At 41.8% G+C, this 288358-nt stretch overlaps 7 protein-coding genes across 12 annotated transcripts; 2 read left to right on the top strand and 5 right to left on the bottom strand.

The window, feature by feature from the left end:
• The first annotated feature begins 1971 nt into the window (after nucleotides 1–1971).
• Nucleotides 1972–8385, top strand: LOC141012195 (nectin 1a-like). Its single transcript, XM_073485611.1, has 8 exons — nucleotides 1972–2087; nucleotides 2229–2325; nucleotides 2562–2634; nucleotides 4733–5074; nucleotides 5339–5435; nucleotides 6057–6091; nucleotides 6197–6252; nucleotides 6399–8385. The coding sequence occupies exons 3-8, from the start codon at nucleotides 2571–2573 to the stop codon at nucleotides 6537–6539; spliced, it is 735 nt and encodes a 244-aa protein (XP_073341712.1). The 5' UTR covers nucleotides 1972–2087; nucleotides 2229–2325; nucleotides 2562–2570; the 3' UTR covers nucleotides 6540–8385.
• Nucleotides 8386–20640: 12255 nt separating this feature from the next.
• On the bottom strand, nucleotides 20641–58024 carry grik5 (glutamate receptor, ionotropic, kainate 5). 2 transcript variants are annotated; one of them, XM_073485193.1, is made up of 20 exons: nucleotides 57913–58024; nucleotides 55811–55975; nucleotides 52260–52357; nucleotides 51665–51830; nucleotides 45438–45616; nucleotides 44635–44688; nucleotides 43775–43933; nucleotides 43242–43394; nucleotides 40748–40852; nucleotides 37649–37756; nucleotides 35372–35575; nucleotides 34249–34362; nucleotides 33549–33658; nucleotides 33149–33322; nucleotides 30695–30860; nucleotides 29273–29498; nucleotides 25606–25734; nucleotides 22637–22758; nucleotides 22013–22049; nucleotides 21295–21347 (listed from the first exon to the last, which is right to left on the bottom strand). In XM_073485193.1, the coding sequence occupies exons 1-20, from the start codon at nucleotides 58022–58024 to the stop codon at nucleotides 21295–21297; spliced, it is 2634 nt and encodes an 877-aa protein (XP_073341294.1). The 2 variants fall into 2 exon arrangements, with proteins under 2 accessions (XP_073341293.1, XP_073341294.1); XM_073485192.1 differs by lacking the exon at nucleotides 22013–22049 and having other exon boundaries at nucleotides 20641–21347; nucleotides 22592–22758.
• A 65176-nt stretch (nucleotides 58025–123200) lies between these two features.
• znf574 (zinc finger protein 574) lies at nucleotides 123201–142708 on the bottom strand. 2 transcript variants are annotated; one of them, XM_073485288.1, is made up of 10 exons: nucleotides 142634–142708; nucleotides 140183–140340; nucleotides 133244–134432; nucleotides 132697–132911; nucleotides 132299–132478; nucleotides 131526–131620; nucleotides 129389–129483; nucleotides 126555–126703; nucleotides 125889–126176; nucleotides 123201–124222 (listed from the first exon to the last, which is right to left on the bottom strand). In XM_073485288.1, the coding sequence occupies exons 1-10, from the start codon at nucleotides 142644–142646 to the stop codon at nucleotides 123623–123625; spliced, it is 2982 nt and encodes a 993-aa protein (XP_073341389.1). In that variant the 5' UTR covers nucleotides 142647–142708; the 3' UTR covers nucleotides 123201–123622. The 2 variants fall into 2 exon arrangements, with proteins under 2 accessions (XP_073341389.1, XP_073341390.1); XM_073485289.1 differs by lacking the exon at nucleotides 142634–142708 and adding an exon at nucleotides 140491–140510.
• Nucleotides 142709–147703: 4995 nt separating this feature from the next.
• Nucleotides 147704–165127, bottom strand: gsk3ab (glycogen synthase kinase 3 alpha b). Its single transcript, XM_073484884.1, has 11 exons — nucleotides 165047–165127; nucleotides 164756–164941; nucleotides 158418–158605; nucleotides 158056–158139; nucleotides 157202–157312; nucleotides 154014–154144; nucleotides 153509–153713; nucleotides 152706–152801; nucleotides 151703–151889; nucleotides 151470–151547; nucleotides 147704–150548 (listed from the first exon to the last, which is right to left on the bottom strand). Exons 2-11 carry the CDS (start codon nucleotides 164928–164930, stop codon nucleotides 150481–150483), a joined length of 1323 nt encoding a protein of 440 aa, XP_073340985.1. The 5' UTR covers nucleotides 164931–164941; nucleotides 165047–165127; the 3' UTR covers nucleotides 147704–150480.
• A 501-nt stretch (nucleotides 165128–165628) lies between these two features.
• znf526 (zinc finger protein 526) lies at nucleotides 165629–176044 on the top strand. Of its 3 annotated transcripts, none has more exons than XM_073484883.1 (8): nucleotides 165629–165797; nucleotides 166277–166664; nucleotides 166865–167022; nucleotides 168891–168986; nucleotides 169298–170106; nucleotides 170208–170343; nucleotides 171704–173329; nucleotides 175435–176044. In XM_073484883.1, the coding sequence occupies exons 2-8, from the start codon at nucleotides 166370–166372 to the stop codon at nucleotides 175591–175593; spliced, it is 3279 nt and encodes a 1092-aa protein (XP_073340984.1). In that variant the 5' UTR covers nucleotides 165629–165797; nucleotides 166277–166369; the 3' UTR covers nucleotides 175594–176044. The 3 variants fall into 3 exon arrangements, with proteins under 3 accessions (XP_073340984.1, XP_073340982.1, XP_073340983.1); XM_073484881.1 differs by having other exon boundaries at nucleotides 165630–165797; nucleotides 168888–168986; XM_073484882.1 differs by lacking the exon at nucleotides 165629–165797 and adding an exon at nucleotides 165960–166131 and having other exon boundaries at nucleotides 168888–168986.
• Nucleotides 176045–177007: 963 nt separating this feature from the next.
• Nucleotides 177008–214412, bottom strand: cicb (capicua transcriptional repressor b). 2 transcript variants are annotated; one of them, XM_073484904.1, is made up of 21 exons: nucleotides 214296–214412; nucleotides 203772–207751; nucleotides 191065–191214; nucleotides 190792–190963; nucleotides 190127–190238; nucleotides 189842–190024; nucleotides 189586–189718; nucleotides 189288–189466; nucleotides 188737–188875; nucleotides 188279–188376; nucleotides 187165–188185; nucleotides 186895–187034; nucleotides 186617–186777; nucleotides 183206–183396; nucleotides 181600–182070; nucleotides 181157–181515; nucleotides 180906–181063; nucleotides 180644–180804; nucleotides 180123–180257; nucleotides 179167–179298; nucleotides 177008–179081 (listed from the first exon to the last, which is right to left on the bottom strand). In XM_073484904.1, the coding sequence occupies exons 2-21, from the start codon at nucleotides 207616–207618 to the stop codon at nucleotides 178792–178794; spliced, it is 8232 nt and encodes a 2743-aa protein (XP_073341005.1). In that variant the 5' UTR covers nucleotides 207619–207751; nucleotides 214296–214412; the 3' UTR covers nucleotides 177008–178791. The 2 variants fall into 2 exon arrangements, with proteins under 2 accessions (XP_073341005.1, XP_073341006.1); XM_073484905.1 differs by having other exon boundaries at nucleotides 180644–180795.
• A 13609-nt stretch (nucleotides 214413–228021) lies between these two features.
• Nucleotides 228022–277172, bottom strand: erfl3 (Ets2 repressor factor like 3). Its single transcript, XM_073485659.1, has 5 exons — nucleotides 276516–277172; nucleotides 241291–241525; nucleotides 231057–231172; nucleotides 229728–230878; nucleotides 228022–229456 (listed from the first exon to the last, which is right to left on the bottom strand). The coding sequence occupies exons 1-5, from the start codon at nucleotides 276535–276537 to the stop codon at nucleotides 228791–228793; spliced, it is 2190 nt and encodes a 729-aa protein (XP_073341760.1). The 5' UTR covers nucleotides 276538–277172; the 3' UTR covers nucleotides 228022–228790.
• Between the last annotated feature and the right edge of the window lie 11186 nt (nucleotides 277173–288358).

Below are 288358 nucleotides of genomic sequence, written 5' to 3'. Positions count from 1 at the left end.
TTTGTCTGATGCATGAGTGGTGAGTAGGCTTAGTTTTCAAAATGTATTTTAACATGCAGTGATCCGAGCTAATTTTAGTTTCCCCTTTTTCAGGTTCAGCTGCACTGTTTTGCCCACAGTTGTGCCTTTTTTAGTTTTGTGTTTTAAACCAACTGGGTTACCTTACTTTACTTTGTTTTGCTACCTTGTTTATTTGATTACTTGTTGTTTTTTCTGACCATTTGTTTAGTTATTTTCCTAAGCAGAGTGCCATGTGTCTATCTTGATTATTTTGATTATTATTTAAAATAAAACCTTTTAATTTGCTTCAAAACTCACATCTCTACTCATTCAGTAACAAGCCTGTGTCCTTTTTTCTATTTCCCTAAACCAATCGCAGAGGTTCAAATATTTCTTGTTGTTTGGCTTCCCCATGAATTTTCCCCCCTTACTGCCCCTCGCCACATGATAAAGAATTTAGCATTAAAAGTTTAAAAATGACAAGTTCTTGTTATATATTTTGTTGAGTTGTGTACTTACATTATCGGAAATGTTTCCAACAATGTCCACAAATTTACTCAAGGTAATGGTCCATGTTGCTAGAACTTCGAGATGGAGTGGGTGAGGAAGGAAGCCGTCAAATGAGACTAAATGTAACGCAAATAAAAGTAAAACTTTTACCTCGTCCATGAACATTTGTGCCTGAGTGACGTTAGGAGTATACAGAGGCCCTGTCCTCGCTGCAGCAGCCGCATGTCATCCCACTTCCTGCCATCTCTCGCTGTCCTTTTTAAATAATGGATGGATGGATGGATGCATGTATGTAATAGTATACCAATACGTATATCTGCAAGAGGTCAAAATAAGATGATACCAGCCGATATATCAGTTGGGTGCTATTTAATACCTCAACATAACATGAAATACTTAAATATGATTTCCCTTGCATACAGTAAAATCTTGTTATTTCTCTAAATTGAACATGTCTTTGTCAAAGATTTTAAATTCCATATCAGGGAACTATGATGGGAAAGTAATTTAGATTGTGCAATAAGATTTCTCTTTTGATGATGATAATGCTCTGTCAGTTCATTACCATATTTTATTCCTCTTTTAGATATTGAAACTTTTGACTTTATAGTTGAGTTTTTTAATAAGTTACCTGCATGCTTCAAAGCTTCTTTCTTTTACTTTCTCAACCTCAAAGACTCATTTCCCATTTCATTTCCCTTTTGAGACTATTTATGTTCCACTTTCTTTCTCTTTTAAGTCGCACAAACACTCTGATTCTGAATATCCACTTTTAATGACTTTAATTTCCTCCTTCATAGAAAGAAGAACAAAAGCATTGAGCATTATCGCAAATCTGACATCTGCATACCCATGAAAGGCATCAGTCATACATTTTCAGAACAAATGCATAAGATAACATATCACAAGCATTGCATGTGCAAACAGATGACAAATCAATCATCAAACTTTGTGAGGTTAGTTTTGACTCACATCCTGTATTTCTACTTTCATCTCCAGGAAATCTACACACCAGAACATTGTAGTAGGACATGCATGTGTTTTTTCATTTGCTTTCGAACATGGAGCTGAAATAGAGCAAAACGTGTGCAAGGATGGCAAAAGCACTTTTCTGTTTAGGTGAATACATTTTGCAACGCACTACAACCCATACTGCGACTATAATCAGAACATCTGAATACTTTTACCAGCCAGAGATGTTGCAAAGCTTCTGATATTTACACATCTCTAAATCCAGGAACTATATTATCAATCTTGCTTTACAGGAATTGCTTTGTACAAATATTGAAACTCTGCCAGTTAGTTAAAAAAATGTCAGGTTTCAAGATCACAGTAATGTTTCTCTAGACATCATTATCACCCTTTGGCCACCAGAGGTCACTGTTCTATCACATGGGTTGCAGAAGGGACTGAACCAACAGTCGGAAATCACACAGACTGCTGATTGCTGACTTGTAAATCACAGACTTGAAAAGTTCTGAAGAGAAACAGTCAGCCTGTAAGCAGTTTGATAACGTGGTGAAACATGTGAGCATTGTCCTGCCATCATGTCCCTATCATCCTCTTCTTTTTATTGGGTAAGTGACTTTGATTACTTAAAACTGATAAAGCTTCAATAAGATGTTGACTTTGGATTTTGTCTAATTTGAATCTTCAGTTATATACAAAGAGTGGACAAATACTGTTTTCATCTTACAGAGTTTTTGTTTAATTTACAGCAGTCTGAGCTAACTCCCTTCTGAGGCTGTGGTTTTGCAACGTTATGCTGCAGCAGATGTCTATCAGTCAGCTTTGGTGATAACAGCCTGGTTCAGAGTATGTTCCTCTTTGCAAATTCTATTTCATAACTGAGACATTTCTCCTGTTGACTCAGCATGTTTCTCAGTACCTTGACTAATACACCAGCCACTGGACATCTGGCTCTTTGTAACCCTGTAGGTTTCCTGAATGTTGACTTGAAAGTTCATATGCTGTTTAAAATTCATGTGGCTCATCCACACCCACTCATGCTGCATTGTTAAAGTGTTTGTTATTTTGTCCACTGCCTTTAGTTGTGGACAATGAAAACTTGCAGCAGATCAGCTCTCATGCTGCTGAAGTTGATGTACATCACTTTACTCCCAGGTAAGAAATAGTTTTAAACTTTGGAGAGTTTATTCTGTTGGTAACGCTTCAGATTACGGTGCAGTGTGTAGTAATTCTTCCCCACAGTTAACTTATGTGTAGCTACTAATGGTGTTCATGTAGTATTGATACATGACTATAGCAAGGGAACACGAGGTGAAGTAAGAACAAGTGGGGAACAATGTGGGAACTTCAAAATAATTGATATTGTATTATTAATATATTTTGTTAGGAGCTGTTCAGTGAAGGATTGTAATGAGGTGTTACTCAAGTACTGAAGTTTTGAGGAACTTGCACTCTTGTATTTCCATTTTTTTCCTACTTTCTACTTCCTACTTTACTACATTGTGTTAGCAAATATTGTACTTTTACTCCACTGATTCATTTGATAACTTTAGTTACTAGTTACTTTGCAGATTACATGCTGAATCAGAGCAAAGTAGCACTTTTCTAATTAATCAGTCTTGGAATGTAAGTTAGTACATTTATTTAAATACTGTACAATTTTTGAGGTACGTGTACTCATTTTCCACTCTGCTACTTTATACTTCCACTCCATTACATTATGAAGTTATGAATGGAAAGTACAAAATATTGTACTTTTTTCGGGTAACTTTAGTTACTAATTACTCTGAAGATTGCATGCTGCATCAGAACCATACAAGCACAATTTTAAATCAATTTATTTTATCAGCAATCAAACAAAAATCACTGATTATATGTATAATATACAGTGTGTGTATGTGTGTGTATGTATGGATATGTATGTATATGTATGTATATGTATGTATATGTGTGTATATATAGATATGTATATATATGTGTGTGTGTGTGTGTATGTGTGTGTGTGTACTTACTTATGATACTTAAGTACATTAATTGCCAGAAAATTACTTTTGATAGTTGAGTACATCAGATAATATCAGATACTTTTACTCAATTACCATTATATGAGTAACTTTTTCGGTTACAAAAGTAATATTTTATCTATCTTTATTTTTTACTCAAGTATGACTTTTTGGTACTTGTTGCAACATTATAATTCATTTTATTGGCAATCAGATTAAAAATCATTGATTCTGATATTCAGAAAAATGTAAAATATTAGTATACATATTTGTAAATATATGTTCAATTTTCTTTCACTTTTGATACTTAAGTACATTTAATATCAGATATTTTAAGACTTGTACTCAAGTACTATTCATATGAACGACTTTTACCAACGCATATTTTAGCACTATATCTTCACTTTTACTCAAGCATGACTCTTGGGTACTTTTTACAACACTGAAGCTACTGAACACAAAGCTAAACGTTTCGGGGAAGATGAGATAATGAGTCCTACTAGAATTGAACTCAGATGTGATTTAATTCAAAATTGTCGTTCACTAATTAGCAACACTGGAGGGGTAGAGATGATAAGAAAATGAGGAGGCGAACTTCATTTCACTTCCTAAATAACTATAATGGTAGGTTTGTGTTTTTACTGTGGAAAGAGTGAGTTGAGTATTACCAAGAACATACTGCACACTCATGTTGTAAAGTAGGTCTACTTACAGTATAGAGGTTCAACCTTATAGTGGAGTGGACTCAGCAGCTTGATGTGCTGTAGCTTTATGTGGATTTACACTGTTGTCACACAGCGTACAGTTCTGTACACCGCAGCTCTGAAGGTTTCTCATGCTCATATTAGAAGCGGCACCTGTTAGTTAAAAGTTTTGAAGATACCACAAAGTTTCCACCTACCATCTTGTTCCCTTGTACCTACATGTATCATACATACTGCACCGGTTCACCGTTTCACACTACGCTGTACATTGTGGGCTATAATCCAAAGTGTTACCTTTTTTAAAAAAATCTGTCTAACACTATTCACACTTTTTTATATAACAGTACACAACATCTCTATTATAACAACTGCTCAGTGATGTAAAAAGTTAAGTTTGTCTTTCTATACTGCTGATTAAAGGTTGAATTGAGTAATTACTGATAAAACAAAGTCAGTCAAAGACAGTGAGTTCATCATGACTGAACATCTGCCATCATATCACCTATCACCATATCATATTACCTTTTTTGTTTGTTTTTTTGTCAGTTCTTGAATCACAAGATGTCAAAGTCCAGCCTGAAGTGACTGGATACCTCGGGCATGATGTCAAACTGCCATGCCATTTCATCCAAGGACTAAATGCCAGCCATATCACTCAGGTTCAGTGGGAGCTCAAGTCACCAGGAGGAGAGGAAATCGTCATTACTGTTTTCAGTAATATTTTTGGAGTTAGTGTTCGTGATACGTTTCTGAAGAATAGAGTGGAGTTTGCAGAACAATCTTTGATAATTAAAAATGTGGAAAAGGGAGATGCAGGGTCGTACACCTGCAGCATTGCAACCTTTCCAAGTGGTTCATTTGAAGGAACCACCAACCTTGTTGTTCAAGGTGAGTAAGAAAAGCATTTTCACACAAACTTTACCTATTAATATCAAAATTGGCAATTTGATTACAATATTTTGTTTGTGTTTTTTTCCTGTTACCTGTTAGTGGGGAGTAACATGGCTTTGATTCTTTGTAAATAAGAAACATATTGTGTTGTGTTCATCTTCACCAATCAAACTGCAATGATAAATGAACTAGGACTTAAACTTAAAGTAATTTAATGATACACACACACACGGTTTGTAACAGTCGTGTTTCTTCTCCCAGAACAGTTATCATCAGGTGTGGTTTCTGCTGTGGTGATTGCTGTCTTGTTGCTGTTGGTGATTTTGGCTGCCATAGCTTACCTCATCTTCATCAGAAGGTGTGTGAGTGTGTGTGAGAAAAATGTAGAAAAGAAAGCTTTTCCCATAACCAAGACTCATAATCACAAGGTATTACAAATACTGTCTATCAGTATTAATCATCTTAGAATAACTACATCTGTCTGATGTTATGTTGAACAGCAGCGCTGTGTGTATGCAGACTAATGAGGATGTTGCTCTTCTTCTTCTTCCTCTTCTTCTTTATTTTGGTCTTTGGCATTTACAGTTACAGTCTTCAAAAGGCGGTGGCCCAACATGAGCCATGTATGCATGACTTCACCCCATGTATCTTTGTAATTATTATCAAGCCTTGCTCATTTTTTCATAGACGCAGTGCATGAGGGGATAACTAACCATTATTTTCTGTTTGTCTGATTATTTTTTTCAATATTATTTTGACTTTCTGGCCTGTACCACAGAGTTAGACTGTCTCTCTTCACAAACATTTTGTTTTGTTTACTTCTCATGAATTACAACCAGATTAAGGTTGAGTTTAGTTCATTAGAGTTCATTTTATAGTTAATTAAAAAAATAAAAAATGCACGTTTTGTTGGTTTGTTTCAGCAATCTTCAGCAAACGCAGAAAAACTAATCACTGTGCTTTTGTTTCCTTTACTCAGACCTCATTCGTCAGTCAGGCACCGTGTCCACATTGGTAAGAACAAGTTCTGTCTCATTCTATTTCTAAACAGGCAACGATTCTTTTATATCACCAGTTTATTGTTTCACTTCCCCTGACTAAAGCTTGTCTGTCTCTCAGATACAAGTGGTCCAGTGAGGGATGTGACCAGACCATCTGTGATTGTGAAACAGGAGGTGAGGAGGAGCTTTCATTATGATTAAGTTTTATAATGCTGATGTTGCGTTAAGAAAAAAGAGAGATTTGTTTCAGCAAAGCGACATAATGATACAACTGAGCACAAAGTGTCCATCATAAAACTGTCTCTCACACTTACTCATAGGATGTGGTCTACGCTGATGTCAAGCTCAAACCGTCCAGAGATAGAACACCTTCATCCAGCGACAAACAACCAGGCACGGCACGTGATGATGAAGATGTCACGTATTCTGAGGTCGTAGTTTTGCGTCAGCAGCACGTATGAGATGGAGTGTATGACAGAGTGTTGTTGAAGTTATTTTTCTTTGAGAAGCTGAGGGAAATGACATTGTTAAAGCTGCCGTATGCAAGCTGCATTCACCATTGACTTTTGCGTCGCCTCACGTCTCCTGTGTCTCGGCCAAAAAGCTGCACTTGAACACACTGCAAAGATGACAGCCGACGGCCAACAAGCCTGTACGTTCTGCGCCTGCGTGAAAGGAAATACCTCTCTGTAGATATACAAACCATTGTTATGATTAAGCAGCATTTTTTTTGACACCCCTCTTGCTATTATAGCCATTTTTCTAATTGAAACTATGTCTGACAAAAGTTAAAATTTCACTGGCAATGAGGCAGAGGAGAAAAATAAGGAGAAATCATGGATACATCAGCCAATGAAAGGATTTCTCTCACAGACGAGCCACCGCTGATTCTAAATGCTCAATCGACCAAAAAGCTGCTGACAAGGGCGCCAACTAGAGCCACGGACGCTCACTGACGGCCTCGTCAAATGGTGGAGTCCTAAGAGTCTACAGTCACGCTAGCATCCGTGAGTCTGCCTTTGACAAAAATACATCATCACTTTATGTCATTAGTTTTGCCGATATTTGCACACAAAAGTTTTAAATTTTGACCTCATAGTGCTAGATGAAAACCCAGGGGATCAAAGGTTTTTCACTGGGGATCATTAACGTTTGTACCGAATTTCACAGCAATTCGATCCACCGATATGTTTCAGTGAGGTAGCTACAGTAACTGCAGCCTGGGTGTGATTCAAACATGGGCGTTTTGCTGCGGGCCATCTCTTCTCACTGTCTCCTGCCTTTCCTGTCTCTCTCAGGCTGTCACTATCGAAATAAAGCACATATGTCGAGTCGATCTCACCACACAAACCACACTGTTCCCCTCGTGTCCTTTGACCATTGAAGGGGGAAGAAAAAAGAAGAAGAAAAAAATTTGAACCGCACAATCAAAGGGGAACTAACTCAATCATGTGTGCAACGAACTGATGGTTTAGGGCCCTAAAGTGTCACCAAACTTGATTGATTTTAGAAGTAAAATGAACGTTGTAGATTATCCTTTTATCGTAATTCAACTAAATTTGGCATCAAACATTTAGATACTACGGTGTGTAGCTCTTGCTTTAACTGTTACTATCCAGCATTCGCATATGATCCTTTTTAGGATTAAAGGGTTTGTGAGTCAGAGAGGAAGGCTGCAGTTGTACTCTTTCAAATCCTCACTTGTTCTTTTGTAATTCTGCCTGTTTCTTCAAACTTCCTTGCAGCAGCTGCAAACCAAAAACAAGAATTGAATATCACGACACATTAGTGCATGTATTCTCATAGCACAGATACTGGTAATAGTTGGAGCAGTATTTTACACTACCCTTTATTCTGTCTGCCTTGGGTATGTTGTGCATATGTTCACAGGTGTGACAGTTTGAGCGGGCCAAATGTAAAAAGGTGATAAAATATGGTTTGCAAAGTTGCTGTAATGATGCATACTGTCACTGTAAACCGTCCCTATCTGTCACCTGCTGGTAGCACGGCTTCCTGGCAGTGTGATGTTGTGGGTGTGAGATTATGTCAGCTCACTGTGCAGTCAGTGAGTCAGTTTTTTTTTTATATATATATTGTTGTTCCATCTACTTTTTTTCATAGTGATGCAGTGCTTGGAACTTTAATTGTAATCAGTGTAATGCATTTGAGATATTTAAGTCCTGTCGTTGTTTATCAGATCATCCAGATAAGCAGACAGACACAACAGTGCACAGTTCTGTAAAATTTAGCTTGAACACAAAACTTTTTGTTTGTGGGCTAACGTTGCTGAATAAACATTTGCACAGACCTTACCAAATCCGTGGTTTCTCATTTCTCTTTTTTACAGCCGAGTTCTGTCATGACAGGAAACCGATAAGAGAGATAAGGTGATTGCTGTGTAAAGGGAGTACATTGTGAAAGTCTTTCTAGAGCAGTGCGTGATCATTTACTCAAACCAAGAAGAAAAAATGCAGCATTTCTTCCACTCAGAGAGCAAAGACAGGTGTCATTGTAGCACTTTGGAGAACGAACCACACGTAAGTTATGTCGTCAAGAAATCAAAGCCTAGGACAGACTGTAAGCAAGCATGGACACTGTGGAAGGGATGATTTGCAAATTGGTATTTCATCACATTCAAATATTGTGGCTCACAACACATCATCTGTAGCCCTTTTGTGTTTGCTTTGTGTCTCTGTGGTCATTTTGCATCTTGTTATGTGGTTGGTTTGCTTCTCTGTAGTCATTTTGCTCCTGTCTACATGGTCGTTTCATGTGTAGTCGTTTTTCATCGCTTAGTGGTTGTTTTGCGTCTCTTTGTGTTCATTATGCGTCTGTGGTTGTCTTGCGTCTCTTTGTGGTTGTGTTCCACTTTATTTTAAGTGTTTTGCAACTCTTTTACTTATATTTGTATTGGCTTTGTTGTCATTTACATGTCTTTGAGTTGTTTTGTGTCTCTTTGAAGTCATTACCTTATCTTTGTGGTCATTTTGCACCTCTTTGTAGTAGTTTGGTCTCTTTGTAGTGTGAAAATCCTTTACCCACCCTTCCCTTTGCATTAATCCTGAGCTTATTGTGCACATATCTGAATACTAGTGGTGTCCTTCTCTCTTTTTTTCACTTCACACAGTGCAACCCCACAAGGAAATTACATTACTCCCATCCATAATTAGGAGTTAAGGAAACACCACCCTGATTAGGGCAAGATAGCTGAAAACGTTTGGGGAATTGCACATGCTTGATGTGGAAAAGAGTTGTGTGAATTTTGATGAACATGGATTCACTGGTCTGCAGCTCAATGAGCGAGCGTTCACAAAATTAGCAATAAGGAAACATCATATTTGTAATTTTCACCTTATTTCAGACATACTGTACGGACTCCGCCTTCAGGTCTAACAAGAACGTATATTTCTTATTCCTTCCTGAAGTCCATTTTAAAATTAATTACATATGATTGACAATGTTTGCACTAACACTGCATACAGTAAACCTTAGTTTCACCATTAGCCATCAACATCAAAATGATATGTCACAGAACAAATATTTTGCAGGCCTGTCATTAAGAACAGCATTTTTAGCTTCTTTTTACAGTAAAAGCCTTTTTTTTCTAGATTCTCGAGATATAAATCATTGCAAACTATTCCAGTGAGATATGAGTCTAAACTGTACATGTTTTTCACAGCATTGAGCTTTGATTGGGGTAGAGTAATGCGACCCCTCTGCACCTGGTGAGCCATTTACATACATTTGGCCGGCAACCAACATATTAACTGTTATTTTGGGACTCTTTAAAGCATTAGATGGAGTTATACCACCTAATGTATGCACATGGTTTAAGTATTCCCATGAAGCATATAAACTTTAAATCTAAATATTCTGCTATATGTATGCCAAGTTATTTTTTTAAGGATGTGACAACATCTCTGACATGATCAGTAAGAAAAATATGACAAATCCAAACAAAATAGTTCAGCTCTAAACTCTTTCCACTGCTTCTATTTCTAGGCTGGCTCTCTAGTAAAATGTAGCTTGTTTTCAGAATTATCTTTCGGGATCCACGGTGTTGAACAATGTGTTTTTCTCCTTCATTTACTTTTCATAGATTATATAAGATTATCAGTTAATCTGATGGATTCTGTGGAGGCAACCAACCTGTGAGTCAACAACACATGAGCGCTACACTGCGCATTATTATTGTCACTTGACCACATGAGGTCACTGTACCACTGGGGGTTATTGACAGCAGCTGGGAGGACTGAACTGGAGGAAGGAAATCATCGCAAGTGCACTGCAGTTTGAAACCAGAAAACACAGTGGCAGTATACTTTGTATAACAATACACCGTGTCTGTCATTTATTCGAGCACAATGAAAACTTGCAACAGATCACTCCTCATACTCCTGTGGTTCAACACGATCCAAGGTAAGACAAGAGGTTTTACATTTTGGCTATTTCTGAAAAGCTTTGGTTGTTCTTGTTTTTACGGAAGTGTCTTCAACTTCTTTTTACTTGGGTAAAGTGAGGCAACACCACATCTAAAGATACTCCTTTACAAGTGAAAATCCTGGATTTAAAATTGTACTTAAAGTAAAAGTATTACAAAAATGTTATAAGCAAGGAAAAGTTACAAATATTAATAAAGGCAGGCACTTTTAATTTTGATTGATGCATCATGAAAGAGAAAAAGCAACATGGTCTCTTTTTTTTTGTCAGTTCTTGAATCGCAAGATATCAAAGTCCGGCCTGAAGTGACTGGATACCTCGGGCATGATGTCACTCTGCCATGCCATTTCACCCCAGGACTAAATGCCAGCCATATCACTCAGGTTCAGTGGGAGCTCAAGCCACCAGGAGGAGAGGAAATCATCGTTATTGTTTTCAGTAATATTTTTGGAGTTAGTGTTTATGATAAATTTCTGAAGGACAGAGTGGAGTTTGCAGAACAATCCTTGATAATTAGAAATGTGGAAAAGGGAGATGCAGGGTCGTACACCTGCAGCATTGCGACCTTTCCAAGTGGTTCATTTGAGGGAACCACCAACCTTGTTGTTCAAGGTGAGCATGAAATATCCGAAGTTCATATCTGACATACAAGGCTTGAACTCAGGAGCTCAACTCACAGGGAGGTGGGACAAAATGAGGTTTACTTGACCAATAATAAAATTAGGGTTTGGGTTAAGAGGAAGGCAGCCAGCAGAAGCAAACATATCCAGATGGGGCGAAGTCAGGCAGGAAAAAGTAGTAAACACGAATACAGGGGTAAGGCAGGAAGGCAATAGACAATCTGACAAGGAACTGAAATGAAAGGGCAGGTAGTTAGATAATGAAGTAATCATTGGGGATGGGCACAACACACTGAGGACAACTGCTGGATTGAGAAGGAATTGCAGGGTCTGAAATGACGCAGTTGGTGATACAGATTATCATAATTTAGCCGCATACACCATCAATACCAAACTTAAATTTAAAATGAGTTAGACATTTTGGAAAATCTACTTTTTTGCCAAGACTTAGATGAAAGGATCAATAGCACTGTCACTACTGAGAGTGGTATCAATTCATCTCGTTCTTGGCAAGAAAGTGAGTTGTTTCGATGTTTCTCTATTGAAAAGGAGATTTTAATTCAGATGAGACTTTTATCTGGTTAAATAAAGAAAAATAAAGAAAAAAATAAATGAACAAGTGCATTTCCCCAAATTTTCCGGACTTGTTGATCATAGTTGTTTCCCTCTTCACAGAAGAGGTGCCACTGATGTTACCTCGGGTGATTGCTGTTGGAGTATTCGTGCTCATAGTTTTGACCATGTTTACCACAACTTACTTCATCATCATCAGAATCAGGTGTGTGTTTGTCAGATGTGTATTTTATGTCAGAGTATACAGTGTGAGCTGCTCAAAAACAAATTATTTCTATGACCAAGCAGGTCATGACATGAGATTACTAATATATCAGCAGTTATGTATTTAGTTAACATTTTCAAGTCTGCTGACACTACATTAAGGTCATTTTACATTGTAAAGAGAAGCTGTGATTCATTGGTTATTAAAGCACAAACTGTACTTCAAAGGGTCTCTGAAATGAATCGGAAGAAAATGTCTTTCTGAAATTAGGTGCAAATGAACTAATTATGACTATTCTTTACTCAGACGTGAGACATCAGTCAAGGACAGCGTCTACACTGGTGAGCAAAAAACACACTATTCTCTCTATTTCTAAACAGCAGCATATTAATTTATATCTGTAGGTTTGTTTCAGTTGCCTTTGACAAAAGCTTGTCTGTCTTTCAGATGTAGTCGGTCCAGTGATGAGTGATTGAAGGAGACAAAAGGAGCTTGGAGTTGTTCGAGACTGCGTACATCATTATAATAGGCTCGTAAGTCTCATTAATTTGTTCTTATTCGTTTTTGGACAGCAGATCAATGCTGGTTTTGTCCGTTTTGTGGGAGTATGTGACAATAAGAAAAATGTAGAATAACGTTGTCCTTATTCTTTAATCCTGAAAAATGTGGCTTCTTCAGTCCGTCATCTCATGCTCTCATAGATTTCACAGCACCTGAATCTTACAAGCCAATCAGGATAGTCTTCTGTAGGTGGTGCTCCTACATGCCACTCATGTCATGCTCACAGTTTTAAAGGGTAAGTCCACCAATTTTACAGATTAAAATGTGTTTACAGATCTTGGAGAAGTCCAATGAAAACTGCTCACTAAGTACTAAACACAAATTTTTTTCTGCTTCCTGTATTGGGAGCTTCAAATGGCGAGGGATAGCATCCTGCTGACTTTGATGACGCTTTGACTTTTCCTCTAGCGTGAGGTTGATATTTGTCACGCATGCTAGCACAGTGAATTATGATGAACCTAAACATTACCTGCATGTTAGCATTATCATCATGACCATGTTAGCCTACTTTCGTGACATTAGCGTTTAGCTCAAAGCACCACTGTACCTTCACAGAGGAACTAGCACTCCTGACATTTAGCTTGTTTTAAATGCCCTTTCTACAGATCACCAAAAGTCCCCTTAGGTTGTTTTTTTCTATCTTGTGCACAAATGTGAGTATTCTTTATTAAACCAAAACAAAATATGTTTACAAAGTTGCTGGAAATAATAATAATTCAATAAGATTAAAATAATACAGTAACAAATTAGGTTAAAACATACGCAGAAGAAAAACACAAAAAAATTCAAAAGCATGCTAAAATAATGTGTTTTAAGAGATATTGAGGAAACAGCTGGCTGCCTGATGTCCTCCCACAGGTCGAGGGTCCCTGTCTCTGATTATGTCTGCTGTGCTCACCTTGTGTTCTCAGAACATCTGAGGACAAAATCATTTTTTGATGTCTAAAAATATTCTTACGGGTCTGTTTTTTAATTTGCTGTGTTTTATTTATTTAACATTGAAATTCACTGCTTAATAAATTGTTTTTCATTTTGTGTATTTGTCAAGCAGTTACATCTGTTTTCTATCTATTGATGCTTAAAATTTGTTTACACTTTTGAGAAAAATCAGTCCTGTTGGTGAACACAAACAACAGTGCACAGTAAATTGTCTCTACATTTGCTGTAAAATAGAACTAACGCTCCGTTTCGGGGCTGTTGTTGCTTAATAAAGTTCCTCATTTTCCACAGACCAATCTGTGGAAAACACCAAAACCAGTCTGAACCAATTTTGTCATTTTTCTTCTTTACTGTAGCGTTCTTTCATGACAGGAAACTGATTGAAAAAGAAGAAAAATGTGGTTGTGGGTACACTTTGCTGATAATACTTATGTTCTTTTACTGGTAGTTTGAATGCAGGACTTTAACTTGTAATGTAGTACTTTTACATTGTTGTATGCTGTTCCATATCAGTAAGCAGTGTTGTATAAAGTAACCAAAAGTCATACTTGAGTAAAAGTAGATAGATACTGTGACAAGATATTGTGTTAAAATAACTCTTTGGTAAAAGTGAAAGTTGTCCATACAAATAGCACTTGATTAAAAGTCCTAAGGTATCTGATGTTTAATGTACTTAAGTATCAAAAGTACAAGTAAAAGTAAATTATACATATATTAACATGAATATATACTTTATACTATGGGTCGATCGATTATCAGCCTGGAAGCCCTGAGGGGCAAGGGAGAATTTTTTTTTTCCTGGTGCTCCTTTTTCTATGTTAAATTTTTTTTTCATGTGTTAAACAGAGTGAAACTTTTTTTTTTCACTCAGCTCAACACATGAAAAAATGTTTTTTTTATGTGTCATTTGAAAAACTACATCTGAAAGACAGACATTTTTTTAGTTTTTCTTTCATGTGTTGAGAAAAAAACATTTTTCACTCCGCTCCACACACGAAAAAAACAAATTCACTCTGTTTCACACAGGAAAGAAAATTTTAGAAAAAGGAGCACCAGAAAAAAACTATGTCTCTCTTGCCCCTCAGGGCTTCCGTAATTATCAGATCCAATATTCTGCATTTTTCTGATTATTGGAGCCAGTTTTTTTTTTTATCTGATTGTCTATAAAATAAGTTAATTTAAACATAAACTTCTTTGGCTCTGATGCAGCATGTAATCTGAAATGTAAAAGTAAATTACACATGCATTTGTATTTATGTTTACAGCTTGGTCAATTATCGGATACGATATTGAGCATTCTTTTCATTTTTTCCGATGATCAGAATCAGTGTGTTTTTAAATTAGATAGCTTGAGTATATTAATTATTTTAAACATGTACTTTGGCTCTGATGCATCATGTATTCTGCAAAGTATCTAGTAACTAAAGTTATCAAATTAATGTGAGTAAAAAGTACGAGATTTGACTCTAAAATGCAGTGGAGTGGAAGTATAAAGTACCAGAAAAATGAAATACTCAAGTGAAGTACAAGTACCTCAAAATTGTACTTAAGTACAGTACAAAGACACGTGTCAGCGAGGGACTGTTTGAGTATTTTATTCCAAAAGAAGTTTGTGTGTCTATAGGTTTGAACAACAGGGCGATCTCTCTGAAGAACATCGGTGCACCTTCACCCCGACACCTCCCATCCAACACCCTTCACCCACAATCACACTATAGAACCTCTTGCTCTTCAATAGGAATAATAACAACAATTTAATCATAATATTCATCATCATCATCGTTTTAATAATCCATTTAGCACTAGTATAGAAATATGAAAAAATACCAAAGAAAAGAACATAAAAGTAAACAAAAAGGTTTGTTTTGTGGAGCGTTCAGACACCCCATCAGGTTTGTTTTGTGACCCTCCCTTCCCTTTCATATTCATACCGACAATATTTTGGCTTTTTAGGGTTTGCACCCTCCTCTTGCCTCTCCAAAAATGCTCTGCAGCTAATAAATGCCTCCAGCTGATGGTTTAAAGCTGTTTATAGCCACTTATTGGCTATGTGGTGCTGTCACATATCAAGTTTCGTACACAGAACAAACCAAAGAAGACATGGAAATAAGACTCTGAAGACAATTTAAAAACAACACAAACATCAAATGGGTTGACAGCCTTTTAGTTGACAGAGAAGGAAGTCAGAAAAAAAATGTTGTGGGTGTGTTTGCCTGTTTGTTAGCATGTGGATGTTTGTGTGCGTGCTGTGACTACATGTGGAAGGTTTGGTTGGTTCCTGTTGCCTTGTCAGCATTCTGAACACAAAGGCAGAAGTAAACAGAGAAAGAGACGCATCAAATCCAGGCCTGCTTCTGCTGACAGCGATCATTCAGAGAAACAGCATAATGTGTGCAAACAATGTTATCATTTGTTATCTGGAGCACAGCAGTGTCTGCAAATCTATTTCACTGCATAAATGCATAATTTTATACAGCAATGAAATGTTTGCCAAGACAACAATACTGGGCTTTTTTTCATGGGGATTTGTAAAGGGTTGAACTGGTGGTTTTGCATGTTACCTCAGACATTTAATACTACTGCTGAATATGGATGGGTGGGAAGCCAGTGAGGGATCTTTTTTTGATGCACCAACTGCTGCTGTGATGATAGCATGAAGCTCCTCAGTTAAAGATGAAAAAAGCAGCTGGTAACTTTAAGTGTTTATACCAATGCCAATATGGACTCTTTAACGATTCCCCTATTGATTCTATTGAGTGGAAAAAAAAAAACTGTTTTAAACCAGCGATGACTGAGTCGAGCTGGCTGTAGCAACAATCTGTCATCATCTAAAATGGAGTATTTTGTATTGTACAGCAAACGTTTTCATTTAGGTTTTCTTCGTCAAAGAAGTGGCACCTGTGTGCAGAGTGTCAAACACAAGCTATTCCTGGAATTTAAGCCCATGTCGACTTGAAATGATCATTTCAGCGAGCACTGTTGCCATCTTTCTTTTCTTTCTAACTCCTTGTTATTGCAAGTTTCTACCAGTGTAGACGCATGAGATCGACATCCCCGTTGGGGTTGCAGCAATAAACTGGGTTTGAAGTATAGCATGGTATGAAAATTAACGGTTGAGTTGATAATAAAAATATATATATATATATATATATATATACATATAAAGTTTATATCAAGTCATGAAGTTGAAATTAAATTAGAATAAAGTATTCAACAAAAAAAAGCATTTGTTTTCATTCCTTCAAGGGTCATTTTCACACAAAAAAACTGCAATACTGTATAATATGATGACTTGAAACAGTGATATTTTGTGAGATGTACCGTGAAAATCTCATACAGTTGAATCCCTTGTCACTGCAATGCATAACTTTCAAAAAAACATGTCAGCATCGATAAAAGGAATTGATAAGCTTGGTGGTTTATGTTCAAGAGAAGGATCGTAGCACTAAAGGGAACTTGTCATTTCAAACTGGGCCGAAAAAGATGTGAATGTAAAAGATAAAAGAAAAAACTACCAATGCATACCGATGCATTCAGGAGGCAGAATAAGAGGGACTTTCAAGAATTGAGAATCAGCCAGTGAAAAGCATTAAATTCATGAAATGCTTTGGACTGTTTCTTTCTCTTTCCAGCAGCGTAGGCGGATGCGTTCAACTTTTTGAAAAACTTTTCGGTATCAGTGAAGGAATTGAAAAGCCTGTTGGCATGCAACTTCAATGGATCGGACAATTTGGATCGGGTTCTCGTCGTTTCAAACTAGGGGGGGAAAAAGCTAAAAATGTTTTTAAAAGTACGTACTGATGTGTTCAGGAGGCAGAAAACAGGGACTTTCAATGACTGAGAATCCTCCGCTGAAAAGCATTAAATTCAGAACATCTGCGGTCAGGAAGTCTTAGAGACCATCTTCGGATGAGATCACACCAGCTGTGAATCCTGTCAACATGTTTACCTTCCGACCCATGACTACTGATTACTACATTATTACATGAGTTCTTAGTACTCAAGGGTCAGGCCACAGCCAGTTTTCAACTCGGACTTCATTTTGATCGGAATTACACACCTGTAAAGTTTTGTGCCGGACCACGAATATGAGCCAGGGGTGATCTTAAAGTAGACCACACCCTCGAAACCCCTCATTTAGATTCCAACTACATCTGTAAAGTCTTGTGACTGCATCTTGCACGGTTGTGACGCTATTAAGCTGACACAATCTGTCCACAGACAGACTGACAGACATAAAACACCTGGCAAAGTACTCAAAACTGCGTCTGTGGTAGTTCCCGCAACAATTGGTGTCTCTAGGACCACATTGGTGTGTCCTAGAGGTGTCAGCATTTCCTCGAATACTCCAGAAAGACTTTTTATGACTAAAACTATAAGTAGACTAACTATAACTAAGGGTGTGAATCAAGCCGCCCCCGAGTTCAGTCAGTAAATAGTGAGTCACTCCACAGTGAATATTTTGGGAAATGATTAGGTAACTGATTCAACGAACAACTGAGACACTGATGAGTCAATGGCCTGCAGTGCAGAAAATGCAAATACAGCACTTGATAATGATGTCATAGCAAAAAAAGATATAATCAGGGGATGATGGGCCATTGTGCAAATAATGACACAGTTACACTTGCTTCTGAGGGGATCATTTCACAGAGCTGTTGTACCACAGAGAAGACGGCTGCAGCACGTAACTGTAATCATGGGCGTGTGTGATTAGAATAAACTAAAGGCAAATCACGCTGCAGTCACATCTGATATCTGTCACACATTCATGAAAACAAGTATTGCAGCTCAGACTTTAACTGCACACTGATGTGTTTAACGCTTAGTAATGGTCTATAAAAATAAAGCAGATTTAAAGGCCCAGTATGTAGAATGTAATGGAATCTAGCGGTGAGGTTGCAGATCGCAACCAACTGAATACCCCTCGTCTCACCTTCCCCATTAAAAACGCAAAAAAAAACAAGAAAGTCCTTCTCGAGAGTCAGTGTTTGGTTTGTCCATTCTGGGCTACTGTAGAAACATGCCGGACTCCTGAAGAGGATCTGCTTCCTCTGTAGATATGAACGGCTCTTTCTTAGGTAACAAAATGACATCGACTCATAGTGATTTTACACTGACAAAAACATAAACCGAACTACAAACCATAACTAAATCCTACACACTGGATCTTTAAAGCAGCTGGCAGTATTGTATATTTTGTTCTTGTCAAGAGATACCTTGAAAAGCCCAATACCACCAACGTGTTAGTCTGTCTCTCAATAGTTTCTGACTTCCTCTACCCCAAGCCTCTTTGGTCCCACTGAAGATGCAACTCTTAAAAAATGGGCACAAATATACACTTTAATTTACAAACATTTTGTTTTTTGCACTGGGCACTGAATTTTTTAGCAACGACGCAACTCATTTCATGTGTTTTTTAATAGTTTTTAAAGTCAGAGGTTTACGGCACAGAGGAATAAGCTACATGAGGCTTTGGCTACTTATTGTGGTTTTGGTCTTTCCATTGAATTTGTTGACAGTAAGAAAGATACAGAATGTCACCAGCTCTACCCTTAAATGCTCCTTGTGATCTTGATTGTTTATGCAACACTTACTTGGTGAAAATGCAGTAGCAACTTGTGGGATTGAACGTATGGTATGCTTTGAATAATCATCAGCAATAACATGAAGTGTACCCAATTTCAAGTTAAATAGCTATAACATGCAAATCCACCAGTGTATTCCCTTTAAGCACCGTGGCTAATATACTGTAGATTGTTTCAGATGTAGTTTCACACAATATAACATTAACAACACAATTAAAAGCGACCAGATTCCCTTCTCAGCCAGGGTGAAAAGCATGTATTTCTTCTAAACCTATTTATCAGCATGTTTCGCTGTGTTCAACCCCCCCCCTGAATGAGTCCCCAGCCACCGAGGGGAGTAATTAGCCGATCAAAAGCTTGAGACAGTATTGACAAGGCTGTGTTGAGTCTATCACTCTGGCAGGAGCCTCTATCGCGAACGGCCAAGTCTGTCTGTTAAACAGAGAGAAGGGAGGAAGCTGCGGCTACAGCCTGCTGGCGCATTAACAAGCCCCTTAAAAGATGCCCAGAATTAACAGATCAGGACAGATCTAATAATGGAAGTAGTTCAGTTCGGGATTTCTCATTCAAATTCAGTAGTGTCCTTTTCACTCTTTCTGTTCTTCTCTATCTTGCCTCTCTGAATCTGCCTCGCCCGCTCTCTCTATCTCTTCTATGCTGTGTGAACAGAGGTGAAAAAGAAGTAAGGGCTTGGCAAGCGTTACCCAGGATAACGAGGGACATTAATTTCACATTTCAAAGGCTCTTGCTCTCTCTCTCGCTCTCCTCTTTTCGTGCCTGATTATCTAACATTTGTAGAAGGGTGCTGTTGCCGGGTACATCGTTCTCCTCGCTTAAAGTAGTTACAGACAGACTTACAGGAAGCACAATTTTTTTACGAACACACACACACACACACAGTGTAAAGAAAGGCAGACCAACAGTTTCCTCTGCTACTGTTTGCATTTTGTTGTCTTGAAGTCTTTTCATCCACCTTCCCTGATACCATTCGAAAAAAGCAGCTGTAGGGCACAGGGAGGGACACAAAACTCTTGAACACAATTAGCCGCAGTCTTAGTATGCTATAATCCACCATATTGTCACACATAGTCTGAATTTAACTCTGTAATTCCCACTTTGAACAATGGTAACAAAACAAGAAAGACAACAAAAGAAAAAAAAACAACAGGAAATAATTCTCTGGAAGTCTTTTAGTTGCTTAGTTTTAAATCACATACGAATACAGTATGTCCTCCAACAAGGCTTCGTTTTACTAGAGGGGTACGGTAGTTAGCTTCCAGGGGAGTTTCTGTGGAAGAAAACCAGCGCCCTCAGATCTAAAGGTGAAGTTAGATGGGGGGAAGGAGAGAAAAAGGAGGCCGGTGGAAACCATCATCTGGTCATGTGCATTTCCGCTCAGATTTGTCCAAACTGAACTGTTCGATTACAGAAGCTTTATCATCTCACAGCGTGCTCGTAGCCAGTTCTGTATCTGTAGGCCTCAAGCTCCCCCGGAGGAAAGGTTTTCCCTGCACATTCTCCTTTTAAAAGTCATCTCTTTTTCTGTTGGCTGACCTTGTGGAGTTCAACTATTTCCCTCCTTCTCTCCCTCTTATGTTCTCCAATGAGTCTCACAGCAGCGTCTCTCTCAGCAGCACAACTGTTCCTCAGTCACCTCATCACTGGCTCCCTGCAGCCCTCTCACCCTGCCCAATGTTTCTGGTCTCAGTCCTGGTCACCCAGTAGGTCTGTGGTGTTGCTGTTCTGTGGAGGTGGAATGGGTCGCGAGGTATGTGGTGGAGGGCTGTGGTGTAGCCGCCTTGGGCTGGGCCCCCCTCCGCCCTCACTGTCTGTGTTGTTGGATGAGGATGGAGGTGGGGGTGGGGGTAGCCTGGGCAGGGGTGCTGACGAAGGCGGTATTCTTGTGGTGGTTGATCCTATACTGGTGCCTGATCTCAGGCTCTGGATCCTCCGGCACTCCTGGCAGATCCTCACATGGGTGCAACTGCGGGCGGGCAGCAGCACAGGGGTAGGGGCTGGTGGAGGAGGGGTGGTGTTGGCCCCCAATGGATCATCTAGGATCCGCTGTGGCCCTGGGCCCAGGTCGACAGGCCCTGTCCCTCCTACGCCACCTCCTCCACCTCCAGCTCCACCAGTCAGCGGGCCGGCTCCGCTGTAGAGCTTCCCGTTGCTGAGACGCATCTCCCGGACCAGGCGCAGAGGCCGAGGGGCGCCGAGAGCAATGCGTGTGGGGTGGCGCAGGGCTGCTGAGCTGCTAAGGGGCCGACGGCGCCGCATACGGGAGGTCTTCTTACAGGAGACGGCGTTTCGGAACTCTGTGATCATCTCCCGACAGACAGACACCTGGAGGAGCAAAGGAAGGAGGGAAGGAAGAGGGAAAGACGGAAGGGAAGGAGGCAAAGGTAGGAGGGACGCCACAGACCCAAAGTAGGCAGGCAGCAGAACAAGACAGTGGTAAGGCAGTACATAAATAGAGGAGAGCGGAGGAAAAACAATAAAATTGAATGGGAAAGCAAAACAAAAACAAGGCGGGAACAAGGCAGAAGGAACAGACACAGTAAGGCATGGTGAACGAAAAAGTCGCAGGAGAAGCGAGGGCACAGAGATCAACGAATGGAGGGTTGGTTTGAAAACAGAAATGAGGAGGTGATGGGGAAGGACGTGGAGATGGATAGAGATGGGAGAATATCCAAGGAGCAGAGAGAGTTATTACAATCCAAACACACAGAACACCAAAATGTTGTTTAGTTTATGGGCACTTCATTATGGCACTATGCACTATGAACGGACAGGCAGGCCTGCAAACTCAGGTGCACACATACAAACTCACAGCAGCTGTGCACACCTTCACACACACAGTAAGACACACCTTCACGCCCACAATTATCTGAAATCATTCCAGCAGCATGACGACTGTAATTTGCACACACGGCGAACAAAATGCATCAACATGTCCACTACAGAAACAACATTGTGGGTGAAATCATAACAAAAAGTCATGTGCTCACATAAACAGAAACAGTACTCGTTGTCGGAGAACAGACACTGATGAGAGGAGGTGTGTGTTTGACAGAGAGATAGAGGGAGGCACACAGTGAGATGGGTGAGAAGTAATCCAAGAATGGAAACGAAGAATACCAGCGTACATGTGAGGCATGTAAAAGAAGATACATCATGACATTTAATGCCAGGGAAAAAGATCACACTACTTCTTTATGCAAGCAAATATTGGCATCTCTCAATATTGCTTATCCGTAAGTTTAGCTCACAAACACTTAGTGCCATACTGTTAAACACCAAACACTAAAAGGGCACACTGACTTAAAAAACAGGCAGGACATGCAAAGTGAAACCAAATTCTCCATTTGTCATAAACATTTCGGACAATACAGCATTTCAGTGCCGCATACTCGTACATTCCTCTCGTCTCACATGCACATAACACACTGGATCTCAAATGTTATAGCACACACAAACAAACAGACAAAAATGGAGGCAAAAGCTGAAAAGAATCTACCCACTCACACACAAACACACACACAAAACAACATAATCAAAAGGGTTGGCGGGATGCCATGGGAACCTACTGGGGTGTGTCTGTGGGGTCGGCGAGGGCAGGTATGGGGGCATACCTCATCGGTCTCTGCCGAGCGCCGTGTCGACCACACAAACTCCATAATGGCCACAAACACAGCAATAATGAGGCCACAGATCAGCACCACGAAGATGCCCCCAATGTTCTCCATGCCCAGACCTGGAAGTGGGCCACAGGAAACAAACATTAGTACACGTCCGTTTTTTTAATTTACTAGCCATGGAGAGTACTTCACAGCCGGTGAAAACATTGTGTAAAGTCTTCTGTGGCTCTGCAGGAGCTCTGTTGGAGAAATAGTTTAACATTTTGGGAAATGTGTTTGTTTGCTGTCTTGCCAAGGGTTGATGAGGAGATTGTTATCTGTTATCTGTTATCTGTATGATAAGCTGCTATCCCCAGCAGCTGAAAACAGGTAGCCTAGCTGAAGGTACGGAAGCAGAGAACAGCCATACTTGATATTATTTTTCACAAATTAATTATTGTGTTATCTTTGAAATACACGCTTTGTTATCTCGGGATAACAAGATAGAAAACAAAAGGTTGTTATTTTCTGTTATTACTTATAATGTTAATCAATTATCATGACTGGGTTTCTTTACTAAGCCTGGTCTAACTGATACATCGGTCTATGTTAAGACTTTTAATCTGACTTTATGTCGGTTGCACCAACCAAACTTAAGCCTAGTCTTGACTACGCCGGTTTTAGTGATGCACATCCATGTGGCTCCTGGGGGTTGGGGTTAGGGTTTATTATACGAGTGGTGTACCTTCCTTAATTAATAGGGCAGTGCATAATGTGTGTGTGGAGTGAGTGTGTGGTGGAGCGAGTGGCAGAAAGTGACAAGCGGAGCAGAGAAGAAAGTAAGCAGTAAGTTTTCAGTTTGACAGTTCATGTACAGTGTATAATATATGATAGATTGTCAGTGAACAAGACAAAAGTAGAGCTCCGTGTGTTGTTTAACAACTGCTGGAAACGTGAAGACACATTGTTAACAACCTTCCACTGTCTTGCAAATTTGTAGCTAATCATTTCTAAATTGCGGCATCATTATGGAGGAGGAGGAAGTGTTTTTCAAAAAGAAAGAAAAGGCAATTACACAGACAATGAAATAAGAATATTAATAAAGCCAGCACGAGAAAACAATGACTGTTGAAGGTAATAAGAGACTCCTTTAAAACGTTTTCGAGTCAGAGGAAACTTAATAAACTTTGTGAAACTCTGTCTACGACAAATTCTTAATCATTTGTCCCCTCTTGTAAATTCGGCAGTACATTGAGTTATTCATTTTCTAATATTGTGTTTGTTTGTCCTGGTGTGTTACAGTGCCAGGTTGTACTGTATGCTTCTCTGTGACTAGATAAATTGCCTTGTAGACAGCAGAACAGCTGCACAGATGAGAGCAACACACGGTTTGATTTTATGCCTGCTCCTGACCAGGTGTAAGATTTACAGACACAGGTTAAGACCAGCCGTGACTCCTGTTGGTGCAGCCGACCACAGGAGAGCCATGCCTGCATGCATAAATGGCTTCTTGCAACTGTAGCAACTAATTTAAAAGCAACATTATGTCACTTTCCCCTTAAAATAACAGCTTCAGAATCATTTTGATGGTACAGTGTCTTGTAATAGGGTGTGTGGTGTCTCTTTCACTTGTTTCTGCACTATGTAACTCCAGTGAGAGGGTAGGATCACAGCGTTACATACATGTTTACTTCAAGATACAAGTTTTCAACACATAACCTTGTTTTGATGTGATGAGTTTTGTTTGTAGTTAGCACCTAAATTATGTGTGACAAATTGTTACAGACCTGGGATTTGTATTTATGACAGTGTTGTTGTACTCAGGCAACTGTATGTTATCCTGTCTCTTAAAATAATTAGCCATAATGTAATAACCCTCGTATGAAATCACAAGGGAAAACATTCTAACAATAAATGGCAAAAGTTCATACAGTAGAAAGTGCTTGCTTGGAAATTCTCAAATCCAGCACACAGAGCACAGCGTGTATGTCACAGTCCTGTTATGAATCCTGAGACGTTGTTTTCTTGTGATAAATTATTATGAGAAAACGAGCTTTGTTATCTTGAGTTAACAAAATAATAAACTTGCGATCTGGAGATAAGAGTATTAGAAAAATAACTGCAAGCTCGTCCATAGGAAGGCTCAGTTTTTGTCCACATTAAATAAACTAGATATAACATGTTAAGTATTGGTGTCCACTGGAGAGATTCTGATAGCCAGACTGTTTCCCCGTTTCAGTTCTTAATCCTAAACTAAGCTAACCAGCTGCTGATTGTTGTACAGACATGAGATTGGTAACATTCTTGACCTCAGTTTTGTGATCTACGAGACACAAATTATCTTAATAGACAGCGTCTGTAGCAGATTTTTTTCATAAAAGGGACTAAAAATCTGGATTTCTCAGCCTCTGCGGCTCTAGTTTCGACCTTTCTTTTCCAAAAATCTGTCTCTTGCAAGCATTTCAACTTTATCCAAGTGGAATACTAAATCACAGGAGCGCTCTCTCTCAATTGAATTAAAAAATGTAAATGACCCATGATGAAGTGGCTCACTGAATACCAGAGTTATGGGGCCCTCAAACATTTGAGATACACTGCACAGATGAAGCTCAATGATGCTGAAAAGGAAGGCATGAAATTGTTTCCAGAGTTAGCAAAACTCAAAGAGATTTTCATTTGACAGCGGTGGAATAAATGGTGAGGCGTTTTCATTGTCTTTGTCATTTATACAGGCACACACACATTTAACATACACACACACACACACACCTGGACAGACACACTCACTCTAATAAAACTGCCATTACACACCACCTGAGACAAACAGAAGACATTTGGGAAAGTAGATTGCGCTAAGCACCCTTCACAAGGACATTAGGTTAGGCATTAGCCATTAGCTGGACTGTAGCAGAGAGTGAGGAGACTATTACTGGGGACATTAGAGAGAAGGAGGGAGAAGAGACAGACAGCTGCGGTCGACTGACCCTTGGCACGGTGGTCCTCCTCTTTGGGACATTGGCCTCCCTCCCACCACCTCCTCTTCAGTATCTCAAGCCTGTTATTCTCCTGCAGCTGGAGGATGGCCAGCGTGATCTCATCTCTGAACGGAGACCCTGGCAAATGACAGGAAAGAAGGATAAGAGCAATTGGTGGGGGGACAGAGAAGATGCAACGAAGGAGCTCAGACGAGAGAGAGGTTTTTTCGGAAGAAGTGGAGAAAAAGATGAGGAATGTGTAGAGAGTAAAGGAGACGGAATCAGAGGGAGAGAATTTCTGTTGCAGCCTCGAGATGGCTACGAGTGATCTAACTGTGAGAATAAAGAGAGGATTAGTGAGAGATAAAGAGCGAGATTACAGCCAGAAAGAGCCAGTGGTACAGCCGCTGGTCAGACAGCATACAAAGCATGTTATGAACTAGATACAGTAGGAAAGAGGGTTTAAAGGGTCAGTCCACCAGAAATTGCAAATATATTTTCTCATTTAGCCGAGTAATAAAGAGCCATGAGGATAATCAGCAGACGTCATTGTGAACAGTAATCATTGGAACTACTCTCTGCAAGAAAATAGACCTTATGGGATTTGTTGAATGCGTAACAACCGCGGGTAGTGTTTCTAGAAAGGCACATTACTAGTAAATGTTTTTTTTCTTTTTTTTAATGAAGACAAAGTACCCCTCCCCCCAGCTACCCCTCCCCCTTCTTGGCTGAGACCCACCCTCCATCCAAGTTTTGTGGAAAGACGTACAGTAGTTTTTATGTAATCCTGCTAACATGCCAAGCACCAAACGGACGGGAGTGAAAACATAACCTTGTTGGCGCAGGTAATAAACAAACGTTTTACTTCCCATTAATTACTGCCCTTTGAGTGAGTTGTGGAGCTGTGGTTGTTGGATATTTGAACATAACTTTCATTATGTGTTTGTAGTCCAATGCAATGTGCTTTTACACACTGTACCGATGTCATATTCCACCAGCATGTCTGTGTGGTTGTCAGAGTGAATTAAAGGATAAGTTCAACATTTTGGGAAAGATACTTACTTGCTTTCTTGTTGAGAATTAGAGGAGAATACCACAATTAAATACGTAGCTACTGTATAGCCGGGACGTGATTAGCTTAGCTGGAAAAGCTAGACTGGTTCTATCCCAATAATAAATAAAATCAGTCCTTTAAAGCCCACTAATTAACCGTTGTATCTTGTATGTTTATCTATAGATAAAACCAAAATGTTAAAACAATACATTACAATTGAATGGTTGTTTTGTGCTGGGCAGTTACCTCCTGAAGACCTGCTGACTTCAGAAAGCCACTGTTCCCTAAAAAGAAACAGTCCAGCACATAACTCCTCATAAAACTGAATTTTATTAGCCTTTGGACAAAGCCAGACTGGCTGTTTCCCTATAATTCCAGAATTTATGCGGAGCTAAGCTAACTGTGTTCTGGCTGTAGCTTCATATTTAGGGTGCCAACTTCAGAGTACAGTCAGTCATCTAACTTCAAGAAACTTCAAGAAAGAGATCAAGTGTATTTCCCAAAAATGTCAAACAATCCCTTTAAATTTAACTGTGAATAGAAGTAAATGAGAAAACACTGAACAAGCCCTTTATTTGTATTTTCAGCATTTTTAAATATATAAATATATCTCCTTGTGGTCTCCTCTCCATGCTGATGCAGTAACTCTGCTCCTTTAGTCCATCATATCTCCCTTTCTTTCCTTCTCCTCCTTCACTCTAGTCATGCCCTCCTCCTCTTCATTAGAACAGATCACTGAGATGCACTGACACCACGTCTATGTGCTAAAAAAAAAAAAAAAAGGAGCTTCAGAAGAGCTGGACGCGTGTGGAAAAGCAATTAACTGCATGTTCATTACTTCCAGTTGAAATACTCACTAATCCCCTTAGATAAAAAAAAAATAAATCAACCACGTACACGACTTTTTTCAGATGTAATCTCTCACCAATCAGCAGTGCTACATGTGTCTGTTTAGCATAATTGATCTCATGCAGGTGCTTCTGTCTCTCTTTCAGTCAACGGAGGGTTTTTTCTTTGATGAGGTGTTTAGAGAAAGTCCTTCAGGATCAGCCTTTACAGACTTTTGATTACATATTTCTTTTTAACTCAGTGTGACACTGATCATAACAGCCACAGATGATATGTTTACATCCCTGCACGCTGGAATTGCTCTCATCTTAACTTTTAATGTTGAAGATTTTGTGTCCTGTTGGTGATTATACTCCTTCTGCTTCTTTAGCTGCATGTGGTATCCCCTGTGGCTTGATTTCAGGCCTTATTGCTAAATTATAGAGCTAATCACAGAAATGACAGCAACATTTGTGATCTTCCATGACCTTTGAACCCCCGACGAGGCCAATGGTAGCTCAAGATCTTCTGCCGGTCGAAGTGAAAAGGCAAAAGATGATGGGTGCTTGCTGTATGGGCTTGTAGGTTTTGGAATATTCTGCCTGGAAATGAGACTGACTAAATCGATGTTGATGTTCTCAAAAAGCTATTTATAAGACTTGTGATAGTTTCATTAACATATTTTACACTGTATCTATTTGTCTGTTTGTGCATAAATCATAGTAACAACTCATAATGTAATAAATATTAAAGTAATTCATCAAATATAACATTCTGTATTTCTCCAAATAGTAAAGGTAATAAAAATGAAAGTAACAGATTTCCAGATATTATCTTTACACAGTGATAATCTCAAATTACTGTATGATTATGAATTGTAAGGAGTGTAACATTTGTTTACCTAATGATGAGATAACATTATAACACTTGCCAGGTTTCCATGCTTCATTGATTTTAACCAAATTTTGAGAAAATTGGCAGAAGAAATGTGAATGAATGTCTGTTTCCATCAATTACCGTTATACAATTAGTAGGAGTTCGTTCAGTGCAGTACGTAGAGCCAAGTCTCCCGTCAGAAAACCATCGTACCATGGCAGAAGAAGAGGATGCAACAAGATGATGACATTAAAACGAGTGCCAGTCGAACATCGGAGCGATGTGGAGATTAATCTTTAATCGTAATTTTTTTTGTATGTCTTTGTAGACACTGCGTCATGGTTTTGGGTTGTTATTTCAATATTTCCAGTCTTATTTTGGAAGTTCTCTCCTTATGTGTCACATTTTGCTTTACACTTCCTGCCTTTTTACCTGTTACCGGTGATTAATTTGTGGATTAGTCCCTGTGTGTTTAAATCTGTGTTTTCCCCTTACATATTTTGTTCCTGGTGTCGCTGTGTTTGCTCCTCGTCTTTTCTGCAATCCTGCCTGTGTTCCCTGAGCTTCATCCTGGTTTGTACTATATTTAGTTTTGTATTTGTCTTTGGTTTTTTGGATTTGCCCCAGCCTGTTTTTGTCAGTTTTGTTGCTTGCTTCTGATTTTTTGGACTACATCTACAGATCACTAAAGCTTTCTATTTGTTTGTATACCTGCCTGCCTTGGCATCTGGGTCCTTTTTATGCACAAAAAACAAGTGGATTGAAACGCACCTACTGAGATAATTCAAGTTTACAGGTTTTACTACAATGTCTATATTTGACATTAATAAAGTTATTTGACGTTTTTGATTCATCAGTTGCTACAAGCACTTTGTAAGGCATGTGTTTTGTTTGAAACTGATATATTAGTCTTCTTACCCAGTGGCATGCCGATGCCGTAGCCCTTGGTGTCCAGCAGGCCTCCAATCTGTGTGAGATTACAGTTGAGGCCGCGGTGGTACTCGTTCATGGTGCTCTCCATCAGGAAGGCGTACTTGGAGTTGACCACGCGGGCGATGCCCTCCTCCGTGCTCTTCACAAACACACTGGGCTGCTTGGAGTTCATGTAGTTCCACATCCGCTGGTAGGTCTGGTAACGCGAGTTCTGCAGAGAAATGGGAACAACAATGGGAATTAAACACTGACTACGGATTTTTGGCTCCGAACAAGTCCTATCATCTGTCTTTTCAGCAGAAATCGAATGCAGCTCAATAAAAATGAAAGAGGGAAGGATGGAAGAAGAGGAAGAGAGATGCATCCTCGATAAACATTGGAGGAAAGTACACGTACAATGGAGAATCAAGTGTGAATAATGACAAGCAGAGTGAAACATCAATGGCGAATACAGGGAAACGAGAAAGAACAGAGTGGAGGGAAGAAAGGCGACATGAAGCAACAGATAATTCACTCATGGCATAGCTGATGCATCATCTTTCATACAGATGGAGGTAAATCAGCACAGAGGAGGTGGTTCAGCACTTAGCAAAATATGGCAAGCTCCAAAACAGGATTAAGTGTTTAAAGTGTACAATTACATGAGGTATCTCTGTGTATTGTGTGTGAGAAGAAAGGAAAAGAGTAGAGAGCGCGGCATCTGTGTGTAATAACGTGGGTGTGTATTGTATGTGTGTGTTAGTGTGTCTGTGTGTGTGGATTAGGCATTGAGTGGAGTAATGTACTGTAGCATTGAAGCTGGCTTACGTAGGCAAACATAAACCACTCTTTCTTATATTCTCAATATGGACAAACACCACCAGAATGCAAAACACACACACACACACACACACACACACACACACACACACACACACACACTCAATCTGGCATGTAGCCATTTCCCATGCATGCACACAAGTAAACAAATACATGGCTTTTTATACACTCACCTACGCACACTCCCACATGCAAACACACCTACACACACACACACACACACACACACACTCTCGATGACAAACACAGATGCCGACACAGATGCCGGAAGCGCTCTCATAAGCAAACACAGGCAGTCAGCCACTTAACACAAACAGCTATAAAGAAAACAACAGAGGAACTCAGAGATATAGTGGCAAATATGAGGACAACTGCTCACTCCAGGCATGGCAATAAAGACAAAAACACTGCAATAAATCACACATTCATACACAAACACAAAAAAAACGTTTGTTGCTAGAAAGGCAATTCAGGAAATTGTCAGATAAATCCATGTGCCATCAAAAACAACACAATTTAACAAGTTCACATGAAAACAAACAACCGAAAAGCCAAGCGGAGCCGTTTAGCTGCTGCAGCCGGCCGTACCATGAAGAACGTCATGGTGCTCCCTCCGTGGATGGTGCCATACTCAATGTTGGTCTGGTCGGCCAAGTCGTCCGGAGACTCGATGGGAGCCTCCATCCTCTGGACGGTCAGGAAGGCTGCCAGGTTGGCCGTGTAGGAGGAGATGATGATCAGGGTAAACGCCCACCTGTGCGATGGAGACGCAAGTGAAAGGTGTAAGTAAGAATGGCAGACATCGATGAAATCTTTTATTCAGGTTACGTGTTATTTATACATCACAAAATTGATACATATCAGGATAAAGTCTGGAAAATCAATTGGAAGACTTTCCAAAGATTAAACAACTAATTCCAAATCAATGTTTTGGGCTAATCCAGCCAAGGAAATGACAAATATACCCAGTATTACTCTAAATCAGTCCTGCTCATTGACTTGCAACACTGTCCACAATGGCTTAAGACACCCAGAAATGTTAAAAGGGAGAGATAGCTCAGTTGGGCAAAAATTGGGCTCAGGTTTCCTGGACTAACAGATTATATTCTTCACCCACAACCTCAAAGACGCGACTCTCTCACAACCTTTCTTTCATGTCTAAAAGCTTCAAGAGGGAACATCATGTACCCACTCCACTTAATAATATCCCCTATGCCATATCTCGCTCAATTTGCCCTCCTGTCTTCCCCTACCCTTTATCTCCTTAGCTCTCTTAGCGATTATTATTTTTTTCTAAGCACACGTCTCGTTCATAGCCACAGGAATATCATCAGGATACTCTAGTATTTCTGTGAACTTAGCATTTTTCTATTGTTTGCTTGAAATGTTGGCGCTCAGGGCCTGAAATGTATGTCGCCTATATGCTTAAAATTTAAAACTCAAGAGTCATTATCTCACATTGCAGATGTGCAAAAAAAAAGCAACCTCAAGGAAAAAAAGCAGATTCTTGATAAAGAAATGTGCTAGCCTGTATTTTAAAACACATGTCCAAAGGGGGGCTTTTGCAAATATGGCCTCTAAAGCTTTGAAAAGTTTACCATCTATTATCATGGCTGTTACTCTATATATTGTCTCAAGACTCATTTGAATAACTGGAACTTAATTGTTTTTATAACATAATTTTGTCTACTAACCCTTGTATCATTTTAATGTGTCTAAGTGTGTTTCCTCTCCTTTGTTTATAACAATAAACAATAATGTAATATTTTATCTAAATCGTTTCTAAAAATTCAGAATTCATTTATTTCTCTTTTTATTTAAAACTTTGTGATCCTCTGATTTTGTGCCATACCAATACAGTTTTACATCATCATTGCCTCCGCCAAGGACATTCTGTTTGTTTTTTTGTTTGTTTGTTTATTGGTTGGTGTGTCAGCAGGATTACACAAAAACTTCTGAACACAACACACAACACTGAGATGAAGGTTGGGTCTCAGCCCAGAACAGACTGAACCATAAACTTTTCGTTGCTGAAGGGACGGATCCAGGATTTGTTTCTCGATTTCTTTAACATTGCAAGATTGTTTTTTTTAAATTTCGAAAAATTCTCAGGAAATAATGCATGAATCTTGATGAAAAAAATCAGGCGTATTTGGTCTGCTGGTATCTATGAGAAAGTACAATTGATGCATATTCTAGATCTGGTGAGCTTAAATTATGGTTGAGTTTTGTTCCATCCTCCACATGGCTTTATACCCCACTGGAAGCATTTCAGAAGCTGAGCCTCATGCCTGTCTGTTGACTTGTTCAGATTGTGTTTATTTTGTCAGTGTGGTTGAGTAGGCTACATAGTTAAAATTTGTGTTTTATTTGGAAAATTGATGGGATGCACAGCGTCATTCTGCTGTCTGACTTCCTGTCTGGCTCGATCTGCTCTGTGCAGATAGACGCAGCTGTGGTCCACTTCCATCAAAAACAGACTCGGTACATATTCAGAGCGGAGAGCTGTTTCTGGGACGCTGCTGAGATGTGCCATGCGCAACCAATGGAACCAAGAGCATTGGCTAGAACGTAATGCCATACAGACAGTGGAATCTGGGGGTGATACAGGGCTATCACATTTGATTTGATTTGATTGAAATAAAGGCGACTGTTGGGCCTTGGCAGAGGTATGCACTCTACTGAGTGTCATTCTCTTTATTATTATTGCAACATGTTAATTTCGTTAAAAAGAAAGACATAGAAACATACTCTGCTTTGAATGATGATTTGTGTCTGATATGTTTTTTTTACACTGAATAAACTAGTGAACATTTATTCATATTGAAAAATTACAGACAAATAATCCAATTTTCGGTTGGAGTTAAAACATCCAAGAGAAGTATCTATCCTACTTTTCTGTTATTATTATTTTAATTTTTTTTATGAAGGTATTATGGTTGCTTATACAAATAGAATACAAAACACCTTTTTGATTGGATGAGGACTTTAAATGGTCCGGCACACCCGCACAAACACAAACTCAATCATTCTGTAACTTACCACACCCCACTGACACATCTGGTGGACAGGGCTCTGGGCATTATCTCCGATCCCTGCTGCATGAAGCCTCCGACAGGAAACCACAGGCTGTTTCCAAGGGTGTACTGGTTCTCCAACATGTCCCTGCGCTCTCGCAGACACGGGTGAGGGTTGTACCACTCATAAGGGCTCAGCCTGGGGGGGGGAAACACAGGTACATGAATGACCTTGAGGTTAAACTGCAGCACAGTATTATACTTCTGTCATATCATTCAAGTCACCGCCAATCAGTCACTCGATCCCTGTCAAAGTGTCTGCGGCAGGTTGTGTATGGTAAAAAATTCCGTTATGTGACAGGCGACTTGTGCTCGACAAGATAAATGGCGATAGAGCGCAGATGTGTGTGATGTAATGTATGGACCTTGCAGCCAGGAAGAGCACACAGCTGACAGCCAGGTAGGCGAGCAGCATGAAGAGCCAGACAGCTGGAGAGAAGGGATCGAGGAAGGAGAAGTAACCCGGCTTTCGACCCTGGTACAGAGAGGAAGAAGAAGAAGAGAAAGAAAAGTAGAGGGATGGGGCGACAGAGAGACAGACGGGAAGGTACAGTGTGTTAGAAAACAAGGTGTCATGTCTCAGCAGTCGAGGAATGTCCCCTTTGCACCACAGGAGGGCAGTGTCCTTCACTGTACTCTCATAGTAAGTCTGCAGTGCTTTGATACGCTAATGCTACAATCCATAAACGCTCCGTTTCACAATGCCTACTGCTGAAGCATACTTGGCTTAGACCCAAAACCTCATTAGCAATGTAAAGCTGCCACTGTTACCCAGTTACAGAGCACTGACTTATTGAGAAATTTAAATTACATCTATAAATTTCACTGTGGACACAGTGGATGCAGCGTGTGGCGTACTACACAAACACAATCCTCGGATGAGATCAACTCTTATGTAATATTCAGTCTGATTCGTTAAGACTCCTCTTACAAGTGTAGGACGTCGTCTTCTGTGCGACCCTGCCAGCTTTACAAGCAGTGCAAACAAAAGGAATGAAATCCAACACTCGATCTGTCGTGAGCATCACCCAGCGGGCACCCTACAACCCCAGATAACACCCTCACCAGTTGAACTCTGTACAAGATGCTGATCCCCAGGGTCATGAACGGCTTAGAGAAGTCGATAACTTTTTCTCTCTCTGACGTGATGGTGAAGCCTGCCACGGCCAGGTCCGCTTTCTGTAGGATTGACAAAGATAGATAGGTAGATAGATGGTTGTGTGGGCGAGAGAAAGGTAGAGGCAGAAGAAGAGAGAGTCAGAGAGAGAAACGACAAAGCGGTCAGGTAACTGTGCAAAAATAGAAAGACACTTGATGCCGCACTGGGTACATGAGAGCTCTGTTTGTGTAAAATGTTGACTTCCCTGATAAAAAAAAAAAAGAAAAGTTTGACAACGCACTTGAAAACACATTTGGAAAAACATACAGACGTGCACTCTGTCCCTTTCTCTCTGGCACACACACTCACACATCATCCACCATCCAAATTAGGCTAATTGCAAGTAAGCACTGGGTGGCTGGTCTTTCCACCTGTATAAAACCTCACAGGTCTCTGGTCGCTTTGCCTCCCCTCCATCTCTTCCATTAAACACTAATTGATGAACATGGGCTGCTAATTAGAGCTGAGTGATCAGGCAGTGGGGTGGGCAGGGAGGGAGAGGAACCGTGGAGAGCTGGGGGAGCACCAGTGTGGCAGGCCCCACACAGGGACCACAGTCTGGTAATTGAAGTATACCGTATGGTAATTAAGCAAAGAGGGGCTCTCATTAGCCTGCTTCAACCAGAGTGTCTGTCAGAGGCGCACTAGGCCTGGACAGGGAGAGAAGGAGGCGGGGAGGGCTGGGGAGGAGGAGGGTTACTGCGAGGAAAGATGGTGCAGACAATTTTAGGCAATGCTACCACTCTCTTTTGGGGAATTATCAAGTCAGCTTTTGTCCTAGATAAGAGTCTTACTCCCCTTTGAGGGCAATTTGAGACATGGGAAGTTACAGCAGAGTTGTGGTTTGGGGCTACAGCGTGAGTGTGTGTGTGTGTTCTCACTACAAGTTTCTGTTTGTAGAGACACTGGTTGGAACATTTGAGCATGTTTCTGTGCTTCTGGTGTGTGTGTGAGACGGAGAGAGAGAGAGAAAGAGAAAGAGAGAGAAAGACAGAGACAGAGGAAGGGAGGGAGAGGGAGAGTGCTCACCCTGTTGATTAGCTCTCCAACCATGCCAGTCCAAGAGCCGTTGGGCTCTGGAGCCCCGTACAACCCATCATCCACCAGCTTGATCTTGAAGGAAAATTTCAAGATGTCTGCCAGCTCCCTCAGCATGTCGACACAGAAGCCTTCATACTGGTCGTTGCCCTGGAAGTCCTGGTAGTTTTCTTTGCGCATGACATATGGGTTCTCCTGAACATGGGGGACACAAGAGAGGTTTCAATCCAAAAGTAAGAATATCTTGTTTTTAGGAGGGATTACAGATCGAAATGTAAGGCTCCATGTTTCAAAACAGGGATTTCTATTGTAAAAAATAACTGTTATATCAATAATAGATTGAAAGAATAGTCCGACATTTTGGGAATTGTGGGGGGTTTTTGTTTTCTGCAAGAGAGTGATGAAACACGATTCTCATATTGGTACTCTCCTACAATTAGAATAACTTGCACAGAGACTGAAAACAGGGTGAAACAGCTAGCCTGGGTATTTACACTCATAATATGATTTGCCTGAAAAGATGACTTTGAATTAAATTACATGTAAGATCTCCATCTAATCTTATTATTTAAGTTAAATGGAAAGTGTCAAATTTAATGCATTTTAAATAGCTATGTCTGATTTCTATTAAAAAAATCCAGACGTATACATAAACCTTATGAGTTTATTCAATTATTACATATAAAGGGTTTATTATTCAAGTATTATACATAAAAGTAATGCATTTCAAATGGGTTATTCTGTAAGAAAGAAAATCACACATCTAGGTATTTAAACACACTGACTCAACATAATCACTCAAAACTTTGCATCAAATGTGACACTTTGAAATTGAAAATTTACATGTAATTAAATCACGTTAAAGCTGCTATAAGCTAACTTCCTGTCTGTTTACCATACGTTCTCTCCTGTCTACGTCATTACATGAACGTGCAGCAGCAATTACCAGACATAGCAGCAAACAGAAGGATCCTGATCTCAGGGAATTCACAAGCAGACAGGACTCGTTATGGAGTTCTCTGTCCTGTTTTGATAAAATGGGAAAATGTCTTCTCTCTTTTAGTGCATGAGCAGGAGGAGGAGAGAGTAATCACTGAGAGAAAGAGTGATTACTGTTGGAATGTAGCGCAAATCAACACTTATCTTTATTATCTTTAATAAATATTGATAAAAAATGTCGCTTACAGAAGCTTTAAAGTTACTGTTTTAGGCAAATAATTTTTTTGAGTGCAGGATGTTAACATCTCCCTCTCCAAAGCTCCTTTATTACTAAGTTATAGCTTGTTTGTTTAATGCGTACAGTCCAGTCTTTGTGCTAAGCCAAGCTTTATGTTTAACTTTTGGCAAGAGCGCGAATAAGCTTATTTCCCAAATATCGAACCACTCCACTTAAGATAGCTAATGTACCAGCGTAAGTTGCTATTAGCATGTCATTGGTATTTGAGTGGAAGTAAGAGTCCCTTTTTTCTCAAATGTAACTCTTTACTCAAATTAAATATAATGTACTTAAAAAGTAATTCCTTTCATTTTTACATATCAAAATCAGTTTATTTGTCATTTGGAGTACTGTCCAGCTTGTCAGAACAGTTTCAGTACAGCTGGAAGGCTTGAGTTAAAAAAAAACTGGGACTTGACTTGGCAGGGAGAGTCTAACAAAAAGATTATATATTTACAGTTTCATCATGGGAATTGAAGGATTCAGCTTTTTTGGAGCTTGACCAATACTATGGACTGAAAGTCAGGATATCTTGGCTTCTGCAGAATCAATTTAGACCTTTCTTTTTAAAAATATGTCTCATGTGAGTCCCCCAACATTATGGATGTCTAGCACTAGACTGCTGGAGTACTCCTTTAAAATAGATAAAATGGCTGCAGAAGTAGGTGAAAGAGCCAAGAAGGCAGACAGATTCAGTGACCACAGTGGAAGAAAAGAGGTAGACGCAGACACACATACTGTGTTTTTACACATCTAGACCAACATTAAGATGATGGAGTAGCGTCATATAAAGGATTTAGTGATTTTTCTCATCTGACATTACTCATATGGAAACCAGAAGGAGACAACCTCTAGTGTTTTGATCAGGATTTTGGCAGTTTGAATTTACTCACACATCTCTCTCAGTGCTCTGTCAGTTGCTATGACAGCTACAGTGACAGGAAAATTATCAGAAACAGATCACAACACAGCATGAGCTGCGGCAGGGCCTGTGCCGCCACAGGAAAACAATCCTGACCTCACCAGCGTGGCGGTTGAGAAGGTAACCTTACCAGGATGGTGGTGACAATTAGGGTCTTGTTTGCCAGCGTCTCTGAGACATTAATATCCAGGCTGGTGGAGTTCATTGCCAGGGTGTTGTTAGAGTACCAGATCCCGATCTAACAGAAAAGAGAAAGCGAGAGAAAATCAATGGCTATTGTTGGATGAATAATGTACTGTTAAGCTCTAACTTCACTGCAACTGTTTTGCTGTTGTGGCAGCCTACACACCATCTATAGCAAAGTATTTCAGTGAGTGCATTAACACTATTAGTCTGTTTTATAGAGTGCTTTTGCATGCTGAATATTTTGATGCTTTGCTCTGGTAACCATAGTGTTACATACTGCATATGCACATTGCTCTAATTCCCCCCATGGGAGCTATACACATACCTGCAGTACCATGCATTGTAAAAAAACAAAAAAAAACAAATTCTGTTTACAAGCAGAGCACTGAGCTGGGACAGGATGGCAAAGTAAGTGAAAGCATTCATGATCCAGACTTTCATTGCCACGTCTATTTTCCTTCACTAACACCTCAAATTGCATAAAGCAACAGCTCACATATTTCCATTTTATGGCGACAGTAAAGTCGCTTAGGTACGTAAGTGTGTGATTATGACCTAACCAATGTGCAGGGGCGGAACCGCAGCTCGCAGAGGCATTTCTTTGGAAGATAATACTGTACATCTTTCAATAGGTCAGAGGAGAGGTAATGACTCCTCAGACAGAGTCACAGTTTTTCTCTGACACTCTTTATCCCACCCTGACATTTAAGAGTGTTCTTTTTCCTCCCTGCCACCACTGCCTGCCGTCAGTGTGTGTGCAGCTGTGCAGAGAGGTGTACAGAGTTAAAGTGTTAATTATCGCAACTCTCCCGCAGAGTTAACATCCAGGTTTAAGTACGGTTATCAGGTGGCATTTAGTGTTAGCACAGAAGGCAGTTGGCCTATAGTAGAGAACAGCAAGATGTATTAAGGGAAGGTGGAGAGAAAGTGTTTCCACCAGTCAATGAACCGCGACGTAATTCCCCCAGTCTGGATCCGCAGTGATGTGTGTGCTTATGCTTCATTTAGTCCTGACTTTGAAATGCAGGTGAAAACCCACTGAAAATTGTCCCTCACCTTTTTCTTTAATGTTCACCGAGTCTGTATTGACAGAATAATGCACCAAAATGGTCTTGAACACCTCGCAGGCTGGGGCTGACAACATTTTTTTTTGGTTTCCCACATTGTCCAACTAACCCGAACAAATTCATTTTGGCTTGTAACCAGTACATCAGAAAGATAAAATGCCCAGAGTAACAGGGAAAATGAATGAGAAGGAATGTGTAGAACAAAAACTTTTAAACGAGACTGTGTAACTTTTCAAAGAAGAAGTGACACACGATTCCTCTTACGAATGAAAAAAGTGAGCAATGAAACATGCTCTTGCTTAAAATTCAATAGACTCAGGGTCAGGGAAGGGTTTTGCTGCTACAGCTTTAATTTGTCTGGTATGACCAGCAGCTTTATCACTAACATTATTGAGTAAGTTTGCAAACGTTTCACTATTCCTCTTCACTTATAATCCTGTAATTGCCACTTGTGGGCACAGTGGGGGATACGCAAAACTTAGACATCCTCACTTTAAACGCTTGGTAGTTTTTAATCTAGGCTTGATCTTAATCATTCATATAAACAGCTGCATGATATGACCATATTGTCACAATACAATTTCACAATTTTCACAGCTAAATGGAACTTAAACCCAACTGATTGTTCAATTCAGGCCTACTGCTAAGATCCCTGATGTTGTATGTATCATAACAATATGAAAAAAAACTACAGGGTGCTGCTTAAAGGATTTGATCCAAAAATGACAATTAACTGAAGTCGGTGAAGACTTATCCAAGCGTCTGGTAGCCCCGAGTACTAAAATTGATTTCAAAGACATTATTTACACCCTTAATGCTCAGTTGAGCTTGTGCACCCACCTCAGATAAGGTGAACGCGAACACTTTTAGCTTAGCAGCTACAGTTAAGAAAAGGGTGTAAATAAGGTCTTTTGAAATCAATTTGGGATCTCAGGGCTTCCAGAAACTTGGATTACACCAGACTAACTGCATGGAGCCATGTTATTTTATTTTTTCCCCAGCTACCTAAGATGTTTTCGAGAATACTGCAGTGCTGTTTTGCTGAGAAGCTCGAGAAATGTTCTGTGCACTACGAAACTTCAGCCCATTTTCCATCGGCATTGGCAGTGAGTAGACAAAGGAGCAGGTATACTTGAACCAATCTTTTCAACATAATAACATTTCAGTGTTTTTGAATTGTGGTTTCAAGAGAGTTCAAGAGGTTCTAGGAATCATGACTACTTTAAAAAAATCTATCTCCAAGACGGTCCGGTTCTATACGAGACAAGACAAAGACAAAAATAAACTCCATTAAGACTCCTTATAAATATTGTATGCAGTATTGTATATAGGATTAGCAGAGATGAAGATGTTTCTGAACATACTGTACACTCTGAACTGAGCTCGAGGCAAATTACAAACACTGATTCCAACAAATTGATGTCACTGTTTGAAGCCGTGGGAAGAAAATAAATCAAGCGTTAATAAAATACCATTTTTGTTTGTTTTGATATCAGAGAATATCAGGTCAACTTCCAGCTTTGGCTGAGAAAAAACAAAACATCTGCAACAGTCCAAACATCTAAACATATTCCTACTGTACGACTGTAAGAACAATACTTACTCTGAACTCGACTCTGCAGACCTGCTATAAAATTCAGCAACCGTTCAATTTAATGAAATGAAATTGATGGACTATACAAGCAGCTAATGTATTCCAATAGCCTTCAGATAAAGTAAATGTGAATACAAATTTGCAGCTACTGCATGACCCACGTCTAATGGCAGGTTACACTACAGTGCCGTCTGGTGAAACGCATCAAACAAGCTTCACAGAGGAAAGATATTTGGATACTATCAGGAGAGTCCGTGATGATGCTGACCTCAGTGTTAAACGCCTCCCCTGGCACTGTGACCTCAGACGGCCGACCTGTAACTAACCGTAAGCCTATGGGCGATGTAACCTGGCTGCTGCATGATAACAGGTGACTCCTGACCTCTTTGTGGCCTCCTCGGTGTTTCTCCAGGATCCGCAGGGTGTAGTTGGTCCTCTGACCTTTGCTGTTGAACTCCACACGCCCTGTCAGACCGTCGTACTCCACCTGGCAGGCAGACGGAGAGCGTGAGGTGAGGGAGGAGGGGAAAAGCAGGGAAGGAAAGATAAGAAAATGAGAGTGGAGTAGGTAGAAACAATGAATGAGAAATAAAAACAGGCAATCTTTTACATAAAAACAAACAATCTTCTTCTCACTATCCATCATGGTTTTGCAAACAGGTACTATCTACAGTGATTAGGGGGAAAGAGAGGGTGAAAGACAGAAAAAAAGAAAGAGCTAGGGAGACAGGAAGTGTTTGAGGCTGGACCAGACATGGATGATCAGTTTTGGATCAACTAGGAGAAAGTGACTGAGCGAGAGAGGCTCAGATGGAGCAGCAAAAGGAGTCAACAGCACCCTAATAAGACTCAGAACTGCACCTCACAGCTCAGCTCTCCAAAACCCAGGTGCTGGCACAGTTAGCGAGATCTATGATGAATGGCACAGTGCTGAAGATGGAGCACACCATGATGTTGACTAACAAAGGCAGATGTCGGGCCGGTGGGGCGGAGGCAATGAGGGATGGGGCCCGGGCTGCCTTGACAACAGGTCGTCGATGAGAGAGACAGACACAGGCGACCAGAGATGGGAGATGACAAAGAGTAACAGGAGACAGATGTTACATGCAATATGAGATGATGGTGATTCAGAGTGTAGCTGTACAGCAGTCATCAATCAATAATTCTGATTAGTGACAATCATTTGAGTCATTTTTCAAAGCAAAAGTGCCAAACATTTGCTAGTAGTACTTTCTTTTCTCTAATTCAATTCATTAGAAATTGGAAATGTTTCAAGGAGGGCTACAATTATCTTCATTAACAATAAATTTGACAGTTTTTCCGTTTTATCCATGAGATGTCAGGATATACAGAAACATATCACAATCTCCTAAGTAGTCTCATTACTTCGTTATTATGACAAGTACACTGCCAGAAAAAAGGTAAAGTTAAGGACTCAGTGTTATGTATCACTTCATTTGAGGAGGCACAAAAATAGTAACTAATGGTTTAGTAATTAGTCATTAATGAGCCGTCACAAGTTTGTGTCTTTCAGCTGCTGGTTCAGAGTAAAGATACAGTATTTACGAACTAATCATTCCTGTACCTAATGATTTATTAATATGCCATCTCCCAGTCTGTTCTCTAGTAACTCATCATTATCTCCTATATAGCCATTAAATCACAGTTATTCAGTAATTACTCAGTAACGATTCAGTGGTAACACTCTAAAATAACTATCATTGATAAAAAGTGAAAATGTATAGTCAAAGGTGCAATATGTAAGAATTAGACACCTGTTGGATTATACTCTGAACAAATAGAGGGCAGGATCTCACCAGAGTATCTGCTAACTGCTGCTAAAGGGAGCAGCCATTAGCTCAGTTAGATCAATTAGCCATGACACTGCTAGCACAGGAGCTTTGGACTGTCAAGAAAAAGGGGTTTTCAGACCCAGGACTAGCTGTTTAGCATGCTAGTTTCATTTGATAGCCAACTTATGAGCATGAAAATTAAACAACCAATCCATTCTGTCATCATCTGTGCACCGAAAGATTTCTGGATGTTGAACAGACATTTCATTCAGCACATGAATTCTTCATAATAAAGACAATACAGAAGAAAATGTGATAAATTCTCAACTTCTCCTTATTTGCATCATTCACACATTCTTTTGTCCTCCTGGGTATTTTTAAATCTGCCAATTTCAAGGGCCAGAGGAAGGATACGGTTCAGTGCCATAATTAGGCTTGATTTTAATATATCGCAGTAATTTTGGTTTTAACAAAAAATCATTTAGCCATTTTTCTTCAGATCTAGCAAATGCTTAATAAATGGCTTATAAGCATTTCATTGTTTGTTGAAAGTAAAATAACTATGACTGAAGGTTATTCAATAACGTATAATTTTACCATTTATCAACAATGGGTGCACAGGGGCATTTTTAAACGCTTCGTTTTATCAGACCAACAGTCCAAAACACAACGATTCAGTTTACTATCACATAAAATGAAGAAAAGCAGCATTTTACTGAAGCAGGAAAATGTTTGGCTTTTTTGCTTTAAAAGTTAATTTGAAGATGTCACCTTGTTCTAAAGGGTATTTTCATTATTTTGTAACACTATTCTAACAAATTTCTGACATTTTACTGAATAAACGATTTATGAATTAATATAAAAAAAAATTATCATCAGTAGCTGCAGCCCAATGTATTTTGCTAATGTAAAAAAGAAACATCTTGACTATGACGATAACACATTGAGATGCTACAATGGATGTGAATATCAAATATGGACATTTAAAAAAGTGAACATTTAATTAAACTGAGCCTTCAGGAGTACATGTTTATGAGCATGCATTAGTGATTTGACAATACATGTTGAGTTGTAAGCATTTACCATGCGCAGGTAGTTCATAAGACTGGTCCCGTGTTGCCAGATCTGAGGTGAGGTGCAGCTGAGTGGCTTCACTCCGATTTCCTGACTGCGGTTCAATTCCCTCACCGCCCCAACCACCACATGCACCGCATCAAACATCAGCGCTGACGAGAGCTGTGGAAGGGGGGAGAGGAAACAAGAGAGACATAGAGGGGGAGACAGGCATCGGGCGGGGGGGAGGGATGGATACAAAGCGAGGAAAGACATGGAGCCAAGGGAGAAGATGCAATGAGGAGAGAGGGATGGAGGCAGGGAAAATAACAGGAGAGAGAGAGAAGAGATGTGAGGTATGAGTAAACCAGTGGGGAGGAAACACAGATGGATACATCAATACCCATTAAATACAAGCAAAAGACTAGCTGAATCTCTTTAACTGCTCCATGAATCAGAGTGAGGAATAAAGTAGCTTAATGTTACGTGGCATACAAACAAGGCTTCGAAAATGACTCCTGAACATGTGCATGCATGAATACTCAAGCGTCCACGAGACTGACCGCAGGGCCAGGATACGTTAGGTCACAGCCCTCCCTCCAGGAGAGGTTGAGACTCCTGATGAACTCCAAATAGAAGGGATGGGTGGTGTTAAACATGGAGAAACCCACAATGTTGGACTGCTCATCCACGATATCATCGAGTCTCAGTAGGGGGAAGTCCTAGAAAGGATGAGAAGAAATTCAGATGAGTGACAATATTGTATCAGATCTTTAATAATACTGTGCAAAAGAGAGTGTGATGACGAAAAAACGGGGGAGGAGGGAGTAATGAAGATATCGACAGCGAGGAAAAGGGTAAAACAGTGATAGAGGGGAAAGAGAGGTTGATGGAAATGACTCCAGTAGCTTCTCACAGAAATACACACACAAGACATCTAAAGCACAAGAGCACACCATGTTCAGAGGACGAAGAGGGGATAAAAAAAACAAAAATCAGGCGCAAAGCATAAAGTGACACATTAATTCAAATGGTAGAAGGGGAGGGGAGGATATCAAAGAAGCAGATGAAAACACCAGAAGTGTAGAGAGGGTGGTAGGTAGAAAAAGGGCACATCTTGTCTGTCATCCACCTCAGACCCCTTTTTCTTCCATGTTTTTTGCCATCCTCCTCTGCACTTCCACATCTTTGTACAGTATGTTCCTTTCTCAGATCTTTTCTCTCTCTCTTTCCCTCTCCTCATCCTTCATCTCCCCTCTCTTTTCTCTCCCTCTGTCACCCCTCTTTTCTCCCGCTATCTCACACTTTGTCCGCTTTAGCACCTTTGCCCGCTAATAAAGGGACAAAGTGGGAGAGAGGAACGTGTGAACGTGGAGCCACAAAAAGCCGAGGAGAGGATGGGGTAGCATTGGTGAGCTCTTACCATGGTGGTGAGGATGTACTTGTAAAATGCTGATGTCATCCCCAGCTCTGACGCCTGTAGGACAAAGAGAAAGAGAGAGTGAGAGGGGCAGGTGGGATACAGAATGTGGAATAAGGGAAGATGTGGAAAGATTGATGGAGGGAGGGAGAGAAAGGGCAAAGGAGGAGGGTTATTGAGAGGCAGAGAGTAAAGGAGACAGTTGGGGGACAAAGTAGGAGAGAATATGGGGGAGGAAAGGAGGAGGGAGAGGGAGCATACGTTAATCACAGTTTTACATCATCAGACTAACACTAGGACATTTCGCTGAGGGCGGACAGCCGCTCCAATATGCCCAGCGAAAACATCCCATACGCATTCAAACTGTGACTCACTGCGCTGGCTATCGGCATTACAGGCCGTACCATGAATCAGAACAAGCCTGGGTAACATCTGCACCGCATCCCAGCAAAATGTTCTTTTGTCAAAGACTTTCTTAAGAGTGTAAGTGATTGTTGCTGGCAGACACGAATAAATATTGTTCCCTATGCAGCTCTGGAGGGCAGAGAAGGTAAAAAATACATGTTAATTCTGTTAAGACAACAAAAGTGCACCCTGTGGGACTCTGAGAGAGTTGTTTTATTATTCTACAGATGGTGAGCTCTGCACGCCCTTCACGACTGTAACCTGAATCTTTCCCAAATGGGAACGTTAAAGAGAAAAGCTCAAATCCCAGAGTGCTGCTGTGTGTACTGTATACAGAAGTAACTTCACATCCTGCACGTGTGGGAGGCTCTGAGCGATGTATTGATGTTTCGAGATCTGACCTTCTTGAGGATGAGATAGGAGACAGAAGCATTGGCGTCGATGATGATGGTGGCCACTTTGTCGTCACGGATCTCCTTCAGCAGCGGTGTAGGGTCCAGGTTGTCATCCAGCATCCTGATTGACAGCGTCTCCCGAGAGATGAGAAAGCGGCGGACCAGTTCCTCCAATCTCAGCAGGCCTGAGGCAGAGCCAAAGCAGAGCCGAGCAGCATATCAATGTCTGTATCAGTAGACACAACTCATATTTTCCAGAATGTAAGCTTTGCAGGACCTGTGAAAATCGTGAGTTATCCTCGGATGGCTATGCATTTGTGTCATTTTGCAAACATGATCGATGGTTTGAGTAAATCCCCACTGAAATGTGACATCATTTAATATGGTGTCTCTCTCTGTAGGACTTATTTCTATCTATTATGACCTCCACCAAGGAGATTTTTTATTCAGTAAGTTGTTAGTGAGCAGAATATCTCAGCATGAACTTGAACTTTTCATCACATCTACAAAGGGTGTTGTTTCAGTGTGCTGTTTAGTTGCCTGCCGCTAGATTTTATATAACACATCATGCACATGAAACTTAGCGTATCATCCACCTTTATCGTTGCTCGTACAGATCTTAAAACATTTTTTTTACCAAATTAAAATCCTTAAAATGGCACCCATTCCTTCTTCTTCGTTACAAATTCCAGAATATATGAATATGCAAATATTTTCTCATTTCACAAGTTTAAGTGTTGCTCTCAAGATGTCTCCTACTTCACTATAAAGTGCATTCTCAGTGTATGTGCACTGGAGGCTTCAAGTTTCCACTTCACACTTGTGTACGCTGAACATTGGACTAGGATTGTCTTCCAAACTATTTGAGATGTCACAAATCATGCTCGTAGGTCCACCTCTTAAAATCAGAGCACAGAGAAAAAAATGACTGTGAGAACATCCTTTCAGTGTGAAACTCTTAAAGTCTTTCAAGTTTTCACATCACATTTGTATAGGTTGCATATTGGACCAAACTAGTTGTAATGTCATAAAATCATGCTCGTATGTCCATTTTTACCATAACATTTAAATCCACTTTGCAAATGCAGCAAGATAATAAGTGTACATATAAATTCTACTTTACTCTACTTGCTTCACTTTAGACATGTATGTAGCTGCAGTAACATGACAAAATATAACTTGACATAACTAAGTGTTAGTGAGTCTGAGGCTTTATCCTTGAGTGTCCTGGGGAGATCACTAATGAGGTTACGGGGGGAGCAATTATGGGTGACATGTCCAGTGGCCGTTCGAACTACCGTAAGTATTAAAACTGCATAATAACTGACGCACTGGCAGTACTTGACGTGTTAGCTAAGTGGGTTAAGCAATAACAAGTGTTAGTAGTATTCACAGGAATGGTCGCTAATCTAGATCTTCATGAATGAATGATATGCCGTACCAATGGCTCGAAGAAAGAGCATTAGCATCCTATTACCATAAAAAAGCACTGATTACGGATAAGTGACAGGACATATGGGAAGTCAAGCTCATAATTCACGTAAGGTATCATAGGGGTTAGGAAAAAGGTGGATACAAAGTCCTAATATTCCCAGACTGAGTTTAAGTGCCCTCCAAAATTCATGGCTACCATCAGCCAAACAGCATGACAAATTTCCAAACATTCTCTATTAATAGAATAATAAATTTAGATGGTTGTGAGGCCCCAGGTAGACACTCTTTGAGTGCTTTGTAATTCACTTTGTGTCTGTTGTTTCATCCATCAATAATCGTTTGAGTTCTGTGAGCGATGTATGTAATTTGAGTAAAGTAGTATGTGTTCAAAAAATAATGACAAGCTTAAACTCAAATAACAAAATTGGGGATTCATGGATTCAGACAGAATCCACAACTCTCTACAGACTTAAATATGAAAAGGGGGGCCTTGGCCTTCCAAATGTATTTATTACATTGCATTTAACTTGAACTTTGAAATGGGATCATGGCTTTTATTCAAGACACATAGAGCATAGAAGAGGAGGCTTTAGACATGTTAAAAGGAGTCTCATTTCAAGGGCTGTGGTATACACCTTTATGTAAGAACATTTCTCCGTTATTAAAAAACAATATAAAACCAGATTATAAGGTTAATAACTCTACCAGTGGGCCTATAGAGTCATGATGAATGGCAGGCTACTTTGAAATGATGACTGGGTATCAAAAGGTGTATTAGACCTTTAGACCACTTGAAAAATCCACATGACAGAAAAGTGAAAAGACTTTTTATATGCTTTTGAATAGGGGACGCTGTAATCATACCAAGGTTGGCAGAAACGGAGTCTACACTAGAAGAAGGACAAAATTGCATAGAAATTATACGAATTGATGAACAAAACATCAGGAAAAATTTGGACTGGTATAAACTTCAAAGACACTGAAGAATGGGATCATGTCCAGAAAACACTTCACAAAGCATCTGAAAGAGCAAAATGATCAAATATACTTTTGTTCCTAGAGAATATTTCACCTCTGTTTGATTGCACAGGGTGGGTGTATCCAACTCTGATCTTTGTTGGCACATATGGTATGGTTTGCACTGAAGTAAAAACCTTCTGGGAAAATGTTATGCTTGTCCCTGGATGAAAGATCATTACCTATACTGTTCGTTGTGATCCAGCAATGTACCTTTTAAATTACACTGTTGAAGGAATCTGATCCGATCACACAAAACAAATCTTAAGAACCAAATGCCAAATACCAAATAGCAACAAATTGGAAGGATGCAGCTGGAGAAGGACTGTGGCTTCAAGCATTCCTAGAGACGATCACTTTCTCAACTTTATGATTAGAAACAGCAATTGTGGAAGGTAATAATGGACTTACATACTTCTACTTGCTTCTACTTTCTATACTGATTAGTTAATGCTCTAAACCCTGATATTAATAAAAGTACACTAAATTCTCTCTATTTTTTCCTTTTTGTTCAAGCGTTCCCAAGTGGTCTTATTGTTGGCACTGCTGTCGCGAAGACAAACGTATCCCTTTTTGCAATTTCCTCCAAGCAGTGCAAGTGACAAATGTGAGTTTATGCATTCATTTAGCCTCTATTGGAGATGTGAAAGCAGATAGAAATGGTGCCAGGCTGCCAGCCTGACTGGATCGCCAGTCAGCCTTCATGTTCCAAAGAGATTTCGTGCCCGGTGGCAGACAAAACTGCATAGTGAAAGCGAGTGTGTAGGGAACCAGTCCAGTGTTTCCTCCACATTCATTCAGGAGTGGTGGACCACCTCAGTAAGAACATTACCATCTCAGCTCGATAAAATAGGAAACTGAATACTATGATCTAGTTAACAAAAAAAGCAAAACAAACAAACATAGGACCAAGTGCATAGAAGTAGCCCTTTAATCTAAATATAAATAGTGCTGCAATCACTTAAAGCACCAAACCCAAAATTCAGACCAACAGGCATGGAAGCGGAACAAATACCAAAATTTACCCCCTGCCACCACTGCTACAACACAATGTCAGAGAAAACACTGTAATCCAACACTGCTGGTGTCGTTATTCTATAGCCATTACATTGTGCAATCAACATTTACTTAAAGCAACATTATGTAGAAAATGGCATATTGTGTAACTGTACCATCACAAATCACAAAACCCTGTCTTTTGCCAAATAAATTATTTATTTTTATTGTAGTCATTTTAATTTTTTGCTTTTTTGTTTCCTTTTTTTAATGACTTAGTATCCCCTCAAAAAGAAAGGCTGAAATACAGTACTCGAGACAATTCACCCACTTCGAGTGAATTCCTCTTGAAAATGAGTATGACCAATGGCAGTCAAGACTCACTTGACATTGTGTGTGGAATGAGCCTTTACTAGAAAGTCTACTCTGCCGCTTCCTAATTGTAATTCCATAGTAAAGCACTCCTAGCTATGTAAATAAGTGGTGGGGCAGGCATCTGGGGGACAGAGGGGAGGGGAGAGGTAGCGCACAGAGCCCTTCAGCAGAAGAAAGCCTCTGTAAGCAGTGGGGTAATCACTGAACCAGGCCAAAACTTTAATTAGTTTGAGGAAGGAGGGGAAAAAATCAATGCACTTTACAGCTTCCTCTCCTCTCTCTCTCACTCGCCTTCTTTCACTTATTCTCTCTCTCACACACAGAAGCCCTAACCTCTCTGTGTCTCTCTCATCTTCACCCTGTGCTCTAGTTACCTCTCTCTGTCTTTATCCATCTTGCTCTTACGCCGCCACCGTCTCCTCCTCCTTGTGCTCAGTCTCTCCCTCTCGCTGTCCTTAACCTCATCCATCTCATGAAAACTGCATAATAGAATTAGGCTCAGATAGCTCGTTGTGACCCAGGTGTAGCAGGAGAAGGATACATCGGAAATGACCCAAAAAATCTCTGACTCACTCTCATTTAACAGAATATCTATGAACTGCTACTTGCACGGGCTAAAGAGGGACGAATTAGATTAATGCCGTTTACGTGCTGTTGAAAAAAATGACCAGTTTCTAAACCCGTTGCTTAATTAGGATGCATGCACAGTGGGTGTCAATGAAATGTGTGACTTCGCACATTACTCGCCTCACTGGCAAAAAAAAGAGAGATTGTCTACTTCACTTGAACACACCACTCTACACTGGGGTAAACAAGATGAATAAAACAAGTGAGCTGGTGGTAAACATTGTCTGATGTTGAAACTCTGCAGTGCCATAGCCGAGCCGCACACACAACCAAACAAGTACCCCAAAACCCACTCTCACATGTACACATATGCAGTACACTCAGGGGCAACACACACACACACGCATGCATGAATATATAACACACACACACGTACGGACAAAGTGAACCGAGCACTCAAATATATCAAACACAACAAATATATGAAATACACACATACCGTGCCACACACACCCACACGGTCGTTCAGAGTGTGGAACAAGCCTGTTGAGTGGCAGTTAGCACCTATTCTGCAGCCATGGCAACCAGCTCCATGGCGATAGATAGCACAGCCAAGTGGGTCAGAGTCTGTGAGCGTGATAACCTTGTATAGATCACCTTCAAACCAAATACATTACACACACGCACCACTCCGTCTCTCCACTGCATCTTTTGGCCCGAATGGTAACTATCAGCCTATCTGTTGCCTCTATGAGAAAGTCCTATGAGAGGGGCTGCTCTTATCTACCCATTCAACCGATGATCAAAACTGGATTTGAAAAAAAGATGTCTGATGCCATTTCAAAGCTCTTTTAGTTCAATCAAATGACAAGTCCACAAGGAATTCAGCTTACTTTCAGGAAACCTGCAGGAGGCTGCTTAACTGCTGGGGAGATAATGAAAGCATCTCACTGATTGAATCAATTTTTCATAATGTCACAGCTTTTTGTTTGTCAAAATCTACCCTTTCCACATGGCTACGAGAGGTGTTCACAGGCTTCAGTGGTCCCACTTATTCTTTATGCGATTGCCCTTCAGTTTTTGTACGGAGCTACTTGGCTGGTGTGAGCAGTCAACAGCTGCACAACAACTGGTCTCGGCTCAGTTTCACTCAGGACTGGGCAGAAAGTCTGGCAATTATTCAGCGGAAAAATTAGGAATTTGCCACCTCCTACAGCACATAGCGTACCTTGTCATGTATTCACAAAGCGTTGATTGAATACTACAGCCACCATCCGACCAGGCCCTTTAATTCCTGCGACTCTCGATAGGGTAGTGCATAATAAATCAATAACGCACTCTTTCAAAATGAAAATAAAGAGGGCTAGTGACTAAGCCCCGAATCCCCTGTGATGTTAAAGCTCTCTGAGTGCCTGGCAAGTTAAATCAACTCCCCTAAGTTCTTGCAATACTGGAAAGCATTTCAAACACGAATATTTATTAAATTGGTTTGGACTAACAACCCTCTGAGGTGGATAAGAGACAGTGTGTGAGAGCATGAGTAATAAATAGGAAAGACTGCAGCATGAGCCATGTTCTGAACTCTGACAACAGACAGAACTTTATGACCAGACTGTCAAAGTCAGTGTCCAACTGCGCAAAACAGTCATATCCGCCCAAACAGTGCGAACGTGCCAACACTCCCACGGAGGCATTTTCACACACACACACACACACACATATAGTAGGTGAATCAGCTTGTGAGAAGACAACCGATGCATTTACACCCACCTAATCATAAACACAACCATGCAGTCAAACATAATGTACTGTATAACTATAGTACAGGCTACATGTGTACTCACACTCAGCCTTGGCGCAGACCAGGCTGGCTGAGGGGTAACTGAATGAGCGCAAGATGGCTCCTATGGCCAAGCTCAGGTCCTCGTTGCTAGGGTACAGAGTGACAGAGGCGAAGCGCAGGTACGGCAAGCGGGGAGTTTCCTCTGGACCAATCTTTACATGAGGGATCTGCCAGAAGGAGAGAGAAACGGAGGGGAGAGGCGATTAGGGAAGGCGAGAAAAGCAAATATGTTGTTATTAACTTCCACCCAAACACAACAGGAAAAAACGGTGAGTAAGGAAGATCCATTAGAGGTGCTACAGGCTGAAAAGAGAGATAAGAAAGATGGCAGAGGCAGAGAACAGAGTGCCGTAAAGATAAAAGGTGACGGGAAGAAAGGAGGAAACAGTTAGAAGAAGTGGATGACGGTTAATTATATGAGTAGAAATTGAATGGGCAAGAAAAAAAGGAATCTCTAGATGCATTTATCATGACGTCTGTGTGGGTAGGAGGGATAGTAAGTCAGAGAGAAAACGGTGCTACACGACTGTATGCACACATGATGCAGAGGCAGTTTTGTACAGTTTTGTGTGTGCGTGTTTATCTTCCACACTCACCTCCTTCTCTCCACATATATGACTGACAGTAGAGCCAGAGGCGGGGCTGGAGGCGGGACCTATCACAGAGACGACGCCTTTGGGTAGAATCTGACACACTGAAAGGAAGAAAAGAGAAAATAAACACTGGGTATGGAGACACACACCTTTCCTCGGCTTCATTTTGATGGCAGCCTCCAGCTGGCATACAGTAGGGGCTGCTATGTGGAAATTTAAAAATGCAGAGAAAACTCAGAGGATACATCATGATTTCTATTAAGGCACCGATTTTATTTTGAGATAAACACTCCAAAGACTAGAGCAGGGGCAGGCCAGGGGTAACTTGCTGCTATTATTCACTTCTTTAGACATTTAGACGATTTTTAAGACATTTTGCTATAATCATTTGAATAAAACTAACAGACTGGTGGTCGCCTCCAATTAACAAATGCCAGTTTCATTGTTACCCTTTTAACAGGAGGATATTAATGTGGGAGAAACTGTGACACATTTGTCTATTACTACAACTACTTTGCTCAAGAATAGCTCAATTAAACATTATCTTTCTGAATCAGTATGGTCTATTCAAGAATCGGTTTCACTGATCAAAACCCCCTAAGTCACAACAAATGTCTCTACTACGTCCACATTGTCATGATCCGGAGTTTTAGTTTTGTGATTTCCTGTTTTGTGTTGAATATTTATCCTCATGTGTCATGTTTTACTTTTCCGCTTCCTGTCTTTGTTTGTTTTCTCGCCCTTTTTTCCTGCTCACCTTTGTTCCATTCGTTAATCACTCCCTGTGTATTTAAGCCTGTTTCCCCCATACTATCTGTTGGTTTGTCTATTTTCATCCTGTAACTCTGTGTTCCTGCGTTTCTGGTCTGTTCCCTGGTCCTGTCTTCCTGTCGTGTTTTACCTGCGTTTGCTACCTTGTATTTCTGTCATTATCGCCCACTTTTACCTCTGAATAAATGTATAAAATGGTCATGCTCAGGTATTGTGTTTTCATCTGAAACCTAAAGCTCATCTAAGGTCAAAAGTCTTAGTTTTTTTTGTTAACTGTTTCATGAACAAGCCATGTAACGAATAAAGGTCTTTAATCAAAACGACACTCTTGCTCCTCTATGCATGAAGTTTGCTCTTTTGCACACATTTCCACTACGCTGAGTAGGTACATGAATAAATGATTAAATTACAGGTTATGTTCATTGTCTGTCTTATGCTTGACTAATTGACCGGCTTGTACTCTGTGTTACGGATCAAGAGCCGTAACAGACTCACATGTCCATCTGCCAAAGACAATTAAAAAAACTAGTAAATGCTTGAAGGAAGAACACTGGAAAATCTGCTTATTTGCTTCCTCGTTGGAAATTGGATGAGAAGACCGATATCTGCATGATAAATATGAGGCTACACTTAACTAAGCTAAGCTAACTAGCTCCAGTTTCCTATTTAGCATTAGTGTGGTGTCAATTTCCTCCTGTAAGCCTTTGAATGTCTGGTGAGTTCATTCTTATTGACAACATTTTCTATCTAACCAGCTGAAAAATGCTTGAACAGATACCGGAGAAAAAAAGTCTGCTGGCATAACTGTGTTATTCTTATAGTCAAAACACTCTTTTCCTGCTGGTATATTTAGTTGGTATCTAAATTCATTCCAATTAGTCCTCTTCAGTCCCTGCCACTGTCTGTGAGTGTGCGTGCGTGTGTGTGTGTGCCTGTGTGAGAGTTGTACTGTATATGCCCTCACTTTGCCCATGTGTGAATGTGTATCTGTGTCTGCAGATGTGTGTGCATGCATGTGAAAACGCCTGTGTGTGCGGGTGTGCATGCGTGCGAGCACGCCTCAGACAGCAGTAGCTGTAAGATGATGAGCTCTCTGATCCAGAGACCAAAAAATGCTGCAAGCAAACAAGCCTGTCAGAGTCTCCTGCCCATCGGTCAAGGACACACACACATACACTCAGAGACACACGCCTGCAACTCAAGCATGCACATATGTACACAACTCTTCTCAAGCACACGTACACATTTTGCCAGTAGCTTGTGGCAGGGTCAGTGACCTATTAGAATAGGAGCAGGGAGTCTGTGTCTCCTCAGTGACTCCATTCAGCAGTTCTTCTTCTGTCTTTACAGACTCCAAACATTCAGTTTTTTAACTCTGTATATCGATACAAATTTCATGCAGCGGCCTCTGTGGTGCGGTGCTGTGTTCTGTTGGCCTGCACTGCTGGTCTGTATTAGTATTTGATGATTTGTTTGTGTCATAGCCTGCAGAGCAGACAGTGCCAGCTGTTACTGGAGGGCACTGGTCCACTGTTTTTAATGAGACAGGCTTACTGGCCCATTACTAGTCTCCAATGAGATGTAAACTAATCAGCAAAGCCCTTACTGGTTCCTAATCACATGAAAGTGGTCGTGTTTTTTATCATTTTTGTCATCATCTCAGGTTTTTGCTCACAAAGTGGCAGCTTTTGAGAAAATCTAATTATCTTTCTCAAGAAAATATCAGCAACCTTCTTAAAGGGACCCCCCCAATAAAAAAAACAACATATTTTTCCTCTTATCTGTAGTGCTATTTTTTTAGTTTTGGAGATATCAGCTGTCGAGATGTCTGCCTTCTCTTGAATATAATGGAACTAGATGGCATGGGTTGTGGTGCTCATTCAAAGCACCAAAATTACGTTTGAAAACAGCATATTTCCTTACAAAAATCATGACCGGGTTTGGGCCCCAGGAGCTCAGTTTGGAGAGCATGCCGCCCATGCACAGAGGCTATGTGCTCGCCGCAGTGGCCCAGGGTTCGATTCCAACCTATTACCCTTTCCTGTCATTTCCCCTCTACCTCTGTTTCCTGTTATTCTCCGCCTGTCCTATCCAATAAAACAATGAAAAGGCCAAAACAACAGAAAGAAAGAAATCATGACCTTGATACTCAAGATTATCCACAGACCTTGTTGTGAGGAGTTTCATGTTGAAGCTATTTCCTTTCTACCGAACTAAACCGGCCAACCGCATCAAAACGCAGAAGGAAGTGTGCATCGACTCATGAACGTTCCTACGTTCTGTGGATCTTGAGTAACTACATCATGATTTTTGAAAAGCGATGTTGAGTTTTACAAATCTATTTCATCGGCGCTTTGAGCATCCCCTGTCGAGTGCCATCTAGTTAGTTATAGTTAGTTATATTCGAGAGAAGGCAGACATCTCTACGCCTGATATGTTCAAAAGTTGTCAACGTACACCAAATCTAGATGGCTAAATAGCACTACAGGTAAGAGGAAAAATAAGTATTTTTGATTTTTGGGGTGAACTTTCCCTTTACGTGGAATAAAACCTGCAGTATTATGTAGACTACTGCTCTTTTCCTCTTTGTACTGGTCACTATTAATATTAATAATCCATATTACTAATAATATCTACCGGTATTTTTAGTGACCACTTTTGCCTGTGCTAATTAGAAGCTATGCCCTATTGGACTCTAATGGATAGAGCTGGACTTAATCACTCTGATGGGCTGTCTGAATCTGCTCTACTGGTCTTCTGTGGCGCACATCAGCTCTACTCACTGGTGTCAGTAGTGTCGTACTGGGAGTCTTTTTGCAGCTCGTATATGTCCACCTCCACTCGGGCTCGGGCCGGACCCTCCATCACGCTGTTGATGTTCTCCCTGGCCAGGGCCAGTGCCAGCCGCTCCCCACGCCCACACACAGACTGGTCGTCCAGGATTGCCGCTAGAGAGGCAGGAAGGGAAAGAGAGTTAGGTGATGTAGTGTAGAGGAGGACAGAGCATGAAGATGGAGGGCAGTAGGAGGGAGCAGGTGAGGAGTAGGCAAAAGAGATGAGGAGTACAGGTGGAAGATCCATGCTTGTGTGTGGGTGGAGATCAGTGGGGCTGACAGAGAGATCACAACCACTTACTGCCAAAGTAATAAAGGTATCTGAGCTTAATCAAATTAGTATGCATTATCAAATTCAAACAGTATCAGAAATAATACGAATTGTTTGAATTGTTTGAATTGTTTCAAAAAGATTCCCTTTGTCATACAAAATAATTTGGGGTGATACAATCTGGCTTCAGTGGAGTTACTCAGTTATCAAAACGCTGATTGCCAGACCCCTTTGATAGCTGACAAATGCTGTTAATTGGCATTCAGCACAATTTTACCCAGTTTTGTTGCGGTGTTTGTAGTTGAGATTAAGTTGCTTCAAAGCTCAAGTCCTTTATAGTCTAGTAATTCTCAAAGTGGAAGAGAGGGTCCCCAGCAAAATGGGAGAGACATGTTTTCACTATAATTCCATCCATAAGTAACACTATAACATAATGTATGAGTATTTTGGTCATGGGCTTGAAACACTTTTTATAAAACATCTAAAAGCAAAATTCAGGAACACTATATGTGACAGGTGTGGAAATTTCAAAGTATGTGCTCGTTACCAATTAACATATTTGAAATGTCTTTGAAACAGCCCACAATTAACACAATAATTACCTCAAAATTTAGTGAAAATTACCCCAACATGATATAATAATAATATTTTGCTATTTCCCAATAAAGACTTAATAAATAGCTGGTAATTTCTTTGATACATTTCCAGGAAACTTGGAACTGATTTCTGCTTAACTTCTGCTGATCACACCATTTTAGATTCCCACTAGTATCTGTCTAACTTCCTCTCAGCAGGCCACTAAATTTATGTGAGTTGTTGCAGCTTACTTTACATAGTTTCTGCCCAACTTCTCAACCATTTACATTCTAACTAATTCAGTAATCCACAATCAGGCTCTCTCTCTCTCTTTCTCTGTCACACACGCACACATTTTTTACACACAGGCACTTGAATGATATGATATCAACTTTCTTATTTCCTGTTATTCATTTATTTGCTAATTTATTGTTGTCTCAAAATATAAATAGTGACATTTAACTTGAGTGGTGTGCAGACAATATCACTAGGTCTTACTTAACAAGCAATAAGGCATGGAACTTTAATACGGGAAATTTGTCACTTGGTTCCTGATTATAAAGTTATATATGCTTGTGATTAACAATTTATGGTGGCTAAACTATATTTCAAAAAGAGACATTAAGGAAAATTGTTCCAAAGTTGGACTGATTTGCTGAAGTGGTGGGAATTGGTAAAAATGTAAATGGTTAAAAAATGTAATGCAATTGACTAACCTGCAAAAGTTAGACAGAAAGTAGTTGGAAATTAACAACAACATCTGCATTCACTGTGTGCATTAGCTGTTTAAGCCAGACAAAAGTCTTTAGTGCTTTCAGAAAATGTCCATTTGTATGTTTTGATACTATGCGTGTACTCCAGGGGATCCGCCTATATTCAAAACAGAGTAACTCCAAAAGAGGACAGAGACATTGCTGCAGGTGTCAGAAAGCTCTTTTTCTTTTTAGGGGTAACTCTACCTTTATTCTAACACCTGCATGCTATATTAGGCGATATTTTATTGTGAAAGAACAGTTTGGACACCATCAGGTATAGTATTGGTTCTAATTTGGTTTTTAAGTGCTTTGCTGTGACTTTTTCGCTTATTGTACTGACTAATGTGGCACCCTGAGGCTCCTAAACAGGCTAAAAACAAACCATGAAAAAAGTATGCTGAGAAACTTTGTGATCCAGGTGTTGTCAGGAGGGGCGGCTGGCCACTCACCCATGCGGACGGAGGAGAGCAGGGGGGCCTGACTGAGGGAGCGTGGCGGCATGGTGACTAGCAGGAAGGAGAGGAAGTGTATTGACAGCAGCAGTGCTGGCAGAGCCGGCATCTTCTACTGCTCCTCATGGAGAATGGTCTGCTGGCTGCCTGTACCACCACCTGCAGGAGCGGAGGACACACTGTACGTTAGTGGACACGTAATCGTTCCCCTGGCACAAGATGTCTCTCTTTAAATTGTCATCCTGAGGCTTATCTTCAGTTTGCTCTGTCACATTTCCATGTAGTGGGAACACCTTTAATTTGACAGCACATACAATAGACATTTATATTCAGCTATGAAGACGTTCACTGTCATATCACAGAGGCAGCCTAGTCCCATGCATAGAGCCTGTCTATTGCAAAAGAAGAACGCACATCTCTATTCATGTCTCCTGTGGAAACTCTGCCGTTTAGATGTGACAAGACTCAGCCTTGAAGAAATCTCCAGCGGTTTCAAGAAAAAAATCACAACAAATGGCACACATACTGCCACACACACACACACACACACACACATCTACGCTGCATGTACACATGCATAAATACATGTAAATAAACCAACACACAGTCACATACTACAAAAGCTCACTGAACACAGATGGAGGGACATGTGCCTTGACAACCATTCAATATATACCCACTCACGCACTCAGTCATTCCATGACCTAACAATCATCCCCCCACTAAACAGACACACAAACACAAAAACACACACAAAGAGAGCTCAGCAGAGCTCCACTGATGCTAAGCAGCCCTCTCTAGGAGTGACAAAGCCTTGCTCTGACTGACAACATGACAAGGCGAAAGGATGGAGAGATGAAAGGAAGGATGAAGACAGAAGCGAGGAGAAGAAGTGTCGTGTGACGGACTAGGCAGGGAGGTTGAGGGAGTGGTGGTGATGATGATGGTGGTGGTGGTGGTGGGGGCAGTTGACCTGCGAATGTTTCAAGCGTCTGGATCACCGGTCTGAGTTTTAGACAGATCTGACTGACAGCTGAAAGAGTCAGTTCATGGCCTTCAATTGACCCCTGCAGCTGTAAACAAGGGGATGCTGGAGTGAAGGAAGGCTGACCTTTGACCCTGACGAGTGCATGTGGGGTTTGTGTTAAAGGAACATCCCTCCCACCTCCATCTTTTTCACTTTGAGATCTTTATTTTGTCTTTTTCATCTCCTGCTCACCTTGTTTAGCTTTGATGTTTAAAGCACATCAAAAAACTGCAACCCTGTGCTTTGAATCCCTCTGCGCTTCTCATAAATCAGCCAAAATTCCCTTTTTACCCCTTTCTTCTTCTTTGTTCCATATGCAATTACTGACCTCACATTCTTCCTGTCAAACTGTACATGCCTCTCATTCTTGAGTTTGTGCAGCAAGTGTGTGCACAAACATGTTTGTAATACTAATAGCATGTGCCATACTGTGCAGATGGCTGTCTTGCTCTCATTATGGTTACCACAGCTCAAACAGAACAGAGGCAGGGCTTATGCAGGCCATCTGTATGTGTGACACAACACAGAATAACAGGCACACAGTAGGAGTTTTTTTGTTTTTAATAAATCATTTGTTGTTTTAACACAGCATGTTACATTAAAGGTACCAATAAATAATTACTGCATCAAAGAGTTCTATGATGTTCCACGTATATAATGGTGTACAACAGAAACAGTTATCCAACAGCTGATTATTGTCACAACGAAGTGAGATCACTGCTGTCACACAGCTGCATTGAACTCCATTTTGCTAGTAACCACTGTACTCTGTTTGCTCCTCACACCAGTGCTCTCTTTCTCAATTTACTCCTCGCCAGTGTGTGAGGCGTCCGGACCTGTGTGTTTATTCCAGGACATGTATGGGCATGCGCTTACTTCGTATGAGTGTGATGGCGTATTGATCGAGCCGAGCTCAAGTGGTGAGCCCTCAGGTGCGGTCAATCAAAACAATGGGGAACCTATCAAGGGAGCAGTGCATTTCACAGGAGCCATCTGATTGGCTTTTACCAAGAAGCAGATTGCCATGATGACGAATAAGATCCTAACTGAGGCAATGCCTTCATCAATGATGGGATGGAACCGGTGCTATTTCATTGTTATTGAGAGCTATTGACAGCATTAGACAGGGAAGATTACAGCATCTATACTCCAGGGGAAGGAGAGGGAGGGAGGGGGGGAAGGAGATGGAAAGCCGTGATAGAAGTAAGGAGAATCAGAGAAAAAAAAAAGAAGCAGAGGGAATGGGCTGGGGACGATGGGGGAATAAAAGAACAAAATTGAATACAGAGAAAAGAGATTGGAAAGTGTTTCTGCAGAAAGAGAGACGCAGAGCAGGATAGACATAGAAAGGCAGAAGAGCAGAGGTGGAAAGTAGCAGTATAGTACATTTACTCAAGTGTTGTACTGCAAAATATACGATCAACATATAAAATATGATGCCTTGTTATAGATTAAGCTTCCAACAGTACATTAAGTAAAATTAGCTTCATATCACCTGGCTGCAGCGTTAAAGATGCTGCTTATATGTTCATCAATAACTCTAATCCAGTACAATTAAATATACTGGGGACATTCTGTACTGTCGGGCTGACCCCATTATTACGTCAGCAGTTAAACTCTGTTTATCACAGTGTGTAAATGACAAATTTCATATTCATCACTGCTCTCCGTATGATAAATCTGGATGGACTTCTTCACTGACAAGAAGGAAAAATCATCTCATGATATTCATCTCTGAAGCACAGCTCACATCTCGCTTAGATATCCACAGTACATACTAATGTAATATATGCACAATTTGAATGGAACGAGTTGCCTTAAAGCTACATTACCCTTTGAGAATTTTAAGCCTTACTGTCAAATGTGTTGGTTTTCAATAATTCTGCTTGTCGTTTAAATGTTGGTTGTTTTACTTAAGATGCTCTTGAACGAGAGTTGAGTTGTTTACTGATTATTAATGTTTCAAATATCTTGTTCTGAGATTAAACTCTGAAAGGGGCTGTTTTGCATGATAAGTACATTTACCTTTGATATTTTACAGTAAGTATAAAGTAGTACTTCACCGCTGGAAAGACGGCCCTTGCATAAATCTTTCTATCGGGAGTATTCCACTAGCACTTTTGGCACTTTAGGGCCAACATGCGTCAGTTTGATTGGAGATTGGACTATTGGACTATATTCTTTGTGTCCCTGGATGTACGCTTATAAAATACTGAACAACAATCTTTAGTTGATACAACAGCCCTAGGAGCCGCCAGATGTCAGTTTGGGAGGATATTTGCCAGCAAAAAGTGGGGGGCTCTGGGTGCAGGCAAAATGGAGAGAAGTCTAACGTTGTTCATTTTGATAGACAACCAAATTACAAGGCTGGTTGAAAATCTTCAAAGTTCCTGTTTAAGTGAAATTTTCAATGCAACACATGCATTTGTGGCATTTTGCTCCTTCCACCACTGCAGGAGAGTGAAAGAAAGCAGGCAGCTGTAATGTGGTAGTAAAAGGTGGAGGGAGTCAGGGAAACAGACACCATCAGGGAGAGGGAGAGAGCAAACGGTGAGATACTTTTACTATACTACACTGTTTAATCTGCGAGGACTGTGTGTCTGGCTGCTGTACGTGCTCTCTCTGCTGCTGTAATAGTACATGGCTGAGTCCCTGTAGCAGTCGGGTGTCAGTCTGCGGGGAGCTGGAGCAGTGAGAGGCCCAAGCAGAGCCAGACTAGTCTGAGCTGTACAGAAAACGACGCTTCTAGCCGCCCCCCACCCCACCCCCCCACATGCTCGCTTTCATTCTGCACCCTGCTGTAAGTCACCCTGCGTGCTGGCACCACTGAGAAATATACAAAAGCAAAAATACATAAATATCCTGACTTACTCTCTCTCTCGCTCTCTCTCTCTCTCTCTCTTTGTGTGTGTGTGTGTGTGTGTGTGTGTGTGTGTGTGTGTGTGTGCAGGAGAAATTATTAAAGATAGAGAGACAGAGAGAGAATGGAGAGTGAGCGAGGGGACATTCATCCCAATTGGAGATTTAGCTGTTTGCTGCACGCATTCATCTTAGTGAGTGTGTATGAAGGCATACGCATATTTGTGTGTGTCTGCTGTTTTGTTTGCGTGTGTGTGTTCTAGAGACTTGGCGGCTTGCTTATAGTGTCTGCAGTGCCTATTATGAAAGAGAAAACCGTAAAATCAGAGATCTTAATTATCTAGAGGGAGCGCGAGGGAGGACGGGGGAGGGAGGGCCAGAGTGGGATGGAAGGAGGGCGGGAGGGAGGGAGGTGGGGGATACGGAGAAAATCAGAAAACGAGGGAACGCTATCTCGCCTCAAACCCCCAGGCAGATGAGGAGAGGATGAACGGAGACTAAGGCAGAGGAAGCAGGATGAGCGATAGCAAAGGGAGGAGAGGAGAAAGAGAGGGATGCGGAGAAAGACAAAAAGGACTCAGATGGAGAAAAGCAGCTTGCGGGGGGGAGCGGGGGGGGAGTAGAGAAGTAGGGTGTTGGTGGGAGGGCTGGCGAATCATTTGTTTTTCCCCTTCTGCCTTATTGTATGACACAAGAAAATCTGACAGTTATCATAATGGAAGGATGAATCATTCCCATAATTGAATTTGCAAGTGGAACGGCTTCAGTGGCTGTGGATTTAAAGAAGACTGTACCGCCAGCGATTATGGGACACAAGTGTTATTTTTCTCATTCTTCTTACAATTAACAGTCATTGTTGACTAGAGAGGGCCTGTTGCAGACAGCCGGGCTGCTGTCCCTGAATGAGCACAGGCAGGCCATTTCAGAACATTTGTCAACCCCCAGACGCTGTGGATGAGCTGGGAGGTCGGTCTGGTGTGTGTGCGTGTGTGTGTGTGTGTGTGTGTGTGTGTGCGTGTGTGTGTGTCTAAGCATTGTCAGTGGGAGTGGAAAAATACCAAGGACCCCTCATTCACCTCTTTTGGCTTTTTGTAGGATTAAGTGTTTAGTACTTTGTGTCTGCATCTCATATCAAAGCAGCAGCACATGTTTGCGGTCGCATTGACTCAGCAGTTTCACTTTGCACACATTCACACTTTCTCCCTCTCCTCTCCTCTTACATGTACCTCTCTAATCTCACCATCTCTGCCTTTCTCTTCTTATCTTTGTCCTCTCTATTCTACTGTCTCTTTGTTCATCTTATCCCTTTTGTTTCCCCATTTCCATTTTTTCTGTGGATTATTACCCTCACCTTCCCGTCTATACCAGACGGTAAGTTGAGCAAATGTGATTCCTGTGATGGTGGAGGCTGGTATGTACGGTACAGATTGAATGAGTTTACTGGAGAATGTTGAGTAAAACGTTATAGCAGCTTGGCCATATGGAATAAAAAACAATAACATGGACAGCTACAGTAAGCAATGCAATTAAATACAACAGTAGTGCAATTAACACAACCTTGTGAGGCTTTGTGTTGAATGGGTGTTTCATGGAGGACTTCCTCTCAGCCCAGCAGGGGGTAACAATTAAATGAAGACCTGAAGGAAGTGCAATCTAAAGCCCAATTCACATAGGACTAATATTATCAAGGGACCTCATGTGATTTAGAAATTACCCCCCATAACTGTGTTTTGTGTGGCGCATTCACAGGGGATAAGCGAAGTTTGTATTTTACTGACATTAGCCTCCGAATATGATGTCAAGGCCCTTTGTTTCTAGTGAAGCGTCTGTTCTTCAGCAGCCACATTAATGTGTTACAAGCATGAATACATGTGCAGCTCATTTAGATCATGTAACAGCGTGTGGCTTTACTTGAATATGGGAACCTTTTATTGTTCATAACCTTCTCTATCATTTATTTTAAATGTCAATAAAGCCAATCTCACAGCTCAGCTGTCGACTTCTGTTCCAGATATTATGAGCCGTGATCAAATTTCATACTCAGTTGCCTGACAACAGAAAAAGTTTTTTTTTTTTTTTAATTACACCAAAGCCAATTCACATGGCACTATAACATCACAGGAGCTCTGTGTTTGGTGAAACATGGCAAGTAATTTGTGGTGGAATTTTTGCTTTACAAACGATCACTGTGATTAAAATCACAGACGACCTCAACCAGAAAGAAGAAGAAATAAATTAGAGCTCTCCAGGTAATACTAGTCCTGTGTGGATAGGGCTTAATCCAGCAACATCACAAACTGCAGCCTCAAAAATAAGTAGAATCAAAGGCTCTCACCCCAACACTACTGCCACTTCTTGATGATGAACGATTAGTGTAAGTTTACGGAAGAACTGTGTTTTCAGATTTTAAAAGGCAAACACTGAGACCCTCTCTACACGTACACAAATATTTCTTTAAAACAAAGCTTTTTCTATGCATTTGGCCCTTTATACAAACCTAAACACTCCTCGAAATATCGACACTTACACTCTGCTCTGCTGCATAAAACGGCACACTACTTCCTGCATTGTTGCCATATGATTGGCACCGAACACTGGCAGTGGACATAAATTCCATCATAAAATATGAACAGGACTACTGAGCTGCTCAGAAAGAGAAAGAGAAAAACTTTATAAGCAGTGATAAAGAGATCAGACGACAGGCAACCAATTAATCAACTAATTGAGCATTCATTACAAGTCTAAATCATTTATGAAGCGAAAATGTAAAAAAAATAAAATAAATAAAAATGTGCTGGTTGTAGCTTCTCAAATGTGAGGACATTTCTGTTTCAAATCATTATAAAATGAGTTTGTTTGGGTTTTGGGCTGTTTCAGAAAAAACAAGCAGTTTGAAGATGTCACCTTGGGTGTTGGGAAAGTGTATTTTTAATTGCAGAATAATGATGAAAAGAGATGCATTTAAAATGACTGCAAACCAAAATGTATTTACTGAAGTAGACAAACCCAATCTGATCTTCATCAGGTCGAAAAAAAAAAAACAAGTCGAATGCAGATCCGCCTGGAATCGAAACGTTGTCTACTTCAATAAAAAAGTGTGCAGGCGTTACTCTTCTAATTAGTGCTAATTTCCAATAACCTTGCACCCACATGTGATGTGCGCCTAACTTCGCTCTTTCTAATTTGTATGATAAACATTAGTTGCAACAGTAATTATATGCCTCACACTTATTACCTGACTATCATTTTGTGGATTGCATCAGGTGTTCGTATTATTGTGTCCAACCCAGTCTCCAGCCTTCTGTCTCGCTGTTACTCCCACCCACTTCCTATATGTTTTCACCTTGTCCTCCCTCAGCAGGGCTGCAGACACTTTGATCTCTCATTTTCAGTCTCTCTCTCCCTGTCTCTCTCTCTCTCTCCGTCCTCCCCCACCTCTGTATCTCTTCTCACTCAGCCTCTATCTATTTTGTCTCTCTTCCTCAGGAACACTCTATACCCCTGTCTCTTTACTGACCTCTCTTGCTTCTCTCCCTATCTTAGCTCTCACCGGTCTCTTCAATCTCGACAGTGCACTTTCTCTGTTACAGTCCCCCTTGTCCCCCAACCCCCACCCCCCCAAGCTCCCTCCCCCTCGACCCCCCTCTCTCTCTGTTCATTGGACATGGATAAATTCTTCCCAGTGTTCTCCTTGACAAAGAGGCCCTCAGTCAGTGACACCGGCTGCTTGGGGAACCACCGTGCTCCTGTGACACTGTCACATCTGAGTATGTCACGCACAAACATGCACACACAAACGCACGATCATCCACTTGCTGCACACGCATACACCAAACTCTCGAGGAAGGTTCAAAGAATATTGTGTGCGCTTGCTGATGCGTAAGCGCATCTTTTTGTTTTCTCCCTCCCGATCTATGCCTGCGTGTTGTGTGTTTGTATGTGCCAGCGGTGAGTTTGCATTTCAGCCTCCCTGCATGCATATGTACCACCTGCTGTTCAGACCAGTCTGGTTTGAGGGGGGTGAAACTCAGTGCACTGTTTTTCAAAGGAGCAGTTTAAAAAAGATGTGCTGCTCAGTGTGACTAGCCGTCAATGCAGGTCCCACTTGTTGCAGCTGTGGCTTATGTAAGCACAGCAGTTTAATCACAATTAGGAAGCTCTCCTTGAACTCACTCGCCCCCTGGCTTGTTTAGAGAGCTAAAATTTGCATTCAGAACAAAGCCTTGGAAATATATGAGTGATATTATTACACACGGCGCTGCAAAGAGAACAATGCCTGAGTCAGAAAAGAGCACTGTCAACTTAAATCAGTGTCGGGTATAGACATGGAACGATATGAATATTTCATGTCACATTTATCCCGTCCAACATAATTGCAATTCTCAATATCATCCGCAATACCATCAACATATTCTTCAATTCTAAAATCAAAAACAAAATACTGGAATCACTACTAACATTACATTTTGTTAGAAAAAAAATATTTTCATTGCATCACAGATAGGATTTGTTTTGTGAAAAACAAACAGTCAAAAAATCTTAATGTAACTTATGTTAAGTCATAAAAATGCAAAAGGTTTTGCTATGTCCAAATTAGAAATGTATCATTGTTGCCTACATAGCACTTTCCACAAAAAATCAATTTAAGGTATGCTGTAATTGATTTGAATTTAAAAAATATATACGTTTATGAGAGCTCTATATGGCAGTGCTGTGACTTATAACAAGAAGTTATGCATTCATGTAATCTTATCAGAAAATGAGTTCCTGACTGGGAAAATTCCATTGAAGGACCCTTTAAGTCAACAACTCGGAAACTGTGAACATTTTGGTACCTGACTTACCAACTTTGAGGTCACACAGAAACATGGCAGAAGAAGTTAAAAGTTTGGTTGGTGGTTAGAAACTTAAAGAAGCATCATTTCCCAAAAACACCAGATGAACCAAACAGGAATAATTGACTTAGACCTTAGAGAGTAAAATAAGTAATCGCGAAATCATAAAATCTTCCTGCACAAATAACGATAAGGATAAATAAATAGTTGTAACCATCTCCCTGTTGTTTTTTAGTTTGAAATCCATAGCATTTATGCACATTCCATGTAACTTGTTTTTGTGGGGGATAAAATGTGCAAGCCATGCTGAGCCGTGGTGAGACGCTTGGGGCAATTCAAAATAAATCAGGAAGCCAAGACAGGACTGTACGTCAGCAGGCTAGACAGACTAGACAGCTAGACTTTTTTCAAGCCATTGTGTGAGGATATGCACGATTATCTCAATTAGTATTATCCCACAATGGAAAATTCACCATGATCAACTCAATGTCTTTGAGTCTTTTTTTCGGTGGTAAATCTTTAGCCATCCCATTCCTGGTTAGGTATCACATGGATGATATGATGATGACATCTAATGATACCTACAGTTAGCAGCAGTTGTTCTTCTGGTGATATGCTGCCACCAATTGTTTTTAGTATGAATTCAACAGGATGTCAATTCTTACATATTGCACCTTTAATTTCCATCATAAATAGCTGTTATGGGTTTTGTTCTAGGATTTTTGTATAATAGCATTGGTGCATACTCTATTTGACTTATCATAATCCTGTTCTTGCACCATAAACCCCTTGTGTTTTTGAATTTTTTCCAACTTGCCTTTTTTAGTAGTTGCTGCTGCTCCCACTTTACAGCTGGCCATCCGAGGAGGAGGGTTTTCTTTTTGAATTGCCTCTCCTGAGGCTTCTTTCAAATTTTTTCGCTTATGTGCTAAAGGGTTTTTGCGTGTGTGAATACTATTTTACTTGTCTTCTTAGAGAGCTTAGCGGCAATGGTGTGAGCCTGTAAGGCCCATTGAGACATTTGAACGTTAGATGCTGCTATACAAATAAATCTGACTTGACTTAAGGACCTCGTATTAACACAGAGATCTTCTGTGTGTTTCAGCCAAATACTGATGCAGAATATTAAAATTATGCCTGACACTATACAGCGAGAGAGACTGTGTTACTGTACATCATGAAAGCACATCAGAGTCGGATGTTTAGTTTGTTCGATCAGTCAGAGCGGAGCAAAGGCTTCACAACACAGAGATGTTTGTGAATCACTTGAAGCTGGTGAGTGAATATTGCTTTAAAATAACCACATATTTACAGTGAACATCAAATAGAAAAACGGAAGCAGCGCTGCTATATGCAGTGAGACAGACAAAGGTAGAGTGTTTGCCTTCGCACTGCCGTAGCTCTGTGATGAACCGATGAACCGACTCCACACAGCTCTCCCACTTAGACACCCACGCGCCGCACACACACACACACACACACACACACACACACACATCAGACACACACGCAACAGATACATAGGGATGTACACAAACATATCCAACATATTCATCTTCATACACAGACGCGCGCGCACACACACACACACACACACACACACACACACACACACAGGTTGTGGATTAAATGACTCAGATGGCATTTGCTCTCTCTCTCTCTCTCTCTCTCTCTCTCTCTCTCTCTCTCTCTCATTGTCAGGTTTTGCTGCCGTGGCAACAGAGTCGAGGATGAGAGGAGGAGGGAGTGGGAGTGGGGAGGTAGTGTGAAGGAGACGGAGAGAAAAGAGAGGAGCGGAGAGGGAGCCAGTGATGGAACAGGTAAATGAGAGATCGGGGAGTCAGAGCCCACTGGTCATGTGAGGCGGGGCTTCGTCACTGCTGCAGTGTGTGTTTTACTGTGTGTGTGTGATTGACTATGCTCTAATAGTGAGAGGCAGAAACACAAGGAATGTGTATCTGCTACGTGACCGGGAACAAGTGTGCACTCTGCGTCCGACTCGGGTGTGTGTGTACTGTATGACTAGGACATGTTGCGTGTCCACTCATATCGTTGTATAATTCTGTCACCCACGACCGCGTCTAAAATTGGTCATCCGGGATCAGGACGAGCCGTCACACAGGCCGAACTGATAGAGAGCGACTGGGAGAAGAGGAGAAAACAAACATGAAAATAAAGGGAGAAACTGAGTGCTGCGAAAGTGATTTTCTGATTCAAGTTTACATGTGGGGTTTCTAGTTTGTGTTTTCGTCTGTACTAATTTGCACTGCAGAAAGCAGCATGCTCAAATTTGGTTTGTTTTCAGCTGCCCCGGGCAAGAGACAAATTCTCTCTGACTGCACTTCTCAGACTCAGTTCAACATCTGAAAAGGATTCACTTGCAACTATGCAAAGTAACTAAGCAAAGACCAAAATATGTAGGGCAAGCCACTGTTCTCATTCAGGAGATGAAAGATCGTGCTCTCTTGTAGTGCTAAATTGTCAAGTTTTTTACGTGGAGTGCCAGTAAAATCCTGCCGAAAATAAAATGTTACATCATGTTTTTTTCAGAGGAAGACATTCCACAAAGAAATCTTCCAAAAATCACCTTCTTTGCTCAAGGAAATTTGCACAGATGTGTAATAAATGAACAAGACTTGAATCGTTTCTTAGTTAGATGAAGTGTATTTTTATGATGGCTGCAGGTGTGATGAAAGCCTTTCAGAGAATCAATATGACAAAATAAAAACATCATTATATCTTTCCAGTAAATTTCTTTCTATGAACAGACATTAATCATTAAAATGATCAGACAATGTGATGTTTTCAAATTAACAACAGCGTAAGAGCAGTGTTTTATTAGTAATTGCTATTTATAAGTACTTGCCAGTTCAACCCGCTGAATCAAAGCCTTCTCCACATATTCACTTGTTAATCTGTGACTGTAATACACTTATTAGTTGAGTCTGCGCCAGGCAGTGGATGTTAAAATACTTTAATTTAATGAGAATAAATGTAGTAATTATCTTGTTTACTTCATGTTTCTATGCCTGACATTGTTTTCGGCTCGTGTTAAGGATTGTGCCTTGGGATAAATGCATAAAAAATACATTTTTACTTTTGATTCTGCTGCTAAAATAGCTGAAACTTTGCTTTAGTGCCAGATGGTGAATATAAGCCATGAATAATGCCATGCAACTCGAGACAGCGCCAATCCGTGTTGACTCAGCAACAATCTGAAGTCTGCGTCTTAATAGATAATACTGACTTTGGCCTTCACGTTACTGTAGCAGAAAAATCTCTAAATATGGTATCTACAATTAAATGAAATAATACACACAATTAGTTCTATTTCTTATCCCTACATGTGCATATGTATAGATAAAAGAACAAAAGCTGCGATGAGCAGGGCAGTCCTGGTGGCTGTATTGGATTACATAATTGATCAAATTATTTATGAGCAATTTATGAGCAGAAAAAAAAACACAGCAGCATCCATTTTAAAAAGGTCACACAAGCGATACGATGACACAATGAAGCCTAGAGGGACTATATTTCATTGTGTCTCATGTTGAAAACAACATGGGTATGAATAAAGCGCATGACCTTGGTCGATGTCATTGCCTCTCTCTCATGTTGTCTTTCATAATGCGCTCTGCAACATCCAGCACACTGGAAATGCCAGGAGAATAATCTTTAATAATGTCCTTTACCAGATTGTGGAGTTGTTCAAATGTAAAGAAAATGCCACATCGCTGGAGGAGGCAACAAACGCACAATAATGAATTTTCAGTGTTCTATTTGTGTTAAGCCATAAATTATCCTTTTAATCAAATGTTTTCATCAGTTTTACAATTTCACTATATAAGCCTACAGAGCATGAATACATTAATAACCGTATTTGAATACTGACCATGAAAAAACGCTTTCATCAGACCATATTTTATTATTCTAATCCTAAAGCTGTACATATGTCCTCTCACTGCTGCTTGTTTCAGATTATAATTGTATATTATGAAATAAAAGTGTAATTCATTGGTATTTATGTTGTGTAAATTGCCCGGGGATAGTTTGTTCTACTCTGATTGATGTTAGCCTGGCTGAGCTATTCAACTGGCTGCGATACATATTAATCAGATCAAATTAGTCATATAATTATCTTTTTAGATTTGTGGTCTGAACAGGGGCTAATGGTCGGCATTTATCAGAATTTTATTCCCCTCAAAATCATTTCACAGTTTGCCTGAATATGTAGCATGTCTCTTCAAGATGTTGTATAATTCTGTCACCCATGACTGAGTCTAAAATTGGTCATCTCCGCTCAACATGAGGCATCACACTATTAGGTCTGATAGGGACTGACTGGAGGGGGGAGAGGGACGGGAAACGAGATTCAGCAAAACACAGAAATATGGAGTGACTGGGCACTTTCAAAATGTTGTTGTGCATCAGTTTTGCATAAAAAGCTTTTTATTTGTGTATCCATCTGTGCTAAATGCATTACAAACAACAGCATTCCCAAATTGTTTTCAGATGCCCTGGGCGAGAGGCATTTTCTGTACCTCCCAGGCCCAGTTAAAAAACAGAAAAGGACATCATGCAGGAAGGAAAAGAAGATGAAGATTTGAACACTATTCGAGCATTATGATTAATGAACACAATTTTAGTTTCCAAGTTGTCGGAAGATGAATGCTTTTTACAACTGCTGAGGAAAAAGCATAACATTTCATGTTGTACTGTATATTGCTGAAAATGTTTGACTAAATATGCGAGGAGGGGAATACAGGAATGCAAAATGATGAAGTAATACTGTTTTGATGAAGAGTTTTCTTAACTATGAACAGCAGTTCTAAACATTTGATTTAGAAATTAAAACTTTATTGTGCGGTGAGCAAATGCAAATACCTTTTATCGTCAATTAAAGGAACATCCACACCAAGAAACATTACTTTTGCAATAACTATTGCCAAACAGATGGCTAGTTCATACCACAAATAGTGGACAATAACTTTGGGATCACTTTCAGAGTGATTTGATGAATGACAGACACGCCGAGGCCAATCACCATCCATCTGAATTTACAGGGCGCCACATTCACAACTTATTAAACGCTTAAAATGTATATTAGGCTGCAAATTAAAACACGTCATTTTATCTGAGACATACTGCCAAACGGTCTTTGGCACTGATGGGGTCTCTGAAGTTGGTTTTGTCCTTACTGACAACTCCTCTTTGACAATTGCCAGGATAACTGACTCATACAAAAATGAATAAAATTTGATCAAGAGACAACAACTAACGTAACAGAGTCTTTGAAGCATTTGTAAAACCAAAACTGACACAGCTTGCCGCTGTTGTTTACAGAACGTTGTTCATAAATGTGGATGCTCGAATTGTTATAGTTCTTCCTATGGACGGCCCTTAAAAGTCCCATATTATGTTCATTTCAGGTTTGAACTTTGAGTTAGAGTGTCTACTAGAACTATTTAAATGTTTAATGTTCAAAAAGGCACATTATTTTTCTCATACTGTCAATTGCTGCAGCGCTGATGGTGTTTTTGCAACCATGTCCGTGCTGGGGGCGTGGCTAAGGGCCACTGTATAGTTGTGACATCACAACCTTACAAAAGTCCTGACAGCTCGTTTAAAGCGTCAGTTTCTGAATACGGGCTGTGTGTGTTTCTTTCTATTTATATAGCACCAAGACCTGCTTAATAATCAAAAAAGACATGGGAAACTCATTTATCCCAATATGGGACCTTTAAGTATAAATAAGGGTAAAAGACAGTATTTTGTTGTGCATAAATCCCTAATATTCTCTGAGCGTACCAGATGAGTGTACTATCAGTGTTTTCAGCTGCTCAGGTCATGGTTTTAAGAAGTTAGCTGTTAGCTTCAATATGCATTTCATCTTAACATGAACATGACGGTCAGCAGCGGAGCACTGGAGGCCAGAGGTCTGAAGCATAACAATGGCTCGGATGATCAAAAACATCACATCTGACAAATGATGAATAATTTCTTGCCATTTGGACCTTGATGCTATCTGTAAGTTAATATTTAATGTCCCTGGCCAGCAGGACAGATTGGCTCTTTAACCATCTCCGCACGTTTCAGCTGAGCAGGAGAGCTGCCTCACTGCAGAAGAGCTGTCGAAATATAAAAAGAAAACAAACTGCTATGGTGCTGATTTTCAGTAAAGATGCAGGTCACTTTCAGGCTGTGTGCACGAGTTTGTGTGAGCGTGTGTGTGTGTGTGTGTGTGTGTGTGCCCCTCCATGACCGCAGTGTAACCTTCTCAAGGTCAATTAAGTGATTCAGTGGTCAAACACTGCTGCAGTACATTCAGTTCAGCTTTCTCATGCTAAATTGTTGGTTATCCCTCCGCCGGCTCTATGCTAATAGATGGTAGCATATGCTAAAAGCAATGTCTGTTAGAATATTTATGCAACAGCGCCGTATTTAATGCAGGATTAGCATTTGTTTGCTCCATTGTTGAGTAAATCAGAACCAAGCACTGGTGAATAAATGCATAATGCATTCAGTTAGCCCATGGTACATTAGCCTTAGAAGTTCCACAACTTACTACAGAATTATGAATATCCACATTCATTTTTTATACGACTTACAACTGGCATCTCAAATTAGAATCATTCACTCATTCACGTTACTTGATCTAGGTCAGGTTTAACTTCATTATGCATGAGAAATGTTTGTTTATTCAATTGCTCATTTATCTGAATCACTGTGTCTAGTGCACTATCAATGTTTTCATGCCTAACAGCTGCATTTTTGACATCTGAATAGAGAATAGAGATTGAATGAAGTAAATAAAATATCATATTCTTTGCGGGTGAAAGTGATCTAATACGCCTTTTCACACAATGTGATTTAATGTGTACGAGCATGTATTTATGTACTGTATGTGCTGCACATTACGCCAGCAGGAATGATGAAAAGACCTATGTGTGCTATGTTTGTAATGACTCATGCATTGTATTGGTGTGCACAGAAATAACATAATGAGACCAGAATTAGATTTAATATATTTACAGTATTTGTAATAGCATCCAGCCTGAACCCAAATTTCACAACCTCCCTCTATTAGATCAGCACCATGAAACAAAAGCTATTCCACTGTCAAAGGAGCTGCTGCATAAAGCCCTGCAATCATTATGACAATGTCCAAAAACTGCTAAAGAAAAGAGAAACCCAACCCTCTGTTTCCATAATAATCCATGAAAGAGTGGACACAAAAAGCCACAAAACGGTGTTATGGGCGATGACAAAGAAAGTTTTAATTGAATCGCCCATATTTGCATTTTAACTGCAGTGTAAGTCTTGCAGTGTGTTGGTGTCCATGCTGCAGTGGTGATTATTGAGGAGCATGGCTCATGATTTGGCAACAACAAAGCACACAAAGTGTTTTTGAAAACGGCACTTTTTGTATCCTGCATGTCTGAGATAAATGTAAAACAATGTAATATGACGGCACGGGAGCCTCAGTCACTGCAGTCCCTGAATTTACTCGTCCATTTTATTGCCGGTGTTTTCACATGGTGCGTCTGGTCAAAAAAATGAGTTCCCTGAGGAATAAATAGGGAGTGATTTGAAAGTTGCCCTATATTTGACTCAGTTGCTTTCAAATGCAGCCTGTCAAGTCGCACCGCATGCTGCAGCACCTCTCACTCTGCCCGCCTGCCTGCCTGCCCGGCGGCCGTCCGCTCGGTCAGGTGAGTTATTGCCAGGACTGTTCCTTAAACACCCCCCCACCACCAACACCACACACACACACACACACACACACACACACACACACACACACACACTCCAAGTCGTCCATTACTGTGCCTGTCAGCCAAGCGTGCAATCAATACTCCCCCTCCGACAGCGTGCACACATGTGATGGAAGGCAAAAAGGGAGGAGAGGAGGAGGACAGCAAGGGTAAAGAAGGGATGTTGGAGGGAGAAGAGGGGTAGAAAGGCAGGGGAGGAAGGGGAGCGTTAGTGATGGGGAGTGTAGGGCTCGGGGGCAACGGGTGAAGAAACAGGGGAAAAAAGAGAGATGACAAGAAAAATGTCGAGAGAGCGGAGACAAACAACAGAGAGCAGTAATATATAACACAACACGGAGATAGAGTGAGTGTGGGAGTAGGAGATGGAGGACAGAGATGAGGAGTGGCAGAGGCAGAGGAGAGATGGAAAATAGAGGGAAAAAAAGACAAAACATGTGTGTGTGTGTGTGTGTGTGTGTGTGTGTGTGTGTGTGTGTGTGTGTGTGAGAAAGAGAGGAATGGAGAGAGGTTGTGGGTGGATGTGGAGAATGCTATATATAATGGCAGAGGTTCAGGAATAGATCAGAGTGATTGTGTTTTGTGATTACCTAACACTCACATCTGCAAACAGTAGCAGCCACCAGCTGACATCAAAGACCACACACACACACACACACACACACACACACACACACACCCAAATACCCTGCGCACACAGTCATTGACACACATACACGCCCGGCAAAGTAAGGCTGGCACACGCGGGCCAGCAAACCTCATCTTCATGCTAAACTGAACTAACTCTCCACTAAAGAGCTTCTGTCGTCTGGCCCGGATTGATAACGGAAGCAAACACTGCCCACTCACAAACACAAACACTCGGACACAAACACATTCTTGCCGTGCCTCGAACACATCTCATATACATAAAAAGATTCATAATCACATATAAACACACAGACATGGCTGTATTGTAAACACTCCACCGGAGTAGCCATGCTAGTCTCCTGCCACACACAGGCAGACATAGAGCAGACACAATGAGCCATGGCAAAGACCTTAATTGTTCATTTTTTGCTCTGCAAGAACCCTAACCTTTATCTATTGTGGTCTGAGAGGAGGTGTGCCAGCTAAGTAGGACAACAACCGAGATCCCATTATTACCAGAAATTCTGGCAATCATCTTATAATTTTTCGTGGTGAAAAAGGCTGCGTCTGCTTGTTTGTCTGTGCACGCCTGTTATCTTACATATTTAAAATGTTCATGTAAAGTCTAGCCTTGAAATGGCATTATTATGGTAGTTAGGGGTGGGCGATCTGGCCAAAGTCTAATTGCACAATCTATTTAATCATAATCACAATCCAAAATTGAGATCTTTTTGTTCTCAATTTTGAGATCCCTGTAGACCATGCCTATTCAAATACTTTGAAGAAGGGCCAGATCTTAATTTTTTATTTTTTATTTTTAAGTGCCAAGGGGCCTTTTTTCATTTCCTATGTCTGTCCTCTGAACGTGTCAAAAATAATAAAATCTCTATTTATTTTCTCTGCTTTCTTTATTAGTTTTCATGATTGAAAACAAAACATTATATCTACAAAAGTACAGCAAAAAAACTATTGACTGGGCTTATTAGCAAACAAACACAATAATAAAAGGCCCAGAATGAGGTTATTAAAGGGCTGTAGGGGGTAGGGCTAGGGGGCAAGTAAACAAAGTGCAGAATCTTGATTAACAGGTGGCTCAATCTGAGATCTATTCTCAAATCAATCACAAGAGCAGAAGACAGTGACAATGTTGCGACAAAATCTCCCAAGAACAGTGTTTCTTTACCTCAGGCCGCCAAAACAAAAACCCAAAAATCGTTTCATGCAACAGGCGTTTCTTCCCTGCTAGTGTTCACAGTAGAAATGTCAGCAGAACTATAAAAATAACTGACATGGTGCTATACTTAGGTAATGGTAAATAATTCAAATTGGTTGCATCATTCTGTATGGTTGGAACAGTGTTTTAGATAGAGATACTGTTATTTTACGAGAAATTGTTTTTCTACTGAAAACATTACTACATAATCTAATAATTATGTGATACGCCCCAGGAAATAAGTATTTAAAAATCAAGGGAAAACATTCAACCGAATTACCAGGGGATGTGTGTGTGTGTGTGTGTGTGTGTGTGTGTGTGTGTGTGTGTGTGTGTGTGTGTGTGTGTGTGTGTGTAGTGTGTGCTTCTGTGTGTGCTTGTGTGTGTCTGGATCCCAAACAGCTTCCTTCAGCCTCGGGAAGACCTGCTCCCAGCTGGGCCAGTCTTCAGCTAGCTGCTCCACCTCCTTTGATTCCCAGCGATTGGGGAAATTAAATAGTTTCCGCGTGTGTGTGTGCATGTTTTGCTTGTGAGTGTGAGTGTGTGTACGAGCTTTACTCTATGTCCCTGAGTGTTAACAGTATGTGTGTACGTGCTGTGGAGACGTCTTCACAGCGTAGCCTGGTTTGTTTCCTTCCAGTCTGAGGTGATGAGAGGAAAGGCTGAGGGCTCGGAGGGAATGCTACCGCCAGGGCACAGAAGTGGGGCCTCTTTCTTCTCTACTTAGACACCAAATTACTAACAAAAGCCAACGATCACTTTGTGTCTCCTTACCAAGCTGTGGAGTCCAAGAATATCTGATGAGGATAGAGGTATGGAGGTGCTCCAGTTTCATGCCTGCATAGAGCAGGCGGTGAGCTGCACGCAGCCAAGGTGATCCCTGCCAGCCATTTTGCCCTGCATTTAGTATTCATTTTCCAGGCGATCAAACCTGCTGCCAAGAGGTGGGGAGAGCGTGTGTGTGTGTATGTGTGTGTATGTGTATGACTATTAACTCACACAAATTGAGTTTGTGTGAAGTCCACATGCTTTAACAATCACATTGGTGTGGGTGTGCAGATGTAGGCTTAACACCCTCACAGATTGACACATAACAAAAGTGTCTGTGTGTGAGGATGTGTGTACGTTAATGAACTAACAAACACGTGTGCACCATGCAGCAGGGCTGATTAGGAACACGGGGATGGAGCCAGAATAGGCCAGGGGCCAGCAGATCCAGCTCCCTGCACGCAGCCAGTGGAGTAAACCTGGATGCGCACTGCTTCCTGCTGGAGAAGGATAAGGGAGGAAGGGGGAACACAGGAAGTAATGAGAAGGGAAAGAACAAAGAAAGCAGTAAAGAGGGGTGAAGCGGGGAGAAGGAGGATGAGCGGAGGAAGTGGGTTTGGGGAGAAAAGACAAAACAGCGCAGTAACAGGATGAGCGGGAGAGAGGAGGAGGGGAGAGGAGCGATAAGGGGCAGAGTGAGCAGAAAGAGAAACCAAGAGGGGGATGAAAAGTGTTCTGTTCTGGTGGTGGAGGAGGAGAAGGAGGAGGAGAAAACAGAGGAAATGGGGATAGTCGACGAGAGGGAAGGAGCGGAGCAGCAGTGCCCTGGCAGCGTGCGGTGGAGGCAGGCAAGATGGCTGCAGGGGACAGAGCACCCGGCCAAATATGGTCATCAGGACCCAGCTCTGTCCTACTTTCTCTAATGGGCTAAACCAAAGCCTGGATGATGCAGGAAGAACCATATATGGTCAGCGGGCAGCAGCGTCGGCTCTTGTCTCTTTGATGTGTCGTGCTGGAATGAGTGATGCAGGACTTAGGCCTAATATACAAACAAAGCCCTACAGCATGCATACACACACACACACACACACACTGATCTCTGATTCCCTCTCTTTCATGGTGAGCTAGTTGACATGCCGACCCCATCTAGAAAACGGCGATGAGGGACACTTCTAAAGTGTGTGAGGTTGACTGAACAGGTTGTGAACACATCGTACCTGTCCATCTGTGTTTGTGTGCGAATGTGTTTGTGCGTCTCTGACCGCATTAAGTGTGCCTGCCTGCTTATATGCGTCTGTGTCACGCCACCCGGGGCTCCACCAAGCTGTGTGAACTCTCATCAATCTATGAAGGCTGCCCTTAGGTTTCACTCTGGGCTACGGTGTAATGGACTGGAGACACCCACCATACACACACCATGTGGCCAGGTCAACAACCTTCATCGGCAACATCTGTACGCATGGGCGGCAATCAGGGATGTACAAATACGGATAGACCAAGGGCATCGCTGCAAGTGGCTCACCTCCTGTTGTTGTTTGTCCTCTCTATCTTCAGAAGTGCTCTCAGATAACAGCAACAGTGTATCTATGTCGTACACATTGTTTTTGCTTTTGAATTATTCCAACTCCTAATTAGCATCTTTTGTCCTCAGTGTATTTCCTGGCAATGCTATCCACCCCAGAATGTGGGGACAAACTGACAAACACTGATCACAAAGGCGTTGCCATGGCCGGGAGATGAAGCATGCCAACAGTAAAGCACTGCTACTGATTCATCTCATCTATTTCAGTTGTCCTACGCAGGTCTTGTTGCTATGTGAGTTGCTATGATTGACCAGTGGGTCTCACATCCATACACACAGAGAAATTCCATTCCTGCCTGCATAAAGCCATTATATTAAGGAGCAGTGCTTCAAAAGAAGGGGTCTCTTTCATTATGGCTTCTGTGTCAGGAGCTGCAGAAACAATCACATTCCTGCAGCTGTAAAAACACCTTAAACAACTAATGTACTGTACAGTAAAGCCAGTCATGCGGCAAAGAAATGCCTTCAAAGGACAGGGCTGCTAGGTGAGATGGCTCTCAATGTGACAAAGTGAAGACGCCTAACAATGCTCCATATATATGGACACATAAAGGGAGGTGTCACTCTCGCTATCATTGAAGCGAATAAGTCCTAAATGATCCCATCACAAGGGCCTGCAGGCTGAAATAACAACAGCTAAGAAAATGTATACAGGCTGTTGGGGCAGCCAGGATTTAGAGAACTGTGACTTTATTACTAAGATTCAGAGAAGCGATCATACACATTTCGTGGGGGAATCTGAAACACACGCCCACGACGTATCTGCCACCACACTGTAAACAATGACAGAACAAAGAGATGCTGTTTACAGTATGTTTGTGACAGCCCACACACAAATGTACCCATTATCATCAAAAAATATGCTCAGTAACAGCACATTTTCAAATCCTTCCCCTCCGCCCAGGAAATGTTTCCAACAACAACTCTGGGAATTGTTCAAGTGTTCAAAATGTCACTTGCGTTCATCTGCGAGGCATCGTCCTCTTCATCAGCCGCTCATCTGCTGCGCATTTGAAACAGGCCCCAGTGTGGGGCTTAGTTCCTGTTCTTCCTGACAGCTACACTTACAATGAGGCCTGTTGGCATCACAGTATTGGTTAACATTCAGCTACTATGCTGCTTAACAACTCCACTGTGGCTGCTAAGCCCCGTATTAAAGCATAGATAGGACGCCAAAAGAGTTCTCTGCATGCCACGTTAGACAGGCATGGTTTCATTCAGAGTCCTGCTGAGCAGAGAAAATTACAGACTTCCTGCAATGAAAAAATAGCAATTTAAAGTAAGCAATTATTGTACACATCCAGTGTATCCTGGCAACTGCTTTATAAATCTGTAGGAAAAAAAAAACTATGAGGTCTTTATCTGATAAAAACAGTGGTCAGGTGTTACAAAGGAACTAGAGAAAGAAAGAAAGACAGAAACAAGAAATATGTCAATGGTAAGTGAGTATATGTCAAGTTCAGTTGAATTTAAGTGCTGTTAAGATCTGCCTCAGGACAGGTGAGGTTGGAGTGAACGAAAATGGGATAGTGAGGGAGAAAGACGGCCCTCTGTTCCTGTCAGGTGAGCTGACACACTCAGTTTCTGACAGTGTTTTGTTATGAGTTTGCATAACATGGACACTCACCGATGGCCAGTGGGAAAACTGACAGCAGGAAGCATGTGCGTGCACAAAGGAGCATGTCCTGTACTTGTCTATGTTTGTGGAATGCCTAATAAGAAGTACATTACATATGCAATTGTGTGTGTTGGTGTGTGCGCGTGTATATTTGTGAACATTCAAGTACTTGTGTGTTCGTGAAGGTGTGTCTGTCTCTGTCAGCGTTCAGAGTGCAGCCAGCAGTGCGCTGATGGCTGCGCTGCGTGGATGACACCTCCTGTTGACAGTGGGCTCGGAGCGAGGATGCCAGTCATAACATAACAGCAGGAAGGTGGGAGGACATCACCTCCAAGCGCACACATACACATACACAGTGACACACTATGACACAGTGTTAAAGTCACATCAAGGTCCTTATTTAGATTGGCTATCATCTCTGACCTCTCTCTCCATCCTCATTAGTCGGACTAGACAGCCTCTGCAGGCCTGACGCTGCCGCAGGCCCACACACAAGATGTCACATTGCTTCATCAGTGGTACAGTAACTAATGCACACAGCCTGTAGGTCTCATCCTGCTTGTGGACGTCTTGTTGTGCCATAATTGACTGTTTGATTGACATTCAGTCTGGTTCTTATGATAGCCTTTTTGCTAATCTGGAAGCAGGTCCAAATAAACTCAACAGTGATCTCTAAGAATTTCACCAGCATTTTCTCAAATGTAGGTGAGGTGAAATTTACAGGATTTTTGATAGATCTGACACAGATAACAGTAAGTATTATACAACATCAGGGCAGTGAAAATTCAAGACGCCAGTTGTCATTGGAGGAACAGTTAGAGGTGCACGATGACTGGAGAGGAGGGCATAACATGACGTCTGGCAACGCTCCATGACTGACACGTGAGCCAGAAATGGGTTTATTTCAGGCCTGTGTCACATTTCTCTCTCTTCATATTTTAGTTTGAATGTACTACTGTCACAAAAAAATCTAATAAAATGCCAAAGTGAAGTCTACTGCACATTCCTTTAAAATGTCAGAAGTCAAAATGTCAAATGCCCATTGAATACGACCTTAAATATCAAAACGAAGGTTGAAACAAGCATTATCTATGGACGTCATCTGCCCTTATCTAGGGAACCCATCCAGCCTTAGCCTTTAATTATTAATGTTAGCATGGGTGACAGAAAAAAATGGCAGGTCTTTTACCTAGAGGACAAAACCTTTCATTATCTCGCTCTTTCTTTCGGTCTTTGTTCCTAATTCCATTTCTCTTTCTCTTTTTTGCTTCTCCGCCCCCTTTCTCCGCATGTCTCAAGTCAATTCGGTTCAGTTCAAAGGGTCTTTATTAGCGTGACCAGCCCTGTGGCGAGGTGCCAGCTCACTGAGAGGGAACGCTATGATGGAACATCAGCAAACCGCAGGAATCTCACCACCGCTACATAAACACACTCATCAGGTGAAGAACAATCAACATGGAGATGAGAAAATCTATGTGTGTGTGTGTGTGTGTGTGCGCGTTGTGAGGTTTGTGCAGGTGCTCTTGTATCATACGTTTTAATCCAGGCTTACGTATATTTAGCAGATGAAATTATTTTATTAAGCATAAACAAAAGGTAAATGTGAGAGCGCTCTCGCCCACGCACGTCTAGCTCACTTTGACTGGCAGATATATTGAGTGATCCATGCATTAGTCATGTCTGCAAGGAGGACGCATACACGGCATGCCAAGCAGCTACTGCTGGGAAAAGAAGGGGGCGGGGGCTGATTGGCTGGACTCATTGACTGTAGAAGAACAGGGGATTAGCACCTAAAGGTGTCTGATGGCAGGTTTTAAACCCTGAGGTTGGATTAATCACTCATTGCCATCAGATACCAAAACCACAAATGCAAAGTTTCAGCAAGGCACGGAGGCTCTGCGGAGCTCAGATGATTTAAACGAGTAGGAAACGCTGCAGCTGAGTGCAGTAACTTGGGAAAACAACTTCCATTTAAACCATTATTACCCTTAATGGAACAATAATTTTCAAAATCACCACTAAGAAACACTTTGAAAAAAGTACAATTAGCTATTGAAATTGCTACTGTGTACCAACTCTGGATTTCTAAATGAGGGTTTTTCTGTTGATTTCAACAGAGAGTCGAAGGCCTCATGTGACATTTGCACTAGCAGCTGTTTTAAAAACTTCTGTTAATCGATACAATCTCCCACTGAGTCTTTCTGAAAAAGTACAATGTGCTCTTTGTGTTTTATAATGGGTTCGGTAAGATGAACGGGAAGATAAATGATAATCTGTTACACCTGCTATGAGGAGGAACCTTGAACCCTTCATGATAAACTTGAACACTTCATTTGTTGGCATTCGGAAAACTTCAGCTTTTTTCTGCATTATATGTTCCTGTTTATACATTCATGCTTCCTTATCTTTATATGAACCTTTTTTTTATGTCTTTTGGATCATCTGTGGTGTCTTTGTTACAGCCATGTCTGGACTTAATGAGTCTCAGTCTGTCAAGTCGGTAACCTTTAAAGGAATAGTTTCATGTTTGGGGAAACCACCTGTCATTTATACATTTCAGTTTGCATGCTAAACTTTGGGACAGAGCCTGATTAACTGTTTCCCCCAGTTTTCAACTAAAGCTAACCACAATCAATAATAAGCATTTAGACATGAAAATGGTATTGATCTTCTCATATAACCTTTGGCAGGAAAGCGACTAAGCGTATTTCCCAAGATGTCAAACTCTGTCTTTAACTTGCAGCAGTCTTTGGCATGTGGGAAAAGGAAACGGTGTACATTTAAAGCCCTTAAACAGAAGTCTTTTTTAAAACAATCTCTATCCTGTCAGCACAAATGGAGTGAACTGCATATCATGCTGCTAAGCCAGGTTATGTGAGGTTACGCAGGGCAGGATTTTTACCTCTGCCAAGGAGATTATGTCTTCACCTGTGTCCGCTTGTTTGTTGGATGGTTTGTCAGCATGATTAAACAAAAACTACAGAACAGATTTTCATGAAACTTGGATGGAGGATGGATATCGGCCCAAAATAGACCCCACTAACCTTTGCTGTGGATCCAGATAAAGGGATGTATCGAGGGATGTTTTTCTATGATCAAATCCCTACGTGGCTTTAAAATGGCTTGGCTGTAACCCTAAAACTTTGCCTCATTAAGCATGCATTGTTCTACTGATATGCACATTACACATATTCTAGCTCCGCCCCCATTCCACAGCAGCTGGAATACAGAATAAATACAGATAATTAGCTATATCTGCACACCTGACTTCTTCTGAATCCAGCTCTTTTCACTATGTCAATGAGATAGAATGCCCCACGTGCAAGTTGATGGGATTGGTTCCTTAGGTTTGTGACATTTGAAACCCTGGCTATCTGAATAAGTTTCTCTTAAGACCGTCATTGGTGCAGTGCAGCTCTAAAGCAGAAATGCTCAACCATGGCGTTGACTTCTGCTCATGATATCTCTTTTATAATATATAAAACACCATTTGGACAGGTTAACAAGGTTAAAAACTTCAACTAAAAACTTAAAAACTTTATTTTGGTCATGGGTGGTTTAAAATTGAGAGTGATGTCTATCAAGTTTGATATTGGATTAGGCTTGATTGTTTTAAAGGGGACTGTTGGGCTTTACTGAGCACCATTCCAGTTAGTTATCTCGATGTTGTCTTCTCAGAGGCGGTTGCAGCTTGGTTCAAATTGTACATTTAAGGTTCTTTGATCTCAACATAAGTTTCAACCACTGATGTTATAAGAGGACAAATCACGTGCTGCATGTTCTTTGTTGCCCTCCTCAGTGACTTCATGTTGGATACAATGGCGCCCTTGTGAATCATCCTCATACAGTCTAATGAGCACGACCAAGGGCGAATGCAGCTACACACCCTCGCACAAACACACACACATTTACCTGTCAAACATACCATGAAACACATGCACATACACACACCCAGGTGGTCTCATATCCTTGTTGTGTCTCAAGCCAGCTCACCTATTAGAAAACCAATCATATTCTGCACCTGGGCCTATAGACGGTAGGAATTTGGAGCGATGCTAGAAATCCGACTCGCTTTCCTGCAATCTGCTTATTTCTTGTCCAACAAATGATCCATTTGTCATAGAAGGAAAATCATGAATGCTGCAAGAAAACCTGAGAAATCGGGCAGCATTTGGTAGATTGTTTGTATATTGGAATAAATGGTTTGTGTCAGGCAGGTACGCTTTTGTGTGTTTGCGTGTGTGTAATAGAGACGGAGAGAGAGTGTGAGGCTAAACAGAGCAGAGAGACGCACAGTTTATATGCTTTCAGAGTTCATATACAGACACAGAATCACTTTAAACTCATAAATGATAACAAAGGAAAGGGTCAACGAAAGGTCAAAGCGGTCAACACCATCTCTGTGTTGTCACATTTTTATAATAATAGAGAAGAGAGGGAGGCTGGCTGGTAAGTGAGTGATTCAAACTTACATTATGGCAAATACAGGGGTCAACACAATAACATTAACTCCTGTACAGTATAAAAAAATTCTAGGGCCTATGAATAAATGCTTTTTTAGACTTAGATTCAACAGAACTGCTTCACAAAGGTAATTATTATTATACATGTGATGGTGGTATTAGCATGCTATGCTACATGCTGGCAAGCTAATGTTAACATTCGTGTAACACTAACAGAACTTACATACAGCTGAGGCTAAGTCTGATTAAAGTAAGTCTGAGTATCCTGTTGTTCACGCAACAATATGGTCTTCACTCCAGTAGCACCCTCAAACCAAATTCTAATTTATTTGGTTTGTTTTCTGGTTCATAATGAGCATTACTGCCTCACTGAATTTTACACTGAACACTCAAGCTGCCATTTTTTATTCCAAATTCAAATTACCATTTAAATGTGGGTAAATACTGGATCTGGAATGATTTGTCTAAATTCAAAAATTCAGTGTATAAAAGAGGATATCTGTTAACTGGTAATTACCGTTTTTTGAACAGCAAATTTCTGTTGAAGTCTCACTTATTCAAATCCCTACAGTCATTATATCCAATGAAAATAATTAGCTCTTGCCACAATCGGAATTTGATTAAAGGTAGAGTAAATTATTCTGAGGAAAGATTGATGTGTCTCATTCCCAGGTGGTCAGATTGCAATACATTGGGTTGGTGTTGTTTTGTTGGTAAACACATATAATATCTGACCAGTCTGTTGGTATAAGAGCAGCAGATCGAACTTTGTACTCCAGCATGGAGCGTTCCTGAACAGGATATGATGCAGTTTGTGAGAAACGCCCCCATTTCCTTTGTACATTGCAGTGGGAATATTGTAAATTACATGGCTGAATTAAGGACTAGTGGACGCAATTTTTTTCCCCAGGGTGCGGATGTGAATACATGACATTTAAACTGTTTTCCCTGATTTAGGCAAATAAATGACACTGATCATTGGTGGGTGTTGAATGGGTCTTTTCCATTCATGTTGACCCTTATGTGTTTTTTTGTTGTTTTTTTGTTATAATTATTTTCAGATGGTTTATTGGATGGGAATAGAATGCAAGAAATGTCACATTTATACTTAATTTGTCTCAATATCTACTGTATTGGACCCAAAATTTGTAGCTGAAATGTTGAGGTGCACCAAATATACCAAACAAATAGGTCTAATAAAATGTAAACCAATAAATCCTTTTTGTAAATTGCATTTATTGGACGGTTAAAATTGTGTATGGCCATATTGGAAAACTGTAAACTTTAATTTGGTTTAATTTAAATTTTTTCCCTTAAATACAAGGTACCTGTACTCTTCTCTGCCTCTGATTGGCGAGTACTCGTTGCCTTTGTTGGTTGGGTTGGTTAGGTTAAGGAATGAAGAATGAGATTGGTTAGGGTTAGGATAAGATTATCATGGTTAGCCAATCAGAGACAGAGTAGGATGGGTCAGAGTAGGGTGGGTCATGGCTTCACCATAATAGGAAAAATAAATATTGTAAATTGGATGCCAATTTCAAAGACTGCATCCCTTTTCATTTCAATTAAAGTTTGCTAACAGAACGCATGCTTCATATTGGTTCCTAACATACATTAATAAGATAAAATAATTATATCATATGGCTCTATTTGACTTTCCAGACTGGATGAATCAGAATCACATTTCAGGGGAAGTTGTGGTGCTCAGAAAAATGTATTTGTTTTACAGCTGCTTCTTTTCCAATGACTGTGTATGGGCCAGTGTGCTTGACCAGCGTGTGATGATCTTGGGTGTTGCAATACTCAGTGCAGCAACTCCACAGACCAGCTCTCGTCCTGGGGGCTTGGTACATCAACAGCACGCTCAAAAATCAAGCCATCTTTGCATGAATTCTGCACACACTACATGATAAAAAACAGTATGTTGTATGGAACAGAGACACAGCTTTTTCCACTATTACTGAACGAACAGATGACGCTCTAACCCCTATAAATATTAACGTCTTAACATGTGACATGTAATTAAGAGTGCCCGTGTCCTCGGTGACACTGTGATAGCTGACTGCAGCCCTCTAATTATCCAGGGCTGTAAATATTGTATTATTCCATATTGAGCCGCAAATTACACTGGGGTAACACATCCGGTACTAAATACAGCTGATAAGAGATGACACACTGACGCCTCCGTCTGTAGCCGCGCCCCGTGTCTCACCTTTCACCTGTCTCTCAACATGCCATCAGCGTCACTCCCACACATACACAAACCACCTAATGCGCCATCCACTATAATCAGTTTCACACCTCAGAGGGACAGAGCGACGGAGCGAGGCAGAGAGAAACAGTGGCAGAGTGATTAGCTTAACATCACATAAAATAAGGGTGTGCTCGAGGATGGGTGGCAGGCGAGTGCAAGAGAAAAATTAAGAACAGGTGAGAGGCAGGAAACGAGACTAAAGCTAATAGGATGGCGAGCTAGAGCCAGTTGCAGAATAGAGGCATTGAAATGAGCGAGAGGAAGAAGAGATGGGCAGTCGGCGCTGAAATAGAGATGGGACGTGGAGACATGGCGAAGGCAGACAATGAAAATCAACACCATTTCATTTTTATTTAAAAGAGAGAGGCAAAATAGAGAGAAGAATTCCTAAATGGCTCAGGAAAAATGAGGGATAGATAGGACATGCCTGGAGGATATCACTATATTTATACTCTACTATGCTATTATTTATTTCTTTCTCTCCCTCTCTCCCCTGCTCCCTGTGACGGGCCTGATTTTTAATAACATACATATCTTTGTTCTTCCTCTTGATTAAGGGATGGAGATTGGGAAGACAGTGCCGCAGGGGCCAGCGAGGACCACACTCCTGCCGGATGGAAGACACATCCCCCTCCTTCTCCTTCCCTTCCTTGCAACAATCCCTCCATCCCTTTACCCCACTCCTCCACAACATGCCTCCACCCTCCCCTGCTCGCCCTGCGTATCTTCAGCCTATCATTAACATTCCCTGTTGCTTTCTCAGTTATGACTTCTCTCCCCTCCCTTGTCCTGGATAGCCTCCTTCTGCCCCTCCCTCTTTCCCCTGTCGGCAACCCCCCTCATCTTCATCTCATCAACCACGCTTTGCATCCACTATACAAGGAGGGCCCTCCATTCCACACCTCTGTTTATTCATTATTTTGTGGGAAAACATCAAGACCTGAAGTTGATCCTTAAAGCTGGTATGATATTAATATACACAACAATATATATGCAAAACTCAACAGTATATATGCAGAATTCTCATGTAAAATTGCCAAATTGATGTCCAGAAATTAGCAATGTCTCACTATCATATAATATAGATCAAAAACTTCTGTTTTAATAGTTTTTAGCCAGGCTAGCTACAGTACATGGCCTTGGAATAGCAATGCCGCTCTGTATGTCCGTCAGTCAGTTGGTCAGCCCATCCAGACTGAAATATATAACAACTACTTCATGCATTGCCTTCATACTGATATAGTATCTCCCAGTTTGTTCTCTAGTAACTCATTAGTATCCACTATACAGCCCTATTCAAGAGCTACTCATTAACAATTCATGACTTATCAGGCTATTGCTCAGTGTTACAGATTTTATACGCCTACATCTTTTACAAAGAAATAAGAAGCTTTGTTTTTTTCATTTTCCAAGCCTAGACGTCACTTTTTGTCAGAGCTGGATAAAATAATTTAAAGTTTTTGTTTTGCCCTTATACCACCTTCCTTTTTCCTCGCCTCCCTCTCCTCTACTTCTCCAACTTCATCCTGCTGGTAACAACCCAATCTTCCAGCCTCCCTGGCATATTAACATGACAGCCGTCAGCACCTCTGTGCGGCGTGGCCTTTGCACCGCGAGTCTGTAAGGATGCGTGGACGGGTGTGTATGTGTAAAGATGTGTCACGGCTCGCGTGGTTCAGTCAAGTGTGCGGGAGCGGAGAGGGCAAGCATGCAGAACATACATGAATATTTATTCAGTTATTGTATCTGAGGTGTGTATTTTCTGCTGTCTTGTGCTTCTTGGCCAATTATGCCATTTTGATTTGACAGCTATAGTTACATGTTAATTTGCAGAATAAAATATTATTATACTATTACAAACTTCATACCATGGTTCATACCAACAAGTATTTATCAAGGGTGACTACACTGAAGTTGTAAATGAGTATAAATATGGAGTATAAATATCTAGCTGATGATGTCATTTATAGGAAAGGATTACAATGATTGTTTTCCATGTGGAAGCTTCAATCATTTAGAGCGGACAAAGAAATACTGGTTCTGTTTTATTGTTCATTTGTAGAGAGTATTTTAACTTTCTGCTTCATTGCCGGACATTTTTCACTGTCTGTAGTAAAGTGAGATTGTTATTATGTCCAATAAGATTGCAGGTCAAAAACAACGCAGTATGTCACTGCTTTGTGAGACATGAGTGGCAAGGAAAGGACGGACAATCCTCAGTGATGTATCACATCCTGTCTATGGTGAATATGAGCTGTTACCATCAGGACGGAGGTACAGTACAGGGCAACACCTTTTCTGACTGCCCATGACCGGGGTCCTTTATACCTTCCAGTATACAGTAGCTCTGTTAAACAACTACTTGTGATATGACATGTGTCTCACTTGCATTTTGAATATAAATATTCTTGATTGTTGGTGACGTTGTGGTTGTTTTAACAAAAAGAATTTCCCAAACGATAATAAACACAACTTACGAAATAAATATGATGCAACTGCCAAACAGATTATAAAGTGCCTGTAGTTTAGACACATTTCTACTCGGGGTGTAAACCAGAAATTATATCATGACACAATATTATATCAATTCCTTGGACAATGATATGATATTTCCCAATAAAGTCTCTTACGATATGATTTCGATTTGATTCAATTCAGGGGCCCGCGATCGCTATGAGACGATATCAGTTGCACATTTAACACAATCAGTTACAGAGGAAGCTGCCTTCCTGCTTTTGGCCATAAAAAAAACAACATATAAATGACTAAGAAATTGCAGCCATTTCATTGTAGTAAAGTTTACTTTATATTGACCACTACAACACAGGGAGCGATTGTCAATCAATTACCTGCACTGTTTGAATGTTTAGGAGGGAGGTGCGCTGGCTCCGATGGCGAAGGTGACACAGACGTGCTATGGGAATTTCAAAATAAGGAGTATCTGAATAACTATGATATGGATTGATGTTTTCACTTTGCATCGATTCTATTGTATTGTTGATTATTTAATCGACATATCAATTCAGATCAATGGATTGTTACACCCCTAATTTCTACCAGTGACAACATTGAATATTGCTTACAGATATAACAAAACACGCTGAAAGGGTAGTAATTTTATATTTGATACCAATGTAAAAATATTTTAGCTTCTAATACTTGCATATATATAATTAAATTGACAATTCACCCAAATTACCCAAAACAAAAATTCTCATTTATCTTCACTGGCATGCGGATAGTTTTGGCTTTGGTTGGTTGGAACTCACAGTCAGTGGTTTTAATAGAAACTATACCTTGGGTAGAAAGTAATTCCAATAAAAACTGCTCACTGTAAAGTCATCCAGAGTAATTGGGACATTGTTTCTGGAATGACACTGTGCTGCTGAGCTGTTTCAAGGTAATATTTTATTGAGCACCACAAGCAAACAGTAATATCAGAGACGTATATCTTAATACCTGGATGATTGAACCAAAACTATCTGGGTGGCTAGATACCATCAGAAGAAAGTGAGAAATGATGTAATTCAGGTGAACTGACCATTTAAGGAAGATTTGTAATGCATGTGTTTTGTTAATAATAGATTATTTAGGGTATTGCTGCTTTAAGTGATTGATTATGATTTAAGTATGTACCTCGGCAAGCATCACCACAGCAACCAAACCCAGACAGGCTTTTATTGGTCCAATAAAGCCTGAACAATGCACCGCTGCCTGCAATCAGCTGCTGTAACTAAATATGTGTGTGTGTCGATCCATTTTTATTCTATGAATGAGGATAGACAGCTCTGTGTGTCTACAATATGTATGTATCTGTGTCATATCACATTTAACGCGTTGCTTCACTCACCACCCATTGATTCATACTACCATGATGATCTTTCAGTATCGCTCCTTTGTTTTTGCCATTTTGCATCTGTCTCACTGTGATGCATTTTCCCTTCCCTCCCTTAAGCCTGTAATACATGCATGGCTATACACAACCACACACACACACACACACACACACACACACACACACACACACACACACACACACACAGAAACGGATTGCGGATGTGCTGACACAAGGATATTCTTCCTTCCGCATGAGCCTTCTCCTCTAAGCTCCGGGTCAGGACAGAGCTCATAGCATCCACATACCAGTAACAGCTTAAAGAGTGGTTCTCATGCTCTGAAATCAACACAAACACAAGCCCAATGAAACAAACACACACACACACACAAACACATGTGCTGCATTTATTTTTCATTATCTTTCACCTTCTCAGGAAGCCTGTTTCCCCCCCAACAATACTTGCTAATAGTCATCTTTCCCTCCCTCGTTCCCTCCTGGAACAAAGGTGAAGGGCACGGAAAAGAGCAGATGAGGGAGGGAGAGAGAGGGAGAATCTAATGGTGATGTTTTTCAATTGGGTTGATTTATGGCTGGCTGTAACCATTATTTCACCATTTACTCCAGCGAGCTGGAGGAACCAGGCTGGACAGCTCAAGCCGGAGGTGGGCTTGAGAGCAGAACAGCAGAGCCACAGGAAACACAGGCTGTATTCGACAATGCCTACTATACTAGCAGTACGTACTCATTTGGCCAAAATGTAGCATGTAGCATGCAGAGCGCAGACAAAAACAAAATCTGCGGTATGCCAAAAATGCCAGGATGTCATACTGACTCGGAAACAATCTCCAGCATTCATTAGAAAAGTCTACCTCCATACTGTTCCCCACAATCTTTCTTTATTTTGTTTAACCTTTATTTAACCAGGAAGTCCCTTGAAGTTAAAATCTCCTTTTAAAGTGAGACCTGGCCAATATAGCACACCAAAGTTACAGGAATTATACAATAGAGCAAGTCAAAAAGTCAAAAAGGAGCACATTTAAAAATAGACGAGGAATAGCAATTACACTTGTCGGTTACACATTTGCTGAAGTGTGTTCTGAAGATTATTGCATGACCAGGGCACAGAATAAGAGAATGCTGCTCTACCAAGTTCAGAAAAATCTTTTGAAATCTTTTCAGTTGTTGTTAAGTGATAGGAGATACAAAGGGACTTTGAAAATGAAAATGTACCAATGCTGCAGTCTCTTTAGGCTTAATGAAGACCAGGAAATCAAATTATAAAGTACACAATGTGTTCTGTTCAAGGAGTTGTTTTTAAATTAGAGAGAGAACTGTGATACAAAGCTTTAAGGCAGCAAAGTTTACAGGAGGCAGCACGCAGGTGAATAGTGTCCCCATGTACCAGTACTGAATTAAAACAAGCCTCATTTCGATAATAAAAACCGAGCCTAACCTTCATTTTCTTTACTAGGTCCATGGTCACAACAACGGGTCAAACCAACAATGGGGAGTTTCATATGCTATTTCTTCACTTAAATAATTTCTGAGGATTTTTGTGGTAAGAAAAATCAACTTTGTAGATTGTAAATATTGGCGGTTTTACGAAAAATGAAGAAAATCAGCGATGTTGTCAGACTTCTAAAAGTCCAAAAGTGCCTGCGGATCAGCCAATTACGCTCACAGACTTCTCTTGCACCACAGTGTATACATATGTGTACATACTGTACCTCATACGGTGATACGGTGATATTTTCATGATATTTTCAGCAAGTTTAATGAAATGGCAAGAATACAAGGATAATGTTACACTTCCAAACCAAGAGAAATTACTGAATGAGCTCCAACTCATCGACAGATAAGTGTTACCTATTTCTCTTTTTTGGGAAAATCCACATATATAACTTATCGATTAAGTATAAGTGAATTCCACAATTTAGCTGTGGTTTGCCATCAGCCTGGCCGAGCATACTGCAAAATAAATCAATTAAATTCAATTTTATGTGGTTGGTGCTTCAAAGTACAGCCATAGTTAGGACACAATGAAGAAGAATGCAGCCAGACTTTCAGGATGAAGACAACCAGGGCAGAGAAAGATAGGACAGAATGAAGGAATAAAGGAGTGAGTGGGCGAAAGATAAAGAGGCAGAGGAGGGAGCAGAGGGGGCTTAATGAATGTAAAGGCTATAACAATGAGGTGAGGTAAATTGTCCATTAACTCAAGAGTTTCTCATGCGTGTGTGTTGCCTCACCATAACGTTCCAAATTAAGCACGTTACACTCCGATGCTTCCTGGCCAGACACATGCAAGGTGTCTTTAGGATGCCGAGTTAGACCGAAGTAAGACAGAAGAGAGCGATTGAGGTGGACAGATAAGAGGCAAGAGAGAATTGTGACAGAGGGGAGAAAGGCGAAGGTAGGAGAAATAAGACAGGGAGAGCAAGATGGGGGAAATGTAGTGGTGAAGCAGAGATAAGGCGAGAAGATAGGGAAGCTGGAGAGGAAATATTGAAAGTTGAGAAAGAGTGCAATAGGGGGAGAATGGATAATTCAGCTGGAGAGGAGGAAATTCACAGGGGGAGGGAGATACCATCAGTTCTTCAGATACGGAGGGAGATAGTCACTGCAGAGGGACAGGATCAAGATTTCAATACGGGCCCGAAAGGAACAGAGAGCACCGCATTATCACAGAGCCAGAAACACAATTATTACTTTCGACAGCCCCTGAGAGAGAAGAACAAAAAACAACTAGTGAGCCTGGGCAGCCATGATGCTCAACAACAATTTGGTGGCAGAAAAGGCTGCACTGGATGGGAGGCTAATTCGTTTTAATTGGTCTGTGCAATCTTCGGGTGCGATGAGGAAGATAATGACGGGAGGGACGAAGCGACTTCTCACTCTGATGTAGCCTAACTGGCTAAATCGAGTCTGTCACATCAATGTCATTAAAGTGATTCAACAATGGATATCAAATGTCACATATCAATTAATGTTTAATGAGTTGAACGAGTGCACGGCAACAGACAAGGCACCTCATCCTACAGAATATCTGCACGCCGCAGGCTTTGACGCTAGTGATGGCAGGCATTTGGCAGCGTTTTCATACCGCAAACCGAACACAAAGGGACACCTGTCATTAGCACTTACAATGAGTCAGTTTGGTGTCTAAAAAGCTTGTAGCAGCGTGCCAGAAATAGCCGAGCACGCTCTTTCAACACCTTAGCTGCTAGCATGACTTGGAGTAATACTTGCTGGTAGGACGACAGCATTTATTTGGCCACGGTGGCCTGAGCAGTTTTGACAGATGTCAAGTTGAAATGATGAAACGCATCAAGAAATTACCAAGAGTTCAAAGGCCTCTCCATTCAGCAGTTCAGCCAAGACTGCTGTGTACTCTTTTGTTTATGTGTTTATAAAAGCATGTGTCTGTGTTCATGTGTGTGTACGTGCAGGCGCGTACGTGTGTGGTGTATTTGCGTATGTGTTCGGATGTTGCCAATATGTGTAGAAAAGGAACACACACTGCATAAAATGGATTAACTCACTATTATGGAGGAGCTGTCAGATGCCTATAAGACCAAAACACATTTCCCCTCTCGTCTCCCTTTAACCGATGTTGCTTAATCTCCACCCAGATCCGCCTCAGAACGACTTAAGGGCTGTTACTGATTTCTCTAATGCTTTCAGATGAAACCTATGCTCTGACATGTATTCAGTTAGCTGGCAAAAAAAAACCTCAATGTGCACAGCGTAAAACAGTGATGGAAAAGCAGTGAAAACTGTGTATCTCACCCTGAGTGATGTGGGGGAGGGTTGGTTATGTAGAGGGTTATTCATAACCAGCAGCCTGCTACACTGGAGGCTATCAAACTTCACGAGTGTATTAGCAATTCACCAGGCAGGGTTTCTAATCACACCACCGCTGCACAGGGCTGCATGGGTTTATAAGGTGCTGGTTCATATTCTCAGCCTTGGGGGAGCACTGGGTTAATATTCCAACTGCCTATAGATGAGTTATGATTTGGAGTGCAAGTGCTGGGAGAGTTATGTAATTTGTGTTATCGTTATCAGCAGTAATAGACATTATCATCAGTTTGTTTCCGGCAAATGAAAAAAAGTGAAGGCATTACAGTGAAACTCTGCAGATTATTATAATGGTTTTCTTAATAAATGTGCTGACAAAACAGTATCATTGGGTCGTTGACAGCGTAATTGGTAGGTAATTTTGAAACACTGAGCAATGAACAGATAATACAGTACAGTAGAGGATCTCAGATGTTTTCATGTCTACATGGTACACTTCAGCTCTGTGAATTTTGCTTTTAATTGGCGCCTCCATTCTTAATCATCAATGCACGCATGATTAGACGACCACAAGGGTTAAAATGATAAATCCTTGCAGAGTTTTCATCGCAGTAAATGATCATGGCTACAGTTCTTTTATCAACATGGCCTCTTGGTCTCTAATGAGCCTCACACCTTCAGCATTGCTTTGCTCGAAAGCAAACATAGCTCATGTTTATTCATGATATGCCAATATGGGCCACTTCAAAAGATTGTCCGTTTGGCACTTTCAAGGGAGTTGCTCTCTTCCTCCCTCTCTCTCTTCCTGAGTTACAGTAGCTCCTCTTTGGCCCAGCCTGCCACACCTGTCTCCCTGCCAGGACTCGAGCTTTATTTACCGTAAAGCTTTCACACAGATAAACACAGCAACTCAGCAGCTGCCGTGCACACACACTCACAATCCACACACACGTAGGCGCACGCGAGTGCATTTTGTGCACCAGCACGCACCCCAGATTTTGGCTTACGATCAGAGCAAAACAAAACACGGCTGTTCTGGGCTCGCCTGTTTGTTTGATTCCTGTCTTTCTTTTTGTCGATTGTTCTCGCTCAACACACCTTCCTCATTTTTCATCCACCTCATTTTTGATTGCTTTCCTTCCATCTTCAATCTTCTCTCCGCTGTACCCGTGAGAAAGCAGCGGCCTGAACTGGAGGAGGTGGTCGGAGGAGTTGGAGGGAAAGCAGGTGACAGGATAGGGACAGAGTTAGTCCAGCCCTCTGTCTCTGTCTCCCCCCTGCTTCCTGATGGCTAATCAATGTGTTTGGGTTTCCCCTTGTGGCTGTGGCCCAGGCGGCTTGAAAGGTGAGCCTAACAAAGCTTCCCCTTTCCTCCATGAGAGCACCGAGAAAACCAGCCGCCCTAAGTCTGGCAGATTAGCTAGCCACTCGAGGACTTTACATCTTTCTGCTGAGCTATCGCTTCCTATCTCCTCTCCCCAACACCTCCTCCCCTCTTCCTCCAACATCCCCTCACTAGAGAAGCCTTGGAGGATACAGTTGTACACACACACTTCCCTTTATTAGCATATTTCTGAATTTGGGTTTTCTTTTAAAATGGATTATTGTACAACAGTGTTTTAATATAGAAGCCTCTGTGGGACAGTAAATCAGGTTGGCGCTGTAATGTTGTGGTCTCCAGTGAAAGGAGCCCAATGTTTTTTCTGCTTCACAGCAACACTGAGTGAGATGGATACGTGGAGGCAGTAGAGATGATGGCCCACAGGTAAGCATTTAGATGAATTACGCACACACAGACCCACACACACATTACAATCATCCAAATGGTACACTGATCTCCACAGCAGCATGGCCCGACAGGCTTGATTGCCAAATGAAAACAAAGGCTGCATGTACAGTGCTGACACACACCATCAGTCACAGATAGCCTGCGGTCACAATGATTACCTGCTGTATGTAAATCCATTGAGCAATAAGGCAGGTTATCCCCTTATGAGACGAGGCTGTTATTATCGTGGACAGGATATCACCAGCGAGTGCCACTGGCCAACTGCTAACGACTGATTATGTCCCATTGGGACTGGACGGCGAAATTGGAAAATGGTGATATCGGGAGGTGAGGTCACACAAATCTTCAGGCGGTGCAAATGATGGCTGTGTGTTTTGTCCTCATTTGTCGGAGTGGGCAAAGGTCTGACACTGTCGGGTAAACAATGAATCTTCACTGGGGAAACAACACACAACACCACTAATTAGCCACCTGGTATGTACTTGGATTTCCACCAAGATACAATGGAATTACAAAATCTTTTTTTTCTGATGTTTTATGCAGGTTGATCCTAACTTTAACTTTAAAGTTGTTTTATGTTGTGAGAAAGAAGTTAATTCTGTGAGCTCTAAGGAGAAATTTAACATCTATCAGCTCATTTTTTTGGCTTAACTGTTTTGTTTCACTCTTACCACTAGTGTTGTTTAAAAAAGAAACACACAGATGTTTTAAACAGAAAGACATTAAAACTAGGGCAATATATATATTGTTATTGTGATTTGAGACTATATATCATCTTAGATTTTGGATATTGTTATATTGTGACATAGCTTAAGTGTTGTCTTTTCTTGGTTTCAAGGGCTATGTCACAGTAAAATTACCAGACTGTTCTATTTATCAAAAATCGTATTGTTTTAATATTAAAATGTTAAATGTTAATGAAAGTACCAATAGTCATCCTAGCATTGTTAAAATTGTTGTTGACAATATCAATATCGAGGTACTTGGTCAAAAATAATGTAATAATAACGTGAAATTTGATTTTGTCGCCTAGTCTTAGCCCTTATAACTGCTTTACAGAAGATTTAAAATATCAAGATATACGCTGTGTATCGCTATAAAGGCTAAATATAGTGCAATATAATTTTAAGGCAATATAGCCCAGCCCTAATTATAGGTGCTCTGTGTCACAATTTGCATGCAATAATCAATTTTTTATTGATATATCGATATGTGAGTAGATTGTAATGTCACGGGAAAAATGAGACCTTCCCCGTCTATCTAGGTTGCCTACAAGTCTGTGGACGATTTCTTTAAGTTGTTTAATGTTGCTGGACTGTGGGTTTCTCTGTGAAGGACTCAGGTCAGATTTTACTGACAGTCCAAAGGATGTGACTTTATGCACCTTTTTGAGTGTCTCATCAAAAGTAGCTAAACTTAGTTTAGAAATGGAGTCCACTAACATAAACTGTCTTGGATGACATCAAACACAGATCTGAAAGCAGGAGTGAAAATAGGACTTAGATTCATCAGGTGGCCAGATGTCTCAAACCGAATGCTAACATTTCTCTGCATCTGCTGGATTTAAATATACATCTATACATCACTTTCTGGGGCTAAGCCCTGACAACATGTAAGAGCTTATTTCTGTTTCTCCCAAATGGCCAAAACACCACTCATTGCAGGTTTAGATGCTGCTGAATACAATTAAAGTTAATATAGCATCTGCTATATAATACCTTCATACGATACTATTCCTAATCCCCAATTTGCTCACTAATTACCAATGCTTAGCAGCTTTAATCTAGCAGCTTTAAAGTGAGACACACAACATGTTGTGTCTCAAGTTATCCTACTGACTTTCTTATCTTATTTTCTACTACCCACCTGCAAACAGCGGAGCTGAGGCTGACGGCAGGTGCTAATAGACTGCTATCGCCTGTGTGGATCAGGAGAGTGTGTGCTCTCTCAGCCTGTTTTACTGTGGATCAAAGACTGTCTGAAATCCTCTGTGCCTTTCAGCATGACCACAGCTCTGCTTCTGTGGTATAATGAAAACATTTATTCAGGCATCTATGACACACCAGCGCTTACCATGACATTGGCAGAATGCACACATGAAACCCCGCCTCAGGGTTTCATTATGTATGGAATTCAAAGGAATTATAAACACAGGCGGGCAGCGCAATACGGTTCTCATCTTGACAGATCACTCATCTTGATATATGGAGGGAAAAAAACGCCTACACAACATTTATATGGCACATACAAGCATGGTATGCAGAAACATGGTACACCCATGTGCACACTCACATGCTATGTCAGATGTACATTTAAAAGGGACATATAATGTGCTCATGCAAAACACAAACAGCTCAGTGTACTAAAGTAGTTCATTGTGCACTGGAACATTTTTTTTTAGACTTTTTGGGGGTCTGATGAAATTGAAACATCACCACAGACTTGGAGATTCAGAGAAAAGCACCAGATAAATTACCCTAGCTTTAGACTCTGATCCCTGAGCAAGTGAATAGCTCAGGAGGACTTGAAATAAACACTGGTCAAACAACTCTGAGGATTACATCAAGTACCACCAAACCCGGGGCAAAAATTGTTTTTCATTTGTAACTGAGCCTCGTGGATGATGTGCTCCTATTGTGTAGCTCAAGCGAAGTAGAAAAGTATCGCCCTCAGGAAGGTGTCAGACCATTTAAAGAGTTACTTTGCTTTAGCAAAGCATTTTTGCTTTGTGTCACGCACACCTCCATATGAGCTTAATTATAGTCAACACTTCCTTCCCCGAGTCAGTGAATCTGTGTTATTCACAGGCTACCTTTTTACGTCTGTGCTCATCTAAACGTCATACCTCAAGAAGGCAATGATGCAGATAAAATTATATTATTTCATGACACTTCTCTCTACATAGTTGCAGCAGGGGGCAGTGGTGGGGAGCTGCCAAGATTTGACTCAGTGGAAAAAAGCTGTCGTATTTTCCCCGACCCTCCACACGCTGGTAGAAATCTGAAGGCCATAAAATCACAAATGAGTTAATTAATCACATCTGTTGTATTTTTTTTTAATTCAGTTATAATGACGTGATATGAGCCCATTTGGAGTATTATGTTTCATTGAGTCAATTAAATATTTAGCAGTTTAAAATCAGGCACTAGCCCGTAATCAACTGCTGCATCACCATTTGGGCAGCTGAGCTGGAACTGACTCGCATGTTAATACTTCTGATTGGCGGAGCTGATTGCAAGCTCTTGACTCACGATCCAAAAATACCAGTGTTGTGCAAACACTGAGACACAGGGCAAAACATGGAAGTGGTGATGAAATATGGCCATAGACTTTATTTTAAGAACAAGAAACAGAGACGGCATCTTTTCTATTTAATGTGCTTTTTATCAGACCACAAATGCTGAAATAACCTGGTTTGCTCACTAATTCAGAGATAAAAGTCCCCCAACGTGAGTGAATTAACATCTTACTGATTATTTAACAGAGGATGATGCATCTGCTGGAGTCTGACATCTGGTCAGGCGGAAAATGTCATAAGGATGATTTAATACAGAGCTATTTAGATAATTATATAAGAAATGAAAAATCTCAGGTGGGTGATTTCATTAACATCCTGTATATTTATGCCAGTCATAATTTCTTGAGAATATTCTTTGTCATGTTTTGTGGATGTCAAGGGAAACTGAAGGGAGGCTACCGAAAATCTTTCACATTTGCATTTTGCATGGACATCCCTGGACAAGTGAGCTGACATTTTTATTTTCTGTGTGGTCAGTTTATTCTTTATTTTACAAAACTGATTAAAGTAGTAATATTCGTGACAGAGCATATTGTTTCTCATTTCTAAGCAAAGACGGACTATCGATGCTTGATACAAACTGTTTGTCACTGTTTCAGCCTCCAAAGTCTCAAATTTGAAGAGCAAGCGAGTGTTGAGCTTTTGCGAATGTGGAGTGTGTGTTCGCAGGACTTTTGTGCATGCGGAAGAGGAAGGCTTCCTCGCTGGTTTTTGTGCGCGCAGGTTTTGAGACTACTTAAACACCACTGAGTAGCTCCATTTATCCCTCTCTTCATCCATCTTTTGCCTCTCTTTCAGTGCTGCCAACAAGACGTCTGCGTTGTTCGAAAACAGATTTTGACATTCATTACCATGACAACACTAGAAGCTTCAAGCTCTAAATTTGGTTAAGCATTATTATATCTTTTTATAATCCATGAGGGCTGAGCACTGGTATATGAGCATGACACAATAAATAATGGTAACAATATAATAACCATCATTAATAAATGGTAAACTTTTGTTAATTCGACTTGAGTTAATAGTTATTTCACTGTTAACAAACATTGAAATGCTTAAAAAACATTAGCAATAGTTTATTGTTAAGTTGCAAGTGATGTTTGTAAATGATTAATAAATACTGTGTATTTCATCTGTAAACACTATGGCGATTATAAAGGTGTATCTGTATTTACAATTGCATAAAGCATTACATTATTTGTCAACAGTGACATAACTATTAACTAAAGTTTAATTAACTGTAAATGGACCAATTATTAATGATGGTTATTTTAAATTGTTTCCTAAACAACAACTACTATTTATCTCACTTGGAAAAATTTCACTAGCAGTTTGTCCGAGTACATTAAAGCTAATATGTGGAAATTCTGCCTGATCCAAATCCACCATGAAGTCCTGTGGAGTCTTGCAGAGCTGAGCTGAGTCATACGTGTATTAATGATCAGCTTCAGAGAGAGGCGCTACCTGTAGATATCATGATGAGTGCCATTATTACACTGTCAGGAAAACTGCCGCTCAGCAGGAGCCGCAGTGAAACATGAAAATGTGAAATAGACTCACTAGACCGAGGCTGACAATGCTGTTACCTCGATGACTTTTGAACAATTTTTCACACAAAGGCAATTATGTAGAATTGTACCAGAATGGATGAACAGTACGAGACTGCTTACACAGTGCTTCAGCTCATATTGTAATCAAAGACATTGTCCTTCGACTTTAGTCACACTGTCTAAATATGGGCTTTTTAAGGTCTTCACAAAAAGCCTCCCTAAACACAGGCGCGTAACTACAATCCTTTATAATTAACAACTATAGATACTGTAATGACTAACGATAATGAAATCTCTGATCAGAACAGTCACTCCCATAATCACTGTATTATCTTAAAATAAAATAACAGTCAAATTAAACCAGTTTTCCTTATTTTGCAGCATGACCCCCTCAGGCCTCCTCGGGGGTCCTCAGACAGGTTTGATCAGTGATTGCAGTGTGACATCCCCTGCTGAGACTCCATTTCCAGCCACGGGCTTCGCCTGCTTAGTCACTGATTAGATTAAAAGGTGTGCTCTTTCACGCTGAAATGTATTGTCTGATCTTCCGATCCAGGACTGACACCCTCTGACAGAAAAATATATGGTTATTACCATGAAGCTGGCAACGTTCTGTGTGTGTAGAATATTTGTTAACAACCTCAATTTCGAACTTTGTTTTGTTTTTTTTTAAAAATAGACTTTACGAGAGAAAAACAATGATGCAAATCATGTCAAACTATTGACTGTCTCTCTGACCTAATTAGAAACCGTTTTCTTTTCTGTTTTAATCATTTTGTCCTGTGATTTAATGTTAATTCTGCCTGCAAACTAGCTTTCACTGAATATAACAAATGAACGAGGCGAGCAGAACCGACCTCAGCTGAAGCTTTAAAAAAAACATGATGAGCACGGTGACATGAGTAAACCCCTCTGGTAAAAATCAAGAAATTGACACAGACTTAATGAGCAGTCATGCCACGATGAAAACACGCAACACTACCCAGAATGCTTTTCGCCAGTCTTGCCATGTTCTCTCAGGGACAGGTCCTGAAATGACCTCAAATAGAGCCTATCAGCCATTGTCACTTACACACTCACACAAGGCAGTGGCAATCTAGCCGTGAAACATTATAGCTGTGACTTTCCGAGCCTCTGCCAACCAACTGATTGGGACAGGCCGGGTCAGGACTGATCACCTGAGCCTCAGACCGTATTACAATTACACTGATAGAATACTGACCTTTTCTACTAATGCTAATGCAGGAGAGTGTCACTGCTGTCTTTAGTGTTGTCCTGGGTTTATCTACTGAAGCACTAAATAATCAGAAGTACACAAAGCGGTTACAGTAACAGTACACATATACAAACAATCACACTTCCACCCAGTTCACACACATCGTACACATTGCTTTTATCTTTTTGCAATCCAATCTTAATGACTCCATTAACTGAGAGGCCATTAGCGGCATTCACTTTATGGCCAGCCAAACAGCCCAGCCGGGAGCACATTATGGAAAGGGCATGTGTGTCCTAATGTCCATTTCTTGTCATCCTCCTCACACACACACTCATACACTCACTCAATCTTTCCCCCCAAGGCCAGCTAGCCTGAAGGAAGCAGGAGTGGACAAACGACTAAGCAAACAGGGCCATTTTTTGTGCTCCATTAGGCAATGAGGAGCAAAGGTTTAGTGCAGGCTGCAGTGCCTCGCGCTGGTGGTCAAGCGGCGGAAGATTGAAGGCAGAGGAAACTGAAGTGCTGCTCAGTGTTAGAAGAGATCTCATATCCCAAATTAGCCTGGCTCGCTTTGGAGCTGGAGCAGTCTGAGACACTTCAGGGGTGAACAGCCATGAGAACAAGAGGAAGCCAGTCACAGCTGATAAAAAAAATGACGGATTCAGCATTGACAACAAGCCAACACTTATCTGTTCCTGCTATACCATTATAAATATTGATGCATGATAATTTATCAGCTGATATTCGGAAATTTGTATTGTCGTCTATGTATCGGTATTGATGAAATTATGATTGCCTTCAATGACTTAATGGGTGCGGTAGATAACGGTATGCACCTTTAAAGTTGGTTTGCGATCCGCCAATGATAGAGAAGAATGATGCTCATGACGTCAAACTGCTGCACCTGAGTAAAACCATGCAGTGTACACTAGAGAGCCAAACATGTCGAGATGTGGATGTTTTTACAGGTTCAGACGAAGATGAGGCCATTGCAATTTGAGTTACATGTTCCACAAGGGTTCTGCACGGAGGGAACAAGTCTACCAGTTTTATTACAACAATTCTTATTGGAGCTATGGAATCATCCATCTTCACTCACTACATCTGAGCCTTTCTTACCCTCCGGTGTGCAAAAATGACAGGTTATAACATTTTAAATATAAAAATATGAAATGACCTGTTCTCTTATATGGGCCAGGAGAAGCACGGAATTATCTGCTGTCGTATCAGCTGAAAAAATCCATACCTATATATGTATAGAGGAATGAAGCATTCCCTTCTACATGACAGTACAGTGAAAGACATAACAGCTGCTGACCACCTCTGAAGAAACAACATCTGTTCCAACCAAAGAACTGTAAAAGAATTAATGATGCAAACAATGTAAAAATGTGTTTTTGTCTAAACAGTAACCGAAGCGGAGAATCATTGAGATACGATACTGTCAAGCACAATCAAAACTGGAACCAGCAAATACAAATCTAGACCAGCGATTAGAAAATCTAACCCTGAGGGATGATGGGATCACTGATCTGAAAGGGCCTAACTGATCCAAACAGGGGCAAGGGGAAGCTCTGGAACCCAATTTGAGAGATTTTCACATGAACCATGTGCATTTCTGCCACAATTTAGACCAAGTCGACTGAAATGATTTACTGTACTGCTGCTGCGAAAAGCACTTAAAAAGGGAAGACCGAATGACACGAGCATGTAACTGATAATTTGGAACATCATCTCCATGTTGCCTTTCTGTTTCTGCATGTCTGGACTCGCTGAGCAGGGCGCATGTGATTCAACGATGCTTTCTGACTGGAGCTGTACTGGTTCTACGGAGTGACTCATACAGTTATTCTGTGACTGCGGGGCTCAGCTGGGGACAGCCCGGGGTCGAAGTTCATTTGATGTCACTGAAGCAAATACACTCCATGACATGTACATGAAACCTCCACTGGATGACAAATGTGCTGCACAGGAAGAGAAACTGAAATGAATGGTTGCCAACTCGCAGTGGTTTAAGGCGGCTTTAAGCTGCATGTTTGTGCCCTGTGTGTCATATTTCATTGATTTCGTTTTGTACCCTCTGCTCTGCTTTGTTATTTGTTACTCTTGTACTATCATCACATGCTAAATAAGTCTTTTCAGTTTCCAACTCCAAGCTCATCTTTAGCTCTGCAGGCAAACCGTTGTTCCTGCTGAGAGGAGAGTGGAGATACTTCATAGATCATAGAAGGGGGTTCAAGCCCAGCCCAACCCTGATATTAGCTCATGGCTCTGGGAGCTGTGGGTTTCACATGCTTGTACTTTACTTCCACTGAGCAGGACTGGACAGCGGTTTTTGCTGTCTGCTTGTTTTTCCCCTCTCCCGGGGGGTGGGGTGGGAGACCATTTATCAGCTACCACAAGAACATGTATCGATGTGCAACACAGCCTGGGAATTCAGCTTTTATTACACTTTAAACTGCAAGGTCAACTGGCAGGAATCCGTGTCAAAGCTGTCAAGTGCGGAAACATGAAACAAATAGCCCACGCAGAGGATGTGGTGTAAAACATCGAGATAAGGAGCGCAAGTCTCGACCATGAGAGCCTTGGTTTATGTTTACGCGTGTGGAATCAGGTAATATACAGAGCCTTTTCCCCGTTTGCTTGATTTTTGTTCTTTTTTGAGCCGATAGAGCAACATTAAGAACTGGAGAAAAGATAAGGCGAGTCAAAATTTATGTCACATGACTGAACATGATGCCATCCATCCATTTGAGGAAAAAACCTGGGCTGACATTATCTCTAACTCACAGTGTGTTTTGTTTATGGCCACTTGTCATATGAACAGCCACACCAACTCTTTCCACTGAGCGGCAAGCAGAGAAGCCATGTTGTGAAGCAAGGGCCCTTGAGACTGTGTAATGTAGTCAGTACTGTCATGCCTTTGATGCCATCATATGCCACTCCTCCTCTCTTCTCTGGGTCTTCTGACAGTGACAAAGGGGATCGGCAGCAGTGTGTTATCACTGTGCAGCCGCAGTAATCGTATTATTTAGTAATCTTAATTCTGAGAGGCTGACCAACAGTGTGAACAAAGCGGGGCCTTGCTAAGCCCATCAGAGTGCTCCCATGGAGCAGAGGTCTTTTCCTGCTCCGCGGCCCCTGTAGGCCCACGCACTCCCTTTTGCCTGTCTGTTTCTCACCCTCCCTCCTCTTTGCGTCCTCCCCTCTGTTGCTTTCTGTCTCACACTCCTCTGTCTCCTCTCTCATTCCCCTTCTGCTCTTGTTCTTCTATCTCCCGAATGTTTTTCATTCTCTCTCTCTCGCTTTATTCCTTCCTTTTTTTTCCCCCACCCTCCCAATCTTTCTGTCTCTGTAACGCTCTGAGCTGGGAGTTTGTGTAATGGCGTTATTCACAGTTCATTGGTCTGTTTGAAGGGACTATCTTGATTGAGCGTCTCCTGGTGCAGGGCCTGGTGACTGTGGGAGTGTATAAAGATGTGGATGTGTCCACGGAGATAGATGGGCTTAGTAATATGCAGGACATTGCAGAGGCTGGGTCTCAGGATAGGGTTTCATCCAAGGCAACACATAGGGAGATAAAAGGAGGCTGGAATGATATGCAGTTGGGGTGTAATGCTCAGGGCATTAGACGTGAAATGGAGGCAACAAAGAACTAGTCAGGGAATCAGAGTCATTCTCATTAGCTGGTTCACCCTCTTCAGTTTTAGCCCCCCGTCCCCTTTTCCATCTCACCCTAATGAATGCAAGTACACTGACACAGAACCAAAAAACTGCTCTGAGAAGCAAAAATACTCACCACTAATTAGTTCAAATTAACCTCGGGACCAATATGTAGGCGTGCACACACACACCCCTCCACACAGACACACACGCAGAAAGGCACCTCCATCGCCTCTCTCTGACACTACACTGATGCGGTTGTAAGCTTGGCTGTAAGATCAAAATCTCAGTCTTTGGCAGACACACACACAAACACGCAAACACACACACGCAAACACACACACATGCTCAAATTGCCCGGAGCAGAGGAAGCACAGGAAAGCAAATCCGCTGTGAAGACACCATAAAACCAACACTGCAGAAAGACGGACCACGTCTGTGTTTCTGCATACATGAGCTGAATACACTAAAACAACATGCAATGGACATGTGAGAATACACACACATACACACAGAAAGAGAGAGAGAGTCCTACTTACAGAATGAATCAGACGTTATCAGAAGTGCTGTGCCATATTATCGCTGTAGTAGTGAGTCAACACAGGCATTGAGATCTGAGACCACAGGGTTTTAGCACTTCAGCCGAGGGGGGGACGTCGTGTGGGAGTCAGAGGGGTTCACACTGTGTCATTGGGGGGTGAGGACATATAGAGGGAATCTAGAGGATTCCAGTGTTTATACTCAGATGGAGAAAATAATCCCGTGGGGTCAAGGCAAGAAAAATCAACAATTGAGAGAGGAGAGGTTCAACTCTGTGTACAAAGAGAATGAGGGATTGACTGGGTCGGTGTTTTTCTTCTTTCTATCTCTTACTTTAAGAAAAAAAGATAGCAAGAGCGTGTCTTGACAAATGAGAAAAGGAAAGGGTGAAAAATTAGTCAATCAAAATGGGGCTCCACCTTTCCTTTATGCTGTCTTTTTCTGCTTTCCTCTGTGTGCCCACTTCTTGTTTTCCTCTGGATTGCGGAGGGCCTAGGAGCAGAGGAACGCCAGCATCAGAAAACCAATCACCTCGCCAGACGACAAGAGAACATAAAGGAGTAAATGACAAGCAGATGAAGGGGAGGATTTCCGACACCTGCTCTCTCCCTCTGCTTCTCTGCCTGCCTGCCTCCCTCCCGCTCTCTCTCCAACCTGTATTTCCTTTCTAGTAACAGCCCACTCCCTCCCAGCCTGTATTTTCTTCAGTGCATGGGCTTGCCACAGTACTGACTGAGGTGGGTGCAGATGGAGTGAGATTCTCCAGAAGCTACAAACACAGGGGTGCTCCTCTTCTTTCTTTCTGTCTCGGCTTTCTTTCCCTCTCTCTGTCTGTTCCTCACATACTGCATAGAATGACAATGAATCGCACGCCGTCTACTGTGCCGGCACTGGATGTCTGCCTGGCTCTGTGCCTGACACTTGGAATAGGCTGCGTACCCGTCTTCCTGTCTGACTGTCTATCTTCCCGTCTGTCTGTCTTACCAGCCTCAGAGCTTGTCTGTCATTCAGTATAGCTGTCTGTTTACCAGGCCATCTTTCAGTCTGTCTTCATGCCAAACACTGAGATACAGACCAGGCAGGTGCAGGGGGGACATAACCCTACTCTCCTGCTCAAGTGCCCCCCCTGGTGTAAATCCTGACCCCTCCCCTGCCCATTGCGCTAACTAGCCTCCGACACAGCACAGACGATTTAGAAAGAAAATCTCTAGGAGGATTTTGAACAATCCCAGTTAATTCTCTATTTTTCTTTTCTTGCCTTCTCTGCTTCTTTCTCTTACTTCTTCTTCCCTCTCCACCTGTTTCCCTCTATTCTCTGCTTTTTCTCTCCTTCTCCTCTCCTCAGTGCCCGTCTCCTTGCTCGTTATCTATTCTGGACAGTCTGTCCCTCCTCTCTCTCCATCACTGAGGGAGGATGAAGAAGAATGGTGCTGCTTCATAATGTATTTCTCCGCAATGTGTGAGAAAGATGGTAAAAAGGAAAGGGGGGGAAATGTGGGATAAAGAGAGAGGGTTTCTTCAAATTGTTCCAAAAAAAAAAAAGTCCTCTTCCCCCACAGCAAATCAGAAGAGAGACCCTCTCGAGGGGTGATTTTCAATTACTCGCTTTTGCCCACAAGCCAATCTGGAGAAGTGGCCCAGCTGTGAGGTGTGCACAAAAGTGTCGTAATCTCGATAGGATATCCGGTCGATAAATCCGGATATGTCCGAAAGCTCCATACCATTGCTCAAGCATCACTGCAGCAGCCTATTTCATTTCAGATGAAGTCCAAGAAGCACAATCGTACAGCTCAACAGCTTGATTGGTTTGTTGTAAGTCAACTCCTCTGAGGCTTGTCAAACTCAACTTTTCTCTGCTTCCTGTAGTGGGCTTCTGGTGTCAGTAGCTTGTCTGGCCTCAACTCTGCAGGTGCAGTCCTCGCTGGAGTAGCTCGAGCTGATGGCTGGAGATGGTGGCGGCAGTTAGGTGTGGAAAGCTAGTCGCTGGAGGGTGTGTGCTGGCTTCCATGCTGCCCATTTGGTGTCCATCTCTGCAAGTCTTCAGATCTAGAAGGAGGAAAAGAAGAAGAGAGGTGGGAAAGTAGAGAGGAGAGAGAGTGAGAGTGCATGAAAGGTTAGCATGGTGACATTTGTGTCACTCTGCCTTATCGCGTACGTCATTCTCCTCCTCGTCACACTCCACCCTGCCTGTCGTCCTGCTGTCTATTCCGTCCTTGTCACTCTTCCTCCGACTTTGCTGCTTGTTTGCTCCTTCCTACTCTCCACTCACTCTATGATTTGATCCTTTCAGTCTCTCCCAACGAGCTCATCTTCAAACACTCTCCCCTGCCGTCACATCTCTCCTCTATTGCCTCTATCCAATTTTAAATCTACACCTAGCCCGCTTTCATCCAATCATTTCTCCTGTCTTTTTCTTCAATTCCAAGTTACCTGTCTATCACACTCCACAGTATTCAAGACAAGAAGCATGTGAAGGAGCATGTTGAAGGACAGAGACAGACCTCTGACTGGTGAATGTGCCTGAGGGATGTGGAGGACTGCAGTCCAAGCTCATAGCAGTGGTCAGATACAAGTAGTCAGACTTGACTGGTGTAGACTATGGTTGTCAGTGTTATTCAAAATTCAAACTAGCATCTGTCCAGCATCTGTTATGATGTATTGGAATTTCAAAATGTTGCGATGTGCCTTGTAATACAGCAGGGTCTTTCCTAAAACACACTGTCCGTCTGATCCACTGCATGCCCTGTTGCCCTCAGTAAACTGAGGTTGCTCTCTTTGCTGACATGAAAAGGAAATGAGAGACTTGAGAGCTGTGCTGAATGGATAATCATGACACCAAACCATCTCAGAGATAATTGGAGGGAGCATTCTGGATTCACTGAAGATGGAGAAATTGCATAAAAAGATAGGGCAGTTTGCTAACTTTGTAAAAGGCAACTGCCTTATCGTAATGCTTGTCACTCAACTGAGGCAGCTGAGGCACCATGAATGAAAGAAACAGTAAATTAAACAATGTATTTCAGGATAAGGCTACGTGGGTTTCAGTTTGATTTTTTCCAAATAGATTTTTTGAAAAAGTGACAGCCCGAGTATAAACGGGCCTCACTTTGCCTCTCAAACTAATAATAGGGTTGCAATAGTCTGCTCATGTTTTGTTACAATACAGGATGGAGGGATCGCAACTTTATACACTTTGAAACTAATAACAAAGTTGTACTTGTTAGGGGTAAAACTGCGCTTTTGAGTTTCACTATCCATACTTTTTCTCACAGGTTTCAAAGCAAATGTAAATCAAGGAATAAATTCAGTTAGTCAAAAGTTATTGAGCACCATTGAATTGTCCAGAAAATGAACAAACGTCAGAATAAAAATGTATCGATGATAAAGATGCACAATATGGATTATTTTCAGCCAGTACCAATAACTGATAATTACCTCCTTCACATGTCCGATTCCGATAATTTCACATTTTTGTATTTTACAAAGAAATTAATAACCTGGAGTTAATGCAAACGTCTTTTTCTTCTTCTAGGGCACTGGTGCCCAAACTTTATCTCTTGGAGGAAAAAACTGTATTTGTATTGCATTGTTTTTTAAAGAAGCAAAGTGGTAGTAGGATCCCAAGAGACTTCCTGCACAAAGTGACTGCCTAACATGCTCAGACTATGAAATATAATTAAAGATTAGGGATCCAACTTATTTTAAGAGCATTTCTATCTCACTAAAAATAAAACAGTGTAAACAGCCATTTATATTTTGACTTACGTAAACCTTATGGTTGGGCCAACTTTGCCCCACAGCCCCCACTTTGGGCAGCCCTGTTTTAGGCAAAACCAACTTTAAAGATGCATACCACCTACGTGCTGTATCGTAGGCAACTGGACTTGTTTGTCACCAACTACAATATCTGAGTGCGTAGATGCTGCGCTTCAATGAAGTCAGTGAAAGTAATTTGGTTTCAAACAATGAGCTCTATTTATTGGCTACAATTTCACAAATATAGATAAATAGCTGATAATAAAAATTGCCCAGTATCAGGCAGATCATTTATCTGTTGGATATTAATCATGCATTTCTAGAGGGTGAGAATGAGAATGTGAGAGGGGCGAACCATTCTCAGTTTGCCACAAACTCCAATTTCCTTGTTTTTACACAAACTGATATTAGATTTGGGAGTAACAAAAGAATATTTTAAGCCTGTAAGATTTCCAGGCAGCATTTGAGACCTCTCACAGGTCATAATGTAGGCATCTGATTGTGCTCTCTTGCATTTAATGTACACAATTAAACTTTAGTGCCTTTTGGGAGTCATAATTGATCAGATTTGGCTTATTCTTTGATAAATTATTCGTCTCCATGATTAACATAGCCATATTTATGTACCTTTCTATTGTGCCAAGACATATTGTTACATCTCCTCACACAAACAACGCTCCAGGCAGACAGGTATGCCAGTAGATGACAGATGGCAAAACTAATGTTGGTCTGAGCTGAGACAGACTTGGAAGCCTGTTGAGTTTCTTTTTTTTTTTAAATCTCCTAATAAATCATACCGCCTTTTGTCAACTAGATTGCCTAAACCTAAAAATAGCAGCAGCATGTCAGATCTTTGCTACCCAACAGGTAGTCTTGCCTCTGTTACTATGCAACAGTTTGCACCTGTTGAATATATAAAAGGCATTTTTGAATTCTGATCAAAAAGCTCACAGCGGAGTGATGAATACCTGGCTAATTCAGAACAGCAGGAGAAAGCAAGCATTTATTTAAAAGTAGATGTGAACTCAAAGCCGTGCAGCGACAACAACTTCGCTTTTAACAGAACAAAATGAAATCATTAAATAGGCTTATTGACTCCATCCTTTATTCTGTAGTCCGGTGAGGTGACGGTCCATTTAAAATGAAACATTAGAGGTCATTCAGTGTATCAGCTCCAATCAATACTGCTGTGTGGGTAAATGTGACCCCCTTGTGACACCCATATTCTCATAGGACCATTTAGGATGAGGCCATGTGTGTATGTGTATGTGTGTGTGTGTGTGTGTGTGTGTGTGTGTGTGTGTGTGTGTGTGTGTGGACTCACTGGCTTGGTTAGTGCTCAGTGCCTGTATGTGTGTGCCTGTGTGCACAGTCTTTGTTGGCATCATTTGCATGCTTTTGTGTCGCACGTGTGAAAAGATGGAGGTGGGTGTGAATTGGTGTGCAGAAGGTATGTCAGCAAGGAGTGCAAAGACGGAGGTGTGCGTAAAGCGAGTGACAATGCCCGCGTGTGTGCGTGCGTGCGTGCACATACGTGTCACAGCTGTCATGCCTGAAGCAATTAAACACATTGATCTCCTTCATAACCTTCTGTTGTACGAATCCCACACACTGAGGCTGAACACACACCTCTGCCCTCTCTGCATTGTGTCACAGACGCACACACATGAAACGCTATCAAAATGATTGACACAGACACAGAAATAACAATCCTTTCACATACACACATACTTTCACAGCATCTTCATTCATTGCCTGTGTCAGGAAAGAGACTCAAACGTCTTCGGTGAGTCTGAATTCTAACAGAATGTAGAGAGAAGCTTGAAGAGACCGAGAGAGGGATGGAGGCGAGGAGGGGGGAGGGGTGACACAGCCGAAGAGGGGGAGAGATAGAGAGGCAAAAAGGGGATGGGGGGAGAGTGGTGTGGGAAGCAACAAATTGAAGTGAGCCATTCAGATTTCATTCAAATCCATCAAACTGGACAGGCCCATTAATGTCTCGATGGAGAGGAAAAAGGATGAGGGGAGATGGATGCTGGATGAAAAGAAGATGCAAGAAGGGATGGAGGGATAGAGGGAAACAGGTGGGGGAGTGGTAGGGAGGTGGGTTGGACAGGGTGAGTGGGTGAGAGACACAAGAAAATGAAAGGGGAAAACCCAGCAGTGGTGAAAATGCTCTGAACATAACTGCAGACTGAAGAAGAGGAGGCAGACAGAGAGACATAAGAAACAAGAAAATGAGAGGTGAAAGAGGAAAAAAAGGAGGAAGAGAAGGACGGACACTCACCCATTTCAGTGGGCTCTCCACAGGCGAGCACAATCCCCGCTCTGTGATCCCATCCTGGGGAAAGGCGCAGCGAGATCCTGGAGCTCCCTCCACTGAATACCAATGGGGCTGCTATTATCAGCTCACACACACGCTCACACACACACACACACACACAGACACACACACACACACACCGGTACTGTGGAGGAAAAGGCACAAACATATAGAGTCAAGTCTGGTGTAGTTCTTAGAATTAGGAAAAAAAAAAGCTGTTCAGTGATGCAAACAGCATATCACAATAGAAGAGACATTGCAGCACAACTGCATTTGCATTCCCTTCTTCCTCTCTTATTTTCTCTTTCTTCATAAAAAAAGCATCAGAGGCAGTGCACAAGCCAGAGGCATCAGTCCACACACACATACACATGTTCACACACTGGCATTTGCAGCCCATACAAATACTTACTGAGCCTATATTCAATCCCAGCAAGTCCCACGGTCGACTCTATTCTGGCTCGCAGCTTGTCGGCTTCCGAGGATGTTAGGGAGAAATGAGTTGTCCGCTATTTTCCTTTCCCTCTCCGTGGGTTCCTCACAGCAGTATCTGATGCAGAGATAAAAGGATATGAAGGCAGACTCTTCGCCCTCCCTTATTTTCTCCTCATATGCAGTGTATATCCAGTTTTTCTGTTTCCATTTGTTGATTCAGGTCCAATCCGTCCGCCTGCCTGTGGACTTCGCTGTGATTCGGCGACACGCGACGGCAAACTGCATTCACTTAGTCACCCTCCCCTCTGCCTCTCTCCGCTCTGTCTCTCCCCTTGCTCAATAGTATACCCGTACCTCCTTGGCTTTCTCCAATCTAATCAGCTCTCCCTCTCTCTCCCTCTCTCTCTCTCTGCACCCTCCCACTCTCTCCCCTCCCTCCCTCCTGCTTCCCAACACCCACTCCTTTACTCTCTCTCCCTCTCTCTCTCTCTCTCCCTCCTAGGTATTTTTCTCAAAGATGAATATCAACTCACCCCCCACCCCACCCTCTCTCTTCTCTCTGTCAGTCTCTGCGATAAGCATTTGAAATAAGGGGAAAGGCAAAAAAACTGGGCATGAAGAAAACACACACTATCTGAAACACACACCCCAACAGAGAGAGGGAGCGAGGGAGTAATCATAGGGATGTGTTACATCCCAAGCCAGGGTAAACTACCCTGACAGAGTTTGACATGGCTACATGCTCAGGGTGACGAACGCTATCACACCACCACGCAACTCGCCTCATACCCTATGACACACATCACGCACTAACACGCACGCACACAAACATATATGAACCTACTCACACAGCAAAATCAGATGTAAACACACAATTGGGTTCACATACCCAAGGCACATATTGACATTATGTCACTGATATGCACAAACAGAAGCAGGGGAGGTAGAGGTAAACACATACACATAAATCCTATCAGAGCATAAAGCTAGATCAAACATGTATGTAACTGTACACAGTGGTCGAATGTAACTAAGTACATTGACATAAATACTGTACAATTCTGAAGTATTCAGTTGCATTGTACTTTACTGAAGTAGTTCCATTTAATGTTACTTAACACTTTAACTGCACTAGGTTTCAGGTTTTTACTTACTTACTTACTTACTTACTTAGGAGCAACTACTTACATTTTTGTTTGTTTGGGGTTTTTTTGGCCAACAGTAGAGACAGGAAGTCAGAGGAGAGAGAGATGGGGGATGACATGCAGCTGTCCATCCAGAGGTGAACCGGTGATGTGTCAGATGGTGGTCATCACCAACACCTTTGTACCAGGGTGCAGGGTTCAACCCAGTCACCAGGATTTAATGTTAGCGGTTAACTTTCGGCAAAAAGAAACATCCAAGTTTGTTCGTGGCATACGCTAGGTACCATATTTTACAATTTGTACATGTCTGCATTTGGGCATTTGTAAGCGTGAGACCACTGAATATTTTTAAGGAGACCTAGGGGCATTTCCACCCGTGTTTGTTGCGACCGAAACCAAACATTTTTCATGGGAAGTCGGGCCATCCGCAGCTGTGTTTGTGGTGAGAGAACCGGGTGATTTTAAGGATACCTGGGGACATTTCCAGCCATTTTTGTGGCAACCAAAAGAGATGTCTTATGCCAAAACATGATGTTTTCCTAACCATAACCAAGTGGTTTTTGTACCTAAACCTAACTAAAGAATTAGCATAATGTTGTGACAAGAGAGAAATAGAACATTGAACCTTAACAAGTGTAAAGTTGCATCGTAAAGAAAGTTCAGCTTGAACTTATTCGTGGTTTTGCAGAAACATGCTTAACTAACATTTATTCTGGCAATTAGGTTGCTGGATTTCAGTTAAAAAAAACTGTGGCTGGACCACATCCTGGAATATTTCAATTTCCCGAACAAATGGGAGAAATTGCAGTCAAATATTATCTGTGCTCACAGAGACTGCTGATGCCTCACAACACCGGTCCAAATTGTCGGTATTTGACAACATGGGACCACCTTTAATACAAATTCAAATTGTGCTTAGAAGGACTGGAGCGATTTAAATATATCTGACAGATTTTCCCCCTATATAACAGTGATTACCGGATGATGGAAACAATGCCAGGGCACCCTGGTGATTACAATTTCACACAAAAACAAATCAGTTTAAAAAATATGATGCATTTTTGTGGATCTAATATACAGTTGTACAGGCAATATGCTATAAAGTGTATAAAGTAGATACAATTATCTGCATTTTGACCAACAACAAAATGATGATGTTGTTCAAACATTAATGCATTTATAAAAGTAATGCAACACTCCAAAAAGGTTCACTCTGCATAGTGGGCACCATTTTAAGCTAATGCAATACTTCTGCCCTTAATTAGTTAAGTAAAATTCGAAAAGAGGACGTTTACTTAAGTAAATGATTCAAGTACTTCTTCCACCACTGGGCGAACACATGCACACATACTGTACGCTCGCACGTTGCTCAAAATCATCCCTCCTCTCACCAGAGCACCCTGACACTTCATGTGGGACTCCCTTGAATGGAGTTGACATCCTCCTCACTATTTATAATGTTCACTCATACAAGGCACAACTCCACAACAGCATGAGCCCACTGCAAGCAGACAGCAGTCTCCAGAGAAGTAGCTCACACTATATGATGTCCCATATCCCACTTCTATCACGCTACGCTGTCTCATCCCCCCTAACGAGACCGGGACGTTGGCCTTATGATGCCTTTGTTTCTCTCTGCCGGTACTCTGGTCGGTCCAAGAAGCCTTTTCACTATAGATCCTTTTCTTAACCTTGCAGCTCCAGTGCTCTCTTTAGCATTTCTTGTCCTCCAAGGCTATTAAACTCGCCACAGTGTGTTGAATCATTGATTTTGTCACTTTGTGCATGAGGTGGCTCTTTAATTGCTGGTGACAACGCTGTGTTTCCTTACAGTGGTCTTTGTAAATAATGCTTTAAAAGATTTTTAAAGGAGGTGTTATGTTACAAGATTGCTATTTGAATCTAAATGAAAAAAAGACAACTCAATTTGCTGTGTGTGTACTGATAATTAGTCCTCATTTTTTCAGTCCAACCAATACTTTTACTTAGTCTACTTATAATATAAATACACAGTGGCGTAATGTAAAGTTAGGGCCTATTTGTGTCTCCCATATTGACTAATACCCTCTGATTTGAGCCTTTGGATACATCAACTCCGGTTCGTCCACTAAGCTGTCCCCTAATCAAACAGGGAAGCAAATATAGTTTGTGACAATGCTGAGCTGTCTCCTCTGCTTTGGTCTCAAACAACCCCCCCACCCAGTGCTTCATCATGTTTTCACCTATTCACTTTGCATCTCATAAAATAATGTGCATCTCAAGATGTCTTTGTCCAGTGGGCGGACAGTGCTGGAACACCTATTACTCACTCATGCTTGAGCCTTTTAGACTGCAGACATGTCACGCCAGCGGTTCCCTAAGGCCATGGCATTTTTTTGTTTGTTTGTCTGCACGGACATCTGGATATGACTGTTTCTGCATGCGGCCAACTTGCAAATGTAAGATTCTTTATTAGGCTCGGTGCATGTGGTGTGTGAGCGTTGGGACGGTTACGCACACAGCGTTACCCCCGGCTGCGACCCACAGCTGTAGTTTTCAGGAAGTCGGGAGGACTCTCCGTGCGCTGTCTCTCCCATTCCATCACACACACTGACACACGCCCCGCAGTCCCAGTGTGTGTGTGTGTGCTGTCTAATTTACCTCTGGTCTAATTTACCCCTCTCTTGGTTTTCAGCACTACAGGGTGACACTGAATCTGCTCTGTGAGAGTGACTGTCAGCGTATTTTACCTTAGTGGTTTTATGTCTAAACTATACATTGATAATCCAACTTATAGAAATGCAATAAGGCAATTTAACTTAATAATACTGGTAATTTTGAGCCTTATTGCATCCACTCAAAGTCTGCTGTCACTCTCTGTTTTACTCTCCCTCCTCTCTCTAAATATGCATTCAACAGCTGTCTCTCTCTCATCTCCATCCCACACCACTTTGCTCTTGACAAATTGATGTGGAGCGCTTTTACATAACAACTACGTATCACACACACACACACACTCTCCAAATACCATCGACAGCACAAATGTAAACCTTACTCAACCATTACACGCACACCTCGCTGCAGGTGTCGAGAGCCCAGTGTTTGCAATCGCGAATGAGTGTTTCCCTTACTTTTCTCTTTGTAGAACACAAATGTGGCTTCCATGTTAACTATTGCTTGGAAAGCATGCAAAAGAGGGGAGGGAGAGGGAGAGGATGACAGAGGGAGGGGGGAGAATTGACATTCTGCCCGAGCACTGCGCTGTGCTCGTGGAATAATGATTAGCTCCTCAGTATTCTAGTCACAAATGCTTCACTATCAATGAGAGAGAGAGGGAGAGAGAGAGGAAGGAGGAAACACGAGGGAGGGGACACAGAGGGAGGAGACAAGCAGGGGGAGGTGGGGGGGGTGGATGAAGAGGGAGGATGGATGGGGGGGCGCGGGAGGAGAGGAGAACACAGGGAGAAACAAGGTGAACAAGAGAGCAAGGGATGAAAAAAGTGAGGGGTAATAGAGGACAAAACAGAGGAGTATAGTATGACATAAGCACTAAACGTAGGTGCTAGTATGCTGCAGTATGTTCACACACACACACACACACACAAGGATGCACGCTGCACATGTTCAATGTGCACGTTAAACAAATGCAACAGTCAAACTACAAACTAAGCTAGTGCATGCACACACAAACAACTCTTGTGCACCGTTGCATCCATTCACGCATACACACACACAAACACACAGAGAGAAAAATACACCACTACACGCGTGGAGACTACTTTGTCAAAGTCACAGCAGGTACAGCCACCTCAGCAAAGAGAGAGACAGAGGCTATGTCGCAGGGGGGGGAAGAGAGGGAGCGACAGAACGGGGGAGTAATGATGAAAAAAAGGGAGAAAGGAGAAAAAGAAAATAGAAGGGCAGAGGGTGGAGAGGAAGCATGTGCAAGCAATAAATATGTAATCACAAGGCATGGAGAATGATAAATGTATACCATTACTTAAATAGGTCAATCATACATTAATAACCACAATATGATAATAGAGTTGGGAAGTCAGCTGTAGCCGACTGACTAAGTTTGCATAAGTGTGCTCACTTAGTCAAATACAAAGAAGTACATCATGTTTTTGCACGCCCCCCTAACTCAGACTTTCTATTTTAATGCAGATCATCATGAGAGAAGTGAAATGTTTTTCAATTAAGATGGAAATATTCAAGAGAAGGTTTTCTGTAATGCCACTTGTAGGGCTCAGCAAAAAAAATATCATAATTATCAATTACTATAGTAGATAGCATTTATTTTTAAAATCAGAAACAACAGAGTGACCAAATGTTGAGGGTTCCTTTCTCTTTTACACATGCATTCCTTTAGCATTCTCCTAAACAAGTGGAGTAGATGTGGACTTGTTTAAAATGTCCAAAAACAACCCATAAAATGGCTCCATACAGCTCCTTCAGCGTGGACCATTAAGGGTGTAAAAATTGCCTCTTCAATTTTGGATGTCTGGGCTACCGGGGACTTGGATTACACCATATAAGAGTGTAAGTATATAAGTATGGAGCCATTTTATGTTTGCTTTTAGCTGTTTTCTTTACAAGTCCCCATCTACTTCAGTTGTTAAAGAGGAATGCTGCAACACTGTATTGCTGTGAAGCTCAAGAAATGTTTTTTGGACTATGAAACTTCACCCAGCTTTCCATTGGCATGGGGGTGAGTAGATAATGACTGTATTTTCATTTTTTGGTGAACTTCATGTTGCAGGTGGCATTGCATAATCTTAAACAGCCTAATGTCTCCTGGACTGCAAGTGGAAAAGTGAAAGGAGTATTTGTATATTAGAGCACCTACAGTAAATATGGATAACATCTACAGTGTATTATGCACCCCGAGCAGGGGGGACCAAAGTAATTTCAGGTTCTGCATACATCTTTGGTAGTGTATAAATATAACTTAATAAAACATGGTTTTCTCCCCGTATAGAAAACTGCATAATTTGTCTTGCAGCGACATATTGTGTAGCACTGCACATACTGCACTGACCTTAACATGATTCATCTTTTCCTTCTCCTGAAGCATAACTACTGGATGTGTGTGTCGCTGGTAAAATTTTTGACCTTTAACAGCTACATGATAGTTTTACTGTGATATTTATATTGCATCCCTTCAGAAATACATTGCAGCATGACTTGAGTTCGTTGTTTAAGGAGTGGATGAAATCAGCCGCCTCTCACGGACTTGATTTGCATGAAATCAGGGCAAAGTTCATTACTGTAGCATATAAATAAATATAGCATCCATTAAGACTGCACGTTCAGCGCTTGAAGACATTATACCACGCATGGATGTAAAGATAACGCCCTATCACTGCAATTATCTTTGTTAGAAAACGGTTGCATGATTACATTTTCACAAGTATTAAGAAAGCGTCAGCTAACAGAATATGCCATCGTGTTACCGTGGAAACAAAGCTATGGCCAGCATCTCCACCTTGCCAAGATGTCAATAAAAACGCCATCAACAAAGCATGACTTTAATACTTCTCTGGAGACTCTGTGGTTAATGGGTATACAGTGACTATAGAAGTTTACTGTAGGGTCTATGTTTTTTTTTTCTCCAGTGATTTACAATAATATACTTCCAGGATGTTGGAGACTAGTTTTGTAATAACGTTTTTAGTGTATCCTTCAGACAGATCATTATAGCGTTACTGTGGCCCACACTGCAAAAACGCAATTCATATTAAACAGGAAGGCAAGAGTACTGATAAAACAGTGGAGGTTAGTTTACTCATAGCATTTACAATTAGCATAATGATATAATTATACTTTTTTTGATTCCCAACCAGGGGTACTTGTGCCGCCGGGGGTAACTCTGCAGTTGCCAGAGGGTAAGTGGAAAGAATGAGGAGAAGCACAACTAATTTGAAAAAATGAAATTATGATTTGATTGAGCAATAACACCCTAACATCTCATTGAGTGTCTGAAAACTAATTAGCAAAGCAGAGAAGTTGCAACAGTTATATTTGCTAAAATAATGGATAAATGGTTTGAAATGCTGAAAGCAATGGATTTCCCTTGAAATGGTTGAAAGTGACAGATTAATGGTTGAATTAGTTTCCAAAAAATGACAGATAGCTGGCTGGGATAGCTAAAATAAAAAAGTTAATTATTAAATACATAGATAAATGGATGTAGAGGTTGAATACACTGTTTTTAAGGTATACCATGGAATGAAAACTGACAGCTATCATACTAAGTACATTTGCTTATGAAGGATTAAAACCCTTAAAAACATCAATGGTTAAGCTTGCTTAAAATAACTTTTATGGATAAAAAACAGTTGAAATTACTTAATATAACTGGTAAATTGTTAAAACAGCTAACGTTAAGAGTAGCTAACATTAACAGACAAGTGCTGGTGGAAGTATCTAGCTAAGATAATTATCAGGTAGCTCATGAAGAAATTGTTAAAGTAACGCAAGCTAAAAGTAATGAAGGGGATATATAGTTGAAAATGCTTAAATAGGGAAGTGGTTAACATGTCTACAGGTACTGTATATATGGTTGAAATAGATTAAAATGCTTGTCGGTATGCTAGCTAGAAGTAAGCTAGTTAGCGTTAACTTGTGGCTGGACGTCCATCTTGTGCCACCTGTACAAACACGACGTTAACGTCATCTGACAAAACTGTTTCCACAGTTAAAATCTTAATTTAACTTCCAGCTGTTATAAACCCGTGTGTCTACTTCAAAGCTGCCCTGGTACTATTCTTACCTGGAGGTGTGAGCCAAAAACAGAGCTGGTGGTGTCCTCCACCTGCACGGGACACTGTGATGTCAGCGAGTTTACTGCTGTGAGAGCTGAATATGCACATCCTCTCCTGAGGGTCACTTCAGTATTTTTAGTGTTTATGATATATATATATATATATAAAAAAAGGGAAGCCCAGGGTGAGAGCATCTATTGCATGTGCTTGTTTCTCTCTTTCCCCCCATTTGTAAGAATTACATTTCTAAATCTGATGGTGATTTTAGAGCCATATCTGCATAATTGTCCATTTCATTTGGTTGTATTAAAAATAAATAAAAGCCCTCTTCTCTCGGGCTGCTTCTTACAGCCTATCAATGCCATGAATAATTTAAATGCGTAATTGCACATGCCAGCAAATACAGTAGTTTATATTCCTCTCAGCTGTGTGCATGGGTGATTATAAATCATTTAAAGTATATTGGTTTGTGTTTTCGTCAGCGAGGTGCAAAATAGAAAAGGCTATTCAGTTAAACACAGACCATGTCAGTTTTCAGGGAAAATCTGCAGTGAACTGAAGGTGTGTTTCTTGTTTCAAAGGTATCTTTGAAAGTAACAGCTCCCATTAGGTCATTAGTACAATGTCTTAACATCATAAATTATATTTTTATCCAACATTAGACTGTAAATATAATTGTTTGGTTTAAATCATCACAATTCAAGTCACTTATTTCTGCATCCATTCGCAGTTTCATTCATTTTTATACATCAAGCGCCAGCTGTATTTATTTGCCGACAGTTAATTTAAATGCTCCATTTTCATTGTCATTACCAACAGAGAGCTGCTGAAATCAGCTGCATTTGTTTGACCATAGCTATTCCCCATCTCAATATTTACAATTTGGTGTTTGCCGTTTAACAACCAAGACACACAGCAAGTAAAACCAGATCAAATCTGTCAGCTCACGTCTTGGCACCGTGACATGATGTACAAATCACATTTAAAGCCGTAAGTGAAGCTATAGACTGAGGAGGATTTAAATTACATTTAAATCTGGATTTCAAGACTCTGTATGACTGTGGGGAATAGCTGTTTTGTTTATCCCAGCCCAGAACAAAAGACAAATCCACAAGCTCAAGTCTGAGCAAAGGAATGAAAACAGCAAGACAATATATTGTCTTCTGTACAGCAAATAGACCATTAAACTGCAGTCAGACGGCTTCCCTGGAGCATGTGTCTCATGATTTCACCTCCAGCATCAACAATTTCATTACACATCTGTGTGTTTGGTGTTTTTCACTTTCAATGTTAGGCAGCAGGTATGATAAACATCACTCCACCAGAATATCAGCTCTCAAGATTTGCCAGGAAGGGGAAAAAAAAACATGTATTTATCGACTGGTTGCCTGTTGACTCTCTCAGAAAAGAAACGAAGAGCAGCTAAATTCTTGGCAGCAGCTCCTTTTTGCTCCTCAGGAGCCCTCTATTTCCTGATATGCTTCTCACCCTGCAGAAATGCTGCCATTTCCCCATTTCAGTTTCCCTGCACAATCATCAGCATTTCTCCTTCCATGACATGAAAACAAACTAAGACTGAGTGCCTCTGCGTGTGTGTGGTTTCAAACCCCCCTGTCAGCAATCACTGGGTGGGAGACAGCCATAAACTGCGCTTTAGAAGCCTATAATGGGCTACTGCAGCGCCGGCAAAACTTATATCATATTATGCCTCTTCCCATTCAGACACAAATAGGATCATTATTTTTGATAACTATACGGCAAGTGCTGGATAATTTCATTGGACTACTTGCCACTGCATAACGCCCTACTTTAGCTAAATCATCGTAAATCCTACCATATCTGCGATTACTGTATTTAATTACAGCTCAAAACCAATCAATTACATAATGTCCTACAAATTATTGGAACATTAGGGTTGATCTACACACACAATTCTATTTCATTCTGCCTTCCACTAACATAAGTGTGCGTGACAGAGCGGTTTCAGCAGCTGTACTCGTGCTGAGTGGTCTGTATATTTCTCAGCAGGAGACCTCATATTGTTTGTCAAATGGCAGAAGTGGCCATTTACAGCAGAACCTATAAAGTCAATCCCATTTGATGGGATGGTGGCAATGCCCTTGTGTCATCCACCTTATAAAATGATGGACGTTCACAAGTGTGAAAGCTGAAGCGTTTTATTATAAAGAAAGCAGAAGACATTTCATGGGCCACCACTGGTCTTCCCCCTAATAAATAGGGGCCGTAAATACACGTCTGCATACAATCCTGGGCCGATTTTACAACCCGTTTTTCCAATCAGTTGGAAGACTAATCTAGGGTACATTCTGTGCATCAACTTAAAATTAATTTGATTTACACTGCCACCTTTATTAAGTTTTTGCTCAAGGGAAGATGTAAAATTGTACTTCTACACAGGATGGGACCTTTATTGAAACTGGCTCAGAAACCTATCAAACTATTTACATTCAAGGTAATAACTGGCAATCCTTCAATCATCAAACTTTGCACTCCATCAACAGTCTATATTCTCAGCTAATCTTTCAGTCTTTCTCTACTGTGTTGTCCTTTACACAATAGTTTTCATACAGTCTCCTCCACAATGAACTCAATAGCGTGCTGCGGCGACTGGCTCGTCTCCACCATGGTGATTTCATTCCCATCCATGGTGATCGTGGGAACAGTGATGCCCTGAGTTCCCAGAACAGAGGAGGGCAGGATGACGACCTGTGAGGCCCCCTCAATGCCACTGAGCTGATCAGACGGTATCATGACCGTCTCTGTACCTCCTTCGCCCCCTTGCAGGACATAGATGGTCTGCACCGTGCCAGAATCAACATCCCCTGTGGTGGTCACAGTAGACAGCACCTTGGCCCCCTCCAGCACCTTCTGGACATGGGCAGCCTCAGCAGCCTGCGCTACCTCGTCAACGGTATCCATAGGCAGGTCACCATGTAGCCGGATGTGTTTATCCAGATTGGAGCGGGAGCGGAAGGCGGCAGGGCAGTGGGCACATGGGTAGGGCTTCTCGCCACTGTGGGTGCGGGCATGCTCAGTGAGCCGGGCGGCCACGCTGAAACTCTTGCCACAGATCCAGCAGCAGAAAGGCCGCAGGCCACTGTGGATGCGCTCGTGGTCCTGCAGGTGGGGCAGCTGGCGGAAGCGCTTGCCACATGTGGCACACTGGTGGACAAAATATTAAAGAAAATGTAAGAGGATGGCAAGAAAATACAGTTCACAACAGAGCCAGTGCAGAAAACTCAACTGCAATTAATATTTTCTGAGACCTCTCTATATTTTTCTGCAGAAGCAGCACTTCCGCTCTGGCTGGTGTAGAGGAAGAGCAGAGAGAACAAGGTATGAGGGAAGGCAATAAAAACTAAACAAGTGTGTTACACTGCAACGAACAATTCTTTTCGTTATCGATTAATCTGCAGATTATTTTCACACAATAAATCAATTAACTCTCTGGTCTAGGGCTGCATGATACTGGAAAAACTGAAATTGCAGTATTTTGGTTTTCAGCTATATGTTTTGAGATACGAAAGAATACAGGAACAGAGGCTATGCACATGATGTAACAGCAGGGCGAAATCACCATGGTTACAACCAGAGAGTGGCAGAAAAGCTACTGAGTGGCAATATATATATAGACAGATATTTATCAAGTGATGTCATCTTAATGTTTTGCTTGAATGCTGCAGAAACACAAAATGTGAGTTGTCCCAACAGTCCAACTGTCCAGCAGTCCAAAACACTAAGATATTAAGTTTACTCTCATAGAAGAACAAGAATTCAACAAGAAGCTTGAACAACTGTATAATATATTTATTTCTGCTACATAAATGACAAAGAAAATCTGCCTGTTATTTTGTCTATCAACTAATCAATTAATCGTTGCATAGCATGATCAACTGGAAGAGTAAACACTAAAAATAAATCCTGCCAGTCTGCTGAGAGCCAAACAATTTATAAATAAAGTAATCACATTAACAATTCCAGTCGTACCTTTGCTGCCACCCTTCACTCGCTCTCTGCTTGTTACCACCTCAGTGCAGACAATGAACTACAAGTAGATACTTGATTAAACCTGGAGCAATACAAAAGAATGACTCTGCTGTGCTTTGATTCCTACTGGGGACACTCAGATTGAAAGTGTAATCCCTGTTGTCAGTTCTGCAGTTTCATAATCTCTGGGAGATATACTCTAATAAAACTACCTCTTCTGGTGAGTCTGCTTTTTATATAGTCAGCAAATATAAATGTCCCTTCAGGAATGCACAGTATATTTGATTTAAATTAAAATTCATCCCCACAACCGCTGGTGTGTTTGAGGACCAGTGCTCCTTGGACCTCAATCCTTAGCATGGCTGATAGATATGACTCAAAGCAAAGCCACAAACATTAAATCAATTCCTACAGTCCGATGTGCTGAGATGGGCTTGGGTGGGTCCATAGTTGATGTCCTGCCTCGTCACCAGAGCAGCGGAGAGAGAGGGAGAGAGTCCCAGAATAGTAACAGGCACAGAGGGGAGCTGACAGGCCCTAACTCAGCCCTGCCATTAATCACAGGTACACAGGGAGGGAGGAAACACCCGCAGGACACACACTGCACAAATGGCCATGGTCCAGAACCAGAGAGATGGCCACAGCCATGAACGGGTGTGACCATGGGGGGTGAGGCTGTGCTGGATTTCCATTTGAAATATGGATGTTAAGGGTTTGAAAGTCTTGTGTAAGAAGGACAAAATAAGTTCTAGAAGGCTCAGAGAAATCCCCTTTTCATGCAAACACAGACACACACACACACACACACACACACACACACCATTGCCTCTAGCTTTCTTACCTCAAAGGGCCTCTCATCAGTATGTGTCCTCATGTGAACATTGAAGGTGGAATTGTAGGCAAAATCCTTGTGGCAAATCTGACAGCGAAAGCGGGGTCGGTTTTTGGACTTGCTGAGCGTTCCTTGGAAGTGGGCCAGCACGTGCTCCTCCAGGGCACTGTTGGAGGTAAAGCGTCGGCGGCAGGGCCTCACTGGGCATTTGAGGGGAGTCTGGCCAGTGTGGGATAACCGATGGAGGTCAAGGCCCTCCTGGGTCATGCAACGGTGGCCACATAGGTCACACTCAATCTGACGGAAGAATAAAGGGAGGAGGGAGGAAAGAAGGATGAAAAAAAGGAAGGCAGGATATGAAAAATAGACAGCCGAGAGCAATTAATGAAAAGAGAAAAGGTCGCTGTCCTCATGGTCTGACTGAGACGTAACCACAACGTCACAGTTTGATTAAAACGAGACCTTTGTTAGATGTCACCCAGCTTTATCAAACCCCACATTTTCTCTCTGTCTGGAGTGTTAGCAAACTAATAAAAGGCAAAATGACAAAAATAAAAATCTATAAACAAAAGAGGTAAATTGATAGCAGGATTTCAACACATTGCCTGGGTACTTGTTAAAAACAAATCTGAAAAAAAGAACAATCATTTTTAATTTTCATGATTTTCTCTCCACCTGTCCAGTGCTTCGTCCTCGGCCTTGGCCGCGTCCACGACCAGCGGTCTTCTCCTCCTCTGTGGTAGGGCAACGCTGCATGTGGATTTCCAGCACTGACTGGTTCACAAACTGGGATGAACAATGCGGACACATCGCTGGCTGCTTGTCTGTAACGGAGCAGTGTCAGGTGTTAGGCAGGTAGTCATACTCTCTGTTCATGCTGCATGATCACTCCTGTGCCATGCTAATTATCGGTTGGCTGATTTGAGTTTGGTGATTTCCAGCCGTCATGCCAGCAGTCATGCAGTGACAGGTGATTGGCTACGGTACTCAAATACTCAAATGCAGCCAATTTTTCAGTGTCGACATAGAAACCACCTGTGGTCAATGATTGCTTATAATGTGAACATACAAGGTAGCTCCTCAACAAATATATGCCACAAGATGTAAGGAATGAACTGTTGGAATAAGTGATTAAGCAACAGGTCTTTAGACATGTCACAGTAATAAAAATACAGGTGTAAGTAATCAAAATGAGCAATGGCTGAATTCCTTTTCAGTCTCCTTGTCGCTGATTAACTGTCACACTGTCATGACTGACTGGGCCACTTGAACAGAGCAGAGCAATCATTCATGTTATTAGGAACACCTGTGCTTTCCCTAGTATGACAATTAATCAAATGGCAACACAATTTAACAATTAAACTAGGAAATTAATCGAAATACTTGGATATTTAAGTCATTTATCAAGCAAATATTCAAAGACTTTCTGCTTCTCTCTGTTTTATATAATAATAAATCAAATATTTTAGGTTTTTGGACAAGAATTCTGAAGCTCTGTTAAGTTACAATGGCTCTTTTCTTTCCACATTTTGCAGACAAATCAATTCATCGAGCTTTATTGATTATCATTTTAAAATCAAGCGGCAACTAACAATTATTTTCATTATTAGTTTATCTAGCCTGTTACTCTCTACATTTACTGATCAATTTGTGACCTATGAAATGTCAGAAAAGACTTACAAAGTGCCCAATGTGATGTTTCAAACTACTTTTCAATCCAACCAACAAATTCTGAAGACGTCACTTCAGGGTTCAGGGTAATTATATTTCAAGCTACTTTTCCGTCTAACCAATAGTCCAAAACCTTAAAATATTAAATTTACAGCAATATAATAAGGGAAAAGCTAATGAGTTACTGTTTGTTTTGTTTTTTTTTGCTTGAAACTTGACTTAAGTGATTGATTTTGATTGATTTGCAGATTTGCTGCAGATCAGTTGACTGATCACTTCCAATCAGCTGGTGCCCTGGTTGTATTTTGGCAATGCAAACCAGACTCTCACTGGGTTGCTCTTGAAAACCTGGCTGAGAAATCGCTGACACTGATGGTTCATCAGAATGTCGATAGGTCGTCATGCCAACATCTTGCAATCTGCTAACCATCTGTACTGTCTACCCCGGTGGGGAGGATCCACTCCGCTCCCCATTGGGACCGTCTAATTAAACCTTTAATAAGGACAATCTCTGCCTATGGCCCTGAACTGATCAATGGATCAATCTCACCAATCATCTCTCTCAGAGGAGCCACGTACCTCTGACCCCTGCTGCTCGCTGACTCTTCATGCTTAATTAATGAGGTTGGCGTTCCAACGCCCCCCAATTCATTTACCTCCACCTTCCTCCTCCATTCCAGACACAAATCAATGGAAAGTCATTGACCTAATGCATCGGAGGGACAATGCACATATAACATAGATGTATGTTTGTAAATAAACAAGATAGGCCACCCAGGCAAACCAATGGGGGGCATTTAACAGCGACTTTGTGTTAATCAATAGTAATTCACTGCCTGCAGTACGATAAGGACATCATATCTAATTGGTTTCCATTACAAGCAGGCTTGCGGGGGCTTGCATCTGATTTCTTGATATGTTCACCACATGTGATCTCATCTTTAATCTTCCTGAATGTTATAATGCACAAAGAAAGATGGAAAGATTGATCAGCAGCAGATGAGAGGAAATCATACCTCATACAGTCACACAGTGGAAGGACGTGAGATATAAACAGCTGAATAAAAAAGATGTTCAATTTTTCATAATTAGTTTTTCTCAATTTGTAAATACAACAGGGCTCAGATAAGGAATAGTTTGGGTGCTTTGCTTCTCATTTTTTGGAATATATGCCAATTGTGTACTCTATGTATATTGCATTTATTATGTATTTTTTTAGATTGATGAGAGAATGTATGTATATTTATTTATGTTTTATTTGTTTATTTGACAGGAACAGAGCACAGCTTCTTAGATGTACCATGTTACCTAGATGTTACCTTTACTTGGTTTGACTCGGCGGGGCAGCCGGGTGCGGACAGGATTTTGCATTTCCACCACAACTGTGCTACCTGCTTGAAGGTGTGTCGTAAAGCAATAACGCGCCTGTCTCAATCCGTGCAGTACTATCGAAGAATCAACACTAACAAAGTGGCTCCACTAATTCAGAGACAGGTGCTTGTTACAGATTGGCTGCAGTCATGAGACGTCACTGCAGCCAGTTGCAGGTCCATCACTGGCACGGCGTGGCTCAACTCGGTGCAGTAAAACTGGTGTTGGAAAAGCAAATCAGTGCAGCTCGGTTTGACTTGGCATGGCCAAAAGTTCCAGTAGAAAAACGGCAAGAGATAACATCTCCATTGAGAAAATGAAGACAATGCATATTCACTATAGTACAACATCAGCAACCCCTACAACAGCATCTACAACAATAACATTTTAAAACATTAATAATTTGTTGTATATACAGTATGTATAAATGAATAAATAAAACAACATACTGTTTGCTGAACTCTCACCTTGGTGAGTGAGCGAGTGCAGGTCCAGGTCTTTCCTGCGTTTGAAGGCCTCTCCACATTCAGGGCAAGGGAATGGATGGCTGGTGTGGAGCAGTCTGTTGAATACACAAACACACATATTCATGTCGGTGCTTTAACTATTTCATATATTACTGACTGTTTAGCATACTAAAATAATTCAAATATATTTTAACTGAAAGACATGTACAAAAAAATGTCTCACAGTAACAAGCAACATTCACACAAACAATTACATTAAATAATTATGCATAAGTTCCCCCAAAAAAAGACTCATAAAAACGACAATAATGAGGGTCATGTTTTGGTTTTAAGCTGCCACTCTATATGTGACTCGTAGGAGGATTACCAGCAAGTATGTGCTTAGCTGTGCTTCACATTAAATAAGGGGCATTAAGTGAGTGTATAAACGTTGGAGATAAAAGAACAGCAGTAAACTAGGAGGAGTCAGAGTTAGGACATGAAAGACTATATTTATCCATTGCATAACGTTACGCTGGATATAGCCTTAGGGGAGGAGAGAAGTGTTAGGATGTATTCACCTAATGCTGCATCAGACCTGCTTTCACAGCAGGGAAAAAATAAAGTACTGGTTCTTTTGATAGCTTCTCATAATCAGAACAAACACAGATGATGTTGATGTTCAGGAAACATACAGCTCTGCTTAGTATTACATACAAGTGTATGTATTATGCATATCATACTGCTGCAGGTAATGTGCCAGCAAAAGCCCTTAACCACAAAAGTTACTTAAAGCATAGCAGGATGCTAGAGATGGTGCGCAAGGACCTCTCAAGGCCTGTGTAAGAGGCCAGGCTGTTTCTGTTCCCTGTTAAATAGACAATAGAAATCAATATTTCAGGAACAGCTGACCCTGAGGCAGCTGGGAGAATTAAAAATTCAGTCAGGGTCACCTCTTCTTCAAGCCAGATGCTCTTTAATGAGTAGGGGTGACGCTACAGTATTAGTACTACTACACTCAGGTACACACTGATTTAAGCTGAAACAATTTGATTAATCAATTTGTCGATAGTCAGAAGGTTAATCAGTAACAATTTTGAGCAACACTGAATTGTTTTAGCCATTTTTTTAAACCAACATGCCAAAAAAATAGCTTCTTGTCAAATGTGAAGATGCTCCTTTTCTAATCTTCTAAAATAGGAAACTGAATTTCTGATACTCTTGATTCAGATTCCAATAATCCAAAGAATGCTAAATATCGTCGGATCCAATATTCAGCCAAGCCGATAATCAGTCGACCCCGAATGATGAGCACTAATATTGATTCCTATTTTTTCTCACCTAGCACAGCAGAAATTTGTGGAAAACTATGGTCAACAGGTTTCCTGAACATGTCACTGGCTTTGAGGCAGCGACAGCACATTAGGTTTAAATTGAAACACTGACATTAATGTGCCAACTTTCTGATTACATTTTATAACTAGATTATTGTCCTTCTGGTAACAAAGGCATACAATTTAAACACTGCAAAGGCCAATGTCAGTGCCAATGACAGTATTATGCTTTCACATTCAATATGCTATAGCCACAGCCACCGCCACAGCCACAGCCACAGCTACAGCTACAGCCACAGCCACAGCCACAGCCAGACAGACACACAGACACAGACACACAGACACACACAGTATATCCTCTCCTCCTTGCTCGGCCAGGTAGGACAGGACCAGGCTCTTCCCCCGTCCTGGGTTATCGTTATCATCTTAATTTACTGGGCCTCTGTCTGTCAATCATATGTGGCTGCGGCTCAAGGGCAACCAGACATCTCAGTCAGCGTGTTTGCTACACAGCTTAAAGGTCTTGCTCAGTAGTCGGACACGGCTCAGCTACTACAGCTCCTGGCGAAGGGGAGGAGGTTTATCTAAATCCCGTCCTGGGTTCTGTTTGGAACCATAATTCTAATGTATTTACACGGTAAACAGGGTTGGAAATTATTGAATATTGACAATCTCTGGACTATATGGAAATCCAGAAATTCAGAGCTGGTTAGAGTGTTGAATATAGTGTATGGAGTGCAATCAAAGTGTTCTGGTCAATTCCACTCCTGCAAATACAGAATGTTGAATAACTAATGTTACTGGAGTGTTGCTGTTGTTATTACTTGTGATGGTTGAGCTGATCCTCGGTGTTGAACCGTGAGGGGCAGTGAGGACAAGCAAAGAGATGAGCGGCTCCCTCATTGTCCAGAGTGCACACCTGCATCGAGGGACACAACAGTCACGGTCAATAAAAAAGGATTTCACAGCAGGTTATCTACCAAAAACATCTTTTTATAGAAAGTCTGAAAGGTTTTGTCATAACCATAAAATTTCCAAAGTGTGAAGACTAGAAACTTTAATTTTAATTTTATATATGCAGTGTTCATAAAGCTTTTTGAGAGTAAAATACATTTCAGGTACGCACTCTCGAAGCCATTGTGATCACATCTAAATTGTTACTACAAATGCAACTGCAAAAAATAAAGCGTACATAATTCTTTTATAACCACAATGTTGAATGTATATTGCCATTTTGTTTATTTCACCAGCCTCTCATATTAACTTTGATTGTATGTTTTGTTCATGATTATTTAATTCTTGCTAATTTCCATGCTAAGAAAAAACAAACATAACGACAGGATTGTTTCATTTCAAATATAAAAAATGTTTGGTGTTGAGTGATTGTGTAGATGAAACAATGGATTATGTTGAAAATCAAACATTTTTCAAGCATTATTTGAATTTAAAAATATTCTTAACCTTAAAAACACAAAGGTTAAAATAAAAGTTTGCATACATTTCAGAACTTTGCACAAACCCTGTAAATTAGATTTTAGAATGAAACCTTTTGATTTGAGTGGTACGTAATTAAAAATAAAATGGAATGAGACTGTACCGGTTTGCGTCCACGCTTGCGTGGCGCCAGTGTGGATGTGTGAATGCGTTGGTGTCTCTTCAGGGTCGGCGCCTGCGAGAAGTTTTTGCCACAAACATCGCAGCTGTAGGGCTTGTTGCCTGTGTGGCTCATGCTGTGGCGCAGCAGGCTCTGGGAGTTGGTGAAGGACTTTGTGCACACCTTCAAAACAACAACAATCAGAGTTAGCAGTTAGCAGTTATAACTTTCAAAACAATATCAATTATGCAGAGATGCTGGAGAATCTGTCAAATATAATGAGGTTGGTGGTTCAAATTGTGTGTAAAACTAACCATCTTCAAAAGCATTACATCATCACATCAAAGTCAGCTACATGACATCAAAGAAGAATATCCCTCAGACTTAAGAAAGATTGCCACCTTGCACGTGAAGAGCTTTTCTCCAGTGTGGCTGTAGACATGGGTGCGGAGGAAGACGCGCCGGGTGAAGGTTTTGCCACAGTAGGGGCAAACATGCGGTAGTGGTGTGCGGGCCCAGTCCTGCAGCAGCTTGGCAGGTGGAGGGTGGTTGGTGTTGTCTGAGTCTGCTGCAGTGCTGCACTCCGACTCCTCTTTGGTGCCTGAGCCCTTGTTTCCTGACACCAAAAAAAAAAAACCACTTCAATGAGAACCAAAATATCAAGTGACACATGCCTTATTTTCTTAATAGAGTTTTAAAAAGGTCCAGTGTGCAGGATTTGGGAGATCTATTGAATATGATATTCATAACTATGTTTTCATTAGTATATAGGCCAAATTCACACGGTGGACATTTTTCCTCTGACATCACACTTTGGGTGAGAAGCTCAAATGCTGGGATGTTGTGATGGATAGTCAAAATCTGGCGGGACATGGGCCATCTGCAAACTCCCTGCTTGATGCCACTAAATCCCACACACTGGACTTTCAAAACAAATATTTTGCTTACCTTTGAGCGCACTGGCGCCACTCACAATCCTGAAAGAGGGCCTGCTCCTCTTTGCAATGGGTGAAGAACCTGACTCACCAGCAGAGGCAGATGGGGAAAGCAGCCGCTTTGAGCTCTGCGGTGTATCCTGATCTTTACTGGTGGCTGTTTCATCACTAGTTTCAGCTCCATCCACCACCTCAGTCTCTGATGTGAAGCTGTGCTGCCGGCGATGGTAAAGGTACAGGGTGGTGTTCATGAAGCTCTCCCCGCAATGGGTGCAGCTGTGTAGTGGCTCCTTCAGGTCATGCTTCTCCTTACGATGGGTGCCCAGTCCTGCCTCATCGTTAAAGCTCTGTCCACAATGGGTGCACATAAACAACTCAGGCTGTGTAAAACTACTGGTGACAGCAGCGGTGGGGGGAGTGGCATCCTGCTCCTGCTCATCAGTCCCATTGTTCTGAGCGCAAACTTCCTCTGGTGCCTCTACCTTAGGAGCCTCCACCACCCTTTCCTCACCTTTCTGCCGGTGCTGCTTGCGGTGGTAGAGAAAAAGAGTGGTGTTTAGAAAGCTTTCACCACACACAGAGCAGCGGTGCAGAGCTTCCTCAAAGCCGTGTTGGGTCTTGCGGTGGGCCACAAGTTCAGACACCAAGCCAAAGCATGAGCCACAGTCCACACACAGGAGCACTGGTTCTGGCTTAGGCTTTTTGTTTGCCCCTCTCCTCTTAGGAGACGACTCCTCTGGACTAGAGGTCGAAGCAGTCACAGCAACAGGAGGATCAGAGCTCTGAGCTGAAGTAGTTTCTGCAACTTGCGGCCTCTCCTTCTCCTCCGCTATGGGTTCCTCCACTGGTTCTGGCTTAAGATCTTCGCAGGTTTCACTCTGAGAGAGAGCGGAATCTTCTGGATTCAAAGTTGAACTGCAGCTCTGAGCTGCATCGGCCTCTGGCTCAGGTTGCGCATCAGGTTTTGACTTGCTCCCAGAGGGAGACTCCTGACATGTCCCTTCTTTACGATGTTGCTGCCAGAGGTCCAGGGTCTTAAATAGTTCATCACAATCCCCACACTGGTAGAGGATTCTGGGCTGGTCCGATGTTGCTGTTGTAGCCTCTTTGAGTACATTCTTAACAGGTTGCACGGAGGTTTGTGCTGCTTGGACTTGAATCTGTGGTACTGCAATGGCCTTAGATATATTTATTATCTGTTGCTGCAAAGGCAAGGGTGAAAAAAAATAACACATCAGAGATTATTCTCAGTATTTCACTTGTTCTGTGCTTCTGTGTACAAAAGGAAACAACTCTTGCATTACAAATCAAATAGCTGTTTGAAGTAAATTCAACCTGCAGTGCTTTTATTTTATTTAATTTTTTTCTCTCAGGCAGATGAGGGATGAGAATTCAGTATTGGGGTACTGAGGTCAATTAGAGCAGCATGTGTTTAGAGCCAAGGTTCCACTGAGGGCTCCAGACAGCCAAGATAAGGCCTCAGCCTGGCTGATAACTATCAAAGGCCCATCAGGGTTGAATGGGTCACTCCGCAGGGTTTTACATTGGCTCCCTTAATCTATTTAGATGACAAAAACAGAACATCAAGGTCGAGGTTAAAGACGTCTGAAACTGTCTCAATCATGACTGTTCACCATGTCTCACATACTGTAATGATTTATGGGCTTTTGATTTAGCATTCTGGTATGTGAATACTGAAGACCGCCTTCAGGTGATGGCTGATTCCATAGCATGCTGACTGCAATAACATGCATTTTTCCTTATAGACAAAATCACAATGTTTGTTTATGATAACTTCTGGCTAGAAAACCCCTGCATCATGCCTTAGCTCACATACAATTTAACTGTCTTTTTTAAAGATGCTATTTCAAAGTGTCCGAGATGCACTGTTGTGTAGATATCAAAGACGCTAGCAATTTCATTGGTACTGGTCTCACACAGAGAATGATACCTGTTGGAAGTATTAGCAGAAAAAAGCTTTGTTTATAATGTGTTCAGAACAGTCACATATGTGAAAAATGGCTCACCAATACTCCCTCATTCAGAAACCTGAACCCATCAATGTTAGAGGTCTCATATGCGAAAAGGGTTGTTATAAAAGCTTACATCTTATTATTATTAATTCTTCTAGTTTGAACCTTTGATTCTTCTGATAAGTGGCCAGGCTTTTACCATCCTGAATAAGGCTTTTCACACTGCACACTGAAGAAACCTTGGGCAGCATTAAAATGGAGGATATGAAGAAAAGGGTTTCTGAGATTTGGAAAGATTTTTGAGTGTGTGATGATCACATCCTCTTTACTGTTTTTTTAATGATACAAGTGAGACTTATTTTAATTTTTTAAGCTTTCATTATGAAAGTTTAGGGCTGAACGATTTTAGGAAAAGATCTAATTGCGATTTTTCTGGCAGATATTGCGATTTCGACTTGATTCACCATTTCCTTCAAATCAAGCTTCAGTGCAATATCCACAATGTACAGTAACATTAAAACATTAAATGCTATTACTCTAATGCAAGGATGAAAACTAAAGTTAAAAATAGCTTCCAAATGTATTTATTAACGGATATTATATATTAGATTTGCTCCAGTCGGCCTGAGTATCATTTTCACCAGACTTTTTCGTCATGCACTCGTCATGCAAATGCCTGTGGTGATTTTTCAAGTGCCGGTATAAATTGGTTGTGTTTCCACTGGATGTTGCAACTTTAGCGCGACAGGTTTTGCACAGTACCTGTTTCTGGTGCACGTCTACAGCCTCAAACCCGAAATACTCCCAAATAACCGACGTGCTGTTTTTCTTGGGGATTAAATCCCCTAACTTCGCTTCTGGTCCAGCTAAAGCCATTTCAGAATACGTTAAGGAGCAGGTTAATACAGATTGGTTAGCGTGACCTGTCCACGAGTAGCATGCCGCTTCTGATTGGTGAGCTTGGCAGGATGGTAGGGAGACAGCATGTATGTGTAAAATAGTTGACACAACAGATCCTGGGTCAGTCAGGAGCGCTGCAAAAACCGCAGCTTTGGCGATCACATGATCGCATTGTCTGAAATCGCAATTTCGATCAGAAAACGATAAATCGTTCAGCCCTATGTAAGTTACATACCAAACCAATTGCGGGCATATACTGTATGCACGAAACTCGCAAGTTTTAAGTATTGTGAAATTGTAAACCCTAATCTACACATATCGGAGAAAAATGTAATTACATTTTTTCTTTTTAAAAAAGACACGGGTTCGAAATATTCAAAATCTTATTTTTTATTTAAACATAAAAATGGCATTTAAAAGATCTGCATACCCACACATAACAAAAAAGACAATAAAATAAAACTGGCATAAAACTTAATTAAAAGAACGTAGACTTCTCTCTCTTTGCTATGGTTGGTGCTAGGGTGAGATTTGAGAACATGCTAAATCCCAGTATTTCCAAACAAGGCTTTTTAGATTCCTCTAGGACGGAGATGGGTTGTGAACTCTGCCATCATTACCACACAGTTGTTGTTGAATTATTTGCTCTTCTCAGCTTGACCTAGATTTCCTTGACAATCAATGAAAGTGACGTTGTGTGTGTGACTCCTGTCCATCTTGCAGTGCCTTCAGTGCAGTGAAGCAGCCAGCTGCTGCCTTTTTTTTTTCCACAATCGAATATTAGTTTTCAGAATGGAATGTCCTTTTTTTTTTTTTTTTTATTCAATTATATATTTGATTTAAATATTAATTGGCAATCCTGAAAGGGAAACGACAAAAAATGAAGTCTGTTTCACCTGTTTGATAAATGCAAAAGATTTTTAGATTGCCATTAATATCAATAATTGAATAGCTTTTGTTGCCAAAATGATTATGGCTTGACTGTGTATTGTTAATTGGTGTTGAAGCTTCAGTAAAGGACAGTGATAACCACCCAACCAAAAAAAAAAAAACGACACAAACAAACCCATTTGCATCCAGTGAATGGTAGACACAAGTGTGGAGACAAGGCCCCAGCTCTGTCCTTCGAGCTTTGTCTGCACAGCCCATTTAGCAACTGATCTCACTAAACATTTGGACATGCTAATTTAATGCTGAATAAACATGACATGGTATTGGCACTACATCAAAGTTCTCAATTTATTTGACTCTTCTGTTGCACAGGTTTATCAACTGCTTACATTTTGCTGTTGATTGCAATAAATGAAACTAAAAAATGACACATCACTTACCAAGCAATGGTTCTTGTTTGAAAGACTCTATGAGACGGGTAGCAAGCCACCAGCCAGAGAACGGAGACTAGTAAACCACAGATAATGTGCCAATCTTAAGGGTTACCAAACTGACCATGCAGTTATTGTGTCACTATTTTTAAAACTAAGAAAATTTAAGATTTATTTTTTTAGATGGCAGACCCAGCAAATGTAATACCCCAATTAATCAATCATTTTTGCAGAGCTTCCAGTGATGCCATATGTGAAGTGCATATTTTTCAGTATGCTGATAAGGAAGTTAGCAGATGCTGCAGATGAGTCATACTCTGGTCCAAAAGGGAGAAGAGGTGAATTTGTTTCGTAAGAGCAGGGTTCCCTTCTGATCAACCAAATGAGTGAAAAAGCAAACTTTCACTTGTTTAGTGGACAGGATTGAAGAGACATTGGTTAAAAAACACTCTTTGCAGCCATTTGTAAAATAAACAGACACTGTTTTATAGTAATGTCACATAATATACACAGATATTACGATAATCTAGCTAATGAAGTGGGGACGCTCGCAATAAACCGGCTTCTGGCAAAGTGGAGGCCAGGAAGCCATAAGGTACCCAGGTTTTATAGTGTTTCTCCAGCTGTTTCATCTATGAGAAGGCCAATGAGCGATCCATCAGGAGAAAGTATGGCATTGACTGATGCATTCCTCATGCTCCTCTTCCCGCTGGCGACTCAGGATGCAATTTGTCTGTCATGAGTGTCAGTGTGCTTTATGGACGTGTGTTGAAGACTGTAAGGATGGAAGCGTAGGCACTGGCTCAGACAGCCATGCCATACTGCTAAACGAGGGCCAATGACTGCTTTTAACCCTGGGGGCTTTTCTGAGGCTGTCATGGGAAAGCCACAAGAAAAAGGTGCCAGTCGCACACAGACTCAGCTGAATGTGTCAGAGTTAAACAGAAAAACCGGCCCTATTAAACAACTTTCAAATTTTGCAATTCAAATAGTTTTTTTGTCGAACTCAGAATTAATAGAGCTCAGCAGTTCTGAAGAATATATTGCAAACAGCACACATAAGGTAAAAAATACTGAATAAAATGCAAAAATCTGCAGGCCTCTCAAATTCACTACGAGCCAAAACAATAGAAATACAACTGAATTTACATAGAGAAGCACACAGGGGGAGAACACAAAAAAGATGAAGACATTTTGTCTTTTTTTTTTTTCATTGTTTTGAACTCAAATTGTTCAATGTCACTGGAGCATGAGGAACATTCTGGTGATTCAGATGGCTTTGCCGGATAGCATGTAAATATGGTTCCCTGGACTTCAATCTGGCCTGCAACCTTTATCAGGTCGTTCCCTCCTGTTTTCTTCAACTTTTAATTCAAATTCATGCCCAAAAATAATGCTGTACTGGCTTATATTTCTTAAAACCATGTTGCTTTTGTATTAAATCATATGACCAAAACCTTTCTATAAAGCAGACGTTTCAGAATGGAGCTCAACCAACATGTATGATTTATGCCACATGAGAGCTAAATAAAAATAAAAAGCATGCACTGTAATATAATCTGAATTATAAAGCCTGGTTGAACACCCCATAATCAATCCACTTTCAGCACTGCCACATTTTCTCCTGTTACACCTGTTTGCCTCACCAGTGATTCATTACTCTGATAAACTGTGTGCTAATGTGTTATTTTGCCATTAAGCTAGACAGAGAGCAGTTCCAGGTAGCACTTAAGTACTTGGAAAAACCGTTGAATAATCTGGAGGCTTTACTACACAGGGGGAGAGTTAGAGGTCTGGCAGATGTGCTTGTACAATGACTTAGTGATAGGTTTACCAGTTTAATGTAGGCACATAAGTACTGCAATGCAAAAAACAAAACAAAAACTGCATTACAGGTAATGGCAAGATCTCCACATCTACTGAACACATTTTTAATGTGTGGTTTCTAACTCTTATGATATATAATCATGTGGTCATTTATGATGATGATTTTTGGTTATACTTTATTTGGATCATGTTTAGCACCTCCCATGTGTTTATGCTTTCCAACTGAATATTGTCTATTGTATATTCTCTTTTATCGTCTTTAGATGCTGCCCTGTTGGCCAGGATTTTCTTGAAAAAGAACCTTCATCTCGTCAAATAAAGGAAAACATTAAAAGGAGTCATGTCAAGTAGCAATTATTATTAATATTATTATTAGTATTAATATTAATATTATTAGCTACTTGATTAAGTACACCTATCCTAAACGTATTAAGTCTAATCAAACAGTCCTGCAATAAATCCTGCCTTCATGAAGGTTGTAATTTTCAGCTTTTGTTTATGAGGTGTTGATCCAGCTCTATGGTCATTTTGAAGGCTGAAGTTTGTGGAGCTGTTATGTTGCGTTATTCTGGCTTTTGTTACTATTATTTTGTCCACCCACTTTATATCAATGAGGCGTGCACCTAAATCAGATATTAATACACAGCAACACCTTGAAATGAGTCAGTAAATCATTACAAATAACTCAATGTTAAGTGCTCTGATCAAGGTCACTATTACTATGATGAGTAGCAGAGCATTGTCAATTTATGACTAAAGATCTCTTCAATGTCGTTCTCAAGATCTGATCCAGGGGCTTTTATGTTATCACACTGCTGTGATGTTAGGTCACACTATTGATGTTTTAGGTTCTGTTCCAAGCTAAACTCAACAAACGGCGTTCAAGTCACCCAGATACAATTTACATGATAAAAAGGGTCCAGTATTTACCCGAGTCTGTAGCAATGGAATAGTGGCAGTAGTGGCTGCAGATGTGTCTGGCTGTTCATCCTCAGCAGTGCATGTCAACTGGTGCTCGAGTACCTCCTCCAGAGTGTTAAACTCCTGGTAGCAGGGGAAGCACATGTACACGGACGAACTCTCCATGGCTGCCAGGGGATTAGAAATCAAAAACATTTCATAAGAAACGCAGCAATGCAAAACTGATTTAGATAAAGGTGAAACAGTTCACAAAACTCAGCATGCTTAGAATATGAAAATAATATCACAACGTGAGCCTTATACAGATGCCTACCCACCAGTGCATTACATTTGAAGTTAGGTTGTGAACATTGCCCTCTCCTGATGAAAAGACGTGCCTGCATACATTATCAAGACAACAGCTTGGACACAAGTGCCAGGAGGCTAACTCTGGGGTTGCCAAGATGACTCACCATGCGCTGAGCCTGAGCTAATTGTTATTTTGACCATGCAGGTGGCTGCTCAGGTAGAAACCTTGCCAAGCCTTTTCTCTCTGTCTGCCATTTCATGGGCCGAGGCGACGTTTAGCTCCAACATCAATTAGATATGTGCTGTAATTGGACCCGGTGGAAGTGCAGTCTAGCTCATGCAGCTTTTGAAAGTAACTATAATCAAAACACAAACCTTCCCACTTGCCGGATACCAATCAGACCTTACACAGCCCAGCAAAGCTTTACTTCGACAAATAAACAAATAAAGAAACCCACTGAAAGACACACATCAATACCTTTGACAGACATCAATGTGACACGCCTTCTAGTAGAAAATTTTAATTGGCAAACAATGTAATATCTTCAAAGATAAGGCTGGCCAGGGCTCCAGGGTGCAAGTTCGACTGAACATTTTCATTGATTGAACTGGTGCGCCTGAAAGTCAGCAGGGTTAAGAAAAAATATAGCTTTTCGAGTTATTTTTTTAACAGTGAACTGGGTATGTAGACAGACAAATATTAAAACAACAAAACGTATTTTCTTCACTTTCTTAATTTGAGAATTTAACTTAATAAAGTTAGGCACACTAGTGCAACCAGTGTAAAAAGTTGGTCTACAGACTCGCTGACCATATTCCATGTTTTTGACCAAAGTCAATAACGCTGTGTCAGTCTCACTGCTTTCCAGCTTCTTCAGCCTGTCCCTGACACATTTGTTCCTACTGAAAATCACAACTTTAAATTGACTTTATCCAAAAAAAAGTAAAATCACTAAACAGCTGGAGAATGTAGGTTTTAGCAACAGTGTGTTTGTTTGGGACGTTTTTCAGATGCAGATTTGGTGAATTAGTATGTAAAGCTACTGGACAGTGTATGTGCGATCGAGTCATAAGAAAGCAACAGTAGCCATATTTATTGCAATGAGCTAACATGTCACCTGTTGTAGTTTTGGTCTTTTGATGGGTCTTGCTTATAGAAAGAAACACAAAGACTATAATCAGACACAATTATGGCATAACAATGATGCCCCACTGGGCCCTATTGAGGTTTGGGCCTGTCTGGTCTCTCTTATCAGCAGAGGCTATACTACTCTGGCACAGGTGGTCAGATGCAAGCCACTGGATTTGCGCAATACTGTTCAGTCTGACAGCAATGTTTAAGGGTCAGATGTGAGATGTTCTGCATCCGTTTTAAACCATATACTTGCAAGCACCTGTAGTAATTTCCTTTTTTTACAACATGCCTTTATGAGTGAGCCATATGTAGTTTACATTTGTCTAAAAAAACCATGATATGCACTGTGGATGGTGACCTAATGCTAGTAAACACTCATGAGTGCTAGCTAGCGTTAGGTCATCTGCAGGGACAATGTCAGTCCGATGTTGACACACAAGGGAAAGGATAAATATTAGTAACTTCTAACTTTAGTTCACGCCATCGCCGGCTAACACCAAGCCTCATGTTATGTTAGCTCCTTTGATCGTCATGCTGGGACTCTGTCCCGAGCTAGCTTCTCTGACAGCAGCTCCACAGCTAATCGAAGCTAATGGTTAGCAGCTAACCTAACTGGCAAACTATATTAACGCTATCACAGTGTTGCTGATATGCAACGATGGCCATCTTTCTAGCAACATGGCTATCGTGCCGCCGGCGTGGAAGCTAGCTCTCTCGCTAGCTCGCAAGCTAATAAAACGACCGTGAGATCAGTCCTTGATAGCGGGCGTCGAAGACAACTTAGCTGGCGTCTAAACCCCTTTTTACCACTTGGACCAGTGGTGCTTACTTTCAAGCACAAGGAGAAGAAGAAGAAAAGACCGAAGAAGGAGGGCGGGATATGCTTCTTCGGTGGTATAATGGCGGCGACAGACTAAAAGTTAACATTAGCTGTCTCCCCCCGTTGAAATCCTCCATACATAAATATCAATGTGCTATACGTCACCGAAAAAGTAGCATTTGTGTAAAATAAGTTAAAGTATTTCAACAAAACTCACCGTCCTCAGACATTGTCGGTCGAGGAAATAGGACAGCAACTTCAGTTTTTTCTGCATGTTAGAAGGCTCGCTCTGATTGGTTGTTTCGGTCAATAGATACACCAATAGTGATCGAGTACACAAAACACTGAGGGGGTTTGTAGTTTAAAAGCGCGCTAAAGAGCAGTGGCAGTCTCATACCGACTACTCTGCATACAAAGTACCAGCACATAGGCCCTACAGTGTATTTCATAAGAAACTATTATAATTTCCAATAATTAACTTCCATGCTTAGCTCATGAAATAATAAGAAATTATAATAATATATACTGTGATGTAACTTTATAAGTCAAAACCCTCATTTAAGCAAGGACAGGCAGTTAAACTCTCATGCAGAGCATATAAACTGCGTATGTCTTTGTTTTTGACATGCAGGATCCAAACCAGAAATTCAGCCAGAGGTCACTTCTGGTCAACGTCAGTGTTTCCCCTTTCCTGCTTGAAACCATGATAACATCAACAGTGGTTGCTTCAATAACATGAAGTTCAAATACACCGAAAGATCTTACAAAAGTATAGGCCACTGGGTTTTATTTCCGTTTGCAAAATAAGTTGCATAAGAGGAAGAGCAAAGGGCCGTTGGACTAGGGTTTAGTGTTATAAACAGTTCCCGAAATTCATACTTTACTAAAATTAAAAAATATATGCTAAAATATTATTATGCCATACAAAAGGTTTTATAAGGCAACACAAACGTGCACAGAGCTCTGACAAACACTTGAGTCAAATGCTTCAGTTTTTGATAAACGACATTGTTTACCAAGCGATGTAATCAAACAACCACAATCTGAGTTTTATTGCTGCAGTTATTTGACTCAGCTGTACTTGAATACCAGAGGTTTATTAAGTCTACACTATATAGCCTCACACTTATCAGATTTATCCTCTTCAGAGTGAATACAGCCAGGCAGCTGCACCAAGTATTATATACGGAGGTCAGTGAAAGTATAGACTAGCCCACTCCACTCATTTCCCAGAATTACACAGTGCCCCGATGTGCCCCATTGGCTGATTGTGAAGATGAGCAGCTCCTCCAGACTGCTTAACCTGACTCCAAATGATATTAAAGAGCCCGTTGGGCATTCAGCCAGAGGGTCTGGGGCCACTCGGGCTCCACAGAAACTGTTCAATCTGCTTGACACACTGCAGAATAACATTATTCATCCTTGACATATCGTATCACCATGATGATGACTTGGCATGTTTTTCATCGAAGGCTACGGTTCAGGTCTCAGGGGAGGAGGGCTGTCATGTTATGCAGCGATGATTGCTCTGTATCATCTCACATGCTCTGGATTCATCCATGTGATCCTTCTTTATCACAGATTGTGTTGTTTACTCAACATCTTTATCTCAAGGGTCTTGAGCATGGCTGTAGTCGAACTCCAGTGGTAATAGATTAATGAGAATGTACACTCAATTCAATTAATGCAATTCAATAGTCTTTATTGGCATTACATTTTATATGTGCTGCCAAAGCACAATTAGATTATGAAAAAATAAGGAGGGGAAATTAATAACAAAACAGTTTTAATAATAGCATTAGTTCATAGAATAAAAAAGTGTATGGAAGAGATAAATGAAATAACACACATACACATACAGTAGAGTCTGGGAACACTCTTTAGGATGGCGGCCCATCCATCCTCAAATCCCAAAACATCAGTTTTTGACAAGTTGGGAAAGAGACTCAAAAATCAACTTTTCTTACACATAGCACTTTTTTAAAAAAAAAATCTTAATATTCATATTTTAAGATTTTTTTTGTGTAAACCAAAATCTTTCTTCGAGAATCATCAAACAATGATGCAAAATGTCAGGCCTTGAATTCATATTAATGAATAGAGATGAAGGTCGAGGCCAGGTAAAACCAGGGCAGGGTATTAATTTATGAGCTGAATCTGAAGGGCGAGCGAGATATTTTAGTCAAGTACTGGGCTGCAAAGGTTCTGCCAGAGCCTATAAATATTTTCTTCTGAACCTGGCGAAAGACAAAAGAAAAAAGTTAACGGACACCCTGAGACTTCATTAAATCCTGCTCCTCTTTTGTGAACCGCAGATTCTCGTCTGAATTTAAACATTTGAGTTGTTCGGAGAGACTTTGCTCGTACTTGTTAAGCGCCCATGAAGATATTCAAAGGCGTTTGAGATGTGTGCTGAAGGTCCTTGACATCCTGGAGCCAAATGAGAGCTGAAGTCAACGTGATTATCAGATATCTTAAAACTGAAGTGAGACAGAGATATAACAGTTATAAAAGAGAGTGACTGAAATACAGCAACAGTACAATACCAGCATGGTAATTGTTCAAGAACCAGCCCCCCTCTATTCACACGTCTGATATAATCACACTGTGGAAGCACAAGATTTCATCAGTCAAGGTCAAAAACATTTTCACTGACATTTCCAATAGCGTGGTTCCCATAACAACCGTTCTGATTTCATCATTCTCCAAATGGTCCCTTCCAGAGTTCACTGATCCGCCCGACTCCACTGCAGAGCATAAGAGAGCTTCATTTCATTAATCCCTCCTTGAAAAAGGTTTCATTCAAAGCTAAAGTAAATCCTATGACTCACACCTGATAAGCAATTTATAATGCACCGCACATTGTAAGGTCCACACCAAAGTACATTAAATGAGAGCTGCTTTATATTCAGCACATCTAGTTATTAACATTTCTTGTAATGGAAAAGGTACGTCATTAAGAGAAGCCTAGAAACTGGAAAGAAGACAAACAGCACTCCTGAGCCATTAACCAATCTTTTGATTGGTTAATGGCTCAGCTCCTTCCTCAGCTGAACACAAGCTTTTCATGGTGATGTATGACTGAAAAACAGACTGCATCCTGGGATGAGAAATATGCAAGATGAGAAAAATGCAAGACTTCCACCCCGTCGTCTGAGGGATGGCTCTGTTCTATCAGCCAGAATTACAAAACAAAATGTCAAGGCCTCTTTGCCTCAAATCATCATCTGACTTATTACGTGCATCTTCACTTTATTAGTTAATTTCATCACTGCTGACTTCTGCAGTGGTGGAGGAAGTACTCACATCCTTTACTGCATAAGTAATATCAGCCAAATGTACTTAAAACATCAAAAGTAAAAGTACTCATTAGGCCAGTGATTATTAAATACATTTTATTAATGGATTATTATGATTATTATTATGATGCACTGACAAACAAGAGGAATTTTACCCATAAATGTCCACAGTGGAATTTTATCATTTCATCTACATTCACTTAAAATAGCCTGCTATCTGAGCTAATCACAAATCCATTAAATTTATTCAAGAACATTGTTTAGTTGTTGGTCACAAGGGATAATGGATGATGATGAAATTAGTAACCCCACGTAAGTAACGACTAAATGTAGTATGAGACAGAAATGGCTGCATTTAAAAAAAACAAACTACAAGAAGTTATATGAAATGTTTGTTATGATTGGATTCAGAACAACTTTAATTTTAATAATATGTTTGATATTTGACGATATGTTAAACAGGGATTTCGGGGAGGGCGGGGTGAATCAACTTTGTCTCCAAAATAAGACACGATGAATGTTCAAAATCAAAATGCTGTTTTGATCCTTAGCTACATGTCTTGACATGTTTCTGCGTGGCTACTCAGTGGCGCTTTTCTTTAACATACTAAATATAGTCATTAGTCATTAATGTGTGTATGTCATATTTGGTTGAGGTGGAACTAATTCAAATTAATTCATATATTTTCAGGTAGTTTAATTTACTGCATAAGAATTATAATGGTTTACGATATCATTATAGGTTTTTAATCTGAAAAGTAACCTTTATCTAGGGCAAATCCAATAAATACAGTGATGTTATAATTATAACGCTGATAAAATACAGTTATTTCATTATTATACTAAATAGCATTTGAGTAATTATTCTCTTTTACTTCTGGTTTTCTGTTGCACCATTCACCTGCTAGGGGGCCCTGGGGCAAAAAAGCTGCTGTTTGACCTAATTTTATACCGGTGGATAATCACATAAATAAATAAATGTTATTGTTCATTATATGTAAGTCCAGTGGATAGGTGTGGTCTACAGTGTGAGGCCTTTTAGCATCTGGTACCTAAAGTACATTTCACTTATAATACTTCTGTACTTGCACTATGTTGGATTCTAAATGCAGGATTTGACTTCTAATGAAGGTGTTTTTGTTTTAAATGGTTGTATTAGAACTTTACATTTGCAGAAAAGACAACAAACTGAAAATATAGATAGCCTTTTTTTTGTCTTCAGGTTTTTATGCAATTGCAACAGTGACATTATCGGTTATTGATTCAGTATCAGCAACAACGAACAGATAATCTGTGTCATTATTTCCACATTACTGCTGGACTTTGGCCTCAAAATGCTAGGAATACGCTACATATGAGCACAAAATGGAAACATTGACGTATAATTAAATTTTGATGTAGGGAAAAGGGTAACTCCACCAATTTTCCTCATTAAAGTGTGTTTACAGGTCTTGGCGAGTACTACTGCTTATGTGGAAAAGTAGTGTAAAACCTTCTGTGGCTCCACTGAAGTTGACTACTGAGTGACATCACTGGAGGCAATTTATCAGATTACATGCAGCTTCCACTGTAGCCACAAGACTTTAAATACGTATTTTTAAAAATTGTGGCTAATCCACATTGCTTTTTCCCCACAGTTGCTGTTGTACTCCAAAGCCTGTAACCACACTTTAATGTGTAAAATCTATTAAGTTATCCTTTAATAGGAAAAACCCATTAACGCCTTGTGCTCATCAGTCCATCATCCCACAAAATATTTCCAGTTAAATAAGGTCAAACCTGCAGTTTTGGGGCAGCTGAACCTTGTGCTGCAGGACTTCAGGTAGCATTGTTTTACTTCATATTACTGATGGTTTTTTTCTACGCCGGACAGGCAAGTAATCAATAAACATGCTGTTCTAATGTCATTCTGACTTGTGTTCCCACTGTGATCATGTAAACATGGCTCAATTAATCAGGTATAATTCAATCACGAATGTCAGACAGGAACAGTTTCATCACTTTATTAATGAGTTTAATTATTTATACCAACAAACAAAAACTGTCTCTCTCCCTCCATCCCTCTCTCTTCATCATCTCCTTTATCCAACCGTTCTGTTTCCAACAATGACGTTTTACCCTCAAGACAAGGGCGATAAAAGAGCAGGGTCACAGCAAATTAAAAACAAAGTGTGACAGATCAGAAGGTGGAAACAAAAAAACAAAAAACAAAAAACCATTAAAATAGCACATTTAATCAGCTCTTCATTTAGGAAAGAGTACAGAGAATAATGTCCATGGTCTGCCAGCACACATACAGACACACATACATTCCCTGCAGCTGTGCTCAAGAAACTCACCAAGTATCTGTGGAGCAGACACACACTGTACTAACAGGTCAAACCCGTTACACTCATACGACACATGGTAAACGAAAACAGGAGACGGTCGGACACAGGAGATGATACATGTCAGTGGACAGATTCATTATTTCCCCTTTTCCTCCAGGCACGCACACACACACACAAACACACGCACGCACACAAACACACGCACGCACACAGGGTGATCTGTGCTCCCTCCCAACACCACGACCCCATAGATCCAGAAGCTTGTAACATTCCCTTCACATTGAAGTTAAATGGAAAACTGGAGTTCCACCTGTTGGCTGGCATGTGCACCTGCATACATACAAGACCAATGATTGGAGGACACACACCAACATCTGGATTTGAGTACAGTATCTTGGATGTGAAATCACTTTGCATGTGGACTAAAATTTTTAATCAAAAAAAATAAAATAAAAATCCCTCAATTTTACCCCCCCCCCCCCCCCCATGGAAAAGAAAAGATACCCCACCCGCCCAAAAAAACACAATACAATAAATAAAACAGTTATGACAACATTTATGGGGAAAAGGGAAAGTCGTGAAGAGAGAAATTGAGGGAGAGAGAATAAAAATGAAACATTTTGTTCTGTTTTTCCCCTCCTGAACCAGGGACTGAAATGAAATTGTATTTACAGACTGCGACTGAGGATAAACAGTCCGGCCGCTGCTGCTGCACCGGTCTACTAGAGAAAAAAAAAATTACAATAACAACAATATAATAACAATAATAACAAAAAATAACAAAATAAAATAAAAGGTACTTGATATTTACAGTTTAGCAGTGAAAAAAGGAGGAGGACAGAGGGAAGCAGTAGGCAGAGGGATGAGGACAGAAAGGAATGGACAGGGGAGGCTCCAAAAAGCTGTTGGGTTTCAGGGGTTTGAGCATCATTTCTGGTCAGATTATAACTGAGATTAGTGGAAGTAATATAGTGTGGTCAACTCAGGCTGAACATGCACACTTGCGTTGTGGAAGAAAAGAAAACTAGACTGTTAGGCTGCCTAAGTCATTCAAGATCAGTTCCTGCCTCCATTGCAGGACAAGAAGAACATGATATGAGCATCACAGACAGGCTTTTTGGGAAGGTGCGATGAGGGTTTCAACTAATCTCTCTCACTAACTTAATCCGTTCAGAATCCTCCCCTTGCACAAACAATAACTGTGAATACTAGCTGAAATGACAATGACGAGCTGGGTGAACAGCGAAAGCAGCCATTAGTCTTTCTCTGCATTCTTCAACATAATCAAGTTAATATGAAATTTGATACCATAAAGCCACATAATTAATGAGGAGACTATTCACCCTACAGTGCTAGGCAACTGTGTGTATGACATGAGACCTTGAGGCTTCTGTATTAGATGCAACTGGAGCCCCTCACTGACGGCTCCCTCTGAGTGAAGTTATGTTAACAGCTGGACAGTACTCATAACTGGCCCCTTTGTTTCCCCTCTACTCCCTTTGAAGATGTGCAATCAACATGAAACACTTGGTTTCCAGCTTAACCAAAGAAAACATGAGCTTATACTGAAGAAACTGAAGATGTGCACTCCGCTCGCATTAAGCTCCCATTCGTTCACATAAAAGGCAGCTGAGGAGCTAATGGTCAAAAAGAAACCGTGAAGACAGGCTGTGGTGCCCCCCTTTATGATAAAATTTAAAACCACCTCTTATCTAAAATGACATGGACAAAAACAGTCAATAAGTTCTGTCTGGGAGATTTAAAAAAACTCTTCACCTTTGGGCTGGGTGAAGTGGCAATACTTGAGTAGAGTTCAGGGTAGAAAGTGACAGAAAAAGCCACATGTCTACACAGTGGCTCGTACATTACGAGTGTGACATTTTTAACCCTACAAAGGATGATTGTCAATATTAGCCAGGCCTCAACACGTGGCCCTAATTCTCTCCTCCATAGCCAATCAGGACCACATTCAATGGCACCACTGCCACACATAAAATTAGCTAATGCAAATAAAATGAACATAAAAAAGGGATAAAAGTCAACTTTAGATTATAACACAGAAAATCCATATAACATGTACAACCTCTCATCTCCCAAACATCCAACCCAACCAATGTGAAGTTTGTGTATTCTAACAGGCCAGACGAGAGCCAGCACAGGCATAGAACTGCAGCTTATATTAAGCCCAAGCATGGCTACCAAATTGTCCTTAAAACAAACATCTTCCTGAAGCTAGCAGCCACAGAAATCGCTTTCTATTGGTTAAAAATTCAGAGAGTGTAGCAACGCTGAGTGTTTATGTGGGTGTGTATAGTTATTTCTTTTCTATCTTGGGGGGTTTGGAGCCAGGAGGGAGGTTGAGAGGGGGAAGAGCAGAGGAGAGAAAAGGAAAAATGGGGGAAGACAAAAAGAAAGGATGACAGAGGGATGGATGCTCAGGTGCTGTTGTTGATGGATCCAGGTGCTGAGCTGGGCTGGGCGGAACTGTCTGACACACTGCCCTCTGTAGGGGGGAAGAGGGAAAACAATTGTCACCAACATAGCTCATCTCATGGAAATAATTAACCTTTTTGGTTGATAATTCAGTGTTATTTAAACTGTATATCAAGAGATTAGAATGCACCCTACTGATAGTCAATGTCACATTGAAATTAAAAATAGGTCCAATTTCAGACTATGGCTGGCAATTATTTTGTCAACTGATGGTTTAATATCTCTGGACAATCAAAATTAAGTGTTACTTGCAATGAGGGCTGGCTGATGTGAGCTTACAATACCATCACAATACACAATATATATTTTTGATATTTTGAAATCTCCTCCAAAGCACTTCATACATCCTAGGACTGGGCAACAAAATCAAATATCACAATATTTTTGACCAAATACCTCAATCAATCAATCAATCAATCAATCAATCAATCAATCTATCTATCTATCTATCTATCTATCTATCTATCTATCTATCTATCTATCTATCTATCTATCTATCTATCTATCTATCTATTTTTGTGACAATATTGTAGGAATGACTTGGTACTTTCACAAAATATTAAGACAATTTTGTGATAAATAATCAACAGTAAGGTTGATAATAGTTAAGTGGTTAAAGGCAAGTATTAGAACAAGTAGAACAGTCTGGTCAGTTCAGAAAGTTACATGACTTTACTGTAATGCAGCCTTTAAAACCAGGAAAAGACAACATTTGCGTGCCAAATTATGATATTATATTGAAAATCTAGGACGGTATATAGTCTGATATCATGATAACGATACAAGATCGATACTTTGACCAGCCCTGCTTGCAATTATTTTGTAAATTCACTTGTGCTTCAATAACAAAGAGCCAAATAAAAACTGGCAAAACACTAATGAAAATGACAGCATCAAAAAATGATACATCATTTTGTTTTCTGATACGTACCATGTGAGGCAGGCGATGTCTGTGCACGAGCGTGAGGAGGAATGAGTGTGGAGTTCAACTGGGGCTGGATAGACAGCTCTGAGAACACAGAGACAGACAAATGTTCAATTAAACATTAACCACTTCAGACAACCTATCATGAGCAGGTAAGTGAAGCTCACCAGAGGTCAAATACAAGAAACACATAGTGGAGAGAAAAGAGAAAAAAAATAATGACAGGGAGGTAAACTGACCAACGGGACTGAAGTTGAAGAGGAGCGGCAGTTCTCGCCCGCTGGGCAGGCGGGTGTTGGGCTGGCGCAGCTCATCGAAGAAGGCGTGCGCGCACGCCTCCAGTGGAGACAGCCTGGTCACCGGCGTGTATTCCAGCAGTCGAGAGCAGAGGGCAATAGCCTCTGGTGGGGTACGAGGCTTAAACACCTGACAGAAGAGAGACATTTGAAAAAGAAATTCAGGGTTCTGTATTAACATAGTCTGGAGAGGGAATTTGGGTTTATTTAAATCCAAGGCTTACGGTGCTTTCAAACAGAGAGGAGTTATAGCTGCTCACGCTTGCTTTTAATGTCAACATGATAGTAGTGGTGAAGAGAGGGACAGCTGTGCAACTATACAACTTTCTGCTGTGGCAACAACAGAAACTACAGCGAGGGAAATGACACAGGAGCTGATTTTACTGTATCTGAGTTCCATGAATTTTACCAGCAGAGATGAACAGACTGATCGATAAGGAGAAACAACTGGAGCTTCAATGTAATCAGATAATAAACAATGTTTCTGGTCAGGGCTAGCAGATAATTGCTATATTAATCATGTCATACCAATTTCCTCAATTTTAAAGCTACAACTAACTATACTTAACTACATGATTAGCTAATCCTAGGTAGATGGCAGCAGCTTGTGGTGTAGCCTACAGGAGGTAGCTGGAGGCAGCGGTGGCAGAGATGTGCCCTGTAGCCGTCAGTCCAAAATACGAAACACTGATGTTGCTCTTCAAAAAATACAGAATTATATAAGATTCTAAATAAGTGTGGGCTACTTTTAAATACTAAAATCCTCAACTCTACATACGTAACAACATAAACTATCAAAGTCTTAGGTAGTCTTTTGGTATTTTCAATGACATTTTCTTTAAAAAAAAAAAAAAGTTATTTCAGAGAGATATAAACACTAAAAAGTCACACTGTTGTTGGGATAACTCTTATCTAGGATTAATATTCTCCAGTAGTGTGAACATACCTTTGTCCAAGGGTGTGCTTTGATCTGTGGGAATTTGAACTCTGTGTAGTTAGGGTTCATCTCACGGATCTGCTCCCTTGTTGGTGTCCCCAGAACCTGACAAACAAGGGTGAAAAGTTAATGTTCATTAATATTAATCACACGTCCTGCATGCCTGCACACAAAATGTAGAGAAGGGATTGTGTCAACGTAACAAATACTCTTTGTTATACCAGGCGTACAGCTTGCATTATTCTCCTGGATGTACTGATTTCTATTTAAAAATACCTGTATCTAGTTACTGAGGTTGTCAAAAGTATCAATACTTCTTCCATACCATATATTTGAAACGATATTGCATCTGATAGTACCAAAGCTATCAAATCTGATCTACAATCAGATTGTCAACTCAAGGCTGCACAGATATAAACATTATTAGAAATGTGTTGGTATTTGTTCAGTGACTTTTGGGTACCAGGACTGTGCTAAAAAAAGGAAAGACAGAAAAAATAACCCTATTTTGTGTGCCTTTTCTCTTTTTGCTGTGGTATCAAAAGAGCAATCTACTACTGTATTAAAGTGGTATCGTTACAACTTTACTAGATAACACATTTACATCAAAGTACATGCGGTGAGGTAGCATATGTATGTAACAAACTTTGCTGGAATGAATCAATCAATTTGTTTCTTTTTTCACAGTTCCTTGAAACCCAAAGCCTGTACTGACAACAGTTTTAATTCCAAACTTTACATCGCGCCTCTTTTAACTAGCATCTTGTCATCAAGTTGGCCTTCGGCCAGTGTGTGCAGTCCCCCTGCCATACCTTGATGATCTCTACTAGCTGGTCCACACCGCTGTCCCCAGGGAAGATGGGCTGGCCCAGCAGCAGCTCAGCCAGCACACAGCCGGCTGACCAGATGTCAATGTTGGACGTGTAGTCGGTGGCACCAAAGATGAGCTCTGGGGCACGATAGTACCGTGAGCAGATATAGGACACATTCGGCTCCCCCCGGACTAGCTGCTTTGCACTAGAAAATGGTAGAAGCACGATGAAGCAGAAAATACAGTTCAGGTGGAGAGCGGCAGTCAACATGAAACATTTGTGAAGCATTTTGCAGTATGTTTGTTCTCACAGAACGACAGTATGTAAGCCAACAAGACAGAGAGGCAAGAAGGCTCATGATGGATCAACAACAGGGAAAGTCAAGACTGAGAACAAGATGGCTACACAAACAGACAGCCGTCTAAACAAGCACATGAGACACAGACAGTCACCATAATATGATAAAGACAGACAGAGACGTCCAGAGGCAGTGTCTACTACTGACCTGCCAAAGTCACAGAGTTTGAGGATGGCCGTCTCTGGGTCCACCAGTAGGTTCTGGGGCTTGATGTCTCTGTGACACACGCCCTGGGAATGGATATAAGCCAGACTGCGGAACAGCTGGTACATGTACACCTGAGGGGGGACAGAGAGGGTCAGCATGACGCTCGACAGTGTTTAACAACTCCAACAGAATCAGGCAGATATTCTATGTAGAAAAGAAAAAGAGCATTTGAGGACACCCAAGTTCACTCCTGTCATGTCAGGTGATTCATGGCTCACCGTTCAATCATGTAGGATCACACCCTTTTATTAATAGATAGAATGCAATTTAATACCTTTTTCACAATCATACCGGCATAAACTGGTATAAAAAGAATGATGGAAAATTAGTGGGTAAAGTATAGAATAAAAATCAAATATTTCAGTTGTTCCCAGCATTATATAACAATAATTAAATGAATGCAAGTTCATTCAAGTTTTTCTAGAATCTACGCTTAGTCATTATGATCTTCCCAGTTACTGTAGCTAGCTGTAGTGACTGTGTTTGCCTTCAGTCTGATGGTGCCGAGTGACACTCCACAAAAAGGGACTGAACAGCTATCCCCTTGTAGATGTTTAATGCCTCATGCCAGCCTGGAATTGGATACAAAACCATTTTATAACTTTTAAACGAACATTAGTGCCTACAGAAGGGAAAAGAGAAAAAATAACGTATGTACGTAGCGTATGCAAATTAGATTTAAGACTTTTGAATACCTTCTAAGGGCTTTTGGTGGAAAAATAATGAAATGTTTTAGAAGAGTTTTCAAGACCTGCTGATACCCCGTCAATTAACTGCACTGTAAAAATTCAAACATGATGCAGAAACTAACATTTGATTATCATTTAGATTGGTAGTCTTGTGCGATGACCTTAGCTGACCCGAGTTAAGCTCGAGTTGAAGCAACAATTCCTTGCCAAGGGGTCGGGACCCTTCCACCCATTCACAACCATACCCACACCCACACACACACACACACTGTACCATTGAAAAAAAGATAGACATTTTCTCTAATTGTTGCTTTCTTGGGAAAACCTTCAAGGACATCATCACTCCTCGGTCTAACAATTCACAATTTGTAGACATTAATGTTGTAAAATAAAAGTAAGTTCTAATTTAAAAAGCAAGACTCAATATGGGCTGGGTTTTGCTGGGCCAGTTGTTGAGAAGCGACAGACAGGAGCTCTGCAGTTAAAATGAAATCTTTTTTTGTTCTTAGTTGATCATTCAAGTGACTTGGTTTTTACTTTTTGTTCTTTTAAATCTAACTTTGAAGTTAGTGGTTAAAACAGTTTTTTGATGGAAAAAGTCCAAGATATTTAACATATTATTAATGATGAACTGATAATCAATTGTTAAGGCAGCCAACTATCAATTAAAGATATTGATTAAGATTTGAATTTAAAGGGATAATAAGCCAAATAGTTTGGGAATGTCTGAACTAAGGTCTAGCTATCTTCAAAAAAACTTCACTCTCTATGTGGCTCTTGTACTGAGGATAACACAAGGCGATTCATTTTTCCCCAAGCGCATCAGCACATGTATGTCTGTAACATTTATGTCAGGTGCCAGTCACTTCTAAATGTGTCCTAATTTTGTCTTGAGTGCACTGTGTAGGTTGAAAGAAGCAGCTGTGTGGTCTCGATGGAGCCTGCAGTGGTGTTACTATAACAAAACATACACAGGGGTGAAAAATTCTTACTGTGGATGTTTAACAACCTTCATCCAACTCCTATTTAACATTTGACTACACATCCTAGGTGAATGATATCATTCTCCAATAAAAATGGCTCCCACAGTTAAGTCTGCACCCATTTATTGTGTCTGAGGAATGCAGACGTAAACATCTTAATATGACAAATCACAATCATCATCACTATTATCATCACTATTACCCCCATGATGCAGTGACAGCAGGCTGGGCCACAGATTACAAAATGATTACAGACAAGATGACTGAGGGATGAAAGATGATGGGTGAAAGGGGGCAAAGAGGGTGAAGAGGAAGCGAGGGGTGAGGGAGATGGAAATGATAAGAGTCGTGGCAGAAGAAAAAAAAACACAAGACCCAGGGGACAGAGAAGGGGGAAAGAAGACCCCAGACAAGCTGTGATAGAAGTGTGTCGCTGGAGGACGGAGGGATGACAGAGGAGAGAGAGAGTGAGAGATCAGTATGCATCTCAAAGCCACAGGGGAGCAGCAGGCTGAGGTAGGGAAATGGGCCATGAGACAGCTATAATGTCCTCTCTGCTGCTCCAAACACAGTAAACACACAAACACTGTCTCTAAAATGAGCACCCTTTTAAACAGGGAACCAAGTCTATTGCAAACAGATTAATTCCCATGGGACCACCTTTCCCGTTCTGCTTTCATAATCCTTAAAACAGTGAGCTGTCTGTGAAAAACAAACAGGAAAATACTTGGCTGCGTACAACATCCACAGGCAATTGCTGAACAAAACTTTACCTTCAGTTTTCACTGAATTTCTTTTTGAAAAATGCCAGACAAAAGAGGAAACTCAAACAAAAAGAATAGGATGAAATATGTAAATCTCATCCCATTTTTCATTTGATACGATGACCTAGCATGGAAATCAGTGACTAAAAACATTTCAGTGGTATACTTCAAACCTCAAAAGTGCAGAGAGCACAGACCTCCGCCAAAGCAGCTGTCTTTCTAACAGATCATATTTGTTTATCTTGTGAGTGTCTCCTACAAAACAGAAGATGAAGGACATGCTGTTTGGCAATCTGGATGTCAGGGCTTCCCAAAAAACAAACAAGTGCAGCATCATAAGTTTAAAATGAATTTAGACACATTAATCCCACATCAATCGCAAAAATGAACCCAGAGAATGCATACTTAATTTCCATTCTCAGCGTTTTAAAGATTAACAGACGGGTGAAAACATGACCTCTATGAGCGTTGAGGACACAGGATTGTCTGTAGTCAGTAAAAAAATGGATAGCATATTAGCTTCTAAGATTATGACAGCATTTCCCTTTATAATGAATACAGAAATGGAGCATGACATGACTTAAATTAACCCTTTTGGTGGCTATAGTGTCGTGGTAAAAACAGTTAGGGGGAAGAGTCAGACCCAGACCCAGACCCAGCTGTGTGTTAGTGCGTGTGTTGTGTCCACCCACCTTAACATAGATGATGGGGATGGTGGTCTTGGCTTTGTTGAAGTGCCGAGCCACCCTGTACACTGTCTCAGGAACAAAGTCCAGCACCAGATTCAAATACACCTCATCTTTCTGGAGAAGAAGAAAGAAAGAATAAAAGAAGAATGTATAATCAGAAGTAGAAGTTAAATCTATAATAAATCTGATGTTATGTACAAACAAACAAAACAATCTAATTTAATATGTTGGCGAGTACATGGTGAGTAAATAAACAAAAAATAATTATGTGACTGTAGGCAGTGATTAACTATATGACTGAAGATGGCTTAAGCTTTTGCGCTTATTATCTTAAATGAATATTTGCAACAGACAGTGACTTAAGGATTACAGTTGAAGCAGCTCACTGTCACAACATTTACACTTTTCGAGTAATAAAACAGATATATCTTAATGAGCTTAAACACAATTGATTTAACTGCCACAGTAAATATTGCTGAAGTACAATGGAGAGTATATGGATATTCATTGATTCCAATGTAATACTACTGTAATTATAGGCATTAACTGTACAATGTTGTATTTGTTGACTGAGCTGTGAGTGATGCTAAACTGATATAGCTTATGTTTTCTCAGATGCAGACACGTTTAGGGCAAAAGGCAGTAATAATAAGAAAGCTCAGCACGTGCTGTGACCCTTACATTACAGTACAGAGTGTGAATTTAATGTACAATAAAGACCAAGATGAACTTGTCTGAAACATGTCTATGAATCATCGTTGATGCATGCACATTAAAAAGGCTGGGTGTGGCGACACAGTGCTTCATCTATAAACTTGATTCCTACCACATGAAATGTCAAGTCAGTGCATACACACCTTCTCTCCGCTGGAGTAGAAGAAGTAACGTAGCCTCACAATGTTGCAGTGGTCCAATTTCCTCATAATTTGCAGCTCCCTATTCTAAAATGAAGAAAGGAAAAGGGGAAGGAAGGCAAACATTGTGAATTGTGCAAAAATATGAATGTCATTGCAAACTGGCACAAGTCCTTAATTCAAGACAGTTACTGAAGAATGTAATGATCTAATCCACAGGGTGAAAGTAATGATTATGAAAAATACACATTAGGTCATTTGCTTCTACTAAAGGCCACCACAATCTTCTTTGTAGATGCAAACTTCCTATTTAAAGCTTACTGCTTCACTGCTATTATCTGACGAGTAAGCCTGTCTAAGCATACCTTAAACCTCTTGTCTTGGAGAACTTTCTTAATTGCCACCATCTCCTGGCTGTCAATGAGGCGAGCCTGGTAGACCACTCCAAAGGAGCCATTTCCTATAACTTTTATGTCTGTGTAAGACACTTCCTGCGGGCGATCAGGGCCCTGCCCGGGTGTGGCTACCACCGTCGTCACTTTGCCACTGTCTCCTGTGGATGAGAGCACAAACACACCTTGTTAGAAAGATCTTGAAACGATTAGACACATCCACCCTCAAGAAATGCACTCTAGTTTCACACAAAATGTACATCTAACATTGGAACAATTTAAACACACAAACATATTGTAATGAAACCATCAATGGAATTTAAAGCACCAAATGGGTAAAATTATGTTCAGGCATGCGAGAAACACAGTGACATAACCCTCTCCAGTTCAGCCTTTAAAACAGTGTCCCTAAGAGAGAAGTTAAATATCAACAAGCACTCCTTCCTGCTCTGAATGGTTGTGACCTACAGTATGTGGCGGCTCCCCAGACACACTCCACTGGCTTATAATGGGCTCCTGATACTTCCCCGCAATACTTTCCTGCTTCTCTCCTGAATGAGGCAAGCCTGGTAGGTAAAACTAGACTAAACACCTTTCAAACTGGAGACACATATATAATGCAAGTCTGCGTTTAACCCAAGTTAGACCCATTCATATGAGACTGTTGTCAAAGATGATCCCTTGTCATCACAGTTAAGACTTACAACAGTGTGTTGCTGCTAAAAATACATCATTTATGTAATAAACAAATGAATTAACCAATAAATTAGTTGTTTTTCCTTGCAGCCAGCTTCTTTGCTTCGCTCGCCCATTCTCGCTGAGTATGGCTAATGTTTGAAAAGCCGGCTAAATGTTGTTTAAAATCTAGTGAGATTAAATTCCCATTAAAAATAGGAGAGCCTGGAGCAGCACTACAGCCTACATTAAACCCAGCTCGGGACAAGTCACAAAGCCAGGCCGGGTGACACAATTATCATTTTCACTGAAAAAACTATTAAAATCATGATGATGTGACATTTGTTGCGATCCTCACCAAACAAATGTTTTTTTACACCTGGAGAGTAAGATTTGTAGTCCAGGGCACCTCTGCAACACTACGGTACTTCATTAAAAATGCTGTTTTATCTCAATTTTACCGTAATCAAAAAATTGCAGCTTTTTGTGATGTGGATATTATACTTTGTCCCATTGCGATTTTAAATATATTTTGAAAACAGGGGCTGGCAAGGCAGCAGGACAGCCGATATTTGATTTTTGGGTCTAATGCTGATATTAGGATGCATGAAATTCAGATAACAGCTGATATACACATGGGCTCTAGTAAAAAGGGCTAGTGGGTTTTAATGTGAATATCACAATAGATACATTTTTATGATTTGACTTGTGCTACAAGTAAGGTGTTAGTGCTGATAGAGAAGTCTGCAGAGCTCTAGATCAAAACAAGCTTTTGACCACGCTGTAGAGTGTTACATAGTGTAATATCGTGTAAACAGGAACAGGACATCAAGTCCAGGCTGAGATGCAACTCTTGGATAAGAATAACTTGTTGTGATGTTATGATCTGAACCTTCAAAGGAACACCCATTCAACGTTTTCCCTGCCTCCAGGACTTATGAGTACACTGGTTAAATTAACAACAAAGTTGGATATAATTCAATGGAACAACACTTAAAATACGATGCTTTGCTGATTAAGTGGCTTTGGAAATAGGAATAAAGTAACGGCCACTGCACCATGATCACATTATACAGGGCTAAGAGGACAAGAGGGAGCTCTACCACTTATATTACAAAGGATTTTAGAGGAAGGAAGGAGTATAGTGTCATCATCAGGCTAATGTTTGACCTTGTGGAAATCAGGAAAAGTGAGATGATCAAGATCTAACAGTAACTGACAGCTCTGGTTAGGGTCAAGTAGCTGCTCAGTGTTTTACGCCTGTGCACGTGTTGGGTCAAGACTGATCTGACAAAGCGGTACCAGAAGCAATGACACCGGGAGGGGAAGAAGAGCAAAGAAGAGGCCCATTGCCAAAAGGCTTGTCAGAGCCTGTGATAAAATTGCGTGGACAGTAGCACACCCAGAAGTGCTACCATTTCCTGGGCTTGCTCACTTCGCCTGTCTCGACAGGACCCCTCCTGATCTCTAGTAGGTCTCCACGTCTCAAAATGGAGTCAGACAATAAAGCATTTTGGTCTCCCCCTTAAACGAACAAAAAACCAAGACAGTGATTTGTCGTCATCGCCTGCTATTTCTCTATGAATACATTTGCTTTCACAAATAATATTTAACGATGTAATAATTTCCAAATTAGATTACCACCTCCAACTGATTCTTGTTGACAGATGACGACTGTATTCTTTTCCATTTTTGCAATTTTCCAGGAAAAACTTTTTCAAGGTTATCAGCAAACAGCCGCCGATGGCATATCCACATGATTGGCCTAGATCTGATCTCTCCCCTCAGGTCAGCAGGGAAGCATTCAGCTTTTGAGATCAGTCATTGTGCGGTTCTTCCACATTCCTGTATTCCAGCTCCACAATACACTGTTCCTCTGTATCTCCTTTTAGCATCACTTTCACACTCTTTTTAAACAAGTCAAGTCAGAGGGGAGCACATTAAATATGGAGCAGCTGTGGCATGATAGTCCCCTGAATAATGAATGCAAAAATGAGCACTTTGCCCAGCTGTCAGTGAAGAGCTTTGGTTTCTGATATGTCAACGAAAGCCTGATGAGTAAGAGAAAAAGGATGAGCAGATTAGCTTTCATTACACCCACACTTATTAGCAATTAGCTCAGGGCTGGTTTTTGTCTTGTTTTGTGCGACGCAGACTCAAAATGGTGCTCTTTTTTACAAATCCAACTTTTCTCTCGCGTAACCTACATTGCGTAACCTACCGTAAGTGCTGATCCAATATGACTTTCTTTTTTAACTAAATATAAATCTGTTTAGTTCATATCTATCTTTTTGTTGCTGTGATTGTATCAGCACTAAATACTGAGACAAAGGCCAACTGAAACGCTGAGTTTCATGATGACACTGATAAAGAAAATGTATTAAATGTGTATTTGTCACGTGTCGCTTGATTAGTATTGGTACATCCCTGTACTTGAACATAAATTTACTATGGCGATAATTATATGTGTGTATGTGTGTTCATAATTTGAAGGCATGACGGATGCAACTGGAATTTTAAAGGGTGTGACAGGATATAAGGACATGTCATAACCTACAGATCATTGTAAAATAGCTTAATAACTTTAAAATGATTAACTGGCAGTAGAAAGGTATATATTAAGATACTATAGCGCAGAGTATTAAAAACTTTGAAGTAATGAAAGCTGGCTGGAAATGCTTGCTCAGATTTCTGCAAGGGGTGTCCCCATTCCGGATTCTTAATCAAAAATTTATTGAAATTAGCTTTCGATTGTCAAATTGTTCAAAGGCAGTATTGGCAATACGACCCAACCTCTTCCTGTGCAATTCCGGTGCACGTCAAAAAGGTAAAAAACCTTAAAAGATGACACAGCTAGCTAACTCTGACAGTATTGGAGATGTAAGGTTTATTTTCTTTATCAGGGATACTTTATTGATTTGTTTAAGATGAAAGTTTACTCGTGGGGGAAGAAATGAACTGAACAGAACTGACAGCATTGCCACAGTTCCTGAATTGATTTGTTTTGGAAGAGGGTTTACTCTGGACAGATTTAAAAAATGGAACATGTAATGAACTGAATTTGTTTTGTTTTTCATTGTAGTTTCCCTGCAGGGTGGCATTTTTTGTTGAATTCTGGAGTTTACTTTTGGTGATTATTTGAACTTTTCCACCCCTAACATGCAAAAAACCACCAGGATGGAGTTAAGTGGTTGTTGTAAAATACCCTTATCTTTCTTAAAGAACAAGTTGAAAATGTAAAGGATAGTTGCAAGGGCATAAAACCTTCTGGTAATCTATACAAATCCAGATGTGACAGTCTAACAATAGCACAGCCGTCAGTACTGAAAAAAAGACCCCGACCTTAAAATCTAAAGTCACATCAAATTGTGGATTTGGAGAATTGTTACATCCCCACTTCTTACTCTTTTTATTAACTGATGGGATAATTTCTGGTTAAACTCTATTGTAGCCTATATTTTTTAAGGCAAAATTAGTGCTCCGCTGTAATTAGTCTAAACTACTCATGGTTAGACTACACTTGATGTTTCCAAAATGGAAATGTTTTTTTGTTAAATGACGAAGGGGCTTTTTCTGGACAAAACAGTTTGGATTCTTCAAAGTATAGCGTTGGAAAAAAGTGGTGTTTTATTATTTCAACTGATGTTATCAAATAATCTGTATTGATACCAACTCCTAAGATTGATTTTGTGACTGTTGTTTGTTTCACCAGTTCTAATCACTTCACATCAGTAAAGATCCCCCTTAGCTGGTCTCTGTCACCTCCTGCTCTCAATGATGACTTTAGTGATTTTCAATATTGCTGAAGACACCATTTAGTTGTTCACATTGACATATTGTACTGTTGACAGGCATCTGAATGAGTATAAAGCAGTGATTCAATCCAGTTGTTCCTTCCCTTCTGCACTTAAACCATTGATCAAATCACTATTACATGCTGCCAAGTTGTCTGACAACAGTTAATAGATGTTAATGGAAATATCAGTATTGTTGTGATTGGAAGTATTGGCAGACTCACAGAGAGAGTAGAGGTAGCAGAAAGTGGCCTGTTAACATTACTGCTTCACAGCATCTGACTGCTTCTGAGCAGGCAGACATGATCCTGCCTCAAGCTCAGTTTTCCACATGCACATTAAAAAATGAGCCTGGGGTTTTCAGACGTATCCACTCAAGAGAGCTTAGTTTTTGGTGTGAAAATAGTAGGATTAGTTTGGCCAAAAGGTAGAGATGGAGAGGTGTTTTCAGATTCAGCCAGCTTAATATCAGTGTTGTCTAAAACTGAGTAAGGGAAAAAGTGAGCGTATGAATGAGTTAAATCACCTGAAGATCTGCTGATTAGCTGTATGTACTAACTTCAGCAAAGGCTTCCTACACGGCAGGCTGAGTCAACTTTGATCTTTGGCTTCTATTCATTCACCTCTTCTAATAATCAACACACTTATTATTTTCCAGGAGGGCCCCATTTAACTCCTGTTTTTCTTTCCTGTTCTGAAAACGCAATCTGAAACAAGAGCTATGATGCTATTTTCTTCCGTCTCTCCCAGTCTGTCCTTCTGCACACCTCTGTCCAACTCTACAGATCTTCAGCCAACTGCTACCGCTGCATAGCTACATGACCCCAGAGCATTCTGCAAGTTCTTGTCATGACACCAACAAAACCAACTGGAGGGACTTGTTGTTGGCTAACCAGGGTTTTCAGTACAGGCAACAAAATGGTTAAGAGTAAGCATCAGCATAAAAGTAGACAGCCTGCTAAAGGAGGCAATTGCTTAGGTGTACAGAAATGTAATTTGATTGAGAACTCGTCCTCTACCTGTGGGTTAGTGACACAGTTGCACAGGCAATATGCAAATTACGTTTGCCAAATTGTTTCCATTACACATAGCAAGAATTCTCACTTTCTGGATTAAAGATGACCTGAGATGGGGTTGGATTAAACTAAACCAGGTGTTTTAACTCATGCATATGTGCAATCATGTATACATAAGTCACCATATACTATTTAATAAGCAGTTGGAAGTGCTTTTTAGACATTTTCACTGATAATATATATTTTTTTTATTTCTTCAGGCTACCATAAGACGTAACGTTATACAAGCCTAATCCTAGTTTGGCAAAAACTCCGTGCAAGATCAGACTAGACCAAGGACGACGCCTAAAAACTTAGACCATATAATTTCAACCTACTCCTTACAAACGTTAGCAAGCTAGCTAGCTTCCACATTTGATATTAATGACGAATATATTAGAGTGTCGGCTGGCACCAACTCTATTCTTGGGTTACAATGCAATAATAATGGTTAGATAATGTTGCCGAAAAATATGACATAACGTTATTTACCGTCGAAATATCAGCGGCTTATTTCCAAGCTTGCCACCAGAAGCTAGCGATAATGTTAGCTATGCGATAAAAGCCCTTGATCGCAGTGGTTCCTTAATGAAAAACACAGCTAGCGTTAGCTGAACAGCTAACTTAAGTTAGCTAACCAGCTAACAGCTCGCTGGCTAAGGTTAGCTCCGCGACAATGATCGACATTAATACTCTCCGGCACATTTCTTTAAAAATAACGTACAACCCGAGTCTTTGCAATAACATGTAAGTTGAGCCTATGATGGAAATATATAACAATACTCACTAGGCAGTTTCAAATTCCCAAAGCTCGTCGAGCTGCTTCCACTGGCTTGTGAAGCCCCAGTTTTTCCTGTCGAGCTTCCACCGGCTACTGCTGATCCGGCACCGGCTGCAGCGGATCCGGGAGCTCCGGGAGGCTCAGCGAATGAGCTGGTCCTGGCCCGCCCGCTGCCGCTCATATTTGTGTGAACTAAACCCGGGGCAAGGTTGAACGTTATTAGCAGCCACACCGGCACAGACTTAAGCTATATGTGTATGTATTTTAATATTCGATATAAATATAGACTACACTTACAGCGTTCTGTATAGGCTGCCCGTCTCCCCCTTTCTTCCTCTGTAGAACGGTGATGGTGGGGGGACTGGGGAGTTGACGCACGACGACGCAAAGCTCGCAAGGGTTACTGGGAAAATGAGTTCTTTGGAGCTTAAAGTCCCGAGTGCTGCTCTATCGTAAATTTTATATCACATTTACGACGGAAATTACGATTGCAGTGCTTTAATAACTTACTGGCACTTTGAAGTTGCGTCCTGGACATTTGGCTAACATAATATTAACAGGGTCAACAACGCTTTTTAAAAACGACCAATCATTTCTATGAGTATTAATACTTTTGTTACAGATTAAAGCACAAAAGTACCTCACTTAAAATCAAAAAGCTCAAAAAGAAACTAAAAAAGGTGAAAAGGGCTCGGGATTAAAGGGCTAAAATAAAATAAAAACTAAATACAAAAAAAACTCCTCAGTCGACCAAAAAACTACAACACCCAACAGCTAGGCGCATTAATGATTGACAGTAAGTCTGTCCAATCACAGACACTGAAATGTTCAGACTACCGCATTGGGCGGGGCTTCCTATCACAAGAATGGAGGCGATCGGCGGGCAAACGCTTCATTACACGCTTTGAAATGTAATTTCCCACGAACACTTTTACATTTTTGGATTTCCATGCCACAGCTGACGACCAGGGACAAACAAAAAGCGCACGCCTGTGTGAACTACGAGTGGTGACTACATGGGCGACTGTCCAACGAGAGTAAATGAGAGGTAAGGAGAAAGAAGGGCCCGCCGTTGTAGCCGTTGAGCTGCGGGGAAAAGTGGGTAGCGCCGCCTGACGGACCGCCCGACGAACCGGGGAGCCGCTGTCAGGAAACCGCGGTGCCGAGAAACAGGTCTGCAATATCGGAGGGAGCGCCGCCAACAGCTCTCCATATGCCATCACACACTGTAAACAATGATATGAATCACATTTGGGAGGAAAATTAGGCATTATTTGTGCGGTGCTGGAGCAGTGGACGCACTGTTAGCAGCACGGGGCCTCCATTTGGCTAACAGCTGAAAAATGCGATGTTTGCTCGCGGAGTTGTTCCGGAGTGTGTCTGTGAGAAAACTGCTGTCTTTTATATGACTGGGCATTTATGTGTACGAGTATATGACTAATGTTTGAGTTGTGTGAGAGAAAATGGCCACTACATACTGACGGAGTTGTCTTACCTGTTGTCATTTAATTGTTTTCTTTACCACAGGTGTGCCTATACCTTCTGGATGACTAAAGTACTCCTCATTCATTGGGCGCAGCATTGAAGTCACGTAACACAACACATCCATAGAGCAGCAGCATGGCCGGGCAGCAGGAGGAGGCAGAAGGTGTGTACATGGAGCACCAGTATATGTGCAGTGAGTGCCATCAGCTCTTCAACACCCTTGAAGATGTGCTGATCCACCAGCAGATCCACACTGGTCAAGAGGGAGAGGGAGAAGGGGAGGTCATGAGCATCCAGGGTGTCCACGAGTTGGGGCAAACCCAGCAGTACCAGTGTCTGGAGTGTGGGACCCTCCTGGTGAACCCAGAGGAGCTGCTGCAGCACCAGGAGATGCACATGAGAGAGGCTGGGATGGAGGTGGAGCAGCAAGGTGAGCATGAATAACTGGAGACATGTGATGCAATGTGATGCTGTTTGTGGGAGTGGATTTCTGGCTTTTTACAAGGAAATGCATTTATCCAATAAGATAACGGAAGGGAAGCAAACATTTCTCTTCATACTATCTCTAAGATTTCTATTTTTCATGGTAAAACCAAGAAAGAGCTGATTGTGCATGTAACTGTTCCCCAGAGCTGTGTGAGGTTTTGGAGACAGAGGAGGCAGGGTCGGCAGGACCTGTCCAGTACCAGTGTCTTGACTGTCTGGCTCTGTTTCACTCACCTGAGACCTGGCTGGAGCACAGACGGACCCACAGCAGGAGCAGCACACACAGTAACACTGAGACAATGGTAAGGGACCAAATACTTCACACACATGGGAGATTTATTCAACTAACTAATAACTTTAAGACTTCTTTGTTCTGATCTGGAAAGTATAACTGATTAACTCAAGTTTTCTGTATGAGTACTCGGGTAGTGTTTCTGCTGCGATTGTCACAATCATCACACACAAAATAATAAACAGACTGGTGCAGACTTTTTAAAACAGTAACACTTGTTTTGTCTGTATGTTGCTTCCTGAATGTAACGTCGTTGTATCAATCACATGTTATTATGCAGTACATGCAGATCATAACATGTGCGGTATGCACTGGGCTACAGCAGTAAATGATATTGGCTATATTCTGCTGCAGACATACTCGCACATCCTAGTTCTAGATTTGTGTTTGCTAACACAACTCTCTTAAATGATCAAGTGCAGTATCTTTTTTTGTTATGTTGTTTTATTGAGCTTTTTCAAGGAACATTAACACAAATGAACAAGTACAAAAGACAAAAAATACACAAGACTAGACAAAAGCACAGAGTCTCTCTCCATAACATTAATGATTCAGGAGTGCGTCAGCACAGCACTGGTCTTTTGAAGATGTCATTGAGTGACAATCGTACAGATCAAACCTGCAAACAAAAGAAAAGTCTCTGCATCACAAAGCAGAAAATAAAGAAAGAACTGACTCCTTCCATCTGCATGTGACTTCCTAGAAAAATAATTATACGTAATAGTAATAAACATGAGACATACGTGTACATCTAAAAGGCAAATAAATCCCTCCATAATATAGTGTCTGGCTCCTATGACATGTTGCCCCGTATAATATAAGACAAAAACTGCTTCCAGACAAGCAAATATGACTTTTTATGGTTATGCAGGTTGGCTATCATTAAATCAAATGATGCGTTCTCTGTAGTTAGTTTAACACACTTTCTATATTCAGGTCTAACTTGGCTTTTACAGTTAGAAAAGGTTTAAACTTTGATGCTGAAATCAAGCCTATTAAGTGTAAAGCAAATGCTGGCTTGGAGATCTTGGGTAAACACGACCTGTCACCCCAAGAGGGAATAGGCGAACGTTGCTACTCCTGTACTGTTTTGATTATCTCTCTCCAGAAGGGCAGAACCAGAGGGTTTCAGGGATAAAGGTGGCTTCACGCCCTTCACATTTCCAACACAAACTATTTAGTGCATTGTCATTTTTATTGGGAGTTTGTTTTTAGACTATCAAGTTCTGAGAAAACGCATTTGGCACACAAAATGGCTGACACCTGAAAATATTTGGTCAGATCTTATTATAGAGGAGTTAGGCTGAGAGTTAGATTCCAGCAGTAATACAGGTGTCAGCATTCATTTTCCATTGTGCTCAACTTGTTTATGAAATTTGTTTATTTGGTAGCAGTCAAAACCAGTTTTAGTTTCTGGAAATATTTTTCCATGAATACAGTAGCAAACTCTCCTAAAAATCTCTGGATGGTGACGACACTTAGTGAATCATTTTCCAAGAAAGATAACTTGTGATTGTTTCTGACTTTGCATTAATTAAATTTGTGTCAGGCGCCATATACTCTGACCCAAATCAGTGACTATCTGATTTGGGTCATATAGGAAAGCAGAAACTGGTTTGTTTCTGTTCAGTAATTCTAGAAAATACCAGTTTCAATAGTTGTCACTGCCAAACAGCAGACATCCAGGCTCTGAAGCGTCTGATAATCGACTAAAAGAGAGATGAATCAGAGTGATGGCACCTCTAAACTGTTTGGACCTTTGCTATGCTAAATGAACAAGCAATTATCAAATATTGACTAATTTCTGTAGCGCTGCATTAACTGAATATAAAAATGAAATTAAATGGAGTAACCCATATTTTTTGTCCCTTGAAGCAGGAGTATGTGCTTCAGCCCGATGGCACCATCACTCCAGTGAATCACATGCAGAACTACGTGCTGAGTGAGCAGCAGGCTGGAGAGATCTTGGCACAGGTACTTGGGATTGTAAACATCTCACAACAGAGGAACAGATATGACAACTTGATGAAGGGTTTTTAAGGTGCTATTTGTAAGAAAAGTTGATTTTTGAGTCTCATTACCAACTCCTCAAATACTGACGCTCTGGGTTTCCCAACTTTGGATACGCTTTGGGATTGTAGGACATATCGGATGCCATCCCAAAGTGTCAGTTTTTGATGAGTTGGGGATGAGATTAAAAAAATCAACATTTCTTACAAAATAGCACCTTTTAAGTTTTGCTCTTTGAAAGTTCCTTTGTCAACATTTCTGTGTGTATGTTGCAGGTGTTCGCCCAGCAGCAGCAGCAGCAGCAGCAGCAGCAACAACAACAACAACAACAGAAGAAACGTCAGTCAGTCTCCAGACATGCTGCACCCTCCCGTTCCTCCCTGCTGCCTCCAGTGACGGCCACCCCCGGCTCTGCGACCATGCACCTACAGATTCTCACAGCTCAAGCGCTGGCAGACAACTCTGGCACTCCCAGTCTGCGCCGCTCCAAGCTGCCCCCTCTACTGCCTGCTGTGGGCCGAGGCTCTTCGGCCAAGCTAGGGGTCCTGGAGAACGGTGTCCAGAGACTGGAGTTAAGGTTGGCCCCTGGTGTCCAGGATGACACCCAGCAGCAGCAGCAACCAACAGAGGTGGTTGTCATCCACCCTTATGAATGCTCAGAATGCTCCCTTCTCTTCCAGACCCCAGAGGACTTCCTCCAGCACCAGGGAGAGCACTTCCTGGGTCAGGACAAAGAGAGCGGAGAGCCAGGCGTCATGAGTGGCTTCGAGGAGGTGCGAGGGAGGGAGGAGACTACAGAGAGGGTGGAGGACATTAGGATTAGAGTGGCAGAGAAGAAGGTAGCATTCTGTGCCAAGCCACAACCGTGTGAGATCTGCAACCGCACCTTCACCTCCATCAACCGGCTGGCTGCTCACAAACGTGTGCACGAGCTGGGCACGCATGAATGTCCAGAGTGCGGCAAGGTGTTCAAGAAGGCGACTTCACTGCAGACACACATGCGCACACACTCGGGCGTGGCCAGGTACCTGTGTGTGGACTGTGGCAACGGCTTCACCACCGAGATGACTCTTATCATGCACAGGTAAAAGGCTCAGCGACAACACGGCAGTCAAGATAACAGTGAGAAACTGACCTCAGATATGATTAATGATTGTTTCATCTTTTCCTCCTGGTGTCTTACAGGAAGTCCCACACTGCAGATCCTCTTCACAAGTGTCAGTTCTGCAACAAAACCTTCACTAACATGACCAAGTACCTCTACCACCGGAGAACCCACCTCAACAAGGACTCATCTGGCACACCTGTCCCTGTCTCTATGGTAGTAAAATAAGCATTTGTGTTCACAACCTCTAATTAAAACCTCATATACTCACTTGAAAACAGTTAAAAGACTATACATTTAAAGTTTACCTCATCAGCTCAATTGATTTTTGTGAATGTAAGCTTATTCTATGGTGGTACAGGGGCAACAAAAGACTGGGAAAGTTGTGTAAAGCTAAAAAAAATACCTGTTTGGAACTTTAAACAGGGAAACCGTTTAACTGATGACAGGTGATAGTACCATGATTGGGCATGAAAGGGGCGTACTCGAAAAGCTCAGTCGTTGACAAACAAGGTTCACCACTCTGTGAAACTCATGAAATCTTGTATTAAGGATATAACTACAGAGGTGGAATGGGGAGACGGTTTTGTTTCTCCTCTGATCTACCAGCGGAATTAGTAACAGAGCCGCTGCAGGGGTGAATCGACCTCTGTGTGAAAGTGTAAGTCGGCAGTGTGGGACAGTGGTGCGGCATTCTGATGCCGTTCACAGTCTGACAGCTAAACAGATCCTTCACTGGAACTCTCTCAAAATAAAAAATAAAATATCCCACCCTTGAACCCACTAAAGCAACGTTACAAGACCAGACAACATTCGTCTAGCAGGCAGTGTCTTTCGCAACTTAACTTCGTCATACTTCGGCCCGGTAAACAGAGTCTGTCCCCGGCAGCAAGAGCCAGGCGGTGATTATATGACATAATATCCAGCAAAAAACTCTTTCGCCTTCCACTATTGTGTTGTTGTAGTTACTGTCTTTGGCAACTTATATAGAAAAAAAATCACCAAATTTATGTGGAATAGTCACTGCGACCTCCTGAGTCTACTGTGAACTTCCCCCTGGAAAACATCATCACACACAGTGAGAGCCCGACAGGTTCTACTATTTATGATGGTGATTATGTGATGTAATTTTCGAGCACAAATCTTCTCTTTGTCACTTTCTATATGATTATAAACAGTCCGTGGATACATTTTTAGATATACAGGTGGAAACGTGTTAAAAAAACCAGACAGATCTCAACGTTATGACGTGTACCATTGCGCCTATTTTGGTTCCGCAAAGCTGGCTTGCGGAAAGAAATGACATGGAGCGGCTTCATGCCAGCACTGTTTGATTCAGTGTGAACAAACAAAGGAGGCATAGAGGGGAGCCTTCGTTGCGGTGCTATTGCGGAATCTCTGTCTGAAAAGGGCTTGTGGAACTCATCCTGTGTATGAAGGATGTTACTACATGGACTCATTATTGGTAAACACCATTAGTTTGAAATGCTTGCATTCATGTTTTACACAGCATCCCAACTTTTTTGGAATCGTGGTTGTAGGTTTCAGTATGACATTTGCCTGTTTTCTTCTCTAGGTCTCAGCTCCAAGAAGAGCAACTAGCTCAACTCTTGCCATCTTACAGAGAGCAAGAGAGAAGAAGAATTCTGACTCTGATGACGCAAAAAGCCAGATGCTGGCCCCTCTCACAGAGGAAGAGATGGAAAAGATGGGGGAAGAACACAAAGAGCTTAAACCAATACAAAGTTCTCAAAGGGGTGAAGTGGAGAAACGGGTGGAGGACAACAACATGGAGGTGTCTGCCCCACTTCAAGGCAAAACCACTGACCCCCAGCAGGTAGCAGATTCCACCAAGTCTAGCTCAGCTCCAAACTCTGCTCCTCTGAATGACACTGGAGTCACACCTGGCTCCGCTGATTCAGCAGAACCTGCTTCAGCTGCATCATCAGAAAAAGAGCCTTTTTCTTGTCGTTCCTGCTCTAAGACCTTCCCCTCCCAGCTGCAGCTAGTTCACCATCGACGCAAGGCACATGTCACCGAGCGCAAGTTTATTTGTGGCATGTGTGGCAAGTGTTTTAAGAAGCACATCCACGTGCGCAACCACATCCGCACTCACACCGGTGAGCGGCCCTTCCAGTGTTCAGACTGCGGCAAAACTTTCTCATCCCTCGCCAATCTGATGAGGCACAACCTCATCCACTCTGGCGTGCGACCATACCGCTGTGATGTCTGCCACCGCTCCTTCTCACAGTCCTCAAACCTCCGTCAGCACACCTTGCTGCACTCTAATGCTGCAGCACTTACCTGTCCGGACTGCCCGGCCACCTTCCGCTGGCCCACCAAGTTAGCAGCACATCGCTACACCCAACATCCAGGCGCTCCAGCTCCTTTCCCATGTCCGCACTGTGAGGCTGGCTTCCTGACCAAGAGGCAACGAGAGAGCCACTGTCTGGAGCAGCACCCCACCTTGGCGCAGGCTGGTACAGGGATAGAAGTCGGCAAAGAGACAGACAAACAAGCAGAGGTGGGCAAAGATCCGAACTCTGAGCCCTCCACCTCAACCACAGTAAAGACAGAATCAGGGGATTCATCCAGTTTTGTGCGAGGGGGTTTAGATTGCAACATTTGTGGGAAGAAGCTCAATTCTCCTGCCAATCTGCGACTTCACAGACTGAGCCACTGCACCTTAGGCCCAGGGCGGCCCCGCTGCACCTCAGGGAAGCGACCCAAAGCCCACCAGTGTCCTGTCTGTGGCAAACTGTTCGTGTCTTCCTCCGGAGTCGCACTTCACCTGCGAGTCCACACTGGTGAGCGCCCCTTTCCTTGCCAAGTGTGCGGCAAGCGCTTCCGTCAGAACACACACCTACGAGAGCATCTGCGCACACACTCGGGCGAACGTCCATTCCGCTGCGAGGTGTGCGGAAAGGGTTTCATCCAGAGCATGCACCTGGCTGAACACCGTCGAACACACACAGGCGAACGGCCGCATGTGTGTCCACAGTGCGGCAAAGCCTTCAAGACCTTTTCCAACCTGAGGAACCACAAAAAGACCCACGCCCGGCAGCAGAGGCTGGATGAAGAGGCTGCCGCTCAAACTGCCATGGAGACCGGCTCTGCTGTGACAGTGGTGGACACTTCGACAGTGGAACTAGCTAACGGGCAGCCTCAGCTCATCCAGATCCAAACGTCAGATCTTCAACAGGTTAGAATGAATCTAGAAGTCACCTCATCCATTAAAACTGCCAATAAAAAGCACAGCAAGAAGCTAACATGAGCATAATGCCATGGGGACTATGTTTAGCCCTATCTAGTAAATAGATCAGTCAAGTTTTCCTGAAAAACAATGTATAGACTCATGAAAAAAGGATCCCCCTCAATCTTCACATAAGATCCAACAGAAGTATGAGGCAGAGTCTGTCCCACAGACACGGCCTGATCTAGACAGGACTGTTGTACCTTTACTGTACCTATCCATTCTGTAGATAAAGGTGCAAAGGTGGAATGAAGGAGTCATTGTTTTTTTGCCTCTGAGCTGGCAGCAGGGGTAGCGAGAGTGTTGAATTGATGTCTGTCATTTGAGCTGGCATGGGGACAGGACGGGACAGGGGTGTGACGTTTTGACAACTCGTTATGCGTGCGTCTAAAAAGCAGTGTAGACAGTGTAGAAAGGGCTTGTATCTGCAGAGACCCTGCCATCTGTTTGTAATTTCTCATTTTGGGGTGTCCCGAACGTCTCCAGCCAATAATGGCGCACAAGGTGTCCGGGCGGGACTTTACGAGGCTGTCAGACCTGGTATCAACATGCATCCTGGGCGATCTGATCACAAGTGGACAGCTGTAGGTACAGATGTGAACACCCCCGAGACGCATTGAGGAGGTCGAGTCACTCGGACCACATTTGGAGGTCGTCTTGGCCATTGTTTTCGCAGTAGGGGTCGACTGATGACGCTTTTTCAGGGCTGTTACCGATTATTAGAAATCAAAGAGACTGAAAACAGATATTCATTTGCAGTAAAAATGAAAATCAACCAGTGATGAAATGAACCCAGGTACAATTTAGGTTGCTAGGTGCTGTTCTGAAGTACAATTTTCAGATACTTTACTTGAGTATTTTCTTTTTCTGCTACTTTTTACTTCTTCGCCACAACATTTGATACATTTAGTTACTAGTTACTTTACAGATACAGATTATTCCGTGTCTATAGGTTAATAATCGTGACGTGTTACCATCAGATACTGTTTTAGACTCAACTTTGAGTGAGAGGATGTTGCATCAGAGCCAAAGTAGCACATTTGTAAATTATTTTATCTGCAATCTGACAAGACAAATCACTGATACTCATAATCGGATAATGCTGAATATCAGCCCGATAAAAGGCAGAATGGATTGAACACTGTTTGATTTCCATGTGTTCGCTAATGTGAATTACATGTGTGAGCTCGCTTAAAACCTGTTAATGTTCACAGCAGATGTTTGTAAACTGTTGCAACCAAGCATTGAATTAGTAACTGCAGTATCCCCGGACTCCTTTACAAATTGCGTGATTTTAAGAAGTGTTGGGTGAGGATGAGCTTAACAGACTTTGTGAAACAGCAACGTCAAATTCTGAATCCTTCGAGCCTTCCCGTGAATTCAGCATTAAGTGCAAAAGTTGTTTCATTCCTTGTCAGTTTGTCGCGGCACCGTTGTACGAGCCTTGCTTCTTCCATGGCTGAAGTGCATCTTACCTCCCAACGTTTAGCATTTACACAAAATTTCTGAGAGAGGACAACATTTTATTAATTACAAATTGTAGGCAGCTGCTTTGCTGCCTTTGGAGAAAGCTCCCTTAAGAAAAATCGCTGTTTTGTGAGTTGTTGCGTCTACAACACATTCTTAACTATTTCATTCTCATTCATTTGGCAGAAGTTATACATGAAAATATTTCTTTCTCTCTTTGTGTAAAAAACATAGTATCCATTTGTTCCAGTGATGTACGTGCTCATATAGAGCGGTGAGTGGTCACTCGAGACGCATGTCGAGACGCACTTAATGCCAGGAGTGAACTGACGGCGTGAAGCTGTCCATTTGTGATCAGATCACTCAGGATGGACGTTAATACCAGGTCAGAATTCCCTCTATAGAAATGTAGGGACCAGATCGTTCTTCTGGTGTGGTTGAGCTGGGGAGGAGAGGCAAACTTTGACAAAATCTTAAGTTTACACTGTTGAAAACTTGTGAGAGGATAACATTTAATCAGTAAATGTGTCCGTGTCCTCACTGTGCAGTAAGATAAACTCAATCTGGATTCTGTTTCCTCCTCTTAGGGGCAGGGCACTCCGACCATCATGTGTAATGAGTTTGGGGAGACGATAGCCATCATATCGACCAGCGAGGGAGAGGAGCTGCCTCTGGAGCAGGCCCTGGAGATCTATCACACAGCTCTGGAGAACAGCCTCGCTGTGGACGGACTGCAGCTCATCTGAGGACTTACCTTCAACAAAAATAAAATTTATCCTGCTGTCGCTGAATCGATGACTTCAGTAATTGTCTTAATGCTGACTGAAACAAAGACTGAGTATTCAGTTCAGTGTAATGGTCTACTGGAACCTGATCATTTCTACTGGACATGAATGCTATAAAATGACAAAATGCATATGGAGTTCAGTAACCACACCAAAGTATATCAACTTCCCTCAAAGCTCTGAGAGGAATCAGTATAAAAATGTATTGAAATGATGAATACTTAAATTTGGCATTCGTTATGATAAGGACCATTGGTTGTGCCTCAGATGACATTTGTATGATTAATTTTATCATTTATATGAGATGGATGTGACTTTTCTTCTGTCTAAAGGTTTGCTCCTGCAAACTGTTGCAGTGAACTGTTCTGTTGTAAATATGTGAAATCAATAAATGGTTTTTCAAGATGATAAACATCTGTAACCCACAAACTTATTCATCAACATTCACATAGCAAGAGTCGACTCTGTACAGCTCTGTAGAGCTGATGAGAACTTTTCATTAGCTACTTTTATTTTTAAAGAGGTTCTAGTGAACCATTTATATCATTTTACATGAATTAAACACTTCTTTATTGGCAATATGTGAGCAGATTGTAACACATGCCTGCAAGCAAAAGAAATGAGATTAGAGGAGTTTGTTTCCTGCATTCTGGTGACATTTAAAGAATAAAAAAACATTTAGTTTTACTTCTAATTCTCAGAAAACACTGCAGAATAATTCACCCTCTGAGGTGAACTTTTGTAAATCTGGCATAATGTAATATTTACCACTTTCACTCATTTACTTTATGCCCTGTGTGTCAGCCTCTCGATGGGGATTGATGCAGTTCGACCCCCGTGATTGACAGAGAAATTGACGTGGCAGATTTTACGGCACCTTTCCTTCAAAGCTATCTTAACTGGATTCTTCTCTCCAGGGCGTCTGACATTTGTTTATATATTCTTTCTCCTCTCCCACTCACTGAAAAGGACGAGGTGCAGCAGACTACAGCATGTACAGCACCAGAAACAGGTAATGATAACTAAGAAGTGGGAACATTTCTCATAAATTGGGAGAATTTTGACCCCATAGAAAAATGGGAGTCTCCTGGAAAAATCGGGAGGGTTTGCAAATATGTTGTAAAATGACGTGAAAAATGTGACCTTCCCTGTCGCTCTCGTTGAGGATTTGTTTAACTTGTTTGATGCTGCTGGACTGTGGATTTCTTTGTGAAGGACTTGGGTCAGCATTTCCGCAACAGTCCAAAGGATGTGACGTTCGAGGGTCTCGTCTCAGAGCCTCTCTCCGAACAAAAATGGTGCTTCACTTTAGATAAAAGTCTTGCACCACTCTGTTTTTTTTGTATCTCTGCTTAAGGAAAACCCATTTTTCACATTTCCAGCGATGAAATCACTTTAATTGAACACCTAATTTTATTTGCATACTGAAAGATACAGATACAAACTTAAATTATTCATATAAATTCCTCTCTTGTATACTGGAACAGCAAAACAAGGAGCATAACACAAAAACATTAACAGCCATATTTATTATTTTTTCCATTTCTTGTGTTTTACTTTTGGTAATGGGTGTCTTAAAAGTCAACTTATGTTCAATGACAGATTTTTTCCTTATCAATAATATAACGAGTCTACTGACTCTACAGTAATTATTTACAACACAACCAAGTCTTGCACAAAGACACAACCAGAATTAGATTCTACCAGCTCTCTTTGATTCATCACCCTCCCCTCGCTTCCCCCGGTTTTCTCTCCGCCTGTCTAAAAAAGGAGGTCTGGAAAGAGCAATAAAGTGACAAAGGGAGGAAGGAGGGAAGGGAAGAGGTGGAGGAAGGAGATGTACAAGTGTTGAGGGTATAGAATCAAACTTAGCCAGGGACAGAGAGGCATACGTCTAAAAACATACGGCTTATTACTGTTCAAAGAATATAAAGGTCCACGTCGTGTTTTCTGTCCTCCTCTTTGAAATGAGTAAAAATAAACTGCACCGCAGGTCCTTGCTGAGGCGAGAGGCCAGTCAAGGGAAGACTACAATGGAGGAACTGCACAGGTGTGGAGCAGCATCGCTCACCTGCCTCCAAAATGATATATTTATAAAAAAAACTAGTACAACAAAATCAACAGCTGGTAGAAATGAAGGAAACGAAAGGACCGGGGCTCACTGCAATGATATGAGAAGTAATAATAATAATAATAATAATAATAATAACCATCGGAATAGTACAACAACAAACTGAATATGACAATGTTAAAAAAGTTAATAAAACTGCTTGGCAATAGAGGATTAAGGCCGTATCAGCCTGACCTCTACGACTAAGAGCCAGGATGTGCCCATTGACTCTGACCCTCCTCCTTCCTTCATGGCTAGCGAATGAGAGGCACAGGAATGCTTGGTTCCTTCCTTCTGGCATGTGCTCGGGTCAGTCGCAAGAAGGGAGGACTTGGCCAGACAGGTTAATTGCAGGAATGATGGCACTGCCAGAAATCTACTTTGAATTTCAGTCAGTTTTTTTTTTTTTTTTCAGTCACTTCCTGGTAGACCTCCCCTGAAGGTCTACATGTGAGCAATAAAATGGAGAAAATCTGATCGTTGCAGGTCCGTAGTAATGAGTTCTCTTGTCAAATCAAATAGTTTCCGGCTGTTGAGGGCCCAGCCCCCGAATGTCAGCAGAAACAAGACAGTTAAGTCTACATACAGCTTGTTCCTCAAGCAGATACTTTACTCCTCTTATACTACTAAAAACAAATATCAAAACATGTATCGTCCTTGTTTTAAAACCGCCCATATAGGGTTCGTCAGGTCCCTTCGTTCAAAAACAAGAACCCTTTTTCTTCTTCAAGGTGAAAGAGTGCAGCTGCACACAATGGTCCTTCGTTCACTGGCAAACATGGGAGCTTTTTCTCCAAGGTGGTTAATACAGAGTGCTAATTCAAGTGTGGGAATTGATAGTTTGTGTGTTTTATGTGGTAGTTTTGTGCCACTGGTCGGTCATGTGTCCTTTTTTTTTGGTACAAGGGTCACACATTACAAAAAAGAACCCTCATCCTATCATTGCATACAAACATCTCTCACTCTCACAGGTTGAAATCAGGATCAAATCAAAACAAGTGTGTAAGCATGTGGGGGGTGGAAAGGTGTGACTGATTTGTCAGCGTCCCTCATCTAGAAGAGTCCTGTGAATCGCGAGCATCCTCCGGGCTCGCCTCTGTCCCTTGCTCGTCTTCGTCATCCTGCAGGTCCCCGCATCCTCTCGCAGATCCTTCTCCTGACTGGGAACCGGAGGGTCCAGGGAGGGAACCAGTTGAGTCCGGGATGCCTAAACCCGTGGCGTCAGAGGGGGTGGCCGTCTGCATGATCTTCTGCCGGACCTCCCTGATCTTCAGCTGCAGACACACCTTGGTGGGGAATATATCAGAGTATCTGGTCTGGAAGGCTGCAGTGGCTTGAGCTGGAAAGAAAAAAGACAACATGGATGAATGTGGAAAGTCGATCTCAAAGTGTTTCTGTATGCAGTGCGTGTTTTTGTGTCTTACCTGATGGAAAGAAGCCCTGCTCCTGGAACAGCTGCATGACCAGTGCTCGCCTCTGGTCCAGTGTTCGTCGCAGGGAGGAGTACGGCACCTTATCAAACTCCATTTCTGTCAGGATGTCTTCTCCATCCGTGGCTGTGAAAGAGACAAAGAGTTGAGTCTTCAGGTTTATTTATGTCCCTTCATGCCTACTGGACATATTTCATTGCACAATCTCATCTGTTGTTTTGATTCCTGGAAAATAAAGTATAATATATAGTACTCATTCCCAACAAGGGGGTTCTGTCCCACACTAGGGGTTTGCCAAAGCTTGGTGGGGAATCACAAGGCTTTCTTGATTTTAATGGGTGTAAGAAAATTTTTTAAAAAATACATAAAATAGGTTTATATCTCAGGGGGCATTTCATTTATTTCAAGGAAGAAAACATAATAAAAATGTTATTTTTATTTAAGGTTTAGATTATTATTTTAGAATCTCACAGGATAAGGGCTTTGTGAAGACCTGAAGAAAAGAAGCCTATCAAGTATGTATGATTGCTAAATATAAGAAAAAATATACATAGTAGAGACAGAGAATTGTATGCAAAGTTCCTAAAAAATATCAAAAAGTATTAAAAGTTCCTAAAAATATCAAGAAATCTCTGATGCAATGTTCACAGGGAACAATCTGGTGCATTACAAAGTTTTTTTCTACAGAAACTACTTCACGAGTTAGTCATCGGTGAGTATTTAGACTCATCCTTCCATAATATGATAACTAAAATCTTTATGTTCTTACCCAGTTTATTGTTTTTTCTCATTATAATAATCACTTTTGAAAACATGCATAGATTATTCTCACTGGAGGTGAGAGTGACAAAATAAAGCCAACAACAGAGGAGGAATTAATTTCAATTACCCATTTAGAAAAGTTTTTTACTAGAACTGTCTACGTGCTTTTGCTCCTCTCTGTGTATTACCTGCTCTGTCGAAGGTGAAGATGTCTCCCTCACACTTGGCGGCACTTTTAGGTGTGTTGGGCTCCGAGCTGCAGCTTGAGCGTTGCCGACTCTTTCTCTTAGGAGAGACTTGATCGTCCGTGGCTGAGTCCAAATCTAGAAGAGGCACACAGACGAAACAGGACACAGAGTGAGATTCATCTGTGGGTAATTTTCTCAATTAATCGATCAGTTGTTTGGTCTATAAAATGTCAGAAAATGTTATAAAAATATTGATCAGTGTTTCCAAAAGCCCCAAATGATGTTCTAAATTGTCTTGTTTTGTCCACAACCCAAAAAATATTTAGTTTACTGTCACAGAGGAGTAAAGAACCCAAAACATATTCACATTTAAGGAGCTGGAATCAGAGTTTTGACTTTTTATTCCTTAAAAAGTTATCGTAATTACATGCTTTCTTTCAGCAACTATCTGTTGCTGACAGTCGCTGCAGCTACAGTAGTCTAAAAGCATTTAGTCAGAAGATCATAAATATGAGTGAGACCTGTTGAGTTCTTCCTCTTGCGCCGGTAGCTGCCCAGAATGGCACGGGGTGAAGTGGCTAGACTCTGCAGGGTGGGCGAAGGCAAAACCTCCTCAGGCCGAAACTCCGGCAGCTCTGCAAAGCGCTCTTCGAAATACACCTCTGACAGCACCCTGCCAGACCAACACACACACACACACACACACAATATACAGTATATATACACTGTCCAACCATCATATCTGCAGCCTTACAAAAAAGATTCACAAAGGTGTTAACTCACTTGTCCACAGAGTCAAATGTCTTCTTCAGAGGGGGTGGGCGGATTTTGACCTTTTTGGGTGCAGGACCGTCTTTATCAGTCTGTGGGGGAGGCAGGGTGGGTTCTGTGGCTGATGGAGGGGGGAGAGGAGAGGAGGGGAGGGACTCCTTCCATCCAGCCTGCACAGAAGGTTCAGTTTAATGTTATGACTTGACAACAACTTTTTTCTCATTATGTTTGAACTGAAAGCCAGTGTGTGGCACTCCTCTCACCTCTTTGGTGGTTGTGCTTTCCCTGCTCCGTGTGTCAGAGGAGTCGGCTGCGCTGGAGCCCTCCAGGGGTCTGTCAGAGGATGGCGGCTCCTCGGTGGGATATGTTGATGGAGACTCAGGATCGAAGGAGAAGTGGCTGGTGGCTGCGGCTTCTCGCTCCCTCTCCTTTTCCCGCTCTCGCTCTCTCTCTCTGTCGCGCTCCCTCTCCCTCTCTCTCTCCCTCTCCTTCTCCCTCTCTCTCTCTTTTCCTCTGCCTCCTCCTTCATAGCTGCCCACGGGGATGTTCGCCACCGTCGCCTTCACCTTCTGAGGGGTCCTGATTGGAAGCTGGGTTAGTTTGGGTGTACCTGGTGTGCTGCCTGTAAAACATTTAATATGTAAAATCAATAAATAGTTCACTTAAAATGACAACTTTGTGGATCGAGGGTAATATAAACAAATACCGGGTGTTTGGATCTGAAGTGGAGGACTGCAGGGTCTCATGGACCCAGCTGAGCCACTGGGAGGTGCCACTGAGCTGCTACTGCTGGAGGTCTGCGCCTGCCTCTCCAACTGTCTGTCCAAATGCATCAGCAGTTCCGTCTGCCTCTCGGACTGTCTGTCAGTTTGTCGATCTGCGGGTCTGTCCGGAGGCAGGTGTCTGTCTGCCTGTCTGTCCAGATGGAGCTGCGGATGTGGGTGCGTGACTGTGGTGGGGGTCGCCGTGTACTTGGACAGGATGTGGGGGGAAGCGCTGGAGGGGCTGGAGACGGAGTAGACAACGCTGGGGGGCACTGCTGTCATGGAGACCACCCCTGTTGCCATGGTGACGCTAGGTGAAGGAGGGTAGATGGCGGTGACGATCTGGCCGCCTGAGGCAGGGGCTGAGGTGGAGGGCGACGGGGAGTGAGCTGGGGCGAGGAGCGGCGGCTGACCTGGACGAAGGAAACAGGTGACCCAAGAGGACAAATATTATTTTCACGCTCTGTAACACTAACAGTGATAATCCACAACATTTTCACATGATTACATGTCGACATGATTACATGTCGATAGTGCTCATTTATCGCTGATTAGTTAAAAAGATCAGTGATTCATTCTCTTCCAGTGGAAACACAAGCCTGTATTTTTTTCATATCTTTTTCTTTCTTCTCACCATATCTTCTTCTTTGTTGCACTATAAGACTATAGATGTTATTGATAAGTTATCCATTCATGATAAACATTGGCCCACTTAATTTATGGTCGAATGAAAGTTTTTTATACAAATCTGTTTTGGTCAAATAGATTAAAGTTGTGGAATTCAACTCTGTTTAAATGTACTTGTTTTTATTTAAACAAAATGAATTTATATTTAGCAGTGTTATGTATTTGTTAATAAATTAAACTTAATTTCATCACCATTACCTGTTCAAATAGCCTTGCTCAAAAAGGACACACGGTGTGTCCTAAATCCAGACTATGTGCTTATTCTAAGCAGGTTTTGAGTTTCATTAGTGTGTTCATATTAAAAAAGGAAAGTGTACTCAAACCAGTCTATAGGAATACTAGGACTGCAATCAATGTTTATTTTGAAAATAGTGAAAGATTTCCATCCCAGTTACTCAAAGTCCGAGGTGATGTCTTTAATTGTTGTGTTTTGTCCAAAACCCAAAGATATTCAGTTTAATATGATATAAAACGGAGAGAAGCAGTAGACAACAAAACTTGCTGTAATGATTAATTGATAATCAAAATAGTAGACTCTTTTCAAATCTTAGGAAAAAACAAATTGATGTCTATTTATGAAGCTTAATTAGAAGCACCATACCAAAAGATGTCATGAGGTCTTATTTATTGGGATATTTTTTAGCCTCGTGTTTTCTTTATTTAGGGTAGACACAAAAAACAAGTCGAAGTTTTAATGCAAGTTATGAAATGGAAAACTTCAACATTTGCCAGGGGGTGAAATATTTTAGTTTGAGTGTTGGATTTTGTTTGAGTGCTACCACTGCTTTAGCTCACATGGCTTGTTTCATACAATCCTTAAATAACACAGAGCCTATGGATTCAGCTCTCCACATCACTGACCTGCGATCAATGGCTGAACCAGCGTCTGTCCCGGTGGTGCGATGGCTGTGAACCCGAGTGTTGCGAGGGGCGATGGAACGTATGCAGATCCAGCCACTGGCAGGGCTTGCTGTGTGGTGGAAGAGCCTGTTGTTGTGGAGACCAGAGGCAGAGTGGATGGGACCCCTGGAGTGGACTGGACATAAGTGATCCTGGACGGGAGGTACAAAGAAGGAGAGGTGATTAGAGGCGAGAAAAATCTAAATCAAAATGGCATATGGAGAGTGAAGAAGGCGGGATGACATTTTTGTAATGAAACATTTTTTTCAAAAGATGACATAGCGGTGCTAGAAGGTGTTGAGTTACAGTAACGAGCCAGAACAGGAACGAAGGGAACAAAGACATGATTAGGAGGAAAGAGGAAGACAGAAAAAGAAGTGCTGCAGTGAGGGTCAGTGGGTGAGTGTACATCACAGCGAGCAGCACTGGATGACTAGTGCTGTGTGTGTGTGTGTGTGTGTGTGTGTGTGTGTGTGTGTGTGTGTGTGTGTGTGTGTGTGCGCTAGGAGCTGAGAGGTAGTGTGGGGGTGGCAGGCAGAGGCAACTTGGGCCACCAGCAGCATGACTAACACATCCAGAATAGAGCTGCACTGCTACAGCTGCACCCCTGCTGGAGTTTTTGTTTCTCGTATTGTCTGCTCGCTGTGCTTTGAGAAATACGGTCATCAGTGCCATACGACACTATACAGCTTCCTAATTCACGGGATCATTTATCCCAGCTTAAGTACCAGAATGTTACTGGAGTTACTTCAATCCACAAACTATGAGGAAAATACAGCTTTTTATAACAACACCTATAAGACAGTAATCAGAAAAAGCTTAATTAGATGATATTATCCAGATGGAGCTTTTTACCCCACTAATAACCATAACAGAAGTCTATTCAGAATAAAACTGCCTTATTTATTTATTTTCCTTTTATCCATTTAGAAAGGCATTTCATGCTATCTGATATGGTTGAATAAACCTTTTATCATTTGAGACTTCTGATTGCGCTCTAATTTTGGACAAGAACACAATTTCTGTGCATGCCAATTTAAATCCAAGATGGTTGTAGGGGGATTATCTTGGGTGAAGTGATGTTTACTAGTTTAAGGGAGATTGGGAGTCACTGCAAGTCCCATGAGTGGCTGCTGTCTCGGGCTGCAACTAACTTTTTTTCACTGTCGATTGTCTCGATTAATTGATTAGTTAATTGGTCAAAAAATGTCAGAAAATGATAAAAAATGTTGATCAGTGTTTCCAAAGCCAAATGTTTTTTGTCCACAACCCAAAGAAATTTAGTTTACTGTCATAGAGTAAAGAAACCAGAAAATATTAACATTTAAGAAGCTGGAATCAGAGAATTTTGTCCCTTAAATTAGTCAACGATTATTCGATGATCAAAATAGTTGGCGATAAATGTAGCAGTCGACGACTGTTGCGGCTCTACTGTTCCAGTTGTTCCATCTATTCCAAGGTCCTTTTTGTAATTATTCATCCTGGAGCATGAACACAGGACATGTAAACAGCTTTTCTATTTTTAAAAAAAAAATTTTTAAGCAGGTAAGGTAGAAAGGGAAAAAAAGGGGAAAAAAACATCAGCTGCCATTCTGCCAGTGCAAGTGTGTGTGCGCACAGTAACTAACTGTTATGATTGAACAAAGGAAGTCATCAGTTGGATTTTATCATACAGGCTTCCGTGACCTCAACTATAATGTAGGAAGAAACTGATAATAATGGAACCACTGCTGAGATTAACAGTAATCCAGAGCAGAATAACTGATGCTGGCATATGTTCATAAATGGGTGCCTGTTTGTCGGAGCTGAGTCAAGATTTACTGGCACAATTTGTTTACAGAAATCTGATCTGTAGCATGGTTGGGTTCATCTATTGGTTTAAGAAATAGCTTTTAGGCACTTGCCGTGTTTCCCCCACACAGGCTTTACTTTGGCAGGTCCAAGTTAAATGAAATTGTTAAACCAATTTAGCATTTTTTTTTTTACTTTTAATCTGTATCTGTCCGAAAGAACGATGCCATTCACGATCCATGAACTAGTGGACAATTTCCCCTCATTCAATCGCACATGCTCTGCGTAGAAACACAGAGACAGGGAGAGAGAGAGATGTGTCTACTTATGACATCGTTTCAAAAAAGTTTGTAAGTGTTGCTGGTTTGTGAGATGTCCTTCTGCAACACATTGGTTTGATAGTTTAGGGTGATCCATTAACATTAAGCCTCCTCCACATGCGTCTCACTTCTGTTGTGAAAACAGAATCACGGGTGAAAAAAAAAAAAATCTAAAACATGAGGTATTTTTTTGGCGGACTTCATAAAACCATACTGCAGGCGAGGAAAGTAAACACAGCCGACACCTACAGAGAGAGAAACGGAAAGGCAAGGCAAGCCAGTGTGTGTGCACTAAGGCTGGCAACACTATGTAGGCAAACTTTAAAAACGATTCTGAAAATAAACTGCTGAGTTTTTAGCCTCATTCTCAGGTCGTCAAATACAGACGCTTTGGAATGGCTCTGGTCTGATATAAGCAACTCCTCCTCACCCCACGCGCCAAAGTTACATGGTCATTCTCTGGGAAACAAAGTGGAGATCTCCATTACAGAAAGTTCGACTGAAACATGACTGAAATGCCTAAACATTATGGGAACTCTCCCTCACCCCACAGCACTACTGGACAACAGTCAGGAGTTGGAAAAATTATGTCATCAAGGGAGATGAGCCTTCATCCAGACATCAGTGGTGAGAACATCTCTTCCTACCTTAAAATGGGCTCATGCACAGTATTTTGTTTGTAAAAGGGTATATTAAACAGATTTTCTTGCGCATAAGAAATGATAATTGGGATTAGATTTGAAATTTATTACACAGCTATCTTAAGAGGGTGGTACAAGTCACGCATTTAGATCATCACATTTTGTCTTCTGAATGCATTAATGAGAATGTACCTATCTCTCAGAAAGAGAGGTCTGAAATGTTACTGCTAGTTCCTAACTGGATAGAATACCAAAGTGACTTTTATGGGGGGAAAAAATACTTTCGTTAACATGATAGCAACATGCTGAATTGAAAGTACATTTAAGGATGAAGTGCCTGTTTTTAATCCTCTTTCACTGGCAGGTGGGTGGGTTTAGTCTCAGCAAGCAATTACAGAAACACATTTCACAGTCAATTTAGGATAACTGCCACTTCAGCACAAACTGTGAGCTCACAGTTACTTGGAACTGCTATTTCACATAGCATTCATGTTGTGGTCTGTGTACATAGCTTGCCAGATGTTATTAAGTAAGCAGTGGATGCCCTAGAGCACAACAAAAAGCACAAATGGGTGAGTCCAAATTCATTCTTTCATTGCAGTTTGTTTGTTATTCCCTACCTGGTAGGTGCGGGTGGCAGCAGAACAGCCTGGGAGGGAGCTGATCCTGGAGCCACCACAGCTGCTGTGCCAACTGTTACAGGGAAGGGGCTGGCAGGGTGGACTGCTCCACCCTGAGGCAGCTGGGACTGGACCACTGGCATGGGAGCTATCTGGATGATCTGGAGAAAGGCAAATACAATAATGAGTGAGCAGCGCAAGTGGTGTGCGAATGATTTGTTTTTACTAACAAAATATTAAATTCTCATGTGAATGTCGCCAGTGAAGTGCTCACTGACCTTGCTTCCGGTCTGAGCTCCGTTCTGGACAGGAAGAGGTGGAGCCACGATGGGAAACTGTTGGGCAGGGGCTGGCGCAGTCCGTACTGTTGCCATGGGAACAAGCATTTTACTCTGGAGGACTGGAGACTGTGTTTGCACTGAGGCAAAGACAGGAAGAGGGAGAACAGGCATTTTATTACATGTCGCCACAGAATAACTGCTATATGTATCTATGGCACTGTCATGGATTCAGCCTCACTGTCATGTCTCCTGCTCTCAAACTCTCACCTCTAGCTCCTGGGCTGACAACACCCACTGCTGAGCTGGACGTATATCCCGTCAGGGAACCTGTACCCTGCTGCTTCCCATTGGCCAGGGACACGTGTGTGGGTGGAGCTGTGGGCAGGTTGAAGAAACTGGTTGGCTGGCTGAGCTGCTGAGGTGGACTCTTGGGGTGGGTGTTGGCAGGTAGGGTGGGCAGGATGTACTGAACTTGTGTGATGGCCTTACCCCCAGGGGGCGCTAGGGAAGAGGCTGGGAGGAACTGGGGCTGAAGCAGAGGAAGAGGCAGGGGCCCGTTGGTGTGGCTATGCGGTGCTGAAACAGCAGTGGAGGGATGCACCTGCTGCTGGGGGGGCTGAGGCTGGGGAGAGGGGGTGATGAGCTGTACAGCGGGTTGAGCAGACAAAGCCCCTCCTAACACCAAATTTGTCACTACACCACCTGGGCCCACGCCTGCACCTACAGGGTTAGGTGATGATGAGGAGTAGTACCCACCCCCTGTGGCTGCGGCCCCGCCTCCTGGTCCTGAACCAATTAGAAATTGTGGCTGCTGCTGCTGGGGAGTCAGGGACTTCCTCTCAGGTGGATGTGGGCTGGATGATGTGCCTCCGTCTCTGGGTTTGCTGGCGATTGGGAGCGGCGTGCTGATAACAGGACGCATTACATTGGTCACCACCGTAGAGGCCACCCTAACAGCACCAATGCCCAGGAGTGGGTTCACACCCAGTGAACCTACTGATGAGGATGGAGGCCCTCCAGCTGGAGAGGTGGAGATGACTGACTGGCCAGAAGAGAGGGAGAGAGAAGTGGCTTGCACTCCTCCTCCTCCCTCCCCACCAAATGTGTCCTTACCCTCTCCTTCTCCTCTTTCCTTCCTCCTGTGATCTGAAAACCCTCCTCCACCTGATCTCCCCTCATCATAGCGCTTACTGGAAGGGTAAGAGGACAACGAGACGCTCCTGCCATGAGGCGTATGTTGTGAGGAAGATGATAAAGCAGAGGAGCAAATTACTGGAGCAAAAACTCTCTGAAACGGAAGACAGAGTACATACATTTAGAGAAACCATGGATGTAATTGACGGAAAATAACAGAAGGAAAATAATCGTTCAAGCTGGTTACCTTTCGTTCACTTTCGTCTCCAGAACCGTTCTCACTATCACTGTCAGTCACCCGCTCCTTACACTTGAGGTCTATGGAACTGCTAGGATAAGGGTCCTCTGTGGAAAAAGAAAAAATACACTACAGCTACACTTGACATTCCTTGGCTGTACTTTGTGTCTGAATCAGCTCTAAATGACGGCAGATCTTTAAAAATCAAAAGATGGAAGTGGTCAAAAACTGGACACAATTTAATCATGTTAAGAGCCGAGAATAAAACCACATGATGTACAAAAAACCCCAGGACTGTTCTGTGACAGAGTGACACAAAACATCACTGCTGGCATAATCTATTACTTATGATTGATAATCTTATTGTATCATTTGATAAGATTTCTGCATGCAGTTCCTGGAAATTTACACAGGGGGTCAGTAATCCAAAATTTGGTTTCATCAGTAAAGTAGGTCTGATTTCTCACCGATGACATCATCGTCTCCCTCTTCCTCACAGATGACCATGCGCTCCTCGTCACTGGTCATGTCCTCGCTGACCCCCCGTTGGGACTGTGACAGGGGTGGGGCATGACTCGAAAACTGACTGCCACCATCCCCACACATCTGGAAAAATGAAGTAAGAGACTTTATAGCGAAGATGCATTTGAAACAAATTAGAATAGCTTTCTCTAGCGAGGTGCGTTAATGTGGCTCCTGTTTTTTAAAGATTAAATGTAAGAGATGCCCTTTAAATCACAGAAAAATGCCACTGTTACAACTGCCAGCATCAAAAACATTTTTAATTTTTCATTGTTTGTGAGGAGCAGATATGCCAGAAAAAACTATTTAAGTTGCAGTAGCTCCATTGGAAAACAAAGTAGTTTTGTTTTTTAACCAAGTCATGTTTACAAAAACAGCAGTAGAACACTGTTCATGTCTCCAACTGTGATAATGGTCTTCAATTTATGTTAACAAAATACAAAATGCATATTAAACAATCAGCTCTACAGGTCTATAAGCTGTGTTTCATTCCTACCTGTGCCAGTTCTGCCAGGGCCTGTGTATTACCCCTGTCGACCCGCTCCAGGCTGTGCATGGCACTTTGAGAGAAGGCTCGAGGACGGGTAAGCTGGCCGACGTGACCTTCTCCTGCACTCCTTTCAGACACGCCCACCAAACCTGGACCAACCCCCTTCAGCTCCACAGAATGGGGCTCTATCAGGGGGCAAAAAGAGGACAGTTAAAAGACTGGAAAGGATAAATGTTGTAAAAAGGACAGATGTTACAAAAATAAGCCTGTATGTGATATATCATGAGAGCAGAGTGAAACCAACCTGTGGACTCAGACATGCTCCTCTCTCTGATGTCTTTGCCCCCAGGCACCCCACGGCCTTCAGAGCTGGACTTCTTCCTGTCTTTGTTGCACCACTTCCAGTCTGGGTGGGCCTTAAAGTGGGCCTCTTTTACCTGGGAACAGGAAGAGGGACAAGGAGTAAGTGAAAAAGAAACAAAAATACAGTATATGCACAACAGAAAAATTAAGTTGTATGTCACAGTCTTTTTGTCGTTGTTGAAAATTCATCAGTGTACCTGGAAGGCCAAATCATGGTACTTTTGTTTCTCCTTGGGGCCCAGAGCATACCACCACTCCCCAAGGATCTTGCTGACTGTCCTGTTGTCCTGGTTTGGGTGCCGCTGGTGCACCAATGCTCGATGGCGCTTACTGAAAATCATAAATGCATTCATTGGTCGCCGGATGTGATCCTTCTCCCTCTGAAAGAGTGTACAAGAAAAATGGAGAGATATTACATGACAAGTTTTTATAAAAGGAGCATTGAGAATAGCGATGGCCAGGTAGGAGCAGTGAAAGACTACCTTTCCAGGACTGTTCTTATCTCCATCTTTGGGCAGCGCACTGAGGGACTGAGTGCGTCTCTTTACTGGTGATGTAGAGAGGGGCTGCTCCGGTACAACTCCTGGGAGGAAGCTGAAAGGAGACAAAAAACAGCCCTCTGTTTGTAATCTTTATTAGATTTCTCTTGGGGACAATATGCACATACAATCTGACACTTGAGCACTGATTTCTCTTTCCCTCTTAAATTAAAAGAGTCTCCATATCTGGTGTTATTTATCTTAGAGCTTCAAATCTATCACATGTAGACACGGAGCACAAGTAGTTCATCTCCCATGAGATACATCAGCAGTTTCAGCTCACCCATTTCAATGGCTGACAGCCTGGCCACTGCCTTTCATATAGTGATAGAGCCCAGAGATGGAATGCTTTTGTTCCCATCTGCTTTGTTCTGGCATGGAGCTCTTCTGCCCAAATTAGCGCGAGGATACAGAAAATATCACACTCCTTTACTGTATGTGTGGGTACACACAGTACCACACAGAAAATTACTGTGAAGGCTGACTTGGACAAATACATAACCACTTTTATAAGAAGACACTGATAAAGGTATATGTGTGGCGTGTATCTTCATGTGTTCATGTAACTTGACATGACTTGACTATATTAAAAAGAAACCCGGACTTACGGGTCATCCACGTCACTCTCTGTCTCGCTGTCAGGCCTCTCCCTCTCTTCTCCTTTCTCCTTCTCTGGAGGCGGCTCATCAGAGGAGGGGGGAGGCTGGGACAGGGGACCTCTCTCTACAATGGGAGGTGCCTCTGCAGGCTCCTGTGACAGCGCTGCCACCCCCTGACACTCTGAGGAAGAACAAGAGAAGAGATACTTGCTCAACAAAAAGTAAACAATATATGTATTTTATTGCGGTTTTAAAAATGGGATGGATACGTGTGTTCATTACCTGTCTTCAGACTGGCTGCTTGGGGGTGGCTGACTGGGTGTGGGCCCTCTCCTGGCTGAGAAGAAGCATCTGATTGGGTGGGTGCCAGAAAAGGGACCAATGAATGCCAGGGGAAGACTGGAACTGACCGGGGCTCTACATTGGTCCACACTGCAGAGGAAAAGAGCATTGTTTACTACCAACAGATGACACCATCTGATGTCCATAACTTGATTATATGCTTCCCTGCTCAGATATCAAGATGCTATTTCCTTATTTGGGGAACAAATCAGGGCTCTCGGTGCAACACTCCCACCAGCAATGCATTCCTACTCCAGTCACCAACTTTAATCATTTTTATAATTAGTTTGTGATGTTACCATACATCTTTTTTATTATTTAGGAGTGATAGAACCACAAATAAACAGACTAAAATCAGTGATAAATGAGAGCCCACTGCTTCTGAGTGTAGTTCCACTGGATGCACAGCACTACTGGCCTTTATTTTGGCCAACTAACATCTGGGAACTAGATAAATGTAATGCATACAACAACATCAGTACTTTGAGAACTACAGAGAATAATATCAGTGCTGCCACAGAAGCACACCTCCAGCCACTTAACTGGTTAAATCACCCCGACAACAGCAGATGTACAAAAGGACTGTTTGTTCTCAATAACAGGTTGGATGGAGGACAGAAGCTGGTACACTCTGAACCATCATAAATTCAAAAAGGGACTGGATAACTCACCTTATCTGTATTTATATTATTAAAAACAATCTCTTAATAATAATGCTTCTCCAAAAAAACTTTCAAGTACCAAAATATGTCCTTTTTAAAAATATGAGCTTTTCAAAACAGGTTCTGTCTGTTATTGATTCAACGTTTTAGGATTACATTTCGCTAAAAAGATTAAGGTAAATAAGGATCCTGTACTCTCATATAAACAGTAACGTAAGTGACATGGACTAACCAAACATGCTTAATCCTTGGCGAAGATACTGAGGATTCTCTGATGAGAACATGGTTGAATTCAATCCTTGCTGTGAGTCTCCCAAAAAGAATAATGATATGTCCTTTTAAAAATCTCTCGTCTTCTACAACACACAAAAATCCGGGTAAGTAAACATCTTTAATCCAAAAAAATCTCGAGGTGATGTTGCTGGGAAGCTCACAGATGACGACAAGTGCTCAATGGTGTCTGTATCCGTTTCATCCCTACAGGTTGCAGTCATCATTCACAATAATTACTGCATCGTGAGGATTTTAAAGATGTGTCATAAAGAGGTATGCTTTTTTTCAGTTCCAATGCGAGTAAAAATGAAATGTGTCTGTCAAGTAGAGTCCATCTCTCCGTATCGCAGAATGCCGCAATCTAATAACGCACACGGAAGAGTCAAACATAAGTGGACAGAATGTACTATAAACGATTACAATAAATCACAAAACTTTAAGAAATCTGTGAGAATGCATCAGCGTATAGACGACCCACTGATACGGTGATTATGATCGAAGGCAGCGATCCTCCTCCCTTTGGTCTAATTACCCCCGATGCCCTCTCTCCCTGTTTGTTTACATTACTACAGCAGCTTGGCCACGAAGGGGTTAACAAGGCCTCGAGCACATCCACGGCCTCGATTAGAACATCCGCCCGAGATATGCGCAGTCTTCCTGGGCCATGTCTAACCTCGCTGTGCGCTACAATACAGCTGTAGACAGGTGGGCTCGGCGGGTATCAAGAAGCACATAAAGCTCCGGAGTAACACAGCTAAAGGTCTGCTGTAAGAGGGCACCGTATCGATCAGGCTAAACAGCACTGCAACAAGCAAATTGGGGCGATCAAAGCTAAGGTGATTCGTCTACTTGGCGCTTGGAAGAGCGACGTGACAATCCTCTTTCTGTCCAAGAATACGCTGCTTACTTAAACTATGATACTCTCTGATTCAAATAATAAACCACAGCTGATTTAGCTGCCTCTTGCAACAACCGGAGCTTCAAGTGCACCACTCCAAATTGGACCAACCTCTCGGGAACGCCCCTGGTCGTGCACCCGCCGCACAGACAGAGGCAAAAGAAACGCGATTGTTCTCATGTCTCAACTACAAAGGCGTATTCACACGTATTGGCTTGCCAAAATAATCCAGCGATGACTGTCTGACAAGTGCATTTCATCAAATACTAACTTGTTTTTCCCGTTACCTGCTCCCAGATCTCCACTATGCACCTGTCTTAACCTGACAGATAACACCTACCAAGATCCAAAAATCACCTATTAAAGGGCAGCGACCAACACGAGTTTATCCGTGTTTACAACGCATAAGCAGATGTCGTTGACTGTAAATCTGGTGCATTCATCCATCACCCAGTGCTTACAAGCTCGCTACCCATCAGGTTTGAATATCAAAGAGCTTCAAAACACTAACTCTACTACAAACTAGGTTAGCTGATCTCTGCCCAGTGTCTAATTGTACCAGTTCCTATCCTACCTGGCCAATCTGGCCACAGACCTGACGTTAGCTAGCAACTGATGAGTCTACAACACAGCGATAAAAGCCACCGCGGTGAAGACTCCTGGCTCCAGTCAGCGAGCAGAAAGGGGGGATCAATCGCAGTTTTATTTTTCTTTCGCCTCCTCAAGGCAGCAACCGAGTGGCTGGTTAAAGATGCCCTGATCGTGGACCCGCACCCGACGGGGGGGCTTTATAAGAAGCGATACAGTACGTTAGATTGAAGCCGTTGGTGAGGTCCGTCCGTCTGCAGCAGGTTAGCTAGCCACTTCGTGCGGACGACATCGGCGCGCACACCGTCCAGTTCGGTTAATACTTGGCGTTACGAGTGTTGTTTTGGTCCAGAAAAGTCCTCGTATCGCATCTCCACACCTCCCAGCCCGAGTTTACTCCCGTAATTTTGTCTCGTTGTGTCTCTCGCAAGCCTTGGCCCTTTCTTTCTCTTTCCCTCCCTCTTCCTCTTGTTGTAAACTAGGCTGCTTGCCCCCCCTGTACTCGTCCCCCTCCCCTCCTCGTCCTGTCAACCTCGCCCAGCCTTGTCCCGCCCCCTTCGGCGAATTCCACTCTACTATTGGCCGAGGCGGCCACCTGTCATCTGCCCGCCGCGGACCCTGATTGGTCAGCGTGTGCACTGGAATGCCAGTCATATGCAAATTTCAGCCGGCTTTACGGGCAACGGCTGTTGTTACCACAGAAACTGAACTTTTCTTTAATACAAAAACAACAATAAATAAACAAACCTCATTAAGCTCTTTTGTATCTCTATTAAAACACTAGCTAGTGTTAAAGTATTGTGTCAAAAATGTGTATTTTTGTGTTTCTGTCAGTAAGCCCACCCCAGGCTCATGTCATTGGTACAGGAGTCGTAGTAAACCTTGATTGATGCGTGACTCCGCGAATCAAAAGCCGACACTCAGATGTAGGCCAACCAATGGCTTAACAGAAGTCCGACAAGATCCCTCCTTCTTACAAATGCTCAGCTAAAGCTTTAATACCCATAAAGACCATCTGATGCAGGAAGGCGCTATTGAGCTATCTACTGTTTACTTTCCACACTGCTTTTGGTCTTTTTATGCAATCTGCACAGTGGATGGGTGTTGATGAGGGAGGGCTCTGGGGTCAAGATGACACAACACATACGCACCCATTCAAGCCAATATGCAGGGTCATTCTTTGTATTAATAAATCAGAAACATTCACTTATTCACTTGAGAAGGATTATAAACCATTTCTCTGAAAATGCTACACCTTTGCTTTTATGAAAGCAGCTAACAGTAGAGAGGCGAGTGATGTAATTTTCCACCATTAAAAGCCCTTTCCAAATCCCCAAACATTTTTCCATCTTTCAGTCGTGCAAATGTGCCTCCTCCAGACAGAAATGTAAATGTTCTGATGCAACACTCACAGGGAGAAAAGAGAGAGGGAAGAATTGAAAACAGGAGAGTAGGGGTGGTTAGAAAGAGAGGGAAAATGGGTGGAACAGGCTAACAGTGGAGAGGACCAGAGGGTAAAAATAGACTAGAGAGTCATTTTCAGCAGGAGAGGCAGGGAGGGAGGGAGGGAGGGATGGAGGAGGAGGAGGAGGAGGAGGAGGAGGGTGGGTGGGTGGAGAGAAAACAACTTGTGAAAACAGAACTTCTCTTAAAGGGAGGGAGGGGAGAGCATGGGGGGCCAGAGATGGGGGAGACAAAGGCAAAAGATTTAAAGATACCTATGTTATTTATGTATAACACAGCGAAGATGGAAAAGAAGAAGCATGACGTGGTTTCCCGTCACACTGTATGAGTCAAGAAGTCATGCTCAGCTTAGCTCATCTATCCATAAGGCTAATACAATACTGGGAGGGACTTAATTATCACTACCAGCCAGTCAGCTCATCAGGAGCTTAGGAATTGACCAATGAGGTTGAGAGAGCCACTGTCCTCAGTAGTAAAAAAGTTAACCCTCTCAGCCCTGAGTTACACTTCTCTAATACTTGAAAAAACACTGAAAAATCTAAATTTGGATCTGGAAAAGAATAAATAATATTCAAACATGTCAAACAATAAGAAGCATTTTCGCAGTGGGCCGAAGCTCCATCATAACCCTCATGTGCCTTTATCTTTTCAGCCTGTTGGCATCAGTAAAGCATCTTGCGTCATCTAAAAACATGGGATGACTGCCTGAACTTCTTTTAAGCCTGGGCGTTTCCAGTAAGTGTTCAACTAATAGGCATTAGAAGAAGACAGAGAGAGAGAGAGCGATAGACAGAGAAAGAGTAGGAGATTAAGGCTTATCAACTGCACTGAGCTCTCAACAAGTCAATCCAGAAAACACAGTGTGTTCAGCGCAGGGAGTTGGACAGCTTGGCTGTGTGAGTGAAAGGAAAAGAGGGTGAAAAGAGGGCAGGGTGGAGATGAGGGATTACTGTGGCTGCTCAGTGGTTACAACCCTGGGTAAACATTACAAGCTCTTAGTAATGAACTACATCAGACCAATTATTCAGAGCAGAGTAATGAGTTTTTCCTTTGGCTTGGTTTGTGTACGGCTAAATTCTGCATTGATTATCAACAAATTACTTCAAATATAAAGTGTTACTGTCACTTCTGACACAATTTCAAGTGTCAAACAACAACTATGCAAGCCCCAATAGATGTAAAGTCAAGATAAGAAAATCTGTTGGAGGGAGGTAGTCATGAGTTGCTGCTGGGAAACAACAGAATTTTAGAGCTTAGTCATATATAACAGAGATAAGGAGTGAAGAGCTGCACAAGTAAGAGACAGAGGTGTGAAAAAAAACAGAAGAAGAGAAATTCCCCTTCAGCTGAGCTTAACTATCTCCCCCTGCTGCCGTGCTGGCAGTGCAATATCTGTGTAGGTGTTCGGCAGCTTTCATTGGCTGTCTCCTTGCACAGACATCATGCTTTTACTGTGCGTATGCATGCATGTCTCTACCCCCCAATTACATCTGTCAAACGGCACGTGACCTAGCATGAGAAAAACTTTTCCTCCTCCTCTTTTACCTACGCTGAGGAGGAGCACCGCCTTCGCTCACTCTCCCATCCCATCTCTCTCATCCCTTAATTCATCTTCCACCCCTGTGCTCCGTGTCTCTCCCTCCCACAACCCACCATTTGCTCCGTCCAATTATAACTCGATCCACCAGTCCTTTGCAGTTACCATGGCAACAGCTATGTTGGGCACAGGTCCTCATGTTGCCCGCGGTCACAAGTCTGCCACTGACCATCAACATCTTTTGCATCAAAATAAAGTTAACCAATCATTTTTTTTTACATGATTTATGGACATGTGGATGGATGGCTTTGCAGGAGAATTTTGAAGAGACTGGATTCGATCACAGCTTCTTCTTAGTTTCAAAGTTAATTAAAACTGCTACTCCCTATTTTGTTTATTGCAAAGGGAAGACATAACGCAGAGTATTGAGAGTATAATTGCTGGGAACTGAACAGATCTCATCGCCCACAAAATACCCTTTACATTCTGTGGCTACATATGCAGATGCACTCACTCTCTCTTTCAAACAACGAATAATTAGCATTAGAGAAAAAACACGTAACAAACTTCAGACCAGTGTTTGGAGACCTATCCCTCCTTCCCCTGTTTGAAGGAACTTGTAATGTGTGTGTCTGGCCATCTGGGGGCACTACTAGCCTGCAGATAAATGGTGGGCAGCAGCAGAAAACCAGAGCAAAGACTGTGGAGTTACAGATGCAAGCAAAGAAGAGGAGGAGAGTGGGATGAAGGAGAGAAAAGAAATTCCTGAGCAAGATAAAAACTCTTCTCATTCCAAACTCTGGGATGTGAGGAACACATTACGAGTGTGATCTCCTGAGAGTAATGAATGTGAGCTCGACTGGGATCCTGAAGAAGCCGTAATGAATCAGAATATCAGTCTAACTTTACGTGCATGCAGTCAAAGTCTTGGAGCCACCTCAGCCTAAAGAGTCCCACTGCACCAGCGCATTTTGAGAATCTCCCCAAAGGCTGCTTCACCGAATAGGAAACATGATTATCATTGCACATGACTTTTGTGGTTAGTCTTGAGGGCTTCACATGTGCTTTGGTGCCAGTCTAGATGGCTGTGTGATCCAGATGTGGTTGTTGCCATGGCCAGGGAGGATATGCAGGGCTTTAAGCGTTACGTAAAGCAGGGGCGGGAGGGAGTGGGGATGTTATTCCCGGGTATCCGTATCCGGGTAGACCAGGATGAAGAGAGCGAAGTGGAGAGGAGGGGAAGCGAAGCCACTGCAATGCGATGGAGCGAAGGGTTAACACAAATGTGTCATAATTTTTTAGAAAGAAAATAAAAAAATGAGACAGAGGAAAGCTGGCACTAAGAGAAAAAGACGTATTCAAGTGCAAAATAACAGTGCGAAAAAAGTGAATTCACGTGTACTTAAGGGAGCGTGACATGTTTACTCAGTGTTGCACAAAGTGTGTGTGCATGTGTGTGCGTGTAAGCAACACAGACAGACAGATAGAGAATATGCCACACTTACAAACATGCAAAGTCAATATTGTAATTTTACTTCAAGCATTTATAACTGTGTGACATGATATGAGTTTAACACTGTCGAGATTTCTCAACACATTCGTTAAAGCCGCTAGAAGTACAATGAAAGATTTTCTGTTCAAGAGACAATGATGTTAATAACAATTATGCTAACAGATATGATCATGCAGCACAGTATGTGAGATGCCGAGGAGTTACACTGCGTCGTCATACAGAGAATGCTGGCGTTTCTGTTGAATCCGGGATTTCGATGCGACAGAACGAACACACAACACTCATTTAAGACCTTTAAAGCAACAAAGTCATAAAAAGGACAGCCTGCACACTTCCCTTACTGACTTTCAGAGATAGATTGATGAAAGCTGCTGCTCAAGAATGTCAAACTCTCACTTTCAGTTAATTCAAAAATTGTAAAATATATTTTTTTAAATGAATGCTTATAATGAGATTTGTAATTTTCAAAAAGACAACAAACAGTAGTAGGTGATGAAATGGCTGTTGTAAATGTGAGTGTGTAAAGGGATATTAGACCGGGAACACTTCAGTCAGTGCTTAAATAATTTAGAGGAAACCCTCCGATTATCCAGGATCGTTTCTGTTTTCAGTTCAATGTCGAGTAAAACACACAAGGCGGAATAAGAAGGAGCCACTGCTAATGTGTTAGTGTGTAAACACATGTGAGCACGTTAAAGTTTCTCCTCTCTCAGTGGAAAGTGACACAAGCAAAGTGACATGCGTACACACACACACACACACACACACACGCACACACACACACATACACACACACACCCACACACACACAGGGGCTGCTATTTCTATTTGTGAATATTCTGTGTTATGTACAGGCTACATCAGTGTGATGTTTGCTTTGTTGCCATGGCAACAGACGTTTGGCGCTCACACATCATATCCGGTACTCAGTGATTGACGCTCGGTTACTCGGCCTCACACACACACGCTGCATGCAACACACACGTGACACCATAAAAAAAACGGTCTCATCCTTCACCTTGTGCCTGCTCCTCTAACAGTTTTATTTTGCAGGAAGTTACAGAGACACTTAAAAAGACATTTTAAAATAATTACTCATTAGTGCGTCTTTAGGTGGTAACACACAGAGAACATATGCAGCTTTGTGTTAAAAGTGTGTGACAGTGTTAGTGGAGGAGCTTAACTAAGCCGGGGGATTGTTGCCTTATTTCAGAGTGAATTATTAAAAACACAACATTATAAATGTGTACATAACACAGACAAAAGAGGGGGAACTCAGAGACTACTTATTTTTGAATTGTACAAGATCTAATTTAACCTGCTCCTTTCGTCTTACATATCACGGTCTCTTACAAATTAAATCTGCACTTTACTACATGATCTATAAGGTGTTAGAAGTATATTTGTTTTCCTGAAATATCAACCTAAATTGTCTTTTATTAAATGCCACAGTTTTCACAGTAATTTCATTCACCCCTGATGAAATGAAAGCTCCCACCTGACTGCAGGTGCACATACATAATGTTCAGTTTTACATTTTATTTATTAATCTAATTGTTCAGTTGTAGTTTTAATGTAAAGGCATGTATTCTAGCAGTTTTTCTCTCCTTGAATAGGTTTAATGTGTCATCAGGAGAATTTTAAATAACCTGTTTCAGTGGACATATTTTTGTGTTTTCATCCTCACATGAACACACTTCTTACCGACATGAAATGTGTGTACTTTTTGGCATAAATATGACTGTATTTATAGTGATTCTGATCCTCAGTGTGTACTCTGAATCACGTTTATAACCATTACACAAAGACAAACATATTTAACATGCAATTATACTTCAAGATCAAGAAGTGTCAACATTATTTCTCAAGAGAGTTTACAGCACCAGTTTCACTTTGTTTTTGTTTAACAACTGACTCCAGAGAATAAAAATCAGGCAAGTTGATATTTTTAAATAATATTCAGGATATTATAATATATTTTGACACAAATAATATTCAAGATCATTTGAAAAACACCAGACTAACCTCTCAAACTTGAAAAAATATTTTTTTTATTTTTCACAAGCTGATAAGCAAACACTAACACCTACACAAACTTGCAAATCACCAACATACCACACGTGTGATGGCACACATACGCGCGTGGTGTTTCCTACTTTCCCTCGTATTTCACACTCTCCTACGACCATATGCAAAAGCTCACGCTCCCTTTCGAACTCTACAGAAAGCACCCACATGTGCTTCTCACTCACAGCTCTTCAAAATAAATGCACAAGTGCATGGACAAGCGTGCATGCACTCACACAAAGAGATGCTATTCATTCATTCATTCACCGTCCTCTCAGCTGCGAAAAAAAAAAGGATGTGAGGAGAGACCGTACACTCAAAATGACAGCGCCCCTCTTTCCTGTCCACTTCTCTGTCACACTCTCAAAGTCCGCACAGCGACAAGCACTTACACGCCGAGGGCAAAAGGCCCTGGTGAAGTGAATTAAACTAACTTATACTATATGTCCGTATGTAAAAGAATCAGAAAGTAGGCTTTTATTTTTCAGCTGATGATGAGCAATGCTCTTTCACACACACACACACACACACACACACACACACACACACACACACACACACACACTTTATACTACCGCATATCCCAACACAGGAGCTTGAGAAACGAATTATTCACAACCCACACAATCCACTGAAACTTACAACATATATCCTACATGCACACACACATTTAGAATTAACCCACCTTGGTGTTACAGGCCAAGAATGCTGCCCACACCTTGTTTCACTATATCCTGACATGAGTCACTAATAAACAAACAAACACATGAACACACACACACACACACAGCAAGAGTCAGCGGAAATAGTTTGTAGTGAGTAAGAAGATAACCGTCGCTCGGGTCAGGAAGTCACACACACACACACACACTTAAAATAAGTATGTTGGTCAGACTTTTTCAAGAAATAAACGACTGCAAGATTTGTACGAGACTTGCTGTTAAATCCTCTTTTTCTCCTTCTTCGTCTTTATTCATCAACGCTGTCTCTGAGGCATTCCTCGTTCTCTTTCTGATCTAATCCCCCCCCCCCCCCCCCTTAACTCTCTCTCAAACCGAAAATCAAAAACAAGCTGGTGGAAACAGTCCATAACTGGCCTACATACATGTAGCCCACACGTTCCATACCCACTTTTGCTTTCGTCTTTAAATGTTAATTTCTTGTGTAGCAGTGATTCAAACAGGACACAGCTTTATTATTTTCTTTTTCTTCAGATCCCTTCTTTTTCTTATTAAACTTTCCCATTCCTCTCTCTTATCAATCCATTCTGTTGCATTGTGTCTTGTCTATAGGGTGTAGGTATGATTGCTACCACTCAGACATGAAGTTTTTTGTCTATAATGACTTGGAATATAAGAGGGACTCTCAAATATCAACAAAGCTAATCCTGCATAACGTACAGTCTAATCCCTATAGAAAATACAAAAACACCAAAGCATGCATGCCCATGCATACATTTTCTCTTTTGCACTTTCTCTGCCTCGCAACCATACACTCTAACACACACACACACTGATACATAGAAATCATTTTGCATCCAGCCAGCCATTTGCATTTAAAATCAAAACATACAACAATTTCATTATTGCTTTGGTAATTTTGTTTTTATAATACCAGTGTTTGGCTCTTAAATATGATACGTGATCATATCCAATGATCATCAGATAAACTAAGCTCCCTTTCACCAAGTTGCCGAGATGGACGGCACAGATTATTCTTACTGACTAGTAAAACTCAGTGAAAATGGTGAATATAGTTCCTAGTTTTTTTCATAAGCAGTGATTCCCACAAGCCTACCCCTGACCTGCTGAATCACAGGCGCCTGTTCAAGGGCTTACATGGGTCACGTGATCAGCCTTAGCATTTAGTTTAGTGTTACCAGCAGACATGAGGATGGTGGACAGGCGACTAGAGGAAGCCATATGGGACAACAGCATGTTGGCTAACAGAAGCGTCTTTCACTGGGCATCAACACACACAGGTCATGGCATGTTAATGTCAACCTAACTCTCTATTACACTGTGGTTGTTATCTGTTCTCAGACAGGTTATTAGGTAAAATAAAATAAAAATATACAGCAGTTTGATACTTTCTTGTTCAAGACACTGTGATTGTTAAATGAGTAATTGTTTCACTGAATTTGATTTATTTGATGACTGATTTCAACACAGTATATCAATGGTTGACTGGCATTAATAATCAGAATAATATGGCAAGTGAGTAACAAATGGTGATTTGCAAAGTCCTTTCTATTTACTATTTTATTTAACAGGAACATTTTAAAATTAAGGCCCTAATACATCTCCCTATCTTTCAATCAGTGTGTGTGTGTGTGTGTGTGTGTGTGTGTGTACAATATAAAACTACAAAAATAAACCCTGCATTTACACATTATTTGCCTCGTCTTCTCATTATTTTAATACTTATGCCACTTGCAGTAGCTTCAGCTGAATTCACATTAATAAACAAAATTTCTCCTCTGGTACTTTTCTCAAGACGTAGCTGTGCTACCACTGCATTTCTCTGTGGAGTTTCTCAGTAAAAGAAACACTGCCTTCATACTGCTAGTTTGCGTGTTAACCTGCTAGTTCAAGGACAGTAAACAGAGCGTTCTCAGCCTCAACTCGAGTTGACACTGTGTGTGTCAGTAGTTGACACTACAGAGCCACACAGCTAACACAAAAGATAGAATTTTAAAAGGTATGACAGTTCAGTTTGTGAATATGATCTGTGGATAACATGTCATTAAATTATTAAGACAAACTAAAAGATATTAATTACTCTGAGAATTAATGCACACTACTGGGGATGCTGCAGCAAATCTTGTCCTTGGCTTGTTAGGTTAGAAAAATATTGGAGAATATTTCCTTCATTTTTCATTTGTATGTACAGAGCTGCATTTTGGAATGCCATTTAGAAATCAGGGTCTATTATTTTATATCATCTACTTGTATCAGATATTCTGTCAATGAAATCTATATACTCTGTAATTTTGTTGTCTTGTTCTGTACACATGATACTATTGCATGTCTGGCCGTCCTGGGAGAGGGATTCCTCCATTGTGGCTCTTCCTGAGGTTTCTTCCTTTTTTTGCCCTGGTTTTTTATATTATGGGAAGATTTTCCTTACTCTAATCGAGCAACTAAAGACAGAGGATGTTGTTCACTGTACAGATTGAAAAGCCCACTGAGGCAATCTTATTGTGATTTTGGGCTACATAAATAAAATTGATTTGATTTGACTGAAAGTTCAACTTGAGTTATAGTTCAAATATTTCAAAAAACAGCGTAAAGAATACCATTAGTGTAAAGTCTGCTTCCTGAGAATTTTGTGTGAATATTCTTCTCTTTGAAATAGGTAGACTATAAATGTTTCCTTTTTTAACACATTATCCCAATTTAATGTTCAATTTCAATCTAATTTTCTCATCGACACAACATCTTTCTTTCATACACAGACTAAGAAAAGTTATCATTGTGTTTATGTGACTTTTTTTTAAAGGTGCACAGAATATGCCATTTAGTTTTCTTCTAAGTGCAACTGAATTCACAAATTGCAGCTAATTTCTTCATAGTTTCTCCTCATTCCTTCGAAGTCACTGACCTCACATACTAAATACACTCACACGTATGGAGTAATTCTCACCTGTGCCAGGACGTCCCATGATGATGTCTTTTCGTGGGACGGGGTGAAGGCTTTCAGCTGGGAGGATCAGCGGCAGCAGAGCGGTGGGAGAAGGGTGACAAGGAACCGGCTGCTGGACCTCGCCCCCAAACCCCGTCCCCCTGCTGTCCTCTCGTTCCACAGAGCTGTCCAAGCTACTTGGAACGGGAGCTGTGACTGTTGTGCTGACTGTAACTGACAGGGCCTGCAGGGGGGCAGTGGGGGTTTCAGTAGTGGGCAGGGAGGAAGGTGTTGGGGACACAAGCACCAGAGTTTGGGCTGGGCTCCGCAAGAGGACGGTGCCATTGGGAACTGTGGCTGCAGCAGCGTTAATGGGGACGGGAACCTGGAGGCCAGAAATTGGCTGAGGGGTAAGGGGTGTTAGGCTGATGTCTTTAGATAAGGTGTTTTCTGTCCCTCCCTCATTTCCACCTCCTCCTCCTCCTCCTCCCCCTCTTCCCAGGGGACACTCTGTAAATTTTGCCAGTGGGACTTCGGGATTCCTCACGATGACAGGGGAGTCCCGTAACGCCTGTTGGGATACAGGGACCACACGACGAGGCCCTCCATCTGGAGTGAGAGGAGAAGGAGGAGTTGGAGACACCAGCATAGGAGGAGGGGAGACAGCAGTGGAGGACGGTGGCCTACTAGAGGAGGAGGGGGTGGTCACTCCTCTGGGTCGAGAGAAGGTGGGCGTGTGTGTGCGGGAATGTGAAGCTGATGTTTGGGGTGACAGCACCCTGAAAGAGTTGTTCAGGTCCCCCTGCTCCAGCTCTGTCTTGGGTGTGTAATCGTGGTGATGGGAGGGAAGTGGTGGTGGAGGAGGAGCATCGGGCTTTCTCTTGCTGGGGCTCATGGGGACTGTAAACATTAGGTTGCTGTGGAAGGAGGGCTGGATGCCTGAAGTGTGTCTCTCCCTTTCTCCTCCTCCTCCAGCTGGGGTAGTTGCCTTACTCCCCCCTGCACCTCCTCCCCCTGTTCCGCTGGGTTGCCGGTGCCTCCGGTGTTGCAGGACTGGCGAAGCAGTAATCGGAGAAAAGTTGGCCGGCCTGAAGCCAAACAGCGGAGAAGGTGAGGGAGAGGGGGCAGGGGAGAAAGGTGACTGGTTCGAGATGGGAGAAAAGGAGGGGGTGCCAGAGCGGGAGCTCCCTAATGACACAAGCATGGTGGCAGCCTCACACTCATCAAAGTCAAAGCGTGACGACAGGTCAGGGGGGAGGAGGGAGGGGAGGACCAAACGGGGTCGAGAATCTCCTCTGCTACTGGTCTCACTGCTCTCTCTCGATGTGTCGTCCCACTCAAACTCACTGCTCGCTCTCCCCCGCAGGTCAGAGGGGGTGACTGTCCCTGAGCTGCTGCCTCCTCCTCCCCTCTCTCCCCCTGCTGCCTCCATCTCTTTGGTCCTCATGGACAAGTGTCTGGAGCAGTATCCTCGACGCTGTGACTCCTTCATACAGCCCTCCCTGGAGCACAGCCTCCTCCACTGCTTACCATTGAACTTCTTACGGATACCATTAGGGGTGCACACCACATCGCCCTTCTTGTATTTCTGCTGAGCCAACGAGAGGGGAGTCCTGGAGCGAGAGGAGGTAGAAGAGGACCCCCCACCAGAAGTGGGAGTAAGGTTCTGAGTGGGAGTGGTCTTTGATGGAGGTAGGTTTGGAGTGGTGTTGTTCAGTTCGGACGCCAGTGAGGCAGGGGAAGGGGGTGGCTGAGGACTAGCTAGGGTTGAGAGGTGTGGAGGTCCCAGCCCCCGCACCACAGAGAGGTGGGGGGAGGAGGGAGGGTAGCTGCTGGACTTGGAGATGATGTTTCTGTGCTGAGAGGTCACAGCGTGTGGCTTGGGACCAACAGTGAGGCCCATATTAAAACGAGATACCTCAACGTCCTCTTCTGGCGTGTTTGGCTGTTTCTGTCTCTCTCTGTCAGAGTAGTTCTCTCCACAGCCGTGTACTGTGCTGCCAGCTATACTAGAATGGGGTGGTGCATGTACGTTTCCATAGGGATGCCCTCCTGTGACCCCTTCATGCGCAAAACCATGTCCCAACCTTGGCCCTCCTCCCAGCACCCCCATTCCAATACTCAACTGGCACACCTCCCTCTCTACCTCCATCTCCTCCCTCCGCTCCCTCTCTTCTCTCTCCCTCTCCCGCTCTCTCTCCTTGGCCCTTCCACCATCTAAATGTGTAACCTCCCAAGGAGGGGTGAGCAGTCTCAGACTTTGTCGGGATACCCACACAGCTTGAGCATTAGCTTTCCTTTTCTCTTTTTCTTCCCCCGCCCCGCCATCGTCCAGAGTCTCTTCACTCAGGAGCACCTGGTAAGGAAATGAGACACCGGGGTGGGGGTCCACCTGAGCAATAATCCCCTCTCTGTAGAGCAGAGGACGGCCCTCCTCTCCTGCAAAGGGCACACACACTTGCGTCCCGACGGCCACAGGTGCCATGCCAGGTGGGGGGGCGTCCAAAATGAACTCAACAGTTCTCTCAGCTCCTGATGATGATGCCATCACGGTCCCACCATGGAAAGGGTATTTAATAAGGGTTTCCTCTCCTTGGAGCTGGACTTCAACAGCACCTCCATTCACTCTACGCACCACCCCTGGTCGGAAAACAGGTGATAAAGCACATGAGTCAGTCTCCTTAACCCCACTCTCCATGGTCCTCTTTATCTGGCGAGCTAGAACCCTCTGGTTTTTCATGCCTTTGGCCAGAGCTTCAGCTAGACCCTCTGAAAGACTGGCCTCTTTATGGTGCGAATTATGGAGTGGAGCTGGGTTGTGGGAGTTCTTTTGATGAAGGCTTGGTCCTGTTGCCTCCATCACGTCCAGGTCAGCTGAATGCTCACTGGCTGTGTCAGTGGAAGAGGAGCGCACTGAGTTCGGGGCCCCCTCAGACTCATTTTCCCCAGTTTGGGCATCTTTTTCCTGGGAATCTGCTGTCCTGAGGGGCCTATCCTCTGTGGATACAAAATGGTTTGCTTCTGTAGCTTTATTATCCACATTTAGCACTGATGGCTGATTACCTGAGAAATTATTACTTCTACTATTACTGCTATTGATAAAAGAACTATGGCTCCCAGCACTACTGTTAATCGGATTGTTAATACCACTTGTAGTGTTATTGTTTGTACAACTATTGATGCTAACATTAATGCTTTTATTAATGCTATTACTAATATTGTTACTACTCTTAAAATTGTTATTGGGCGCATTCTCACTATCACTGATTTTGCTGTTAATACTGCAGTAACTGTTGTGGATGAGTGCAGGACTAGAGGTAGGAATGGTAGTCAGGGCACTTGCATTGTTAGCAAAGTGCTCATATGTGTATTTTTTCTTGGGTATGCGAGCCTTAAATGTGGCTGTTTTCCGACTAGAGACTGAGCCTATGCTGGGGCTGTGATTGGTGGCTAGAGTGGGTGTGGCTGTGGAGAGTGGCGCTTGGGCAGAGGTAGGAGATGCTACAGTGTCAGTGGACATGGCACTATTTCCATTCGTGCCCACTATCTTCTCATTTTCTGTCTTTTCTTCTGCCTTCTTTCCATCCTTGTCCACTGACTCCACAGGTTTCCTCAGCTTGGTAGGCTCCTCCCTCATGGGGGTATTGCTGTTTGTGACTGGCTCTTCATTCGAGTTGGAGGCTGTGGGCATAGTCTGTTTGCGTGTAGATGGAGTGTTGGATGAATGCTGTGTGGTTTTAACGAGTGTCTCCCTCTTGACTCTTTTAGGGTCTTTCTCTTGGAGGGGCTGAGCGCCCCCTCTCCTTCTCCCCCCTCTGCCTCTTGTTAAAGGGGGAGAACGCCCTCTGTGTTTCTTTACTGGTCTCATCTTTTCTTCCCTGTCCACAAAGTGCCGCAGATTTCGTAGCGCTCCTCTTTTTTTCACTTCTAAGGCACTCCTTTATTTTGTCTTTGTCCACTTTTTCTTCTCCCGTCCTTCTGTCCTCTGTATCACTCGCAGACTGGAAAGGAAGAGGGAAACGCAGAAGACAGGTGGTCATTATCATCTTCATAATCAAAAATTGCTGAGAATAAAAATGACGTCATACCTGGAAGTGTGCTACACTGCACTGACTATCACATTGGCTCACTATCTGACGTATGCTCTCATTCACCATCCATGTCTGTCTGATCCACTAGAGTGTGCCTGCATGTGTGTGCGTGTGTTTGTCTGTAAGTGCGAGTTTGTGTACTCAAATCATAAAATCTTAATTCCCACATTAGTTATCCACCATTTTAAAGCCAGACAGCAACATTTTAAAAATGAGAGCTTCATGGAAATAAAGGACATGATATATTTTCATATAAAAATCTGTATTCTTCTCAAGGCCCTCTCATAGTTAGCTTAATACTGAATAATTAATAAAAAGTAAAAAAATATGATATTTATGTTTTGACAGTTGATTCATTATTGATGTATTTCCAAGGTAATCCTGGGTAAACATGTCTGAGAATGACATTAAATCTTTTTAAATATAAGTGATATGTTATCACAAAAAAAAAATTACAAAAAAAATGGGTAAGACTGTCAGATTTTTCAGGGCTTTCATGGAATTCACGATAGTGATATCATTGTGATATCTATAGAAAAATATGCTATCAGTCATATTTACCTTTAACTTTGTGTGTGTTTTGTCTCTTTTTCTGGCAAATGTATTACACTCAAAATACAAGCGTATGGAGGTTGAGAGAGAGACTGTTAACATAACTGTACAAAAGTGTAAAAAACAATGATTACACTTTTTTTTACACAAATGTTCCTTTTTACGGCAGGTTTTATGACCAGTGTTAAGGTGCATAACACCTACTGTAACAAACCAGGAATGAAAAGAAGAGATGTATTATTACATGATTTCAACATTTCATTTCTAAACATCACCTTTTTCGTCACTACCGGTACATTTCGAGACTCCAAATTGTGGGTTAGTTTATTCAATAATAAAGAGTCCACAATAAAACAAACAAACAGACAAAAAGGACAAAAAAAAGAAAGAAAGTGGGAAAGAAGGAAAGAAAGGAAGGTAAACATCCAAGGTCACTCGTTTCAGTTTGTCTCTTACAGTACTCCAGGATCCAAATGCCTGCCATAACGAGGGCTACATCTCTTTAATTTTAAATGCATGCAGAGACAAAAAAGCTTTCTCTCTATCTAACACACACACAAGCACACTTGAGTCTCATACTACAGGTCGCCCGATCTCTCCACTGTACCCCCTCCGGCTACTTCAACATGCGACAGGGTAGCTTTCTCACGTTATGCATTATAAACTTGATGCTGCTTGTTCGATGCGAGAGCGCAACAACAACAAAAAAACACAGCCTTTATTTTGACTTCCATCAGGAGGAAAAAGGCTGGCAGTGGCCTGAGTGAGGTCACCCTACATGAGAGAGACAGAGAGAGAGAGAGAGAGGGAGAGACAGAGTGAGAGAGAGAGAGAGAGAGAGAGAGAGAGAGAGAGAGAGAGAGAGAGAGAGAGAGAAAGAGAGAGAGAGAGAGAGAAAGAGAGAGAGGAGTATGCGGCTGTTTGGCTGTTTGTTCAAATAGGCTGTTCTTGTGTAGTCATTGGGAATTTCCACAGTCATTCTAGCCCTCGCTGGGCTCTCACTCTTTCTCGATGTCTCAGTCTTTCCCAGTCGTCTTTTGTCATTGTCTCACTGACACACACACACACACACACACTCACACACATATTTCTACAAAAAAGACAATATAATTGGAATAATCTGCCATGGTAAGATACGCCCAAAATGAGAGAAATTAAAAGGCTGGCAAAGGATCAGGCACAGTCACTGATGCAAGATTACAGGCTAAATACAGCCACACATGCACACAAACACACACATACTCACACACTCGTACACAGACCCCTGCATATGTGCTCCGCTCGACTAAGCTCAGCAACTCACCATATGCATATGCCTGCATTCCTACAAATATAGAGAAGAATGCCCGGACAAATTTATACAGCACATATACTCACACTTCCTGTCCTAGACATTGGAAAAGTTCATCACACACACATAAGGTGACCTTGTTATTAACTGTTTGCTTGCTGTAACAAATAATAATAATGTAAACCAGTTACACACCATTTCAACTTCCTACAGTACAGAAAAGCATCTCTTCCTGGTCCTGAATGAGTAATAAACACTCCCGTGTCATTCACACAGTTATCACCGGCCCTCCATTTTGACCTCTGCCCTCACAAAATATACTTTTGTTTTCATTACTGAATAATTTCATTACTTCATTATTTTTCTTACGGACTGTCAATGCACAGTAGTGAAATACACATATTTATCATAACCAATATTAAAAATGATAATAAAGTTTTTGTCTTGAGTGTGGCTTCACATCTGGAGTTTACCTACTGTATTGTAACTGTGATACTTCCTGTTGAAAAACAATGTTCTATTGATATATGTGCTTTTATTGCTACCTACAAAACTGTTACTGAGTGTCTGCAACTCAAGACGAGTAGTTATTCACTATATCTTAAATGTATGGAAAAGATTAAACAGATACTAATGTTTTAAAACATCTCTGATCTTTTCTAAATTAGTTAAAATGAGTAACATATGAATCCATCAAATCTTTTTGGCATACTTTTGATATTAGTGCTGATAAGAGACTAATTCTCACCATTAATGAAAACAATATACAGAGAAGAACATGAAGTGAAACTCCACATACAGTCCGTTACTCACTTTCTAATTCCAGTTCATGTTTGTAAATTCCACGTATGAACCATCTAGAGTAAAGAAACTTGGTTACTGCAGGAATGTACCTCCTGCCAGTAACAGGCCAAATAACCCTTCATTAAAGTAGACATGTCGGCCTGAACTGGGAGTTTTGGTCCTGTAAAGTTACTGTCGTGCACTGGAAAAGACAGGAAGGAGTCAGAGCCACTTGGCCGACTGAATGGTTGACTGAATGACTCAGGAGGATCTGATCTTAGCTCAGAAAAATGTGTTTGGTCATGCTCTCATGGCTTCCCAAAATGCTCCACAATTTGGCTGATAAGCCAGCAGCAGGCATGTGTGTGTGTATTCGCAGTCTGTATGAAGAGACTTTTATCTGCATAACTTGTAGAATTAGACATTGACGTATCCTTACTGTCAGTGCGGAGTATGTGGTGCAAGTTTGTAACCAGTATCTTTTTGTTATAGAAAGCCTTTTAAGTTTTTCTTACTGGGAATTCAAGAGTGAAAATCATTTTAACTCTTCAACGATGTGTACACATTTGTGAATCTGGCTTTAAGCTAAAACACGTGTGGATAAGCAATCGTCTTATCCACAGAATTTCATTTGCAATTCCAGACAAAATACCAAAGTTGCCAAAGACACCAGATATGTCAAAGTAAATTACAGGGAAAGGTACATGAATTTATTCATGAAGTATGTATAATTTCAGTGCTGCCATATAATAAATGGCACAGAATTTTAACATTTCACATAGTCCCGATTCTTCCCTAAAAGATCAAAAGCATTACACTCACAGTGTGTGCTCGACAGGCATCCCCTAAATTGAAAATAACTGCAGACCTTTAACTCTTGTTGTTTGTTCGCTACAATCCAAGATACCGAGAGCAAGTTTAAATCAAAATCTCTTCTCTTGAGTGTTGTTTCAGTGCATATGTTATTAATCAGAAATTAGGAGGAAAAATATAAAGGATTGACTGTTGAAAAAGATTGAACCATGAGCTGAATCCAGACGAAGCAGAGAGGGACTCAGTCATAATTTAGGCAATTCAAGACGTTTACACCTTCCAGCGTTGGAGCAGGTTAAGGGTGAGATATTTGCCGCTCTGGTCTAAAGCTACTGTAAATCCTGAATAGGCGGATAATCGACGGCTATAGTCTCCATGGCGTCGTACTGGACTCCTCCTTAAACAGCAAAAAGATGCTGTTTCACCCAACACACACACACAGGAGCACACAATGTGACCCTCCTCAACGACATAGCAACATCAAACTTTACACACACACTAAACGCTGTCCCTGGAATTTACAGTGCAGTCATGCATACACTGTTAAAATCTCCCTTGGACCTATATATCGTCTCACACATTCATTGTGCTGTATAAACACCCGTCCACACACACGCACACGCAAGCTCACACTCTGGTCAGTACACGTTTCCATACATAAAAATAAATAAAAACAACTGTTATGATTCTTAAATTTTGAAATTAAAAATATAAATTTCATGCAAAGAGCACCTAGCTGGTGATTTTTTGGCAGGTTGGATGAAGGTGCACGTATGCGCCAAACACACACACACACACACACACACACACACACACACACAGAACGATCATTTACTAGGGAATCTCATCTCAATGTCAACACTACAAGAAGAAGAAGTTGTACAGTATTTATTACTAGAGTATACAACCCCTAATAAACCTCCACATTCTTGCCAGTTTATCCGGACGCTCGCAGAGAATTTAGCCTATGCCCTACTGGCATGGCACGGGATGTGTGTGTGTGCATGAGAGACGTGGTGGCATTTTAGCTGCTTATAGTTCACAAGGTATACGACTATATACAGCTGTCTTCAGGTTGTGTCTACCTTGTTCAACGCTGCGTTTGCACTATATGTCAGTGTGAGTGTATACGTAGTTACCAGGCAGGCACACTGCAGCTCATCCCTCTCCTAAAAGCATTTTATGGGTGTCTGTATGGGCGCAGGGCTGCAGTGACGGGGACAGGGATGGAGAGAGGAGAACGTGCGATGGTACAACGGAGGAGGACAGTAGTACAGGAGTGATCGTGAAGCCTACCGTGGCCCTCGTACACTTGAGCATGGCAGGGCGGCTTTGCCCTTAACTGGGTCACCGGGGAACACACTCATACATGAAACAGCAAAAAAAGAACATGCTCTCTGTTACACACACACACACTTTGTTTGACGTGCACATGAGTGAGTGGGATGTGATCGTACAGGCATCGTAACACAAGTATAAGAAAACATTTCGTTAGGGTATTTTAGGTGTAGCAAGAGGGCGAGCTGTGATGCGCGTATGTGTGTGCATGCAAGTGTGTGACTGCGCTTGTTATGGAGAACATCCATTGTGACGTATTATGAATACTGGCAGCTGTTTAGTGGGTGGCATATCTGACTGTAGATATTATATCAATAAAAGAGAAACATTGAGGCCTGGCATTTGTGCATTCTGGCCCATATCGATCAGGAGGCAGTAACATAGATCAGAGGTGACTGTTCCTGTTTGGGACCAAATGGCAGAACTGCCAATGCCACATCAATGGCCAACTGCTCTACAAGCTATGCAAAGATGCCTACACCATCAGGGATTTGTCTCCTGCGTAAACAAGAGCAATAATGTAGATATGAGGAACGCATGCCTTTGTGTGAGGAGAATTGAAGTCCAAATGTCAAAAACAAGTATTAAATTCCTGTGAGTGAAAATACGGAGAAAAAGAAATTTGACAAGACTGTTAAAAAACTGCCCAGTCAGAGATGTCAGCGGTGCTTTCTGCACTGATTGCAGTGCAGAAAAGTGGAGTGTCGGCGAGGGAAAAGCCGAGAAAACACCGAATGCATCCCCGGCTTCTTTGCGCTGATCTCTGCGAGTACTACGAGAGGCGCTACACAATGTCAAAGGAATATTATGACTCGAGGCAGTCAGCCGGTCTGCTCTGCTGCACGGTGCCCGGTAACAAACACACACAACCGGTTTCAAGTGACGTCTCATTATCCCAACAAGAAGGGGCCTAATTCTTCCTCGTACAACGATGTTTGGCATGCAAATATCCACTACAACGCCTGGTGTATACACGCAACCACTCCAGAGAAGCTTCCTTAATGGAGCCAGCGAGGTGACACTCTGTCTGTATGATTTTTAAAAACTTGTAAAAAGCAGGAATCTTCCCGTGTTGGTGTTTCGCTCTAGTAAGCAGCTCAGTAACGTTAGTAGTAGTGGTGGATGTAGTAGTCGTAGTACGCAACGGTAGCAGACTACTAGTACCCACATAATGACACCGCCAGTCAGACCACAAGGAAACGGGATGTTATACGCACTCTTGTTATTTTCCATTTTCTCCCGGGTCCATTTTTATAAACGCCAAACGAGCCTGCGTTGCTATTAGTAAACATTTGCGCTGCAATGCTGCAAATAGGTCGATTGTTTTTACTACGCTAGCGCTGCTCCACGCCGAACTCGACAACTAAGGTCAAGGAAAAGTACTCAACAATATTGTATTATCGCCCGAGGAAAGCTAAAATGTTCCCCGGTCGTCCGTGGGACTGCGGTAAAACATTTGAGAAAGTTTTTAGGCTGTTACACCCCCCCACCCCTCCCCTTTCTCTCGGCTCTTCCTCGGCTCGCAAGCGGTGTCACTCCATTTCTCCGGACGGTGTCGGAACAAACGACCGACCGCTGGCAGTTGATTCCCGTCTCGTGCTAACCCGCTGCTCCTGAAAACGGAAAATTCACGTCGGATGAGCTTCGCTACCTTTCGCTAACTTAGTTTCAACTCACCCAAACAGAGCTTTTCCTCTCGCCACAGAAAGATTTATGGTCTTATTTTGCTGATGAGGAGGCTCGCACAACTCTCGGTAACATCCCTCGGCTGTCGGCTTTGGCGACTGTGCGGTCCGGACTCACACTTTACTTTTCCTCCGCAAAACATGTCTTTCCCCCACAGAAACTCAAACAGGGATATAAAAAACTATCGGTCTTCTTTTCCACTACAGTCACAAAATGGTGAATGAACCACTAACAGCTGGGCGAGCGGACCAATCAGAGAACGCTGACAGGTACAGTAGCCAATCAGCGCCGGAGCCACAGACCAGGGGGCGTGGCGAGCTGTCAAAGTCCAGTTGACAGACGGTGGGGTCCAGCCAATGGCGGCGGTGATGCTGAGCCAGACCGGTGTCCTGTCCCAAACTTTACAGTATCCAATAAGAGCGTTGGGAACCATAGGAACAGCATGAGGGAGGGTCGAGAGGAGGGAGCAAAAAACTGAGAGCCAATAGAAAGGCACAAATGCCCCCTCCCCTTCTGAAAAGGAGTATGTTTACCATAATTGACAGCACAAGTGCCATCCCTGAGCAGACGGTGATAATGCATCAACCCTTCTGCTTGTCCAGATAGAAGCTGGTGCAGCAGGATTAAAGCACCACAATGCGGCTGTTTCTGCTCTGTGGCTCAGCATACAAACTGCTGCAAAGTGCATTTAATTGTTCTTTTGTGTTATTATTCAGGCAAACAGGAAAGAGGCATTGACACAGGACCAAAATGAGCACGAGTGCATGTTTAAAAAGTTTGCTTCAGAGATGGTCAACTCATATGTGGCGCAGCCGACGCATCGGTGCCCCTTGCAAAGCGCTCTCCCTCTCCCTTTTCTCTCAGCAACAGACGCTCACTTTCACCGCCAACAGCCAATCACGGCGCAGCATCCCGCTGGCTCTGACGTCGGTAATCTCTCCGCCCCGCCCACTCCACTGAAAGTCAACGGGACCGGTCTTGGCTGACGTCACTTCACCGGCAGGCGATTGGGCAGGTGTGCCACGTCTCAGGGCCAATGGGTGCGCGCGGCGGTGATGTCATCAAGAGTGTTGCCACCAGCTGGACCGAGGGGGCGTGGTCTGGCGTAAACTCGGCTAACCCCGTGTTTGTAACTTGCAGGCAGTGGTGGAGAGACGAGCCGGTGTGCTGAGCACTGACTGAAAGATGTGCATGTTTGAGATGAGGGCACGTGCGCAAGACGGCCATCCTAGCACGTGTGATCACTTTGATGTATGACATCTGTATTGTGACCTGTAATCTCTGCATAGCAGAAGAAAAATCACACTACCTCGTAAAAGATATAGTGCCATAATAGTAAACATTACATAATCTCCTACTCTGTGTAGTAAAGACCAGACTCATGCTGAGACAGACAGCCATGCGGGATCTCACAGGAACAGCGCCCCCTGTCGGTGTGATCTGACGCATGCATGTTGAATCCACTCAAGCTCACTGATGGGAGAGAAGAGTAGACCTAAAAACAGAAGAAAGTTCTGATTGGCTGAAAGGAAGCTGGTTATTTTGTAAGAGTCTGTTTACCACTGATGTGAGTTTGCCTGTGTGTGTGCACGTATGTGTGTGTGTGTAGAGAGAGGGGAGTAGACAGAGACATGGCTGGGTGTTGATTAAATGTTGATGTAGAGTGACATCTAGTTGTAATTGTTCAGAACTACAACTTACAAGTTAAATGATGAGCTACTTGACCATGAGAAGCTTAACAGAGGAAACATCATTTTCCATCCTCGGAGTCGGGACCCCTGATAGGCTGAATATCTAACAGGGTAAACAAGGTTTTTTTTAAAAATGTTTTTTGGACTTTTCTCAAATCTTATTATGAATTACTGGATACTTTCCCTCTTTTCAGGCATTGAACAATTTCGATTTCAAAATCAATCAAATCAATCTGAAAAGTTTACATCACACTTGATTATGCTTCATAATTACTTCTCCTTAAAGGACAAGTCCTGAGGGTGAGTAGATAATGACTGAATTTTCATTTTTGGGGGAACATATTCTTTAAAGTGAACACAACACTAAATCATTTCAACCAGAAGATGTATCTTTCTTCTCAGCTTTTAATATATTTGGTGTTTATTACATTTATTACACATCTTTCATTTCTAGCCATTTCTGCATGCACGAGACCAGTGGTGCTCAAACTTTTTCTCGCAAACTTTTAATCAATCATTATCAATGTCAGGGGAAGCAACTAATAAAAAGTGATCCGAGTTGATTTTGAGTGAATTAAAGGTCAGCATGATAGCATCAGTAAACTCTTTATCTTCGTTGTTTGTTTTTTCAACATATTCAATATAGTCTCACTCCATGTTTCTCCCCTGCTCATCCACACCTCTGCAGTGGCTCTCCTCCTCACCGAGGGTGTCTGTAACCCAGTTTGTAAACTGCAGATTTGCTCACTAGACCAATCTGCAGTTTACAACCATTAAGACTGAAGGGACTGGACTCGGTTTCCAATGCAGCATATTTTAGATGTTTGACTTTGATAGTGGTAATTCAAAGTTCAAAATATCTAATAAAAATATATTGACCCATATTTTTAATTCTTTAAACGCACACAACATTTTTGATGAATTTGGTTATTATAAAATGGTTCCCACAGAATGACACATTTTACAATTCAAAAATGAACGTGCCAGTGCTCTCTGGTGGACAAACTGTGCAGCAGCAGAGACCCTTTTTCAAAATTGCCTTAAAGGATAAGTTCACCCAAAATGAAAATTTGGTCATTATCTACTCACCCCCATGCCGATGGAAAGTCGTCTGTATGTGTGCCCCAAGAACAGAGGCTGTGTTCTCACCACAGCGCCCACGTTCCATTTCAACCTGTGGCCCTTTTCTCCAAGTCGTCCCCTCTTTCTCTTTACATTTTCTGTCCTATCAAATAAAAAAAAAGGCAAAAATAAAAGGAGTCAATTTCATAGACCACAAAACATTTCTGGATCTTCACATGAGAACTATTGTTTCAAAATAAAACAAACAAACAAACAAACAAAAACAAAACAGAAAAAACACAAAATGGCTCTGAAGGCCCAGAGATCCCGCATTGATTTAAAAAGACGTTATTTACAACCTTTTTAAAGCCAAAATAGTTGTGGCTGCTAAACTAAAAGCATCTGAAGTGGGTGCACAAACGTGACCACACATGTAAACAACATTTTTTCAAATCAGTGTGGGATCTTTGGGCTTCCAGAGACCTGGATTACACAGGACAATTCAGTTTCACATCAGACTCATATCCTATAGATTAATGAAAACATAGTTATGAAAATGATGTTCCATGTCTTCCATGTCTCATGAATCCCCCACAATCCTACACAATGAGCCGGTAATGCATTTATACAGGAGTAATATACACCACATTGAAAATCTGCAATATTGTCATATAAACCTGGACATGATCAGAAGGTTTGAGGATATAGAAAGTAAAGTGTCTGAAAGTATCAAAGTCAAATTGTTATTCTAAGCAAAGAGGGCCTTTCTCAGTGTAAAATCATAGCTCGACTCAAGGTTTCATAAAATAGAAATATCTTGACTAGTAGGCTCAGACTTTTGGACCCCACTGTAGATTCTTCTTTTTTGTGTCCAGTAACCATTTGCTGTGTGGTTTTTCATCTCTTTTCCTCACATGCAACCCCACCAATCACCCCATCTTGTTAGCAAGTCCCCCCTCTCAGTTTCCCTCAGCTCTGCTCTCCCCCTCACCATGGGAGCCTGAACTCTGACCTCCCCCCTTCACCCTCTCTCTGTGCGCTCATCACTGGTCTGTCAGTCAAACACCAGAGACCCTCTGAGAGAGAGGGAAGAAGTGGAGAAACATTGTGAGTCTAAAAGAAAAGAGATGGAGCATAACTGACAAAGTTATGCTGATTAAATACTTTGCTCAAACAGCAAATGATTTTAAATTGACTGGTCTATGACTCAGCATTATTCTTATTTTATTCCCCCTGTTCATATCTGTAAACTACCGCTAACTCCACACAAAGCCAGGACCTCAGGAATGTCTCTCACCTCCGGGTCTCTTAAAGCAGAAACGCTCACAGTAGCATAACCTCTGACCTCTGACCCCTACCTTGACCTCTCACTCAGCCTCAGTCAGACCATGCATGCCCCATCTAACCCTGAAAAAGTGATGAAAATAGAAAACTGAAGCACCAGAAGGTTCTCAAAACAACAGCTTTGCAGTCATGGAGATGGCGCTCTCCAATAAAATGATGAAAACCAACAATAAAACTCAGATTCTGAGGTTTCAGAGTGGATTTCCAGTGTACTACCCTGAAGTCATGCACAGTGTTTCATCTTAAATCCAGTCTTTAACCGTCCCTGCAGCTATGGATTCTTGTTACCTAAAGGGATGGAGTCATCAGAGATGGCCTTGGATTTTAAATATTCAGCAAAGATCCACCACTTTATGATGACTTATTTTATTAGCCACGCTAGCAGCATGGACGCCAGTATTGGTTGGGACCACCACTGTGGTCCAGAGTTAGTCTCCACAAATATTTGATGGATTGCGCATTCATAGTATGGAAGACCGAAGCAGCCAAAATCAAAAACAAATAAACGGATAAATATGTAAATAACAAATAAAGTAGTTAATATGCCATTAGTTGCAACATAAAAATTAACAATAAAACGTGACATAAATTGATATTCATGTTTATTTATTATTATTATTTGCTCCTGTACTTATTTACATTTGTATAAATTCCCCTATTAATTTACTTGAATTGCCTCAGCGGAGTTTGGCAATTAATTGGTACGATTTGAGGTTTGCAATTTATGGAATATTAATTAATTTATTGATTCATTCATTTATTTCTGATGTTGGCAGTTTCGGTCCTCCATACATGGTGACCAGAGGAAGAATTCAAATGGCTCTGTTGATGCCCTGACTTTTTATCTAAGTTTTAATTTCTTAAAATCTATCAGATGTATTGGCATACAACATTCATGTTTTCTCAGATTAGCATCCTATAGATTTAGGCTCTCTCCTGATTTTTTCTGCAGTGCCACCATGAGGTTCATATGATTGTAATTTTTGCTTCTTTTGAGTTTTCAGTTTCGGTTTTTACCCATAAAACCCCCACAGGCTACCTCGGTCTGAAGAAAATAAGACTTAAGCTTTGTGCAATTTTACACAATAGGCCAAGAGTCTTTTAATAGATTTGTACTTTTATTTTATTCCACTGACCTTGTGCACTCTTTACCTTGGGCCTTTAGGGATGGAGTTTGTTATTAAAGGAGTGGAACAGCTCTTTGTGTATCAAGTATCAGCAGAGGACAAGTCTGCTCCTATAGTTTACTGAAGGAGAAATAATGTCTTATAATGTCTGATAAATGCTGCAATCTAATGCAGTTGGCTCCACGGCACTGTTAAATGGCTAGAAAAGCACATAGAGCAGACAGAGTGGCACAGAAGACCGGCATCCATACGTGCTCCAGTATGGAGAACAGTAGGCCCTTGTGCTCACTGCATTCTTGTTCACAGTAACTTTACACCACTCAGCTGTTCCTCGAGGTCCACGTCATGTCCCGGACCTGAAGACAGGACCCTCAGGGACAGGCGTCCTTGGACACACAGATTCCTGCCTAAGTCAAAGGACAAGATGAAGAATGAGCTTCAAGTCCATCCATCCCCCCATTATTTAACTTTTGGATTAGATTTTGCACATAAATGCTCAGTGCTCATTATTATAACCATATATGAGCCATATAAAAATGTGTGTTCCCACCCACAAATCTACTTAAGTGAAAACTCTCAAACATGCATGTTTAATTGGGTTTTCATATCCTGATTTTAATATTTACAGCGTATTTCTTCGTTTTTGAGTTGTTTGAAAATATAAAAATGCAGTTCAAGTAACTGCCACATTTATGAAATGTGCAATAACAAAAACAAACATATCCCATGGTTCCTGGAGACCATGGCTGCCCAAAGTGGGGCCAAAGGGCCAAGGTTGGACCGCCATCAGGTTAGATTTGGATGTTTGCAGCAAAAAAGACAAGAAAAAGCTATTTATATCAAAAAAATATCAGAAGTTGCTGTTGTTGCTATTTTATTTTTTTGGGAGGTAAAATGCTCTTTAAATATATATATATATACAATGTATATAGTGTATGTATTGATATTCATTGTATATATATATATATATACAATGAGCTTATTGCTCATAAAGTGACAAGCTACTTAAAGCAGCAGAAAGGAACTAATCCAAACAAAAACAAGCGTCTAATCAATGTTGAATGTTATGTTATTTCATTTCACAGACAAATGAGTAAAAGAAAAAGATGCATCTCCAATCTAAGAAATAAAGCAACTTACAGCTGCATACTATGCAGTGCAGTATTCAAACAACAGGGGGAGACATTCAATGTGAAATGACTAAGCAGAGAGAGATAAGTAAACCATTTTTGTTTTCATGGTGCACAGAAAAAGCCAAGTTAGGTCTGTTTCATCAAGTCTCATTCATCCTTTACATATCAGGAGGGTCAGTGACATTTAATTCCTCTAAACTGCGAGAAAAAAATGAACATATTCCTTTTAGGGTCAAATGTGTCAATCAGAAAGATCGGCGAGAAGGAAAGAAAAAAAGGAAATACAAGCACCAGAGTTTCAAACAAACCACATCAATGTGCGCACACACTCGTCTGTGCTCGGCGTAATAAACGCGCCGTCGCTTACTCCTGTGCGGTGCAGCTTTTCTCTGTACGGTGGAGGATGTGGTGAACTTACTAGCATGCCTCCGTATGTCACCGTACCGTAACTCTCACAGAGGATGCAACAGTCGTATTTGTGTGTGTGTGTGTGCATTCACAAAGGCTTCTTGCTGTGCAGCGGGTGCATGGTGCATAGGTTGTGGTTATATGTGGAGCATGGAGCTGGCTCTGCGCAGGTTTCTGCGAAAGCAGGCGCTCAGAGGAAGCAAGGGAGAAGGATGTGGCACAGGTGAGAGAGTACAGTGGTTCCTGTGGTCTCTCTCTCTCTCTCTGCTCTGCTGTGAATGGAGCACCTGGGTGACTGGTGCGTCTACAGTGAGGCCAGACATCTCACATACAGTGACCCCCACTAAGGTCAAACAAGGTAAAAGCAGGAGTCACATGTCACATAGACCAAACAGTTAATCGATTACTCATGAAAATAATCAACAACAGGGGTTGCAGCCCTACTACAGAGGGATTTACTCTTCCTAACGATCATATAGTTTCACATGAATAACTGTCAGGGGCCTGAAGAGGTAAAACTTAACAATATTTTACAGAAAATAAACTAAGATTTGTGAAAAGTTCTGAAAAATCTTCATTTATGTAGCAGCAGAGCAAGATGTGGCTTCTCTCCTGTACCATTTATCATCTTATAACCCAGGTCCAGATCCCAAGGTTGACAACTATTGCTTTTGGATTTTGACAAGTGTGTCTCACTGCAATAATCACATCTCCGATGAAGATAGAAAAAGTTCTTTGTTGTCGTAATCATCCGTCCTCTCCGTGCAGGCGGCAAGTGTGATTATTCGGTAAGAGGTGAAGGACAAAATCCAGAGTCATCCTTCAGCGCAAACATGTTTCACAATATCCAGCTAACAGTTAATATGAGGCTTCAGTAGTCGGAGCTGTAGTCAAGTCTTAGTAAGTTAGGCCCGAGATACTTATCAGATCTCTTAACCCAGTTTGAACTCAGTATGCAGACCTCTCATGTCCACTGCTTCTGGATTTCTAGGTGTTCCCAGAGTCAAAAGTAAACATGGTGACGCTGCATGTAAGTGGTGCAAATGTGGTGCAAATGTAATGTGGAAGAAACTGCCAGAAGTGTTCAGACTTGAGACCTACTGTACCTGTTTACCGCTGCTTTTTATTAATTTTCTTTGATATCAAATTTACTTGCTAGTTTGTCTTATGATTTTTATTCTATGTACATTTGTTGGCTTGCTTTTATTGTTCGTATTGTGTTTTATTTTGTTTTTATCATTTCTTTCATGTGCTTTTTTCCTTCACCTGCAATGAACTTTGGGTCACCTTTGGGTATGAATTGTGCTTTATAAATACATTTGCTTCGCCTCGCCTTGCTTCAATAGAAGGAGTGGATACTTCTGTGAAAAATATTATCAAGATAAGTTTATGATTCATTCTCAGAAGAGTGTTGAGGCTGAAGAAGTTTCTTATAAATGTGATGTTTATAAATTCTTTTCTCTTTTTTTCATTCCTTTCATTGTTCAGTAACAGCCCTTAGATCTACTTCAGACATTATTTATTTAACACAGAGGTCAGCAAGCAAACTGTTGTTTGTTTAAAATATGATTGTCTGTTAGCGTACATTAAATACCTCTGACGATGTCATTGAATTGATTTTTTATGTGCATGTCTCTGTATATTTGTGTGTGTGTGTATATATATATATATGTATATATATATATATATATATATATATATATATATATATATATATATATATATATATATATGGGATGAAGCTGCATGTTATGGTGTTTCTTGTTTTGGATTGAATTTTTTTTTTTTTTTTTTTACTTTAAATGTCCCTATGACATTAAAAATCACTCAAGGGCAGCAACTCTTCGCTCCAGCAGTTCATCCTCCTCCTCCTCCTCCTCCTCCTCCTCTTACATACAAAATGTGCCTGTAAGTGCGCTTAAGACAAGGGAGCTACTACTGACGTCATGTTAAAAGGTAAATGGGCGAGCCTCATGTGAGCTTTATGTGGGTGAGTGGGCAACAGCACCGCAGACAAAGTGCTTTTCTTTATCACAGCTAAACGTACGACCTCAGAGGCCATGAGTGTATGTGTGTGTTCACTTCATCTGCGCAAAGCATCAGGGATCATGAAAGCCAGGATAAAAGGCTGCTCTTCCTCTTTTACAATTAAAAATTATGAAAATCAAGAGTGATAAGAGAAGGGAAGGCTGATTTTACATCATAAATGGATTTGGATGTCTCTTCTTTTATTCTTTACACAAGTATATTTGGGGTTTTTATGTATGAATGTGTGGTTTTATGTTTGCAAACCACCTCACCTTAAATGGCTTCTTAGGGAATGAATAAGACATCTCTGATTTGACAAAATAGAGCTGCATGATGTGGTCAAAAAAATCATATTGTGATTATTATACTGTGACAGGAAGAAACATGTTGTCTCACATCATTTGTAGGCCATAACATCTACAGTACCTCATTAAAAATATTGCAGCTTCTTGCGATTTCAATATTGCACTTAGCCATATTGCAATTTTAATAAAAATTTTGATGAATCGTGCAAAAGATTTCTTAATTTTTTAAATTACGACAGTACACTGTAACTTACATTTAAAATAACTAGATGTTTTGGGGAAACAGGCATACTCACATTCTGTAGAAAAGTTAGAAGGCCTCTTACCTGTTGATTAGCTAGCTAAACCTGAAGCTAAAAAAGCTAGCATAAAGAGTCGCATAAACAGGAGGAAACAGCTAGCCTGGCTCTGTCGAAGGTATACAATCACACCCTAATAGCACCAAATCTTACAAAATAACACGCTAAATATAGTTTGTTTAATCCGTACAAACAATTAAGTGTAAAAACGACCATTTATCATTTTATGGTTTGGGTTTTTTTTTTCCGGGCCTTGAGTTGTTGCCTAGCAACCAGCGGAGTATTCCGGAAGTTACTCGCTACGTAGCGAAGAAATAGTCCGCTACACAACACCGCATAAAACCATAACTTTACGTTTTACAGTTTGGTTTTTGTACAGATTAAACAGACGAAAAGTAACGTGTTAATAAGTAAGTTTTTAACGGGGCTGGTAGGTGGAGTTTGTTGCCTTTTCACAGGGCCAGTTTAGCCGTTTGACGCTATTTCCAGTCTTTGTACTATATGGAAGCTACATTTAGCCTAGCCTTAGCCACTTAGCATGTAGCCTACTAATCTTCTCACAAGTCTCCACCAGAACGCATATTTCCACAGTGTCTGAGTGCAACACCCCTGTTGTAAATACAAATCGCAGGCCTGTAACAATTTGTAGGTGCTGACTACAAACAAAACTCATTACATGTATGTAACGCTGTGATCCTACCCTCTCACTGAAGTTACAGCGCAGACACAAGTGATGGGGGGCGGAGTGGCTGAGACAGAGACACCATTCACCCTATCACAAGACACTGTACCATCAACATGATGTTGAAGCTGTTATTTTAAGGTAACAGGTTACATAATGTTGCTTTAACTAGGCCTACTTTTCAAAAGTCTTGAAGTGTTTGGTGTGGTGTTGTTTTCTTTGTACTTCACTGTAATTGTAAAGTAGCTTCACAGAAATACCAAAAGGCCCCATGTGACTGTCTGCTAGCTGCTGACGAGACAAAAAGTCAGGGGTTAATCTCTTTGTTTACAAATAATAAAACTCCACTGTCTGATTATGAGTCATTAATAAACATGGATGTATGAAAGAAGGGCAGACATAAACAAACACAGGGATATTCATATTGGGTTTTAACCAGTTTTAATTAACCCTGATTACAGCTTAATTACAAGTTTGGAAAAAAAACACGAAAGAAGTGGAGAAATTCAATGTTACATCATGGTATTAACTCTCATCTCTCCATCTGAGTGTTATGTAACTGCTCGGGGGAGACGAGGCGAAAGAAGAGACTGAAAGAGGGAGAAGATAGACCTTTACACAGTCAAACAATACACATCTTTTTTCTTCTTTTAAAATGATACAACCCCCCCTCAAAAAAAAAAAAACAAGAAAAAATATACAAGAGCAAGAGAGAGAAAAAGAAACATTATAAAATAAAAATTACAATACATGACAAAAAAAGATAAAATCACTCCCCCTCTGCCCCTAAATAAAATCCTCCGCCACTGCCCTTCCCTCTCAGTCCCCGGTGTTATTTCTCTGTCAGCATCAAAATTAATATTACACATTTTAGTTATATTACATTTGTAAAAACTAAAGACAAGAAAAAGGTCTCTAGGTTTGGGGGGCTTGAAAGTCTGAAGCAGGGAATGAAGTCTGGGGAGGAGAGTTCACATCATCCAAAGAGATGTACACAACATAAAAAGCAACAGTTAACAGATCCATGGAATAACAATAATGCCAGGTGGAGAGGTAAATAACCCAATGAGAACAATAAGAACAACAACAATAATCAATAGCAATATCGACATCAGAAAAATAAACTGAGAAATCTTTATTCTTTTGATAGAGAAATGTAATCTTTGTGCTGTTTATCTACCGTTCTTTGCCTGAAACAGGATGAGAGAGAGCCTGTGTTACAATCAGAGTCCAATCAATCTTTTTTTTTTTTTTTTTTTTTTTACCCTGCAATATCATGACCGAGTCAGATCACGCCACGGTTACCAGGAAGTCAGACGACGCCTGAAACCGAGCGAGGAAAAATAAACAGAAAGAAGAGAGAAAAAGAGTGCAAAGCAGGTAAGACTGATGCCTCATCTGATGCTGAGATATGACAAGTAGTAGTAAGGCAGCGGTCAGTTCAAATACAGACACAGGACTTGGTGGGGGTAAGGGTGTGAGTGTGTGTGTGTGTGTGTGTGTGTGTGAGGAGTGTCTGTGCACGTTGTGACATGCTCCAGTCCAGACCACAGGGGTCTGATGAGGAAATTCAATCAGCTCAGCTACACAGACCGCCTGGAGGCCATCTATCTCACAGTTCGCTGCTATAGATCCGTCTTGTCGCCGGCCAGGCAGGGACAGGCAAGCCGCCGGTCAACATGGCTCTGTTAGCCAATCAGACGCCTGGATGACCTGGCCGCTGAGACAAAAAGGTCCGGGATGTCGAAGTATAATCACAAATTATTTGTGTATGTGTGAATGTGCATAGTTTGAGGAGGGGGCTCACATGTCTGGCTTTGCTAGAGCTGCAATGCGTGATCGATTAGTCGTCAGCACTATTTTCCTGAATTGATTAATCCATTTTGAGTCATTTTAAAGAAAGAATGCATCAACATTTCAGCTTCTTAGATGTGATTATTTCTGGTTTCTTTATTCCTCTGACAGTAAACTGAAGTTATTTGGGTTGTGATATTTGAGGTTGTCATCTTGGGACATTTTCTGGCATTTTATAAACCAAACAACTCATCGATCAACCAAGAAACTAATCAACGGATTAATTGACAATCATTATTTGTTGCAGCTCTAGACTTTTCAAGGCTATCTTATAGTAATGATTAAAACCCCCTCTCTCTTCCTTTGCCCCGATCCAGAGCTGCTGTGAACTGAGCATTATGCTAACAGGCAGAAAAGATTACTACTTCACTAATAACCCATGAGCTAATTCAGAGCATACCCCCACCTCTCTCTCTCTCACACACACACATGCACGCACACACACGCACATACACGGAGCCTGGAGAGGTGGCCCGGGGCCAGGACAGCTCCGGCCAGGGAGAACCCCACAGAGCCGAGCTAGACTGTACAGACAGGAAATAGCAGAGTGCTGCGCGCTGAAAGGGCAAGCTACTGCAAATGAAGTGAACAGCAGAGAGAGCCACACATCTGAATCATTAGCAGTCTGTTCCAGTCCTGTTTTTTTTGTTCTTTTCTTGTCGGTCTTGGTCGTGTAGACTGGCCTGTGTGTGCTGTTTTTCTCTGGCTTGTCTGTCTATGAAACAAATGTACAAGAAACACCCCCACTCCTCTTTGTTTTCTGCACACCCACCCTCCATACCATGAAGCGAGTGGCATGACACACATCTTACCACTCAAAATAATCCACTTACAAAAAATCCTGAATCAATCATATCATTAAAATGCTATGGTTTCTTTTAAAATCTCACTTTCTCAATAATTTCATTTAGAATATATAAAGATATAGTCTGTATGTGTGTTATTAGAGCTCAGTTTGCACTTTTATACATGCTATAAAAACAAGGCATAGAGAGGCAGTGTGTGTGTCTGTGAGTGTGTATGTGTGTGTGTGTGTGTGTGAGGTCTAAGATGTTCCCTGCTCTCTCAGGCTCTCACACTCATGTAGTTAACAGGCCTGGCAGTCTCACACACTCTCTCAGGACCTGAGGATGACGCCACTACACGGAGAGCTGGTGGTCCAGACAGAGAGAGGGAGAGGGAGGGAGCATGTTTAACAGCTAAAGGCAGTGTTGTGCATGTGTGTGCATGTGTGTGTGTCTTTGCTGGTTTAGTTTAACACTATCTATGATTGTTAGAGGAGCTTTAGCTGGTGAACTAGGATTCTGTGCTGCTGGGACTCGAGAGAAACTCTTTTCAGTATACAAGCCGTGTTAGGTGAGGTGAGAAGAAGGCTAGTTAACAGTTACCGGAAACCCCTCAAAACCCCTTCCTTCCCCCCTGCTGCCTTCTCTCTTGTCGTCCCCTCAGCATTCCTTCCTCTACAATGAAGTACTTCTTCATTCTTCTCACATCTCCCTGGGGTTAAAATTATTTCTGTGAGTGGAGTCATGATCTTTCCACAGGTGGTCCGCAAGAGAAAGAGAAAGCAGGACAGGAGAGAGACAGGAGGAAGGATATACAAAAGTCAAAAGCTCTGAGAGAACAGTGTGCCAGAGTCAAAGTCTGTGTGTGTGTGTGTGTGCATGTGTGTGTGTAAAATGTGTGTACAGTCATGGGTTGCAGTGAACATTTTCAAGTGTCCATAAGCAATGCTTTGACTGTGAGTCCCCTTCCTTTTTTTTTTTCTTTTTTTTTTTTTTTTGCTCGTGTGTGTGCATGATTCCAATAAACATACAGCAAATGGCTTCCCTGAGTGGAGTGGGCCAGGTTTAAGAGTCAACACCCAACAGCCCCACTCTTCAATCTTGGAGACACACTTTCCTTTTTTCCCCCCATGATTTTTCAGTATCTGGCAAACTTTTACAAGAGTTACATGAGTTCAAGAATGATTACTCATAGCAGTCCTCTTCCACATCACTCCAGGGCTGTGGGTTTTAGATACAGGCACTTATCAAAGTCCCGTCAGCGTATAAGAGAAGTAGCATAGGGGAGGAGTGTGCACATTGTCATCCTAGGTGTGTTGCTGGGCTATAAGGGAGTGTGTGTCCCCTGAGGAAAGTGCTGACTGGCTGCTGATTCAACTGGTGGGGCCTGACGGCAGGAGCTGTGCTACTGGGGCAGGGCGTCTGGAGCTTCACTGGCCAGGTGGGAGGTGAACTCTGATTTCAGCCCTGTTAAAAGTCACTGTGCCTGGGATGGCTGAGTCTGAGTGAGTCCCACCTCCCAAAGGATGTGTCCCAGAAGAGCCCTGATCCAGACAGAGGACTGGTGGGGGATCTGACAGAACAAGAGTCAGGCTGTCTCTGAGGTGTTGGTTTTATATGTGTGTATGTTGGACTGTGCTCTCAGTTCACTGGAGGTTTCAGGAATCTAGTTTGTCAGTGTGGGAGAGGGATTACAGAGGAACCATTTACATACTCCTGTACCACCTCCAGTGCTACTGGAGCAGTAGTGTTTGAGCTGTGTCTCTCATCAGCAGTCTTTGTTCTCCAGAGACAGCTGTGCAGTGGCACGATGCAGCTCAGCGCTCACCCTCAGCGGCGTGGCTAAAGAGCCCTCATACGACAACGGGGGAGGACTGTCCCCTTCTCCGCTGCCTGTCCCGTCCTCCTCCATCTCCATCCGCCCATTACTTTGTCTTTCTCTTTCCCGCTCCTCCTCCGGTCGCACTTTCTTGTCGTCTGACTCCTCTTGTGAGGCCTCCATGCGCTGGTCTTCGCTCCAGCGCCTCTTGAAGCGCAGCTTGAGGGGGATGCACTTCGTCTGGGGAGCCCCCGATGAGCCTGTCTGAGGTGGGGGTGTGTTACTGTCCCCTGGTTCGACAGGTTCAGTCTTGAGGGTGGGCAGCAGGCGATGCACATTGGAGTGTGTGTGCTGCGAGGTGAAGAAGGGCATCAAGCCAGGTGGAGGCGGAGCAGGGGCTTTGAAGACATCCTCGTCCAGGTCCTCATCAGGATGGGCTTGATGTTGGGCTGCAGCTGAGCCGTTAGCAAGGCGGTGGTGGTGGTGGTGGTCAGGCGCTCTCGGGTGGCGATGGGAGAAGAGCTCAAAATCTTCATCTCTCTCATCTGGGTCCTCATCACTAATGTCGGTCACCTCCACCTCTTCCTCTGACTCAATATCAGAGATGGGCTCAACCTGGACAGTCAGATAAACACAAAGATTTTTAGTTTGAGGCGATTATACACCTATGAAAACATAATTATTCATATTATATTCCATTTCTGCAAAACAGATCCTCCCAAGTCCCCCTAAATCCTGCACACTGGAGCTTTAAGGCAATATTTGACGATTAAAAAGTGTCCTTTTGTCCTTTTTAAGACTTTTGATCTGATGGTGATTCACACATTTTCTCGGTGTAACCTTGAGATAGATCACAATGAGAGATATTTGGGTTTCTGTATCTCACCTTTATCTTGGGAAGTCCTGCACTGTTTAGGGACTGCGTCGAAGAGGAGGCAGAGATCATGCCTGAGCCGCTGGCTGAGCTCAGGTCGCTGCCAAACGACAGCGAGGACCCCAGGCCAGAGGTCGACGACATGGACCCAGACCCTGAGCCAGAAGACATGGAGCTCTGCCTAGGTTTACTCTGGCTTTGACTGTCCCTCTGCTTCCTGCCCAGCGGTGGTGGCTGCAGCTTGAACTTGAAGGGAGACATGTGTGGAGGCTCCTCACCCAGGTGGAGTGGGTGATGCATGGGATGAGAATGCGGGTGAGGGTGGGCAGAGTGAGGTGGATGTGGATGGTGGTGGGCGGAGTGACCAAGAGGTGGATGGTGGTGCCGCTCCCCTCCCCTCTCTCCTCCCCCTGCTGTCGCTGCCCTCTCTGCTCTCTCGCCTCGCTCGGCCAGACCGGCCTTGTCTGCGGCGGGCCGGTGGGGCTGAGGGATGACGATGTTGGGGTACTGGAGGAAAGCTCTGGGGCTCAGGCCGTAGTTGTAAACCGACTGGGTGTGGGCCTGCAGGTAGCGCTTCATGTCTTCTGGGTTGAAGGAGAAGTGGGAGCCTAACATGGGTGACAGGGTAGGTGAGGGAGTGTAGGGGAGGTGAGATGTCGGGGTCATGGAGAGCGCTGGAGACAGAGGAGGGGCTAGGAGGCCGGCTCCTCCCGGCCCCGGCAGAGGGGACACAGGGAAGGGTGACAGGGGCTCTGGATGGATCCGGTGCCCTGTGGGGCCACGGGAGCCTGGGTGCCCGGGAGGGTTTCCTGCTCCTCCATACATCCGGAACAGGGTTTCATGAGATAGACGGGGATGGATGATACTTCGGTAACCTACTCCTCCACCAGGTCCTCTTTCTCCTGCTCCACTCACACCCCTCTCTCCCCTGTCCTCTCCTGCTCCCGTATTGCCCTCCTCAATCTCAGAATTGACCGAGGTGCCATCGCTGCAGTCGCTGACGGAGCCACGAGCCATTCGCCGGGCCACAGAGCTGAACATCCCACCAGGGCTGCGTAGGTCTTCGTTCGGGGAGAGGACTTCAGAGGGGGTTGAAGGTGGAAAGCGAAAGTGAGTCCCTGCACCGGTTGGGACAGGAGGGGCGCTCTGAGGAACGCTGCTTCCTGGAAATGTCAAGGGAGGGAGAAGGAAAAAAAGAGAGGGAGAATACTGAGAAATAATATATAATGTTCTCCTGTGTAATCCTATGTAATCATGCTATCCTATTGTGGGATTAGGAGATATCTGAACGTGCACAGGCATGCACACATACACACACAGCGCCAGACTGTCGAGGCTTACCAGTGGAGCCCATGTCGATAAAGGGGTAGTTGACCAAGACCAGTTTATTGAAGTTGAACTTATAGGTAAACCTCTTGCCTTTGGTCTTATGGAGGATCCTCTTGTTGTAGTAGTATCTGGCAAAGAGAATAGAGAAGACATGATAAATAAAAATGTTCAAGGTTAGGGAAATGCTTGATTTTGCAACATAATCTGGTGTTTCATTCACGCAATTGACTTAACCAAGAATTCTGTAAGATTTAAAATGAAATGAGCCTGTCTTCATTTTTAAATGGAGGAATTCTGTAAACTTTGTTTTTTGCAACCGCATTTGTAGTATTTAGATGTGGTGAGTAATGCTTCAAGAGTCTGGAAAATGTTTGGTTTATGTACATTGAAAGTACTTCAAAAGTGCTTGAATTTTACTTTTAAAAAGCTGTGCAAACACTGAAGAAAAGACGCTGAGCTCACACATGCATAGTTTGTGTAAAGACACATATCAGGATTAAATAAATGTCTGTGTACCATCTTATGCAATCATTTTGATGTATTCTACCAAAAAACATAAATACTAGCCCACTAACAACACCTAAACATTTAATTCAAAATGTACACCTCATTTTAAATTATCATTTTGCTCCTGAAGTCACTGAGCCTATGACAGATGCGCCTGCACACTCAAGCACACACTTTAATAAGCAGGAGTCTTTCATGTCCCCCCCACCCCCTCTAATGATAGATATTACGGAGTGTTGTATGACGTTTGCACAAAGCAGACCCAGTACAAGGAGGAGGAGGGGGAGGAGGAGGGAGGAAGGGGAGAAAAAAAGAGAGAAAACAGATAGATGAGGAGCAGTGGACGGACTGAGCTGAGGAGCAGCATAAAATGCTGTGGATGCATAAACAAACAAACAAACAAACAAACAAACAATCAAGAGATCAGAGGTCAATGTATTCAGTGTTAACACTGCGGCCAAATGTGGATTGTAAGGGCACAGTTGCATGCATGTCACAGCTGTGTGCTACATTTTGAATGTTTTGTAATTTTGCATCTGTTTAAATGAAGGTCAGGAATTACAAAAAAGTATTTTAGGGTCTTTTAAGTGCAGATTTTGCCACACAGCAACACACTCACACTGTTATTCATTTTGCTAGATGGACCCATCTCTTTATGTAACACCAAAGCAAAGCCACCAATAATTCACCCCATCTTTATCTGTTTATGTAATGGCCATTCTCTCTCTCTTTTTTTTTTTCAAGCTTTCTCGCTCCCATGGCTCCTGCCTACAGTACAAGGCTCCATTTTTATTAACCTTTGTCCAGCTACAGCTCTTTATGTAACATCGCTCTTCTTTCTTACCCAGATCCACATCCACTTTATGTAACCTCTAGATCCCAGGCTGCCAAGCCTCACACGCTGAGGGCTGAGACAGAGCGAAGTAAAAAGAGGAAGAGATAAAGAGCAAGAAAGGAACAAAGACGGTGTGTTTGTCCGTCGGGGTAGATGCTCACCAAAACCACCGCCTATCCCTTCCACTCTACCCTTGGCTTTTTAACACAACCAGACTGCACATTTACTCATCATGTCTGCATGCCTACCTGCTTTTATAGCACTAGGCCTGGCTTTCCCTTCCTCAATCATGGGTCTGCTGGCACAAGTTAAGTGAAGTGTGCTGACAAAGATAGGGGCTTCAGGGTATGTAGGTAATGCTGAGTTAATCAGAGCCCATTGACTATCATTACCCTGAATGGTAGTTATCCAGACGGCGGTGTGTGTGTGTGTGTGTGTGGGGGTGTCTGTCTGTTTGGTGGTGGGGAGGTGTTGCCCTTCACCCTCTCTTATTATGCTTATTACACAGACTGGCTGGGCTGTTTTTGCTCTGGGAACAGACTGTTGCTCTTTTTCAATCTTCAACCCCCCTCCTTCGTCTCTTCTCCCTTTATCCTACTGATACCGCTCTCTCTCTCTTTCTCTCATCAAACTACACCCCCCCCCCCCATCCCAACTCTCCCTGCGCTCTTTTCTCATCCCCTGAGGCGATGGGAGAGGGTGAGAGAGAGGGAGAGACAGAGAGAGACAGGACAGGCCTGCACTGTTGAAAACATTGTTTACGCCAGGCACAAAGCAGCATGTAATTTCTGCTCTAGGGGAGACACTCACAAGGGCCGGGAAGGAGAGCGAGGGGGAGCAAGGGGACGGGCAGAGATGGGCAGGAAGTCAAGCAGAATTAAAACCACAACAGGACTGTGATCGAATTAGCTGATGATAGAAAAGTCAACAGGCTGTGCTAGGGCCCACATATGGGTTTAATACAAATATGGATTGCAAGAGTGGAAAACAAACAAACAAAATTAAGAGAAATCTATTTTGTGCAACACGGCCTCACTGCAACCCCTAAGTGGTGCAAAATTGAAAAAAATACGATAAAAATTAGAGCTCGCTGGTCGCTAGAGATTACATGCTAGTTAGCAAACACTGTGTAAATAAGCAACCCGAAATGTTTTCTATTCACTACAAGCAGCATGTTTTTTTAGCTGGAGGCAGGGGACATACAAATGAGAAATCCATGAGCCTAAAATAATGCTCTTCTCCTCCACAGACATTTATCCAGAGCAGGTAAAGACTAAACTTTCCGTCCCACTGACATTATCACTTTGATTATGGTCGGATTTATTGTCACAATGATTACATTATTGACTTATCGCACATATCTTATTATCTTACATATATTATCTTATTGGCTCGTTGATAAGACATGACCTCGAACATTTTTTGCTGATTTTGATATTGCCCATTGCCCACCCCAAGCATCTTTGTCTTCATTACGTACTTTAAAAAAGTTTCATATCAGGACTCCAGACAACATATACATCTGTGATCGGCCGATATATTGGTCAGGCTCTATAGTAGACTTCAATAGTTTTGGCTGGGTGTCTCTGATAATCTAAATGTATAACATGGCATAAATATGAATGCATCCCAAAGGCCAATAATATCATTGTACTGACACATTGATCTGACTCTGGCTCATGGCGGTGTGATAGTATAGAGCACAGCCAACTAAAATGTTGTTTGCAATTGTGTTTGCAGATAATACAAAGAATGCTGAAATACAGAGTTGGAAGCAGACGACAACTTTGCGTAATCCTCGCCGCAGCAACTGAAGCTGTGTTTAGAGCACATGGTCACCCATTCTTTCTCCACGCCCCCTCCTCCTGTGCCGTCATACAGGCAGACAGTCTTTGAAGAGCATTTGAACTCACTTCAAAAGAGAAGAAAGAGATTCTTTGAGTGCCTGTGTTTAGCTGCCCACCGCACTCGCCTTAAACACACACAAGTACACTCATGCACACACACACACACACACACACACACACACACACACACACACACACACACACACACACACACACACACACACACACACACACACACACACACACACACACACACACACACACACACACACACACACCTCTCCCATATCCTGACTTTATAACTGCCATCTCATTCAGGCACACTCAAACACATGTGTGCCCCCACACACCCTCAGAACGTATCATCCGGGAGATGCAGCTTTATCCCGCTCCCTGTTTAACCAAAAGAGTAGATTGAACAATCAGTGCGAGTATGGATTTAGGCAAAGCCTTCAGGGGAACAGAGGGGAGGCTTTCTATCAACTCACTTGTTACCAAGTGTGATTTTAGGCCAGGGATTAAGGCAGCGATTACACAGACCTGCTGTGGTCCGAAAAAATATGATCAAAGCAGAGAGAGACAGACGCACACGAGTGCAGGAAGTCAGTGAATGAACAGACATTCCATAACAGCACATTAAGCAGGTTTGGAGCCATTTACAGGGAAACACCACAGTATTATTATTTATTTACGATTGTGTTAATTGACATTCTTTTATAAACATGTGTTTGATTTTTTTAACTTTGAATAATATAATCAGTTTTCCATACCCCAAACCCTTCCATTTGGTCGCAAAACGAGCCCAGCAACTTTTCACACAAGCAGCCATACAAGAATCTCATTAAATAAAAAGTAATACAACATAAAACAGAACATGACTCATGACTCAACAATGACTCAAAGGACAACAATAATTTGCGTACTTGATGTCACATCCATTGACATGGAAAGTGATAATCTGCCTCGTAAAACCATTTGAGCGGTTAGATGAGACGTTTTTTGCCAGACGGCCTTTAGGAAGCCAGGTGAAGTAGTATAAAGATTTATGAAGACTTTGTACACAGCAAGCCGAGCTGGATGTATGGATCCTGTACGACTGTCATGTAGATGAGCTTTGGTGAGTTTGTGTCCTGTCTGTGATTAAAGATTTTTACTTTTAGACTTAGCGAATTTAATGTTTTTAGGTATTTAAAAGAATACTTTTAGTTTTCAATGCAGTGTGGTTAGATTTAGGCAACAAAACTACCTGGTTAGGTTTAGGAAAAGATCATGGTTTGGATTAGAATAATATGCCAACGTTCACTTTTGTTTTCACATGGAACACATAGTGATGATTCATAAAAACTAAAAATGATATATGTTTGAACGAAAAGCAACGAGACTACCAAATACTTGGCCAAATACAATGTTTTTAGGGAGTCCAATGCGACTCTGGGTGACCACACAGAGGCTGAACCAATCTGAGCCCTTAGAGAAATTAATGCCAACTACTGGCATGATTAAGGTGTGACAACCAACGAGAGAAATAAGTGTTTGTTTGAAAAAAACAATGGCGGCTCCTCTACAGGATGGCGTAAATGTTGCTATAGCTCCAGTTATATCAGAACCGGAGAGTTTATTTCATTGACAGAAGATAAAAGATTGGCCCTGAAAGCTTTTCTCCATGGAGAAGATGTTGTCATTACTTTTGAGAGTTCAATGTTACCATAACTGTTAGAAAACATGGCCTGAACTACAAAAAGTATTGAACGTAATTGTTTTTGGGACTAAATGTGTACATTCAGTTCAGATAGTGAGGTATTACTTCAGGACAAAAGACCTGTCCGCTATAGCCAACTATTAACCTATAATATGATATGTGTATAAGGTCACCAATCTATTTCTGTATCAGTCTGCGCACTCACCCAACACAAATGTCAACACTAAAAATGAAGTAAACCAACCCGCTTGTGTGTGTGTGGACAGGCTGTGCCTTGCCCATTGTTGGGCTGTAAATAGGCGCTGACTGTGACAGGAAGTTGGGATTACAATACTCCCAATGAGCCCCGTGTTTATTTTCTGCCTCTTTCGTCAGCATTGGCTGTTACACACACATCCGAGCCAGATCCTTCTCTACACACATGCACACACACACCAGCTGCTCACACTCAGGTGTGTGTGTTCACACGTGAGAATGCTTTGTGTCGAGGCCAGGTTTGACGAGCGTTTACTGCCTCAAAAAGGAAATGAAATGTGTTTGTGTGACAATGTGGGCTGAGATGGGGGGTATGTTAAGGCAAGGTGTCACATGCTCTGTGTATTGGAGTTTGTGAGCCGTATATTTGTGTGTTTGTGTATGAAGAGGAGGATCTGGTCAGGGTCTGATTAGCCTGGTCACATGCTCTGTGGGTGCGAATATGTACTCGAGCACACTCTGGTGTGTGTGCATTCCGCCCTCATGGAAAATAAAGGCCTCATTCAGTCAGGGACAATGACACAGACAATGCTCATGTACGCTGAACACATACATGCTGCAGAGAGAGACAATGTAGAGACAATGCACGCTAGCATACGTTGAACACAAAGTCATACAGTGGTACTGTCCCCGGGTGCTCCCTCTGCACTTTCTCTCTGGCCCTGGGTGTTTCCACACAAAGAGGCCTTCTGACCCACAAACAGGCCCAGCCAGATAGGTGAGTAACACTCTGTGCACATGCAGCAGTATTTTCTGCAGCGTGTTTTGTAGATGTGGTCACAGGTTATTTCTAAATGCACAGATCTAGTTATGGAGCTGCGGATTAAAAATGGCAATGTAATTCGGGGCTTTCCTCTGAAGTAAGGGAGGGTGAAACAGTGGCATGTTCTCTCAAATTTTCTGAATTTATAGTGTCACCATACCCAGGAATCTTGTGGAACCTTCACTCTATTTATGTTCCTTTCTGTGGGCAGTTTTCCAGCTGCCGAGGCCTATCACAGTTAAATGAACGTTGGAAATGAAGCAAACACTGCAAACATGTGTGCAAGCAAGCATGCATGGGCAGGAGTCTGTGTACAATGGTGCATTTGTGTATGTGAATGTGAACATGTGCTGTGCTGTTAATCTTTGCCAGCTGTGCGTGGCAGTCCCCCTGACCTCTGACCACTGTGCTGGAGCCAATGCGGGCTGCTGACTGGAGGACAGGGGGGCCTGGAGGTCTCTCGGAGCTGGGACCTCTTAGCATGATTACACTCATTAGGCCAGCACTCTGCAATGACTGATTGGCAACAGGCTTCATTTCCCGCTACTCTCCTGTGTAGATCATGACAAGTCTCATTAACGAGAGGGAGATGGTGGTGGAGGGAATACTTTGCGTCTTTATTGCTGGACAGGTTAACTTCATTGTCCCACCACATTATCCCTCATGATTAAAATGGAGCTGGGGGTTAAAGATAGAGTCCTTCCTCTCATTCATAACTTGCATCCAAAATATCAGATAGCACTACGGCTGAACAAAACTTTGGTTTTATATATAGTGATAAGAAAAAATATAGTAATTTTCACCGAATAACTAACTGTAAATGTAGTATGACTAGAAAAGAGCTGAATTCATGAAGGATATACCCCTCTTTTTATGCTTTCGACACAGAACAACAAACTCATTCATTTTTACAACTAAAAAGACAAAACAATTACTCTTTCAGCATCATCCCTGTCCACATGCACACACTTGCTCATAAACACACACAGGCACAGTTTGAGTGTAATCCTCTCTACAGGAGTGGGAATTTCACAGCAACCGTGGGAGCGGGAGACCAGGATGACGCATGGACCGAGGCTGTGTCCCCTCAACGGAAAGCCAGCACATACGCACGTGTCCGCACACACAATGCAGCAGTCCTGATTAAGGGAATTTCCACCATGTGCATGGCAGACAGGAAAGAATAAGATCACTGGGGTAAAAATAATAATTACAAAGGCTAAGTGATAAAAAGAACACTTCAAAACAGACGCGTCTTTTCAAGTATGCGAGCATGTGTGTGTATGCTAATTGCCACATGCTGACTGTGGTTTCCATTATTAGGAGACTCCAGGTTTTCTCCATATGAAGGGCACAAGTTGGCCTGCTCTCCAGCAGTTTGCTCCATATGGGGACTGTTACCACGCACATGTGTGTTTGTGTGCCTCCTTTATAACTTCATTAATCTTTAGTGCCATTAATCCTCTCGCCACATTACTATTGATGTGCATCTCGAGACGCTTCATTTCCAGTGTCTCTTGCAGTGAAGGACTGATGGCAGCTCTGGTGTCAAATCAGGTGACAACATGGACGTGGGTGTGTGTGTGCATGTGTGTGTGTTGATCTGTTGGCTGTCCTTCTCACTCTAAGCCTGAAGTGACTCTGCTAAATTTATAGGCACAGAGGGAGACAACCTGGCCATAGGATGCTGGGTGAGGACACAAGAGTACCAGAGGGGAAACTCCTGTGTAAAAAAGCCTGCTGATAATCAGCCTCTAAGGCCTGGTCCATCAGAGGGCACTAAGACCCACTATATATAAGCACTTACTGCAGCCTAAGCTCCAAATCTGGTACAGCTCTAGAGGATGGACATGCTATAAATACACAGCCTGACCACAATTATCCACATATTTATTCTTTTCTCTCTAATTCAGGAGCTCTAAATCCAGACTTCAAGTCGGAATGTGTGTGTGTGTGTGTGTGTGTGTGTGTGTGTGTGTGTGTGTGTCACATACACGCACACATTAGTAGTCCATGTTAATTTCCTCTGTCCCCATAGGTTCCAATGTCACAGATGTTATCTTAATCTCACGAGTGTAATGAGTGTATTTAAACAACTTCCAACCTAAATTATGCAATTCAAGGCATTTCCCTCCTTTAACAGCCAATGTGGTTTTCTTTAAAGTGCTTGGCCTAACCTATTTGGCTATAAGCGACAAGCCGGGGACATGCGACACAGTCAATGAGATGCTGTGCTTACTAAAACTGGCATCAGCTAAAAGGGTTACCCTGGGATATACGAGGATGAATGGTCATTGTATTATGGTATAGGGATCTAATTATATGTTTTTTTCAGGGAGTATAAGGATACTAACTATAAGTAATCAAGGAGACTGACAACCTGACAACAATAAAAATCTTAAGTATAATTTTTAGGTACTTTACTTGAGTATTTTCATTTTCTGCTACTCTATACTTCAACTCTGCTAAATGTATTTGACAACATTACTTCACTTAGTGTTCAGGGTCAGAGCCAAAGTAGCAATTTTTTTAAATTTATTTATTATTTTTATTTATTTTTTTATTTATTTTGTCTGCAATCAGACAAAAAAACACAGATACCAAATATCGGACAAATGCTATTGGAACTGATTATCGGCCAGGCCAAATTTTTTATCTTCTTTCTATAATCAACCATTATATTGTGATCAAACTTCTCATTAATTATGAAAGCCATATAAAAAAAATGTAAAAAACTCAGAAGCATCAGTTTAACTATTTCATTGGTCTTAAAGTTCAATATGATTTACCTCATACTTAGCTATGTGAAGGTCAGCAAAGCGTCTAGACAGAAAAGCACTCAACCAACCAACACACCCAATATTATTCTTCACAATAAGTGAATTTGTGAAGCAGAAAAAGCCACAGACGACCAGATCTAATGACAGTTTCGAATCTATGATGGCGAATCAGTGTAGTTGACATCAAAGTACCTGACTAGTTGACCATCATAACCATGACATTGCATAGGTTATATTTTCATGTGACTTTATACTTAATTGTGAAGCTAGTTTCACAACCAAAACAGTACCAAATCACTGTCGTAACAAGTTAATGGGCTTGGCTGAGCTGGCCTCAATGGATATAACTTCAACCAGAAGGTGTAAAAGTGTGATCGGCCAAATGGGTCAGTGTTGTAACTCTTCTTGTCTAGGTTAATACCAGGTGAAGGCATCTGGTCAGGGTTACTCCTATAATAGTGTTATAGACCTGGTTGAGTGCTATTTGTGCCTGGGCAGGCATGGCTAAAGGAATGTCTGTGTGAAGCAGAGCCAGAGAGTCGAAGCTGAATGAAATGCTTCCAGCAGGCCATTGCTGATCCCAGATAGTATTCTCAGTTTGGATTACAGAATGTTTTTTAAATGTTTTCTTATAATGTTTTTATAAGTCATAACCTCATTTACTAAACATTTGCACCAGTGCTAATTTATCTACACATGTAAAAACAACCTCTTTCACTTTTGGCACATGGAAACCACATTGCCACTGGGAAGGAGATTGAAGTGTACTTGGTCTCAGGAGTATTTTAAAGAGTTCATGACCACGGGTGAGGGCTGGAACACAGATAGACTGGTAAATCGCCTTTAAGCTCAGCTCCCCCTTCACCACAACAGTCCAGTAAAAAGATTGCTGCCAGTGCACCAATCCAGACAAATCTCATTAAACTTTTGCGGCATGCTACTGCAGAGTTTTTGCATTACAGCAGTGACCTCCATCAAAGAGAGAGGCAGGTTGGGGCACCCTGGTGGCCTCGAGGTTTGGGTGTCCCTGGGCAGTGTCTGGATGGGGACCATTTCTACTTGTTGTTCCTTGTAGTCACCTAATTTTTCTCTCATCTCTATACTGATCATGTAATAAAGGCATAAAATTCCTGTTTGAAAGTCTTGGAAGTCTTTGAATCAGTCTCTTTCTGGTCCTTAACCCCTCAGACATTTTTTCTAAATGTATTTATTTATACCATGGGGAATTTTCTTGCTCCTACCATTCCTCCATTTAAAGTATGGTGTGGGTTTATACAAACAACTTGGCTATTCTAAATAGTCAATAGTATTTTGGGTAATTTGATTTCAAGGTCTCAGTAAATTAGTCATTCAACTAGAGGATGTGGGCATATGGTAAATATTTATGTGACTATGCCCCCATGTAAGTTCCACAGATCTTTATCATATTCATGATTACTGTAATGTGGCAAAATGAGACTTTTTATGAAATTCATAATCTAGTGATAGATAAAGGTCAGGAATAGGAAAAAATAACTATGAATGAATACACACTCCCACATACAGAATGTGTCATCATACCTCAGTGCCCTGCTCAGCTTGTCGTAGTTCATTTGTGGTTTACACTTCCTGGCCCCCCAGAGTCGGGCCACCTCATCTGGGTCCTTGATGACAAACTCGCCGTAGTCCCCCTGCCAGGCGATGACATCGTGATATTCTTCTTTCCTGAGCAGCTCCAGGATGAAGTGCCACAGCTGGATCTGCCTGGACCCAGGGCTCGACTCAGGCTTGTAAGCCCAGTCTGGGAAGGCGAACCCTATAATAGAGAGATAAAGAGAGCAAAAGTGAAGGATTAGTGTGAATGATGTGGAGGGCACATGTTGTAAATTAAACAAAAAAAACGTTTTTCATCAGAACTGTATCTAATATTGAACAACTGAGCGACATGTAACTCAAACGAACCCTGACAAATCTTGTTAGTTCTGTAGAGTCATACAGACGATTGAAGCGAGGCAAAATAAAAGACTAAGATATGATTACAATTAGGAGTCAGCAGTTATAGATGTTTCAGATGAGTGGAGTCTATTATATGGGAGAAAAGAGGATAGCCAGGTATAGATCACATACAACAGAGCAGCTTAGTCAAGCAGAGAGCGTCCTCATTCATATTTCACGTTGCACATACCTGTCTTCTTTACAACTCTCAAGTCTGCCCTGCATTTTTGCCCCTTCACTCTCCAGTCAAGCTTTAACTAATGTTTGTGGGTTATTCTAAAGCTTTTTCTCTTTTAAGGGACAGTTTGACACAATGAGATGAAGGCTAAGAAAAAGTAAAGAGAAGAGAGAGAATACGGTAATAGATCTCACTAACAATGGCATGAGAAACACTGTAATATGCCTTGCCCTTCTGCATTCTAGGATACCCCTAAAACTTTAAATGTCTTGATCTTAAAATACACTGTCAGAGTATAACATGTTTATATTTGTAAATGCATCTCTTTCTCTCCGTTTCAGCTCTCAACACAGAATAAAGCAGCGGTTTTCTCCCTCAAAACTGAGCTTCTCCAAAATGGCTTCCAGAGTGTATGAATCTTAAAATGCTAGCTTGATCTTTCAGTGTGTACCGGGTAAACTAAACTTTTCCAGGACAACCTTTGGTTACCTCTAACTCTCTCTTCAACTGTTCATTTAAAATGTCAATATAGCTTAATGGAATACAAAGCAGAGCCATTGTCATCAACCTCAGTTGGTGATGATTCTGACAGAAATAATGATTTGATCACTGCAGCACAGCAGATTGGGAATGACTCATTGGAATGACTGCTGGTCAATGGAACATAGTTTAGGCTGTAGTTAAACAAATATTTCAAACTTATTCAGTTGTCTGAAAATAGAAAGAGAAAGCCAGCTGTGTGTAGCCTTATCACAGTGTGGCAGCAAAGTTCAGAGTGTAACTTTCTGACAGTGAACTTGTTCAGAGATCATGGATTTTTAAGATGATAATCATTAACATGATATTAAGTTTAATTGACTGGTGTTTCTGGTAAGTATGTGATGATATAAGGTAAGATATTATCGTGTACTGTGATAAAAAACACTCAGGATAAGTTGATCAAGGTGAATTTCTGTTATTGGGCCCACATGGATGACTTGCTGTCTTCATATAATGATTTCAGTGATGCAGTTTTGGTTTTTATTTGGCAAATGAAAGAGGGCCATTTTTACATTGTTCAGGTGTTTCACTGTGGACAGGGGTCTAACTATTGTGGACATAAATTATTTTCAAATATAAGATTTTATAATTCAGATTAATGTAGTTGTGAACTAAGGCTTTCGTATAAACATATTTTCTCTTCTGTCATTAGGTCAGCACCTCACCACAGTAGCTCTTCACAGGAAACACACACACACTGAAACTACAATACTGAAAGTTGCAGTGTTAGTGGGCTTCATGGAACAGTTAGGCACATGAAAAACCTTTCCACCTCTCCTCCACCTCTTTCCCCTTGTGCTGTCATTCTTTCCTATGACCAGAGGAAAACAACATGGCCAGTCATCTCTCCTGTCTATCCCTCCATCTCTCTCCACCCTCCGCTCGAAGGAAACGCAGAGTAAGAGGCGCAGAACGAGACTGTGGGCGTGGGTATATGACTGTTTGTATGAGCATGTGTGTGCCCAAATGTTCGAGTTTGAAAGAGTTTATGTGCCAGCGCGCGTGTTTGAAAATGTTTGTGCAAGTCTCCCACTAACATTCTGTTGCCTGGGTGGTCAAGAAAAGTTGACACGACCGAGCGAAATAGACTATTACACTGTAATACTCAGCCAGATATAGCCTGGACTGAATTTTATTTTATCAACAATCACCCTCACAGCACTGAGAAACAAGTGAGGAGGTGGAGTAACCTAAGAAATAGCATCCACCCTTCTAAAGTGTTGATGTGCAGGACATTAAAATCCTATCAGTCCGGCTGTTGTTATGTTTGGTGCAATGTTAAGCATCAGATAACACTGAATATCCAGAAATAAATTAGTTACCTGTCTGCTACAATTAAAATGCTGGTGTGCAGCTGTTGTTGTGCGTGCTTCTTTAATTGTGTGCATGTTGACTCAGAATAATTAGATTATATCTAATGGAAAAGGGTGTTTTTTCCCCCCTATTTTGTCCACCTGACATATATATGTATATATATAGGAGGATTATTAAAAACCAATATAATGCAGTCAATAAAATAAACTGCACTACAACCAAAGAGTTAAACCAACAGCCCTATGATACTGTCAAAACTGATTTAAACGTTTTAGATAGATATAATAGTTTCTATTTTTATTTCAATACTTCTAATTATTTATTTTTTAAATTTTCTGCTTATCTGTACTTATTTCTGCCTTCATGCTGCTACAACATCTGAATTTCCCCTCTGCAGATCAATAAAGGGTTATCTTGTCTTATCTTGTCTTATCTTACCTTATCTTATATAAGGCCAGCATGAAGCCAATGTTTGCAATGTGTTTAACTGCACCGCATGCAAATGGCAACAGAGGAAATGAGACAAGCTGGGCTGGAGATTGGGAAACAAATCATCAGCCCAAATCATCAGATTATGGATGTGCAGGCCTGTCAATGGATTTGCTGGATGGCAGCCTGAGGCAGAGATAGATAGCCCTGATAATCTCTGCTGTACTAGCCTGTTCTGACCATTTAGTCACTGTTACATAACACTAAATAATGTTGATAGCACATCTGCCAGACATCTATGAATCTGTGCATAAGTGTTGCTACTGGAGCCTTTCATCAACATGAATTAACTATTTGTAAGAGTTAGAGGCTCGCTGGAGGCAGGCACATTTAGGTTTCCAGTTTTTTGTCAAAAATAGGCCGAAAGGAAAGTTATCTTCCTATGTGCCGTCTTACTCATCAAACGTAGGCAACAAGCTATTCCTCACCACCACTTATTGATGATTTTCCTCCAATCACAGTGATGTGTTTAGCGAGGCATGGTCAATGAATCACTCAGTTGTCCCACCTACTCAGGAGTCATTTTGCGATTCAAAGTAAAGATTTCTGTATATGAAACGATGCATAAGATGCCTACACATTTTCCATCTCCAGATTCCAGACAGGATTTTATCACTGTTGAACATTACGCAGATAGTAGGAGGCTAATAAGGCGGTCGACAAACAGGCTGTGCAGGCAGCTGAGCAACCTTATTAAAACTATAGATTATTGTTCTTTAAAACAAACATCACAATGTGTGAACTGACCATGGGTGTTAAAACTAAAACAATACCGTCTGTGTCTGTAACTTTCCAGACATGCATATGAATCTTGCATAACTTAACAGGCAAATGAAACAACAGTCACTCACTGTCATTTTATTTCCTTTTTCTCTTCCCACCCTCCTCCTCTTCTCTCACTTTGAAACACTCAAACCAACACTTGTGGCAAGATCAAACCCCGAGTAAACTACAATCACAGAGGAACACACCGGGGGCAATCATAAACATACTGACACGACGGAGCACGCTCCTCCATCAATAACACACAATCACCCACACATACTCCTACAGTGGAGGACAGCACATTCTTTCCAGACATAGGAAACTGACACTGACTGTGTCAAAGCAAGTCAAGAGGTGGCTGGTCAAATCCCCAATCCGGCTGAGATTAATAAATGAGTAGTTCTGACCATAGCACTTTTGTTGAGCTGGCAACTACAACACTGAAGCTGTAGGTTAGACAGCTATTTGTGCTAGAAGTTTCTTGTTTACCAGGTGTCTAACTATCTGCATGTGAAGCAGGGGGTGCTAAAAAGAAAAGTTGTAAGAGACTGGCACCAGCAAATGTTTGACATTTTTGCTTGAAAAATGACTGAAACGATGAACGAATTTTCATAAAAGTTAGCATTTACTTTTCTTTCTATCAGCTCTACTTTTAAAAGGTACCATGCCAGTGTTTGTGCATGTGAAAATGTGAGTCAGTGACTTTGTGTGCATGGGTATGTCTGTCAAGATGCACCTGTAATGATCTTTTTGACTTTGGCATGGACCACAGAGGTCACTATATACACACACATCATATTTCATGGTCCTTGAGTGAAATGTATCCCATCTAAATACTTGGAGGACAGGCAAGCGGGCTGTGTGTGAATAAAGGCGAGAGGACATTTTCTACATGAAACGACGCATGATTCGCTGTCATCAGCAACCGCGAATATCAAAGCGACCACATAGATAAACTGCTATGAGTGTGGTGCACAGGTGTGTGTATGTGTACTGTACATGACAGTATATCATCAGTTAACTGTCAAAACCTTTACATCAAAGAGCCCGCATGATATGTGCTTTGTGCTGCTGCATGTGTGTGTGTTTGTGTGTGTGTATGTGAGAGAGATGGTAGGGATTATGTTTAGAGGAATGCTGAGAGCAAGAACAGGTGTCTTTGTCCTTCTATCCACCCAGAGTCCAACCCAGGCTGAGCTGTCCTGACTCACACTGGATCAGCTATCACACAGACACACACACACATACACATGCTGATCTGTTTCAGCAGCCTTGTACACCCGATCGGAGAATTTCAGCAGGGAATTTTTGGAATTTATGTGTGCGAGCGTACGATCTGTGTGAAGTTGTGCGTCAGGATGGATAAGAGAAAGAAAGAGACGAGCAGCCGGGAAGAGCCTGCAGAGCGCGACCTAACCCCCTCCACCACACTTAACCTCTCTGACCTCGACTCTCCCTCTCTTTGGCTCTTTTCCTCCCTCACCCCCCTCCCTCCCAGGGGAGACACCAGATAGCCATTACAGCATGCATGCAAAAGCCTCACACTCTCTCTCACACACACACACATAGACAGACTAGGCATCAATAATGTAGAGACTGGTGTGGAGGGTTGACGATAGGGGTGCGCCTAATCTCTGCCCTGGGACACTAGAGAGTGCAAGTGCGTCAAGAGGTGAGTGTGTGTGTTGTGAGTTGGGACAAGTGAGGGCCAGGTGGTAGAGAGTGATGCAAAAGGGACGAAAGGAGGAGGATGAAGGGAGGGAGAGCAAGAGGAGGGGGGGTTGGATTGAAAGAGAAGAAGGCAAGACGAGATGGGGTGAGCGCTAGGATAAGCGGAGAACAGAGAAAAGAAAGTCGGAGAGAAAGAGACGGGGGAGGGAGGTTGGGGAAACAAAAGTGGGAAGAGAGAGAAAGAGAGACAATGGCGAGAGTGGGAGAGGAGGGGGGGTGGATGGAGGAGGGAAGGAAGGAGGTGGAGGGGGGGGTTTAAGAGAGGGATGAGATCATAGCTCGTCTGGTAGTCTGTTGTCATCCAGATCAGATTGCTTATCCCCCCTCCTCCTCCATCCATCCATCCCCTCCTCCTTCACACTCCCCTCCTCCTCCTCCTCTCTAGGAGTGCGGATGCCTCTTTTCCTCTGTGTGATCCTGGTGGCAGGCCCCTAGCAGACTTCTAACACTGATGCTATTCCAGCTATGTGTGCCGTGCACCAGTCCAACAATGACCTCCACTCTCTCAAACACACACACCGCAAGAGCAGAGAGGGGGTTGAAAAGATGAAAGTAACTCAGGGAGAATAGAGTGAAAGAGAGAGACAAAATGACAAAAGACTTGAGAAGATGATGAAGCGACCTGGTGCTGAGCTGTGTGTTGAGGCTGTGTAAAAGGGAACTTCTTGGTCAACTTCAATATATAATGTTGTCTGCTGCAGGCTGGCACAGTTACACACGAGTTCTTGTCCTATTTCTTGGAGTTCATAATTCATTTTTGTCTCGTCTGTCTTGTGTTCTCTCAGAGGGCCTCCTGACATCTCTACTTGTGAACATCATGAACACAATTTGAACCATTTTAGAGCTGAAAAGACTGGTCAATGAGGCACTGAGAAATATTTTACAAGCATAAGGCCAAACATTCTCCACTTGCAGCTTCAACAGACAACAAAACACTAATTTCTGCATCTAATTTCATACTATTCAACAACAGTTGGTAGCAGTAATGCACTAAAAACATTTATGTGTTTTTCAGAATCCTACAGCCTTTCAAAGTTGTCAGATCATTGTACTTTACACACTACACAACTTTCCGCCGTCTAATCAGAAACCTTGCAGTCATTGTGGTTTGCACATGACATGACTGATCAGCAACAGGGGTCACACATTACAGGACCACAGATGTGAGATATGACATATGTTGCGACGCAGTAATGGCGGTCCAATTTCTTTTTTGCGCTGATTTTCAGCGGGAAAAAAACATGAAAGAAAGGAATACGGGTGAGCGATGGATCAGAAAGGACTATTTCTGCACTGGTAACTTGACACTGCCTGCTCGTATTGTTGTTCAGGAAGGACAACCTGGTTAAAATACACTGAAAAGCTTGTGTGTATACATTCTGATAGAAACTATATTTTTGTGCCTGCTTCATACAAATAGATGCATGTTAGGACTGGGTTCAGAGAGCAAGCAGGGATGACAGCAGAGGTAGAAAGGACAGGCTGTAGTACGTTCCTAGCTCCCCCGACCAGTCTGCGACTCAACCAGATATTTAGCCTGCTAGATATCCAGCAGGCGTTGGCGCGCGACAGTTCACACATATAACAATTATCATTCACGGGAGCATGGCCAAATTACTTCTGATCTGGGGCATTTTGTCAGTGATATGCTGTAGTAACAAAATGTATCCTTTGTATTCAATCTTTCATATTATTGTTACCTTGCACCACCTTGCTCTGTTTTACTTCACATATTGACCTATGACCTCATGCTTAATTAAACCTATAAGCACTGTGAATTATGACCTGACCTAAGTATGAACTGTATAGGTTACTTTTGAGCAGTGACCCCGCTGATTTACGGGAAGCTGTGTGGGCATAACAACACTCTGTGCTCCCCAGATATTTATCAGTTGTACGGAGGTACTGAGACACTTTCAAGGCCGTTTAACTTTCCGGTCTTGTCTGTGAACCTCCTTTGTGAGTTCTCATCTGTGTGTGTTGCCTCCGTTCACTCTTTACTTTTCTATTATATCACTTTATTAAATTGCACAAAGACAACCTTTTGTGATTCATCTTTTATTTGTTCACTTCTAAATAAGAATGTCCACCACACATGGCAGGAAAGACAAGGAAGAATCTGCTTTGCAAATGTTTTAAGAGGAAGGAAATGCAGTCAACAATAGCCTCGAGGATACACATAATGTATTTTGGTGAGAACCATGCTAAGAAAACTCCCCAGGGTGCCTTTAACTGAATACCTCTGGATTTTAGACTGAATTAAACAAGGAATCTGAAGAAACTTAACAACTTTGGGCTCTGGGAAGTACAGATACAAGTATTGCAATTTCACCATTTCGCTGGCATTTGACTGACAAAATTCGTAATCAATTTGTTGAGAAATAATTAGTGATTAAATTAATCGTTACTTGCAGCTCTAAAACATTTGACACAGCCTCACAGAAATGACATACTGGATCAGTGACATGGGACCACAGTGCGAAGGAGGGCGAGAGCTGATGGGAAGGAGGCAGAGACAGACGGGCAGTCAGACAAAGTAGCAGAGTGAGAAATGAGATGAGGAGAAGAGATTCCCAGAGCTGCGAGTCCTACTCAGCAACAAATCAACTGACAGGCCTGTGCCAAACTAACAGTGGAGTTGCAGACTCAGGGTTTTTAATACAGGGCCAGGGCCTCTGAGCAGCTATTAGCAGCAGTTGGCTAGTGTTGTGCTACTTTAAACCAACTCAGCTTTAGCGTGGAAGTGGGAAACGACCGGTGCAAGTGTTTGTGTGGGTGAGGGGGGTGAGGTCACCGCCGGCTCTGAGAGTCTGTAAAAGCACTAAAAATTGAGAGACAGTCAGCATTTGCCCATAGCGCATTCATTCACAAGCATACACAGCCGTGTCTTTGTCACAGCTGCTTGGATAAGTGAAACTGCCTGAAGCGACGAGCTTGGGGAACAGAGAAGACAGAAACACAAGACCAGGAGGTGGAGGGGAGGGATGGAGGGATAATAGAAGACGTGGAGGGTGAGACAGAAAGGGAAAAAGTGAAAGGAGGCAGAGAAAGGCGAGGGTGGGCTCTACAGGAGGAAGAGGAGGAGGGTAATCAGAGCCTATACGCCTAAATCCCAAAGTGTCTGGACTCTTCCCACCAAGTCCATTAAAAATTCATTAGGCCAATAGTCGAGGAAGACTAGAGAGTGAGACACAGAGAGAAAGACGGGGAGACAGGAGAGTGACAGAGAAAGCAAAAACTTTGGGATATGAGACACAAACTGATCGCAATTGAGAATAAATTGGAAAGGTACTCAAAATGTGTTTATTAAAAATGTATTTCTTGGGAAGAAAACATTTAGTATTTTGAGATACTGACAAAATCAGCTAAATGTCCAATTCTAACTTAAGAGAGAGGTACAAGTGGGGCTGCAACTAAATGATTTTTACTATGGATTAACCTGCAGATTATTATTTTAGTTAACTAAACTGGGTAATTTATCGTATCATATATTGGGATATATTTCATCTTCAGTTTTGGATATTATATGATGCCCTTTGATGGGCCGAAGCAGGGAATGCAGGGCCTTTTTCTTTAAAAGAAAAACAAAAAATGATTCATCAATCATTAAATCTGTTGCTGATGAATTTTTCACACCAGTTACCAGTTATTATACTCATGTTTGCACTGTGAACTGGTTGACTAAAAAACAGATTTTCTGACTAGCATGCAAAAAAAATGTTTCTCCATGTGGCTGCATGTTTCTTTGCTGCTCATGTTCAAGAAGAAAAGGTTGAATCAGATGTTAAAAGCTGATTAGAAGATCAACTGCTTAGTTTCCATTTTAATTTCACACTGGTTTACTTTAAATTCTGCAGAACTTGAGTCAGATGATGATAAACAAGTAGACACAGTTTTTGGAATAATTACACAAGTTTGTGCTCATGCAGAGTAGATTTTACTGGTTTGGAAACAATCATCTAGAGAAATGTGGGTTGTTGTGAATAATCCAGATGGAGACTAATTTCCCTTGGAGGAATTGTTATTTGAGCGCTCATGCCCGCTGCCTAACCTGAGTGCCAGGAGGGGTTAAACACACATCACACACAAAAACATGTAAGCCTAGCAGGCTGCTCAACTATTCTTAGAGGTCACCACAGTTTATGTTTTCTATAGGCTCTCACTCAGTGCCATATAGCTGCAGATGAGAGAAACAGAAAAAGAGAGAGAGACAGACAGAGCAAGAGAGAAGAGAGTGCTTTGTGGCCTTGGAGGGTCCAAAAATAGCGCCACACACACTTACACACACACTGGGGTTATTGTTCAACAGTGGGAGAGCGAGAGAGTGAGAGAGAGAGAACACACAACATGGATGGGGAGAAGAGGGAAAGTACAGAAGTGCTGAAGGAGGAAGAGGAGGCGGCGATGAGGGAACAAGTGGGACAGAGAACGAGAAGGACATGACGTAAGACGAACGATTTCATCTCTCTGCCTCTCGCAGCTCGCTGCTGTATAACTCGTCTTCCAGTGAACAGACAGACGTCTTTTCCAGGAACTTGTAGGGGAGGAGCAAGAAAGGGGGGGAGAAGAAAAAAGGCCCGACGTCCATAGGGATCCTCTCTTCCAGAACAAGCGCTGACTGCTAGACTGTCAACGGTTTGTTAAGTCATGACATATCCATTAGTTGAGGAAAGGCTTTGAAGCGTGTGGAAGAGTGTGTTTGAGAAACTCTGAGCTCACACGTGGTTTATCAACTGACAAAGCACCTTATCAAAAACGAAGTGATATCTCCACTGTTATCCTTTGTGGGCCTTACCAGTTGTTCTGCATATTTTAGCCAATTAACTACAAATTACTTTACACCACTGCTGAGAGTCAACTATTTTTCACAGCCACTTATTTCAGTACACTTGCAGATGATTTGAAGTTTGTTTGAGATAGTTAATCCCACACAGCGAACATTTGGTGATGTGAGTGCTCTGTCAATGTTTCTTTATCAACGTCTGCTAATGCAGTTACAAGAAGAACATGTCTTTAAATCTGTCTACGAGGATTGAGGATTCCTAATTTGAACAAAACGACTACTTTGACAAGACAAGAAGGAAGTTTTAAGACAATTTTCAAAAAGCAGTGGACTTACTGTAAGACTTTCAATGTACCAAATGTAGTGTAAAATATACCTGACTTGCAGTTAAGGTACACGAATGTGCAACATATATTAAAACCGAGAAAAAAAAACAAAGAAAAAGTTCAACTGTTTATAAACCACAAGGTAAAACTAACTCAATAAATATTTGATCACCTAAGGGTTGAATGGTTTCCAAAGAGGCTGTGGTGAGAGTTTGACTTTAGGCTCTAAGTGGTCTAGTATCTAACCACATGGGACAAAACACTATACAGCCCATGTAACTAGCAACATGTACACACAACAGGTGCTTCTTCACCTGGGAGCGCTGAGAAAAGGCACAAACACAGACACACACACACCTATCCAGCCCTATTTTCACACGGGAACTGGAAGACTCGAAGAGCGAAAGTCACTGGCAGCCACAAATGTGTGTAGGATGAGCATGTGAACAAGAACACTGAGCACTGTCCACGCACAAACACGCATTAAGCACCGAGGCACTGCACCTGATGCGCTCTCAGGTGGGCTGGACAACTGGACTTCAACTGTGTAATCTTCACGCTTATAAACAAGCCTGGTGGGACAGTGTGTCTTTGTGTGTGGTGTGTGTGTGTGTGTGTGTGTGTGTGCGTGCGTGCGTGCGTGCGTGCGTGTGTGTGCGCGCAGTCCCCAGAGTGTGTTGAGAACAGCAGAATAATATTGTGTCAGTGAGAGAAGAGTCCTGTTGCTCTCAGGGCACTGTTAGGTATATTTACTCACACCAAAGTGACGCACTGCTCCCAGGACATTCACCTCTCTCCTTCGACATGCACACATACAGATACACACACACACACTGCTTCTACATGCTGCAGCTGCACAGGGTGACATGCAAACTAGTGTGTACTGAATAACAGTCGAATCACTCAGTAGTTTTAGCTTGTAAAAGGCACGCTTGAACTATGTTTGTAATCGCAGTGAAGCATGCTCCGCATGCTCCGCATGCAAACTATTCTGATACTCCTGGAAAGCTGTTTTGACAGGGATGGAGGCAGGGCTGCCAAAGTGGGGCCTGTGGGCCAACAGTGGCTCGACATAGGGTTAAGTTTGATATTTTTGATACTTCTCCTCATCTGTTTTCTAGATATTTTAGTAAAAAATAGAAAATGAAGCAAATAAAAATGTATTGCAAGGTTTATGTTGTTATCATTTTTGTAAGGCTCTTTAGATATGTAGGATCATTAATTATTTTCCATAATCTGAGCATGACAGAGTGACACTTTGTGTAGGAAGTCAGTCAACTAGGGGAACTTGTCCTTAAAGTATAATTTTGCATCGTAGATATACAACACAGTAGGTGTTTGCTTTTGGGCCGTAACGCACCATTAAGTTTCAGCTTAAGTTGGCCACCCCTGGATGCAACGATCTGATTTATTCTCTACCAATAACATTTCCTAGACCCACACTGCGGATATCTGCCAATACTGAGTACTGATCTGATACAATTGGTGTTGTTTGTTTGTTTGTTTTTCCCAAATTTAAAATGTATGGAACAGCCCCCTCTAGCATGGAACTTATTTAGATAGAAAAGACAATGTTATGCACCAGGGATCCCTGTGGTGGACCACAATGACTGAATGAAAGTAAGTTATAACGGAAACTGAGTATTTGAAATTGACATAGATGCTGAAACTGTAATGTGGATCAGCAACATCCTGACAACAACCTCATCCAGCACATCAGATGGTAGAATCCCTATTTTTAGACAGCTACAATGATGTTCTTATGTTTCTTGAAGCTTTCACTTCTTTTCCCATAATATTTGTGATAAAATGTCTGTGGTTATTTTTTTTTTATTCGGGAGTGAGAGCTGTTTGAGAATAATTGAAATCTGGTGCTGCAAAGTCATAATCTTAATTTTTACTTTATGTCAAAGAGTAATTTCAAAAGCGAAACACCTTTTTTAAAATACGGCTTCAAATGTTTAGAGGACATGTCTTTCTTGTGTAATTTTCCCATGATAGGCTAATAATTTCCTTCAAAGTTACTTTTAGGGAAAAGCTGTTAAGAACTAACACAACCATGTTACAGGCCACAGGCGCCTCTCTTCTCTTTCACTCTGTCGCCCCACCTCACAGGCCGGTGTTAATGTACTTCTCCAGCCAACAGCTTGGCAGAGAGCTGCCAGCTGACACTTCACCTCTGGTTCAACAACACACTGCCTACACTCACTACTGCCTGTAAGAGTGCATTTGACTTTGTGTGCACCTCCGTGTGAGAGCGCATAGGAACTTTAGACACTATCTCAATATCTATATGATGTAAATTGTCTAAATTTAATTTTAACTAGTAAAAGTCGAGCTTTTCTTTTACAGACAGTCCTTTGAGCAATTAGTCCATTGAGTGAATATTAATTCATCTGTTAATTTCATTCATTTCAGTCAATATTTGCTAGTTCCATCTTTGCAAATTTGAGGACTTGGGGTTTTGGACTTGATGAAGACCAGAAAGTGTCAAATACCATTTTCTCACATTTTATAGACAAACATGTAATTCATAATTTGAAAAATAACTGAGTGATTAATTAATTGGTCTTGGTCTTTGTCCTACTAAGTACAAATGTTTTTAAAGTAATTTTAATAACATAAAATTAATTTCAACTTGAGAATTGTGAACCAATAATATCTCACTGCCCAGCCTTTGAGCACTAAATAGCACTAGAGCTGTAGCTGTGATCCCCCACAATGTGAAGCTGGGCTGTGACTGTGTTTGTCAGGTCAATGGGTGACTTTGCCACACTGGAGCAAATTAGATGTGGCATGATCGAACCATGCAACTGTCAGGTGTGTGTGTGTGTGTGTCTGTCTGTGTGTGCGTGTCTAAGAGATAGGTGGTACTTTTGGGAGGTGGTTTCCTGGAATGTGCCACTAGAGCGGGACAGGATGTTAGCAACTGTTATGCACCACCACAACAGATCTGTTTCCTGTGTGTGTATATGTGTGTGTTTGTGTGTGTCCATGCATGTCATTTCTGATTCACACATAAAATCTGGCTAGAATCAAAACGAACTCAGGCAAGTACTGAGTGAATGTAAAACACATAAATGATCACTATTTTTACTCAGAGATTATTGTATTTGTTATAAAATTCAAATGAATGAGAATGTACGTTTATTTATGTTTATTGAATGTTTCAAATGTCCTTTTCTATCATATTTAGTCAACCTCATCCTGTTTTTTGTTCAAGTTGTACTTGACTTAAAGTCTGCGCATTTTAATCTTGTTTTAGTCAATGAACTATTATATATTTATACTGTTGTAATGCTGTATTTTAATCAATTAATACTGTTGATGTCTCAGTCTTTTTAGTCATCAAGTTATAGTAAACATTTTAGTCAACCTAGTCTATTTTAGTCAAACTTATTTCACATAAGATCTGATCCTATAATTAACCCTAATCCTCCTTCAAAACAATTTGCTAGCCTAGTTTATTGAGTTTGGTTTAGCTGTAAAACACAGCATGCACCACCACTTTACTAGTTGGCTTGATATAACTTTAAAAAATGAAGAAAAAAAACAACCTAATGTTTTCTTGACCTGCCAAAGTTTCATTGTGGTGACCCTTCAGGTTTGCGGTGTTCTTAACAGCTATTTCATGGCCACTTTGCTCCCTGTCGGATAAAGCAAAGCATTCGTTCTTTTTATCTCAGCCTCAATGTAACGGAAATGGGCCCAAATATCAGCTCTCTCCTAGGACTTGTTGTCGTCACTGTTAGCTTTAACTTGATTTCTGTAAAACGACTGACGTACGTTACTCAGTCCTTCAATCAGCTTTTTGCGTCAACAATTATGCATGTTGATGTAGTCACAGTTAGTGTCTAATGACGTCTGTGCAGTCTCGTAATTGTCTCAGCTTAGTCATGGGGGAAAAAGGTTGCTGACTAACATATTTACTCATAGTTTACGTAAAACACTACTGTACATATTCACAGACTAACTTAGGTGTGCACGTGACAGCAGGTACAATATAGGAGATAGAATATACAAACATAAATGACAGTAACACACACGGAGCTCCGACCTGCCAAAAAGATACACTGAACCAGAAAAACAAGTCCACAATAACAGCTACAGACTCAAACACCCTGTGTGTGTATATTTATGTGTGCGAGTGCGTGTCAGTGCTGACTCAGTGTGTGTATGTGTTTGTAATTCAGCCTTCACAACGCAAACTCTCCTCCATTCTCTCTCTCTCTCTTTCCCTCTCTCTCTTTCACACTGTCTCCTAGCAACCAGACACTTAAAGCCTAAAAATAACCAGCTAGAAACGAACAGAACAAAAAAATAAAGCATAAACGGGCAATTAATCCTTTCAAGCCTGGAACACGGACTCAAATAGACCAGGTATTAGAAAGGGAAGCGCGGGGCAGGAGCAAGCGAGCAAGAGATGGAGAGACACAGAGAGAAAGGAGTGGGAGGCTGAATCTGCCAGCAACAGGTAGTCGTCAGGAGACAGAGTTCTGCGCTACATGACAGTGTGTGTGCATAATCTGTGCGTGTGTATGAGTGTGTATGTGCCCACTAGCCTTGGCTGGGAACAAGACAGAACTTTTCCACCCTCTCCAAAAGCAGGGGCTGCTCAAGGCAAACAAGGCTGCAGTGTAAACCAGCCCAGCGGCCCTGCAACAAGCTGGCAACGAGTCCTGCGTTAAACCGAGTTCGGAGAGAATAACACGCCGCACGTCAAAAGACCCGGCAGGGCCTCTCACTCTTTGACAGCGAGCACTTTTATTGTGATTTCTTCTTCCCCTCCTCTTCTTACAACATTATGAAATAAACAATGTTATGAAACAAAGTAAAAGGCAACTGAGTCATGAACACACACGTACACGGAGACCTGCTGTCTCGCGTCTGAAGCCGACACATTCCAGAGTGGATTAACATTCTAGATGCGTGATGGCAAGTGAGAGACGAAGCAGCCAGACACCTGATCTTTACACCAGACATCTAACAGTTCACGAGGAGTTGTTCTTGTACTTTTCAAAAATCAGACTGAGGGTATACTTCTAAGCTATGAAGATGTAATTGTATCTGATGGTTTCTGGCTTTTTCTCTTGAAGTGATTTTAAGTCATTCCTTGCAGTAAAATGTTATCATGGTTCAGATTTTCAAACCAGCTGACAGACGAGACTAAAATGTTAGTGAGAAATAAATCTCAGCGTGCAGACTACACGTCTGACTTGTTTGTGTTAATACTAGACTGCAACTAACGACTACTTTCATCATCCATTATTTCTTCATTTCTAGAGTGGTGTCCAAAACCCAAAGATGTTCAATCTAACTTGTTAGTTAAATTCAGTGTTTTTTGCATAATAATTCACATTTACAGTTGTTGCCAATTAGTTTTTTGTCTATCCACTACTTGTGAATTGACTAACTGTTTCAGCTTTATTTAAAAACTTGCGTGGTCTTCTGGCAAAGCACATTAACTTCAAATCATCTCCATCTCCATCTCCCTGCCCTGAGGTAATATTAACAAGGTACAGGATTTGCATTGCATCAGATTTGGTGTGGCTGCAGAGAGACTTCTAATAGGCATGGAAGAGGAGGAAATCACACTTATTCACAGGATTACAAAGAAAGGTGAGGAGATTCAAACATTAGACATAGAACTCGCATTTGTTCAAGGGCTCTGGTGGGATGAGCTGACGATGTCAAGCTGCGGCAGTAGAAGTATAACCTGTGGAGCAAAGGGTGTCTTAAACCTTATGTTGGGGCAAAGCCACCAAACTTTTCAAGTGTTTTTTGTCAGATTTGACTAGTGATTCAATACATGCAGTCTTTGTGTACTGGCTCTCTCCCGATTCATTTTAGATAGGAGCCTGGTCTTGTTAGCCCAAAAGGAATGCCCGAGGCGTTGCAAAGATAAGCGTGGCATGACCTAAAAAGATTTTGATTGCATCTCCAAGTCTCAAATTAACAGGTTCATTCAATGAAAAGTGAACTAATGACACTTGTCAGGGTGGTGTCTTAATAATCGGTACATTACACAAATAAACAACTGTGACTAAGGCGGTAGTCCAATGAAGCAGATTTTACTCGTCCTACTGTTCTGTCAGGATTTTTTTTTTACTTTTGATGGAACAATCTGCCATGCATGTGAGCTTTGAAGGACATCAAAAATTCAGACAAAAAGGTAGTCAATTTGCTAAGGCCAAATGATTAGCTAGGTAAAGCTGGTTTTTAAGGCTCAGTATGTTTCAAAGTGTAGCAGCCAGCCGTATTCAATATCTTGGACAAAAAGCCCCAGCCTTGACTTAAATGCAAACGCTGATGAGACAGAATTGTTTCTACAGTGCCTTGAATTTTCACACCTTTTCAGGGGACAGGCGATGTCAACTATGCGGTAAAACTCAAGCCATTCAGTATTCAAGGATAATCAAGGACGCTGCAAAAGGTATGGGCATTTGTCCTGAATGCCCACACTGAATTGAATGAAGTGAACACACAACTTTTTGGACATATTTATAATTGGTGTAGGAGGTCAAATAGTCTTCACGAAGTATGTAACCTATGACATCGGCTGTCAATATTTTGCCTTTTCTTACAAACTGCAGAGCACCAGCAGGCTTACATAATTCAAATTCCCTTTTTAGAAGTGCGGCAAGCAGCTGGTGCTCTACATCTCAGAATGCATTTTAATATCTGACTGAACAAAGCAATACATTAATTACGTTGATACATTATGTGGCCACAGCTTTTGATTAAATGCAAACTGATGTATCTATTTAAATGGAAATGTATGGTGCTCATCTGCTTACTTTTTGTCATTTTGTTCTCGTCTATTAACAGCTAGCGAAGTATCTAACTGGAACACACGTCCTAATGATGATGTACTAATGGACCTTATACACAGAAAGCTCAGACAGATTCTTGTTAACCTCTGATATAGCTTTCTACAGGCTATAGGCTGCAAGCACATCTCTATTATTATACAATTATATATTAATAATGGGTACTAAGGTCATCTAATTTTCTGGAGATATAGGCCAGGCTTTCTTTTTTTTGTTTTGAAATGTAAGATTCACATAACATCAACAAAAGAGAGAAGAGAGCCATATATGACTTTGTCCACCATGAATGCTTCCAGACTCATGTGGCCTTTACTACTCCACGAGAGCTTTCATTACCTAGCAATATTTCACTATGATAAATGCCTACCAAAAGCTAGGTGTAGCCCAAACAATTCTCTGAAACTCCTCTAAACTATGCATTCGTTTTACTTTACATGTTACTTGTTCAGTTGAAGCTATCTTTGAAACCCTATAGCCACAGAAAAAAAAGAACACCTTTGCACACATCTTCAAAAACTCAAATGGGAAGCCTGTGGATGTACTATGCCGGTGTGTTTGTGTGTGCCTCTTGTTATGAGCTGCGTGATGTTGTTCAGACAAGAGGTGAGACTAGAATAGGTGACGGGCCCTGGGGAATCATGTTTTTCTCTGGTACTGCTATGGTGCTGCTAACTGTGCTGATGATGGCTTGCATTCACAAGCTATTCACTGTGAGTAGTACGGTGCAAACATACACATGCACAAACAGTTACCTAGAGTGTTTTCAGAAAAACAAAGGCAACCATAGCATGAAAGCTCCACAGGTTTTCTACAAAGATGCACAATGACAGTGTGCAGAAAAACAACATCAAAATACAACTTGTTGACCAAGTCAGCATGCTCCTGTCCTACAAATACACATACACGCACACTCCCTTGTAGGCTATGCGATCATCAGGGGAGAGATAAACCTTACTTAAGGGTGAAGCAGAGGGCTGGTGGACTGGTTTTCTAAACGGGCCCTTGGGTGACGAGTGAACAGGGGACATCGGCAGCTTGCCAACTAGCACTGTTGTCCTTAACACCTTCCCGCTGCTTGGGGGAGAGCAGTTTTGGAGCAGTGTACAACATCCAGCTTTCAAAGTGCTAATAGATGGGTAATTACAAAAATTAAGGACCCTAAGTTTCACAGCAGCATTGCATCATGATGATGGTGAGAGAAACACACCGAAGCTAATAGGTCTGCTGTGCTGTTTACAACTGAAAAGTGGGTCTTTCACAGACAGAATGTATCACAACTGGGGCTGACACTTATTCCAAATGTAATTTTGATAAATAAAAGATAAACTATCCACAAAACTGTGCAGAATTTAATAAATGACAATAGTGAAAAGGGGTCCAACAAAAGAGCACACTGACAAACACAGGCCCACACACCCACAATACTAAACACAGTGTGTTACATAGCAGTACATGCACGTTTAAAGTCTCAGGCGGTGGTAGACTTTGTGCCCTCAGCAGTTCCTGTGCGTCAGCAGTGTGTGTGAATAGTACCAAAAATACACACTACTTCGCTAAGTCCCATCAACCTATTCCTTCCTCCACTTCTAGACTATTTCTCCATCTATCCCCCATTCCAACCCCCCTCAACCCTCCCGTCTGTGCGTCCAACCCTGCGCGCTTTCCTGCCATTCTTCTATCTCAGCTAATTTTAGATGAAGTAAAAAGCTCTGTCCACATCTGCTAGTCATTCTTTAAGAGGTTTGTGTATGTGTATGAGAGTGTGTTTGGGATTAAGAGAAAGGAAAGTGGGAAAAGGTCAAAAGGAGAGAGCAGTGGAATGAGTGCTGAAAAGGAAATAAAAGGAAAGGTATAAAATGACCGGGGTAAAGACAGAGTCACTGCCACAACCAGAACAAATGTCCATCATGACTGGAATACAATCATTTAGATTTAGAGTGTTTCCTCTGCATTTACTTGACAGTGGTGAACCACAAGAGCAACAAACTGCCATCACAAGTAAAGAGAATGCAGGAAAAAAAACCTTAACGTTATAATTTAGCTCAATTTGCCCCCGAAAAGCACTGACAAATGTTAAGGCAGAGTGCTTGGAAATGGTGCTCTCTCTAATGTTCATAAATCATCCAAATGGGAATAATTTGCAGTCCGAAACAAAAGACAGAGGGAGAACGCACAACCCATGGTTTTGACATGCTGGCCACAGAAGAAGTAAAAACTCAATGTGATGCACACAAAATAACTCTCTGCAGTAGGATTACTGTAAGCAATGCGTTCCTTTTAAATACGCAAAAGACTACCTCATCCTTAAAGCCTGTACAAGATGACAAAAAGTATATTGGAAAATCTCCTAATGGTAGTTTATTTTTGATCTAATACTATTAGTCTTGCATTGCATTCTGGTAGATGGTAAACAATGATCAGGCACAGCAAGCAAAAAAACAGCGTGTCACTTTTCCCTAATTCTTTTCATTGTGAAAGCCACAAGAAGCAACACAAAACATTTTATTGTAACATCTAGTACTACCTTTACTATTGCAGCATTATTGTTTTTTAATACGGAAGGCTACAAATACTGAATACATATTGAAAGAAAATGTACTGATATAGCTAGTTTTGAGGTTAAACTAACATTAGGGATGTTCAAAAACAGGCACGCAATCTAGAATAAGCGTGGATGTATGCACAACTTGCAATTACATGCTCTCTGACAGTCCCAATACAGCTAGCTAGCCAGTCACTTGCCACTGACCACAACACCTCGGGAACTGTCATTTCTACCTTCTCCATGATGTCATCTTAGAAAATCACTGTGCTAGCTAGATAGCTAGCTACCTAAGTAATAGGCTGTGATGTTGAAATAAACAAACTAGCTTCTTATCAGATGTTGTAGTGATTGAACCACAGAATTGGGATTTTGATTTTGAACTCATAACGGTGAATTTTGCCGAAAGGCGAGGAGTTTGCATATCTTATTTACACTGACTTTTGCTTGCCATGTCAGCTTGGTTCTTAGCCAGGGAACTGGCTCCTTTTCCCTGCACATTAAACCTGCAGGAGGTGTTTACAGGGGTGAGTCACAGGAATGGCAACAACAGATGCGGTTTGATTCAGTAAATTTAACATTCATCGTTTTGTCATGTTAATTGTAAAACATTTCAGGTTTACATCTGTGGGAGGCTACATGTGTCCACTGTAAAATGTTGCCCAAACAAAGACTCATATTGTCTTGACTAGTGTGGGGTGACATGCTCATCTTTCACTCTGGGTGGACAGAGCAAATATCCAGAAAAACGCTCTCACACACACACAGCCATAGACAAACACATGCACACACAGGATCCTGGCAATCACCACTGTGCATCACAGTGAGCTGTGAGGGGGACACAGAGGGCAGAGCACAGCGTGTTTATGTGTGTGTGTTTATCCCATCGTAAACAGGGACAAGAGACACATGCCGTGTCACCGCCTGTCACCACTTTCTCTTCTTCCCCTACTATTCTCACCCTTTACTCAGTTTCTCCTGTTTTCCATCAAGCCTTGTTCCTGTGCCCTTGCCCATGTCTTGCGCCCCCTTCACCTCCTCGCCGCCTCCCTCCTCCTCCTCCTCCTCTTCCTCATCTAACCCTCACCCCACTTGGTCAGCTTGTTAAGCATGTCTCCTAAAGCTGATTAAATAGTGTTGATCAGCCTTACGTAACGTTCACCTCGTGCAGACGTCGCTGCCAGCCAGCCAGCATATTGTCTTTGTGCCGCTGTGTGTGCGAGAGAATGAGGAGGAAATTTTGCTTCAATGCACACTGAAGACACACACGCATGCACACACATAGACATAAGCCTGTATGCATGTATTACAGTAACACTATGTCTTCTTGGACTGGAGCTAGTGCACGGTCTCATTTATATGAACACATTTGGCCACAATGGTAGAATGGGCACATCATCATGGTCTCCCCAGGTGTGTGTGTGTGTGTGTGTGTGTGTGTGTGTGTGTGTGTGTGTGCGCACACGCTGCAGGCTGTGTAGATAATCACTGCTTATCCCCCAGTTAACATGGGGCTGCCAAGAGAGACCATGCACCTACAACACTGCAGCGGTGAGTAGGAAGACACACATGCCAACACACACACTTGACATGACAGACTGTAGGTATAAACAGCAAAAACAATCTTTACAACCACATGCACACACACACACTTTAACACTGTGTTGGTGGTGCATGTAAACAAAACCCTGTTCCAGATCTCATTAATTGGCGGAGTGATTGAGTTAACGAGGCAACGCACACAGGCAGGTTAGAAAGGTCAGGCCCAGTTCCTCTTCTCTCCTCTCCTGGTTTGCTCTTGCGATCTGCCTCGTGGGAAAGATTAGAATCCTCAGCTGGAGCAAATAAAGCTGGACGTTATGCAAGAGAACGAGAGAGGGAGGAAGAGAGAGAGAGGGAGAGAAAGGCTGATGATGATGTAACTTGAGAGAAGAGCAAAATACAGAAATGAAGGACGAAAGAAAAGATGAGCGGGAGCTACAGAAGGTGTGTGACAAGAGGTCTTGATGCAGCTGACCTTACAAAATGACCAAGCTCTATTTTGTATGTACTGTTAGTACCTTACTGTGTGCTATATTGTGCCAGCCACCCATCTGAACAATGGTAGCCAATCCGCTCTACTAGGCAATGAGCTCAGCAGTAAAACACAGCTGCCCTGTACAGGCAGAGACCAGTCCTCTTCATCCTCACACATCCTTGCCCCAGCCACATACAAAACCAGACTGCATAACTTTTCAGTTGTTATATTTGGTTTCATTATGGCCTTCCTGAGTGGCGTGTGTGGGACTGTGTTCCTGATTCAACCTGCAGTGAGGTTCTGACTGGCATGCCAGACCCAGAAAAGCAGTCAGGGGTACCGAGTGCAATGCAAGTAGCTCTGAATAGAGTGGAATTTCAGTGCTTATATGGCTAAATGGATTGGATATGCTGCATATGTAAGTGGTAATGGATACTGTGACTCATAAAGGCTGTCACTTTTCAATTAGAATTCAACGACCGTACAAACATGAGAAAAAAATCCATAATTATCTGATTGAAATAAAATTCAAAATGGCTTTCTGATCAACTGTTTCCAGTAAATTAAAAAATTAATCAATAATCAAAAGTTTAGAAAAGGCTGCTAGCTTGTACATACTTCTATTATTACTAACTCCAAAAGATTATGGGGAATGTTTTTACCTTCACTGAACAGTTAAAACTTAAGAACTATGAGAGAGTGTGAGACAAAGGCCCGGTGCTGGACAAGAACCCAGGATGATAAGGTTACGTGTTCACCTTATACCACTGATTCACCCCAAACAAGATGTCCTCCCGGATTCACAAAATGTGATATAAACATTTACATAATTCAAAAGCACATGGCTCAGGATTACACAAAATCGTCTTCCATTTCCTGTCCTACCTTACTTGCTTATCTCACTACTGCTGACGAAAGGGAAAACCAACTCGACTACACAACTATACAACTCTTTTTAAGTATGCTACTAAAATAATCACATCTATGTATTATATCAAATGAAACATGCTGTTAAGTGTGATTTTCTTCTCCCAACAATGCTGGTTTCAAGGTGCGGCTGTATCAAAAATAAATACAGGTGTCAGGAGAAACACAAAAAGAATAAGACGAGCAGGAAGGAAGAGAAAACAGAGAGAAATGAATGAGCTGCGGAGAAGGAAGTTAGTTCACAGAGATAAAAGACTGACTGGCAGAGAGAGAGAGGGAGCAATGAACTTTCTCCCCTCCATCAGTGTACTGCTTGGATGGTGTTATGTAAGAGCTGAGTGTACACACACCGATTACCTCCGCTTGGTTCAACTCATAACATGAGGCGCTACCTCATTGTGTGTGTGTGTGTGTGTGTGTGTGTGTTGTGGTTGGTACGTGGGTACGTGTGTGTGAACATACAATGGTGATACCTCTCAGTTACATTTCACGCACAAAGACACGAGCGCACATTATACAGACAGCATACATACAATCTATTGTCCTGAGCGCTGATTCAAAAGGGATCAGATCATCTGTCCAAGGTGTAAGATAGCACAGGGGTTCCCCATGAAGTGACAGCTGCACTGGCTTACAGTTACACCTCCACAATGCCAATTTGATGACATACCTACACCAATACATCAGAGTCAGTGCATTGTAGTGCATTTATATTCAAGAGGTACTTCAGTTATTGTACATTTAACATCTCAATTGTGTAATCTAAATAAAATCATGACAGAAGCTGGAGAGGGACAAATATGAATCTTTAACCTCTGAAATCACTTGAGCGTGTAACTGATGTCTGTTTGAGATTTAATTCTGCCAGAAAGGTCGCAGAGTGCACCGATGCGATGATGCATTTCAAAACACAAACAGAGTTGTAGATAACAGTTGTGGAAAATTCAATTGTTTTCGTCAATGTGAACAAGAGGCATCGGAAATGTCCCTACTACTACTTCTCCTTGTTAACCACTACCAATAATCTTTTTTTTTTTTTTACTTTAATTGAGTGTGTCTGAGTAAACATACTGATAGATGTACTGGGGTTGTGACAAAAGGGCAAAAACCCCAGCAATTGGCAATTTTTATTTTGCCAATTTTTAATTTAAATGTTTGTCTCCTCAACCATCCAAGGTGTCAATCATCAGGATAATAATGCCACTGCCACAAACAGCCACATTGAATATGGCATGAGGTTTCTTTCAGCAATGAGAGCACAATTTTGCTGCTCTGACTATAATCTGATAATTAAATTTTGCCTCACAGTGGACCAAATATTGGCAATTGCAACTAACTATGCATGATGGTGTTGGTAAAAAAAATTGTGACTTAATGCCGCACCCCACATTACGCAGAAGAACGAGTTTACACATTCACATCGCTGACATCAATGAGTCACACGCACGCACAGATCCAACGTTCCCACACACACCTCTGCACTCTGCCTCCTCTCACAACTAACCTAAGGGAGAGAGTGTACCTTCGCAGAGAACCCGGCTAATACTTGGGCCAGACGAACACAATAACCCTACTAACACAACGCCCACACACAAACAGTGAGGATACTAGCTTGGGGCCAGTGGAAGAAAAAGCTGTGCACAAGAGTGTGTGTGATGCTAGATGCACGTGTGTGTGTGTGTGAGTGACTACAAAGACCCTAGTGTATATCAGTGTGGGTTTGGGCAAAAATAATTTGCTGAAATTATGGTCACAACACTTCTAATTCATTTTCTGCACTCTTTCTCTAGCCTGCAGTCAAGAACGTGATATTTATGATTGGCATCTCTTGGCAGGCAAAAGATGCTGCAGTTGTTTCCAAGGTAACATGTATACAAAGTATTACCATTTAGCAGATATGCACATGCTGGCAGTTAAAAACCATACACGCCATGTTATAGAAAATATGCCAATGAAATCTGTTTGACCACATCCATAATTCATCTTTAATACCTTGCTCAAGATATATGTGGCTATCTATTTAAATGCAATGTATTTAAAGGAGCAATATATAAGATTTTTTGTTTAAAACATTTCGTTATTGATATATTGGCTGATGTACACACATTTTTCTCAGTGCACTGAAACAGTAAACTTCATTTAGAATTTTTTCTTTATTATTAGGACAGCAGTTAATATAACAATAAAAATGTCAGTTTAAACTCAGTTTAGTCCTCATATTTTCTATGTTGGAATTTAGTAATTATAAATCACCTTAAGTATCTTTTAATGAATTATAATCTCTAAAGGAAAAAGGCCCATTGGTATTTATCGGAAAACATATACATTGTTACTGATATATTTTCACAGGTTGATATCAGCCAATAATATCAGTCGACTGATATATATCGTTCAGACTTTAGTAAGGACTGTGCATTTCTTTGTTTATAAGTATAGGGGTGGACATCCCAACTTTGTGGTGATGTGCTGCCCCCAATTTGTGAGTATGAATTTGAAAGATCATCATTTCTTACATAAAGCACCTATAAATAAAGTGTTATAATATGCCATTAAGCACTATTATTAATGTAACATGTCCTGTACCCATTGAATTCACAACACACTCATCGTGCAACAACTTGCTTGAATTTCAGTTACACCAACCCCTATGACCAAGCACTTTTCACCATTTTCTCTTCTTCTGTGGTACTTCTGGTTGTCCCTATTTAGCTCTTCATCTTTCTCTCCTTCCCTTTATGCTTTGCAAATCCCCTGGCTGCTCTGAATCCATTCTTCCCTACTTTCCTTTTCCCCTCTCACCCTGTGACTGGTCAGGGGATCTAGCTCACTGTTCCCTTCATCAAAAGCTTTAATCCCCTAAAACAACAATCACTGTGTGTGTTTGTGTGTATGTACAGTAGGCCTATATGTGTGTGCGCCCACCCGCATGCAACTGCCTAGTTGTTACATAATTTCACTGGGCCACATCTGATGCTAAAAATGGACATGGATAAAACTATTGTGACCGAGGGCAGGGCTACTGTACAGAGGCACTGGCGCTCATACATGTACACACAGACAGCAGGGGCTGGGCAAGCTGCTTAACCTTGATGTCATGAACCAGGATGTGGATTTTAAGGTCCTATAGGATAGAAAATACAAATTTTTCCTCAATAAAATCTATACACAATGGTTATTTTTGCAGCACAATCCAAGTAAATTATGTATTCTGATGAATAAAAAACATATGATAAATTGAATAAAATTAAAGGATCACTCAAAATCCTGCTCTCACTGTGGTTATCCTACAAATTGCCAACCAAAATCCAAACCACAGGCACGTACCCAAATATCTTTAACAAAGTGTAACACTGTCATTTAAAATTGATCCCATCCAGTGAAAGGTCTGAGTCAAAACAACCGGTGTCAGGCCTGGGATAAAAAACGTGAATAAATAAATAAGATACGTGGATATGTTTGGGTCAAGGCACTTAAAGAGTGGTGAGTGGTACAGGACATAAGACAAACTCTGTAAGAAATATGTGATGAGACGTTTTTAAGCTCTCTCTGTGTGTGTGTGTGTATGTGTGTGTGTGTGTGTGTGTGTGTGTGTGTGTGTGTGTGTGTGTGCGCGCGCCCGTGGAGGAGGATATGCTATATGACGAGCAGTACTGATGCACGACTTTGTCATTAAAGTTTAATCACTCTGCTTTCCTATAAATACCTTTCCAATGATCCAATGCATTATTCAGTTTCTCTCAGGACAGCACACACACAGATACACAAGCAGAGAAACACACAGACACACACCTGGAGAGCCGAGAAAAAGCGAGTGCCCTGGAGGAAGGAAGTCTTATGAACATTTAAGAGGACGATGGCCAGTGGGCAAAAATAGAGTCGGATGTTTGTCCTGCTGTGAGTGCAATCTTTTTTCTGTCCAAGACTGCACATCTTGGAAGGAGCCCTTGGCCGTGTGTGTGTGTGAGTACAAACATATGTTCGGACTGCTACATGCACTGAGGCCAACTTGCACTCGATACCAGCTTGTGGACTCGTTTAACTTTCAGCTCATATTTAGAGTTTTCAGGGCGACTTCGTGAACACCAACCACCTTTTATTGCTGATGCATTTTGACAGTGACTGACAGGATTCTGTACAATTTAAGCTATGTTAGCCGACAACTGTGCTGTATCTGGTCATCGAGTCAGGCTGGCTGGTAAATCAGGGTGTCCAGTGAAAGAAAGAGCGACAGAGTAGGGTGACATGAAGTGGGAGAGAAGGGGGAGAGAGGAGGAAAGAGGAGGAGAAGGCTAATGGAAGAGGAGCTGCCACTGGGGTATTAGTCCATGGATTGGTGACACAGAAATGATAGTGAGAGGGAGGAGAGGATGGGAGGATGGGAGGGTCAATCGATGCTTAAAAAGGTTTCTCTCCCCAGCAGGGACATGTGCATCTGTGTGTGCACAAACACACCACAGTGTTTCAAATGAAAACACTATCTCTGTCTCCTACACACACTTCATAGAAAGGCTCCTTCTGGCAGAAAAGTCAGAAGTCTGGCTAAAGAGCCGCATCCAGTTACGGGCCTATGATTCCAGCAAGAGGTAGATTATTTGCAATCACTTGGTCTTATTTAGGTTGAGACAGTGTATTTGTGTGTCGCAGTTTTTCTGTCTGACATAATAGCGATTCATGATTATTTTATTATCCCTACAATCATCCAAAAATACTTTTAAAAACTCTTTAAAAATTGCACTTAAACATACTGTAATCACTTTGACCTTAAATTTTGTGAGGACACAAATATTTTTATTGCATCACAGATTTACTTCAGTTGTTTAAGTGAAAAACTATCAATGAATCTTAATTAGTAATCATAAACCATAAGGTCTTCCTGCACAAATAAAGGATGAATAAATGGGGGGTAACCTCAGCTCCCTGTTGTTCTTTAGTTTGGAATCCATAGTATTTTCACACAACTGATTTAACTTGTTTTTGTGGGGGATACAATGTGCAAGCCAAGCCTTCAGCCAAGGTTTAGGCAATTCAAAATAAATCAGGAAACCACTAAAGGACTGTATGTCAGTGAGCTAGACAGCTTTTTCCAAGTCATTCAAGGGAGGATATTCATGATTATCTCGATTTGCCATTATCACGATAAGGAAAATTCATCAACATCAACTTAATATGAGTGATTTTTATCATGAACCTTGATAAAAGCCTTTATTGTCCCATACTTTATCTTGACCATAAAAGACAGTGTTTACATGTGGATTTGTCCAGAAGGGTGAAATCAGATCAGGCAGTCAGAGCTAATAAAAGGCAGAGGATGTCCTCTTTCCACTTATCACTTTCCCTTCACACAGACACACAGTTTGTAATTTGGCTAGCAATTATGTGGCGTCTGTAAGTACACACACCTGCAAATACGTCTATGCTCAGATGAGGAAAGAGCTGGTTTCCTTGTCATTAAGGTGGTGTTAATTAAATTCAAAGTGTACAATGCCTAAAAGGCACACAGAATCAATCTTTTTAATAAAGACAGTTTGGGGCGGTTTGTTCCGACATAGACACACATTTTACGGCATTCCCACCTCAAGCCCTGCCTTTCAAATGCACATAACTTTCTCACTCACATAAGCTGTGATGAGTTGGCTCAAAGTTCAAAATGAGCTCTGACGTACAAAAGAGAACAGGTCTGAACATGGAGGGAGAGAGAGAAACGAGATAAAGACTGAGAGACAGACTCAGCCAGCAATGTGAAAAACAGACAGGCAGATGAAGAGGAAAGACTGGTTGAAAAGAAAACTCTAAACGTGATCTTGCATTCCTTACATGGGGTGCAGGGAAGGAGAGAGAGGGAGAGAGACAGAAAGATAGAGAGAGAGACGAGGGAAAAAAAGAGGGAGGAATGGGGGAAGGGAGAGAGGGGAGAAGAGGAGGAGGGTGACAAGAGAGAAAGTTTAACTTGGCGCCAGACAGCATTTTAATACTCGACAGCCAACCACACAGCCACTCGCACAAACTATCGACACTATGCTAGTGGCACAGAAGTCCTTTTGGTGACTTCCCATCGTCCGAAATTAGATGAGATATTTGCCCTCCACCCCCGCTCCCTGGGTCCAGCACAGAGGCAGATTCCCAGATAAAAATAGCCAGAGGAACTATTCAAACACTGCTGCCTTTCTGCAGGGAGTGTCTGCTGACTGCACTGGACTTAAGGGGTTAGAGAGGGGTTAGGAGCTCCACTTGCCACCTCCGTGAATCAGAGGGCCTGGGACAGCGGGACAGCCCGATCTCTTACAGACACACACAAGCACAAATTAAGTTTAAATCAATGCGTGCAAGTTGTTATTTCCAGTGCTGGTAAAGTTTCTATGCAAGAAAACTTAATTCTCTTACACACACAAGAGAGAAAGAGAAAAATTATGCATCTCGAATTCGATATTGTCAAATTGCCAATACTGTACATATCTAATTATGGATTATTATACACCAATTAACCTGCAACCTAAGTGCAGACTAACACTTCTATAAAGTGACTGTTTAAATAAAATACACTCACCTTACACTCAAGACTAAAAGTATACACAGAGACCATATTAAAAGTTAAAAAGTGAGTTGGTTTTAAGTCAAAGAAGGTCCAGACCTGCTCTGATCCTGCCGGGAATGTATTAGCACCCACACTGTGTGCAGATCCCTACTGAAGGATGGCCTCAGCATGACCAGTACTATTGGGGTTAATCTAAGAAGATTAGGAGTATACATTACAACACCACTCGGGCCAAGCCATACCATTGGCAAAAACAGCCAACCATTGGGTGCAGCTGAATCAGTAGAGGATTATGAGAACTACTGCGTGTGTGTGTGTGTGTGTGTGTGTGTGTGTGTGTGTGTGTATGTGTATGTGTATGTGTGTGTGTGTGTGTGTGTGTGTATGTGCGCACAACAGGCCAGGCCAGGTGGTTGTGGTGTGGTTTAGAGTTGGTGCAAGGGGAAAGGGATGAAGAAAGAGTTAGCTTCATCACTGGCTGACTGAGTGCTGTCATGGTCTTGACAGCGTACATCCTTATTATACTCCAACCAGCACAAAGGTGACACTCCAGGCTCTAACCAAAAGGACAGGTCATTGTGTCATGAGGATCCAAAATAAAACCTCTCATCTGGAAGGATGAGAGAAATGGAGTTACCTGATCTTCACTGGTGTGTGTGTGTGTGTGTGTGTGTGTGTGTGTGTGTGTGTGTGTACGCGCCCACATGTCACCAGACTCAGATCAGTTTCAATGGCGCCGCCATCACCAATAAGCTGTTATACATACACCCACAAGCACCGACGTACACACTTTGTTCACAAGTAATACCTTTACACAGCTGCCCACCCAGAAAACCCTGTCTCCTTTATATACACACTTGATATTCTTGTAGAATAACTTGCCATTCTGCGCCTCACTCTGAATCACCTCTACAACAATGTAGCTCTGTAAACTCCCCATATTACATTACAATACACATGCATGCGCAAACACAAACAGCTGCTCAACAGTCCAGGTCAATCCACGCACACAAACACACCCTGCTGCATTCTCAACATGAATTTTGATACCCATTTGAAAAGAGAACCTCGGTGCATGTGTGTGTGTTTGTGCATGGTGGGGTATGTGTGCATTTTGAGGCTGCTAGCTTTTATTAAAAATGTTTTACCTTCCATCTCTTAAAATAATTGTTGTCATTTTCTTATTGTCTTATTCATACCATTCTTTGGAGGTATTCAAAATATGTCTGTATATGAATACATGCATGCCTTCGCAAGTTGCTGAGTGAGTGTGTTCAGGAAAGGCTTGCAGAGATAGTAACTGTTGTGTTTTCCCCTCATGTGTAATGCAACACAGCCGGCAACTATTAACCTTCTAAGCAGGAATGTGGGAGGTCCAAGAATTCCAATAAAAAGCAGCAGTGTGTGTGCGCGAGTGTGTGCGTTCTCTGTTTGTGTACTCACATATAGGTTCGTCAAAGTGTTACAGTTATCTGTCAACAGTCCATCCCATCCAGACTTGCAGACCCAACTCATTACCATTCCTGACCAATTTCCAATATGGTCGATGTCGGGTCATGCTGTGGCTACAACCAATGGCATCACTGTAAAACTAGGCTCAACTCACATCACCGACACATGGCCTGAGGACACATTTAGTTCTGCAGCTGTGTTATCAGCGTAAAAAGCACATTTTAAATGGAGCGCTTTAGTGTCGGACATCACAACCATACGGCTGATCAAACAGGTCTGAAAGGCCGATAATCTATAGGACTCAATGGACACAGTTAATGTGTGGGTCTCTGGGGCAAGGGGGCAAACAGGCCGCCAGCAGAGCTGGACAGCGGTCACAAGCACCCGGGCTATCAAGGGTAATGCAGCCTTGTTGGCTGTGGTCTCTCCAGTCTCCCTGGTCAAGGGCGGCACAGGACTAATGGTGGGGAGGTCCATTAGTGTCGACTGGCTGAGCACATTGTTCCCTTTGGTCACATTCCTGGCTAAATACAGACATTTCCACAACTGAAGGCCCCCTCTACCAGAAGTCATTTGTCAACTTAGCCTTACGGACGACCATATCAAAACTTTTATGAAGAACTGTTGTGACAAGGAAAAGTGGGCCACGCTCACTCTGCAATGCTCATTCTGCCTGTTATAAAATCAATCTCTATAATACTGAGTGTAAAATTCAATATGTAGCAACAGCTTAAAACAATACAGTTAAACAAAGTGTATATAATGAGATTTTATCCCACAATTTTGTCAGCAATGGTATTTTGTCTTAATAGCTTTAGTGGTATCCCAAACAGCTGGTATGTTCACACAAGCAATCAAAGTTGATTCTTAGCACGTAACAGAATGTGCCAGCTTTTTCAGATGGAAGTTTTGCTATGGAACATCATCTGTTTCAGGCTTAAAGCATGTTGGCTGAGCCTGATCACAGCAGGACACTGTCCCATAAACCAGGCTGTAAAACTGTATTGGCATAATGGGAGGTAGTGGTTTTGCTGTGGTCAGCACTGCGAGGGAGTTTTCACAGATAAGGCTAATCACTGCGCTTATCATCACAGTGGCTGTGTGTCGAGATTGAAAAGCATATGCTCGCAATTGCACACATAAACCCACACAGGGAAAAGGTGAAATTTTCCCTCTCAATTCCTAGCTCACAATCTACCCTTTTGTCTCCTGCCCTGCCACATCACAAGGCAGGACTGTGTGTGTGTCTAGAATAAATGGTAAAATGGCTCTACGGCACGTCAATCACTCTGGTGAAGCTGCACAAAACAATCCTCATTAAACTACATAGCTGAATGACTGATGGAAAATAGACTGGGATGCCCAAATTTACCTCACACTTGTGTCCCTCTCTTTCTCACACACACACATGCAGAAGTGTGGTCTCTTCACTTGTCAAAAGCACCACCAAACTATGAGCTACTCTGCACCATTATGAGTACAATGAGAGGTCCCTGGCCCCACAAGTCCATACACAATCAGCCCCAAGGCCTGCCCCACTCCCACCATTGTCCAACACTCCACACACACACACACACAATGGCCACTCCAGAGCCAGGGGTCCCACTATGCAATTCCATCACACAAAGACACACACCAGTCCTTATCCCGTCAGAGAGAAAAAAGAATGACAGAGGTGGCAGAAGAAAAATTGCAACCCTTTGGGAGAGATGGAGGAAAACAAGTGTAACACAAAGTGCAAAGTGTGTGTGGCGGGGGTGTAGATAACATATTAGTAAAGGAGTGACATACAGTAGGCAAGTTATTATTATTGTGTGTGTAAGTCCTTATCACCAGAGCTTAATTAATCATTAGCACAGCCTTTGAGGTACACAAAAAGGTGGATATATGACGGTGACCACCAAATGCCTGTCTGCCGACTAATGCAACCTGTAGATTACTTTGCCTTCATCCCCCGACTACATCAAACACAACCAGACCAGGTAAACAGCAGTAATTATATGGAAACAGAAACTAAATCAGACACTTTCCAACACCACAAAACCAACACCGATCTGCCAGTAACAACAGATGCAGCTATAGTCCCGCCATTTCCTGCTACATCGCATCAATTCTCTATCATCTATTTAGGCTAATGAAATGACTGTAGAAAACAGGAGTGCAAGGGGAAGTGTATGGTCGATGATTGAGAGAAAGGAGGTAAGCGCCACAGCTCCATAGATTACTGTGTGGGACATAATCCTACATCACCAAACATCCGAGGAAGGGATGATTACATTTTTTATCCTACACATATCCAAGTGCCGTTACATCCTTCTGCATTCAAGAAATGTGCTCCCTCTGAATGATGGGATCTACACAGGTTAAGGGTTAAAACTTGTGTCCTGATTTCAGCAACAGCAGGAGATCAGACAGATCAGGAAAGCACTGTGGATTAACCAGTTCAATAACTCAACTGTTTAAAGGTGCAATCAGATTGTTGTTAGATAACTCTTCAGAGATTGAGTTGCTATATTTACCAACTAGTGCTGAAAGGATTAATCAGTTAGTTAATCAAGGGAATTAATTAAATGTAATTTTGATAACTGACGAATAACTTAAAAGAGGTTATATCTTCACATGGGGCAAGAGGCTGTTTGCTTTTCTATTAGAGCTGAAATGATTAGTTAATTAATCTGAAACTTTTTGGATGATTGATGATTGACGTTTGCTGGTTCCAGCTTCTTAAATGTAAAGATTTGCTGGTTTTGTTTGCCTTATTTTATCATATACTGGACATCTTTGGGATTTAGACTGTCGCCTTGGGGTCAAGGAAATTGTGAAAGTAATTTTTCACTATCTTCTGACTAACTATGGACCGAACAATATATGAAGAAAGTAATGCAAAATTGTTTGCTGCAGCCCTACTCATTATAAATTGAGAACTTTGTGTTTAAAGACTGTTAGACTAAGTTGAGACTAAATTTTTAGCTTAACATAAACTCAATGAGTCAGAACAAGAACTATAAGGGATAAAAGAAAATGTAGACAGCAATTAGACTGGTTAAATGGCAGCACACAGTTTACACCAACCACACTATAGCAGCACTAGTTAATGTTCTGTACCTTAACTGAACAGATGACAAACAGACACACACACACAAACTGGATATATCAATCCCATAACCTGAGCAAAATAAATTTGTAGTGCCACACAAACACTGGATTCCTTGTGATAAAAGGGCTACTTGTGGTGGGATGTGGTGTGATGTCATGGCAGCCTCCTTCAGGGCCGCTGCAGGGAGTGGGTGTGTGTGTGCAGGAATGTGGAGGGCTGAGGGGTTGATGGGCCGAGGCTGGGTGCAGCGGGAGTCAGGAAAGGGGACAGGGTGGGGGAAGGGAGGGGAGCGTCCCAAGTGGAAAAGGGTCCCACACAGTTTACACACGGCACTATGCCAAATGCTTACCAGTAACTACTTAGAAAGTCATCACATTGTTCCCGCAGGAAAAACAAACTGATTAAATATGTATATTTTGTTTTACACAGAGACAATAAATGATTGTTGCACACTTTCAGATGTTATCCACTGGGTCTCTCCTACTTAAATTTAGTTTTGTTGTGTCAGGAAGATTATCTCTGACACCAGAAACAATAAACTGAAAAGCTGGCACAAATTATTTTACTTCCACTTCCTCCTTTCTATAGACAAGACATGGTTGGCTTCCAGTGAAGGGGAGCAAGAGCAAACTTATGCAAGCATTTCAGGAATTAGACAAAATGACACACAGAGACCTCAGCTGACTACTGGAAATCCCCCCCCTGCTCTCACTTCAATATGCTGACAGGCCAAGTACATAACAAATGTGTGCTCACAGTTACTGGGTTAATATCAGCTTGCTCCGTGTGTACCTAGCCAGATCCAATCACCTCATCAACACCACCACCAGGAGGAGAGTGCTCCAGAAGTTATATACACGTCAAACATCTCTCTGTCTCAGTCAGTCAGTACAAAAACACAATGGCACAATGCTTCTGGGATTTTCAGTCTGTTCTCTGAAAGGTGCTGGATGGTGAAATTAGGTTGTCAGGGTGACACGGAGGATGTCGCTGTAACAACTGTACAGTAGTTCAACCACTTCCTCTTGAACCGGAGTACAGTACTAAACCTGCACCAGATTTTACAATCGTATCCAGTGAACTAAACCACGGACTACTACACTAAACCTGAGCAACTAAAATCAACAGGTCTTCATCGCGCTATTCAACTGGAAGCGGATGTTGATAACTATCTGGCTCGTTCATTAATCAGCAGTGTAAGTACTGTTAGCTTTGCCGACGACAAGTAAACAAGAAAGACAATGGTGGATAAAAAAAAAAAATCAGAGCAAGAGTCACGCAAACTTACCACTGTCTCCAGGTGTTTTCATTCTCTCTGCTTTAGCTGCTAAGCGAGACAGCTAAAGTTGCTAAAAAAAAAAAAAAAAGATGAATTCCACGAAAGTTGCTTGTGGAAAGAAAAGTCAGTCTCTCGGCCTCTTCCTCCCCCTCGAGTTCCCAATCTGGAAAACTAGGTGAAGATACACGGCAAACTTTTTTTTTTGTAGCTAACTGCTTCAGCGGCTCCCTCCTCGCGAGCCGCCGCGCTCTCTCGGTCCGTTTCTCCGGCTCTCCGCCAACCGACCGAACCGACCGAACGGCTCTCTTTTCCAGCGGGGCTGAGCGGTCAGGACCCTCGCTGCTGGTCCTCGCTTCTCTTGCCGCAAACTCGCAGCGCTGAAATCTGCTCAAGTTGCGGCGGAAAACGGCCAACCGTCCCGACTCGAGCCAGCCGAAAAGCCTTTCTCTCTCTCTTTGAACAAGTTCTCTCGCTAACTGTCCGGGAGCTGTTTACTCCGTCTCAACCGCATCTTCGTCGCTGTTTGACATCTCTCCGCCGCAAAGCTTCTTCACTTCTTTGACAGAAATTAACGCCAGAGAGGAACCTCTCTTTCTTTACAGACTTTCTTAAGTTCTCCACTCACTCTCACACCATTCAACACTAGTCTCTCCTCCCCCCGTGCCTCTCTCCGTCCTCGGGGTGTCGTGTTTCGCTCGCTCTCTTCTGAGCGGGGCCCGCCCACACTGACGGTAGAGAAGGGGGGGGCTAACGTGGCGAGTCACGCCCACTCACCACGAGCCGGGGCCTGAGCTGGCGTCATTGCAGCACGCGGCGTTGCCGTGGAGACCGCCACAGCGCGCTGCCGTGGTGACGTCACATCCGAGTCCTACGATTCGAGAGAGAGCCCGAGAGCGGCTCGGCTCACGGTGTCCATTTGCGTCAATCAGGGGTTACGGTTCTAATTAGGCCCTTTCATACGAGGATAATTACACTTATTAAACCAGCAAATTAAATATGAAAGCGTCAGTTAGTGATTAACGCTGAAATCCGGAAATTTAAACTCAGTATTAGTGCATATCTGATCAAGTCAGCCACGCTGTAGGTGTGACTGTAGTGATGAGAGCTCTGTTCCTTTAGTCAGAACAACACTTCTAAAACAAAAGCTCTGCATTCAGACACTTTAACTCCACCTTCACCCAAAACTGCATGGAGGTACCTGGGTGTTTGATCTTCACTGTGCAGAAAGATGTGTGTTTAACCCGAGAAGGCTGTTTTCAAATCCATCTGCCAAAGGGGGGATTTTTCTTTCATATTCTCTTGAAATCTGCAGACGTTTCTTGTGACATCATAAACATCAATCACGGTCCACTGCAACAGGTGATGTGAACACTTGAAATTTCCAGACCTCTCGGTGAAGTATGAGACATTTTTCCTATAATTAAACACAGAAGTGATAAAGATGCATCTGCTGTCGGTTACTGAGTTGCAGATATTAGCTGATTAACTCATGAGTCAAACTGACGAAGAATTAAACTGCAACAACTGAGATAATCTGGATATTTTTCTTCTTTCCTCTGTGATTGTAAAACTCATTATCTTTGGGTTTGGAAGTGAAAGCACATTCTCAACTTTTTCTTGGGACAAGATATCTCACTTCAAGTTCATGTCTTCATCCTGTCACATTCGATTGATAACAACAGTGCATCACAAGGTTTATTAGAGTATTAGAATAATCATAGGACCTAACGGTTTCGGATGATGAAAATAATAATAACCATAATCGCACATATTATACATCTACAGCAATAAATATTGGTCAAATGTGTCATCAAAGATGATATTTTCACAATGTCCATTGTTAATAAACATGAGTGAGTCTATAACCATGCCAGCTGATCTGTGAAGCTGCGCATTTGCACAACTGTGCTTTTAGCTCAGTGCTAACATCAGCATGCTAACAAGCCCACAGTGACAATGCTGTTGTTTTGCAGATATGTTTACTACGATGTTCACCATCTTAGTTAACATTTGCTAATAAGTGCTAAATACAGAGTACAACTAACCCTGATTTGGATGATATTACTTTTGAAGGTATTTGGTTGTGAACTGAACTATTGATGTCAGTTGAAGAGTTAAACAATCACCAGAGTTATTGAAATTCTTATATATATATTTATCTTGTATACGTCTCATAGATGTTAAGATATTTAACCTGATAAGTGAAAACCTGCTGGTCAGAAAAGTCAGTATGATTCATCCTATGGCGACCATGAATATCTACGAAAATCCACGGCAATCCATTCAATAGTTGATGAGATATCTCGGTCTGAACCAAAGTGAGGGACACAACTGTAAATTTAATAATGACTTGTAGTGTAATGTGTTCCTAGTTACTCCTGAACACAAATTTGTTAAAGGTACCCAGTGAGTTGTTTAATGGTACCCTATATACATAGAATATTTGCTGGTTGTAAATCTAAAGCGTTACCTGGAACCTGTAACTGAATAAAAGCTAAAAATGGAAAAGTTGACAGCACAGTAGAACTATTCTTAACTACACCCACATCAGCAACCATCTTTATCTTTATTTTAATTTCTACTGAAATGCGTGGGACCTAGATCAAAGCAATGTAGACCAAAAACTAAACGAACATAAAACAACAAAGTTAGAAAAAAAACCCTGTGGTTAATTTGAATATGAACCTGCATCCTGTTCCTCTCTTGTGTAGCACTAACTCCCTTTTCCTCTTTTTCACAGTGCAGCCAACTGTAACTGCCCTTTAACTCACAATCACACATATACAATGACCCAGAGTGTGCATTAGCATGCTGTATGTTTGCATGTCTGTGTGCATATCAAGTGCTTCAGAGCGCAGAGACATCCGGTCATTTCATATGTAACTCTTCCACTTGATCGATGCTCAGCATGGCCTGTTTGATTGAGAGGACCTGTGTCATGCCCCGACTTGTTTCCTGTCACCTCAAACACACTGACCTTCTGCTTCCTCACGTGCTGCTGATACAAAGCTGCCATGTGTTATCGATAAGTGCATATGAGTGGGTGAGGCGTCACACATGGGAGCTGAAGTGCATCTCCTCTTTTGCCTTCTTGTACATCGGCACCTGGCGCACGGGATTATGCGTGTCTTTGTGCATTTTTTGACTGTGTTACATCGGTGATGCTGCCTGGCCTTGTCAACAGGATAAGACAGGGGTAGTAAAACAAAGTAAACAAAGTCCCCTGACAGCAGCAGTGCCCCTGTGGTTTGATTTACAAACAGGATTTCTCCTCCCTTCGCTGGCCATTCTCTGACAGGCTCAGGAAACCTGCTCTGCTCTGCCCGATAAGAAGCTGGACCAAAAGGGGAAAAAAGAGCATCTAAATTGGATGCTGAACCTTCACATTCAGGAAGCTGTTTTCCTGTCTTCTCCGTCTTCAGAGCAGGAAAACCTCTGGACAGAGCTGCGTAGCATTTTCTCACACAATAGGGCAATCAGCTGGGAACAAGAGAGTTGCACTATTCCCCTGTTTCTCTGTTTGTTGCTGTCTCTGATGTGTTGTCATGTGTTTTGGCATGCATCCGCCACATATCTGTCATTTTCCCCTTTTCTGATGTGTGTGTTTCTGGCTGAGGTGAAGAGCTCTTCATCGGCCCCAGGGCTCTTCACACAGAGGGAGAGATGAGAGAGAAGAAATCAAAGAGAGGACAAGAGGAGTGATTTTGCGATTAAGTGCAGGGTGGACAAATGGCTTTTCCTCTTTGATAGTCTGTGTGTATTTATATGTGTGTGACGCTCTATTGTAACTCAAGCACAGGAGATGACATTTACAGACAAATCTACAGCACAGTACATTCTGAACACTGATAAACACTGGGCTTCACTCAACACCCTTCCGTTCTCCTCCTCCTCCTCGTCCTCCTCCTCCCTCACTCTGGCTGTTTATCCACCTCTCCTGTTTTCTCTCTCCCCCATTCCCTCTATACTTTTCTGCCACTCCATCCGTTGCAGTCCTGTCGTCTTTCACCACTCATCCATCCATATGTCCGTCCGTCCTCCCTCACTCTCACACCTCTTCTATTCCTCCTCCTGCGCCATCCTCTGCCACCTCTCCGTGCCTGCCTCTCTTTCCCTCCCTCACACTCATCACTCACTTTCTCTCCTCAGGTCATTATTCGAGCTACAAGCTCAAGGTTTATGGAAGTGAATGTGTGAAAATGTATTCTATTGCTATCGGTTGCTCTGTATAATCATGATCTTTCTTTCAGAATCAAAGCAAAACTGGAATAGCACTCAGTAGAGCGCATACCTCCACCAAGGCCCAACAGTCCCCTTTAATTCAATCAAGCCTAATTCAATATGAAACTCCATAGCCTTGTATCACTCTAATTTTTAAGCCAGCGATAAGTGCTTAACCATAATTAAAGCTCACAAGATCTAGGATCTGCATGGAATTGTACTCACTCATAGATAGCAGCCACCAAAATACGGCAGATTTAGGAAGGAGGTGTTCGCTGTGTCTGTCTGTCTGTTTGTTTGTTTGTTTGTTGTTGTCAGCAAGATTACACAAAAACTACTGAACATAATTCCACAAAACTTGGATGGAGGATGGGTCTCGACCCAGAATAGACCCCATTAACTTCACCATCTTTCTTTCTTCTTTCTTTAAAACTGTAAGATATGGCATTTTTCAACATTTTTGTAAATTTCTGTGGTAATGATGCATGGATCAAGCGGATATAGGTGGCTGGTATCTATGAGTGAGTACAAGAGGGGACTGTTGGGTCTTGGTGGATGTATGCGGCTGAAAATGTAAAATTATGCAATGTTGAAGAATCAGTTCCTTTTTCCAGATCTGCAACAAAAGTTAATGGGGTCTATTCTGGACCGAGACCCATCCTCCATCCAAGTTTCGTGGAAATCCATTTAGCAGGTTTTGTGAAATTTTGCTGACAAACCAACCCAAAAGTTTGGGTGTTTTAGTAACAGGTGATGGACCCTTGCAGTGCGCTCATCTTTAATAAAGTTATAACTGAGACTCATTGTTTTGAGTGGTTTCCAATTAATGTATTTCTTTAGTTGTTTTTTTTTTTTTTTTTGAGAAAAAAAGGGGAAGCTGAGAACTGCCGTGTTTGCAATTATTACTTTTTCTCGATTTCTTGAGAGTTTCATAATAAACCACATGAAGCACATAAACCATTTTTTGTAAGAATGCTTTCCCTCGTGATGATATTGATTTGAGGTTACTTGCATTATCAGTTTAAGACTCTGATTTCAAACTACTCAGCATTTGAATGTTACTGTTTTTAACTATGTGCCATCCTGTATGGTTGTCTGCCATTTATCTTTAATGCACCTCAGTGTTATTTGTGTTTTGTCATGTTCGTTTGCTTGCAGTTTCTTATCATTTTCAAGCACTTTTTTCCGTTTTTATTGGTATTGGTCATATTGCTTCTTATCTGTTATCATTTTTATGTAATTCTGATCTCCGATAAACATTATAAGTAATAAAAGGAAACAGCCTTTTGTTTCCGTGGGAAACCATGTTGATTATCTTAATATAGCAAAGGTTGTTTTCTTAGATAACAAAATAATTAACTCATGATCTTGAGATAACGGCATTAAAACATAATTGCAAGCACAGCAGCTGTCAGCTCCCATAGAAGACATTCCCAGTAACTTAGCAGTTATCATGGCAGACAAATGTCAGCTCAATACACAAAATAATTCTTTCAGATATGGACAAACTTAGTATTTTTGATTGCTTTGGCAAAATAAAGCCCCCAAAATATCCTCTAAAACGATCAGAATGATCAGGTTTGATATTTGATATTGGACATTCCAAACTTCAGGTAAATTTCCCACATCTGCAATGCATTTTTCACATTTCATGTTTCAAGTTGTCACATGTTTTTGACCATAAAATTAGAGCCGGCTGAATCTTGGCGAGAGAACTTGATGATCTATTTGACAAACAGAGTGTATCACAGAAGAGCCTTGTCCTATTGGTTCCACATCATGTGTAACTCCCTCTATCTCCCATCCCGCCCTTTTTCATCCCCTGCGTGCTTTATGTGACTACGTCCGTTCCTAATCGTAGTGACAGACAGACGCTCCGCAGAGAAAGACAGAGAGAATGAAAGGGAGAGCGGAGATTTTGTCACTGGAGAGCTTGTGAACGCAGTTGGGTGGGTGTGGGTGTGAACATCCCCAGATATCTTCCCTATAGATTGAAACCCTCACCCACCCCCCATCCTTTCCATTCTTTCTCTTATGTGAGCTAAAGGATGTGTCATCCCTGGTAAGAAACGACAGGAAGACTGAGATCTGTGCCAAATAATCACAACTGATTTACAAGACTTTACAAGATGTACAGACTTTGGTGGTACAACTTCATAGCATACCATCCAGTCAGCACTAACACACACACACACACACACACACACACCGGTTTCTTCTAGTCTGTGCCTCTACAACACAGATGGCTCGGGTCAGTGTAATTACCGTGGACAATGGGTGTGGTAGCCCACTAACCAGTGCCACCACAGGCAATGCAGACACACAAACACATACACACAGAACGCATGTGCACGCAGAACTCGATTTCAGCAACCAGTGGAAGCCAGGCAGGATTATAATTCCTGGACAGGGCGTTAAACAACCAACAGAGGTGTAATATGTACATAGGGCATGTGATGATTCATAGCACTGGTGATGTGAACGCACGCAGACGTGCATGTGCACACGCTCACTCTCTCCTTAACTCTAGCCCTCTCTGGCTTTCCTCCATTCATTCACCTATTCTCTGAGAATGCTTCAATTATGTTTGACTTGATTTCTTGCAAAAGATCTTACATAATCAACTTCAGATGGTATTGTATGAAACGCCTGCAAAGTTAAACCCTTGTTCGGCTTTAATTCTTCATGACTGAGGAGAAAAAGGTTTAACTTGTGGTGCGACAGTGAAAGAAGAAGGGAAGACGGGTCGCCGGACTAAAAGGCGTGTGGGGTGAGAGCAGACCGGATGAAAGGAAAAGCCGGCAGCTGAGGGGACAACAAGTGCAGCAGGGTGGCGGTTAATGCCTCCCCCCCTCCGCTCACACACCACACTCACCCCTCAAAACCTCACCCCTTTCGAAACGGCAAGAGCAAAAAAGGACAGAGGGAGAGGAAAAGAGAGCAAAGCTGTGGAGAATAAGGAGTGGGAGAGAGAGAGAGAGGGAATAAGAGAGTCAATGGGCTCTTTGTCATCAAAGAACTTGTTTATTTTCAAGCTTGCCAGTCCAACCGTCAGGAGACACAGCCAGATATCACCCTCTCTGCCTCTCTGCCTCTCTTTTACTCCCTCCTTACCCCAAACAGGGTCAAAAGAGGTCTAAGTTGAACACTTTTTTCAATGTCAATCAATATTTTCTCCCCCTCTAAAGAAACGAGTTCGAAAAAACACCCAGAGTGTCCAACCGTCTAGTTGAGACCCGAGGCCTCGACACAGTTATCCTCTGTCCACATTCTCCCTTCCTCCCTCCCTCTCTTTTCCCCAGCTGGTATTCGCACATGAGTAATGGGATTACCACAGCAAGTGGTGAGGTGGTGGAGGAGGGAAGGAAAGGGGGTGGCGAGGGGTGACGTTGGAGGACAAGTGAGACAGAGGAAGAGGGGGATCAGCGGGAAGGCTGAGATGGCAAAACAGAGAGGGCCACCTGGAAGAAGAAGGGGACGACAAATGTGAGAAGTGGCTGTGACATTTATACACACACATATATAAACATCTGACTTGTTTATGACTGACTGACTGATTTCTAAGATTCAGGGCCACTTGAAGAACTTACTATTTTCATCTGCGAGGCCCGAGACAGAAAAACCGCACTCTCTTTCTGTTGGATTACCATGGCAATGAGGGAGCTATTCAAGAACAAAAAGCTCCTTTTGCGGCGGGTAAAGTATGGAAAAGCAAGCGGCCAGTGCCCATATGAAAGCGGGGTGGTGGGAGTTGGAAAGAGAGGGTAATTTGAGAGCGGGTGGAAGGCACAGAGAATGTGTGTTATATTAAACCAATGTCTGGCAGGGTGTCAAGCCTGTAATATATACAGAGAGCGAGGGGTGAGGCAAGGGGAGAAAGAGCAAAGGAAGGGAGATCAGTTAATTTAGCTCCGGGACGTGACATTGATGGACAGAGGCCGTGGGGGAGGACTGAGAGGGGAGGGAAAGGAAGAATGTAACCTGCTCAGATGAGGTGGAAGAACGTGAGCGAGGCGGGCGGGGTGTTCAGGAAGGTGCAAGTGTCAGGCTGGAAAGGAGAGAGAGGTATGCCTGGCTGTGTGACAGTAGCTATATTGAGCACAGCGTGTGTGTTGACACTGTCTCCTGTATCTCACTGAGGAACAAACTCTTCCTACTGGCACAGTGCAGAGCTTCCTCTTCCCCTCTGTACTCCTCTCTACCCCTCAGCGACCCAAGCTCACGCTCTCTCCCTCCCGTCCGTACACCCGTCCTTATCTTTGATTTAAATGTATTCTCAGTCTCTCCCCTGCCTCTGTCTACACTATCACCTGTTTCCACTCAGCACAATTGCTTTGGACTCACTGCACATTTTTTCTCCTCTTCCTCTTTCTGTGTCAGTTGAATTCAGTTATTCTTTATTTGCATAAAAGAGAGGCAGCCATTACTAGAAGAGCAACAATTAAGCACTCAATAGAGGACGGACCTTTGCCAAGGCCCATATGCCAAGGCCACTGCTTTTACAGTCAAGATCGAGTGACAAGAGGAGGGAAGAGAAACAGTAAGTGTGAACTAAAACAACTGGAGTTGATCAGCGGATAATTACTTAACAATAATTTATCTATTTTTCAATGTTTAAATGTTTAAAGGGTCCAGTATGTGGGGTTGAAGAAATAGAACACCTGGGGTGTCTTTTTCTTGTGCGATTTATTTGGATGTCAGTATTTTTTCCCAACTGTTGTTTTTGTAATTAGTACTTTCAAACAGAAAGCAAATGTTAAGCGGCGAAAAGCACAAGCCAGTCAGCAGAAATAATATTAGCGTACATTTCTGTAAAACCACAGATAAGTTAAAACTTTAAGTTCATTTAGGTTAAATTTTCATTTTTCTCTTGTCACAAAGCTGTGCTTATACTCTGGCTAGGTTCAGGCACAAAACCAGTAGATTGACTTAGGAAAACTCGTAGAATTCTCGTAGAATACCTGTTTTGGTCGCCACAAACAATTAAACAAAAAAAACAAAAAACTTGTTCCGAGGTCTCCTTCAAAATATCCTGTAGTTTCGCACTTACAAATGTTGAATTCAGACCTGAACTCCAGTCACCGGTTTGGTAGCCTTGTCACTGGTGACTCCACCACCCTCCCCTCTGCTTCCCGATATGAAAGTCAGGAAATAAACATGTAATGTGAACGTGATGTGATACGTTTTTTTAAAAATGTCGATATGGTACACATCCTACGATGCGTACACGTAGACGCAGAAGTGATAACTGCCAACATTTTATCCAGGCAACTGGGCTTCAAAGAGACATTATTTTGTTCAGAAAAATGTACATTTTTTGAGCTTTCACGCCACAAATGAAGGCTTCAAGCAATCATGTTGTGCGAAACTGACCTTGCATCACAACTGACAATGGTGGACCCGATTGTTTATGTGCCATCCCCCTGTATCATATGACAAAGGACAAAATTATAAAGACAACGTGAAAAGGAACTTGGGATGAGAAACCTCGATTGCTCCCTGCACTGACAGACTGCTGTATATGGAGGATTTACCGATGGGGAACTGACGCTCCAATATCCCTCTGTGCTCCTTCTTCAAATCCACAGACTGTCGTTTAATCGTCACATCCTCGGTGTGTAAAGGCCTTTAGAGTGAGCCTTGTACATATTTACAGAGGGAGTGGGTTTTTATTGCACTGCCATGTTTCTACATGAAAAAACAAACGCTGGCTCTCAAGATTGAATGATTTCATGAGTTTGCGTTAGTTATGCTATCACCATAGAAGAAGGTCAGACAAGGGGTGTTCAGTTGGTTGCAATGTCAACCACCAGATGCCACACTTGACCTTTAAAGCTGCCATGATCAATATTTGAGAGGGGTTGCTTGTAGTAAAATCACGAGTCTCTGTAGCTCCACTCAACTCTATGGACCTTTGTAGCAACTTTCAACTCACTGTTTTAGTTCACCGTCACTGCTCTCATCAGCACTGTTTCATTTTCAGCGATAAATCTCTAAAAACTGATGCAGTACATTTCCTGTCCAGCACCCACAAAGTTAGCAAGCGGTGGATGATTTGGCAGCAAAAGAACCAGTTATTTCCCTCAGGTGGTGGAGACCAAAGCAGAGCTAAAAGGAGAGCGAGGATTGGACTGATCGTAAGAACGACTCAAAATGAATGCTAGTGTTGCTCCATGTCAGCAAGATGTGTAAACAGGCGTTTGCTAACATGTTTGTCAGAAAAACTTAAAAAGCGTGTTGTGTTTACTGCTTGTTTGTGAGAAAAGTATTTGACTTTTACTTTGGACTTTTGAAATGTGAGAATCTGCAACTTTTCTCTGTTTTGTATCCTTGTTACTTGATTACTGGACTGTTGGTCAAGCAAAACAAACAATGTGAAGACTTTGTGATGGGCATTGTTCACTTTTTTCTGATTTTATAAACATTGAATTAATTAACAGATGAATCAATAATGAAAATTTGCAGTTTATTAGGTCAATTGTCCAGTTTGCCCTTGACCAAGGCACTGGCTAAAATCTGGAGTTGCTCCCCAGGCGCTGTACGCTGCCCACTTCTCCCTTGGTATGGGTTAAATACAGAGCACCAGTTTCACTATGTTGTACATTGTATGATATTTAAAATAGATAAAGATTCTTCTTCTTAGTTTGGCCTGATAGGAAGGTATAAAGATAATAATTTCCTCTTCTTGAGGGTGTGAGTGTTCTCAGTTGTTCCAGATCTAGTATTCACAGAGAATTTGGCCTGATGATGCTGCTTGAGTAAAGGTGATAGGGCCATCAAAATAAGTTGGTTTCTAAGTTTTTGGAGCATATGTCTATGTATAGGCATGTGATGCAAATTTCCAGCTTACAAGTAGGGACATTTGTTCATTTAAAAATGAGAAGTTTCAACCCAATGAAGGTCAGAGAGTCAAAAATAAATAGTTTCATTATTAAATCTGTTCAGCAAATGTCATGCACGTTTCTCTGTCAGTTTTCAAGGTATTTTAGTCCCAAACACAAACAGATGGATGGAGGTGATCCAACCTTCACTGCTGCGTGCAGATAATTAAATGATAGATTGAAACAATAAAAACATAAAACAAAAGATGACAACAGAGACAAATATAGAAAAGATTGAATGAAAAACAAAGTTTATTTGAAATTTCATTCTTGATGTGACTGAATCTGTTCCCCGCTCTCATCCATATGTGTCACACCGAGTCCAGAATTAGATTTCTGGATCACTCTTGTGTGTGTGTCTGTGTGTGTGTGTGTGTGAGGCATGTACTCTATGTGCGGAAGAGGTCAGATCCTGTAACAGCCTCCGCTTCTCCCCCCTCAATCAGTCATCCTCGCACCGGGCTAAGTCTGGGTCACTCATCCGCTCTTCAGATTGGATCACCCAGAGGTGCTTGGCCACCAGCCACAGAAACTACCACCCACCCAATACTACGCGCTCATCACATACACAGAATAGCCCCGAGCCCTGGACAGATGCCCCCTGCAGCCACATAACACCCAGAGGCTTGTCTCAAACATGAGTTCACATGTTGAACCGGGGGTGGAATGTGATAGCAGATGACGTTCGGCGGTGCATTCATGCGCTCTACTCCCAGTGACTTTTGGGGATATTTTTAAAGTTGAAAAGCA

Source organism: Pagrus major, chromosome 17 (genome assembly GCF_040436345.1).
Source record: "Pagrus major chromosome 17, Pma_NU_1.0".
Classification (NCBI taxonomy): Eukaryota; Metazoa; Chordata; class Actinopteri; order Spariformes; family Sparidae; genus Pagrus; species Pagrus major.
The sequence above is the reverse complement of the archived record's forward strand: the minus strand, read 5'-3'. Positions and strand labels throughout refer to the sequence as shown.

Bases quoted from the DNA above. Each gene is read 5' to 3' on its own strand.
- znf574 (XM_073485288.1), bottom strand. The intron at 131,621-132,298 runs GTACAGTCTCAT...CCCTCGATGCAG, and splicing joins GCAAGCGTGGACGCAAACCG to GTGTGCACTCTGGACAATGA. The intron at 124,223-125,888 runs GTAAGAAAGCTA...TTTGTCCACCAG, and splicing joins CTGATGAGAGGCCCTTTGAG to TGTGCCACATGTGGCAAGCG.
- LOC141012195 (XM_073485611.1), top strand. From the start codon at position 2,571: ATGAAAACTTGCAGCAGATCAGCTCTCATGCTGCTGAAGTTGATGTAC. The intron at 5,436-6,056 runs GTGTGTGAGTGT...TCCTTTACTCAG, and splicing joins TACCTCATCTTCATCAGAAG to ACCTCATTCGTCAGTCAGGC. The intron at 6,092-6,196 runs GTAAGAACAAGT...TCTGTCTCTCAG, and splicing joins CAGGCACCGTGTCCACATTG to ATACAAGTGGTCCAGTGAGG.
- znf526 (XM_073484881.1), top strand. From the start codon at position 166,370: ATGGCCGGGCAGCAGGAGGAGGCAGAAGGTGTGTACATGGAGCACCAG. The intron at 167,023-168,887 runs GTAAGGGACCAA...TGTCCCTTGAAG, and splicing joins ACAGTAACACTGAGACAATG to CAGGAGTATGTGCTTCAGCC. The intron at 173,330-175,434 runs GTTAGAATGAAT...TCCTCCTCTTAG, and splicing joins AAACGTCAGATCTTCAACAG to GGGCAGGGCACTCCGACCAT.
- gsk3ab (XM_073484884.1), bottom strand. From the start codon at position 164,930: ATGAGCGGCAGCGGGCGGGCCAGGACCAGCTCATTCGCTGAGCCTCCC. The intron at 158,606-164,755 runs GTGAGTATTGTT...TCTCATCCACAG, and splicing joins TGGGAATTTGAAACTGCCTA to GAGACAGTGGCAAAGTGACG. The intron at 154,145-157,201 runs GTGGGTGGACAC...GTCCCCCCTCAG, and splicing joins TCCCCATCATCTATGTTAAG to GTGTACATGTACCAGCTGTT.
- erfl3 (XM_073485659.1), bottom strand. From the start codon at position 276,537: ATGAAAACACCTGGAGACAGTG. The intron at 230,879-231,056 runs GTAAGCCTCGAC...TGACATTTCCAG, and splicing joins TATCGACATGGGCTCCACTG to GAAGCAGCGTTCCTCAGAGC. The intron at 229,457-229,727 runs GTGAGATACAGA...CTGACTGTCCAG, and splicing joins CAGGACTTCCCAAGATAAAG to GTTGAGCCCATCTCTGATAT.
- grik5 (XM_073485192.1), bottom strand. From the start codon at position 58,024: ATGCCGGCTCTGCCAGCACTGCTGCTGTCAATACACTTCCTCTCCTTC. The intron at 44,689-45,437 runs GTCAGATCTCGA...TTTGTCCTACAG, and splicing joins CCTATCTCATCCTCAAGAAG to GCGTCAGAGCTGGGGATGAC. The intron at 33,323-33,548 runs GTCCATACATTA...TCCCCCCCCCAG, and splicing joins GTGCTCTTCCTGGCTGCAAG to GCTGAGCCCTTATGAGTGGT.
- cicb (XM_073484904.1), bottom strand. From the start codon at position 207,618: ATGAGACCAGTAAAGAAACACAGAGGGCGTTCTCCCCCTTTAACAAGA. The intron at 182,071-183,205 runs GTCAGTGATGTG...TCCTTCGTCCAG, and splicing joins GGTTCAGCCATTGATCGCAG to GTCAGCCGCCGCTCCTCGCC. The intron at 179,299-180,122 runs GTAATACACAGA...TCTCTTTCACAG, and splicing joins CTTCACCTTCGACAGAGCAG to CCACGGATGGAGAAGACATC.